Source organism: Ursus arctos, unplaced genomic scaffold (assembly GCF_023065955.2).
Source record: "Ursus arctos isolate Adak ecotype North America unplaced genomic scaffold, UrsArc2.0 scaffold_29, whole genome shotgun sequence".
NCBI classification, from domain to species: domain Eukaryota; kingdom Metazoa; phylum Chordata; class Mammalia; order Carnivora; family Ursidae; genus Ursus; species Ursus arctos.
The window spans coordinates 8,616,427-8,904,784 of NW_026622974.1; the positions used below are offsets into that span (position 1 = coordinate 8,616,427).

At 38.9% G+C, this 288,358-nt stretch overlaps 1 protein-coding gene across 1 annotated transcript; it reads right to left on the reverse strand.

The window, feature by feature from the left end:
• Positions 1–49,272: 49,272 nt before the first annotated feature.
• On the reverse strand, positions 49,273–228,446 carry PTCHD4 (patched domain containing 4). Its single transcript, XM_057303981.1, has 3 exons — positions 227,847–228,446; positions 177,592–178,072; positions 49,273–55,254 (listed from the first exon to the last, which is right to left on the reverse strand). Exons 1-3 carry the CDS (start codon positions 228,444–228,446, stop codon positions 53,621–53,623), a joined length of 2,715 nt encoding a protein of 904 aa, XP_057159964.1. The 3' UTR covers positions 49,273–53,620.
• Positions 228,447–288,358: the final 59,912 nt, after the last annotated feature.

Sequence of the window (288,358 nt, forward strand, 5' to 3'; positions counted from 1 at the left end):
TGTCACTATAGATCTGGGAGATGTTCAAGTTATTTGAGAAAGTGAGAAACATGACATCAAGATTCTGTGGGAGTGGCCACTGTTATCTCTGCTACAGGGAGCTGCTAATGTTAAGAACTGCCATCTTGGAAAGATGCTGGCCCATCTGAGCCATGGTTGGGGGCAGCAGGTAGTGGTTTAGATCAAGAAAGTAGAGGTTTTCTCTATTCCAGTGTGAGCCATCTTGGACAAATGGAGCCAGAGTACCTCAAATGGAAGGATCAAGATGATCAGCCTTTTGTAGATATTTCACAGAGGTGAGAGCATTATAATTTCCCACTATGGTTCTTTGTGGGAAAGAGGCAGAGTCAGAAACTCTGGGGTTTGAACTAGTTAGAGAAATTCTCAAATAGTTACCTGATCCCTGGTTCCTGTCTGGAGAGTGTATTTAAAGCAGAGAATATTCCATTTTGAAAGCTCTTCTAGAATTTTAACCTACTAATGTCTATGTATGATTTGTATATACTGTGGTCTAAATCCTTGTTGCCCAGAGTGTAGTTTTCAGACCCAGAGCCTGGGTTTTTTTGTTTGCTCATTTGTTTGTTTGTTTTTGTTTTTTTTGGAGCTGGTTAGATATACAAAACTTGGGCCCAAACCCTGATCTATGGAGTTAGAATTTGCAATTTAACAAGGTGATTTGCATGTCCATTAAAGTTGAAGTCGGTGCTTATGTTAAGACTAATGTGGTTGTGAGTCCTTCCACACTGTACATAGTAACAATCAGAACTTGCCTGAGTAATAGCACCCAGCCAATGGGCAGCTGGTGTGAGAGCAGGGAAGGGATCTTGAAAGTGTCTCTGGACACTGGGAATAGGAGTCTTCTGTGAGAAGGACACGCTCTAAACTGTGTTCTATTCTCAGAACAAGTGTATAGTATGGCACCAGGCGTCTTGGAGGGAGAAATATTAGACAACAGCGCTCTGTGGAATGCTGGGTACAAGACTCCCATTCTCCTCCCCAGGAAACCAGGGGAGGGGAATAAGAGGCTATTGGGTGAGTGAGCACATCCCTTACACACAGCAGTATTAGTAGGGATTAGCTACCCCAAGCTAACTTGTTCACAGAGAAGGATATTTTTTCTTAATACCAAGAGTTACACTTTTGTATTTTCTATTTTGAAAGAGTCATCCACTTGTAACACCCACCCTTCCCACATAACACACACACCCAAGTGAACAAAATCTAATTTTGTTAGAGGAAAAGAAAAGCATCTGATCCACTTGAAAAATGAGCCAAGTTTGGCAGCAAGCATGTGGGATTTATCCACACTGCCTAGAATTATATCTGAATCTACAAATTTTGACACTCCATCCATGGAGAAGCAAAGCCATGTATGAGCCCAGACTGATAAAAAGCTTTAAAGCATTGGAAGTGAGGAATAATAGTATTAAAGCAGCAAGTCACTCTAAATACTCCCAGTGAGTGGAGAAACTGGCACCCTTCTCTAAATATAGGACCAGGTCTGGAGATTATACAAGCACTTCCAAACTGGTGTTTTGCAGGAACTCACTGCCAGAGAGGAGCTGGTAGAGCAGCCATGCACAAGATAATCCAATTCTGCAGTTGAGCCTGAATGTGGGGCATAGAGGAAGCCCTTGGCTCAGAATGGGGATGAAATCAGGTACTGTCCAAAGATGATATCTCTCTGAAGAAAGAGAAGTGGGTTCAGGGTAAGAGAAAAGACCCAGCCTCCTCTTTTGAGCCTTTTCCTGCTATTGTTAGCTGAGGTAGCTTGGCAGGCTATGAAGAGCCTGCCATCAAAGTGTGTGGACTGGTAGCACGTCAGTCCTGGAAGTCAGCAGTCAGGTTAGCCTGGGAGCCAGAAGACCAGGTAGGCACCTCTGTAAGAAGCAAGCGGCTCAAAGGTGTTTGTGGCAAGAGTCAAAGCCCCTGGAGTGTGATGGGTTGAGTGGGAAAGGCAGAAATGAGAGAGAAAGTGGAGGTACACTGAGAGAGTGGATCTGGAGGGGAATTTCCTATCTCCGGACCTACGGGTGGACACAGCCCCTTAGAAGATTTAATTAGCTGGTGACTGTGGGCACAGAGCAACAACTTCTAGGCAAACTCTACAAAAAATTTGCTTGCAAAAGTTGATATAGAAAGGAGGAAGGTGTGGCTTCTTTAAATTCATTAAATATTATTTATTTTTAGCCTCAAAGAAAATACCAGAAGAGGTTAAATCATTATACTCACAATTTAGTTGCACAAGCCTCCCAACGAGAACATCTAGCTGTTGGCCTCACCCTTTGGGCACTCTACATTTTCTAGGTAGTGGCATCAATACCATGACTTGCTGTTTGGAAATAACTAATAATTCTGAAGGTTAGAGTTGTGTATATTTTTGGCACCGTAAGTATAAATGTGATACTAGAGTGAAGAAAGGGGGTTATTTGTTCCGTATTCAGCAGTTTAGTGTCTTGGTTTCATTCAGTGCATCTTCATTTAATCCTGCACCGCTACTATTAAAATAGTTTATCATTCAATATCAATGATTTCCAAAGGAGCAAAATCATTCACATCAGTCAGGCTGCTACTGTTGTTGCATGTTTCCTGTTATAGTGTCTGATGGGTTTTTTCAAATTAAGTCCCGTGTCTCAGAATGGTTGAAATTACAGGAGGAGCTATATTCTCCCAGAAAATACTCTCCTGTTTTGTTTTTTTTTTTCTTTCTGTTGATCAATAGATATGAGTAGTGGTGGGAAGTCATCTGGGCTTGTGAGTCTCAGATAGCAGCCATTTTGTATTGATTCTAATTAATACAAATAGATGAGATGTGTTCTCATTATAGTGGGAGCTACATGACTAAAGGTTGTATAAAAGGTCAAAACTCAAGTTACTTGCCAGGAAGTAAATTTCTCTGAAGGAAATAATAACAGCCACAATATTACTAAGTTTAACGTGTCACAAGCATGCTCTAGTGCAGAGGTCAGCAAACTACAGCCCTCAGGTCAAATCCGGCCCACTGTCTATTTTTGTAAATAAAGTTTTATTGGAACACAACTACTCATTTGTTTATAGTTGCTTCCCCTTTTGAGGTGTTGAGAAAGAGATTGTTCGAAGAGCCTAAAATACGTGTTTTCTGATACTTCACAGAAAAAATATACCCAAATCTGCTCTACTGTTCTACATGTCTTAAAAACTCGAGGGGATATTCTTTGTTCCCTATGAGAAAACTGAGGTGCAGAGAATTTTGGCAACCTGCTCAAAATCACACAGTCAGTGGAAGAGCTGGGATTCCAGCTCTCTCAGGTTGCCTCCAGAGCCTCTGGCTCTTACTGCTGTAGGGGCTGACAGAGCTTTGTTCTGTATTTCAAATTTCTCTTTCCCTCTTGCTTACATTAAAATCCTGCTCTAGGTTTTTTATAACAATTTTACTTCCTTCCTCAATTTACAAAAGTAATGGGGAATTAAGAACCAATTTCCATTCCTTTTATAGAGTCAGGTGGTCCCAGACCAGGTGCAAATCATAACTATGTTTATGTTATAAGGGAATCAGTTGTGTGGGGGCGTGTTAAGGTAATAACAAGCGAGGATAAACTCAAGTAAACATTATTTAATGAGTATTTACTACATACGGAGCTATGCAAAAAAGAATGCATGCTCTTTTATTAAAAGAGGTCATGGTCTGGTGGAAAACAGTTGAGTAAAGGATGGCTGCCTTGTGGGGAGTGCAATGAGAGAGGCAGTACCGTGAGCTGTATGGGCGTAGGAGGGCTCTCCCAACTCAGATTAGTGGGGAAAGCGATGGGACCTGCCCTGGAAGAGGAAATTTCTGACAGGAGTTGGTCAGAAGAAATGCTGGAAGGGTCTTCAAAACTTCAGAGAGCTTTGTGAGGAAAAGTACGCTCTATGTAAAGGCATGATATATTGCAGAGACTCCAAAGTAATTGGATGGAGGTGGGGAAGGGGTTGTAAAGTCATGACATCAGGGTCAATAGCTTCTTTTGTTTCCAATTGACTGTGGGAAACTTGTAAGTATTTTTAGTACATGAACGTTGTTTTCAGAGTTCCATTTTGGACCATATACTTTGAGGTCAATGTGGTCTTCATTCTCATCAAAACCCACCTGTATCAGAGCTGCCTTGGATGCTTGTTTAAAATGTAAATCACCTGGCCGTACTCCATACCTCCCACATGAGACTCTCTGTGGAGCGGTACCTATTTGAAACGGTGTGATATTTAAATCTAGTGCATTTAAATGCAAATTTAAATAAACACCACAGGTGAGTTTTGTATACTCCACAGTTTGAGAAGCATTGAAAGATGGTTTTAAGAAGGAGTAGGGGGCAAATGAATCCAGCGTTGGGCTGAAGAGGGTCTGAATAGTTGTACCTGGGTTGCAGAAGAAGGGATGGAGTTTAGAAGTTTTGGAATTGAAAAATGACGAGTCTCTAGTTAATTGGATGTGGATAATGGGTGGCAAAAGAAAAGGCAATGTCCTTCCTGATTAAAAAATTCTGGCTTAAGTAATTAAACTGAGACAGAGAATATTTTTCTCCCACCTAAAATTGCACCTCCTTCTGCCTTCTCTCCCAAGTCAATTCAGATACTTGCTCAGAAGCTTCACTATTTTTCACTCCGAAAATGGCCAGAAAGTCTGGAAGTGAGCACTCAGTTTAGTGTTCCTAAAACTATGTCCGGAGTAGTTAGTCAGCTGGAATGTGTACTTACTGGAATGGAGATCCTGATACATAATATATGTTCTATGTTTTGAAGTTGTCATGCTTATGTGAAGGATGTGGAGCCTGGCAAGAAAAGCAGTTTAGTTAAATTAGGGAGTCTGATCTATGGGCAGATTGGCCACGAGAGAACTAGGGAAGACTTGTTTGTGAACCAACATCATACTAGCTTTTTTTTTTCCCCTCGAGAAAATGTTATTTGATTGATGGTTTTTATCCTCCCACACTTCTGTTGATCAGATACCAAATGAAATCCTCAAACCTCACAAATTCACAAGCTGATCTGCCATGGATAATCCAGAAGTGGTATAAGAAACCTCTCCTATGTATGTGAGAGAGACACTTTCCAGGATGTAGTTTGCTTTGTTTGCTCTGAATAGCACAAGAGAATAGCACAAAACCCTGTCATGTTTCCAGCAAAGCCCCAGGCAACATGCTTGTTAGAAAGAACATTGCTAAGGGAGTTTCCAGAACTGGGGTCTTCTTCTAGTTAATTGTGTGACCTTGGTCCAGCACAAGCCTGGGTAGTGATGTTGAATAATATATGAATTCAACTCTCAAGGAGCTTATTTTCTAACAGGAAAATCAGAATCAGGGGATGGGTAGACAGTTCGGCTTCAAGGAGGAAGTAGAGTTTGAGCTTAAACTTACAGGGTAGAATAGTTGTTCATGCCCAGGGGGGAGGCAAGGGGGCTGCCGAGGCATGCCTGGAGGATAGAGAACAGTTTGCATTAGTTGGATCAAAGAGTGTGTAGGAGAAAATTAGCTTGTGCAAATGATTAGGGAGCACATCCTAGAGGGCCTTCTGGGTTAGTCTTGGAAGGTTGCATTTCATTCTAGCTGATATGTCGGAGAAGAATGCAAGGAAATGAGTTGGGAGACTATGGAGGTGGATGGATAAGAAAAAGGACCTGAACTAGAATAGAATGTCCAGGAAGGGAACAGGATGACATGCATCCAGAAATCTTGAATCTCCAGCACTAATTGCATCTGGGAAGAAGGAGATTGGAGTTCACTGAGTAGCTGTCCTTGATGACAATCCCCAATCCCTGTCCTGGTGTGTGTATGTGGTGGGGGGGATGGGTATGATTAGGGTTTGAATTTAGTTTTGGAAACTGTCCACTTCCCTGTGGTATGCTTCTCCCTGAAACTCAATTTTTTCTTCTCTACAAGAGAATGACACACTTATTGGATATGAAGAGTGCATCTAAAGTGCTCCCATACGGTCTGGCACATACAGAGAAATTAGCCTACCAATGTTAGTTTTCTGGCCTCCCAATCTCACCCTATTTACCTTGTCAGGAGAAAGCAATTAACAAGGAATACCCAAATAATGATGCACCCTATGAATATTGAAGTCAGATATGTTAGCTGAATGATCCCATTCTATGGCAGAGTTACCAACGACAGCAGAGTGCAGGAAACTTGTGCTTCCAACACCCTCTGATGCACACGTCGGTCTAGTCTGTAAGGGACTCATTTCCTACTGAACTAGAGCTTGAGAAAGCTGGTCTGGATGTGTTTCAGGTTAGAGAAGGTCAGTCTGAATCTCTACCTGGGGCAGCTTCACTCCACATCTGTAATTTGACTTATTCTCTTACAGATGAGGTGCTGGGTAGGGGAATGTGTGGACTGGTGAAAAAATATCTTTATAACTGAACAAGCAGTGCAAAAGATCTTCTGCTGATAAGAAGGGTCACTGGATTAGGGAGGCAGGGTGTGGTCCTGATGCTTTTACCACAGTATCTGATCACCTCTCTGGGGTTTTGGACCAACTCCATTTTCAGTGAGAATAGTGTGGGGCTCCTATGCTCATAATGTGCCCACTCATTATAGTTTCTGTGTAGGTTAGTGCCCTGTCCCAGCTAAAGTTTTCCAGATATGGATCCCATGTAGGCGAAAACGGTCTGATTCTTACAACTGAATTACTTCCTCCTCTTTTTCTTCCTGCTGAAGGATCTTGGGAATGCCTCTTATAGAACTCTTTGGAGGATAAGAAATGAAACCAGGGTAACCTGAATCAATCTTTTTGTAAAGAGCAAAATGGAGACCCATTATTCCTATAAGTCAATAAGATAGCTTTTGTTTTTTCCTTTCTTTTCTCCCCCTCTCTCTCTTTCTCTGGACTAACAATAGAAACAAAATAAGAATTGTCAACCTTAAGTTCAAAGGTAACTCTTAGGTAAGGAGAAAAGTCATTATGCCTGACCAGAGGGAGAGTGGAAACAGGAAATTTGGAGGATGGAAACAAATATAAGCACCTTAAAAATTTTGAGTGGATTGTAAACGCAGAAGAGATGAATAAAAAGGCCTGCCAGGAGACTGTGAAATGGTCTAGTTGGGAAATGACTAATGCATGAACACAAATCTTGGTGACAGGTGGGTCAGCTATCTGTGGACTTTCTAAAGGTTAAATGAACAATAATAGGATTTTGTTAATGCCCCAAAGTGAGTTTAAACCATTAAAGTTTGCAATGATGCAAATATGCAAGTACCTTTAATTGGGCATGACTAAAAATAACGGGGTAGATTTAAAATAATGACATTTAGAACAAGGGAGCAATTAGGGAAAATTTGTCTAAAAAGCTAAAAAAGTGATAGTTGCTTGGTGGTTTCATTGTTATCAGTAGAGATAATTCTCTTAATATAATCAACTGGGCACTTTGGCAAGTGAAACAGGTGCTAGGCCAACTGTAAGTCTCTTGGGATTCCCTGGCAGCTAGAAACCTTGGTATTCCCCAAAGACAGCTTTTGTTAAAATGAAATATGCTCATGAGTCTGCAAGTCAAGCCTATGAATTCTTGTACCAGGTCAATTGAATGTTTGACTTACTCAATTCTCTGTCATATGGGGGCTGATTCTGTTTTTCCTCCTGCCAAACCTTTGGTTGATTTTGACGATAATAGCATATCTGGTAAGCATATGAGAGCAAAAATTAAGCTAGCTGGATTCTCCTTGACTACTGTCACCACAGGTGACCTCTTCCGGTTGTATCAGGTATATGAAGAACTTCATCTCCAAGTAAGTGAGAGAAGCAAATAACTTACTTTTCCTTGAGTGAATCTGTGAACCTCAGGAGATTAGCCATTCCTCTTAGACTTTGTGTATGTACATACATATTTTTTTCTGGTTTGCTTAATAGTTTTTCAAAAAAAATTATGGAATGTTTCATACATAGATGAAAGAGAAAGAATAGTATTGATGAACTATGTATCCATCTCCCCCCTTTTCAATAATGATCAGGACATGGCTCATCTTGTATCATGTATAAATATACACTTCCTTCCCTCCTCTTTCTGCTAGGAGCAAATAACATCCTGGGATTTCACCACAATTTTATGAATTTCTGATTTGTGAGGACAAAATTTGCCAGGGTATGATCCACAAAAACCCTGTCCTGCAAAGCTACTGCAGAAATAAAGGACTCTAATATTCAAATACTTTGGGGAAATGCTAGACAACATTTCTCCTTTTTGAAAGTCTACCCTATACATTAACACATTAATGGTTCTAAGAAGTTTGCATGTTAGAACTCATTTAAACCAGTATCTTCCAAACCCAATTGAGTTTGGAACTCTTTATTTCCAGCAGATCCTATTTACATCAGATGGAAGAAATGTTAAGAGATAATATTTACAACATTTCCTAGGCACTTGCTATGTGCCGACTTCTCTGTAAAATATTTTATATGCATTCCTTTATTTAATTTTTATAATAATCCTTTGAGATGAGATTTACAGCTGAATATATTACCCCATTTTCAGATAAAGAAATTAAAGCTCAGAAATATGAAATAAGTTGACAATGGTCACACAGTAGGGAAGAGACAGGGGTGGGGTTTACTCGTAGATCTGTGTGACCCCTGCAACCTGAGCTTTCAACCCCTGTGCTGTATATACATTTGGAGAGGAGGTGTTAGTTACAACTGATGATAGGAGCATCCTTTAGTGACATTGATAGCCTCCTATTTTCTTGTAGTGACAAGGGAAACAAAAGTACAGCAAAACACATTTGGCCAGAATCACTAGGCTAAGGATGTTAATAATATTTTATATTTCCATTGTGCTTTGTGCTTTTAGATTATTCGCACGTCTATTGTCCTATATAAACTTCCCAATGCCTTGCAAAAAGGGTAGTATTAGTGTTATTCCTATTCAGCCAATAAAGCACAGAGAAGGCCCATGTCTTGCGCAATGTTGCAGATTCATTACAGAGCTGGAATTAGAACCTAGATATTATGTCCAGGACATTTTATTTTGACTGCACCATGAATATTGCATTGACACTCCGGGTATGTATGACCCTGACTCCTGGCTTGTTCTAGTTGATGTGAACTGCGGAGGCGAAGGCATGGGGTGCTTGGGGAGACTGTCTTAATCCAGAATTACTTGATGGAGAAGAGTGAACTAGTGATAATGCTCTTTTCAAAATATTCTACAGGCAAGGTCTGGTGCTTCTCTCAGTATCTAGATCATAGTTTTCATGTTTTAGGCTAGGAAAGTCGGAATCTAAAGATTTAGTTTTTTTAGGACAACCTACGACTATCATATCCCTTTGCACCTTTAGAACAGGGAGAACTCTGCCAGTGCTTCTTGTGATACCCTCACTCCCCTAACCCCAGCTTGTTTTGGAAACTCTGGCCCATGTTTTGTCAGCGGTGGGAGAGGCTCTCTGGAACTGTAGTGGTTCCTTCACAGAGGTGACCACGATATAGCTGGGAAGAGCTGCTATTTATCATTGATCTCACTTTTCCTTGTCAAGGTCAAAGTATTGCCTTCTAGAGTACATATTTGACGTATTCTTCCCTGAGTACAAAATTATGCAGAGAAATTTAAAAATTATGTGGTTGTTTTCAAATGTGTCATGGGAAATAGGACAGTTGGGTAATAGCTACACAGAATTAAGCACCAACATTATTTGAGCTTTACTGAGATAAACTAAAACACCTCTGATTATCTGGACATTTATTCTGGCTAAGACATACCTGCATGGAGATAAGGAACATTTGGATGGGTGGCTGGTAATATTGAACATTATCCCTTCATTAAAGTAGGTCAAGTGAATGTGATAGGTTTTTCTCCCATGCTGTAATTACCAAGGGCAATTCAGTCATTTTAGTCCTGTCTATATCTAGAGCACAAAATTATATAACAAACAATCATTCATTGCAGGTGATTAAAATACATGTCTCTGGACAGATTAAAAGGGGAGAAATACAGAGCAAAGCACCGTGATCTCATTATCTATTATATTCCCTCTCATAATTAAGGAAGGTGTAAATTTAAAACTTATTAAAATATAGAGGCACCATGCTATAACAAAAAGAGCATTGGTCCCTGGGTTAGACAACCAGTGTTAGGGAATCACTTCTTATAATTTGACAATATAGCCTTGGGAAAATCATTTCATTTGTTTGAGCTTTGGTTGCTTATTTGAAAATGGAGATAACAGTAAATCCTTAACATGTTTTTCTGGGGATCAAATACTATGATACATGGACCTACAAATTTCAAAACAAATTATTATTAAAAATAATGGTTAAAAAAATGGAGCAATAAAGCCAGAAGAGAAAGGCAGCAGAAAATGACAACAGAATCCCCTATAAAATGTGTATTATCTGGGGGTATGAAAGCAGGAGACCGGCTCTTCTGAAACAGGAGCCATTACGCTGCCTCCAACTTCATTGATGAGAGGAATTTCAGCCAGTCCAAGAGCAATAAGCCAGAGAATAACAGAAGAGCCAACACATAGTATCAACCTATGAGATGTAGTAAGTATTGACTTTGGGATCTGTGATACTAGGAAGAAAGAAAGCTGCTTTTTTTCCTGACCTGGCTACCTGGTTCCTGGTTCCAGCTATACATAATAGTAGTCAGTGGTTACTGTGATGTGAGAGTATAAATCTTATTTATTTTCTGGTTGGTTTAATTAGGTTGCAATAATCCAGAATGAAAACTCTCCATTCTGTGCTCCTAGGGAGTTCCCTGCTAGCACCAAACTTTCAAGTCAATGAATGTTCAAGGCACTCCGTTGCCCTTGAAGTCAGCCAGCCATCCATGTTTCACTCCTGGAGCTGTTGAGACTCAGAGAGTCCCAGAGCTTTCCTCAAAGGCACAGAAAGCTAGTAGTAGAGCTACTGCTTTACCTATTGGAAGTTAAATGTGTGTTTTGCAATATCCTGAGCGTGGCAGTTACTTCACAAAAAAAAATATTGTTAAGGAAAAGAGACCATAAAACATCACAAGCATGTGTACAAGTGTCTGGGATATACTGAGGGTAGCTTTCAGAGGGATTTGTGGAGCTCTGGTAAAAGAAATGAGAAAATCTGCAGGAACTGAATCATAGATAAAAAGGTAGTGTATATCATTTTTCCAAATTAAAAACAAGTGGCGTCTCATTGGAAGTCCCAGAGGGTACAGCGGATTAGCAGTAGAAGAGTGAATCTTATCATCTGGTAGGGAGGGAGGTGAAAAGAGTGAGTCAGCTGGTACAATGGGGAATTCATCTTAGGTTAGGGTGGAGGAGGGGCAGTGAGTGGGAGGCCTTTCTATTGCCAGTAACTGTCCATTTGTTGTGATCACACTATTCAGGTAAATTTTCCATTTGAGACTCCCCATGCTGAAGCCCCAAAGGGATGATTTCTAGTTATATTTCAGAGCAAGCCTGTGTAAATTACAAATATTTTGAGTGGTGACATGAGGGATGATTATTTCCTGTGTAATTAAGTTTGTCTCTTATATTACTAATGTTAAAATGAGAGAAAAGGTATATAGATTTTAGTTCATCCCAAAGAGATTACAAAAAATACAAAGAATCATTTTTTAAGTTTTTTATTTGATATTTTGAAATTAAAATTGTAATATAATCTCACTGGAACAATCTGCACATTATTGCACAAAGATGTATAAAAGCAAAGATAATTGATCACCTTTCCTCCAATGTTATCTCAGTGATAACCATACGATGTTCATCATTATTCATCCATATGAGAAAAAAAATGGGCAAAATCTTAGAAAAAAAACAGAGAATCCCAAAGTAGTTGAGACTTTTGAGCAAGATTAAAGACAACCAGAATTACCTTCTTTTGGACTGAATCTTAACATAGAAGGATCTAGATTGAAGGCTTTGGGGCTAGAGTCAGGCAGAGGTCACAAAAGGGCACCAAGAGAAGCCGACCTAGAGGAATTTATTTCTAGAAAATTAGCCTTGAGCAGAATTTCTGATGCTCAGCAATCAGACTTTTCTCAATGCTTGTTTTCTCAACCAATTGCAATTTTCTTAACCAAGCTTCACAGAAAGAGGCATATAGTGACACGGCAATCAGTTACTGTCATGTACACTTAGGAAGGCTCTTATCACACAGTGTATTTAATATGCCTTTCTTGTGGGCATGGTTATATGGTGGAAACGTTTGGAAATCAAGCTAAAGAGACATGATCCTCACTTTCAGAGCCCAGAAAGAGAAATCAGGGACCAAGGAGCAGATGAACAAGTGAAAAATTAGCAGAATGAAACAAGGACTTAATAGTGGTGTGTGTGGAATGATGAGGGAGGAGAATCTGGTGCAGTGAATATTTGGACAAGATGGGCCTGGAGAGGAATGGCTGCCTCAATTTCAGACATGTAGCTACCTCTGCCTAGTGATTTGACATAGGAAAGTGCTGGGATGAAAATTAATTTCTCATGCAGAGATAAATTTCAATCTGAATCCAATGGAGTATAATTCCATTATGCCTTAGTTATTTGGGGCTTTTGACTTACAATGTGCTATTCAAATTGTGAGATGACAAATACTATTAAAGGTACAAAATCTATCTGTCTACTCCATGGGAGAATTTGAGGAAACAACCTTTCTTTCTTTCTTTCTTTCTTTCTTTCTTTCTTTCTTTCTTTCTTTCTTTCTTTCTTTCTTTCTTTCTTTTCTTCTTCTTCTTCTTCTTCTTTCTTTCTTTTCTTCTTTTTCTTTCTTTCTTTCTCTTTCTTTCTTTCTTTTCTTTCTTTCTTCTTCTTCTCTTTCTTTCTTTCTTTCTTTCTTTTCTTTCTTTCTTTTTCTTTCTTTCTTTCTTTCTTTCTTTCTTTCTTTCTTTCTTTCTTCCTCTATCATCTATCAATTCATCCATCTATTCCTCCATTTATATAATCCTCTGCATGTATATACATCTTTAAACGCACATATGTACACCTCCATCCAATAAGCCTATCTATCTCTCATCTAAAATTTTTGTAAAGAGATTATGGTGAGTAATAATTGCATTATTTCTGGATTTCTTTGAAATAGGAAAGTTGCATATTTCTTACTCTTGCAACAATTGGTTTTATTTACAGAAAGTTTAACACTCATTTCTTAGCTTAGGATTTTTACACGTCTCTTAGTGGGTCACAATACAATAGGCTATTCTGGCTAATAAATTCAACTGTGTTCAGAAATCACCTTTGCAGATTTCTCTCTCCTATTGGGGTTTCATCCTTAAAATCTACCTAAAATTACCTAAGAATGAAATGTGCTGCCTTATAAAATATCAAACAACTCTCCACCTTTACCCCAAAGTTCATTGTTGAGATGAATGTAAATAAATAGATAAATGAGAGTCTGACTTCAGAAAGTATGGCTTGGGGGCGTCCATATTGTTCTGTCCTCTGTGAATAGATATGAAAATCTGTTGTTGAATAGATGATAAAATCAATGGATTCATTGCACCTCAAAAATGCTGTCATTCTCTATACAGAGCAGGTACAAATTTACTAGTACTCGCGATCTTGAAGGAGGGGTTGTGGTAATAATGGTGACTGTGACAAGAAATAGGAAGCTATGTTCTGAGGCCAAGTAGCCCTACACCTTGTTCACCACAGTTTCAGAAAAATTATCAAGTTCCAATATAATTTTTTGAAATTCTAAAAAAATATTTAGTGTGTTATCTGTATTTATTTTTTAAGCTTGAGATAATACATGGCCAATGCCAGCTGAAGTGTTGTTACTGAAGCTGAATCATCAGTATGTACCGTATATTGTTAAGAGCTCACTCTTCATTATCCAGAGATGACTTAAAAATAATGACCCAAGAGGGAAAGAACATTCTAAACAATGGGAAGACAATGGGTAACTTAAGCTTTTCATTCATTGTGACAGCAGTTGAGCTTCTTGATGCATTTATTATTGTAAAAATGTCCTTGAAACCACCAACTATTTCTTCCTTTAGATGGTTAGAATTCTGAATATTATCTGGAAAACTTCTAGAAGCATAATCTGTCAAGTCAACTTGTACAAAGCATTTGTAAGTACTCTCTGTGAGAATATTCAGAAGATGTTTTAATTTCTGATTCATTATCTCTAACCCAGTTGTGTGTTGAACTGAAGGGCACATTTGGCTCCTGCACTGGGAAAAAAAAAATGGATTAGTTCTTCTCATCTCTGTCAGTTTCTCTTTATCCACAAATTTAAAATAATTTCTGTCTCTTTTCTTTTTAAGCCACAGCTGTGTTAGTCAAGTGTATTTTTTTTCCAATAAAGAAATATATTGCACTGACTCTGAATCATTTTGGTTTTGTTAGTATTGTTTATTTTAAATCTAAAGATTCAGCAGCACAGCGGGTAATAAATGAGAGGCTTTGACAGAACTGAAATAAAGTACCTTACATTAAAGGGACCAGCCAAATTGCACTATTCGGTAACTTTCTATGTGCCCATTATGGTGATTTGTGTGGACTTTTCTAAAACTACAAAATTTAAGTAAAAATGCTCACTGGTTAGGAATTTTTCTAAACATTTGGTAGCACTGGCAGTTATCTAAGCAACTTAGAATATCTCTGGGAATTATGTCAATGATTTCCTCACCTAAACAAAAGCAAATCCCCCAAGATCACCCTCTTAAAAGCGGAATAACGCATAAATATACGACTGTAACTTTTCTGCCTTAATCTTGGGAGGCAGCATGGTCTAATTTAGAAAAGCTGGTTCCCACTGACTAGAAGTAGAGAGGTGATTGCATATTGCAACAGGGGTCCCTGAAGTTTAGAAAGACACATTATCTAATGAACCCAATACTACAGGAAACATTTCCATCCTATGTTATAGCTATTAAGAAAGAAACAAAAAACATAGGAAAGAATATTGAAGAAAAGTAAAACAAGAGCAGATGTATGAGAGAGAGAATGTGTGTAAGTGTCTGGGGGATAGAAAGAGACATTTGCACAAGTAAGAGGGATTAACACAGATAGACATTAATCAGCTCGTAAGTAGTGACAGCCCCATTTTAAAATCTTTGACAGTATTGCTGCTAAGTTTTATTAAAACAAAGGCTATGCTATGCCGTAGTAATGACACACGTGAACAAACAAGCCCAAACAAAGCAAAAAACCCCAAACAGCCCTCCTATCTCAGTCGTTTAACATAATACACATTAAGTTCGTGGCACAACTCAGGGCCAATGGGCAGAGGGACCCTGTTCCACGCAGTCCTTTGGAGTCAGCCTCCTTCCATTTGGTGACATATCCCTCTTCAATGGAAGTCTCCAAGGTCACTGCAAAAGGAGGAAGTAAGAGCGGAAACTCAAGGGGTGAGGTGTTACGGGTTATGCCAGAAATGGTTATGCATCACTTCTGCCCACTTCCCATTGACCAAAATGGAGTTGTGTGGACTCGGTGGTTTCTGAGAGCCCTGACCAGTTCAGTACTGACAGCCAGTTTGAAATTAGTTAGCAGTTGCCATTTCTAGGAATGTTTGAGTTCTCATCAGTGTTTCTGTCTTTTTAAAAAATCTCTTGTTCTTTAAAATAGAAAAGCACATCATCTCTTGCATTCAGACTGTGTTCCAAAGTAGTTTGTGTCATTTAAACCTACCCCTATTCTTTACCACTCCCCCTCCCCCCACCCAATCCAGGAGACAGGGCAATTTCTTCTCCCAACCTGACTTTGGGCTTCATTCCTAAAAATCCTTATCAGATAGGGAACTATAGTGCACTCCCATCTCTGAAAGGAGGAAATCGTCTCAGTTCCACGACTAGATGGTCATTAGTCACAGATCCTAGAGCAAAGGGCCTCCATTGTGTGTATATGTGTGTGTGTGGTGGGGCCGGGGGGAGGGAGTTTTGTAGGGGTATTTGTGTATTTTGAAAAATGTCGCCAACACAGTTTCTGACACACTGTTCTAACGCTGCCTGGTTTTAGCATGATGGATTTTGAAAGAGCTTCCAGGGTGCATCTGATGTTTATTCTTCAACTCCAAGGTGTCAACCCAACACACACACAGACACTACATATAAAACAGTCTGAAGCATTGCCCCAGACTAAGGAGGTTGCTAAACATTTCTACATAATGGAAACTCAAGCCAAGATAAAAATTTGTTAGGAGACTGTATTATGTTCTTATTGCTGCTGTAACTAATTACTGCAAACGTAGTGCCTTGAAACAACGCAAAGTTATTATCTTATCTAAAATGGGTCTCATCGGGCTAAAATCAGGGTGTCGCATAGGCTGCATTCCTTTCTAGAGGCTGTAGGGGAAAATTTGTTTTCTTGCCTTTTCCAGCTTCCAATGCTGACCACCGTCCTTGGCTCGTGGACCTTGCCCTCCATCTTCAAAGCCAGCAGTGGACGGTTGAGTATTTCTCATGATGCCATCTCTCTAGTTCTGACCTTCTTGTCTCCCTCTTCCCCATTGAATCCCCATGGTATTCTATTGGGGTCATATGGATAATTCAAGATAATTTCCTTAAGGTCAGCTGATTCACAAGCTTAATTCCATCTGTAATGTTAATTCCCCCCTTGCTGTATAACGTAACATACGCGTAGGTTCCAGAGATTAAGACACGGACATCTTTGGGGCCATTATTCTGCCTATCAAAGATACCAAGAAACGGGGAGAGAACACTGGCAAGGGGATAACATTTTAGGTTAGGTATTAGATAATGAAGTTATTTCGTTCATTCACACATTTATTTATTTAGGAAATATATATCGTGTGCTCACTGTGTATTTGGGATTGAGCCAGGCTCTAAGGATAAAAGTCTGGAAAAGAAAACAAACAAACAAAAATAACCCTGTGTCCTTTTCTCATGGGCCTTAGATTCTGTGGGGGGAAACACAGCGAGCAAGTCTGCAGCAGCACAAGCCAGAACATCCTGCTACAGGGGCCCAAATGAGTGGCCTCAAGCCCAGGAGTGCGGACTGGGTGCAGCGAGGGCAGCCAGGCTGGGGCTGAGAGTCTTGGGTGGAAGATGAGACGTACCAGGGAGAGAAATACAATAAGCTTCCCTTATAAGGGATTGGCTGCTCCATGTATACGAATAATTAAAGATCGCATTCAGAATTGTGGAAGATAGGGACAGAACCTGAGGGGTGGGAGAGTTAGGAGATGGCGCTGGGGATGGAACCTGAGGGGGCCAAACCAGGGGCTTTGTAAGTGATTTGAAGCATTGGCCCGTATCCTGATGGACATGGGGAACTAGAGGCTTGGAGGGCCAAAGTTCTCTTGCATAAAAATCACTGTAGATCACTCGAGGAGAAGGGTGATGGTACTGGAAAAAGGAGAGAGGGGTAGGTATGGGACACATTTAAAAACATAGGAGGGGACCGGGGACTGGCTGGAAATGCTGACTAAAGATGGCTTTAGATTCAATGACTCTGAGATGTTGTCCTCGGTGACAAAGCAAAAAGAAGGCAAGTTTGGAGTGGGGCTGATAGGTGTGAAATGTGGGGGATTCTGAAAGACGATCAGAAATAGCTCTTCACAGAGGGAGTTTTGATAGAGTTTGGCAAATCTCAAATGCAAATGTTAGGTGAAAAAATTTAGAACTGTCCGTGGTCAATAAAATTTCCAGCTTCTTGCATTTTTACTACAAAATGTAGGTAATATGGATTTCATATAATTTGAAGATCGAGTTGAAGGTGAAATACAATAAGCTTCCCTTATAAAAAGATCCGAGTATTTTCTCTTTTTCCTCCTATGTCCAATCTAAAGAGTCAGTGATGGGGAAATTACTTCATCGCACTAGGCGAAGTGACAAGGGATGTCTTATGAAAATCTATTTACAGGAGTACATCTTCAGCCCCATAACCGTAAAGCAGCAGTGCACCTCTGGAGGATTTTACACTTTAGTAATTCATTATGTCACAGGTTCCTCTTGGTGTGAAATTATTCTGATTAAGAAGAGCTGACAGAGGCAGGAGAATGAAGTGATTCTCTTCTCCTCCCCTCTAAACAAGTCATACTTAATATTTCTTCAAGGTCGAGTTCAATTGAAAATAGGACAGGGTGATAGCTCCTTAGATTTGTACTAATAATTGGGTGTTCTCAGCAGAAGCCTTTTGGCAGGAGAGCAAAGTTAACTTATCAAAATGCTTAAGAAAGCAAAATTGCCTGCCAGATAGGAGATCCAAAAGTTTCAGGGCCCGTCATAGCTAGATTTCTCTTTCTTTCCCACTAATAAGAATGAGCCTAACGCATGAATAGTAATGCCCTGGAAAATATGATCTCAGATGCAGAACAAAAATGTTCTTCCTAGGATTTTGTAATTTTATTTTAGGTGTTACTTTCCAAGTGGCTTTAGAATATATTGGAAAAATTATGAGAGAGGCCAGTGTTCTTCAGCTTGTTGACAGTTGTTTGAGTGACACCTTGCAGCCTATATTCAAAAGACCAAGTGGCTCCTCCATCCGCTCTCCTCAACTAGCCCTTCAATCATCCTAGTCACCTGTTGTGACCTGTTAGTCAAAGCCTGGAAGATCTGGAAAATGGATCTGGGCTGCCTGTAGTTTCCAGGGTATGTTCATATAGTCACTACAACTCACAAGTGTCAGGTAGGGACTCATATTTCCGCAGCTGGTACTGATTCTCAAGCAGCACGGGGTGGTTAAGAGAATAGGCTTGGGCATCAGCTCTGGGTTCAAGATTCAGCTCCAACCTTTCCCAGCTGTGTGATCTTCGGAACGTTACTTAACTTCTATGAACCTCAATTTCTTCACCAGGAAAATGAGGGTAAGAGTGGTATTTCCTTGGTGGCGTGTTTGTGAAGATTAAATAAGATGAGATGTGGAAAGCATTTCACCCAGTTGCTGGCACACGGTGAAATCAAAACAGGAGCCAGTTATTTTAATTTAATCTCGAGCTCCAAAGAGAGCAAGATGAAAAGAGACTCTCAAGGTTTGAAAGAAATATTTGAAGATTTTCTTCTGCTTTTATAGCCTCTGATTGTTTTAGAATTTGAAACCAAATGTCTGTCTATAATCAGTGCAGCACCAAACCCTATTAATTGTATTAATAGAAAATGTATAACTAAAAATAAATAAATGAAAAGAGGGGCTATGGATAAAAAAATGATCTGTGAGAAAGAAATTTCCTGGTAGATGCTCGGATATTCAAAGAGAGGACAGAGAAAGCCTTTTTGGCTTTGAAGGGCTGAACTAATTAGATCTGCAGATTAGATGCAGAGAAAAGGTGGAAATCATAAAAGAGAGCATCATTCCAAGGCACTCAGAGGAAAGAACCGCATGTAAGAGGGCTCAGAAGTTCAGCATCAGTCCTCAAAAGTGAGTGGCAAAGAGCAGAAAGACACCTGCAGAACAGTTTACACAGAATGTTCTTTCTTCTCTCTCTTTCTCTCTCTGTACTAATCCCTCCCTGTTTTCTGGCCCTGGGTCATTTTCTACCTCCTGTGGGAATCATCACACAATAGACTCCAAAGCTTTTCTTGCCTGCTCTTCCCTCTGAAGATCCATGGCCTTCAGACATTGTCATTGAATTTGAGACTTGATTCTATCTTAACATTTGTCTCATGTTGTTTTGATTTGGGTGATTGGGATGCCCACACTTGCTTCTATGCCACCCCCTCGCGGTACTTCCATTTAATTTTCACCTCTCCCTGTGTAATGGACTGCCTATATACATTCCACTTCCCACAGTAGTCATTCAGGCTCAGGGAGTTTAAGTGGTCTGGGGACATCATGCTCTCATGCCTTCTCTGTCATCCGTTATTGACCGGATGCTCATCTCCTGCTACTCTCTCCAGCCCCGAAACTGACCCAACCTCCAGCCTCCTCTCTTCACTGGTCTCTGACTTGCGGATTTCTCTTATCTTTGAATGGTTCTCTGAATGCTCCCTCCACATCCCTGCCTTTTCTCAAACCTGGTTTTTCTATAATGACAAGGTTTCTCCTGTGGCACTCTCAAATAAAGACACTGGTTCTCTCTCACATCATCACCTCAAGGCCAGAAAATGGTGTAGTTGTATCCCTGACTGCTGTTTCCAAGCCATCTCTCTTCTTTCTTGCCTTAGTAGAAACAAACAAACAACACCCCCACCCCAAACCAAAAACCCAGTTCCTTTGAAATTGAATGCATTCAATATTCTATCTCCTTTCTTATCCTCGCTGCTGACTACTGGCCTCCCTGTCTCTCCTCTCTTTCCATGGAACCTTCATGTCTTCATTTTTATCTTATCCTGTCAACAATTATGATGACACGAGATCCATATAAATGAACCAGTCACACCCTGAGCTATTGGTTCTTTAGTGTCCATACACCAAGTGATCATTTCTTCCATTCCACCTCCCAATCCTTGGCGTCGATACTCTTAAAATCCTCACTTCCAGCAGCAGAATAATCCCATGCTTCACAGAGGGAGAAAGTTAGCTAAGGATGATCCGGCCGTGAAAGAGCTTTGTAGGTAGGGGTCTGGGACAATGTTACAGTGGTTTGTGTAAACTCAACACTTAAAACCAAATAGGAATAAAGACATCTTGGTGGATGCCAGGATGCTTTCCATAACTACTTAGTCACACCCCTCATGCCCCCTCACTATTTCAATCCCAGCCCATCTGAGAAATCAAAGGTAAGCATCAGGAAAAGAGTAAGAACCAGAACTAATAGTAAGGTCCCATCACCTAGTGGAGTGGGGTCCTAGGGTAGAGATTAAATTCTGTTGTAGAAGATTATAGAAAGCTGCATGTCCCATACAACAATGCTGTAAGATGAGATTTGTACCCTCCTTACTTACTTCTCCACCTTTTAAAATGACTGCTTCACACTTTCTTCTCCCCAACCTTCCATGTCTCCTTCCATCTCTTTCTGCACATTCTTCACTGAGGAAATATAAACCAAAAGAGAAACTTCCTTATCTTTCAAGCCAGGTCTACACTTACATATTTCTGTGCACATATTCTTAGTTGTTCCCTCACTTTTACAATGTGTGAAATGCCTCTGTGTCTATTTTCTTTTCAACGATACGTCATTGGAGTTGTACTCACTCGTCTTGAGCGTCTCCACCTTCTCCCCCTCTACTGGAAATTCCCCAACAGCATAACATTCTGTAGTTATATGTCCTCCTTCCCAGAGTCCACCCTACCTGGATCCACCACCCCATTTCTCTGCTTTTTGTCACAGCTGAAGATTTTGAAAGGCTTGTCTCCCTTGATCGTTGCTACTCCCTTACTTCCCAGTCACTGGTCAAGCCCACCACTGTCTGGCTGCTTCCCCTTACTTCACTCAAGGGGCTGTTTTCATATTTTCCAGTGACTTCCTGTTGCCAAATCTTGCAATAACATGGTCCTGTCTCCATTCCATTCATTTTAAGCTTCCAAAATTTTGTTGACATTCCTATCTGCTGTTGTTACCTGTCTGGTCCTACTTGCTCTTATGGATATATGCCTTCTTTATACCTTAAATGTCTTCTTTATTTGTTTTTAGGTTTCATGAGGAATAATTAACAAACCAGTATGATAAACCTGCCTTGCTTAATCTAAAGTGTGATATTTCATTGTCTCTGATTTTTTCTTCCTTTTTTTTTTGGAGAGAGAGAGAGAGAGAGCATGTGTGCGCACATGCACGAGGAGGTAGGGAGAAGGGGCAGAGGGAGGGGGAGAGAGAGAATCTTAAGCAAACTCCAGGCCAGGGTGAAGACTGATGCAGGGCTCGATCTCTCAGTCTCTTGACCCTAAGATCATGACCTGTGCTGATATCAAGAGTCGGATGCTTAACTGATTGAGCCACCCAGGCCATCTCTGATCTTCTTTATGAGTTCGTGCCTTACTGTAAAGCAGGATACATTGACTCAGTAAGTCAATCTTTTCTGATTGATACAGCCTATTGGGGTCAAATGCCTAGTAATTTAAATGTAGCTCCTTATCAGTGTTGGTTCGAATAATCTCTTTGGGATCATTTGGTTTCTTTTGCTTAAATGCTCAGTGTTTGAGGTATTTCTCTCTCCTTTCTGGCAATGTGACCTCAGAGTATATGATGGGAGACAGGACTATGGATTCATACAGCATCCTTGGATCTTCTTGAATTCTTGCTAGGGAGCAGTTGGTCTGGTTTGGCTCTTGGACTAGTGACTGCTGCAATACAAATTGTCCCATCTGATACTGACTGCTGGAGGCTGTGGTCCTGGCCATTTGTTACCAATAGTGAATTCTCTATGTCATTTGGGCCTAATATCCAGGTTCCGTCAGACCACTGGCTCTCTCAATGTCTCCTTACTCCATCCTCAAGATAATCAGGAGCTTCTCTGTCTCCACATGCCCTGTGCAGGCTGTGGGGAATAAGAAATAAGAAATTTATTTCTCTAGTCATTTCCCTGAGCTGCTCTGCTGTGCTATCGTGCCTCACATTGGCTTTGAGTCAATCATCCCAGCAAGCTCTTCCCAAGATTTCAAAGTAGAGCAGAAAAAACTCCTTTGCTTTCAGTTTTCCCTGAGCCTATGTAAAAAGCTTTCCCTAACTGGGATTCTGGCACAAAGATGAGAATTTGAGATACGTATTTCTATGACCTTCCTTAACTTTTACTTCTCTTCACACTTCAATTAGCCTAGAAAGAGCAGGTTTCCCTGCTTCTCACTTTCTGACAGGTTATTTCCCCTTTGTCGTAATTCTTTCCTGGGAACATTAAACTTCATGGCTTTGCCTTAAGGATGAAAAAGTATTGACTTGAAACTATTTGAAAATAACTTCTGCCAGTTTTGGTGATACAGAACAGGTTATACTATGGATCACCGAGGCTAAAAAAACCAAACACCCAGATACATATACAAAGAATGTTATCCCTTTTACAAACGTTTAACTAGAATCAAAACACACCTTGAATTATTTAGGAAGGAGATTTTAAATAAGTGAAAAACATCTCAGAAAACAAGAGGGGAAAAAAAAATGGAGACGGACAATGAAAATGTCCTAAATCATGGAAAGGAAATACGACTTGTATGTTACAGTTGTGTAATTTCTATTGTCTTGACAATAGACAAGTCACTTAAATTCTTTGAGCCTAGTAATTCCATTTATAAAAAGCAAAAGTCTACCCTGATAGCCTCCAGAGTGTTTTTCAGTACTGGTGCTCTGCCTTGTAGGATTTTTTTTTTTTAAACATTTTATTTATTTATTCGACAGGATAGAGACAGCCAGCGAGAGAGGGAACACAAGCAGGGGGAGTGGGAGAGGAAGAAGCAGGCTCATAGCGGAGGAGCCTGATGTGGGGCTCGATCCCATAACGCCGGGATCACGCCCTGAGCCGAAGGCAGACGCTTAACTACTGTGCCACCCAGGAGCCCCCTGCCTTGTAGGATTTTTAGATGTTATAGTATAATGGTGTGCTGGTTATTTATTATTGCATAATGACTACTCCAAAACTTAGTGGTTTTAAAAAAAACAATAATTTATTTTTTCTCAGGAACCTGTCATCTGGGCTTGCATCCACAGAGAAAGCTAATTTTTGGCTCCAGCTGCATCGTCTGGGTTGGCGTGATTGGCTTGAAAAGATGAAGTTGAAAGAGAGGATAATTCAAACTGACCTTTTGGAATTACTTAAATCATTACCCATCACAAGGGTTGATAACATATTTTATTTCCTGGCAATTAATGGACAATAAAATCAGTCAACCTGTAATATAATCAATGAGATACTTCAACTCCCATATCTCTCCAAGACAGTGATATTTGGAGTTTGGCTTATGATTTCAAGGTACTGAAGAAAAATTGCTCTATAATTAGTGGAGTATTGATATTAAATGAAGGTTATTATCTCCTAACTCTTTGAAAATATGAGAGGAGCTAACAAATTCAAGGAGTCATGAAGTTCAATACACCTGGTTTTCTCAAGGTTGAGACTGGGGTGAACAGAGGAGGAAAAACAGAAGGCAAATTGATTGAATGAATACAAATTCAGAGATCAAATCAAGAATAGATTTTCAGGGGCGCCTGGGGGGCACAGCCGTTGAGCGTCTGCCTTCGGCTCAGGGTGTGATCCCGGCGTTCTGGGATCGAGCCCCACATCGGGCTCCTCCGCTATGAGCCTGCTTCTTCCTCTCCCACTCCCCCTGCTTGTGTTCCCTCTCTCGCTGGCTGTCTCTGTCTCTGTCGAATAAATAAATAAAATCTTTAAAAAAAAAAAAAAAGAATAGATTTTCAAAATCATGGAAGTTTTTATCAGCCCTATAGTAATGATGACAATGGCTTATTCAGAGTTATATGATAAACTCTGTATTAAGATTTTACATTAATTACGTCAAACTTATGAACATCAGTGAGAATATATGGAATACGTATTTTATGAACAAGTGAATAAACATTTGTATATGTTGAATATATGTGTTGAAATATATATGTTGAAAGAATGCATTCACATTTTAAGAGATTAGGGAACCAAGGCAATGAGAGGTTAAAGATCTCTCCCAAGGTTGTGTTCAAGTAGGTAAGTGGTAGATGTGAGATTTGAAATGAATCCAGATAGAGGTATGCCCACTTCGTGAGTGTTTGTGTTATGTCACTTGCTTTTTTTTTTCTTTATGCCACTTTGCTTCTACGAAAGACTTATAATAGTACCTGTTTTCACTATCTGAAAGAAATCCTAAAGAGGAATTTTGTTTTTACAAAAAAGGGCAAAAAGTGAAAACAGCATTCCGCATTTGTTCTGCATCAAGCCTTTGTAGAGGGAGTGCGTACCCCGAGCAGTGGGAATGGCATCACCAAGCTCCTTCCCCAGGAACCGCTCAGCATCTCAGCATCAAGCCGCCATAGCTTTGAACTGTGTCTGGGAGCAACTAGGCTTTATTTCCATTTATTTTGTGCAGCCTTTAGCAAGGTGTGTCCTAAAGCATCAGAAAAGTCCAAGAGATGTTATTTTTGGGGTCCGAGAATGCTAAAAAAATTTTCTATACGCATTAATGGTAATTGCTTCTTTGCTTTACACCATTTTGGCTTCTGAAAGCTTTCATAGGAATGTTCTACTTCCAGATAGCAGGGGAAACCTGCATTTCAAATTCCAAACTTCATACACCTAATCACGAAGCTATGCCTCAGAGTGACATACTGCAGTGGTGTAAGAGGATAAAGATCGGAAATATGGAAATGAGAAATGCTGAAAAAAGAAACTTCCGTCAGGCAAATTTTCAATGCTATTCGGTAGCATACAATAAAGTAAACACACATTTCTTGCAAATGTTATTTATAAACCTCCAACTGCCCTCTAAGGGGGTAGGCCCAGGGAGCCAGGAGGTTCTTTATGGGTCCATGCTTGAGTGAGAGCAGGTGAATTTGGAGGACATGACACAGAGATCAATCATTGCTCTCTGTGAAAAAAGAAGCAAAGGATTGAAAAGGCCTGAGAGAAGGCCACAATTTGGGATGGGGGCCCCTTGGGGAATGGCTGAGAACAAAACTCCATGTGAGCAGCACTAATATTGCTCAAAGCACCACAAGCTTATGTGCTACAGTGGTTTGAGTGTAAAAAAATCTTCATCCCCTTTGCTAAATCTCCCCTCGATCCTACCACTCACTAATGGTTTGGATGTGAGCAGATTTTGTTTCTTCTGAGGAATGGAAAGATGGGCTGAGTCCTACTCGGAACTTGGTCTGAGAGAGAACAGGGAGATATGCAAGGGCAGCTGACATCCAGGTAATTCTCTGCTCTACTTTGAGTGGCAGATGAGGGCCAACTAGATTTTGTCATAGCCTGAGGGAAGTATCCCTCAGGCCACACAATTTCCTTACCTTTGAATCCAAGCTTACAACAGAAAACTTGTTTTCTGGAAGTATCACTCTCTGCCGAGGGGCAAGGTGCTGAGGGTTAACAGTGGGATCCGTGTCAGTGGCTACACAAGTGTTATCCTAATGAGACCCTGACTGGAGACAATTTCCCAGATTCTCCCTGTGAGAAGAGTCACAGACTCCATGTCTTCTGGTAAGTCTCTGTTTCGCTTTCCTTATAACTTTGCCTGGAACTGTAGACAAATTCTTTGTCTTAATCTCCTTTGGTGCCTGAAACTTCTGCTAGGCTCTGGGGAGAACAATATAAAACAGGACAAATAGGTCTCTCTCCTCAGAAAATATGGACTAGTCCAGAAACAATTTCTATGAAGTCTTTTTCACTCCCCACTTCCAATCAGGGAGAATGGAACATTTTTTCCTTAGTACTCTTCCATACGTTTGTGCAGATTTCAACCAAATAACACATTATTCCTTTTAGCACTTTTGGAAAGAAAGTACGTTAGACTCCTCCTGCTGACGGGTATGCTACTTAGGGCAGAGTGTTCGTATCTCCAGTGCTTATCCCAGAGCCTATGATTAAGTAAATGCTCAATTAATGATTGATGAGTGTAAATGGCTGGATAAAAGACTGAATAAACATTTTGGTGTGGTAGCTCCTGGACCAGGGAAAGAAGGAGTAGTTCTGGAAGCTGGCCTACTGGTGGTTGTAGTGTTTTCCACATCCTACAGCCCAGCAATGGCCATGAGAAGGTGCGGCGGGGCTGTGATGGGAATGTTTGAAACCACAATATAGTGTCTTCAGGCTATGAGGCCTGTAATGACATAGGTACATCACCTGGTTAAACTCCACTGAGAAAGAAAATTCCAGGTAGCAGAAAGGAAGAAATAAGTAAAAGAATACTGAGTTCTAGGTATGTAATTATTAAAACCCTATTGTTATTTGTGAACTAAAAGAAATTCAGAGAGATTAGGCAACTTGCCCACTATCCCATGACTTGTAAATTATAGAGTCAGGCTATGCTCTGAGGTCTGGGGGAATCAGAAGGCCAACTTGTCTTCCGGAAAGCTGACACCATGATGGACAAAGTCTGTGATGAGAAGTTTTCACATATATAGGAGATGACATCTTTCAGTATCTCAGAACAAATACTTCAGAACCGACCTCTTATGTTTTAGATGCAGCAGACATGATATGTAAAGTCTATTCCCGTGAACAAGATAGCAAGGGGAGCATACAGTAGTGCTTTACAGAGAACCGGTTGGACGTACTGTGATTTTGTAAACATATAATAGAAATAGAAGGTGGGATTTTTCTAGTGCTCATTTTCTTCTATACAGAAATTATGAAAGTATTTGTTCACATCAGGAATTAACACCCCAAATATGGAAGGTGGGTGGGGATGTCCAATAAACGTTGGCTGCCTGAATAAACGAATAACTCACTTCTTTTTTTTTTTTTTTAAAGATTTTATTTATGTATTTGACAGAGATAGAGACAGCCAGCAAGAGAGGGAACACAAGCAGGGGGAGTGGGAGAGGAAGAAGCAGGCTCATAGCGGAGGAGCCTGATATGGGGCTCGATCCCATAATGCCGGGATCACGCCCTGAGCCGAAGGCAGACGCTTAACCGCTGTGCCACCCAGGTGCCCTGAATAACTCACTTCTGATAGGGCTGTGGGCTCTGCAACTGCTCTCAGCTCAATCTCTGATGGACATGACATAGGCTCTGAGTCAGGGAAGCTGGCAGGGAATAGCTTCTCTCCTTTGGCTGGTGTTGGCTTCTCAAGAAATTAGGAGCTTACCGCAGCATGGCCACCCAGGGCTTTTCCCTGTCCCATTTCCTACAAGTAAATCACAGAAGAGTGGGTTCCCAGAGTCTAATCAGTAAGAGGGGCACTGAGGAGCTTCTGAGAAGTAATAGTGCTCCATTCGTGTGATAATGTACCGTGCTTGTGCCAATGGTGTGGTGTGGCGGCTGAGGCAGCTAATGTAACCTTAGGCTGCATGCACGAGGTAATAAATGGCGCCTCTTACTGTGTAATAAATGGTCCCTCACACTGCAGCTGAATTCTGTGTCCCGTTACGGGTGAAAAGAGACATGTTCAAATAGGGAAACCAGCACATTGAGGGGTCGGTAAATCACACCATGTGAGCAGTACTTGAAAGGGCTGCATATTTCATTTTATTTTTCTGGAAGGTGAGAGTCCTCAGGGGAACAAGGAAGATCTCTCCAAATATTTCAGAATCTGTTATGTGAAAGATCAGCTAGATGTATTCTGATTGGGCCAAAAGGTGGACACAGATACCAGATCAGTGTAAAGAGAAGCTTTCTAACAATTATCTAAAGATAGAAGGTGTTGGCTCACAGGGGAGCCATTATAAGAAGTGTGTGAGCAGAGGCTCGATGTTTGTAGAAAGGATTGCAAGTTTGGGTCGGAAGTCAGGTAACAGAGAGTGCAGATTGAAGAAAAGGGTCTCTGTTTTTGGCACAGTTCAGTCAGTAAGAGTTAAGGCAGAATACGACGGTTTTCATTTGCCAAATGTGCAGAGGCCGTACCTGCAGGGACCCAAAGTGGAAGATGTCTTAGATATCATTAATGTAATCCACTTCTTTTATAGACAGGGCTAACTGTTGTTATTCGACCACATGAGGCAGAACTAAAGGAGAGTCTCTGTGTTTTCATCTACCCATGGCTTTCAAATTTTTCCAGGGGACTTGAGGGCTTGGAAGCACAGTGGTATGTGTGACAAGCTCCTGACTTCAGAGCTGCTCTACTCATGTGCTCTAGGAGTCGTGTTTGCACTGATGTTGAAAGAGAGGATCCCACAACTAAAAATTCAGAAACCTTGGCAGATGCCAAATAGTGTCTTCTTCTTTCTCCCCCAGTTCTCATAGTAGAGATAATAACACTCATTCTCTCCCTCTAGAAACACCATTAGTTGCTTTTTCAAGCAACTGTCATCACGAGAACTGCTCAAGAGTGAACAAGTGGGATGTATTTTGGGCTTACTGGCTCAGATCTATTATTTTCCTCCCAATTTCCATCACCACTGTGTGTCACTGCTGTATTTTTCCCGAGCCACAGCTTGTTTCTGTAAGTGTTCATCTAAATTGCTTCCAATCTTTCCTCTCACTACTGATCCTTCCAATTGGTCCTAAACTTTTTTGGGATTGAAAATGGCCGATCCTCCCATTTCAGTGGTATTTAAAAATTATTTTCATCTCTCAATTTCATACTGCATGTCACCTCAAGTATCACTGGCCTATTTATTTTTCATAAATACTACACATGTCGTCTCAGTGTGCTTTCTCATACCTGTGTGGAGCTCTGTTGGTTTCTCTCTCTCTCTCTCTCTCTTTTTTTGTGTTTCTCCCAACCCCATCTCCAACCCCAAGTTTCTGGTAAATTTCCCGTGTGTTTCTCAACCAAATTCATTTGCTTTCTTTAATGCTTGCATCTTTAACATCTTTATGCCTATACTTCTTGACTTTCTTCCCTCGAGATTCAGGAACATGGACTGCTTCCTCATCAGTTGTACATTTGGTTTATCAGTTGTTCTGAATCAATAATGAAGATGCAAAACAATGCTTGACTCTAGGGGCTGCAGATGATACCTCCCTTCAGCAAGATTCATTTCCGTTCATTGGTTGATGCTGTCAGGCTTCCAACCGTGGGAATGTGCCGAGCTCAAGCAATTTGCAAGTAAGATTTGGGGAATCTTACCTAAAATGTTTTCTGCAAGTCTGACTCTAGGGGCATATTGTTTATACATTCATTTTCTCTTCCATCCTGATTTTAATCATTTCTATCAATGTGTGGTCCCCATAGCTTACCATTTTATTATTAATTAATTACTATTGAAGTGTAGTTGACACACAGTGTTACATTACCCTCAAGTGTACAGCATAAAGATTTGACAAGTCTATGTGCTATGCTATGCTCCCAAGTGTTAGCTCCCGTCAGTCACCATACAGTGCTATTACAATACCTTTCACTGTATTCCCCATGCTTGTGCCTTTTATCCCCATGATTTATGCATTCTATAGTTAGAAGCCCCTGCCTCTCACGCTCCCTAACCCCTTTGCCCATCCTCTGACCCCTCCTGGCTCTTTTTTGAGATGGCTTAGATACGTATGAATTTTCTCTTTACTACTTGATTTATATTTCAGCAAGCTTTAATAGCTACTTTACCAAATAGCAATTACCAAGGTCTTTTTCGAACAATAGGCCACTTTTTTCCCCTCTGCTACCAACTCTCCAAGGAAGAATCCCATTGGTCCTGAACAGTAGGTTACAGTGAGCCCAGTGCAGCCGAGCTAAGCACTCACTGTTGGTGATGCATGGGCTATTTCGTGTGTAGGGGCTGATGTACAGACCTAGAGGTTATAGACTGAGGATAGAAGCCCAGAACGACTCAGTTCTTATGTAAGGTGAGTAATGGTAGCTAATAGCTTGAGTTGTGTTTTTTGTATTAAAATAGCGACCTCGCAGCCCATCGTGGCATATAATCAAGCAGATCTGGTTATTTGAGACAGATAACTTGTGTTGAAAATACAATTAATTAACTAAAAAAAAAGGAATTCTGGACTTTGGTAAACAAAGAAGGGGCTGAAATGTATCTCTCCCTAAGCTTTCCTTTTCCTCCAGATAGAACTGTAACACGTCATCCCTCAGATATTTAAAAGAAAAAGAAAAGAAAAGAAAAGAAAAAAAAGAAAAGAAAAGAAAAGAAAAGAAAAGAAAAGAAAAGAAAAGAAAAGAAAAGGAACTCCCACTCTTGCTGACCCCAGCTGACGAGTAAAGGAATAACCAAGCTGTTAAGCTTTACCACTACTCATCTACAATATCACCTTCTCCAGAGATTTTTGCCTCTTGATGGGGAACTCCTGAAAGTGATAAGTTTTCAAGATCAAAGGTCAAAGGCGTGAAATTACAATGATACCTGGTCCTGAAACTGATAATTTTGGAGATGATTTTCTTGGTTGCCTCTCCTGCAATTTATCTCATACAATCTGCTCAGGAAGGCCAACTCCTTGGAGAAGAAAAATTTCTACTGAAAGCTCTATCTGATAATATTTTCCTTTTTAGTTATCTGTTTCATGGGAAATTTGGCAACGCCGATGCTGATGTGTACGATGTCCTGCTTGTCTTACAGTTTAGCTGCTCTTTTTATATCTTGGACTAGCAGGGATTTGAGATGCAGTGATTATATTTCCAGTAATAGTAAATTTCTTTGTTTGGGGTTGGGAATGGAATAATTAAGGCTTACAAATGTAGAGATTTGCCCACTTTGTTTGAGGGAAGGGTAATAATGTTTAAAAAACATGTTAGCCCTTTCCCAAGGCTGGGAGTAGATAGGACCAAGTGACTTGTAAATGAGTGTGGTCAGGCCTCCGATAGGATCGCCTTTGAATTGCATGGACTTCCCGGTTTTAGCTTTTTCTGATGGTATTCAGATGTGCATAATCGTATTTTGGTTTGTTTTCCCTTGTAATGGGAATTTAAAATAGCCCCAAACTGGGTGTGTTGGCTGCATACAGTTCCATTTGCATACCACATAGTGGAGGAGAGAAACCTGGACAATATTTTTGGCATTTTAATAATATGCCGCCAAGGAAGGAAAGAGCCATACAATTCATTTTCTTTGACAAAACTTTAATTAGAAAACCAGACTCCTCTGATTATAAAAATTACACAAGCTGATAAATCTTGGTAAGTTATAGAGAGAATAATTTTATGAACATTTTATACCTAATAAAAAAGTTAAAATAATTAACAGCATTCATCTGATTAATTTTGTTTTCACACGGTTTTCTAATATAAAAAAGCATATAGTCATCAACCGTTATATAAATCCATACATGTTTGTCATAGTTTTTTCATAATGAGAAGGGACAATATTCATATTTAAATAACGATATGAGTAATCAGTAATGAATCAAAACTGCCAAAAGCCGAAGCATGACAAAATTTATGTTCAAAGTTGCTGAGGGAACTTCTGAGTCTTCTGGATCCAGCAAAAATGACCTTTTGGAGAAAACCTAGACATAAGAATTCGTATGATTGTAGTCTTGCCCCACTTGAAAAAAATCCCATATGATCGGTGTTGCTTCATATGTTTCCAGGACAATGACTTTTTCTTTTCTTTCAATAGTTTTGTACCAGAGTGGTGCTAACCATGTGCTGGTGTATTGTGCTGCCTACCGGAAATGGCATTGGATCAACAGGAAACTAAATCTTTTTTTCTCCCCAGACTAGTAAGAACAGATGCACGTTGACAATACAAAGTTTCATCTGAATGTGGAGTTCCTGTTGGGGTTAACCTGGGTCCTGCAATAATACTACATCATTTAAAAATATCTCACTTCTTAAAACTTCTGCTCTGGAGCAAGGCAGCATCACATTGACTTCTGATTGCCTTTCGGCAAGATAAAAGAATAGTTCTCGTGTCCAAACAATAAGCGAGGAGTCTGGGTAGCGCGAAGTAGTCACATGTAACATCTCCATTTTTTATTGCCTTCCAATTTTTTCAATCTTGCATGGCAATGCTGACCCAATTTCATACCATCATCAAACCACATTAGCCATGTGTGAGTGAAAAGTGCTTCTGTGTCTCTGTAATAGTGTCCAAATATAAGAGCTGTATATCGTTAACGAATGACTTAGTTTCATTTGGAGAATGGCAATGAAAACGTTGTGAAGTAAATCCTCTAGGAAAGATGGCACTGTGTTGAGCACACAGATATTAAACACACTAAGAGTTGCCATTAAGTATTCTTTTACAAGCTGGTACTTTCACAAATCCCAAAGTTAATTTAATTATACTAGTTTTGCAGCAAACTGTGATTCGAAACAATTCGGTATTGGTCCCCTTGAGGACCGAGGATGATACATGTAAGGATGGCATTTCACATCTCATACTAAAAGCCAAGCATGGAGATTTCTGAAACATTTTAGGTCATCTAGCTTGTGAGCTAAAGAGAGGCAGAACCAGACTGTCTATGGACATTTAAACTTTAGGGTGGTCCATTCAGTCTCTTGTTTCTTCCCTAGAAAGTGTTTTGCTGGAAGTTATACTAAGTGAGAGCCCTGAATGAATGCCCCAGAAATTGTAGGAGAGGAAAGATTCTCAGATAGAAATAGACTCGATTTTGTGGCAGGGACCCCCAGTTTTGGATTGAGAGGCAGACATAAGAAGAAAACCTGATTTTAGTTTATAATGTTCATCACCTTCCTTCATAAATAATTTCCTTATGGAGGACAGTGATGTGTCTGAGATCAAACTGGGTATATTCAGCTGACCTCAACTTCCAGTTGAAGTGGATAAGAATATAAGTAGCAAGTTCAGCTGACAACAAGGCAGAGTTGAAAACGTTAATGGAAATAAAAGAGTTATCATATCTCACAAGCAACTATTATTTGCAAAACTTAAGGAAAACTTTGCAGACGCTGAAACCTATGTGGTATAATTAATAAAGCATTTTCTGGCCCAAATACTGCAATGCTCCTTCAACAGCATAAATTATGTTATTTTGGAAAAATTCTAAGAAAGATAAACTAAGTCATAAACAAAAAGCAATAAGAAATGTGGACAAGCAACAAGCCATCTGAGTCAGAATTTCTGTGGAAGGGATTGCACAATAAATCTGCTGATGTTAAAGAAACTAAAACGAGTTCTATACTAACAAAAATTCAGAAGATGAGAAATTTCTACCAGAAAGGAAAACAAAACAGCAAATATCACAATAGTACAGAAAATGCTTCCTATATTTCTTCCTGAATTGATCAATTTAAACTACAGAATTTCTTCTGAATTCTTTCAGCCAACAGAGGACTAGTTAATGTTCTTACAGAAACTGACTTAATGACGAGCATCTGTTTTTGAGACTAATCAATGAACCATTAATGCAAGCTTGGAAACAGCAGGTAGAATACCAATAAATTATTCATTTTGGGAGAAGAATGAAATGTTCCCAAGCATCGGATGATATATTTTACTTATATTCATGTCAGGCTGGCTTTGGGTGCTTGTGTAATCCTAAAGTTCCCACTGAAAATAGCTTGGGGCAGTGTCTGAGTTTCTTAGCCAAGAAGAAATAGCATAGCAATCCCCCCCACTCAAATTTGTGGTTGCCAGGATGGTCTTTCATGTTTTCAGCTGTCTTCCTCCCTCCCTCCCTTCCTCCCTCCCTTCCTTCCTTCCTTCCTTCCTTCCTTCCTTCCTTCCTTCCTTCCTTCCTCCTTCCTTCCTTCCTTCCCTCTTTCCTTCCTCCCTTCCTCCCTCCCTTCCTTCCTCCCTTTTTCCCTCCTCCCTCCCACCACTACTTCCTTCCTTCCTTCCTTCCTTCCTTCCTTCCTTCCTTCCTTCTCGTCCTTCTCTCTCTCTCTAAGTAAGGACAAGCTATGACAGTCTTTGCTGAGTCAAAGGAAATCCTGGCTTTTGTTAAAATTTAGGGGCGCCTGGGTGGCACAGCGGTTAAGCATCTGCCTTCGGCTCAGGGCGTGATCCCGGCGTTATGGGATCGAGCCCCACATCAGGATCTTCCGCCATGAGCCTGCTTCTTCCTCTCCCACTCCCCCTGCTTGTGTTCCCTCTCTCGCTGGCTGTCTCTATCTCTGTCAAATAAATAATTAAAATCTTAAAAAAAAAAAAAAAGGAAATCATGGCTTTTGTTAAAATTTAAACTACAGGTAAACAATAAAAAAAACTCAAAGGTTAGATGTTAATATTACCTGGCAAGGCATTCGCAGACAAGGAACTTTCAAATTTATAAGAAAGTCTACCCTGAGTTGCTTACTAGACAATGAGATACAATGGATAATGGCTTCAACTTTACAATTGAAACATGTGAAGCTTTCAAGATTCTCCCGAAATTGGCCGACACTTGGATCTTATTTCTTCCATTCCTTCTTTCCTTCCTTCCCCAGTATTTACTGAATGCCTAAATATGTGTCTGGCACTGTTCTAGACTACGGGGTTTTAGTAGTTTACAGATCAACAACAAAAAAATCTCTGTCCTCACAGAGTTTTCAACCTGCTGAGGACAGACAGACAATAAACAAATACCATTGGAAGGAAGGAAGGAGGGTAGGAGGCTTTCTGTATGGTTATGGAAGGCTTTTCTCATGACCTGAAAATTAAGAGGAAATATCATGAAAAGAAGCGAAGAAGACTAATGGCTATTGGTGGGGGAGGGAGCACTCAGGGTTGTAAGAACATCAAGTGCAGGAGGACAAAGGAGATTCTGGCAGGAGAGGAGATAAAAGAGGAGGCAAGGGGACAGATTTGCTAGGGTTTCCCCTTATCACACATCTTCCACCAGGGGTAATGGTTGTGGAGAGCTGGATGCTTTACTCGAACAGATCCAATGCATTCTTCAAGGACAACAAGAAGTTGTATTTCCGTCCTGCAGTGTACCCCTGATACCCGGATCTTCTTAACTCTGAAGTATGAACCATGCAAATTATCATCAACAGTTTTCTGCATTTTATCACTTATGGTTGTTTCCTTTGTTAGCTTCTTCAAATAGATCCCAAGCAACTTAAGCATAGAAACCAAGTAATACATTTTTTCCATCCCTTACAGTGCATAACACTGAGTTCACGGTAATTAAATTAAATAAATAGATAAAATTATGGTAATTAAGAAAAAAACAAAAAAATTCACAGCTCAAAAATTCAAGAAATTTTGAGAATGTTGTCATGAAAACAAAAACAGGTTAGAACTCCGTTATCTTCTGATTTGTCTGATGATTTATGTCATTGTCGATCCTAATTTAGAGATTATCTCCGTATATTTGTAGACTCCTTCTTCCTGCCCTGGAGAAAATGGGGGCTCCATTTATGCAGCCTTCTTTTTTATTTTTTTATAATAGTACTACTACCCATTTCCCTTAATGTCTGCCTTCATTTATGAGATTTCTCTCTGAATTTATATCTCCATTTTCCCAGCATACTATCACCTAGCAGGTTCAGGGCTATCAATGGAGTGGCAGATTATAAATATATCAGAGACATAAACTATAGGGTAAAAACCCACTAGGCCACTAGTTTATTTGAACCATTTGCTTGAGGTCGCCTAGGAGTGGTCATGGATGGACGGTAGTGATAGAACACTTTCATAGAAATTATTTCTCCTGTTAAGACCTTTATAATTTTTAGACTGGAAATAATCTCTACACATTGTTTATCAGTTCTCTGCAGAGGACAATACAGTCCAATGAAAGAGTAAATGTTTATGTGCTCCATGCTAAATTGAACAAACAAGAACAGGAGATACCACTAGATGCCTCTCAAATTGTTATTTTAGTGAAACATATGAATCTCAGGCCATTGGGTGAGATCTCACAATTCCTACACTGTTAAATTTCAAACTGGACAAACTTGGGAACCTGATGTTAAGAAAGAGCAAGTTTGTATTCTTCCATCCATAGATGACTCTCTTTCTTTCCTAAATTAGTCATGATTTTTCCTTCCTTTAAGCCATCCTTTCGAATATGCCTTAGTCATTGCCATGCTAAATAAAAGTGAGTGGAGGTGGCAACCTGGCAGGAAGTGACTCCCTATTAGCATTCTTTTCTGATGTTCTTTCATAAAATGATTTTTCCGTTCCCCCCCTTCCCCAATCTGTCTCAATTCTAGATTGAGCGGTCTAGTTATCAGTATTTCTTCCCTTGGGTCAAATGATGAGTTTTGGCACTTGTTTATACTTGAGGTCACTGACTTGTTTTAGTGTATTAATATCAAGCAAAATGATTTCTGCCCTTATAGTTTTATTTTCTGCATTATTAGTAACATGAATCAATTGATCACCTGCCCTTGCCTTCCTACCTTGCCATTTTGTTCAAAACACATCTAACACTCATTGGTACCCATTTCCAACAAACAAAAAAAATTAAGAGTAACTGCTATTTATTATGGCAAACAAATAATAATGAAAAACTTTGAACAATTTTTAGATTAGGTTAATAGCAGGCAAATAATAACTGTGGTCTTGCCAATGTTTCATAACATAATTGTTTCAGTTAAAGAAAATAATTACTTCCATCTTTTTATCCAGCATTAAGATGTTCCTCTGAATTATTTGAACATTGCTGTGTTCCAAGTACATAACTTGGTCCATTACTTGGCACATTATAAGTGCTTAATAAATGTTTGAGTGATAGATTAGTGAAAGAATGACATGGCTGGCTCATTATGCCATTTTATCTTCCTAGTTCCTAGGTAACCACCCATATTTCTAGTTGTTGAAAAATTTCTCCCAATCATTGTCAACGTTTAGTTGGGGCTTCCTATGACTGAAAATAACTGGGTGCTCTAAGTATTTAGATATAATACATAAAGAAAAGCTATTGGAATATTTGGTAAGAGATCTGTGACCCTTAGAGGCATTCTATGTGTGACTCTATATTAAAGTCTTGGTAATTCCTTATTCTCCCTGGATGACCAAGATGGACTTTTGGGAGTCTGGTGGTGGTGAATTTTATTTTAACAAATTATGGGTTCATCAACCATTGCTTTTGCTAGACTATGGCTTTTTTTTTTTTTTTTTTAAACAGTGTCTTCAGTCTGGCATACATCACAGTATAATAGCTGTGATATTGAGAACAAAGATTGCTTACAACCATTTTCACCACACACTACACTTTTTTTTTTTTTTTGGTTGACAAATTTCCCCTTTTTTACTTTATAAAGTTCCTAAGAAATGACTTTTGTGTTTTACTTACAACCAAAATGTTCCAGTTATGCTAGAATGCTATTGCATTTTTCAAAAGGCTGAAAGACAAAATAACCCGTTTTTCTAGACCATTTTGGTAAAGTGTTTCCTTTATATTTGCCTCTCTTTGGTCTTTTTCAACTTGGTTTCCATGTATTTACTTTGACTTCTCTGAATTTCTACTAAAACCAAAGGGCAAAATCCGCTCTGTGTTGTTTTCACTAAAACCCAGACTCTGAATACAGTTACCCGTGTAGATGAGTCGTTTTTCCTTGAGTAGTTTACTCTTCTGTGAGGACATAAATCCCCCGATTATCTAGAAAACAGTAACATTATTTAGGAAATAAGAACCAGTTTCTATACAGGCCTATTAATCCTGCTTCTTTTAGAATTGTAATAAGTATTCATCTGCACACTGCTGACAAAGATGAACTTCTCTGACATGGTATCTCCCGAAGTCTGCTCCCTGGAACACAAGTTTCAACGGTGCTCCATGAGCAGAGAGTCCCATGGCCGCATATATTTGGGAAATGTAATATTCTCTCTACCCCACTGGGAAATTCGTTGCACACATCTAGGGTAGGTTGAAAAGTAGGCTTCGTGTTTGCCAGCAGTGAAGCTGTTTGGACTTCAATTAACCCCTTTTGAAGAGACAGGAACAAAAAGATCTTCGAATAGTCTGGACTTTGGTTGTACTTGGTATTTTCACCTTAGAGTTCATATTTACCACCATCCTTCTGTTTTATTTGATACTCGTGATAGTCCCACATGCCGAGGCAGATCAATATTTTGCAGGGCCTGAAGCGTCTACAATTTTGGAGTCCTTTGTAAGAGAAAGAATAGAAAATTATCCTACTTTTACAAACTTTATATAAAACTGTGACAATGCGAACTGCTGGGGATTGCCCCAGGGCCTTGGAAAGACTCATGCAAGCAAAGGGCCCTGAAATTTAAGCTTCATTAGTTATGTGCTAAATCTGCATCATCCCACATGGAAAACAATATTTTATTTTATAATATGGTTTCAGCCTCATTCTGTCCAGTCCTTTTGCCAACCCCCCCACACACGTCCTACATTCTCAGAGTTGGCAGATTTAACAAATAAAAATACAGGGTGCTCAGTTACATTTGAATTTCAGATAAACTATAAATTTTTTTTAGTATAAGTATATCTCAAATGTTGCATGGAACATACTTACACTAAAAAAATTGTTCATTGTTTATCTGAAATTCAAACTTAATTGAATCCTGTATTTTACCTGGCAACCTATGCCTTCTAATCAAAACACTCTTCATCAGGACTTTTCTGAAAATGATACAGTCTTTCATACTGTATGACTTGGTTCAATGTTTCTTAAAGTTTCTTTCTGAGAAGGCCGTCATGGGATACCTGTTACAAGCATAGATTTCTGAGCCCTATCCCTAATGAGTTTAACAAGCTTTCCAGGTGAGTCCTATCAACAGTCAAACTTGGCAAACATGGCCTTTATTCAGGTACTTTTGTTTCCTCAGCCTGGAATGTTCTTGCCCACTCTAATCATCTATATTTTCAGCCCTAGTGATAAGATGCTGTCCCTTATCATCACCCCCTTCCCTGGGCCAACTCAATCCAGCTGCTCTCAGAATGCCTACTGTTGTTTACAGATTTCTATTGTAGCAATTTTCAGAGTGAAACCATGGCTCCCCACCCCAGTAGCATCGGCATCACCTGGTAACTTATAAGAAACAAACTTTCAGGCCTTGTTCCAGACCTACCAAATCAGCAAACATAATCGGTGTTTTAACAAGCCTTCCAAGTGATTCTGATGTACCCTTAAGTTTGAGAATAATTACTCTATGTTAACATCCATTACTTTTGTTATAATTAAATACAGCTGTCTTACCTTTCGTTTGCAGGTCTAAATTCCTTAATGGGTAGCAGCTGCTTGGATTTCTTTTTATATTTATTCGTTCTCAGTGCCTGGCACATGGAGAGTATTTAAAATTTTTGTTGACTGAAAGATTTGGTAAGTAAATGAGTCAATGGATAATTGTGGTTTCTTTTTCTTTTTCTTTTCTTTTGTTTCCTCCCTTCCTCCTTCTCACTCTCTTCTCTCTCTCTCCCTTTCTCTCTCTCCCCTTCCTTCTTTCCTTCCTTCCTCCCTCCCTCCCTCCCTCCCTCCCTTCCTTCCTTCCTTCCTTCCTTCCTTCCTTCCTTCCTTCCTTCCTTCCTTCCCTCTTTCCTTTCTTTCTTTCTTTCTTTCTTTCTTTCTTTCTTTCTTTCTTCTTTCTTTCTTTCTTCTCTTCCTCTTTCTTTCTCTTCTTTCTTTCTGCCTCCCTTCCTTCCTCCCTCCCTCCCTCCTTTTTCTTTCTTTCTTTCTTTCTTTCTTTCTTTCTTTCTTTCTTTCTTTCTTTTTCTTTTCTCTTTCCCTTTTCTTTTGCAGAAAGCTGTCTAATAAAAGCCATAACCCACAGTGTACACCATAAAGCTAGGTGGATAGTCAAACTTCTCTGGGATCCTATTGTGTGGCATTGTGGCTCCAAGATCCAACTGTTTTTACATTTTCTCAAGTTACCATTTGCTCCTTTGTCCTTTACTCATCAGTTCTACAAATTGTGGAAGAATACAAAGAGTTCATATGAATTACCATCTCTGATCATTTTATAGATATATGCTAATGTTAAGAAGCGTATATCTATATATGTGAAATGTTTGATGGTTCAATTATTCCACAAAGTATTGAATTAGAGATAGGCCATCTGCTGAATTATGTAACTGCTATGTGTAAGAATATGTTGTGAAAATTTTATCTTACGTACATATCCAACATTAATAAATGCTGATGGTTAAAAATGACAATACCTATCTTTATGATGAAATAAGGGTATGTGCCTTACACAAAACTATCTGAGCAGATGACTGAAGACTGGCTCTCTAATTTTGGGAGGAACAGTGATCTTGTTTCCATGCACAAATTACTGGAAATATTAAATTCCCTGAAGGACAAACAAATTTCAAGAGATGTTTGCTAATTAAATTGGTGTTTCTATCTGTAGATTGATCTAGATATTCTTAGGGATTCTTTAGGTATGATACATACATATCGATAAATGTCATATACTTGAATATCCAGCAATTTAACATAGAGAAAAGCACAAAGGATCAGATACACCTATTATTTTTCCTAAAATTTTTGTTTCTTCCTCTTTGACACATCTTTTATTTACTGTACTTAAATTATATGAATAAGGTGAACCAATTATTTTTTTTTTTTTGCAGGCTAGAAATGTGGAGAACCAAATCGATCATTCTGTGAAGAGTGGTTTCCTGATATTTTGTGGTAACAACTGCTAATTCTGTATATAAAAACCACAGGAATATGATTATTAAAATATAAATTAGAATATTAGACTGAATAGATCATGCAAAGAATGAATGACTGGCTACTGCAATATTCTCTCAAACCCACTAACATATTCAATTATAGGGCACCATTTGCTGGTGCTTTGGAAACTCAAATGTTTCTTGGGTGTCCAGGCTACACTATGGATTCTGACATGTGTGCCACAGAAGTAATTGAATTCATTTCTTCCTTTTTTATCTTCAGTGCTACCACCCTATCTCATGTCATTATTACCTTTATCCTTGGTGACTATATCATCCTCCTAACACTTCCTTTGGTCCAGGTTTCTTATCTCCAATCTACGCTATACTTGTATTATTACAGACTAATATTTCTAAATCCTGACTCTAATAATAATAAAAATAGTAATTCAAAAGTCCATCAAATTAAATGTGAATTCTTCAGTGGGACGTGTTCCTCTACTAAACTTTCTGCTTGTACAAATTCAAATCCTCTACTGGAAACGTGCACTCAAGCTAAATTGAGTTCATTGATCCAAGAACACAGTCTGTGCTTTTATTTTTTAACGGCTTTGCTTAGGCTGTTCACACCACATGGATGCTCAAAGCAAAAATCTAACGCCACCTTAAGTGCTGTCTTAAATAAAATGTATTTCTACCAGGTTTGGCTCTACTAAAAGTAACCTCTCTGCCCTCCAGGTCCTCTCCGCAGGACTCTGAACAAGTTCTTGCTCGTATCCTAGTTATGGATGTCATAGGTGCCTTTGTCTTCGGACTTTTATATCTCCACTCAATGTAAGGGCTCTATCAGCATTTATTTTATTAAATTTGTTGACTTGGTGGTCACTGCCTTTCAAATTTAACTACACGCTGAAATCACTGGTGTGGTTGTACAGAAATACTGAGATCTGAGTCCCACACGTAGAGATACTGATTGAATTTCGCAAGCGGTCTGGGCATTGAAATAAAAAAAAAAAATCTCTAGGTCACTCTGATTTGCAGCAAATTTGAGGACCAATGGCTCTGCTAACCCTGGGATTACCTGAAATGTCTTTTGGAATGTGTGTGTTGGTCACAGTTTCCTATAACCATTTGGCTGGTAGATTTATGTCCATCTCAACTCTGTGAGAAGATGAGCTCTTCAATCAGCTCCAAAATGTGGCTTCCCCAGGCCAGCTCCAAATTTATCTTAACTCTTAACATTATTAGGAAATGCTTATTTCAGGCTTAAGAGTTAAAATATACTCCTCCAAACTTCTTTATAATCTCACTTGCTAATTTTTTGGGAGCACCAATCATTATTTTAATTAAGACACTAATTATAAAAAAAATAAAAGGCTAGTATATAAATTGATCAGTTTAAAACTATGTACACATATTACACTTAACCGTGATTTCCAAAGTGGAAGGTGAATCTTAAGTGTATGACTTAAAAATAGTTTTAAGTGTGTTAACCAAAGCATTGTCTTATATTTTGCATTTAGAAAAGGGCAGATGCGGGGAGAAAAATCTATGCAGCTGTTCTCATCACATAGAATTTGCATTTGTACAACTCTGTACAGGCACTTGTCTATGCCTGACTTAGGACGAAAACATGCTATATTGTACCAGGGGGACATAGTACTTGTTTACCAATGTTTTCTTTCTTAAAATAATCTATAAAGCAGGGATAATAATACCTACCCTTAGCTTAATAGCAGCTATTTGAATTGTGACTAAAACTAATAATTTTGACAGAGATGATTAGTTTGAGTGTATTAGTTTGAGTTGTTTTTCTGGAAGGTTTGGATTCCAACCGATCAATGTCCCTCTCTTACTCTTGCACATTGAAGGACAGCAGGTGTTTCTGAGGTGACCAGGTGGTCAAGGCATCTATGACAGAATATGGATGGTTTCTACCATCAAAAGAATCAAACTCATCCCCTACACTGGCTTTTGCAAACGCTATATTCTAAGCAACAAAGATTAGAAATGTGACCTCAACAGGTAAAGCACGGGAAAGGGGACTGTGGTGTTCATACTGTGTAAATCTTTCACTGCGTTCAAACCCGAGAGTACATCTCAGGAAAAGCTTTGTCTTCATGACCCCACTTCCAAATGCAATCCTGGTGATTCTTACTTTCTAATAGCCAGCCACTAGATAGAGTAGCCACTCTCCTCAGTGTTCCAATGATCTCATCTACGGTAGTCTTCACGCAGACAACCTGCTTTGCGGTCTGTGTGTACCTTGTGTATTCCGTATTCTCCCAGACTCTCTCTCTCTCTCTATTAGAATCTTATCCAAGCATCAGTGTGAATTTTTGCGTGATTCCTTCCTTGAACATCTCAGGCAGAAGTTTCTTCAACAGATTATAGGTCCTCAAAGGCAGGGGTATGGACATTGGTGTTTTTCTCTGAGCCTAGCACAGAGACCGAGATAGGTGCTTCTGAGTATTGGCTGAATATATGAATATAATCCCAGGCAATCCAGAGGTGCTTCAGAAACCTACCCACAGTAAAGCTTGATCCTAACATACAAATGAATTTCTGGTTCTATTTCTTTAAGGGTTAACAGCCAACAACCTCTTGGACATTTAGCTATGTCAACGTTTTTCTGACCCCTTCCAATGGGTTTATTTTTTTAAAAAAGGCAAAATAACTAAACAAACTAACAGAAACCAATAAAACCAAAAACTTTTAGTTCAGTCGTTTATTTTCCTCTTCAAAAGTTTTGCATTTGGGGGCACCTGAGTGGTTGAGTCGGTTAAGCGTCCAACTCTTGATTTCATGTCAGGTCATGATCTCACGGTTGTGAGAAGGAGCCTCATGTCAGGCTCTGCATTCAGTGGGGAGTCTGCTTGAGGATTCTCTCTCCCTCTGCCCCTCCCCCCATTCATGCACGCACTGTCTCTTTCTCTAAAAAATAAAATCCTCAAAAAAAAGGTTTGCATTTTTTTTGTTCTGTTTTTCTTACTGATCCCCCCCCTTTTTAATCATCCCTGTCCTTTGGTATTTTTTTGATGTCAAATCACGTTCCTTTTTATTTCACTGTCAAGATGTGTATTGTTCTAGGTTCTAGTATTTCAGCCTATTGGAAAGGACATTAGCTTCAACATAGCTGATTTTTTTTCTGTATATGGGGCCTTATTCCTGTGTAACTGATTATAAAAAAGAATTCCAGAAAATAAAATAAAACAAAACAACAAAAACATCCAAATATAGGTCTCACTGATTGAGATTGTGAAATAACTCATTTTTCATTAGGTCACAGGCAGACAAGTCAGAAGCAGGAGGATTCTTTAATTTATTTCATTGAGTAGCTACTTATGAGTGTCTGCTCAGCAAAAAGACCTATACTATACACTCTTTGCCACGTCAATTGCCATTATTAAAAGCAGCAGGGAATTCCAGCCTGCTGCCCACATAAATAACGATGAGTAATACTTTCCCCAAATTTCAGTGCTTGTAAATATGTTCACCTGCTCAGCTTAATTTTGTTAAGTATTATTTCACCCCTTCCTAGCCATTGCTCATTCTTACATAAAGGAAAAATACGTTTTAGTTACTCTAAAAAATTATTTTAAAAATAAGAAAGAGTGAACGTATTTAAGCAAAGGAATAAAGCAAAATAAATTAATGACTCTAAAGTTAAATTTAGACAGGAAAATGGCTATTGAGTGAATTCAAACATTTCTGTACAAAGTTTTGGGCACTTTTCTTTTTAAAAATATTAAAAAACTATATATAATAAAATGTATTAGACCGAGTTCTTTATTTAGTCATGCAAATAATGTCAATAATGAAGTGAGTCTGAAATGACCATTTTCTAAAGTGGATCGTGGATTATTAAATTGTTTCAGTGTAATTTTGGCATCAGGTGCACTTAAATCCTGTGACCATTGGTTATCTATGTATTTCTTGTAATCACGCCACATTATTCATCAGAATACACACGTGAACTTGGGTACTCAAAGATTTAACATTCTTGGTTTTAATGACTTAGAAGTGGTGCTGACAGCCCATGAATAATTCTGCCCGGACTTGGAGCTTTCTCACGTGCATGCAGGGTAAGGGATGTGCATTGTGAGTGAGTGACTGCTCGAGAGCCACCAACCTATTTTTTATTGTCTTCATCCCTGTAGCTCTCACATGATAAGAAAAATTGTCAGTTCAAGTGCCATTACAATTTATGTTCTTACAGTCATACAATGTAATGCAGTGTGAAGTCTTAAGCAGAAATTTTTTTAAACTGATTATAAACTGCCTTAGACACGAGTTAATACAATTATTAGGGGTTTTAAAGGACCATCTACATATTTCAGTAACACATTAGTAATTTATATGTTATAGATATTTGTGAACTTGGAGATTCAAAAAAATATGTCTCATAAATGCCAAGGTATTTTGTATTTGCTTCAGAATGCCCTAACTTAACCATATAGAAATAATTGATATATATTATCATGGTATTTTTAAAATGCATGTAATCACAAATTTTTAAAGGATGAAATTTATAATTTTTAGAACTTGTGATTCAATAAAGGACTAAAGATGTATAGATTGTTATGTTACATTTTGATGTCATGAGATATTAGGACTAAAAAGTTTAATTGTAGCCTAGAAGAATCTTTCCCTAAAGGACAGGAAGCCCAAAGATCCCACTGACATTAGATGAAGAAGTCATGTATTATGATATTCTGTGGGGCATTTAATATTAATAGGAAACTACAGTGCATCTATGAATAACCTAGCTTGCAGCATTTGGGATTACAATCTAGAAAGGACTTGCAATCAACTGACCCTAGGAACTAAAGAGTAACCACCAGTGTCATCTATCACTATTTTAATATGCAAGCTGTTCCTTATTATGACTAATGGACGTAGATTTTTGTTGTTGTTGTTAAAATAAAAGGTCAACATAGCCAGAAATACTGTAAATAACTTTGCCTAGTGGCCTTGTAGTAAATATAACTGAGATGACATTTTTGCAAACAGCTAAGACTTTATTGTTATTTTTCTTAAGGTTTTTTACCTTTAGGCTTTGGATCATAGATTTCTTAAACAACATAGTCCTGAGGAATTTAACTAAAGTTATTATATCTCCATGTATCCAAAGTATGAAAATAACAAAATTAACAAGGAACTATTTGCAATGTAATTTACCTTGAATCGGTTATGAGATTTATTATAAAATGTATGTTTACATGTGCAAATCTATGGGAAATAATTTGTTATGTTTTTATTTTTATTATAGTTAGAAAAGCCTAGTTTATAATTTTTTTTCACTTACAGAGGAGAGAAACAAATTTTGATAATGCGCCAAATTCAGGTAATTTGGAAATTTCTGAAGGACTCATAAAAGAACATTTGCTTCTTAGTAAGATCTAAAAGGGCACTCAGGCAGTTCCCTCCTTTGAAGATATTTTGGGATGAAAATATAACTTAGGTAAATTTTTTTGGATATTGACATTTATGTTCAAAATTCTTTTTCAAGTGTTCCTGAATAAGTAGCTTTAGTGTTAGCGAGCAAGGTACCGAATCACAGAGCAAAGAGCTTTACATGGTGTAGTAATGTATTTGCACGATTTTACGAGTGAGAAATGAGGCTCTTTTCACGAACAAGATATTGTAAGAAACTATATGTCATAGAACATTAGAAAAAAGAATGTTCTTTTAGGGAAAGTCATCTGAGAGTGGTGGTTTGCTGTGAGATTTGTATTGATAAGATGCTGGGTTTCATAATATACTTTTCATTGTTCCTTTTTGTTATAGAAATTAGCATTCTGCTTAGCCAGGAGAGCAGGTGGGCTTTTGTTTTAGGAATGAAAAGGAAATAAAATACCCAGCTTCTACTTTCATTTCTCCAACTGTCTTCGCATGGGCGAAGATTCTTTCTTTCCGGTAGTTTTCTTCTCACTGATTCTAACATTTCCAAAAAGTGACCTGTGATTCAGAATCCTAATTTAGGCAAAAATAATAGTGCTGGTATCCAGTGGAAAAGAAGACCTAAGTAAAATGCCAAATACTGGTAACTTTGTCTCTCTTTGCTTAGGGTAAATGAGCAAACAGACAAACTGAATTTTCCTTCCATGGGTGAGAAGTGCACTTGAATTTTTACTGAGTTACTCACAGATTATTTGATTGTGCACCTCCCTAGGTAGACCACAGCCTCAAAGTCAGTGTCAGGGTATTCTCTTTCTGAACCAAGTTCCATGTTCTAGGATGTCTGTAGAGAGACAACCAAACAACAGCCTTGAGAGAGATTTCACATTAAGGGACGCTGTATTAATCAGAATGCACAACTAGGACTGCACATGGAGGTATTCCCTTTACATTTAGATGGTCTAAACCTAGAAAGTGAAAGAGCATCAGGGAGGTGTGATAAGTAATATTGCTTTGTGGCTTTAATATATTGCCATTTAATCAAAGGTCACATGCCGTTTTGTCTTTAAATACCATTGTGAGGTAGCTTGGAATGATCTCTGCCCTTTTCAAGCTGTGATAGTTTTCCTATTTAAGAGCAAGAAAGTCTATTGCTGAAAAATATGCATAATTAACATGAAAGGATAATAAAGTTGTTGATTAAACTCTGCTAAAACTTTGGGATAATTGCAGTGGTGAGGTTAAGGTCTAATTTATCAGTACCTAGCACTTGCATGTTTGAGAAGAAAAGGTGCCAGAATTTCCCGATTCCACCTCAAAATAGATGCTGCGCACTGCACCAGGGTGTGGGGGAGTAGGACAGTTTGGTCTTTCTAGCTCTCTCACTGTGGCTACCAAATAACCGGTGAATCAACCAAATAGAATGATGGAAGGTATTTCCGTTTCCAGGTAGAGATCCTACTGACCATCTTACGTTACGCCTCTGCCCAAATCCAAGCGGATAAATCTATACAAGACTGGAAAGCAACACATTCATAATAAACTCCACTTGTCTTTTATCCATGGCAGTCTCTCCTAGTTACTCCTAGAGTTCTTATTTCTCCTCTGGTTTGACAGAACCCTGTGGGTAATGTGGTCGCTCTAATAACCACGGGAACAGAGGGAAAGGAAACCACACATTCTTCTACCTGGCCAGGCCATTAGCCATGTGGGAAACCAGAACACAGTTACAAATAACTTCTAAAAACCCTGGTTTGGATAAGTACAAACATGTGACATGGAGCAGGAATCCCACATACCTGGTAGATGTTCTCACTCCTCTGTTTCTAAAGTTTCTTTCTGATTCTTAAGACTTTGTAATTAGCATGACCTGTGAAGAATTTCCTAAGGAAAACTTCAACTGGGAAAAATAGTAGGGACTGACTTTCTATAATTTATAGAAGTGCAAAATTAGCAATGATTTTTTAATAAATACTCTATTATATTAAAAAATATCTACTTTGTAGAGGTTCTCAGTTTAGGATGTAAGCCAATTTAATTTTGATAACATCTTTAGAGGTGCAGAGGAGATACCATTATCCACAGACGAGTCAGCTGTGCGATTCTAGTATATGCTTTTTGACCATATACATTTCTCTCTTTGAATAGTTTCCATTTTATAAGAAAAGCAAGTGACTTCTCTGTCAGTAAGAGAGAGGTCCTCATTAAGTACAGAGAAAACATCAAAAAATTATCTGTGATGTCTCAAAGGTGCACAAAACAAAAGAATATGCCAGAAGCCATCTCTGGGAATGAATAATGTTTATCTGGGTGCTTACTTGAAGCTTCTTTTCAAGGAGTCTCCCTAGTATCCCACTTTCACCCACAAAATGATCTACAGATCTGGTTCATGCATGGAAATTCAGGGGCACTTTCCTTGCAAAGATCAGGTTATGAATTTGGCAAATGAGAAGACAATCTTCAAATGAAATATATTTGCATATGATCAGTTTTGCTAGCAGTTTAAGAATCTGTACTTTTGAGGTACCATGCAATTCTCTGTGCTGTGTCCGAAACTCTAAAATATGTGGAATTTTCCCACCTAGTCTATCACACCTACGTATAGACAGCTTGATTTCTAAGCATGTGGGCTCATTTCTCAGGATTCCTTCAAACTTATTTCAAATGTTACCTGAGCCAATTACACAAAGCTTTAAACACAGAACACCACCACTTACCCTTCTAACCAAAACATGATGATGGGTCAACCCTTGGCCATTTCGTTTAGAAATCAAAGAAATTTACTGCTATTAAACCTACAGATAGTTCTTCCCACAGTGGACTTGATGCACGGAGTCTTTGTTGTTGTCATTTATCATGTTGCAGCTTTCACTTGGATAAATACATTTGCAGTCATGATTTTGAAGACAACGCAGTAAGAAAAAAATGAGCTCATTTCCCCTATACGATATATTGGCAGATCATTGCTTAAAAGGGTTGGTGTAAATGCCTGCACCACAGTGATGATGCTGGATTTTATTCAAGATGGGGAGATTGCAAGGGCATACCAATTCAGCTATAGAGTCAATGTCATAAAATTTGTCACAAAATTGTTTTGTAACACACAAAGAGCAAGACATATTTTTTGTTTCTTTGTTTTGTTTTTAAAGGGAATAAAAGTGCTTCTAAATCTCTTTTGGAAAAAAATGACAGTTTTCAGGTTCACATTTGAAAGGATTATCAATACCATTGGCAAACGCCAACAGGGCAGAGAGATCCCTCTAGAAAGAGGTTGAGCAAATCATTGAGTTCTCCAATTCACAGGAGACAAGGTCTAAACTTTAGTCTCAAGGTATTGTATTCTCTGGTTCACCATGAGTTCAGCAAACACAAGATATTAAAGTATGAGTGATTACGGACAAACAGAATCTGCTATGTCATTTACCTGGAAGCCAGGTTTAGCCTCTAGGATGTTCTAGAGGACATTCTGGAAGAGGTTGCTGCCATTGACACCCAGGGAAGGCAATTTTTAAATTGTTCCCCTTGGGATGGAATTCTCTGTGGACGTTAGGCCTTTGGGACCAAAACCTACAAGGCATTTATGAATAGCTGATATGAGAATTTTAATAAAAGTTGCAATAACCATGAAAATAGTGTCTTAAAAAATCTATGTACTATTAGTAATAATGCATGCATAGTGCCAGGCATTCATCACTATTTGGTTATAAAAATACGTGACTGTAATTATAGTATTTACAGTCAACTTATAAAAATACATGTAATTCTGAATGGCAATAGTTAATCCCTAGCTCTAACCACAAGCCTGGAAGGATTAGAGGATTCTCATGGGAAAGTGTATGGGTAATTACAAAATGGACAAACCTTTCACCCTCTCAAATTCAACATTCAAGAATGGCTATTCTAGCATCATAGGAGCTTCATTTGTCAGAATTCTTCTAACTTCACAAAGTAAAACCCAAATTCTGTGGAAATAAATAGGGATCACATGGGAAAGGAACATTCGCATGATACAACCTTAGTGAAGAATAATTCTGTCATAGAATATTCATGCACAACTGTCAGAGAGGTTCACTAATCCTGGAGGAATTCATGGGATGACATCTAAGCACACCTTTCATTGAAAAAAGTTAGGCATGGTCTGGGTTAACCAAATCTTTCCATAATTTAGGTGAGTACCTCTTTGGAGCTTATTTACCATCATGGAGAGTGAAGTTCTTCTGGCACTTTCTACTTCAAATTTGTATTCTGATGGAAGAAAACAAATCCACATTGCAGTTTAAATTCAGAAAAGGTGTTTTTTTCTTTTTTACAAACTTTTAAAATCTCTCTCTTTAAGGGAAAAACACATTTCAGCAAAACACAATATTCTACATAGATGAGATTCTTGCCCCAGGTTCTTTTCTTCCAGCAGTTGATTGGTCATCTTCTAGCAGTAGAGAGGTCAGTTCCCAATTTGAACACCATCGGTATTTCACAAATGGGCAAAATGACGGCAGTGAACTTGAAAAACTAGGGAGAGTTGCACATAAGCTACCGAAAAAAGGCAGAGGTTGGGCATTACCTGCAAATCATGATCTCATATGTTAAGATGTATCTTGGCATTTAGTAAGTGGATTTTTGGAAATATCTGTTGCACAGTGAGGTTGGGAGGTCAGATGATGCTTAGATTCTTTCCAGGCTTAAATTACTTCCTAGGACCGTGTTGGGCCATTTTGGGTGGTAGATTAACTCTTCTAGAACAAGAAATTCCATTTCAATAAATTATTGGAGTTCACTAAAGAGTACCATGGTGTCCTGGAAAAGATAATGTCCCTTCCAAAATTCCACCCCTCTAGTCACTCCACCAATGGAAAATTTGTATTTATTTTACTCACTCTGATCCTTAAAGTCAGAACCTAACAAAGAACTGTTTTCCCTCATCCAAAAGAGACTGTCTAGATGGAGGTCCAATATTAGAACCGGGTGGCTTGGCGATCTATGCCACCATCCTCATATGTATTTGGCAACTGGCATGCTTGATTCTTTCTTTATAAATCAGCTTGCCAATCTTCTTTGTATGTGGAATTGTCTAAAGTGATCAAGAAAAAAAAATGACCCAAATAGGCAAGCTTTTTAAGACTTGGCAAATGGAGAATGGCATATCTCAGAAAGAAATGGAGTAATAGTTCATGGAATTTCTCAGCGGATTACTGCCATCTTTTGAAAGGGATGTAAAACAAATCTTCACAAATGGTGAGTAAACTATGAAAGAAGAATCCTCCTCCCTCCCTCCAAAACCCAACTCTTCAGAAACTTCTCCTTCAGATATGAGATCACGGTCTGCAGGTCTACTAGTGTCAAATACAATTTCATTCTAGCAGAGCCGTTCAGGAGGCAAAAGCCTAGGGTTATCTGTGACATGAATTAAACCAATAATGTGAGAACAATAACTATGTGTTTATCACAATTATTTTCCATACTTGATCAATTGATACTCTGCCCACATGAACACAGTTGAGAAGACATGAATCGTTTCTAGTAGAAACTCAGTAACCTCAAGGCAGGACAAAACAAACTTCATTTGATAAAATTTGGTTAAACGGTTTTCATTTTGGAGACTGTTCTTTCCCTTAATATCCCGATAAACTCCTTATTTGGAAAAGTACACTTGTTTTGTTGTTTTGTCACTTCATTAATCTATCGACTTCATTTCCAAAGACCACAACCAGAATGGAATGGTTTGTATCTCTTCTCTGAACTTAACTGAGTCCAGGAGGTTTTTTATTTTCTTTTTTTTTTTTTCCTCTTTCCCAGATTCAATATTTTAAATTCAATTAAAATAAAGAACCAAAGTTGGTGGGAAACAGTAGCTCTCTTCCAGGTAAAAGAGCTTACTAAAAGATTTTGGAATCACTGGACATTTGTTCAGTCCTACCTGAAAATTAACTTGTTTTACTGCTTGGCGTGGGAAAAGGCATTTTCTAGTAATTTTCTGTGACAGGAAGCACAGCATTAATCTGAGTAAGCACCCAACAGACTAAGTCTATCTGCTGGGGAATAGTTTTAAACGCTAACTCAGTGAAAACATTTACCTCAGTACTTTTTCTGAGAGAGAATTCAGCAACAGTTGCGGTTAATACGCCGCCTGTGGAAACTACGAACACCCTAGGCGGTGGGGCAGCTGCGGTTCAACTTCCAGAGAGCAAGAACAATGATATTGCCAGAAGCTACAAAACAATATTACAGTAGTTTTAGTGACCACAACTACAGTGATTATGGTGTGGGTCAATGTGCCAAATATTAATGCAAGGAGCACACTGCACTTTATAGGATTAGAATATTTTCCTTACTCTAAGAACCAGGTGATGGTGCCTGAGGAGTGGTGATGATCCATTACTCTGTTTCATTCTACAAACGCTTCCTAGTTAGATCTCCTTCCTCCTATGTTAATTATCTGTTTTCCATGGCAGTATATTTTCATCATCTAAAACAAGAGCACTGTAACTATGGTATATCCCAACTCTCTCTCTCTCTCTCTCTCACGTGCACCCTTATACACACACGGACGGACAATATGTATAAAATGCTCATTTGCAGTGGGTAAGCTCTCTGAAAGCAGCCAAATCAGGCTTCCCAAATACAGAGAACCATTCAGTGCAGATGAAAAGCCTTATCAACTGTTTAGCTCCAACATGAAATTTTAACCCTTGTCCATGTGGTACTTGGTTTAAATGCCTTTTGTGTTTTTTTGCTAAGTCATCCAAAGCAAGAATCTCACAGACTGACGTGACATGTAGAATCTAATGGACTCACATCTCTGTTTATTTTGCTTCTCACACAGTTGAATAATACTCTTGCTGCTGAAACATGAGTTGATTTTGAATTGCCATTAATGCATCTATATTTGGCTAAGACCGATTTGGCTTTCTAGAGAAAAGCCAGCCCATCTGCAAATGGACACCTTCTTCCACACAAACACCAATGTACACTAAAAAATCTAAGTATATGTATATATAGCATATATACATATATATGTACACGTAAAATGGATTGGGAAGTCCTTTGGTTTAGACAGGATTAAATATGTACTTCCCAAGTGCATAGGTTTCCTTTGATCAACCTGTTCAAAACACAAATAAGAAAAGTGCCATGCCAATTGTGACATTTCCTGTCCTTTTCCCTATGTAGAGGCCCCCTTTCCTCTCCTCTCCCTCCTTCTTCAGCATTTTATTTTTGAAAGCAGTTAGATCTTTTGGCCTTCTAACCCACCATTGATTCATCCATTCTTTGGAAGAGCTCTAAGATCACATCCACAAACTTATCTTTAGTGGAGAACAAGGTTACAAAGAACATTTCCCTCTTTGATTCTCTCTTCCCCCCAAGAAGCGGACACCTTGATATGTCATGAACAATTCACTCTTGATCTGACTTTCCTTGTTACCCCTGGCCAGCCCAAGCAGCTGAGGTCTGAGCTTTACTCTCCCTGCATCGTTGTGCAATACTGGAAAAGAAAAATAATCCATTTGTCTACACCCTTCAGACTGTGGTGACATGATCAGGGTTCTCTTGAATTTCTATGCACTCAATTTCCTCTCTCTCCTTTCGTTTGGCGCGTTTCTTTTTCTTGTGGTGCTTTTTGGAAGGGGGGAAGAAGGTTAGGAACACAGGTAAGATAACAAAACAGTGCAGAAGTGTGCAACCCCCAGTGAGCAGCAAGCATTTGAACAGTGTGAAGGTCAGGTTCGAAGGCACAAATAGGAGGGGGACCAACCCAATAAGAAAAGAAGTAACATTTTGCAAAATGGCTGTCCCATGCTCTTGTAGGGAGCTCTTTATACATTGTGTTCGGGTGTGCTCAGTTGCTAATACAAATGTGTAAAGCAGTGGTGCACAGTGGTCAATGGCAAAATTTAAAGTGTAGATAAGGCACAAGATAGAAATGCAATCCATGTCGACGTTCCATAATGTCATTAAGCCCAGAACGCCCAGCTCTATTGAGGTGACACTAAGAATGAGCCAGAAGTTTCCCAGAGGGTGGATCACTAGGAAAAAAGTCAGGATTAACACCAAGAGAACACCAAAGCCTGCAATCAGAACAGGCACCGTGACAGACAAGCCATAATGATCCATGAACACAAAAGAGGGGTTGAACACAATGAATCGGATACTCTTTGATAGGGACAGGGGCCTCAATTTTTCCAACACTTCTATGACTTCCTTCTGCTTGTCTCTGCTAGTCCTGGCCACCAGATATAAGCGAGAAGCAATAATGTTGTTTTCATCCCCTGCCTTGGAGAAGATGATATCGTTTCGAAAATGCTGGAATTCTGGCTTTTTTAAAAATGAACTTTGTAGGACACTGATAAAGTCACTCTTGTTATTGGCACTGATGTTGCTAACTTTCAGGAACTGGTAATACTGCTCCACCCAGGACACTGCTGTGAACCCACTACAGAGTCTCCGTAGGTCCTCTTGGACGCTCCGGTTCCAGTACTCCAGGGGCTCGTAGACGTAGAATCCTATCACTGGGCTGTAGTTGCTGAAATATTTCTGCTGAACCATGGCATAAGAAACGCTTGGGGAGTCACTGGCTAGGAGATTGATGATGTTGGCTCTGTCACTGATCTGCAAGCACCCCATGAAGGAGAAGGAGGCATAGATGAGATAGAGGATGACAACAAACGGCTTCACATAGATATTGGTAATCCATTCGTTGTAATGTTCACGGAGGAAGTGCTGAATAAAATGGTGCTGGTAGGGGTTCGTCTCATGATGGGATGTCTGTTGATGCCCATCACTCATCACGGTCTGGAACCACACAGGTTTGCGGTCCAGGTATTCCGCCGAGGGGATCTTACAGCAAAAGATGCTGTGGTAGCGGTTTTGCTCGAGTTGGCCAGCGAAGACCAGACAGGAGCCAAAGAATGAGAAAATGTAGAAGTAGTTTAACAGAATGGAGACACACATGTTCTGACAGAAGACCTTCACAGCCTCTATGTTTGTGAATGGGCTGGCACCCAGGCCAAAGGTAACGAAGTACAAGGAGCTGGTCATGGTGTAGGTGACCAGCACGTCAGAATAGGCATCTGCCACCCTGTCTTTGAAGGGCAAATTCTCTCTTGTTCTCCGCCATCCAGACAGAAGCTCAAAGACTCCTTTAGTTCCATGACCTAGTTTTTTAAAAAAAGAGAGAGAATAATTGTTTTATTATCTATTCTCTATGCTAAGCAGTGCTTTATACTCCAATCTGCAAAATGCTATGATCCTCCTATCAGGGTCTAGAAACTTGAGTTACGCAACGGGATATATTTAGTCTGTGCGTCCACCTTAGCGAAGTCCAAATTAATTGGTATTCCGGGCAAAACGAAACCTGTGTTGTCTGTCTTATCAATTCAACAAGTCTGGAATACAATTGACATTATTATGTGATTTTTCTCCCCCTGCACACATGTCATCTCCCTACATGGGTCGTAAGTTGTGAATGGCAGGGGCTGTTACTCATGCGTCTTCAAGTGCCCCTCAACACCAATTGAGTGCTTGATCAACTGACGCATTGGCTGATAGTCCCGAGACTCCATTTCAAGCTGACTTACATGCTGATTTAGGAAATCATAAGATGATTTTAAACACTTAAAAATCACTTTACATTGACTTTACCATGTTAATAATCCGCTTGGTGGCCAAATGGCTTAGAAACGAATTCCTATAAATTTGATTAACTAACAGTGGATGTGAGTTGAAAAAATCTGCCAGGTCACATAAAAGACAGGGTAACACCTTCAGGGTGAGAGATCACAACACGCATTTCCGCTGGGCTCCTCACAGAGCTTTTATTCACACAGTATGGATGCTAACATTTGCTTCATTAAAGCGGATGGGGAATGGTTCTTTTTAATCAACTTCTGTGCACTCTTTAATAAGGGTAAATAAGCAAAAGCTTCCTTCAACAAATATTACTTGAGCACCTGCTACATACCAGATACAGTTAGATACTGAACTGTTCCCCCCGCCGGCCCAGGAACCTAACAGCTCTTATGATACTACGCCTTGCTTCCTTATCAACAAAAGCAGAAAGCAGCTGGGAAAGTAGAGGTATCATGCCATACCTTATATTTCCCTCTTTTGACTTCCTTGAATTAGCTCTGTCAATTACCATCCACAACGTGTCAATTACCATCCACAACGTATCAATTGGTAACTTTCTGAGTGAAAATCTTCATAGATCACTCTTGCCTTCGTAGGCAAAGCAATACTACGCACAAACCTTTTCTATGAATGGATACAAGCTGTGTTTGGGCTCTTCTCCAAGAGATCCATTAGACAAAAATGTATCTTAAAGGCACAAAATGACCTAGTTCAAGAAAACTTGGAAATTGGACTTTGTGAGGCACCTAGATATTGGAGCAATTCACTTAGTAATGCTTTAACAAACATATTATAATGGCTGGAGTCTTACTATAATCACTGATTTTGTGATGTTGATAGAGTTGCTAATTGGCCTACATAATTTTTCCCCTTCTTTGTTAATTTTATTTGGGACTGCAATGGGCACAATTAAAAACTTATTTCTCAGCCTACCTTTCAACTAGAGGTGGCTCATGTGACATATTTCTGTGTAATGTAACTGATAGTCACCTAAGGATCCTTGTTAGAAAACCAGGAGTTTTGCCCTAAATGGCATCATGGAGCCACCAAGAAGAGAAATGGTCTACCTTTCTCTCTGAGTCTCTTTAAAGAGAGCCAAATCTCCATTTGTCTAAGCCACTGTTAGTAAGGTTATTACAAGCAGCTGAACCTATTCCTAACCAAAAAATTTTGTAGGTGAGTTAACATTACCAAAACCTTTTTTTATGAGGCTCTAAGAATTCTTGCTTTAGAGTTAATTTGACTATAGTATTTGCAGGTTTAAATATATATAATGCTAATATTTGATTTTAAAGATATATGGGTTCACCTATCTTGGGAATTTTTACTAATTATTAATTGTTACTGCATTGGAGTTCTTCTTATCCTAAATATAAAGCCTATTGATTCTCCAAAGTTCTCTCTTCTGAGTCCCCAGACAGAAAAGATGAGTTTATCCTAGCAAGTAGAAAAGGTTAGGCAAATCCATTTAGGTATAAGGTAAGTTTTTTTGTTTTTTGTGGTTTTTTTGGAGGCAATGATCGATTACTTCTCGCATTTAAATACTAGCTTAACATATATGTGCATTGAGTTAAATCTAATTTTTCTTGTTTTTAAGTCTAATGATTCTTTTTTTTTAAATTTAAAAAAAAAATTTTTTTTTTAAGTTTTTATTTATTTATTCGACAGAGATAGAGACAGCCAGCGAGGGAGTGAACACAAGCAGGGGGAGTGGGAGAGAAAAAAGCAGGCTCTTAGCAGAGGAGCCTGACGTGGGGCTCGATCCCAGAACGCTGGGATCACGCCCTGAGCCGAAGGCAGATGCTAAACCGCTGTGCCACCCAGGCGCCCCTAAGTCTAATGATTCTTAACATCATTAATTCTTCATTTTTATCTGCTGCAAGACTCCTTGACCAAACAGAATACTTGTTTTTTCATTCTCTTGACAAAAACATAATACTAGGATATTAGCTGAAGTAATTAAAAATAATTCTCTAATTAGAGCACTACTCTTCTGAAATGAGGACTCTCGCTATCTTTGTAGTAATAAGGAGGGAAAAGGCTATGTGGGGCCACAGCTAAATTTGGCTTTCCTTTGCCAATGGTCACTTTTATGGAATAGTAGGTATGCTATGTAGGCCAGATTGCTGCTTTATATAGTACAAAGTTCTGTACGTGTGGGAAGATGATGCTAAACCGTATTAGGTTAAATAACCACTCTAAGTGTGATGAAGACTGAACACATAAATTCCAAACTTTGCAGAGGGCATATTTTATCCCATTCATAGGTTTAGACATTCTACAGGCCATTCCTACTGATATTCACTCATTTGATTCTCACCATAATCTCGCTATTTCCTAGCAGCTTAGGTCTATTACCTGCTGCATCCAGGGTGGTCTTTCCTCCCCCCATGAACCTGCCCGTGATCAGTTTTGTCTTCTTAGTTTTATTCATGCTATTTTCTCTGCCTTACAATACCTTCTCCTCATTGCTGGTTGCATGGAAATTCTGTCCACCTGTTTGTTAAGCATCAGCTCAATTCTCTAATTTGCCGAGAAGCCATCTCTGACAATTCCAGACATATTGATTTTTTTCTGTTCCTTAAGGTCTTACCGCACTAATTAGTTACTCATTTCGGCACACAGCCAAGTGCTGTTTTGCTCTGGGAAAAAAATGGTTTTCTTAAGATATGTTCTATTTCTTTGGTTAGACTGCAAATTCTTCAAGGTCAGGGAATACATTTTATGTTACTTTTATACTCTGGAGAACATCTGGCAAAGTGCTAGATGGCCAGATGATGCCCACTGATCTCTTATTGAATTCGATCAATTCTTGATTCTAGATGGGTCAAAAATGTATCTTTTAATTATTTTTCTAAAATTTATTATTCATCTTTATATCTCCAGAAGAGCTATCCACTTTTAATTCAATTCAACCCAATATGTATTTTTTTTTTAAGATTTTATTTATTTATTCGACAGAGATAGAGACAGCCAGTGAGAGAGGGAACACAAGCAGGGGGAGTGGGAGAGGAACAAGCAGGCTCATAGCAGAGGAGCCTGATGTGGGGCTCGATCCCAGGACTCCGGGATCACACCCTGAGCCGAAGGCAGACGCCCAACCGCTGTGCCACCCAGGCGCCCCCCCAATATGTATTTTGATTTGTTACACAAAAGAACCTATATTAGTCAACGTACAAAACATAAAGGTAAACAAGAAACACAATATTTTCCAATATCTGTCAGACCAGAAGGCCATTTTTACTCGGATAATTCTGAGACAGAGATTAGAGCTTCTAATACATACGAATTTTAGAAGCAGTCCCATAGAGTGTTCACAAGTGTTCCTGTCTTTTACTAACTAGATGGCAGTAGCACACTCCACAGTGTGACTACCAAATATGTCTCTAGACATTGCCAAATGTCGACTGGGGATAAATTGCTCCCGATAGAGAATTACTGGTGTGGTCAAAAGAAAAAAGGCAGCACGCGCACGTGTGCGCACACTCACACACACACATATTTTAATCACCTTTTTCTGATTATAAAAACAGGACATATTTCCACCAAAAATTTTGGAAAGATGGAAAAAGTAGCAGTGAAAAATTATTTCAAGTCCTACAACACAGATAACTGCTGTTAACGATTTTGTGTATTTCTTCCAGTTTCATATGTATGTATTGAAGTTATCCATCCATCCATCCATCCATCCATCCATCCACCCACCCATCCTTCCATCCATCCAGTTTGGTAACTACTTAGTTATTTCACAAAACAGAGCTCCCGTAAGGAGAAATAAGAATTTGGGATTTCTCTTGCTGCTGTTCAGTTGACTCTCATCGACCACGGAGAGCCTGCTTTCCAACCTCTGCAGTATTTTGTCTCTTGGTTTCTTGCTTTTTACTTTGGTTTCCATTCTGAGGCTGATACAATTTTTTGAATATCCGCTCACTTGAGAGAAGCCCTAACTCTGTACCATACCTTTTTAGAAGGGTATATGTACTCTTTTTCTACCGTTACTGAGGGTCCTATTACAATTCAGACAAGACACCTGAAATCAAGACATTGACATTCACATAAAAGAAAGTGACCCACCGTCTCAGATGATGATGATAGAACATGTATGAGTGTGACTTGACCCACTGAACAACAACCTGAACTGATTCTATTATTCTATTCTATTCTCTTTGCTTCTGTCCCATTCCTACCAAAATCCTTAATCTTTACCTAAGGCCTCCATTTGTCTTATGAACAACTCCATTCAAGTTGCTGACTGGTGAGAGACATATATGTAGCAGTTAACTGACATATAAAGAATAATTGCATTCTTTCTAAGTAGAGATGAATGCTATGGACTGTGAAAAGACACCTGGTTCTTTCTGATAGATCAGGGAACGCACTACACGTTTCCAATAGGCAGGGTATGATGCCATCTAGACGGATAGAATACATGAATTTTTTTGGAATAGCATGAATTAAGGCGCAAATTTATCTGTAAGTTAAGAGGAGATAGTTGTGACTTTCATATTTATAATTGATATTTTTTCTCCTAGCAGGGATTAGCTTGTTTGGTATAGCAGGGTAAGCCATTGTTGGAATATGCATTTAATATTCCAGAAGATGACTGCTAAACTTTGATCACGATTTCCTTCCTTTTTATTAGTTTATATTTGCAAACTATATTAGAATGCCATAATAAGTGGCTCAACTGGGACATTATTGGATAACTAATCTTTCTGTTGACAAAGTTTCACGAAGGAATAGAGAGAGAACTCTAAGGAGTAAAAATGCTTTGGACAGAGTTGGAACTGGGAGAAAAATTCAAGGAGGGAAATGAATCAAAATAAAAGATTTGTGTGTGTATGTGTGTACTAAATATTCCAAAAGTCTTCAGGGATGTTGTTGGGGGGCCTCTTTCCAAATGAAAGCAAATGGAAGCACTGTGCGATAGCAAGCAAAACTTACATGACATCTGGCTAACATACTCTATTTAACAGGAATTTAATAAGTTCTATTATTTACAATGAATAAATATGGAAAAAATGAAGATTATATGGGTTTTTCTTTTGGTCATGGCATTGCAGGTCAGCCAGAGGGAAAATCTTAAGTGGATAAAATTTAAAAACATGTATTTTTGTTACCAAACAAAACTGATTTCAGTCCCAAATGAACCGAATAATATTCAGAACTGGTTATAATTCCATTTCAGCTTGAAACAATACTTTACAACAACTAAAGAGGACTTCTAAGATAAGATAGATCTCTGAGAAGAGATTCCTTCCCACACTTAAAACATTTCTCTAAAGCCCTGCATTCCGGTGTGAACTTCACACTGTGATTGCACCTATAGTGCTGTAGGAAAATTCTGGTGACATGGCTAGGCCTAGAATGACGTCCTTCAAAGCGATGTTGTTCATCTGTGAATTGAATATAAATTTTACAGTTGCCATTTAAATCCAAAACCCAATATCTCCCAAATCCAGAATTCCAAAGAAAATACTTTTAACAAGGATTAAATCCAATCAGACCTAACTGTAACTGATTCAATTAGTACTCCCTACTGGGCTTCTCTTGATATATTGCACTAATAAGCACCATCTACGGGCTTTTAATTCTTTCTAATCAGCTGAATTAGAATTCTCTTCATTTGCCTTGAGAAGATGTACTCGTGGGCCCCCCTTTATACTTGAATATGTCAAGCCTTCGGCAGGTCATGAGAGCTTGACATCTCTTGTTCAGTGACATAAGAAATAAAGGTAAAAATAATATTCCTTCTCACAACCTGCTCCAGAGACATCTTTTCACTTTCTCTGAACATTTATTTCCACTTTGGTTAGCCATGCTTTCAATAATTCTGTTTGTGAAAATCACCCTTGAATTCAGAAAACCCTGGATTTTCTACTGGGCTCTTAGTCTATGTGACTTCCCCATACCAATGAAATGAATAAAGAATGAATAAAAAAATAAAATCCAGTCAACTGAATCAGTATAACAGCTAACAACAACAAAACCACCACCACCACCAGCAACAACAACAAAATCTGGATATTGAATCAACATTTTGAGTTACCATTCACTTGTTCAGCGTTATAGAGGATTCTTTTCCATTGTTCTTCGCTTATTTGGCTGTTCCTACCTCTACTCTGAAGATACCCCTCAAATATGATCTCATCTCTAATACCTTCCACTTGCCCTCTTCATCCCTAACTCAGCTGCATAGAAGCCTGTCTGTGTTCCAGCACATACGGATTCAGCATTTTACTGAGAAGGACATTTGCTGAGTGTTACCCAGTGATTCTATGGCAGAGGTGGTGATAGATATCAATGATGTTCAATTGCAAAATTAGCATATAATTAATGAATTTGGCTGGTTCAGTATTATAAATGTCTGTGAGGAATGGAATATGACATTAAAAAGCTTGTTCTAAATTGTTATTTGGCAGGATACAAATGAATCTATATGGTACTCTCTCTACCCAAGAGATAGATTTTTTTAGACATTTTCTAATCCCCATGTTGTCTCACCTAGATGTGATCTGTGTGTATTTGTAGACTGACTACTTTTAATCAACCCTCTTTTAGAATAAATAGGTGATTATCAAGCTCTATTCATAAAAATGGCCAAGGCTTGTGCCTTTTGATACCTATAGACCCCTAAAGACATAGGATAGGAAGTTATTCAACAGGAATTTCTAAGCTGCTGTTGCCAAGAGTGTATCGGATTGTTTTACCTGAAACTGTGATGGTATTGTGCAATGAGGGGAGGTCTAGCTTCATATCCCCCTGAATCAGAAAGTGACTTCTCTTGAACCGTCCCCATCCCAGTACAGAATGAAGCAGGCTCAACCTCAGGGGCTTCAACCTCAGGGTAAAGAAGTGGCATATTGCAATGAAAAGAGGAATTCAGAATGAATGTGAACAGACACTTATCTCTCAGCACTTAGCAGGAGGTTAGAGGATTTCATTAGGTCCCTAAGAAGAAAAAATGGAATTTAGTAACAAATTCTCGTATGGTTTTCAGCGATGTTGTGTATTTTATACGTATCTTAATGTATAGAAAATGAAGGGGGGAGTAAACAGAAGGGGGAATGAACCATGAGAGACTGTGGACTCTGGGAAACAAACTGAGGGCTTCAGAGGGGAGAGGGGTGGGGGATTGGGATAGGCCGGTGATGGGTAGTAAGGAGGGCACATATTGCATGGTGCACTGGGTGTTATACGCAACTAATGAACCATGGAACAGTAATCAAAAACTAAGGATGTGCTGTATGGTGACTAATATAACATAATAAAAAATTATTATAAGAAAAAAAAAAAGGGCAGATAGTCTACTCCAGAGCTGCATTCCATCAGTTTTGTTAATTTATTTTGTAGTTCTGCAAGAAGTTAAATTTAAAAAATCTAGTGTGTGTGTGTGTGTGTGTGTGTGTGTGTGTTTCCTCATATACACATGTATGTTGTTCTAAAATCTGGTGCCTATTGCAGCTAAGGTTTTAATACTCCAAGTGGGCAAAACTAGGTAAGTCACATGATATTGTGGTTAGCAGCACATCCCCAGAGCCAGATTGCTTGAGTTTATTTTTTTAATTTTTTAAAATATTTATTTGTTCGAGAAAGAGAGTGAGAGCGAGCGCATGGGGCAAGTGGAGGGGCAGAGGAAGAGAGAGAATCCCAAAGCAGACTTCCCACTGAGCAGCTGAACACAGAGCCTGACGTGGGTCTCAATTCCAGGACCCCAAGATCATGACCTGAGCCAAAATCAAGAGTCAGATGTTTAATAAACTGAGCCACGCAGCTGTCCCCAGATTGCTTGAGTTTAAATCCTAGGTCTCTTTTTTCCTAGCTCTGTGACCCTTATTTTTTTAAACATTCCTTGTTTCAGTTTCCTCATCTATGCAATGAGATGACAATGTGGCCTACGTTGTAAGATTGTTATGCCTTTTAGATAAGCTAGTGTATGTGCTTGGCACACAGTAAGAGCTATATTGAACGGAAAAGTTCAGTGTTGGCAACTGCAGGATGTTTGCATCCAGAACATTCCAAATCATTTGACTTGGGATGCCACCTTCTGAATGCAGCTTGGTTACCGCTATCTTTACCGCCACAGCTGAGTTGGCTTTTGCAGGGGGGATCCCAAGTGCTCTTCTTTCAGCTTGCCTCGCTGTGGGGCCTCAGTGCTGCCAAAAGATGAAGCAGCCCTGTAGGACCAGCACGCGTATGATGGCCTGCTTTCCCGTCCTCTCCCTTTCTCTGGTATTCCCATTCAGGGAAAAAAAAGACTATGAGCAAGCTATTTGTTTTTTTCTCAATGCTTTCCATGTCTTTCAGGTTCTATGAAATGAATACACATTGGTTTTAGAAGAGCAGCCCTGACAGTTGGGTGCTATCAAGTTGGCCTTGGGTGTTGTCAGGAGCTGGTCTGGCATACACAGTTGGCCGTAGTGCTATCCTGTTGACCCCAGAGAGTCTGGTAGAACTGTGACTGGGATGGAGTGAGACAAAAGAAGGCCACTCCATAATTATGACTGAGTATAAGCGAAACACAAGAAACATAAAATGGACCAAATGTCCTCTGATACCAAGAATGGTAGGAGTGATTGCCATTTCTTTAACAATCACAGTTTAGTCTTGATCTCCTGGTCTTTAGTCTGGTCTTCTGGCCTTCTAGGTATAAAAATTATTAAGATAACTGATCACTGAATTATCCTTTCTTCTTGACAGTAACCAGCCATGCTGCTTTGAACCCTCTTCTAAATCACCTAACACTTGCAAAGATCATGTAAGTACATTCTACTCCCTTATTCCTATGTTGCTCCATGGTCCCCGGTGATATGTGTTCTTCTTCAATGTAATGAGTCAATTAACCCAAATTTGTTCAACTATAGTAGTATTCCTGGTCTTTGGCTGGAGGGCATTGATATTTTATTATAAATAAGTATATTTGGAAAACAAAATAAATTAAAACTTTTGTTGTTATAGGAGTTAGAGCAGGAGTATTGAGTCAGACTTAAGCCCTGGCAGACTTGAATTTCCAAACCAAGGGATGGCCTCCTGGTGGGAGAAATATTTCGGTTGCTTTATCAGTGAAAAAAGAAGGTGCCAGTTGGCCATATAAGAAGTGGGAAGGTGTTCTGAGTGGAAGATAACACAGATATTAATATAGGGAAGGTGAGGAGGAGCCATGTGGGACGAAGAAGTCGTTGTTTGAAGCAACGAAGACCAATTAATGGAAGAATAGGTGATCAGGCTGAAAATCCTAAAATTGATGTCAGAAGTGGATTTGCAGTTTATAAACTAAACACAAACATATGTTTAAAAAAATCAAGGGATCACATAAAAAGAAATAATAAATAACAAGAATCTGTAGGAACGAATGAAAATTAAGATAGAGTGTTTATCGAGGTAAAGACATTTAAAGAACAAAAATTAGTTAGAAGAATTAATTAATTCATTTGAAGGACATTTCCTGAATGTCTCCCATTAGGAAAATATGGTGGAATGTCACCCTTCCGAAGTTTGAGAACTCCCATTTGTCGCACTTGAAAACCACATCACATCCACATGTCTGAATTGAGCAGTTCATTAATTAAAAGCTTTGGGGATCTTCTATCCTATAAAGAGTAAAAATAGTGATAAATAAGGATTTCTGTAACACCGAGATCAGGAGAATGCTTTTAAAATGTCTGATTCAATCACTGGGAAACACATTTGAAATGTAAGTAATCTTATTTAACAGACTTAAATTATGCATAATTTTAGTTTCCTAATAAATATTGTTCAAAAGAAATTTCAAAGTTTTAGCATGAATGCTTGATAATGCTTCAAACGGCAAGTTTTCTGGGAGCATCCTTGAGTGTTTTTCTGCCCTTTTTACCAATGAAGATGAAACGAAAACGTCCCATGGGCTGGAATTTCTCTCTGAACAGAATGGCCTAAAGCTGGTAGGAACTCAATTAACCAGAAAGCTCAGGAATTGGATCATTTGAATAGTCATTAAATTAATCAACCTGAACTTCCTTTTTGATTCAACTGTTATTGGTTGATTAACTTTATTAGAGATCTTTCTAAAATGCATTAGACTTATATTCTTCTGTGTCCTGTCCAGAAGGAAAAAAGGAAGAAAGGAAGAAGGGAAGTAGAAAATGCAAAATGTGTAGGAATTAAAAGGATGTCCTCTGGAGTAACACATTTTGGTTCCAGTTCTGGTTCTATAACTGTGTGATGTGTGATGTGGAAAGAATGAATTATTTTAACCTCTACGTGCCTCACTTTCCTAGTCTAGAAAATGGGGATAAAAATGGCACCTATTTTAAGGGGTTAATGTGAAGATTAAATGAGGTAATAGTTACAATGTGCCTACAGCAGTGCCTGGCATACAGGAAGCATTCAATGAATGAACTGTTATTATTTACTGAATAATACTCATCAGAGTTATCATTATATTATGCACAGATAATCGGGAGGCAATACGGCATATTGGTTAAGTGTTGCAGTCTGAGGGTTTACGCTTCCTCACTACCATCAATTAAGTGTATGACCTTGCGCAAATGAACTCCATGGCTGGATCTGGCAATCTGTAAAATAGAGGGAATGCCAGTATTGGCTTCAAAGGATTGCTATGTTAAAGGAAAACCAGACACATGGATCCCTTAGTTCAAATATCTGGCACACAGTGAGTGCTCCTGCAAGTGTTAGGTATTATCGAAGAGTATTATATAGCTATTCTTAGAAGTGTGGGAGTTAGGATGAATGTGTACCAGGCCTAGAGAAATGTTTATAAGTTTACTTCTCTGATTATTATTTTGAAATTTTCCCTTTTTTGTCCTTAAAATTTTTTTTTCAAGATTTTATTTTATTTATGTGACAGAGACGGCCAGTGAGAGAGAGAACACAAGCAGGGGGAGTGGGAGAGGAAGAAGCAGGCTCCCAGCAGAGGAGCCCGATGTGGGACTCGATCCCAGAACGCTGGGATCACACCCTGAGCCGAAGGCAGACGCTTAACGACTGCGCCACCCAGGCGCCCCTGTCCTTAGAATTTAATTGTGGAAAAACGCTGATTAATAAGGGGTTTTAGTTAAGTGGATTCAACTAATTGTGACATTCATTACATGAGTGTTCTTATTCAGAATAAGCTAATAGAGTTGGTCTCCTCTAGTAGGAGAGAAGCTGAAAGGGAGCTTTCCAACCACCGTTTGTTTCTGTGACTCATGGAGGAAACCACAGTCACTTCTGGGATTACACGGCACAGCTTCTGGGAAGATGGCTGAGTTCCATCAGTCCGGAGGGCAAGGAGACCATTTCCAGAAGGTCCTCAAGGTGACAGAACTGATGTTATTTGAATGTATCCCTAATGAATGCAGGCTTCTTTTTCAGTTGAGAAGGTTTGCTTCTCACTGTATTTTCTAGTACTTTTTCCCCTTTTAGTGGTCTACAGCTTGGCTCAGCTTTATCATAGCATACATTTATAAAGAAGAATTATATCTTTTCTGATTCTTATCATAAAATTTTCTTGTTAAGTGTTAATTCACAAAGGCAGGGGATAGAGGACAGTGGGTGGTGTGGGTAGTAGCCTGGCAGAGGGGGTCCTGAGTACAGGCTCTTGTGTTCATGCCCAGGTCAAACTTCAGCTGTATTACTCCCTAACTGGATCCCTTCATGGATACTCTCCGTGTTGGTTTCCTCACATGCAGAACAGAGAATGCAAACACTTGCCTGGCAGTGTTGCTGAGAATAATAAATGAGATAACCCACGTAAAATGTTTACCATCATCCTTGGCATATATTAAACACTCGGTAAATATTAGCCATCACTTTGTATGTATGAACGTTCATTTGGGGCTTAGGCTATGTGTTCGTAGCATACTACAGCACATGGCTGTGTTTCATCCCTGAAGTTATCAATAGAAATGACAATGAATCATGACAACATGCCAGACCACTAAACACAGTTTCAATGATTGAAATTTGTAGGGAACTCTTATTGACCTCTGGTGATAAATCTTATTCCTTTCCATCATCATAATCCCTATGGACTTTGTCCTGCCCATGTCCATTAGGCAAAGATTCATCAAGAAACAACAAGAAACAAATGAGAACCCTCCCAGATTGCTATGACTATGAAACAGCTAACTGGACTCTAGTGAAGGATGATTTTTGGTTCTGTGGCCATGAGAAAGTTCAGGGAGATAATCTGAAGGTTTCTAGCACTTGGAGATATATGAAAACTCAAGGGCTATTTTAGCAATTTTATATATATATAAAAAAACAGGTCCACGTTATTTTTTTTCCAGAATACTTTCACTTATAATTAACTGACAATAATTCAGGGCCCAGAAATATTAAGTTAAGAGCTGATGACAGAATGTTAGCAAGTTGTAAAATTTATTATCTTTTTGACACCTTCTGAGATTTCTCAAGGGGTAGATTCTATTAACACTGGTATGTGAATCTTCAATAAAAGAGCACACGTCTCAAAGAAATTGATCAACTAATCAGCAGATATTAATGAAGGACCTACCAACCATATTCTACATGAGAACACACCCCTGATGTGTGTACTCTTTCTATAAGTCCAACAAGTGAATATCTTGCGCAGATACTTTCTGAAATTTGGAAAGTTCTTCCATATTTAGAGTTGAAATTAATCAACCTGATATTTTCAAAATTTGCTCCTAATTGTATCCTTTGGAATATGTGCCAGTTATTCTGCCACATGCCCATACTTCAAATATTGAAGACAATAGCATGGTACCTTCAGTCTTCTCCAGGTCAATCATCTCATTACTTTGTTTCTCTGATGACATCTGCCTAGGATTCAATCTGAAGTACTATATAGCAGTAAAAGTGCCTTGAAATCAATGATCATGTCTTCATTTTTGTTTGTCCCTCAATACCTAGCAGTGTCATGGATGCAGTGAGAACAGAAAATTTTTTTTGAGTTTTAGGTTGTTAACATTTTTGTAGTTAAACTTGCTAAGCTCGAAAGCAGGTTGAGGCATTACAAGGAGTGACAGATGGTAAGTCCTGTGATTATCTCTTAATTATAATTAGGGAACATAGCAGAGGGATTGAATTTACATGTTGTTAATTGTGACACTCATTCCATCTTCAGTACTGTAGTGGGTGGTGACATTCTAGTAAGTTGATGGTGGGGTTGAATTTTGTGACAGATGTGGTCAAGTCAGTATTACACAAAGCCTGTTTTCACCAACTATGGAGGCGATCAAAGGTAAGATGTATTTTTGTCTTATGAGGCAGCGTATACTAGGAATGCTTCTTGGTTAGGTTTATAAAGTCTGTGAATAAACTAATACATGTAAAAACAAAACAAAACAAAACAAAACAAAAAACCACATAGATGTCCATACCAGCTCTCCATTAAGAGGACTGGCCTGATTTGTCAGTGGAGTTGCCTGACACTTCAGATTTATATTAGGAGAAGAAAGTTAAACTATATGAAAATCTACAAGTGGAAATTATTTCAGTATTTAACTTGAGGAGTTAGTCTTCCATGCAGATAGAAATACTTCTGGGAAGATTCATCTTGTAAACATAGCTGTTCTTCATTCTTTTGCTGAACGAGTTTGTCATATGCTTTCCTAAAACAGATGTGTGTTGACAAAATAGGCCGGGTACAAAGGAAGGAGTCACTGATGAGCAGATGTGCACAAAGGGGGTCCTGGGGAATATCACTGTATATAAATTTCATGCACCCATCTAGAGGCGTGCATATTACTTTTCCATCCTCATTTAAGAGTTAACAAATGGCATATCAGAAGAATCCATGACATACAGCACGTACAGAGTTCTTTTGGTGGTCAGGACCAGAATCCAAATCTTTTGCCTCTTAACCCTAGTGTGAGTAGACTGTGATCTTAGAAGCAGTGACTGTGTCCTGCTTTGATTCTTATATAATCATTTCCTAAGGCAATGCTTGGCACTTAGTAAATAATTATTATAAAACTGAGGAGTGAATGGGTACCTCTGAGCTTCGAAGATTTGTGGTGTTCTAGTATGTTGTGGAAGGGATACTTACTTCTCAAGTTTCCAAGAAGAGTTGGCTTCCATCCCTTCTCACTACAGAGTCTACTTGTATTAATGAGTAAGGGAGAGTCAGTACTTGCCCCCAGCTTTCTCATTCCCTACTCCCCAGTTTCCATAGGTGGATTTCATCTACTGTCATTCGGATAGTGCTGAAGAGTATACTTCCATTTCTTTGTCTTCCTCTTTAAACACTCTTCCAAGTACTGGCAATAGCTGATCTGGTGGTTGGAGTCTGGCTGCTCTTCCTCGAAAACAAGAAATAAGCTGAACCCCATTTCTCTATCCTGTACTACTTACACTAATGATGAGTAAGGATGGTCAGGTCTTGCCCTCAGCTTTCTCATTCCGTGCAGAAGCACTTCTGGCCCTTTTGTTCTAAAAGGAGGCAAGTTATCCATCTCTCATTGTTGGTCCCCAGCACACTCTCTTCTGACAGCAACTGGATTCGTGAGGAAAATCGCAGTCTTCTATACAATTGGCTGCTAAGGAAATCTTAAGGGGGTTGCTTTAAAGACCTAACTCTCCTTCTAAGCAGGAGAGGGGGAAAATCTAGATTTAGGATTTGTTAGGTAGAGCTTTGCACATTAGCCTCTGATACCATATAAGGTCTCCATTCCAGCTCTACCAGGAACTTTGGGAAACACTGTCCCTCCATATATAAGGATGAAAATATGACTTTTGTTTATCTCCTTGGGTATATATTCTCCACTGCACAGAACCCAGCAAGGAGGAGGGCTGATTGATTGAGATGAGTGATTTCTACACATTAGCTATGAAATGATGAGTGAAAGAATATATCTTTAATTTAATAGTCTGGTACTAGTTATAGAGTAGGTGTATTGTAAATACTCATATCAAAGCTACAATTTAATTTGTTATTATTTCATCCTTCCAAAATAACATTTTATATTTCTAAATTGCATTTTAAACCATCATAACCCTGCATCGAGGATTTAGGTAATTTACAGAGTCTTTTTGGCTAATATTAATTTTTAAATATCTGAGTAAAAAGTGCCATTCCCATAATTTGACCTGACCCTGTGCTTTTCAACTATTTCCCCTATGCAGTAATTAGGCAAAACTGTAAAACATATACTGTTGTCTAAGGAATTTTCCTCATTGAATAAGAATGGAAGCATGGGATTAACAAAAGAACTTCTCAACAATCGTGATGGAGATTCTGGGTCAGTTTAATGTGCGCATGCTAGCACTCACATTTCTTTTCAAGGGCTACTTTAAAAAGGGGAAACACAAAGACCAGAGGGAAGCAGCAATGAATTCATCAGCTCACTTATGTAAAACTGAATGAGAGGATACCAGAGGCCTCTACCTTTCAACCCAATGTAGACGTCCTTCCAGTTAAAAGCAAAGTCACTTCAGGAAGACGTGCATCCCTTGTAAGAGGAGGGAGGGCATGCCACTGTGGGGAAATAAAGAAGAGTGAGAACAAGGGAAGGAGGGAAGGAAAGAAGAGAAGAAGGAGGGAAAAGAGAAACAAGTTTGCTTTTTAGGTTCGGTCCCTAATGGTCCTGGGGCCATTGGATGTCAGAATCTCCTTATTTCTCCAATCAAAGAGGTCACTCTTCTTCCTGGAGAAAAATCCAGTAAAGGGGTTGCATGAATAAATGGAAGGATTTACTCTTAGATATTTTTTTTCTTCATGGAGAAGAGTAGAGGTATCCATAAGTGGAAAAGTATTTGCTCCTATGAGAGAGAAGAGATTAAATACAAAAGCAAACCATCAAAGTAGATACAGGTCTAGGAGGGCCTCTCTCCTTTATAGCTGGGCTATAAATCCCAAATCCTGGGATTCTCGCAAGAATTTCTCTCATGTAATGAACATAGTTAAATACTATTTATTGTTCCTCTATTGTTCTTATCAATTTACATATTTTGCCAACTTCTGAGACAATATCAGACGTCTCTTGGCTTTTAAACATCTGAGTTCTCACGATACTATGATCATTATAGATGCTTAGGAAATATAATTGACAAATTTAATGAATTATTTTTCCTAACTGCCACCAAATGGGATGGTATTTGTGAAATGGCTGTGAACCAATAATTAATCATACTCCTTAAATGTAACATAGACATAATAGTGTACAGCTACTAAAGATATTTCTGACTTCAAATTCACCTTGTTAGGTATAGAAAATGAGTCTGGAGATCAAACATTTGCTGAAATAACTTTGCATGTTGTCCTAATGGGGTTTGCAAATTAAATAGAAAAAAAAAAAAAAGAAATGGAAGGTGAACCCTTACTTTTGTTCTGGACAACCTTATTGAGATACATGATATACTATTCACCCATTTAACGTATGCAATTTAATGATTTCTTAGTGTATTAAAGAGTTGAGCAACCAACAACACATTCAATTTTAGAACGTTTCATCACCCCAAAAGAAACCCCATACCCATTAATAGTCATTCCCCATCTCCATCCCTTAAACCCCCAGTCCTAGGCAACCACTAAACCACTTTCTGTCTCTATAGATTTGTCTATTTCATGTAAATGAAATATTATGATATGTAACCTTTTGCGACTGGCTTCTTTCATTTAGTATAACGTTTTCAAGTGTCACTCATATTGTCGTATGTATCAATATTTCATCCCTTTTTATGGCCAAATACGATTCCACTGCATGGCTATGCCACATTTATTTATCTATGTGTCAGCTGATGGATAACTGGGTTGTTCCTACTTTTTGGCTATTATGAGTAATGCTGCTATGAATATTTGTGTACAAAGTTTTGTGTGGACATATGTTTTCATTTCTCCTGGTTGTATACCTATCAGTAGAATTGCTGGGTCTTATGACAACTCTACATTTAGCATTTTCAGGAATTATCAGACTGTTTTCCAAAGGAGATGCACCATTTTACATTTCCACCAGCAATGTATGAATAGTTCTGATCCTTTACGATCAACAACATTTGTTATTCTGTTATTTGTTACCGTCCAACTTTTTAATTTAGCCATCCTAATACAGATGATTAGCTTATTGTGGTTTTGATTTGCATTTCTCTAAGGACTAAGGAGGTTGAGCATCTTTCAAGTTTTTTGGCCATTTGTTTATCTTCTTGGAATAGATATCCAAATCTTTTGTTCAAGTTTTAACTGGGTTATTTGTCTTTTTATTATTAAGTTAGAATATTTCTGTTTTCCCCCAATATTTTATTTATTTACCTGAGAGAGAGAGAGAGCACGAGCAGGGGGAGCGGCGGAGGGAGAGGGAGAAGCAGAGTCTCCACTGAGCAGGGAGCCCGACATGGGATTGATCCCAGGACCTTGGGATCATGACCTGAGCCGAAGGCAGATGCTTAAATGAGTCACCCAGGCGCCCCTAAGTTATAATATTTCTTTGCATATTCTGGATATAAGTCAGATAAAATATGTGATTTGCAAATATTTTTTACCACTCTGTCAGTTGTCGTTTCACTTTCTTCATGGTATCTTTTGAAACACAAAATTTTTTAATTTGGGGAAAGTCCAATTTACCTTTTCTTTTGTTGCTTTTGGTATCATTTCTGAGAAGGCTTTGCTTCAAGGACATCAGAAGTTATTCCTATGTTTTCTTCTAGGAGACTTAACAGTTCTAGCTCTTTCATTTAGGTCTGTGATCTATTTGAGTTAAATTTTACTTATGGTATAAGGAAGAAGTCCAATTTCTCTTTTTTTCACATGGATATCCAAGTGTCCTGGTATCATTGGTTGAAAAGACTGTTCTTGGCCCACTGAATTATTTGGGCACTTCTGTTAGAAGTCAACCCACCATAAACATGAGAATTATTTCTGGAGTCTCAATTCTATTCTGCTGATCAATTTGTCTATCCCGTGCCGGTCCCTCTGTGTCTTTGTTCCTGTAGCGTTATAGACGTTCTTCTTATCTATGAACATGGAATGTATTTCTATTTACTTAGGTGTTTTAAAGTTTGTTTTCAACAGTGTTGTCTAGTTTTCAGAGTATGATTTTGTACTTCTTTTGGTAAGTCTATTCCTAATGATTTTAATGTTATCGTAAATGGTATTATTTTCTTAATTTCATTTTTGGATTGTTTATTGCTAGCATATAGAAATATAATTGATTTTTATATATTAATTTGTATCCTGTAATCTTGCTGAACTCATTTATTCGTCCCAACCATTTTCTGGTGGATTCTTTAGAATTCTCTATGATGAGATCATGTCATCTCCAAATAGACATAGTTTTGCTTCATCCTTTCAATATGAATGCCTTTTATTTCATTCTCTTGCCAAATTGTCCTGGCTGTAACTTTTTGTACAATGTTGAATAGAAGTGGTGAGGGCAGACATCCTTTTTTATTCCTGACCTTAGGGACAAAGTACTAAGTATCAAGTATGCTGTTAGCTTTGGGGTTTTCATAAACGCTTTTTTTTTTTTTTTTTTTTTTACCATAAGGTAGTTTCTTTTTATTCTTAGTTTGTTGAATGTTCTTATGGTAAAAGGGTGCTGGAGTTTGTTGAATGCCTTTTCTGTGTGTATTCAGATGATCATATAGTTTTTGACCTTTATTGTATTGATACGGTGTTTTATATTAATTGGTTTTTAGATGTTAAACCACCCTTGCATTTATGGGATAAATTCCTTTTGGTCATGGTTTATAATCCTTTTTTTTTTTTTTTTTTTTTTTTTTTTGAGAAAAAGAGTACACACGTGAGTGGTAGGGGCTGGGGGCAGAGGGAGAGGAGAGAGAGAATCTCACTCAGACTCCATACTTAGCACAGAGCCTGATGTGGGGCTCAATCTCATGACCCTGAGATCAAGAGTCAGACGCTTAACTGACTGAGCCACCCAGGTGTCCTATAATCCTTTTTATATGTTATTGGATCTGACTTGCTAATATTTTGTTAAGAATTTTTGTGTTTAGATTCACAGGAAAGACTGGTCTATAGTTTTCTTTCCTTGTGATGTCTTTATCTGGTTTTGGAAGCAGGGTAATACTAGCCTCAAATACTAGATTTGGGAAATGTGCCCTTCTCTTCCCTTTCGATTCCTTAAATGCAAAAGTTGTTCCTACCTCTCATAGTTTGCCAGGTTAACCTCCTTCATTTTGTTTATAAATTATAGCATCTAAATTTCCTCATCAGTCAGTACGTAGGAAAGTACCTATGTGATTTGAACCAATTTATTCTAATCACCAAACAGTATTTATAATGCACCCACATGATTTAACCAATTTAGTATTCCCATGAGAGAAGTCAGGTGGGAGACAGAGAGAGATGGTGTGTTTTGCAGATGCGTAGCATTAAGAATAGGGAGGGAAGAAATGCGTGGAGGATACTTACCCTCTAAGGAGCAGAGAGCAAGTTCTCAGAGGAGAATAAAATCTTAGTATTTCACAGATCACTCTGCTTATTACTAACATTATATTGTTTCCCACCTTGTAGATAGACCCTGTAAAAGGAATCTTCATGTTTAATATTTGAAATTGTGCTTTTATTCTCCTCCTTTCCAGAAGAGGTACCCGCCTCCTTCCTTCCCTTCTTCCTTTCCTTCCTTCCTTTCTTCCTTCCTTCCTTCCCGTATATTTTTAGAACTAAATCTCTAAACTCATGTAAACTCAGTGGAGATAATGCACTGATGCCTTACAAATAATACGAGCAGGTCAGTACAGTTAGAATAAGTGTTATTTTCTTAGCTCAGCTCATATTTCTGACTTAATTATTGTGAAAACACTGGTGAATTAGAGATTCTAAACAACAACAAAAAAAACCAGTAACAACACAACAACAGGTCTGCTTCTTGATGAATTAACATCTTCTGGCTCTCCTCATGACAGTCCGTTTTACTGAAATGCTTAATTTTAAATGCTGTAAAAATATTATCCTTTAATTCCTAAATACCTGCTGTGCATCAATGTTTTCTTTTTAAAAAATATTTTATTTATTTGAGAGAGAGAGAGAGAGCACAAGTTGGGGGGTGGTGGTGGAGAGGCAGAGGGAAAGGGAGAAGCAGACTCCCTGCTGAGCAGGGAGCCTGACACGGGACTCAATCCCAGGACGCCAAGATCAAGACCTGAGCTGAAGGCAGATGCTTAACTGACTGAGCCATCTAGGCATCCCTCAATGTTTTTTTTGTTTTTTTTTTTAACAAATCAAGTTTAACAAGTATTTAGTGATGTGAAATGTTGGGGTCCGGGGGTGAACGGTTAAGAATTCTTGAGTCATCTTCAGTACCAAAAGGTGGTTTTATTAAAGCACAGGGGCAGGACCTGTGGGCAGAAAGTGGCACCAGGGTCATGAGGAGTGGCCCATTCCATACTTTCAAGTTGGGAGGGGGTTAGGGAGAACTCAGTCTCTAAGGAACTTGGAAGCAAGGTTTCCAGGACCTTCAGGGGGCTAGCTGTTGTTAGGAAAAGGTCATTCACTACTGTCTAGTAAAAACCCTAGTCATGAGACCCTTCAGATGTATATTAGCGGGCCATATGCTTGGAGGATGATTGCCAACATATATCTTAGGGGGTAGAGATAAAGGAAGTTTCCAAAGGGATTTTTTAACAGGATCCTGGCGGTTGGGCTAATGTCATGCTAAGGTTGCCTTTTGCCTCTAGCAAAATATTAACATGGAGACAGCTAAGCTCCTTGAGGAAGGTCACTCTGCCTGTCTCAGGTACTTGTCAATGAGCTGTAAGTGATAACGTAGGGAAGTCTATTTTTTCTTCTATATTTCTTTTGCTTTTGTTCTCCACACCATTTAGTAACTAGTATGTTCCGAGTATTGAGTGATTAGGGAAGAAAGTAGGTTCAGATACCTTTTTATTTTGAGGGGTTTACAGTCTCATTGAAAGAAGGCATATATTTAAGAAATACTTGCATAAGAATCAAGATGCTAGGGAAACAAGCATTTGTTATTTATCTATTGTGTTCAAGGCACTGCATAACATTTAGAGGTGAAACTACAGGAGCTCAGGGCAACAAATACATGGGAAAACTGAAATGAAGGAAATGATTTTAGAACTCAGAAATTTATGAGAATATTGACTGACAAAGAAATGGGAGACATTCATGACGATTTCAGCCTGAATATTAATTAGCAATCGTCTTCCCTTCCATTTCAAACAAAGCAGCCAATTTAGAAAATGTCAACTACTTTGATTTCCTTTTAATCACATGTAAATAAATCCAAATTGTAATTTCTTTGTCTCTTTTGATGGCGTAATTGGCAAATATGTCTTAACTTGAGCCAATTTCATATGCTCATAAGTAACCCACGCATACTGTTGAATCTTAAAAAACTTGATATTTTTCCTTTGTTCCAAAGTACAAAAGAAACATATATTCACATAGTGCTTTCTGTGTAAAATCACAAAAATGAATTGTTTTTCTTGGAGCCGAGAAGAGTTTTTCTGACATTTTCGTGACCCATGAGAAGAGTTTGGTCAGCACTTTCACAAATACCCACAGAATTGAAGCAAAACTTCTCAGTAACCAATAACCAATTTCCAGGCATTGAGGTAAAGACATACATCTGCTTTTTGAGTTTTGCAACTTAATTTCCCTCCCTCCAGTTCCATCCTGTCAGTGGAGAGAGAGAGTTCAGAAGATAAGAAGTGGCTAAAATGAGACTATTAAGCATTTTTAATTTGAGTGCAGATGACAATGATATTTACAAACTTTTTCAGTTAGAAATTTGACATGTTTTCTTAAAAACATTCAAACGGGAAAGAAAACATTACCTGTGGTGGTGTCTTGATTTGGTGCAGAAGAAGAGGGCTTCCTTATTGATTCGTTCTTTCATTCGGTATATATTTATTGAGTGTGTACTATGTACTAAGTGCTATTATAGGCATTAAGGATACAGTGGTGACCGAGGCAGAGAACAGGGACTCCTGTTCTCATGGGGCTTATATTCTGGGGAAGAATATAATAGTAAGTAAGAATATAAATAGTAAATAATAAATAGTAAATAAGATACATAAGCATGATATATAATACGTATTGGTGAATTAGGAAAAACTTAAGCAGAAAAGAGGGGTTATAGGAGATTTTAGATAGGGCGGCTAAGAAAGACCTTACCATAAAGATGACTTTTGAAAGATGTCCAAAAAGAAGTGAAGAAGTTGGATATGTTGTCTTCAGAAGAAGAGTATTCTAGGCAGAGGAAACCTTGAGTGCAAAGGCACGGAGGCAGGAAACTGCCTGACTTGTTCAAGGAACAGCCCTAGGCCAGTGTGGCTTCAGTGGACTGAAAGGAGGGAGGACTGATTATCAATAAGCTCAGTGAGATTATGGTGAGGGACAGAGCCTTGTAGATCACGGTGCGAATGTTGGCTTTTATGTGGAGCAAGAAGTGGGAAGGTGGAGGACATTGACAAGATCGCCTTGGTTGCTGTGATGAGAATAGAAGGCAAGGGTACAAGTGAGAAGGATCAGTACCAGTTAGGAGGTTTTTGCAATGATCCGGGCGATATAGACGTGTTATCCAAAGCTGTGACTCTGATCACTTAGCACAGGGGTTGGCAAGCTACAGCCTGCGGGCCCAAATCAGTTTGCTGCCTGTTTTGGAAATAAATGTTATGGGAACACGGTCTCATTCATTTATTTACATATTGCCTATGGAGCGTTGCACAGTGGAGTGGTTGCAACAGAGACCAAATGGCTGGCAAAGTTAAAAATATTTAGTATTTGGCCTTTTACAGAAAGTTCGCTTACCTCTGACTTAAAATCTCCTGGGAGGGAGATTATGGCAGTGGAGCTGCCTTCTGGATATGCAAAAAAACATAGGTGAGAACCATTGTGTCTCTTCATTACAATTCTTTTTTTTTTTTTAAGATTTAAAAAAATTTATTTATTAGAGAGAGAGTATGCATGAGCAGTGGGGAGGGGCAGAGGGAGAGGGCAAAACAGACTCCTCACTGAAGAGGGAGGGCGATGCGGGTGGGGATGGGGGTCTCTATCTTACAACCCATGAGATCATGACCTGAGATGAAGGCAGATGCTTAACCAACTGAGCTACCCAGGTGCCCCTTGGCTGTACCTTTGACAGCCATGAGGAAGGAGTCATGGAGTGTGGTTGGTGGTAAAGAATGGGTTGGAAAATCCAAGACTTTGTAGATCATGTGAAGGAATTTCAATTTTATTGTAAGTCCATTGAAGGATATAAGGCAAAAAAGTCATGTTAGTTTTACCTTTTACGCAGAACTCTGGCCCCATGAGGAATATGAATGGAGGGGCCAAGAATTCAAGTCCAGCAACCAGTTAGGAGCTGGCTTGCAAGTGACTCAGGAGAGAGATGATGATGTGGCTCACGTGAAGTTGGTGTCTATAGTTTAATTCAACAAATATTTATTATATTTTTACTATGAACAAAATATTATTTTTGGTTCTATATTGGGGGAGCAAAAATAAATGGTAGACTGTCTGCCTTCAATAAACCTATAGCTCTGAAGAGTAGGAAACTTATACAAACACTTGTTGTATGTGGTTGACTATGATAAATTCCAAGTTCTGTATGGTGCTCCAAAGAGTACTATTGGAGCCCGAGGGAAGGAACATTTCTACTGGCTTGATTGGTGAAAGACTCTGAGTCACCACCGTATCCCCAGTGCTAAGCACAACATCTCAGTACCTCACCCAGGACAGAGGCTTGGGGCATATTGAGAGAATGACCTAAATCATGTCTCTGGACTCTTGTCTTGTTCATTTTTTCCAAAGGCACCAATTTCAGTAACTGGATGTGCCAATCTCAGCTCCTTCTATATTGCTCTATTGCTACCAGTCGGCCTCCTCCTTGCCACAGACCTTCCTTATGCCATGATCAGACAGCCTGCCAAACAACGGTGTTTCTCCCTGTGCTAGCAGCTTGCTTGCCTTTATTCAGATCATCGCCAGTTGTGTTTGGCCTCACGGTGTGAAAGGGAGCCAAGAATAAGAGGCAAATATGCCAAATTAAGTTAAAATACTTTATAGAAGTCTAGGACCTGACAAGCTTATTCTACATTATGACCAAGAGCTATTTGATTCTGCTGGGATCTATATATGAGCATTGTGGGGTCCTACCCTTCCAAGAGTGCCTTGCACACGCTAGGTGTTTAATAAACGTTAATTGAATAAAAAATACAAAGGAAGCTGCGATGAAGTTTCAGTTAAGCTAGTTCACAGCAGTCATTCCACACAATGAAGAATATTCCAGGGTCTTTTTCTGCTGCTAGGTCTGCCAAGGCCCATGCTTTCCCTTGCCCTCCAAGCTGGAATCACTTCCACTTGTGGGATCAGTCTCACCCAGGATGAGCCAACTCAGAGAATGTAATATAAACTTTAATCTCACCAAAACATGCAGCCTGAATTAGGGCTCAGACGATGGTTCTCTGAGGGAGAGGAGAGAGTACTGATTAAAGCCAAGTACTTAGAGACTAGATTCTCTCATTCCCTCTCTTTACACTGCCATATTCAGGCTGGTTGACTTTGGGCAAATTTTTTAAATTCCCAGAATCCTAATTTCTTCATTTATAGAAGGAAAATAATGAAGTCTTCCATTGAGTGTAAAGCCCTTTGTGTAAATCTCAATGAGAGATCAGCTTAGGTAAGTGACAGCTGTGGTGAAATCTCTGGGCTCATGCGGCTCACTGTGCAAATTTTGAAGACAGGGAGATCGGCAGTTTCTCGTAGTAGGCTCACCCTTGTCATTTCATGAACTTTGTAAAAGTGTAACCTTGACTTTTGCGGACTTCACTTAGAGAGTTACGGTGAGTTTTACTGTGTTATTATCTGTTAAGCTATAAAATTATTATTCATGCAGAAACCTGATATTAATCATATGTCAATCTCGGAAAGAGACAGAGACTTTCCATACTGATGTGTTTCCTCCCACCTTTGTTTTCCAAAGCAGCACCACGTTGCATGGCACACATCATTACAATGCCCATATTTTGTTCTTTCCATGTAGGACACCCTTTGGAACAAACATGCCTCCAAACCTTGGCTGCAGGTACAGGTCTCTAGCGGCCAAGTAGAGCTGGTGGGAAAGAATTTTGGAGATGACTGTACTTTGGAATTCAGAAAACTTTCACAGAAGACTGTTCGCTTCCCTGTGGAGCCAATAACATCCCTAAGATCCTGCCAGCCAAATGGCCCTGGTCTTAATTTACATTACTTCAGGTTCCCAGGAGTACAGCCACAGGCAAGAATCAGTTTTGTTAATGATTATAACAACTAATGTTGTCATTGAACTGAGACTACTGGTTTTGGCAAGATGGAGAAGACTCATTTCTTGCTATATCTCCTGTTAAGTATTATTCTAATAACCTTGGACATAATACAACACACATAAAAAGACTCAGAGAGGCGGAATGAAGAGGGCATACTAACTAGGGACGTTGGGACTTTAACAACATGGGATGAGTTCCCTACGCTTTTTTTTTCCCTCCCATACATCCTGGGCCAGGTGCTGGAGAAGCCCTTGATTTGGAAGTTCCAAAAGACACACACACACACACACACACACACACACACACACACAAAGTCCCCCCAAACGTCTGCTCTGTCTAGCTAGGGGGCCAGAAAATTGGTGGTCCAGCAGGATGGCAATATTTTTGACAACACCCACCCTGCTACAGCCAAACATCATGGGAAAAAACACATCCCTTGTGGTGCTGGCAGAGACTGAGTAGAGAGCCTGTATTTCCAAATCCCCCTGGGAAGAGCATTTGGCAGCCAGGGTGGTGTTAGCAGAGACTGTGGGAAAACCTGACCTCCTTGACTCTTACCCCAAGCTGCTCTCCTCCTTCTGCCAATTTACAGAGAGTGGGGTGGTTTTGGAGAGGAAGGAGCTGGAGAAAGGATTTCTTTACCTTTATAGGGGCAGACCCCTGGGAACCCCAACATGAAACGGATGAGAATTACCAGTACAAAAGGTTTGAGATAGAAATACGGTATAGAACACAGGCCTCTGAGCAGTCCACAGACACAATAGCACTCCATCGGCCGTGAAAAGCAAGTTGTCATTGGAACTGCATCCCACAAAAGTAGGCCAGGACCTGCATGATGAGCCCAAAGAGGAACTCTGCTAAAAAAATGATTAGGCTCCAGAGCATTATCACCTGATGCCTCAAATATCCACTTACTGTTATTGGAGTGAGCTCTGGATACTCGGATGGCCATCAATCAGTTTTAGCATTGCCCCCACCCTTCAGCTATTGCTCATTTGCTATGATCCATGAATTGCAATTTTGTCTTCCTTTTCCTGCCTAGAGCTCAGAGCCCTGATTCTAACCCTAGCCTCTAGGACATTGACTGACATTTCCAGGAGAGGTAGCTGATTCTGTTGCACACGTTCCCAGCAATAAATAGACTCTTGTGGATGGATCAATTGAATGGAAATATAATGCTGCTCTGTTTTTTGGAGGGGAGTGGCTTTTAGACATAACGCCCCAAATTGCCCTTAAGCTTGATCAGTTTCCCTGATGCCAGCCTTTGCCATGGTTTTGGCCAATATTCTCCTAAAGAAATACCATGTTTTCTATCAGAAATGAGAATTTAACCCATCAAATCTTTTAGTCGTATCTAATTGTGCCATGATTCTATAAATTCAGCCACTTAGGGCCCACAACTTTCCTAACTTTAATTTATAAAATATCCATTTTAATAAACTTTTTCCCTGAGAGCAAATGTAAAACTGTAGGTGGCTAATGATCCATTTGAGGAGATTACAATATGTGCATAATGAAATAATAACAATGATGTAAATAGAAAAGACATAATGGTTCCCTTATTTTAAAAACCTCTCTCCTTCAGGAATGCTACCTGAATTGAATGCCAAACTACCTAGCAGGGCCCTGGCTTACAGTGGGTGCTAATATATATTTACTGAAATTAACACCGTAAGTTATGTTTTGAAGAATTTGTTCACACTAATGGACAGTCCAAATACTGCTCTGCTCTAATCATGCTGGTCAAAAGAAATCTAGAAGTGAGCTATAATCCTGAGATAGAAATTATCATTGTCGTTTGAGGCAGTGATCTTGTGACGAAGTGATTTAAATATTGCAGAGAATGCATATCAGACACCTTCAGACCACAGATTTTGCAAAGCTCTCCCAGGTCTGTAATCTCAGGGAGATGTTTACTTAAATATTTTGTTCATAGCATCTGAAGTGGATTGGTAATAAGTATTGCTTACCTACTGGGGAGATTGAAAAGGTGTGCTCACATGACACTCTTGTAAATCACTAAGAAGTCATTATGAATTTCCTTAGTATATATGTACATTAAAGACAACAAACATATGCTCAAAATATGAATATTAAATAACACTTTAAAGACTTTAAGACTTTCTCCTGTTAAAAGGCAGTATTCTTTGGTTTGAAGGTCAGGGTTTTAAAACTAAGAAAACAGTTATGATAAGCCAAATGACAAATATTTTTGTTATCTTCAATTGTCTAATCGTGATTTATGAGCTCATCATTTCAAACTCAATTACTATTCCGTTCTCACACTTCATTATTTCATCTCTAGGACTCTTTGAAACGAATCAGTAATATTATTCCCCCTTTTTACAGATGAATAAACAAGTATCAACAATTAACTGATTGGATCAAGAGGTTATCAATGGAGAGGTAGATGAGTAATTGGACTCTGTAACTCTTACCCCTGCTGGGTTCTCACGTCTGCTGCCTTGCAGCACTGCCAGCCTAGCATGGGTCACACCAGAACACAAAACAGAAACTGTTCCTTGGAACATTAGGGATGCATCGTCTCTCCGCATGGGAGACATGGCTACTGCAGTGGGAAAATCTGGTTCAGCATCCTCCTCAACTGGGAAAAATTGCCCTGCCTCTTTCCGGTCACATGGGATGGAGGCAGTCACTTCACTTTTTTTTTTTTTTTAAAGATTTTATTTATTTATTTGACAGAGAGAGATAGCCAGAGAGAGAGGGAACACAAGCAGAGGGAGTAGGAGAGGAAGAAGCAGGCTCCCAGGGGAGGAGCCTGATGTGGGGCTTGATCCCAGGACTCTGGGATCACGCCCTGAGCCAAAGGCAGACGCTTAACGACTGAGCCACCCAGGCGCCCCGAGTCACTTCACTTTTTTGACCTTCAGTTTTCACATCTAGAATTGTGCACCATATGGTTTGTACAATCTCATCTGGTATTAAATTCTCCAAAATTGCTCCAGAAGACAATGGCTTCCTTTGTTCTGAGGGTCTCTTTCTTTGAATGGGGGTACCTAATGAGAATTTGACAGTGTGGCTAGAAGAGTAGCTGAGATGTCATGGTGAGGTCTAGTGCACTGAACAGGCAAGGGTGTACATACACAGGCATGCGTGCACACACGTGCACGCACACACACACACACACACACACACTCATTCCAAGTTTGGCCAGGTACTTGGAATTTGTTTGGGAGACAGAAATATATGTTCTGTTTATTTAAAGGAGTTGCTTTGCCTTTTATGTTAATCAGGTTTTTATTTATTTGTCAACCACCTCTTTATCTTTCCATTAAAGCATGTCTTTGGTTTGACATTATGTCCTGGAAGCTGAATAAAACAACAGAAACTGAATAATACGTGGTTTTCTGATCCCAAACATTTGTGACATCCTTCTGTTCAGAGTGCACTGTTCCACAATCGTCTCAGAAAACACCACCACCAAACAAACAAATAAAAACAGAAGCTGGAGACTCACTCATGGCAACTGTGGATTAGAAACAACTGGAGCTGTCAGTGACAAGCTCATTCTGCCATGTAGGATCACCTATAGTCACTGTATTTAAGGACTTCAGCAGAAGACGAACAACCACAGCCTCTATACCCCCCACACCATCAACTGATGGCAGGTAGAACTCAGACATTGCAATTTTTTTTCTTTCTTTTCCAAATTTTATTTTTTCTTGACTTCGACTCCTTTTCAGATTTTTTTGGGCAAAGTTTTTCTCCTTCCTTCCTTCCGTCCTCCCTTCTTTCCTTCCATCTCTTCTAATTCATGACATTAGGATTTACATGTTGTGATCATTATTATGTGTCAACTTCACTGGGCTAAGTGATGCCCAGATTGCTGGTAAAAACATCATTTCTAGGTGTGTCTCTGGAACAGATTAGCATTTGAAGTGGTAGACTGAGTAAAGAAGATTGTCCTCACCATTATGTGTGGCATTATCTAATGCACTGAGAGCCCCAGTTGAATGAAAGGGCAGAAGAAGGGTAAACTTGTTGTGTTGGTTTGCAAATTGGCCTCCATAAATGGAGGTCAAGGAGACATCAAAGAAAGAGGCAGTCTAGATTGGCAGGTGGCAGTTTTAATAAGTAAGGGAACTTATATATGAGACTTATCTTGGGTGACCACAAAACAAATAGATCTCTACACCCGCCCTGCAGAATCTTAAAAGTTTATATAGAGGCCTTAACTGAGTTCAGTCACATACACAGTTTAGATGTTCTCAACTACACCTTATTTTCTCAAAGTTATGTCTTTGAAATGACTACTAGTATGGAAACGTACATTCCAAGGACACGGCAGAGGGTAAGGAGCCTCTATTTGCCCAGGTTTTGCTTGCAGTTCAAGCAGCGATTACTTGCCCCAGATGAGCTCCTCCAGTAGGTCTCTCTGCTTGAGGTCAGAGAGTCAACTTTTCCTGACCTAAGACAGGGCTTCTGACTCAGACTAGCATTGGCACTATCAGCCCCTTGATTCTTGGGCCTTTGGACTTGGACTGCATTATACCATAGAGGCTTTCCAGGTTCTCCAACCTGCAGATTGGATAATGTGGACATAGACTCTGTAATCCTGGGAGCCATTTCTAAATAAATCTCATGTATATCCTTTTGATTCTGTATCTGTGGAGAACCCTGACTAATATGCATAACATAGTCCCTGGCTCTGATCTGGCCTGGGAAATGCCAGATTCACATTTTAAGCTTATGTCTCCAATGTTTTGTGGGCACTCTGAAATAAGTTGCTATCACAATGTAAGTAAATGCTTTTGTAATTAGCTGCTTTTAGGAGTTCATTAATAACTAATTGATATTCATGAAATCTGACCAGAAGCAGTGAGCTCTGGGTGGGGGATAATTAAGATATTGGCACTCCTGCCATTGCTTTTTACTGAGTGTGTAAAGCACTTCCGTTTTCTCTAGACTTCCCTGGTTGCAGGCTTTGACAGGATGTCATCTTGCTTAATTAACTAATATTTTGGTGTTTGGCTTTTATCATTTATTCACTTTATGATATTGTGGGCCAGCAGGGGCGAGACTGTTCACCTCCTGTCTCACGCAAGATATCTGCTGCCATCTGGAGCTCCTGAGAGCCCCCTCCGCGAGATGGTGAACCGAGCAGTTCAGACCTGTGTTTGCCGGTCCTCTGCAATGTGGCCCACCACAGCACAGAGGCAGGACATACTGCTTGTGAACATTTATATTCCTAGAAGCAGAGCTTTATTTCTCATTTGTCAGACAATTTATTTTCTTTCCTACTTCCCCCTACATAATCTAAATCAAGCTTTTTACTTGATAAAACCCTTTAGAAAAAGCTTTCCTGTCTAAGTCAATTTTCTCTTCCTCCATGTTTCATGTAAATAATAAAGTGAATGTGTTCGAAAAATACATTCCTTTAGTTGTACTAGAAATTCTTCTCACTCTCTAAAACAAGATATCCCTTGTGAGCTGCCAACTCATTGTGACTCTATACCATTTCTATTTTCTGGTATGGCTTTATTCACAGCCTTCTCTCCCAACACTTAGTTTCCCTTCCCTAAATATCCCTTATCCTAAGAAACATGTAGTTCCCTCTTGGTCAGAGATAACCATAGTCTTCATGATGTTAAGAGGTTTTGAAGAAAGATAAGACCTTCACTGAGACTTTGGATGGAAGGGTATATCCTAAATGTTTTGATTTAAAAATAGCCACCCCCCACTTATGTATAAGTGCATTCACAGTGCAGTGTGCCAGAGACCAAAACTGACAAATTACATCTTCTTACGAAGCTTATGCTCTAATGGGGAAGACAGATACTTAACAACAATAAGCAGCTGAATGAACAAATAAAATCAAGTAGTGATTAGTATTCGTGGTGGTCACTTGTCACTGTTCACTGCTCTTGGATCCACTCCCAGTCCTTCTCCTGGAAAATATATTTCTGAGAGTTCCTTGTCCTCTGGCCCTCGGCTGGTTTTGGCCAAAGGGAGGCTCTCACAAGAAATTAGAGGAAAGGAGGCAGGGAAAATCCAGGGCATTTCTCCTCGCTTCTCTCTGCTTCAGGCAATTCATCATATAATGGCTGTGTGTCTTCTGTCTAAGCCTCTTCAGCTCTCTGTGTAAGACGCTTTGTGAACCTACACTTCACCCTTTATCCTCCTTTCAGGGGCAGCTCTTGGGCTCTGGTGATACCATTTCTTACTTTCTTCCTCTAGCTCTAAGGGTCTAGCAGCCTGTTCTTCCTAATCTTTGTGCTGCTCTATCAACAACTTTGTTTCTATTTCCTTATACTATAATTCTTCTTTTGGACCACTCAGTGTGGGCTCCTTTTCCCATGTTGGACCTTGCCTGACATAGTGCTATGAAATGTAACTGATAAGAGAACTAAGGGGGAAGGGGGTGCTGTTTTTGGTAAAGTGGCCAGGAAAGGCCTCTGGAAGGTGGTTTTGGGGCAGGGACTTGGATGAGATGAGGATATAAACCATTAGGGGAGAATGTTCTGGGCTGAGGGCATAGCAATTGTGTGGGACTCCAGGTGGGAACATGCTTGGCATGTTGGAGTAACAGCAAAAAGACCAGTGTTATTATAGCATAATATGGGAGAGAAAGAGTTATAAGAAAATGAGTCAGAGAGTTAATAGGGACCAGATCATATAGGGCTTTCTGATAGAGGTGATCAGAATAATTGGAGAGAATAGCTGGAGCTGATGACTCTGGGAAGAGTGTATGCACGGAGATCAATAAGTAGGCTATAGCAGTAATCTGTCCAGGTAGAATATGATAGTACTTCAGACGAAGATGAGAGAGGTAGAAATTGTGAGACATGGAAGATACAGAGTATATTTGAGGGTGAAGCCAACAAAATTTGCTGATAGATTGGATGTGGGGTTGTGAAAGAAATGTCAAGATTTGGGGCCTTATCGACCACATGCATAGTGAGGACAGTAAATTGAGAAAAGACTTGATAAGTCTGGAGGGAGTTACCTGGGTGGGCAGAAATTGAGATTTTGATTTTGGGCCTGTTAAAGTTGAGATGCCTAATAGACATCTAAGTCCAGTGCCGGGCTGGCATTTGGATTTGTGCTCTGAGTTCAGGAGAAAAGACTGGGTTAAAGATTAATTATAGGAATAATTAATATATAAATGGTCAAAGGGTTGGGCGAGATCTGGGGAATAAATATAGAGAAATATCAAAGAGATCCTTGGACTGAACCTTGAGCCAATTTAATGTTTAGAAATCAAGAAAGATTCAATTTCTGAACAACCCATGCTAACAACCTAAGTGTCCGTTGATGGATGAATGAATAAAGTAAATGTGGTGTGTGTGTAGCTATGGATATGGATATAGATATAGATATATAATGGAATATTATTCAACCATAAGAAGAAGGAAATCCTCCATTTGTTTTTTTTAAAGAACATAAAATTATTTAATTCACTCACCAAAGGACATGCTATTTGATCATTTAAATCCATGATGAATTTAGAGATGTACAAAAAGCACAAAAATACTGAAAAGCTTAAACTATAATATGAGCAAACATTATTAATAAACTCTTGGCATACAAAAGGAGATTGTTATTTTATGATGGCAAGATATAAATCATAAAGACATGGTAGTAAGAAGAAAGGCTTGTATGCATTTAATAACATACAACCAAAAAATACATACAGACCAAAAAAAAAAAAAAGTGCTAAAAAGGAGAGAACAAAAACCACATTGTACTTAGAGGAAAATCCTCCATTTGTAACAGCATGGTAGACCTTGAGGGTATTATGCTAGGTGCGTAAGTTAGAGACAGAAAGACAAATAGTGTTTGATCTCATGTAAATGTAGAATAAAAAAACAAAACAAAACAAAACAAAACAACCCCTGACCTTATAGAAACAGAGGCACTAGTGGAAGAACGGAAGGCAGGAGGAAGGGGAGAAGTGGTTTCCTCCTTCCTTGTGGTTTCTGGTGGCTGTTTTCCCAGTAGTAGAGGTGATAATAATGGTTCCAGAAACAACAGCTATCAGACTGGTTTCTGGGAATGGCTTCAGCCCTGATCCAGGTGGCAATTCTGGTAGATCCAGAATCAACCATGATAGCATCTCCAAAGTGTAAGCCTGTGGCTACAGCCCAGAAATAAGAGCAGCCTCTCATCTCTGGATATCACGGCTTCCTACTCTTTGTCCCTCCAGGCCCTTCCTTCTGTTTTTGATCTAGTTTTTCCAGGATCTTTGTACCTAATCCACTGTATGAAATTCTCTGTTGGAGATACTCAGGTAGATAGGTGATAGGACTGGGAAATGTCTCTAATGCAATTTCATTTATTTTCTATCTAGAAATTGTTTCTGTTTAGAAATTGTTCCACATATTTAGTGACTTACCGAGGATTTCCAGGCATGGCCTTTTGTCATTTTTAAACTCTCATACTTTATCATCAGTTGCTGTAATTTGGCATGTCTCTGTTCTGTGAATTTTCCAAAGAGAGGCAAGTAGCTTTGCCCAGCAGCGAACTAAACCTCAGACTCAGCAAGCACAGTTTTGCAAAACAATGGCTTCTCTAGTAAGGGATAATTAACCCAGCTCTTCTCTGTTTCAACTAGTTTCCTTTCTTCTAGTTGGCACAAGTAGGCTTTATTATTAGTGGAAGATCCTGGTGGTATATGTTCCGTGAACTTCATTTGATGATGTTCCCCACTGGGACACCGTTTCTTATGACTTTCGCCACCAAGAAAAATCTACTCATTCTTCTAATGAGGACAAGGATTGCACACGATTTAGTTTCTTTTCAATCTGGGTGACCTGTAGTCCCAATTCTCATTTCCAGAACCTGAACTGATGCTCTGCTTTTTTTTTTTTTTAACAACATTTTTTTCTTTTTTTCACTCTAAAACAGAAGAATTGAGAGAAAAAGTTTTGCGCTTTCATGGTGAACTGGTACTTGATAAGATGAAATCATGACTCGTTGTGGAGAAAATGTTGTAAATTCTGGACAGGACTGTGAAGATAAAAATAGAAGATATTCTTCTGGAAATGACTTTTTACTATCAGTAGTGGGCCCAGCGTTCAAAACCAAAGCGAACCCAAATTCCTTCCTTCCACACCACTTCCCAGTTTCAGACTCCAGTTCTTTCATATTACTTCAAAGAAAGAATCTATAGGCAGAGATTCCAACTTGAGCATGCTCGAGGAGGGCTGATGCTACAGAGGCTGTTAACATGTAGCTTCTAAGGCCCCTTCCCCAGACATTTTTCTGCAGATTGATTTTTCGGTAGGTTGAGTTCAGAAACTTGCATTTTAAACAATATCAGGTAATTCTAATGCAGGCTATTGCTGGACCAGATTTTGAACTACTCTGTATCTAGAGTACTGATCTGTGATTATTTCAGAATATCCCATATTCACAAATGTTAATATGATACTGTTTTCTTGTTCTTGTCCAGTGTCCCGGCTATGCCGTACCAAAAATATGAATAACAATGGAGAAATGTCATTAGTTTTTCAAATACATTTGAATGTCTGAATATTTAGTATTATGCATACAAAATATCTGTATGGGTGACAGATCTTTTTATTTTTCTCCACCAGTATGTTCTGTGTTTGTTTCAGAGGCCATTTAAGTATTATCTTAGTTTCATTATTTAAGTTAATATTATGTGTATTTGACTGGGGCCAGGGGTGTCAAGATATTTGGTTAAACATTATTCTGGCTGTGTCTGTGAGGGTGTTTCTGGATGAGATTAACATTTAAGTAAGTAAAGTGATTAAGGCAAATTGCCCTCCCCAATGTGGGCAGACCTCATCCAGTCCATTCGAGATCTGAAAAGAACTGAATAGAAATTTGTTCACTGTCTCTGCCTGAGTGTCGGTCTTTTGCACTTGGACAAAACTTAACGCCATCAGCTCTCCTGGTTTTCAGGTGTATGGATTTGAACTGGAACTCTACCATGAGCTCCACTGGGTTTCTGTCGTATATACGGTGAGAACTTTCAGCCTCCATTATGACATGAAACAATTCCTTTATGTTTCTTTATACAGTTGACCCTTGAACAACATGAATTTGAACTGCATGGGTTCACTTATACATGTATTTTCTTCAATAAATACAGTACTATAAATGTATTTTCACTTCCTTATGACTTTCTTAATAATACTTTTTTCCCTCTAGCTTACTTTATTGTAAGAATATAGCTTCTAATGCATATAACATACAAAATACGTGTTAATTGTTTATTTTATTAGTAAGGCTTCCAGTCAACGGTAGGCTAGTAGTAGTTAAGTCTTTGGGGAGTCGCAAGTTAAACATGGATTTTTGACTGCATGGGGGTCAACACCCCTAAACTCTGCATTGTTCAAGGGTCCACTGTATCTATATCCTGGTTGTTTTTTGGCGAACCCTGACTCATAGAGTCACGTAAATCAATAAAGGAAAGAAGAAGAAAAAAAGGAATGAATACTGCACAAAATAGTCTAAAGAGAGCAGGAAAACGATACATTATTTATCATGAGGTTCCTTTTTTCTTTCCTCTCTCATCAAATTTGTCAAAATCTCCCAAAGCTACTTCTTGAATCTTTATTAAAATTCCTTTCAGATTTGGGGTAATAAAATATGTCTGCCTAAGGTAGTGATTAAGCGTCCATATTAAAAGGTCTACAGTGGTAATTCCATGGAAAAGAAACCTAATTAAATGTCACAGATTTTTTACTACTTTTCTGCTTAAAAAGTAAAACCATGAAGAGGGTTGCCTCAGGCTCTTCAAAATGCCTGTCAATATGGATTTTAAAAGCTGATGTTAAAACTTTAAGCTCTTATTTATTTAAGAAAAGGACATATAGTCCTTTATCATCATTTTTAAAATTACTAGGTATGTTGATTTGTGGATTAGATTATATATTGTAGTATTTATCATTCTTGAAGTATAGCCAGAATTCCAGTATATGCCAAAATAGAGAAAAATTCTTTATGCAGATCACTTTGAGATGATGACAAATGCCCATTCATAGAGGAGAAGGATCTGTTGGCATTGAGAGTCCTAAACAGCTTCCACAGCGGCATAATAGTTACAACATTTCTAAACTAAAGTTGTGGAAACTCTCCAGAAGGTTTTGAGTTGGTAGAATAGACTCCTAGAAGATACAGGGGAGGTTCTTTCTGCATACAGGAAAACAAAAGTTAAAAGAATAGTGAAAGCTAAAAAGTGTACACAGGAAGTATGCATTCTATTTGTAACACATTTTATTTGTAATGAATCTGATAATAAAATTATAGTTCTTGGCCTTTGTAATTACAGTTGACCCTTGAACAAAACAGGTTTGAACTGTGTGGGTCCACTTACATGGGGACTTTTTTGGGATAAAAACAATGCAATACTCTAAATGTATTTTCTCTTCCTTATGGTTTTCTTACTAACATTTTCTTTTCTCTAGCTTACTTTATACGTGCACAGTGGATAATATATATAACATACAAAATATGCGTGAATTGACTATGCATGTTATCGGTAAGGCTTCCAGTCAATAGTAAGCTATTCGTAGTTAAGTTTTTGGAAAGTCAAAAGTTATAAGTGGATATTTGACTGTGCAGGGAGTCAGCGCCTCTAACCCCCACATTGTTCAAGGGTCAATAGTACTATATTTGTTAGAAACAAAGATTGGGACTTTTCCCATTGCCTCAGAATTGCCCCATATTGGCACAAAGCAGCACAAAATACCCTGAAAACCCCCTTAACTTGCACAATACCAGCAACACAGTCTGAAAGAAAACCACTCAGTTTCTAAGATCGAGAAAGAAAAATGGGGAATTTTCAGGGGCAGGGTGGTGGCTGGTGATTTTCTAAAGGGATCCTTTACACAGCAGCTGGAAGATTTCAGCTACAAATCCTGAAGCACATTCTAGTGCTGTCATCTAATGCATGGTGAGAGGTTTCTTGGAGAGTGTGATGCTTGTGCATGTACTGCAGTTGTGAGTGTAAACAAAGAGCCTGGTGGCTCCTTGAGGTCTACCAATTCCAGAAAGTGCTAGAAGGCTGCTGGAGTGGCTGACACCAGCAAATGGCAAAAAACTGAAGTGTAGCATGGTTTGGGAGGAAAGGGTAGTGGCAACTTTCTGTGGGGACTTGTAGCTCTCTGAGTAGGTGGAGACCTTAGCAATTCCTCTAGTTCCACTGAAGGCATAGGATGGGTAATGGAGGAGGTGTGATACAGGCAACCAACACTTAAATTGGCCAAGGTAGGCTATAGCCCACCTAGGAACCTACATGCTGTGGGACTGAGGGGAGATACTGTCGACCCTCTTTGAGGTAATCCTCAGCAAATCACCTCCACCATCTGTGTGGAGACCTCCTCTGCCCCAACCCACAGCAACAAGCGGGAACATTTTGAGCCAGAGCAAGAAGTCTTCCTACCACCTACATGTAATCAGTTGCTTAAGATTTGCCCCTCTTAATTCTTCTTCTCTGTCCCTAATTATGGAAGAGCTAGACTAGAAGAGGGAGCAAAAGCAGGTATCTCTGCACTAAACCTTCCATCCACTGCTACCACCACCACCACCACACACACACACACACTCACACCCCAAGAGCCTTCCCATAATTGGTTGATGACAGCTAAAGGGACAGGGAATTAGAGACTTATAGTGAAACAAGCTGAGTTTTAATACCTAAAATTGACCTAAAATCATGAAATCTGTCCAAAATTTTGTCTCAAGTTGAAGACAATAATTGGAGAAAAATATAATCACTTTGTATTCACATTCTCTGGGGTTGGCATTCCTCAACATAACATTTGAAGACATTATCTGATTTTAAAAAATTGAATTAAGAAAAATCCAGTTGTTTGTCTTACAAAGACTCCTTCTTTGAGCTAAAACTACAATATAAAGTAACATACGGTGAACAATTCTGCATTTAAAACATTGAATATATTTTTCAGAATTCAATGTATTCTAATTTTTCTGCAGTACTACTTTTGGATAAAACAGGTTCTGTGTTCTCAGAGAATTAGAATAAAAGAACTAGTCATTCCTTCCAAAATGCCTATGCCACAAAGAAGTTAAGTCAATTGTTCAAGGTCATGTCTTAAGCCTGGTTTGGGTTTGAATACATCACCAGTTGTCCTACATAGCACAAAGAACAAATACCAGGCTGAGGAAAATGCATCAGTGAAACAGACAAAGACTCTAACAAACACAGGTGATGCATGGGATCCAGTAGGCAGCTGTGTAAGAACACGTATTTCTATAAGCTGCAGCGTCCTGGGCTTGAAGGCTTTCTTCTTAGACTTCCTTCTTTAAGGATGCCACACCCTTTTAGATCATCAACGAATATTGAAGAAAACACTTGATTTTACTACATATATTCTTTTGTAAATTTTCTCAAACTTAAATTGAAACATTTGCTGGAGAAAAGAGGTTCAGAGGCTTGCAAGTCCCAAATGAATATATAGTATATATGCTTTATTTATTTATTTACTTATTTATTTTTAAGTAGGCTCCACATCCAACTTAAAGCTTGGACTTATGACACTGAGATCAAAAGTTGGATGCTTTGGGGCGCCTGGGTGGCACAGCGGTTAAGCGTCTGCCTTCGGCTCAGGGTGTGATCCCGGCGTTATGGGATCGAGTCCCACATCAGGCTCCTCCGCTATGAGCCTGCTTCTTCCTCTCCCACTCCCCCTGCTTGTGTTCCCTCTCTCGCTGGCTGTCTCTATCTCTGTCGAATAAATAAATAAAATCTTAAAAAAAAAAAAGCTGGATGGTTTACCAACTTGGCTAGCTGGGCAACTCCAGTATATACGCTTTTCTATAAATATATATATAATATATACTATATATAATGTAGTTATTGGAAGTTCGAAAGATTTGTCTCCAGGAGTCTCATCCTACTTTTTTTTTTTTTTTTAAGATTTTATTTATTTATTTGAAAGCAAGAGAGAGAGCACAGAGGAAGAAGTAGAAGCAGACTTCCTGCTTGCTGCAGAGGGAGATCAATGGAGGACCTGCGAGACCATGAGCTGAGCTGAAGGCAGACGCTTAACTGACTGAGCCACCCAGGCACCGCTCATCCTACTTTCTTTGCAGACAGACATGCCTAAAAATTTATTTCTGATAGTGCTGAAGCCATTCCCAGGGGGGAAAAAAAGTAAATCCAAGTAACAAGATGTAATAGAGTTGTAACCATTAATAATGTACACTAAATAGAAAAATTAAAACCCAAGTTGAGCAGAATTTTATCTCAAAGATTAAGTTTTAACTTGAGTCACTGGTGTAGTAAAGACAAATGGTGAGTGGGGATGGGTGGGGCAGTGGAGAGGATCTGGACCAGAGGCAGACAGGGAAAACTGCGTGGAGAGAAGAACTTCACAGTTCACTTTTTGTAGCCTACACTCAAGCTAGAGTTACCTTTCCCAACAAAATCTAGGAACTCCCTTTGATAGCAGCTGCAGATGGCATCCACAAACATTCGGAGCTAAGAGAGCTCATATTTGTAACAGAAAGCCACTCTTTCAAAATTTCAATTTGCACAGATTAGTGCATCTCTAAGGGGGAAAAAGAAGCAGCTAACTCAGTGGAAAGACCCTTGAAAACAAGTCAATATAGTCATAAAGACACAATGCTTTTGAATTTTAAAGATTTAACCTGAAATTGAAAATTCTTTTCAATTGGTGTATTAGTTCTAAACCACTAAGAATCCAGATCAGCCTGGGGAAACAACACTGTGTGGGACGTAGGACTAAGCAAGACACAGGAACCAGGGCAACCAAATGCCAGAGAAGTTGAATCGGAGCTGGGACAGAGATTGACCTACACTAATTTTGCAAAGATGTTACAGATAATTAAATGAAAAGGGATTTTTAGTTAATGTCAGAATATTTGCACCACTTTGGCACTTGGCTAACTATAAATATATTGCAGTTAACTGTTGCAAATACTGTAGAGGTCATTCCCTCCTGAAGGTTTAATTCTTTTCAGTGGAATGGAAATGTTTCTCTTACACAATTTTAAGTGGAAAAAAATCAGTTCAACTATTATGGCAGAGATTTTTAGTTTTCTTCCAGCGCATCTCCCCTTCCGTAATAACAGAACCCCAATTTTTCATCTTGGTACATAGCTACTCAGATTAAATATGAATTTTTCATCTACTCTTACAACTGGCTGTGACTACAGCACTAAGTTCTGGGCAATGGGATGTAAGAGGAAATGATGTGTTCAACTTCTGAGTCTGGATATAACAAGTTGGACCTTTTTATTTACTTATTTCCACCTGCTGGCTAGAACGTAGATGAGGTGTGTGCCATGGTGGACCATTTAGGTTAGGGCAAACCCCAGCACTGGCAGAGCAGCAAGGAAGAAGGGATTTGGGACTTTGACTGTGAAGCTCGTATATTAAATACTAAATCCAGGTGGCTTACACCGTCACTATTTACTTGTGAGAGAAATAAGCTTTAATCATATTTAAGCCTCATTATTTTGGGTCCCTTTTATAAGAGCTGAACCCAAACTCATATCTAAGTGAAATACATATTTGTTCATCTGTTCATTCAACAGATTGATATTTTATGCATATCCTAAATCAGTCACTGTCGTAATGATGGATTTGACAGTGAACAAAGGTCCTTGCTTGTGATAGAGTGAAGAGCTTCAGATAATAAATAAAAAAAACAAGATATAAGGTAATATCTCATAATTATAAATGCCTTAAGTAAAATGGCACATAGAAACCTAGTAGTGAGATGTTAGGTATCTAGAGGTGGGGCTACTTTTAATGAGTTGACTATGGACAGGCTCTGTAAGGTGACAATTAACCTAAAAACAGAATGGTAAGAAGTAGTTAAATATCTAAATATATGGAAGAGGAGTGTTCCAGCAGAGGTTGCCAGCATGTGTCAAAGCCCTAAACTGAGAGGGAGCTTAGAGTTGCTGAGGGCAACAGCAAACAGTAAATAAAAGGAAGTGTTGAAGCATCCAAGGTCAGAGAGACATGCAGGTGTCTGATCATATGTGATTTTGTAACCAGGGTAAGAGGTTTGCATTTTGATGTCATCACAGTAAGCAGCTATTGGAAGGCTTTAAACAGGACAGCGAAAGGCTCTGATTTCCAATCTACTTGAAAAAATGCTGTAACTATTGTAGAAGCAGGGAATAGGTGTGACAAAAGCATGGTTTATTTTCCTCCTGGCCAGACATGAAGACAACATTACCCAGTCTCCCTTGCAGTTAATCGGGGTCATACGACTGACTTCTAGCCAATGGGATATGATGCAGAATGTAGAAATGATGCAGGCCACTTCAAGGCCTGAACCCTAACCCTTCTGAGAATCTCCATGAGATTCTGTGAATTTCTCATGCCTCATCTGCTGGTTGGATGCCACACTCTGAGGACCTATGTGATGGTGGAGTCACTACTTGAAAGAACCTGGTCCTTGAATGACTGTACAGAGTAGAGTCTCCTTACTCAAGGTAATCTTTTATTTATGGTAAGCCACTGAAGTTTGGGTATTGTTTGCTGAAGCAGTCAACCTAACCTGATTGATACAGACAGCTAGTGTGGTGGTCTGAACAAGGTATGACTGTGGCTTGGATCAAAGGCACCACTGGAGGCAGTGTGAAGTGATTGGCTTTGGGGTATAATTAGAAAGTGGAGCAAAAAGGGGTTATTGATGGATGAGATGGAGATAACAGGAGGTAAACAATATAAGAAATGACTCTTAGGACTTTTACCTGAGCAATTGTGTGGCTTGCAATTTCATTAACTGTGGGGGTTGGGTAGGGGGATTAGAAGGGGCAGGTGTATGCGGGGTGGGGGGAAATCAAGGATTCTATTCTGGTTAGGATACATTTTTAGTTACCTAATTAGACATCGACATGAGAAATGTGAGATGGGTAAATCTGTATCCCAGAGGGGAGGGAAAGGCTGAAGATCAATTTTGGAATCATCATCCATTATATGATGTAGACTCAGCCAACATTTGCATTCACCATACTTGTCCACAGACTAGCTTGTTTCTTATAAGCATGCCCACTCCTTACCAATGTCTTCTGTTGGGGTTCACGACACTCACAAAGATTCCCACACACAGTCACGTTAGAGAGGAAGGTTAGGAAGATGTGAGCTGGACAAGCAAGTTAACATAGTGTGAGGAATTAGACCTTGGGTAGACACATAGGTTGTAGCTAAAATTCTATTCCTAAGAGAATGATGGCTCCCACCCAAATGTCAAAGAAAAGAACAGGACAAGGACTGGGAACCTCTGAAGCACAGCTAAATAGATACTGCTGATTGTTGTTGAGATTACAGAAAGAGGAAAGAAAAAATGGTGAGCGCTGAGGTATAATTCCATTTACCACACTGTCGCTCTAGGTCACTGAGATGAGGACTAAAATAGTCTACTGCAAAAGTTAAATGAAGAAGACTAGTTTTTAAAAAAAGGCTGGCTAAAATTTAAAGAAAAGATTATTATTGTCGCTATTCTAAATTTCAAACAGGCTTGTCTGAAAAACAAATTATTTGTAGTTCCACTGTTCCAAGATAATTATTGTTAACTATTATGCTTTTCTATAAATTAGTTAGTGAATTTTATTTCTTTTTGGAGGGTTAATTTGAGAGGAGAAAGTCATTCTTCTGCTTTAATTTGTATTCCTTTAAATTCTAGTGCATTGCACTTTTGCCCTCCTATTTTTTACCCAGTTACATTATTTGTCAATTTGTCACACCCTTGGGCTTTGTTTTCAAGTATCAGTCTTTGTCTGTGTTACAGGCTACTATTTTCCTACCCAAGTAACAGTTTTTCCCTTCTTTGAAACCCTAGCTTTTAGCTGTGCATAAGGCTTCTTGAAATAAGACATTTCCTGGCCTCTCTTGTAGCTAGGTGGTGACACGTGACTAAATCCAGCCAACGGTATATTGGCGGAATATAGCGTAGCAGCTTCTGGGAAATTTCCTTAAGAGGCAGTGGCATGGTGTCCTAACTCACTTCTTCCATCTTGATGCTTAAAACATAGGTGTGATGGATGAATCTCTATCTTGGACCAGGAGAAGAAGAGCATCTTCTGTACCTGGTTCCCTGGAAGCCAAATGAGTTCCAGATGACAGGACAGTAACCATGCCAGCCCTGGACTGTCCACATCAAAACTTTTACCTGAGAGAAGAATAGATTTCTATTTTTAAGTTGCTATTTGACAGACTTCTGTTACTCAGAGCTAAGTTTAATCTTAACTAATATAAATATTGGATCCAATCTTCATTTTCAAAAGAGTGTTAATTTGAGAAACTCCTTCAATGCAAGATAGAAATGCAAGATAGAAACTCTTTCGGTGCAAGAAATTATGAAATAAACTTAAACAGAAGTTCTAGATTTAATATCTTGACCTAATTCCTTCCCTCTGGCCCCTTTTCCCCAATTCTTTTCCATTCTACTCCTGCCCATTCTCCCATTCTTCTCTTTCCTCACCACCACTTTCCCATTCTGGGTATGTGTGCCTACTTTCCTTCTCCAGGGCCTTGACTAGTCTAATTGGCTCCTCTGCAGGAATTAGAAAGAGGCGATCTTCAAGGTGGCTAAAATTCCCCTGGTTCGTGACTGTGGGAGTTAGAAAAAGGTACCCATTTCTCTGGCTGGATCCAGCCCCACACAGAACATATGGTTTGGCAGGCAGAACCTGGGCTGGATTTCAATCCTTCCTCACTCCCTTGGCTGGGTGCCCTTGTGCAATGAACTATATGCCCATGTTTGGAAGCCAACCAGTCCTTTGCTAGCAGGCTCAGCTCATCTACAGCAAGACTCTGATGCAAAGAAATATACAAGGGTCCCCTAAATTGAGGGCACACTTGGACTTAATGTCAAGTGTCATTCATGTTACTTGGTATTCCAACCTAAAAAAGGATTCTTTTGGCTTTTATTCCTGATTATAGTCAAGAGTCCTACAGAGATTCATTTCTCACCTGCATTATGTCTTCATTGGCGCTGACACCATTTCTGTCAGCTCTCATTACCTGTGTTTTCCTGTCTAGTTATTTGTTTTGTTTTCCTGAGCCCTTAGTACATATTTGGTTCTTATTATCTCAGTTCTCAGCTTTCTCTTGTGCTGATGTCTTAGCGACTGGTGCTAGCCAAAGATATAGAGGGGAACAGATACCAACAAAATTAATCAAACTGGTTAATTACTGACTAGTCCATCAGCCATTAATTAAATATTTTCATCCCAGAAATGGCATTTAAAAACATTCTCCAAATTTAAAGTTTAAGAGGGGAAATAAAAATATTTGATATAGAGATTCCTATAGGTACTTTAGGCTGTATTCAGTCTTATTTTCTTTACAGGTCTTCTTCTCCCTAATTCCTGGGATTTAGTAGTACAGTATACATTATATTTTATTAGACGTTCTAGTTGTTTTACTATTCTTTCTACCAACATAACCTAAGCTCTCTTGTCCTTATCCAAGTTATAGCATTTATTTATTTGTTTTAAGGATTTATTTATTTATTTGAGAGAGAGCGAGAAAGTGCATGTGTGTGAGCAGGGAGAGAGTGGGGGCGGGGAGGGCAGAGGGAGAGGGAGAAAATTTCAAGCAGATTCTCCGCTGAGCACGGAGCCCCTCGAAGGACTCAATCCCAGGACACTGTGTTCATGACCTGAGCTGAAATCAAGTCGGGCACTTAGCCGACTGAGCCACCCAAGCAACCCAAGTTATAGCATTTATATAACACTTTTTAAGTCTTGTTTTTTCTGGGTCGTCACATATGAATTTAAGTTGGACAATACACAGTGCAAAAAAAAAAAAACAAAAAAAACAAAAAAACAACTAAGCTGGCTAGACCTCTCTGTCATTTCCAATCAGATGCTATTGGAGTTAAGAATGAAACTCATGCTATTATTATTTTCCCCACATTCCACAACCATAACAGTGTGGTTTCTGTGTCCTTCATTTGATTATTTTTCTTGCCCTAAATGCAAAGAGCATAGATGATGTCAAGTTTGAGATTCATGTTTCACAATAAAAATAATGGTGACTATAAAGCCATTGTAAAAGGTACAAACTCCTTGTTAGGTTTTCCCTGTCTTAACTGTTATTCTGTGGATGGAAAAATGAGTGTGAGAATGTAAAAATGCTTGATTGCAAAAATAAAGAGGTTCCCTGGAATCAGCTCAGGGGAACAAAGTCACCACAGAACTCTTGGCATGTGTTCCCTATCCCAGCCAAGGGCAGTGATCCCTGGAGATCCTCTGATTTCTGAGGTGACCCTTCATATTGCTGGGCTGAAGGCTAGCATCACCAATGAAGTGTGAATGGAGAGCAAAAAACTATCTCTGGACAGTCAGAGCTCTCCCTGACATTTCCAGTTCTTACTGACACTGCCTTAACTATTTGTAAGTATCTAGGCTCTGTATTTCACCCACTAAATCCTTTATTCCCTGACTGATTTCTACATGAAATTCAATCTCGTGGTCAATGTCACTTGTTCTTCTGAGCCTTGCCCCACTCCACCTGCTTGGCCAGATGGTTGGTCCAGGCCACTCCTGGTCAGTATTGTCCTACTGCCACCCAGTAGGATGAAGTCTTGACCATGTGGCAAAAAACAGAGAGAGGAGCCTTATTATAAAATGAGCATGAGAGGAAGGAAGGGAGAAAGAGAAGCCTGTTTCAGATTATTGCCAAAATGAAGATTAAGCTGATTTTGAAGGCCAGTGGCACAGAGGCATTCAAAATGAGGGAGAGTGTGTGGAGGTCACATCAAGTGGACAGACCGAGGGCTGAATCGTAGCCTGCCACTTGCTTTTGAGTATCTTGGGCTGGTTTCTTAACCCCATGAGTGTCATTTACCTCAACTGTAAAATGTGGATCATGGCATCTCCCTTGGCAACTCGTGAAGGATTACGGGAGATAAAGTACTGACCCGCTTAGCACAGCGCCTGGCACATAACTTGTGTCTGTGGCTGGTATTTTGAAAGAACAGGTTTAAGAACCCTGGTCATGTGCTTGTAAGGAATTTTCACGAAGACTTTATTCAAAAGCAGCTGAGAGCAGATTGTAATATATTTTCAAGTAAAAACCACAAACATAATCCTTTGCCTTTAAGTTTTTCTACTACTCACTTAATTCAAACTTCTGCTCCAATGTTGCCTCCTGAGAGAAAACCCCTCTGCCTATCCCACGTAAAATCGTACTTCTCCTCCATTTCTTTCCTTTCATGTTGACTTGTCTTTTTGTACAGTACTTGTAACCAGACATTATATTAAGTATATGACTTTTGGTGACTGGTAGTGGTGGTCTCCTTCCCCAGTGTGTAAGTTTCATGAGGGAAGAGACTTTGCTTGGTTTATTCCTGTATCCCTAGCACCCAGAAAAATGTCGGGGACAAAGAAGAAATTTAATAAGCACCTATGAAGTGAACTATGCTATGTTGTTTTTTTCCTACTTCATGTTTATTAATATATTGTTTTTATGATGAATATCAGCAGCTGCATTTGGACAGAGGTATAGGTATGACTGATGGAGTATTTTTGTAGTATTCTTAGTTTTCTTAAGTAATTCTTAATTTCTTCTCTAATATGTGGCTCCGACTCATGGGATCAAAGCCAAGTGTTTGTTTCCCAGAGGACTTGAAGTCCCTTTTAGACTGGCCACAGTTCTGAAAGAAAGCAGGAAGCATGACAACTCCTTCACTGTTTGCCAGTCTCACCTCTCTCAGCCCAAGGCCTGTGTCACGATCTGCAAAGTTGGAAATTCATAGGAATGTGTGACTTTCCCTGTTGGCTTACTTTTAGTCATTCTTTCCTTTCCAATAAATTTGCACAGCTTTTCCTTCCTGTCGGATGCAGTACGGTGCTTATTCAGCTTTCAGTCTCAGGGGCAATTGATCAGGGCTGCTTTCCCAACTTGCTCCCCATTTCACATGCCTTTTTTATTTCGCTGTTCTTCCACCGAGCAAAGAACAGGTCCTGGCGATTGATTACTGGAGTTTCCCGCACTAACGAGCAATTTGCTGTGCCAAGGCTTTGGCTCTATATGGGGGCTGGTGGGAAGGTCACCCAGGAATGCACATGATACCTGTTCTTCTTCCTCCTTTAGTAAGCCCAGCGGCCACCAAATACCACATTGCATTAAAAGGTGCTGGGGCTCACATCATCTAGGCCATGAAAGGACATGTGAAGGACATCTTCCCTGCTAACACTGCAACTACACTTCCCTGCTAACATTGCAACTACACTTTCCTGCTAACATTGCAACTACACTTCCCTGCTAACACTGCAACTACAAATCCTTGATGGGCATTGGGCTGGAGGTCACTACTGGAGGTGGAGGGGGGAAAGGTGAGTGTTGTAGGTTGACAATGACCAGTGAGCAGATATCTCTCTTGACACTTGAAAACTTTAGTTTTTAGAAAGAAGTCTATCAGTTTGTCATATACAAATATATAAAAGATATATGTATACCCACATATACACATATACAAACATATAAAAATATATATATATATACACATATATGTGAAATACATGAAGTCTTTTCCTCAAGGAGCTTAATGGTGAATAAATTTATTATTCTAAAGGGATATGCCTACTTAAAAATGGCTATGTATTTGGTAAGAATGAGATATAACCATTCTTTATTTCTTATTGATAGTATCTCTAATTTTCTATAACTTAAATCTCATAGACTGAGAGAGTTAAACTAGGTTATCCACATGACATTTGACACATTTCTGCTTAAAATGTGATCCTTGGAGACACAGCATGAACTTGACCTGGGATCGTGTGAGAAATGCAGAGACTCAGGCCCCAACCACGATCCACTGAATTAGAACTTGCATTTTAATCTGCTCCTAAAAGATTCATATGCATATTACAGGTTGCAAAGCACTGATATTCAGCTCTAATATTTTGAGGTAGTATGATGACGTTTCAATAAACCAACTAATATAATGGTCTAAATGCAAACAATAGCAGGAAGTGGAAGAACATAGATCTGAATTTGGATTTCACTAATAATCACTAATAATCTTTGCGAAAGTAACTTCGGTTTTCTAATTTGTAACGTGGAGAAAATGGCATCTGCTTTCAGGATACATATGGGGATTAAATGTTATACATGTAAAGTGTAGCACATACAATGTCTGGTACCAAAGCTTGATAACTACTCTTGTTAGTTCATTAAAATCCATGCAGTTGAGGGATTTTTTTTTTTTTTAAGTAGGTTCCATGCCCAACACAGAGCCCAATGTGAGGTTTAAACTCACGACTCTGAGATCAAGACCTGAACCAAGATCAAGAGTCAGATGCTTAACCAACTAAGCCACCCAGGCACCCCGAAATTCTTAAAAGTCTCTTACTCATTTGAAATTTATTTGGTGGAAAGCCAGGAGCATTGTCTAATAAGTTCCCTCCCGATTGCCTATCAGTGAACTCTAGGGCTAGAGGGCTCTTTACATCCCAGAGGGGAGGTCACACCCAATTTAACTTTTTATGGGACCAGGGATCCCAAGTTCTCCAGGTGTTGGAAGCCATCATTTCCCAGTACTACCCTGGCACCTAAGCTCAGCTTCTTGGATCCTCAGCCCAACCTGTTTATGTGCTCTATATACTCCACCCCATATTTTCCCTATTAAAAAGGGAAAACTGTGGGTGCTAGGGGCTCTCCTTGAAGCCAAGTAGTCTCTCTGTGGCCTTTCTTGAAAGATGCTTACCTAACAGGTGCTCATTCACTGCCGGTCCTTTTGTCATGAGTTCCAGCTTGCCCCAAGTGATGCCACTCACATTTACCTGAGTCCTTTGCCTTATATTATTTGGGTAAAGATGGCCCTATATTCTTTTAACCTAAATGGTACAAGATGTTATGACATATAAAAAGAAGCAGGAGAAAGAACATTCTACTGGGAGCAAAGACTTGGGTCTAATTCCATGTATACAAGTAGCTGGTTCATTTCTCCAGCTCATTTTATGAATGTAGACCTTGGATTCCCCTTTAAAAAAAATGGGAATACTGGATTAAATTATCTTTCCTCTTTAAAAGTCAATGATTTCTTTTTTCTTATTTATCTTGTATGCATTGAGATGAAAAATTCAAAGATTTTTGTGAAAATTTATAGATTCATCATTTTTCAAATAATAAAGTCTTAAGCCACTTAGATTAAAAGGTCTTTAATCTTTTGTATTGTCTGTCATTCTTCATATCCACGATTTGTGACCCATGTGACATTTGGGGAATTTCCTTATTCAGTGGCTCTGTTCTTCTAGGATATTGTCCTTCCCAAGCACACACATATTTGAAGATTGATTTCTAGGTAACTGATTTTGAAGAACCGCTCCTATGGCTGTAAAAAGTCTATCCAAATAATTTTGAAGGAGCATTCCTTATCCAAGATGAGCAAAAGATTCATTCCAAGATGAACAAAGAGTTGTTTCTGCAACTGGCACTGACCATTATTTCCATAAATAGGAAATTGACTGAGAAAGAAACAAATAAATCTAAAGAAATGCTTCAATTCGGTAGATCTGAAGGCAGAGACCTAGGACTGGGGACAAAATTCCAAAAAAGGTCTTACTAAACTGAGGAAAAAAGTCTAAAGTAACTTAGATTTTCTTTAGTCTTCATTGATTTGGATTAAATCATAGAAATGGATAACAAGCCTACCATTTAATATACATCTTCCCTTTTAAAAATTCACCCTAAACAACGTCACCTCCCTGTGTACTCTTAAGCATGAAGAATCTGTCCTTTCTGTCTTCGTTACTGCACTATGCTTTGTATATTACTATAGGCTGTTGTACTTACAAAGTTACCTATCACATTATAGCATCTCTCCTACTGCATAACAATTCCTATTTACATTTCTGCCTACTCTACTTGATTGTGCGTTTCTTGAGGATGGGGACCGCATCTTAATCATTTTTGTCCTCCCTGGCCTAAAGCAATTCTTGGTGCAGTTGATACTCAATAAATGTGTTTTTAATGTGGAATGAATTAACTAATATGCATTGTACAAATATGAGAAACCTATTATAATGGTGCTTGAGAGAAGTATTATAAATAGTGGCGTGCTTTTTACTTTAGACTGAAATTTTCTAAGCAAAAATAAGATGTGATCTGAATTTAGCCACATCTGGGCGAGAAAGGCTGTTTTAAAAAAATAAGGCTCTAAATGCAACTCCATTTAGAATGAGGCTCTTATAAAGATTATGAACTGGTACCTAACACTTAATTTTAATATATATGCACTTTAATGTAGGGTCCTATCGAATGCTATGTAAGCACCTTGATAGCCAACATCTTCTTTATAAACAGTACTAAATAAAAAAAAAATGGCAAAGCAGGTAAAGTCATCCATATATAACAGACAATTTACACATCAAAATGAAAATGTTCGTTTGAACTAAGAATTTGAACTCAGGAAGAAGATTTCGCAGAAGTAAAAAAAAAAAAAATCCATTTAAAAAAGACATTGCAACAGGTCACCAAATACCAAGAATCTACCTGCACCCATGCGGCAAGTCATTATTTTTAATCCCTATATTTATGTTTAGTAAAACCATAATAGAGAAGAGTATCTGATAAGCCCAAAGGGATGTTTCTGTAGGAATTCATTGTAATTCTTGCTCCCTGAACCTTGCAAGCATTTTGAATCTCTGCCTATTTTGAAAAAAACATCACTTTGGCTCTTTTTGTCTTGCAGTAGGTAAAAAGGTTGCAAACTCTGACAAATCACCACTGTGCTTTAGTTTCTGACACCCTGATGTCACATATGTCCAGAGATGTGAAATCGTGAATTTCCAGAGAGGAACTTCAGGCTGCTCTGAGGTTTGACTCATTGCCTAGGAAGTGGGGTCTTACACACTCTGGTGCTGTTTCGCATGTGATTTATGGCCATTCAGAGGGTACAACAACTGTCTGTAAGCCACCATGACAATCCTGCTCGCTTCCAGGTATTTGTGTGTGGTTGACAGTGGTCCCTTTCTGGTCTCTTTCGCTTTTCATTTCACACTAATAAGAGCACCCTATACTCCTTACAGATTGATGAGTCAGGGGCCAGGCCCGAGGAAAGGAATGCCTCCTGCTCTTTGTTCTATAGGTTTTCTACAGCTTCTTAGGTTCCTATGACAAAAATCCATAGTCTTAGATAGGAAACTTGTTTTGACTAATCCATCAACCTCCATGCCCTGTAGTTGAAACTGGGTCAGCATCCTTAAATCAGCTGTCAGAAAACAATATTTTTTTTTTTTTAGTTGAAGTATGGTTGACAGATAATGTTATACTAGTTTCGAGTGCACTGCATAGTGATTCGATAACGCTGTATATTCTGAAATGCTCACCACGGTGAGTGTAGTCACCATCTGTCGCCATTCAAAGTTATTACAATATTATTGACTATATTCCCTATGCTCTATGTTTCATCCCCATCGTTTATTTATTTTATAACTGGAAGTTTATACCTCTCAATCCCCTTCATCTATTTTATCTATCCCCCCCTCTACCACCCCTCTGGCAACCACCAATTTGTTCTCTGCGTTTATGAGTCTGTTTCTGTTTTGCTTTTTTTTTATGATTTTTCTAAAGTGGGTGGGAAAGAAGGAAAAGAGGAAAAAGAAGTGAGTGAGAGATGAAGCAGTACATTGGATTCAGCACAAAAAACACACTCTTTGAAAGGGTGAAAGAAGGGTAGATATTTTATAGACATATATCAATATTTTACACCTCTACATTTAACTATATTAAATAAATCCAAAGATTCCTTGCAAGCATATCCAGGTAATTGGATGAAAGTTTTGCTTTGCACAGAGATGTCTTAAATCTGCGAGAAAAACTATCACAGGGATGTAGATTTTTAAAGCAGAATTTCCCCATATCAGGTTCTTTTAGTCTCCATAACATCAATCCTTAGAGCAAAACCTTGGCTATTAATGTCTACCTAATCATCAAATTTCTATGTATTCCCAGGCACATATTTCCAGGGAGCCAGAGCACACAGTAAAGAAAATATTTTTAGGAGATTTTCTTCACAGAAAACCCAAAGTGAAAGATTCACAAGAGCTACGTATGCCTAGAAGATACATAGAGTCCTATCAAAATTTATACTTCAAGTGATAATTCTGCACCATCTCAGAATTAATGTGAGTTAGCAACTTCATATCGCACAGGCAAGACCCTGGAACTATTTCTGGTTCCATCTTATAGGCATACCTCAGAGATACTATGAGTTTGGTTTCAGACCAGTGCAATAAAACAAATATCCAAATAAAGGGAGTATCACGATAAAGCGAGTCAAATTAATTTTTCAGTTTCCCAGTATATATAAAAGTTACATTTACACTATACTGCTAGTGCGCAGCAGCATTTGGTCCAAAAAAAGCACATACCTTAATTTAAAACTGCTGCTAAAAAATGCTAACCATTGTTTAAGCTTTCAGAGAGTCCTTATTGGTCTGTTAGTGGAGGGTCTTGCCTCAATATGAGATCCTGATGTCTGTTGACTGAGCGGGATGGTGGTTGCTGAAGATGGCAATTTCTCAAAACAACATAGCAATGACATTTGGCACATCAGTTGACTCTTCCTTTCATGAGTGATTTCTCTGTAGCCTGTGATGCTGTTTGATAACATTTTGACCCACGGTAGAACTTCTTTGCAAGTTGGAGTCAGTCCTTTCAAAATTTGCTGCTGTTTTCACAACTAATTTATATAATATTCTAAATCTTTTGTTGTCATTTCAACTATCTTCAAAACATCTGCCCCAGGAATAGTTTCCATTTCAAGAAATCACTTTCTCTGCTCATCCATACGAAGCAACTCCTCATTTGAGTTTGATCGTGAGATTGCAGCAGTGCAGTCCCAGCTTCAGGCCTTACTTCAAATTCTAGTTTTCTAGCTCTTTCCACCCCATCTGCTGTAACTTCCTTCACCGACATCTTGAACCTCTTGAAGTAATAGATGAGGGTTAAAATCAACTTTTTCCAAACTCCTGTGAATATTGATATTTTGACCTCTTCCCATGAATCATGAAACTTTTATAATGTCATCGAGAATGGTAAATCCTTTCCAGGAGGTTTTCAATTTTCTTTGCCCAAATCCATCGGAGAAATTCCCATTGGTGTCAACTATAGCCTTATGAAATGTATTTTTTTTAAGATTTACTTATTTTAGAGAGAGTGTGTGTGTGCGCACGTGTACGCATGCACGTGCAACCTGGGGGAGGGGCAGAAGGAGAGAGAGAATCTCAAGCAGACTTCGCCCTGCCCCCAACCCTGCTGAGCACAGAACCCCATGCAGGGCTCAATCTCACAACCCCAAGATCATGACCTGAGCTGAAATCAAGAGTCGGACGCTTAACTGATTGAGCCACCCAGATGCCCTGAAATGTATTTCTTAAATAATAAGACTTGAGAGTCAAAATGACTCCTTGATTCATGGGCTGCAGAACGGAAGTTGTATTAGCAGGCATGAAAACAACATAAATCTCGCACATCTTCATTAGAGGTCTTGTGTACTGCATTGTCAACGAGCAGTAATATTTTGAAAGAAATCTTTTTCTTCTGATCACTAAGTCTCAACAGTGGGCTTAAAATATTCAGTAAACCATGTTGTAAAAAGACATGTTGTCATCCAGACTGTGTTGTTCTATTTAGAGAACAAAGGCAGAATAGATTTAACATAATTCTTTAGGACCCTCGGGTCTTTGGAATGATAAATGAGCACTGGCTTCAACTTCATAGAATTGAAGAGACTTAGGGTCTTGCTCTTGATTAGGCTTTGGTTTAAGGGAACGTTGGTGGTGGTTCAACTTTCTATCCAGACTGCTGAAACTTTCTCCATATCAGCAATAAGGCTATTGCAGTTTCTTATCATTCGTGTGTTCACTGGAATAGCACTTTTAATTTCCTCTGAAGACTTTTCTCTTTTGTATTCATAACTTGGCTAACAGACACGTGAGGCTTAGCTTTTGGCCTATCTTGGCTTTTGACATGCCTTCCTTACTAAGCTTAATTATTTCTAGCTTTTGATTTAAGGTGAGAGATGTGCAACTTTTCCTTTCACTTGAACACTGAGAGGCCACAGTAGGGTTATTATTTGACCTAATTTCAGTATTGTGTCTCAGAGAACAGTAAAGCCTGAGGAGATGGACAGAGATGAGGGAAGGCTGCTCCGTGCAGCAGTCAGAACACACAGAACACTTGATGATTATCTTTACCATTTTGTGTGGGTGTAGTTCATGGCTCCCCAAAACAATTACGATCACTGATCACAGATGACTATACCAAATATAATAATAATGAAAATAATGAAAAAGTTTGGAATATTGTGAGAATTTAACAAAACGTGGCACAGAGACATGAGACGAACAAATGTTGTTGGGAAAATGGCGCCAATAGACTTGCTCAACACGGGGTTGCCACAAACCTTCCATTTGTTAAAAAAAAAAAAAAAAAAAACAAAACAAAACCCAAAACCAAAAAATCTGCAAAGTGCCACAAAATGAGATCTGCCTGTATAAACACTGGTATTATAAAGAAGTTAGTGTACTCATGAAGTGTAAAATGTTCTGACTTTCCTTTTTGCTACTTGTGGGGGAGTGTGGAGGTTCCAATTCCTTTTTTCACCATAAAACATCCCACAGAATTGTATGTGAACATGGATTTCTATATTACTTTTATCCTAGTTACTTAAAAATGGTTAAACATTCAGAGACCGAGAGCAGCAATTACTTGTGTAACTCAGGACACACGGCTCTGGTTTGCATCATCCAGATAATTCAGGCAAAAGCAGACATAATTTGACTTTTTTTTCCCCACTTCCAAATATAATGACACCAGGCTCTTCTTCTTTCTCTTCAATGGAGCATGTCACTGAAGATAACTCGCCAATATTATTTATTAAATGTGTGTCGTGTGTGAGCAGTCCTCTTAAAACTGTGAATTCCTTAAGGAGAGGAACCTTGCCTTTTATCTATTTTTCAGCCCACCACAGAGCTGGACACAACTGCCAATAAATATAATAACAAGGGTATTATTATAATAGTCCTATTCAGCAGGAAAATACAGTGTTAGGAACATTTTTTCTTACCATGAACTTCCTTAAAATAGGTGTATATGGAATAGGTATATCATTAGGATGCTTTTCCGATTATCAGACAAAGAGAGTTTGGTTCCAAAACCACCAAGAGCAGTATGCCAAACAAGCATCATTAAAAGCATTTATATCCAGGAAAGTTGACAGAGGGGAGCACCGATTCAGTTAGGGGTGGTGCGATGGAGGAGGGGCTAAGAGTTCCTTTTGCATAAAAGAAGGGCTTCCAGGAGGAGGCTTGCCCACAAGACTGGATAAGGCAGGATGTGGTCCTAACAGAGAAAGTGACAAATGAGTGGAATGGGCTCTTTTGTCCTTAGCAATTCTTGAGATGAAGTTATTCCTCAGCTGGAGGAGGCTGGATGGGATTCCTGGGAGGGCACCACGTCCTTCTCTATGTCTAGGCAGATTACAGACTGTAACCTCTAAACTACCACCTTTGCATCCACAAACTGTCTGTCAGGTCCCTTGGTGGGAGCCCTTCAAGTGGGTCTCCTCTGATTTCAAAGATATCTGCACCTCAATTTCCCAAGACCTTCATCTGTTTGCTGATACCTCGGAAAATACCTTTAAGAAGGTGTGTGAACTACAGAGAGAGATTCCATAATGGGGCTTGAATTAAAGCTGAGATAACACTGTGGTGTGAATTGATTTTAGTAAAAACTTAATTGGGTCCGTCAATCTGTAAATGCCAGGTTACCAGGTTCTTCACGGTGTGGATATCTAGAAGGGACTTGGGTCTAGTAATTTCTATTATGGAGGAATGTGCATGGGGCCAGAAACAAGAGGCTGGGGTGAGAAAAAGAGAAAGAGAGAGACAGTTTTCAATATCCGATGATTTTGCCCTGGAGAGCCCTTGTTTCTCTTCGATTGAGCAGGATGAACAGCTGATGTGCATTACAGGATTTTTGTCGGGCTACCGGAAATGGCAGCATCCTTACTTCGCATGATTTATGAAGGGTATTTTGGTTTATTTGACACTTTATTTAAGACAGCGTCTCTCCCAGAAGGGTCATTAATCAGCTCCTAAGGTCCCTGAGTGCGAAATCTGACAGTGTCCTGCTTTCCGCTCCCGGTCCACCACCACAAGGGGCTGTACCCACAACTAAAAGGGCTGCCAGCCACCCTCACTCCAGTCAGCCCCCCTGTTCCCAGCCAGTCAGCAGCTTTTTGGCCTTCCACCATGCATACAAATTTCACCAAAATCCAATGAAAGTCATGTATATGCCCTTGGCGCTTTCTCTTTGATGATTTTTTCCATCTTTGGAAAGAGAAATATTTCTAGATGGACAAACATGGCATTGAAGATGTGCAGCTAAAACCAAGTGTTTCAAAGGGCTGCTGAAAGGCTAGGAATTAAATGCATGAATAAAGGGGCACATCGATAGTGGTAATTTTAGATGGCGAATAACAGGTAATTGTATAATCATTACTGTTTGACTGAAGAGCAATGAAATGCCTCCTTTACTCGCTGTTAAAATGTTATTTGCTTTTAAGAATATTCTCCAAGCAGGCTATGAAGAAACAATAGTTCTTATTTTCACTTTTGCTGAATACTCTGAATACATTCCTCTTTTGACCTGAAGCTGATAAAAGGCATCCATAGCCTAATAATGACATAACAGGAGTGGGGCCAAGAATAATGTTCATCCTAAGGCCCCGGGAATTTTCCTAGGTGGTCCATCACAAGTTCTCCCAAATTTCCCATGGGGGAGATAAAAAGCGGCTAGTATCATAGTGATTATTATGGGTGGGGAAATGGAGGTCCAAAGGTCAAGTGATCCAGGGACTTGAGGGCTTCCCAGGAACACACTGGATATTCTAGAAGTCCATGTAATGCCAGAAAATCCAAGGGTGGGCCTCAAATTCCATGCAGCAAGGGGACTACTCTCATCTAGCTCTCTATGCAGGATCACTTCAGGAAACATTCTCTTTCCTCCTATCTGCTGCAGAAGCTGCCGGGGATGGCAGTTAAGAATATCAGCTCTGGAGCCAGGCTGACTGGGTGCAAAGGTCTATTCTGCTCCCAGCTAGCAGTGAGACCTCACACAAGTGACCTACCCTTTCTTAAACTCCATTTCCTCATCTGAAAAGGGATTAGAATCAAAGCTACTTCGGGGATTGCTGGAAGGATTCTGTGTTGATCTGTATAAGGCATTTAGAACAGTGGGCCGTGCCAAGCCTTATGTGTTTGTTAAGCAAATCAAATCACTCATCACTTTCTGCTTTCCCTCTCATTTTATTCTCCAACAAAAGTAAACTGTTTGTACTTGTTTACTTGCATGCCTTTGTTCCTGATGTTTGCCTTTCTGGAAGCCTTCTCCCTCTTAGACAAGACCTCTTCCTTCCATGGCTCCAATGGCTGACTGGTCCCGGTGCCGAACGGGTATTCCTGTTAGAGCGTCACTTGTATTCTGTCCCAGTTCCAGGTAGAATGAAGCCAGGTGGCAGTGGGCACACATTGGTCCTTGACTTTCAGTATACCTCTCTCCCAGTTTCCTCCTTTCTTTCTGGTCAATTCATCTCAGCTGCCTTTTTGGACGCCTCTTCTCCACCCCCTACCCTAAAGGCTTTGCTCTAAATCCTTTTCTTTTCTCACTAGATGTACTTCTGCTCCCCGATGCTCTCTTTCACTCCCCTGACTGCAAAGCCATTTTACTGACCGTTTCTAAACCTATTTCCAGATCTTTCTTTCTTTTTGTTTTGTTTTAAGATTTTATTTATTTATTAGTTAGAGAGAGAGAGAGCACAAGCAGGGGAAGCAGCAGGCAGAGGGAGAAGCAGGGAGCCCGATGAGGGACTCGATCCCAGGACCCTGGGATCATAACCTGAGCCAAAGGCAGATACTTAATCAACTGAGCCACCTAGGCGTCCCCAGATCTTTCTTTGGAGTTTCTCACCCATATAATCATATGGTTACCACAGTCTCTTTCCTCACAAGTTCCAAAGACACCAAAAACTTAACATGTTCAGAATTGCACTCCATTTTTCTCCCATATCAAATCCTCCCCCCAAAAATGTCACTTACCTGGTATTTCTCTGAAGTACGCCATGCTCAAAAATTACCCCTCATTCCTCACATTCTCTCAGTTTCCATCCAAACTCTGGTCCCCTCAGCCAATCTCAGGAAGGTCGTAGGAAATCTAACTATTACATAAGTTGACAGAATCATGTAATAAGGGCCCTTCTCACTTCTCCTAAGAAGCGTTTTCTCTTTAGCACAAATATTTCAATATTGGGGTTTTGGGTGATGGGAGAGGCATTTCTCTTAAATTATATAGTTCAGTTGACTCTAGTAAGGCCCAGACTGGATGGTTTCTTCCAGGATTCCTTTGTTTATTATTAATTATAAGTTGGAGACCAGAATTTTATCCTTTTCTTTCATCTCTCTGCTTGAGCGAGTCCCTTGCTACCTCGATGGTCTTGGAAGGGGCTCTGTTCTATTCCATTCTTTTCCAGGCCAGATAGAGCTTGACCTCAAACTTCCCCATCTCCCTTCAGCTCTTGAATGTCTCTTGGACCCCTTCACTAAAGAAGGGGTACCCTGAGTGGCTGTGAATGCAGAGATGAAAAGTATAGTGAGCAGTTACCCGCAGCTCGCTGACTCTAAAATGCTTGGTGGCCAAACACAAGTATTGATAACATTACGCACTCACTGTAATAATACATATCTTTATAGAGAGAACTACTAACTCGTGCCCTCTCAAATAAATTAACATTTCTATCTGTACTAAAATCTATTAATGATAATTAAAATTTTTTTCATGCTTGCTCTTAAAAATGCATTTGAAGTTATTTAAAGAGGCACAAAGAATAGAATAAGGGGAATAAGTGTAGGAAAATAAGGCTGACTAATACATAGGGTCAGTGCGCTCAGTACTTTACTGAGAGGGCAAAGAGGGGAGATAGAGGTGGAGAAAAAAATTAGGTTTGGAGATTTCCAGTGGCTGGAATAAAGGGGTAAACACATTATGAGAATGAGATTAATGGTATTCATGTGATAAAAGCACAACTTTTTTTTTTTTGATCTGACACCTGAGAGGAAGTTCCTTTCCTAAAGGGTATTTGATGTGATATAGTGAACTGTGTCCAGAGTATTATTTTTCAGTAAGTGCAATGGTGAGTTTTATAAGACTACCACTTAAGATGATCCTCAGTGTAAGAGGTGGCTCAGTATCAAAGCAAAGGTAAAGAAAGGCATGGTTTTGAGGGGCCCGCGTATTCTGGTACAGGTACAAGACGACACCATGGAGTAGTACAAAGGCGGAGAGCTTGGAGACCCATCGCCTGAGTTTGGAATCCAACTTTGCCACTTCCTGGCTATGTGTCATTGAACAAATTACTTTATCTCTCTGGTTCAGCATAGTCATCTGTAAAGTGGGAATCATAATATTATCCACCCTCACAGGTTTATTCTGAGGATTAAATTAGTCGGTACATGTGGAGTGCTTAGAATGATACCCTGGTACAAAGTTAGCTACTATTAATCAAAGGAAAAACTGTAGAATATCTAGAAGGAAGATTACCTGCAACTTAAGTGGCACACACAATAAACAGCATTTTTGATCATATGAAGTGAGAGTTTGAGATTAGACCTTTTGACAAAAACCTCACGTGCAGACATTCTATACAGATGAAAGGAAGAACCATGTACTCTAGTAATCAACCAGGTGGAAGGCTGGGTTGACATCTGTGATGGAAGACCATCCCTCAGCTATGAGCACTGCAGGGCTACCAATGGAGGAATCCAAATATTTCTCAGGAAAGAATTGTGAGTCCATAAGATACAGATAGATCTTCAAGGGCCGTAATTCTGTGCAATAGGTAGTGCTTGCCTCAAATAATTTTAGTTTGGAGAATTTTCTAAGTGAATATGAATATGAATATTTATCCATCTCTCTATGTCAAGGAGGAACCAGCAAACATTTTAAGTGCTTGCAAATTCCTAATGAGTCCTGCAAGATGAACTGGATTCAGATATACCTTTAGGTATCTGAGTTTTGATTTGCTATATAGGGCAGTATGACATAACTCAGTCAACAGTTGACAAATCACGGGCTTAGCCTGTAAGAAGTTAGCATAAGTCTACTCTTTGGAAAGTCATCAGCACCACTTAGTTATTGAGGCCAAATCTCTCAATAGATGAGGGGAAAATGCCCTGTCCCCGGGAATCATGATGCCTCCTTTTTTCTCCAGTTCAAGCAACAAAAATTTACCTGATGATATTATTTTCCTGAACTGTTACCCATTCATTTTGATTACCATGCATTATAAAACAGATAATGACTTATTCCTAACATATGTCCAATGACTAAGTTGTTATGATTCATTTATTTTTTTATTTTTTTATTTTATTTTTTTAAGATTTTATTTATTTATTTGACAGAGATAGAGACAGCCAGCGAGAGAGGGAACACAAGCAGGGGGAGTGGGAGAGGAAGAAGCAGGCTCCCAGCGGAGGAGCCTGACGTGGGGCTCGATCCCATAACGCCGGGATCACGCCCTGAGCCAAAGGCAGACACCTAACGACTGCGCCACCCAGGCGCCCCATGATTCATTTATTATTATAATAAACAATTAGAATGTTGTCTTTAAAAATTCTTTGTAGAATAGCATAGTCACCTGTTCACAACTTCAAACATTCATGTGTGCATTATGTAGACATACGTCCATGCCACCAAATCCCTCAGAAACCTGTTACACTGAACGCTAGTACATATGCCAACCTTCTGGAAAGTCAGTCAAGAAAAAAGAAAATTAAAATGATGCTTGATTTCCAGCACATTTTACAGATAAATCTAGTAATTTAATTTAGTGTTTGTGACACAGTTTGCTAAAGCTCATACGAACAGGTAAACTTGACCAGTATGACTTTCAGTTCACTTTTAAAAGTTCTTTCTTCTAAAACATCATCCTTCAACTCCTTCTAAGGCTGCATCTTCTTCATAAAGCATTTGGGACTGAACCGAAACGAAGTAGCAGCTTTTCACTCCACCACTCCTCTCCGAAACCCAGATTTAGGTATTGACTCGCTTCCTCCCTCACCCACTGTGATTTTGTTATCTTTGTCTCTTGGTTGCAGGTATAATTCGTATTGCAATGTAAAATCTATGTCCATTTTAAGAAAGTAAATTCTAAGTAACAATCTTCATATTTCTGATTCTTCTAAACAATTCGAATTATTGGAGATGCCCACTGTTCTTTAGCTCAGACGTTAAGTATTTCACCCCACCTACGTCTAAAACTATATAAGGTTGTGTTCATGTGGCAGAGTACATTCTTGAACAGATATCATCTAACTGCTTATTTGGTATTGTTCACGGTGAGTATTTCATTTCTAGTAAGTGGTTTTGTGTCACAGAGTCACAGAGGTAGAAATCACGTCTTTTTAAGGGGTCTCTTGTCAGTGAATTAAAGCCATTTTCCTTTACGTCGTTCTCATATAATGCACACAGTCTTACTGGTGAGGCTGTTCTTAGGTTAAATACATAGACTATGAAATCAACTGTGAACGATATCATCAAGTACATCATCCTTATGTTCTTCACGTGAGGTATTCAATTGTATTTGGAGATGTGTTTTTATAGCAAGTCTACGTTAGGAAAGGAATTCATATGTTGGATTTTTTTTTTTTTAAAGAGAGTATGCTGTGGGGCACGTGCTATGGTTCAGATGTCTGCAGGAGCTCAGGTGGCGTAACCCGCGCTGGCACATTCTGTGCTTTCTGCCACCTCTTGTTTGCATCACCAGAGAGGCTGTCTTAATATTCTCTTCCTCAAGTACCAAACCCTGGGAGGCCCCAAAGACTGAAGACATTCTGAGAGAAATTCATCAGAACCAATGCACTCACATGTCCTAGCTTGGTTGTTATTGCTTGAAATAAGCTGACTTATATCTGATTTGCATGTAACCATACCTTCCATTTCTTTCATCCATTCATTATTTCAACAAAAACATAGATTGCTGATTAGGTGCCAGACACTGTTTTAGGTGCAGGGACAGATTGACAGAAAAAGAAGCGTTCTCGCTCTTACTGATATTACAGTCCAGTGGGGTAGATAGTAAGTAAGTTTTTACAAAGTATATAATGTTAGGTGATGATAAATCCTATAAAGTAAAACAAGGCTAATGAAGCAGATAAGGAGAGTAGAAAGTGCCAGTGGCAGTGTGGTTCAGAGGAAAGACTTATCAATTTATTATTTGGGTGATGAAGTGAGATTTAAGCAGAGAAGTGAGGGGCATTGAGATCTGTGAATATGCGGGGGATGGAAATTTCAGGCAGCGAAAAAAGTACGTGCAAAGGCCCTGAGGTAAGAGCATACTGGCACATTGGAGGAACAGCCAGTTGTTGTTTTTTTGTTTTTTGGTTTTTTTTAAGATTTAGAGAGAGAGGAAGAGCGAATGCAAGTAGAATGAGGGGCAGAGGGGATAATTTCCATCAGACTCTAAGCTAAGCACAGAGCCCAATGCAAGTCTCGATCCCACAACCCTACGATCATGACTTGAGCCGAAACCAAGAGTCAGATGCTTAACCGACTGAACCACCCAGGTGCCCCAACGGTCAGGAGTTTTGATGGAGCTAGTAGGGGGGTGGGAGTCATAGGAGAAAAGGTCAGAAATAAATTGGGTCATGTAGGCCATACTGAGTGGTTAAGGTATCACTGTGAGTAAGAGGCAAAGCCCTGGGTCATTTGAAGGGGAGGAGTGACTCGATGTGATTTACATTTAACAGCATAGCTAGGGGGAGCTAGGGAGGACAGTTCATAGGGAAACAGAGAGGACAAAGCAGGAGGCCACTGAAGTGATCACGTGAGAGAAGACGATGCCTTGGACTAGGATAATGGTGATGATGGTGGCGAGAATAATGAGATTGCAGGTGAATATTTATATATACCTAAACGGAAGGGAGGGAAAGCGAGGGAAGGTGACGAAAGCGAGTTGTCAAGGGTTATTCCATGCTCGAAGTTTGCTATTTACTTATATAGGGAAGGCTGCAGGTGAAGCAGGTTTGTGGGGGGAAGATCAGAGACTTCCCGCTGAGGTTGCTGGGAGGATAAATGAGCTGATACTTGCTCAGGTAATTAGGTCAGAATTGATACGTGGTGCTCACTAAACAACACAGGTGTGCCTGTGATTTCTTCATTTCCGCATGCTCTTTGTTTAAACAAGATCTCTTGAAATCCCCAATCTTGCTCTGAAACTGATCTTTTACCCCTGGTTTGATGCAGCATTCTATGCTTTTCTTAATATTATTTGGAATTTTAAAATTGGCATCCCTATAACAGATCGAACTTGCAGTGATTTAGACATGTGTTCCTGGGAGCTAGGAACGTCGTAAAGGACGTTGACATAACACAAAAGCACTGTCATTATCCAGACGTAAACTATAATTATAATCATAATGGTTTTATTTTCTGTAGAAGGTCTCTCTCATTCAGTGTAGAAATGACTTGACCACCGCTCTTTTGTGATCTTTTGTCTTGGATCTCATATGTGACCACAAAGAAAATCATAAACCAAACTATATAGAAATATATAGAAACATTATAATTGGATCTTTAAGTTCATTATATAATCTTACTGACCAGTCTAACAACCGTAACTAGTCTGCATATGGATTTTAAATTGACTGTATCATGTTTCCTGCGTTCTGCCCCTTGCAGTGGATTTAGAAAGAAGCATGAGGTGGCTGCTGAGCAATGCTTGGGGGCATGTTGCCTGTGTATTGTTCCCCTAGTGGATGACTTTCAAAATAAAATCCGAGAGAGAGGGGAAGGGATGGGGGGAGGGGAGAGGGAGAGACAGAGACAGAGAGAGAGGCAATTTAACAAAAGACTTTTTTCATCTCCAAAGGGAGTTACCCAGTCACTCCGCTGAATATTTTTCAAACTTTATACCATAAAGAGTTAGGCTTTCTAGGTCACTGTATTGCATCTGAGCCTAAAATTAAAACCATAAATACTTAAAGCCTTAACTCCTACACTCCTTGAAAGCTGGTAAAAACAGGCCTTCCCTTTGCCACTTTAGTGTGCTTATTTATGTGAGAAATAGCATTTTGAAAAATATGGCTTAAAAGCAGAGTCACACAGAGAATAAGGGAAGAGAAAAACCAATTTGCATGTTTCCATGTTCTTTTCCTTCTATTTATTCCCTCCTGTTTAGTATCAGGATTCATATCATTTTCTACCCAATTTCAAGAGGGAGGAACTGGCCATCCCAAGCTAACAGCCCAATCAGTATTAAAATACGGAAGGTGGTCTTAAGTCTAATATCTCCCAGAGCGCCTAGTTCATTGTTGCTTAACAACAGATAACCAAGAAATACGGACTCTCTGACACTGCATCTGACTTACAGACCTTTCATGATCTGGTCTGCCTCATGAGCCATAATATCAATTGTTTGGGAACAAACCTTCCCTGACTTCCAGTGTGTCTGTCTGTCGGCAACCTGATGTCACTCTCCCCCTTCTAACCTCTCCCATGTCAGGCGGGAGTCATATTCTTGAGAACTACATTTTCTAGACTCATGTATACTTTTGAGACACCTGGAAGGTGGAAGAAAAGCAGAAGGCATTCTTATGTTCTTCTGGCGACAGCCAAAGCCACCTGTGCTCTGGCAAGCACGAGATGTGCAGCGTGGAAGCCGCCATGGCAATTCCTGACGTTCTCAAAGCTTCCTGTGTGCTCTGTCTCTTCTGAAGCTCCTGATTCCCTATACTAAATCTCTTCTGGCTTGAAATGCCCACTTTTCCTGCTCCTGTCTGATATCTGCAGACCAGGGGGAGGAGACGCACTGGGAGACAGAGGTCCCTACAGGATCCACGCTGCCTGGTTCGTCTAGCCATAAAGTAGAAAACAGATGCCATACAGAAGCAAACCGCATACTCCGGAGCTGGGAGCTGACCTGAGCGGGAGATGACGCAAACCTATCACGAGCTGTTTGACTTTGAATAAATTACTTGACCTCAGTTTGCTCATCTGTGAAATGTAGTTAATGCCAGGACCTATCTCAGAGGGTTTCTATGTGGATTAGTGAGGTAACATTTGTAAAATTTGTAGGAAAAAGAATGGCACATGGTTAGTACTATGTGATTACTGTGAAAGAAAGTGTTAATTTAAAAAATAGGCACATTGAGAGGCGCCTGGGTGGCTCGGTCAGTTAAGCATCTGACTCTTGATTTCAGCTCAGGTCATGATCTCAGGGTGGTGAGACTGAGCTCTGCCTTGGGCTCCAGGCTGGGTGAGGAGCCTGTCTAAGATTCTCTCTCTCTCCCTCGCCTTTTGCCCCTCCCCCTCCACTTGTGGGCTCTCTCTCTAATTAAAAAATATATATATATTTATATATATATAAAATATATATATATATAGAATACATTCATTGAGATTTCCTTAAAAGTGGTCTCTTTGGGAAGTTAGACTCTAACCCTAATGCTCAAAACATTCCTGCAATGTGGACATTTTGAAACTTGTATCGACATGCTATCCAGCAGCCACATCAAAAAACTGTGATTTCTGACCGTGGTCCATTCTTCTGCCTGGGGCAGGAGGCTCCCAAGTCCCTGTATTTCTCCCTAATCATCCACCCCAGCTTTGGATGAAAAATTGTATTATGCAACTTGGCCGTTTGCCTTGTTCATGTACTTTAGCTCTGAATGATTTAGGGCTGTTTATACAAAATCAAACATACTCTCAAAAGATGAAGCATGGCTTCCCTCAAAAATGTTCAAAACGGCAGAGCATCCAAAGGGATTCCAACCGAGCAGCTGCAAACGTGTCCTGGACAATGGCTCTGTGACTGGCATAAGCTTAGAGCCTCCCGGAATAACTTCTGAAAAGGATAGAGCTCTTGGGTTTATTTATATTTAAAGAAAAATAGTTTTTCTACCCGTGAATATGTGGCAGTTGTCCTTCATAAATTCTCAGGGATTGCAGTGAGAATGGAGAGTAAAAACACACAGCACAATTACAAAATAAATAAATAAATAAATAACCAAACAGCTTCAAGGACAGAAAATGTAAGCTGCAAGGTCAAGATGATCTTTCTCTGTTCCTCCTGTCACAGCTGGCATAGGTGGCCAACGTTGCCCTACCCATTAGGGCAGTTGGGGAAAATCGGGTTTCAGAAAGCAAGCAGGGATCCTTATTTTCCAGCAAACCAGTGTTTGCCCTTCAATGCTTTTCCCCGCATACATTAGTCAGTTTTGCAAAGTGAGACATACGTTTTGTTACTGGCAGATGCCACCCAGGGGAGAAAGAGGAAAAAAATAATCTCTGCCTTGCTTTTTCTCTCAGGTGTAAAAATTTTCCCTCTGGTTCCTTAGTGTCTCAGTAATCAGTTGAGAAACTCAGCAAGAGTATGTCGGATAACCTGAAAAATATTTTTCCAGGGATTTATTTTAACATAGAAGGAAAGCATTCTGTGGCAATCCTGAAGCCTGTACCAGCCGTTTGCAAGTTGTTTATGAATTAATCTTTTTTATGCAGTTTCGTGAGAACTGATCCACGTAATTAATCCATTTCCATTCAGCTGAATGTAGATATCAGTAACTTATCAAGCTGAGTCCCAAAGGCATGCCTAATCTCCTAATCCTATCCAGTTGAGGCAAAATCTCAGATTAAGGATTGCAAACACCTCATATATTTTAATATTTAAACATACTTAGAAAAGCAAATCTGAGTTTTACATATTCAAACACATACAATGCTCTGCATGCTTAATGTAAAGTTTATAAAGTCCTATAGATTTTTTTTTTATTCTTTGATGATTGTTCACGAATGTCTTTATTTTTGTGATTTTCTGGAATTTTCTTGAGCGTTCATTCCTTCATTCAACCAACACTGCCTCCTGTGGTTTCGCATGGTGACAGGCTCTGGGAAATACGCAGTTCTTTATCCGGAGGAAATCACCATCCAGAGGTGAAAAGTGGGTGGGGCCGTTAAGTGTATGAATTATCAAATGACTGTCAATTACAATGTGTAAATGGAAGGAAGTTTCTCAAGGTCATGCAACCCGGAAAATGACAGTTCATCACGGGTCTGAATACCTAGGCTTTGGGTTAAATCCAGCCTGCTGCTGGTTTTTGTAAATTAAGTTTCACTGGGACACAGCTAAGCTCATTCGTTTATCTAAATCTATAGATTACTTTCAGTTATAAAAATAGAGCTAAGTACTTCTAAAGAGAGGATTGCAAAACCCAGAATATTTACAATCTGACCCTTTAGAGACGAGGTTTGCCTTCTCCCGGTTTAGATTGTTAGAGCCGCAGTTGAGGTGTCTGAGAGCGGTTCCCTCTGGCTACAAAGCCCCTTCCACCTTATTTTGTCAGACTTTTAGAATCAAAACTAAAGATTTCTCTAATAAGTTTCCATATTTTAATGAGTAGTAAATATTTTCTATACATTTCTTTAAAAAAGTTCTATGAAGAAAAATTTTTTTTGATGTCAGAGTATAAATCTCCACCTCTAGAAAAAATATCAGTCTTCAGAAATAGTGTCTACTTTTGCACATATCCGTTCAGAGAGGGTATAGCAGAACTGGGGAGCAAGAGATAAAATGAGAGAGTAGGACTAGATTGTCTCAAAAGAGCTTCCCAGCCCCACCATCCCATAGCTCTATGTTTCTATAATAGTAACTGCACGGGCTAAAATTAAACATAGGGCTGCGGCTGGAACAAACACACGGCACAGTGGTTCACGGAAATCAGTTAAGGACAGGGACGAACCTAACTGTAACGGCACCATGACAAATCCAAATCTTATTTTGCAAAAATAAGGCTAACCCTTAATCAATAACATATGATTCAAAGAACGTTCAGAAAACATCAATGAAAGTAACTTGGCAGCATTCTCAATGCATCTCTGACATCCATTAGATTCTAGCAGGTGCCTACGATGTGAAAAAGTGCCCTTGAAGAACAAAAGACAACAAAGTTAACAAAAATCAGCCTGATGGCAATAATTATCTCTTCAAATTACCGAGTCTGAATGATCCATGAAGACACATAGTTAAAGCTGTAATGTGGGCCTTTTAACCTGAGAATGGGCTGAAAAAAATCTCTATTTAGAAGCCTCCTCTAGAAGACTTACATTTAACTAATAAGTACAGTTCCAAGAGGAGAAGAGAGGGAGAGAGAAGCGAAGGGGACTAGCCCTCAAGTTCTTTAGGCTGCTGCAATTACATTTGCGCTTGCTATGAAACTTGGGAATAGCTCTCTTGTCCATCATCCATTCAACAAACATTTATTGAAGACCCACTGTTTGCTAAACACTGAGCTAGGTGCAGACAAAGGCAAACTTGCCCCTTGCTTCATGGCGCCTCCAGTTCCAAGGGCGGAGAGAGGCATCGAGCAATTATAACACAATATGATATGCTAGTGGGGGTAGGGGAGTGTGGAATCCTGCAAGAATGTGCCCGGCCCATCTGATTTGGCCCAAGCTAAGGTATCAGAGCCCTTCCCGCAGGTCACCTCAGGCCTGAAGAGAAGTGGGAATCTGCCAGCTCTTCTCTGCTCCTTCCCTTCCCTCTGTTTAGGTCTGTCTTCCATCCTTCCTTGTTTACATCTGCTCAAAATCCAAAGAAGGAAATTGACCTAGCGGCCATTTCAGAATGTGGATGAATGCGGGGTCATGTATCCCCAGGAATCATCGGTACAGGTAAATGCTAAGCAGATAATAAAAACAAAATGACAAAACTAAAGGTGACAGAATCCATTTACTTCTGCAAGGCAATGCTATAAAATGGGCAAAAGACAAAGCAGAATGTGTCTTCCATGGAAACTGAGCAGCAATGTTTTGCTATAATTGTTAGGTACAAGACTCATCAGCTGGAGTATGCTATACCGTTTGAAACAACTTTAAGTAAAATGAATGCTCTAAGAATTCACCTTGTTTATTCTGAGAAGCCATCCCTCCCAAGGCAGGATAGGGTTCAGCCATCCAATTTGAAAGTATAATTTTATTTGAAAGTGTTGCTGGCATGTATAATATATTTGTTCTTTTTAAAGAAAAAATAAAATAAAACTAACCTTTTTGTACACCCCACGCAGCCTAAGAAATACATTAAAAATGCTTTTTCCTAATTTTTCCTTTATTCTCTCTACTTTTAACGAGTCCTTTAGAGATGTTAATGTCTGTAATAAACAAAAAAAGTCTGAAACTTATTATCTATACCTTTCCACCAAACAATGCAAGAACATTTTGTATTGGTAATAGCACTCTCCACATATATACTAATTTTGTCAAGTTATTTAGCTCTGTCTCGACACCTTTATGCACCCTTCCCCTCTCCTGGCCTCTTCCCAAAGAAAGTAATAATTTTCTTTAAAATATTACTAATATGTATAATTATTAGATATAGTTACCGTTTATATAAAACTGACCAAAAAATTTATATTTTCTTTTTTCACATTTCTTTGTGTATCTTGCATCTACTTTTTGGGGTCATTTACTTTCTTCTTGAATTGCAAAATTAGCTATTCCTTTACTGTTAATTCACTTTTTAAAGTCAGTTGTTTTGTTTGCTTTTGTTTTCATTTGTTTGTGTTTGGTCTGAGAAGTCAGTATTTTACACTTACTCATTAAAGATACTTTGCTGGACATAGAATTCCATGTGAACAGTTATGTTTTCTTAGTATTAAAGATAATTATGTTCCACTTTTCATAGTTGTTGAATTGTCAGTTTAAATATTGTTCCATTGTGTGTTCTTTTTCTCTCTGATTGCTTTTCTGCTTTTAAAATCTTCTCTTTGAAAAAAACCCCAAATCTTCTCTTTGTCTTTAATATAATTTTTAAAAAGATTTTATTTATTTATGTGAAAGAGAGAAAGAGAAAGGACACGAGCAGAGGGAGGGGCAGAGGAAGAAGCAGGCTCCCCACTGAACAGGGAGCCAGATGCGGGGCTCAATCTCAGGACTCTAAGATCATGACCTGAGCCAAAGGTGCCCTGTCTTTAAAGTTTCATAATTTCAATATAAAGTGTTTGGGTCTGGATATCTTTTTATTTATACTGCTTATGTTCTTTTAATTTCTTTCTCTTTTTAAATTCCAGGATATTCTTATCTTATTTCTTTGGATATGACTTTTCTGCTATTCTTTCTATTCTCTTGTGCGGGAACTATGAGTAAATGTCTGTTAAATCTTCTCATTCTATCCTGTATGTTCCTTAACCTCTCCTTCATAACTTTTGTCTCTTTCTAAGTGCAGTATTCTATAGTTTCTTCAAATCTGTTCTTCAGTTTACCTTCTTTCTAGATCTCTCCCCTGGAGTTTTAAATTTAATTATTATGTATACTTTTAATTTCCAGAAGCTTTATTTGGTTCTTTTGCAACTCTTTTGCAAATTTGCCTTATCAATTTCTAAAAATCTCTGGTGTGGGGGCACCTGGGTAGCTCAGTCGGTTAAGCCTCCAACTTTTGATTTCAGCTCAGGTCATAATCTCAGGGTCGTGGGATCAAGTCCTGTGTCAGGCTCCACACGCAACATGGAGTCTGCTTCTCCCTCTTGCTCTGCTCCTTCCCCGCTCACGCTTTCTCTCTCTCTCTGTCTCTATCTCTAAAATAAATAAATAAATAGTAAATAAATATATAAAATCTTCAAAAAAATCTTGAAACCCTTTATCATTCTTTAATTCTCTCTTTTACTTGTTTAAAAGCTGTGGAACGTGGGGCGCCTGGGTAGCGCAGTTGTTAAAGCGTCTGCCTTCGGCTCAGGGTGTGATCCCGGCGTATCAGGATCGAGTCCCACATCGGGCTCCTCCGCTATGAGCCTGCTTCTTCCTCTCCCACTCCCCCTGCTGTGTTCCCTCTCTCGCTGGCTGTCTCTCTGTTAAATAAATAAATTAAATCTTTAAAAAAAAAAAAAAAGCTGTGGAACGTGCTTAGTTTATATACTGCACTGGGTCATTCAAAGATCTATAATCTCTAAGGTCTGATTCTGCAGTTGGTTCTTTCTGTTGACTCTGGCTCATCACTGTTTGTGAGCAGGTGCTCTATTTGAAACTTTATTTTCTGGAATTATTTGAAGATGGCACTTAAAGCATATTCTTTGAAGGAGTATCCATGTTTGCTTCTAAGTATAGAATTCCAGATAGGAATTTTCAATTTTCTTTTTCATTTGACCCAGCACCAAAAGCAAAAGAGACATGCACTCTCCACTATTTCCCTCTACAGAATCAGTTTTTGTCAGTTTAATCAAAAAAGGTGTCCCCCTTTGAGGGTCCTGAATATGTGTGAGATCCCAGTTCTGCCTCCTACTTCACTCAGGTGCTAGGATTCCCTCTTTGTCTTGTCAGGGATGACCCACTGAAACCCAAGCCTGAGGCTCTGGGGTCACCTGCTCCCCTCAGGGCAAACACTGACTTTAAGGCACAGTTACATTTCTGGATTTGTGCTTCCTTGTCATTTGTAACCTCTGATTCTTTTCATTACTTTACTGCCAGGTCAGCTTCACTATAAAAATGATTTTTAAAAAATGTTTTATTCAATATTTTTAGGTGTTGGTGCTAGGTAAATTTTTTTCTGAACATCTAAACTGCCATATTTCTGGGAAAAAAAAGAAAGATGATTTGGAAATGAGCAAAAGGCTGATTCTGCAGATATGAGGCCGATTTTCCCAGAACTTTGATGGAGAAATCTGTTGTGGGGACCTTAGGAGTGACTGGACATACTCAGAAGGCAGATCGCATGTCTGCCACTATAGCAAGGAATGTGAGAATGATTAATGAAGCACTGTCTATGGCTTACTTTTTTTTGCTTTCCAACATTATAAAGACAGAAGACAATACTCATTGGAGAAAATGCATCTTGGGTTGAAAGACAGGTGGGAAGAGGTAAACAAAGGGCCCCTAAATCAGAAAGGGCCAAGGCTGGAAAAGGGCAAAGGAGAAAAGAAAACTCACAGGTCATCATCTTTCAATTGCAACTGCCTAGAGCTCAGCCAGATTGGCCTGGGCTTGATAAGAGCAGCTCCTTCTAGGAAATGACCATGCATGTGTCTACAGGAGCCAGATTCTCAGGGCTCTCTGCCCTGTGTCTCTGAAATACATCGGACTAGAGAACTTAAGCCCCAGGAACTTGCTGTAGTTCACTCTTTCATTCATCCATAAATATTTTAAACAGATGTATTTTTGAGTGACTACTCTCTGGCCAGTCTGTGCTGGACATGGGGATGTGGTCTGGAACAACAGATGTGTTCTCATTGTCCCTGGTATTAGGAAGCTTCAAGTCTGTTTGGGAGAGAGAAGATTCAAGCAAATACTTGAAAACATGTTTTATTACAGTTCTGGTAAGTACTAGAAAAAAAGCAAACTCCAGGGGGCGCCTGGGTGGCACAGCGGTTAAGCGTCTGCCTTCGGCTCAGGCGTGATCCTGGCGTTATGGGATCGAGCCCCATATCAGGCTCTTCTGCTATGAGCCTGCTTCTTCCTCTCCCACTCCCCCTGCTTGTGTTCCCTCTCTCACTGGCTGTCTCTATCTCTGTCCAATAAATAAATAAAATCTTAAAAAAAAAAAAAAAAAAAAGAAAAAAAAAAAGAAAAAAAGCAAACTCCAAACCCAAAGGTGCAGATACCAGACCCTCGCTAGCCATTTGCAGTGACCATGAATAACAGTCTCCTCTACTTACGAACCTGGAGTAATGGCCCATTAGCTGTGATTTCCCCGCATTCTGCTCATACTTTTGAAAACAATTTCTTTACCAAAACTCCCTCAAAAACCCCCAATTTGAATAAACTGTCGCTTTCCTCTCTCCTGTCTTTTTCTTTCCATGCAATATGGAACTTGAATTGTTCTTGGCAACTCCTGGAGGGTTTCAAGCAAGGAGGATGCATGATCCGAATGACATCTTAAAGATCACCCTGCCTCTCATGTGAAGAATAGAAGAAGCTGGGAGAGAACAAGATGCAGAGCAGCGGTCAGAGGACATTGCAAGGATCCAAGTGGGCAGTGATTACAGTCCCCCTCTTGTGAAGCAGTGGAAATACGGAGAAGTGTCAGATTCAGATATATCGTGAAGGTAGGAACGACTGGGATTATAGAGAGACTGGATGAGAAGAGTGAGGATAGAGGGTTCAAAACAGACTCTTAAATATTTGGCCAAGGCATAGGAGTGAATGGTGTAGCTATGACATGAGAGGAAAAGCAGGTTTGCATGTAGGAAAGAAGAAAGATTCTGATTTTGAGGAAGTGAATGTTGTGATGCTTCGTAGACATCTAAATGGAATGTCCACTGAGAAGTGATAGCTAGAGGACTGATGAAGGAATAAGTGGATAAGGAACAGAGCTATAAAAAAATAGAGCTATACATGTGGGAATGTCAGTGTTTAGATGGTGTTGAAGGCTGTGGGTATAGATGAGACCACCTAGGGAATGGGTAGATAGCAAAAAGATTGGCTTTTTGAAGTGGGAATGTTGAAGAAAAACCATTAAAAGAGAATGAGAAGAAGTAGCTTGGTTAGGAAAGCATCCTAAGAGACTGGATCCTAGAGGCCAAATGAAGAGTGACCTTGTCAATGTCTGTAGAGTGATGAGAACAGATGTCTGGCTGGAATGAGTTCAAAAGAGAAACTTGCAAGGAGTTTTGCTATAAACGAGAGCAAAAGAATTGACAGTGGTTACTGCAGGGGGAGAGGGGTCAAGGGGAGTTTCTTTTTAAGTGGGGGATACTATAGCCTGATCCCCTTTGCCCACATTTGTATCTAACTCCTCTTGTCCTTTGAAGCCTAAGGACCTTTTCCAGAAACTAAGTGGGGGCAGGATGTAGAGAAACCACAAGATCTAGTAATAACAGCTCATTACTGCAAGGCTCATATGTGAGAAGTCTTTATCACCCCTAGACCCCAAGAGCCACCAGGAGGAATGCCTTGTGGATTCTAGGAAGGGCTTGCTATCACCCTAGGTGACTGTGACTTTGCATGTTTATCATTCCTAGAGCCAAAGCCCACAGAATCCATACAGCTATATGAGCAGTGCTGGGTATGATCTAGGGGAGTTAGCCAATATTCATGAATATATCATCATAGGATCACAGGGCAAAAAGGCACCATTGCAGCTGTGTGTACCAGCCTCCTGTCTTATAAGGAGCTTTTTGTGTTATCCTGACCATCGCCTGGGTTTTTTTTGTTGTTTTTTTTTTTTTAATGTGAGCTGCTTTTGGGCTAAGGAGATAGAGGGAAGACAACCGGGGAAGTCAGTGAGAGCTAGATTGATTTTCATTTGTAGGGCCAAGAACTAGTCCCTTTTCAGGAAAAAAAGGACAAGATCCAAAAGGGCACAAAGAGAGGAGAGAAAAGGAAAGAGAAAAAGATCAGTGTGGGTGAGTATTGCAATACTGTTTTGCAGAGTTCTGAGATTTGGGGAGACTAAGATGGAAGGTTTAGGCGACTGTCTTATCCTGTTCGGGCTGCAGTCACAAAGTGCCATGGACAGCAGAGAGCTATTGGAGGTTTGAGATCAGGGTGCCAGCATGGCTGGGTTCTGGTGGGCACCCTCCTCCGGGTTGCAAGAGCTGACTTCGCCTTGCGTCCTCACACAGCAGAGAGCAGCCAGCCATCTTGTGACTCTTACAAGGGACACTAATCCCTTTCCTGAGGGCTCTGTCCTCTTGACCTCTTGAGTACTTCCCAAAGACCCCACCTCCTAATACCATCATATTGGATGGAAGGGTTTCAACATACGAATTATGGGGGACACACGCATTCAGTCAGGGTTCTCCAGTTTGGAACACTGAAAGGAAAATAGAACAAATAAAATTCCTAACATTTCTATGTAATTTATTTTTGGCACTTTAGTGAGAAACTTCAGTGGACATTTAAATTGCTCTTCAGTGCTTTTTAGATGCCAGGATAGTGGTTCTGTTGACAGTGAATCTGGGCTGTACAGTTTTCTTTGTTCTAATTTTTATTAATGCAAATGTCTGTTTACTTGTCTGTTTCCTCTGTAAGGCTGTGATCTCTTCTTAATTTTTTTGGTAGCCTGGACACTTAACTGTGCCTTGCATGTGGCCTATGTTAAGACAAGGCCGTCTTCGTGGACATGTGGCCAGCGTGATCACACTGGGCCCCAAGTGAAGAGGAGTCCCCCCCCCCCCTTGGTTTAATGTTCTGCTGTTGTCATCTTAAAATTCTTAATTTTTGATAAGGGGCCCCAGATTTTTATTTGGCACTGAGCTCTGCAAATTATGTAGCCGGAGCTGCACTCAGTGATTATTTGTTGAGTAACTAAGGATAGCCCTTACCCCAAACAAGAAAGCTAGAAATGGATACTTTTTTTCATCTCTTTTAGTTCTAAAATGACCCTTCCATCTTTCTAAGAAGATCCTTCTTTACATCCTAGAAGATTGTTAACCAGATATCAATCTGCTAGAAAAAAAAGGAGAATTGAAGAGAATTAAGGAAAGTTGGACAACAATCTGCACACACACACACACACACACACACACACACACAAACCTGATCAATGCATGTGTGAATATATTATAATAGTCTTTAAATAAAGTTACCCAAGCCAGAAAAGAAAAAAAAAAAAAAAGCCAGGCTAGAGGTGTTATATAACATACCAAGATAACATACCAATGATTAAAGTTACCAAAAAGTTTTAGGTAAGAAGATACACTGTATGTTCAAGAAAACTGTTTAGAATAGGGACAAAGCAACATTTATTCCCTGATCATGCTATAACAGAAGATTTTTAATCTTGTTTGTCAAGTGTGGGAGAGGGTCTGTCAGGGAGGTAGGATGTGTGCATGTGTTAGGACAAAAATTGGAAAGAAATGGACAGAAATACCTCTTCTAGAATAAAGGACAATAGAATGGATAGTATTCATGGTAGGGGCAACTTGAGTTTATTGACAAAATATTGATATTCCTTGTCAACTGGAATGTAAGCTTTGGTGATGGAGTTCCCCCAAGAAGGAATAAGTTGTCTTCTAGGCTGTGGTCCTGCCTCATTTACTTGTCTATCTTTGCTACAGCTCTCTTGGCTTTGTATTCCAACTACTCTGTAATTATTTGTTGTCAGTCTGTCAACACCAAAAGATATGAGCTCCTCCAGGGCAGATTTAATATTTATTCTTAGCTTCTAAAAGAGGGCCTCATGCAAAGTAGATACACACACACACATACACACATCAAATTAGTCTTGAAAACCAAACAGTCTAGATTCACGTACATTGAAAATTCTGAACTACGTTAGAAACACCCTATAATGATTGTGGTGATGACATGAGGAGATAATGATGAGAGAGATGATGAGGATAATGATAATGACAAAGTCAATGATAGCATACACCCTCCAGAAGAAAAGAGTGTGCCCCTGAATTTCTGGATAATGAATGCTCTCCCAGGAGTTGTGACAGGGTTGGCAAATGTATGTAGAAAAATTATGACTATGTGACTTCGTGTACGTGTTTGTTAGCTTTTCCTCTGACGACGAGATCCTCATCTTTCATCAGCATTTCCAATCGTTTGGATTTCTTAAGAAGTTAAGAATTCTGCTTTGTGGGAGAAAGCATGCATACTCACATGCTAGTGTAGTGGCTGATCTCTGAGTCTGGATGAGATTTTAATCAAGAAGTGATCCTGTTCCCTTCGCTATCTTATTTAGCATATAAGTAAAAACACTTCTACGTTATACATTGCAAAAAAAAAAAATCATTAGGTTAAATGATCTGAGATATCCTTACAAGAAAGATTCTAGTATGGACACAAAATGGTATTATATGAAATGATAATTAGATTGAAATGAGGGTGGTCATTGAAAGGTTGGAATTAGAGCGTCAAGCATAAAGCACATTAAATGTATTAATGGAGAAGCAGCGTGAGGCCAAGTATATCTTGTCCAAAGTGCTTTGCGTGTAAAAATATTCCATTAAGAAAAAAGAATATTTAGGTGATGTATTGATGTAACTAAAGACTACAAAATAATTTCCTAAGAAAACACTCACTGCTTAAATGATGAAACACTATCTGATCTAAACTGGAACTTTCCTTCAGCTTTGAACGCTGTCTGCCAAAATGGATTGCAGGAGCCGGAGCTAAACATCATGGTAACTTCTAAATGTCTGATTTTTCTCCCTGGTATTTCTTGTAGGAAATTTTTACATCTTAATTCAATATTTAAGAATAATTCTACTTTTTTTAACCCCCTACATGTTTCCTATTATGACACTATCCTTTCCACTTTGCTAGTGAAAGATAGCTGGTCATTAGAAGTTTACTAATGAGGGATGCCTGTGTGGCTCAGTCAGCTAAACGTCTGCCTTCTGCTCGGGTCATGATCCGGAGGCTCTGGAATCAAGCCCTGTGTTGGGCTCCCTGTTCAGCGGGAGAGTCTGCTTCTCCCCTTCCCTCTGCCCCTTACCCCGCTCATGCTCTCTCTCTCGCTCGCTCACTCTCCCTCAAATAAATAAATAGCATCTTAAAAAAAAAAAGTTTACTAGCGAATTACAATTGCCTTCAGCTCGAAATAATCCACATGCCAAAATAATCCACATGCACATTTTAGGGTGGTATATTCTGCTTCCATTCAATATCTTATATTATCCTGGTTCTTTTAGTGGTAATGATTCACTTTGACTCATACAACAAACATGCATTAAGTGCCCATTCCGCACTAAGCTTTGTGCTCGATTTTGAAATAAAATCTGACTAAGATACAAATCCTGTTCTCGGGGCACCTGTGTCCAGTGAATGAGATGGCCATGGAAACCAGAAGGTACACTCAGGTGAGGCGTTACCACCAGCAGGATGCATGAAGTATTGCAGTGGTAGTACTGGTGTTGCAGTTTTACTCTACGGCTTTATTAGTATTTGGTAGCATTAGTAGTAACGCTGAAGTAGTAGTGTGGCAGATACCCAAATATGGCGACAGCAGTCTTTCTGGTCCTACTTAGCCTTCCAGAACCTTGTCATTCCTCCAGGGTTAGAACCATCTCCCACTCTCATCCACACTTTATCTAAATCAAACTGTTTAAATAATTTATGAATCATGCTTCTTTTTGAGGGGGAAGTATTAATTACAATATAACGAAGTTTTTATAATATATTAGTTTCATTATGTATTAGTTCTTGACATCTGAGAATCCATCTAGCTCTTTTTGTTACTTCTATTCCCATTCATCTTATTTCTAGATGAATAGTGCAGCATTAGGATATGTTCTCTTCATCAAGAAAGGTATTATTGTATATGAGCGGAGAAAAAGCTTATCAGTTTGTGATATAAGTATTAAAGAACTTAAGATTTTGAAGTGATTTTCAACCTACTGTCTGCTTTAGGTTGATTATTAAAGAAAATGTCAATTCTTTCTTTAAAAGAATTAATAATCCAAGAAACCAATTATATATTGGTACAATCCTTTTGGAAAACAGCATAAAATATAGATCCTTTTATATGATAACCCCATTCTGATACATAATCCGACAGAATCAGAGCTACATATATGAAGATTTCTTTTAGCATTATCTATAATGACATTTAGAAGTAACTTGAATAAACATTAGGGATTAATTCAGTAAATTACAAGGCTTTAAGATCATAGAATGTGGCCCTAAAATAGATAATTATGAAGAATCTATAGAAACCTGTAAATATCTACATGACAATAGCTAAGATTAAGTGAGTGCTTATTGTGTGTCAGCCTCTATTTTAAGCACTTTATCAGTATGATCCCATTGGACCCTCAAACATCCTCATGAGTAGGTAATATTCTCTACATTACACAGACGAGGCACAGAGATATAAATATCATATCCAGGATCAAAGAGCCAGGCAGTGACTGCCAAGGATTTGAAGCCAGAGAGCATGGTTCTTAAACACTATGCTATATACTTTTTAGTTTAAATTGTACACACACGCACAGATAAGGATTGGAAGATAATAAAAATATTTGAAGTGATTGTCTTTAGGTAGTGAGAATATTAATGCTTTTTACTGTTTTTCTAGATTGCCTATAATATATTAAATGATTTTAAACAGAAAAAAGAAAGTGAAATTCAAAGAATTTGATGGTTAACAGTAAAAAATAAGCAAATTTCATTCAAGAAAAACTGACCTTGACTGCATAGGATATAAATTCTCAAATCCCATTTTGAGACTTATTACTTAAGCTACATCTGTTATTGCAGGTAAAATTTCCATTATTTGTAAGACCATGTAGAAATACTATTGCTAAATCTGTGTGTTCTATTCCTGTTATAAATTTTCAGACCAAGTAACATATGGTGCATATCCTATAAAGTTTAACCTGAATTAGTTACTCTGTGTCTCTACCCCACCCACTCCAACCCAAGAAATACTGTAAATGTCTTTCTACCGTTCAAATTTAAGACTAGATTCATATATTTTAATGCTATGCTAAGCAAAGGGACTGCAGAGAGCCAAATCCACATTATTTTTCAAAAGTGTATTATGTAGAAATCTCATTAAGACAGTCCTCTCTCAAACTACTAATAGAATATCTGATGTCTTTCTAAAACAAGAAAGTTGAAGTTGTTTCTAATCACCATTGTTCAAAAGTTGAAGATGTTCACAGGGTGCCTGGGTGGCTCTGTCGGTTAAGAGTCCTACTCTTGAATTTGGCTCAGGTCATGATCTCAGGGTTGGGAGATAGAGCCCCTCATTGGGCTCTGAGCTGGGTGTGGAGTCTGCTTAAGATTTTCTCTCTCCCTCTCCTTCTGCCCCTCCCCAACCCCCAGCATGCATGCATGCTCTCTCTCTCCAAAAAAAAAAAAAAAAAAAAAGGTGTTGAACATGTCTTAAATCACCATGGATTTTATCTTTATTTTAAATCAATAGCCATTTTGCTAATGATCTAATTTGGGGAGAATACATGTGTATTAGATAGACTGGATTACTTTATGGTAACAAATTAATCTCAAAATCCTAGTGGTTGAGACTTCCACTTCTTGCCAAGATAGAGTCACAGGGAACCACACTTACCACCCCCTACCCAACCTGAAATAATCAAAACAACTGGACAGATGATAAGAAACAATGGTGTTCAAGTCACTGGACATCAGCCATGTAAAGACAATAATCCCTGAGAGATGGGAAATGTGTGAGATGAGCCCTACTCTTGCTTCCAGCTTACCGCCGTGACAGAGTTTCCAGGCCATGGTTCAGAGAGGGGGAACATGGGCAGAGACTGGTGGACACCCTGCATTGAGATGGAGCTGAGAGTATGGGAACTCCAAGGTGGCTGTTGTTTGCAGAACAGAACACTGGAGAGGAAACAGCTGCATGACAGGGAATGTTGCCGATCTCCTAAAGGCCCCCCTCAAGAATTCAGTGCAGTACTGACCAACATGTGTGTGTAAAGAAGCTCCTCCAGGTTAAGGAAAGAATCATTCAAAGGTAATAGAAGGAACAGGACCTGGTGCCCACAGAAGGACTAGAATAGTGCCTGTTACAACCAGCCAGACTGGAAAACCTCTTATTCATGAGGCATTGGGTAGAGTGCACAGAAAGAGTCTTGCCTCAATAGCGGGAGATGATTGTCTCTAGATTAACACTGCTCCAGTTTCACCTAACAAAACGTTCACGCAAGGATCAAACAGTTTCCAGGTAAGTATTCCATTACCGTGTTGGAGAGTATTGTGAAGCTTTAAAAATAGCACACGAGAAGGGCTCTTTTTTGGAATCGAACTACGTTCTGGAATATGACCGTACATTATCGCTAACTGTCATTATATGTGTCTGTTTCTAATAGAGTCCCTGCCCATCATTTGTTTAAAAATACCTGGCCTTCATTACAGTTCATCTACTCATTATCCCTCTCATTGTTTTGTGAGTTTTGATGGGATACTAATGAGAAAATGTTTTTAAATAAAAAATGTCCCTTGGTGTAATTTCCCTTCAGTCTGAGTGCTTCAATAAGCAAATCTGAATGCCCTGAACATGTGTCAAATTTGGTTGATTTTTCATTGAAACACGAATATATGTGAAGATAGATACTTTTTCCTGAAAACCAGTTACTAAGGTAAGATATCACTTGTAGGTGTGCAGGTTTAGAATTGCAAGTCACAGCTCTGTTGTTCTTGAAGACTTAAAAGCAGCTTTGTACCTTTTAAGAGATCTGGAGAAAGTAGTATTTCCACATTACTCTCCTTAAGAAGAATAATTCAACATATTACAGAAAGAGTGAATCCCTTGCTTTAATAGAAGCTGAATAATTTGAATTAATTATTAAAGAAATTCAAAGGAAAGGAACTAACATTTACTAGGAGCCTGCTATCTGTCAACCACAGTGTGGATGTCAGTAACAACATTTATTTAAAAAGTGAAATCTATTATTTCATGAAGTTGTGGTGTGAGGGAACTCAATATTGTGCCAGGAAGTTCTCATCCTGAAGTAAGTGCATTTTGGGGAATAAAGATGAAGGAAATGTAAGTATATATCATATAATTCGGAAAAAAATGATATGTTGCTTCTTGCTTTGAAGACTTTTCAGCACCGTGGATTTAGTAATGAGAAATGTCTGGCTCTGTGCACACAATGAAAAGATTCAGTTGGTCGTATTTGTAACTACGCCGTCTGCCACGCTGTCGCTTAGTGAACTAGATGCTTCCCCGAATCTTCCACTTTTCATACAGCTGCTTTAGTGCCATATGGAAAGGGTCTCAAAAAGGACATTATGGATACATTGCAGAAGGCAGGAATGTGGACAGAAAAAGAGGTCTTGTAAACCCGAAGGAAGAAAAAACTCTTCTCTAAATACAAGCTAGACTCTAAGAACTAATGAGGGAAAGTACTATCAAGAAAAACCCCGAGAAAGAGGGGAAGAAGGAGAAAGGGATTGATGACCCTCGTTATGTTAAAGTGCCCAACAAATTCATTTCTAATAATGGGCTGCACATACTTCAATGATCTCGCTAGATCTTGTTCTAAATCCCTAGTGATTCGATTTATTTCCTTGTTAGATTTCCTTTACTGATTATCTTGCAAAGTTCTTATTAGTAAAAAGACAAATACAGAGTCTGATAGTTATATAAACTTTCTAACACTCCATAGCTATTTCTCTCTTCTGGTTTGAATTTCCACTTGACATTGGTAAGACTCCTTGTTTAAGAAAACGTTACTGGATCTTGAGGAAAACAAAACAAAGACAGGACTATCCATTAAATTTAGACAAAATAAAAGACACTAGGCCTTCCGATCATCTACTTAGCCCCTAAACTTCAGAATCTCAGGAGTACAGAGGGAGCCTGTTTTGTTTTCCTGTACTTGTTTTTTCCTCTTGAATACTCCTATTAGTGACCTGCTTATGGTGACAGAACCAAAAACAGCGCATGAAATCTGACAAGTATGAATGTACTTGATGGGATCCATTTTGCACTCACTGGTGCAGATAATATCTTTGAGCATCTAATACTATCAGGCATTACACCAGGAAATCTGAATAATGTATCTATTATATTATATTTGGTTCATCCTTAAAAAGATTAGAAGAAGTTTACATTCAGTACCTATCAGAGATATCTTTCTATGTAAAGTTGGCAAATTCTATTTAAACTGAATAATTTGTAAACTTCAATGTTAAAGTTACACATTTGAACAGTTCAGATTAAATTTTGCTAGGATCAACTTTTAAAAAATAAAGTAAGAAAAGAAATAAAACGGCATAGTTTTAAAAAAAGATTTTTTCCTACAGCTTGAAGAATAGTCTGGTGGGTATTTTTCATTTTACTTCAAGCAAGTATACATTAAAGTTCAGGGTATTTAAAATTCTCAGAAATGGGAATTTCAATTGAAGATAGCAGAATGTAGTTTTCTAATCCAATCTCTTTCCTTGAAATTTACCAATATTATCAGAAAATAAACATTATAGAAAAATATTTATCCTCAATGGAACAGGAACATATCCACAACTCAAATAATAAACTATGATTCAAATATTGTCAAGTATAGCCCAAAATAAATGAAAGAGCTGATAAAGTTGACACATAACTCCTTTCAAAAGCTTCAGTAGGTCACCTTAGTCCCTAGAGGTAAGAATACAATCTGGAGCACATGAGTGTATCATTGGATATGAGAGAATTGTTCCCATAAAAGAGAAACCGTATATACCTATGGCTATGTCCATCGTCTATGACTTAGTTTTATTCTAGGCTCGGTAAGCCACTGGGTGAGGGAGGAGAGAAGGTAAAGAAGGAAATGGACATTTCTAATAAAACATAGTAGATTGAACGCATGCATTTGTATTTGTTCCCTCCTGGAGCCCCATTAAATGACATAGGTTTTTTGAAAAGATATATATGCTATAAAAAATTGGAACAGAGACAATAATGAATAACATTTTAACAAATGGGGAAAACGAAAGCAGGTGGCAGAATGGTAATTAACTAAGCACAGCGAAGAAGAAACCTGTGTGCCTGAACAGAAGGATGGCAATAAAGATTGAAGCTGCTGAAACCTTAAAAAGATTCAGGAATTGCAGGCAATTCGTACCTCAGAAGGTAGGAACGGGTTGATCTGAAAAGACGAGGTCCAGTTGAAATCTTTATTAGATAGGTAGGATGGAGGTAAGATGAGGTTTTTTCTGATGAAATTATTAGAGGGACTGGTAACTTGCAAGATACTAGGCACAATGGAGGTCTGGCATGAGGCCTCTCTTAAAACTGAAAGTTTTAGAGAAAGCTCAATATTGAAGAGATCCCCAGTATTACTTCTTTGCTCCACTTCTGGTAACAGATATATTCCCACTAGACAGGAAATTGGACTAAGTATTCTCTAGACCAGTGGTCCTTAAACTGTGGCCTGAGGATCAGGATACCAGCATCACTCAGAAACTTTACAAATGCAAATTATCAAGCTCTGCCTGCAGAATCAAAAAATCTGAGGGTGGTGCCTCACAATTTGTGTTTTAACAAGCCTTCCCGATGATTCTGAGGCACTCAGTTTGAATCTCAAGCTCAAATTGGAGAACCACTGCTCTCGAGCGCTCTTGTGCCGACCAAATATCAATCAACCATGAACCTGCCAGTTAGCTACACCCGAGCATGCGCACAGAGCTTTCAACATGCTTTTTAAGCGCCTGATATAGCAGAGGTCACAAGATCCTTGAGGGGGGTCATGGAGAGGGAATGCAGAAACTCAAACAGGAAAAAACAACAACTCCCCCCGCGCCAGACGTGTGATATTAAAGAGAGCAGAAGAAACTTCAAAAATTATAAATGGTGTCTTTAGAAAGTTAAGAAAAAAGAAGATTTAATTCATGAAACCAGATAAGATGATAAAGAAAAAGGAACAATCGGAAAATAAGAAAGAGCTCTTTGGAAATTGAAAGCATGATTGATTGCTGAAATTAACGTCCCCCCTCCCCCCAAACCCCTCTGGAAGAGTTACGTGTGGAGCTCACCCAGACTGAAATGATCCACTGTGTACCCAGCCCAATTAAAAAAAAAAAATAGCTGCACCAATTTGGAACTTGATATTTTAACACAGCAGGGCTTGTGAAAAAAAGTTACATATAAAGCCCTGGAAAAGTTACGTATAAAGCCCCGGGCAATCAGAATGGCCTTTGGTAACTGCAGTGGCCACACTGGAACCTAGGAGACAATGGGGAAATGCCTCCAAATTTCAGAAAGAAGTTTCTAATGCTCAGCCAAACCATTAACGTGTAAGGTTGGAAGAAAGATATTTTCAGAGCTACCAGATCTCAAAAATGTACCTCCTAAGCTCTCTTACTCAGAACACACTCCACATAGAGAAGACAGATTTGGGAAATGGGGCCACCATCACACGGCATGAAGGAAGGGGATCCTGGGGATCAAATACATGGGAAGCCCCCAAAGTGACAACAGTACAGCAAACTTCGAGGGTAATCCGTTGGCTGTCTCAGGAAAATAGAAGGCTCCAGAAGCAACATCTCTAAGAGGGGAAAAAAGGACCCAACCAATTACTTAAAGTATTTTAAGTATGGGAAATAACACTAAATTTGGGGAGAATTAGCAATGTTAACAAAGAAAAGCAAAGCAATTACTAATTTGAGGGAAAAATGAACAGAAAAGACATGTAAATGTAAAATATAAAATCTGAAAAATATTTATAGTCATTGTAATATAAGCACTGACCATTAATCGACTACAAATGACTGTATAAACACAATGAGAGGATGTACAGAGAGAAGCATGTCTGGCTGAGGTGACGTAACTAAGCTACATTCTCACACTCTATCATAGCAAGTCAACAGATCAAGTGCAATTGTTAAATCAATCATGAAACAGCAGAATAATTGCGTACTTACTCAGTGAAGAGGCTTGTACTCCATTGAAACGCAGAACTGAAACTAACCCATTGGGAGCATAAGGGTCACATTACAAAAAAAAGCTACACAATAACAAAGGTCAGGAGCTGGGAGAAAGGGAGCTATAAAGGAAACAAAGTATGCTAATTTAAAAGAGTTCCATTACAGGAAAGAAATAACCGTGGCCTAAAAAGGGAAGCAAATACTTAACAAACTTCAGTTTCTACTGTTTTGCATTATTTTTTTCTCTGATCCACAGAAATTCTAGAAATGCATGTTTCTTAGCTTGTTGAACTTTGAATAAAGTTCAGCAAATTTTCAGCTCCACAAATTCTTTTGCTTTTTAAAGTATTTAAAGTAAATAAAATGTAATCATTAGTAATAAAATACAGTATAATCTCATTTTATTTTTTACTCTATCCATCTATCTATAAACATCCATCCATCCGTCCATCCATCCTGATGCCTGCATAAGTATATAATCGCTATCTAGATGAAGGTTTGCCAATTATTAATGATGACTGTTCTGAGTGGTGAGAGTTGGAATTATTTTTTACTCTTTTCTTTGTACTTTTTGTATTGACTGAATTTTTGAAAAAAATAATGATACCAGTATTAACACATCTTTAATTTTGAAACTGAAGGGACCTCTTTTAATGAATTTCGGTGCTTAGAAGTTGAATGATGTCATTCATTTTTATTATGCTTCTATATTATAATGTCTCGAATGTTTTTAGCACCCTCATTACTAAACCACTTGTTTCATGTTGCTCCTTTCCTCATTTGCTATTTTTTTCTCCATGTAAATATCAGTACATTATGCTTTTTATCCTTCTGAGTCACACAACTGTGCTTAACTTACACCATTATTTATAATCCTCTGTACCTTTCACATTTGAAATGGACACAAATAGGATGGCCACATTTTTGTCACGTTTTTTTTTAAAACAGAACTTGAAAAATAATATTGTGAAAGATGAAATTATAGCTTATGTCTGAGGTTTTCTGTTTTCTTTGAAACATTCAAAGAAGTATCCAAATATCAAGGAAAGGATGCTTTTTGCCTACTTTTACTTGTCGGAATCTAACAAAATAAGCACCGCCTCCACCAAGAACAACAATGAGAACAATCTAACAAAAGTTCTATCTGGTGATATAATCAAGACACTATCCAAACTATGTAACAATGGGGATGGGGGGAAGGACAGGCTAAACCTGCAGGTTTTAACCCTGCAGTTGCTGGATTGTGGGGAGTTGGAAGAGGGTCCACAGTGGGCAACAGGAGGTGATGTTGGGCATTCAGGAGGCTTAAGGCAGCAGCTATATATCTATCAGTGTGGAAATGTCTAATTCCACTATCACTGTTTAGCCACTACCAGTGCTTAGCTACAGGCAGTACTCTAGCTAAGAATGAACACCAACCTCGACTAGAGATTCTTACGGTTATAGAGTGTTTACACATAAATTCATTTCTCAAGAACAAAGGCAAAAGTTAAAGCCATGCTTTGAAGATCTCTAGTATGTCACTGCTTAAAATCTCACCATTATTGATCAATAACTTTGGGTTAAACATTGCCATCTTTCTTTTTAAATGATAATTAAAAGTAGTAACATCAACACTATTGTCAGCTAGTAACACTGAGGTGTGGGGTTCTCTCAAGCGGTTAAGAAAAGGACACCAAGAGAAGGGCAGTTTTGGAAGAGCTGGGAGACACAGGGAACAATATAAGTAATGGGACCTTTTATGGGTGAGGTGATAACACACAAAGAGAAGACAAAAAGAAGTAGAGCGGAATGCCAATCATGATGAGACAAGTCAGGAGAAATGCCAGAGACAGACATTTTCCACTTGTTAATTTTTCCTAGTCTCCATTCTGGAGAGAAAACAAGAAAAAAGTTGGCTCCAATATTTCATCTCATTTTAGCAGCAGGCAAATGGCTAACCCTCCAATGCATACTGTGTTCAGGAGCCAGACTCCACTTTCTCCTCCATGTTTCCCACAGTATTTTGTTCCACTGTGGAGCCAAATACATTCATTGTAATAAAAATATAGATTTGGAGAGTTAGAAGAGTTCTAAGGATTTAAAGACAAAACCATGTTTTGGTGATCTCTACCAAAGAAGCAGAGACCCTGATTCCAAAAATCCAGGATTTCTTAACCTTATTACTATTCACACTTTGGTGGGACATTTCTTTGTTGTAGGGGCCATCGTGGGCAATGCAGTGTTTTATCAGCAGCCCTGTTGCTACCCACCAGATGCCAGGAAGCCTTCTTTCTGACCCAATAAAAAAATGAAGCAAGACATTGCTGGATATCCCTTGGGGGGCAACATTGCCCCTAGTTGGGAACAGTGCAATAATCTAAGGAAATATTTCATTTTGGAAGGCATGGTGTTTTTATTTCTTGCATATTTTCCTTTCTAATTGTGTTTAATGTAGGCTAATATGAACACTGACTTTTATTTGCTGACCAGAAATTATTGGTGAGCAGGGAAGTTGGCCAATAAATGTAAAACTATTATCCAGAAATCAATCTGGGATTTACAACGTGTTATAGTAAACTACATTTAATAATCAAGCTGTGACAGCACCATTCACTCATTTCTTTTCCTTCAACTAGGATTTGTTTGCTCAGCACCGCTCTAGATACTGGGAATAAAAAAGAAAGTTGGCCCTTCATGGAACTTACATTTCTATGCCTGCGTACAAATATGCCGGCAAAATCCTAGAATTCTAAATATGTACTAGCTGATATATGACTCTTATCTCCCACTGTACCCACAACAATTCTAAAATAACATTTTAGGTCATGCCTCAAAGGACATGAGTGGTGGTTGAAATCTAAAAATCCAATCAGTTATGTCCCTGCTTCCATTGCAGATTCCAGCTTGTCTTCACATTGAAATACATGAGGTTTCCAGAGTGCTTCTGAGCTGTCTCTCACTCCATTTTTTGTGTGCATTCCACGGCTCTTTTCAGGAATTTAATCCTTAACTCTCCTCCCTCAGCTCAACTGGTGCATTCTGAATTGTCCTTCATCACAATTGGCCCTATTTGTTCTTTTCCTCTGGGAAACCTTCATCACCTCCAAGGCTGGGGTAGGCTTCCCCACTGAAATTCCTTTAAAATCCTCTCTTTATTCCGTCACAGCCTTTATACTCTGCTGTAATTATTTGCTTCTTGAGGTTGTAGGATGTACTTTGCTCACCATCCTATACTGAGTAAGTATCATATTCTGTCACATATTGGGTTATCAATGGATAGTTATTAAATAAATAAATTCATGACTAATCCACTTGGAAAATGCTTCCTGTTATACATTCTAACATTTATGACCCATCCTGGCTGAGGTAGGTGTTTATCCTAGAAGTAAGATATCCCTTTGTTGTTTTATATTATTTGTATTCCCAACCTTCTTGGTTTCCATTGATTCTTCAATTTCCTACCGTTTGTCTAGTTACGAATCTTGCCTTGCATTTGGTATACCCTTTTTACTTTGTGAGGTTGGCGTCAATAACTCTACCCCACCACTAATCACTACTCTCCATGTCTCCCTTCCTCCAAGCATCCATGTATCACCGTTGTACCTATCTATGCCTTTTCCTAACTGTGCTACCAAATTCATTCTTCAGTTAAACTAGTAATATTTCTTAAGTACCTATTGTGGATTTGGCACTGTGCTTAGCATTCTGCATACAAAGATAAATAGGAAAACCCTGCTCTTAGAAAGTGCATAGTGGGCCATATCCTTCTTCAACTTTACACAGACATCCTGGGCCATTTGTACACAAAATGGATGCCAGAGGGGATGGGTCTTATTTTTGAGATTGATCCCCAAACAATCCCCCTACTCCTCTGTTCTCTGATCTCATGCCTGCCCCCCTTTCAGCCATCATTTCAGCTCTCAGGTGCCTTGTCTGTCCTTCCAGGTTGGCAATATCATTTTGGGACTTTTATAGGCCACACCACTCTCCAATTTCTTATGTTCTTTACTTGGATAAAGTACTTCCTGAAACTGCTAACCAATTTGATACACCTCACTCAGCTTGTTGCTGCAGCCCCCAAAGCCTTGAAAAAGTCCTGATTAGGCATGGTTCATTAGGAAATGAATGCTTTCCTGGCTATCTATCAAGAGTGGGGTCAAAAACGCAATTGTACCTTCCTGTGAAAAGGGGTGACTTCCTCAGAGACTTCTCAGCTCCCTGCTCCCATATGGGAAAGTGAATTCTATCTGGTTGAGAGTTTGCTAAAATCTCAGTGCATCAGTATCTCCAGAGGCATTTACATTATAAAAGGTAGATAATTACAAATTAATAATTCAAGTGATATATCCCACTTAAAAATGGGAGAAGTATGAATTGTCATTCACAAAAGAAGAAATTTGTATTGCAAGTAAGGAAATTTAAAAAAGATCAGCCTCTGATCCAGCAATTCTCCTTCTGGGTATTTATACAAAGAAAATAAAAACACTGACGTGGAAAGGTAATTATTTACAACAGTCAAGATATGGAAACAACCTATATGTCCATCAACAAACGAACAGATGAACAGATAAAGAAAATATGGCATATATATAATATATATTAATATATAACAATATATATTAATATATATTATATATATAAATATGGCATATATATAGTATTATATATAATGGAATATTATTCAGCCCTAAAAAAGAATGAAATTTTTGTCTTTTGCAACATCAATGGACCTTGAGGGGATTATGCCAAGTGAGTAAGTCAGATGGAGAAAGATACATACCATATGATCTGTTATATGCAGGTTCTAAAAACAAAACAAACCCCCAAGTTCATAGATACAAAGAATAGATTGGTGGTTGCCAGAGGTGGGGGGGGGGGGTGGGTGAAATAGGTGAAGGGGGTCAAAAGGTACAAACTTTCATTTACAAAATAAATAAGTCATGAGGCTATGATGCACAGCATGGTGATTACAGTTAATAATACTTTAATGAATATTTGAAAGTCCTAAGAGAGTAAATCTTAAATTCTCATCACACATATAAAATATTCTAGAACTATGGGCAGTGATTGATGCTAACTAGACTTATTGTAGTGATCATTGTGCAATATGTACAAATATTGAATCATTATGTTGTACACCTGACATGTAACGCTGTATGTCAATTATATGTTAATTTAAAAAAAAGGAAAAAGGCTCAGCCTCAGTAATGAGGATATATCAATTAAAATAAAAATGTAATAGCATTTCTTGCTTATCAAGTTATCATCATAAAGATGAAATTATCCAGAATTGTTGAGAGTTTGAGGAAACAGACACTGTTGTGCCCTGCCGAGAGGATAAATTAGCATAATCTTGTTGAAAAATAATTTAACAATGTTATTGAAAGTGCATATATATCTTTTGACCTGGCAATTTCACACTTAGGAATTTATCATAAGGAAATAATTAGAGAAGTGAATAAAATTTCATATACGATGATGGTCACAGCAACATTTTAATAACTGAAGTCATAGTGATAATAATGATAATCACTGTAATAGTATTTATTGAGTGCTTACTATGGGCCAGGCACTGTTCTCAACTCTACGAAGAAGGTATTATTATTACCTCCATTTTACCAATGAAGAAATTAAGTTATAAAGAAGTTAAGTAACTGTCCAAGGCCCACAGATACTAAATGGTAGAACCCAGATTCCCCCCCAGGCAACCCATCTCTAGACTCCAAGTTCATAATCACTAAGACTGGGTATGTACTGATGTAGATTTATTACCATACATCCATACGATGGAATGTGATACAGACTTTTAAATAATTTAAAATATTTGGTTACATTGAAAAATATTCCCAATATATTGATGAGTGAATAAAACAGGCTAGAAAAACAAGTTTTACAGTATGATACCAGTTTTGTTAAGATTTGTGTGTATCTACTGTGGTAGGTAGACTTCTAAGATGACTTTCAAAAATCCCCACCTCCTGCTATTCACACTCTTTTGCAATAGGTTGCCTTTGAGTAATTGGAATAGTGACTTGCTTTTAATAAACAGAATACAACAAAAGTGATGGAATCCCACTTCTTTAATTAGGTTACGAAAGGCTATGACTTCTATTTTGCTTGCAGACTCTTTCGTGGGCTTCCATGAAGCACTCTGTTACTCGGAAGAATTCCGTGAGACAAGGAATTGAGAACAGTCTTTGGCCAGCAGCCAGTGAGGAACTGAGACCCTCAATCCAACAGCCTTGAAGAACTGAATCTATCAATAATAACTGAGTGAGTTTGGAAGGATCCTGCCCTAGTTAAAAGCGAATTGCAACCTTATAAAAGAACCTAAAACAGAGGATCCAGCTAAGCCAAATCCAGGGTCCTGACCCCATAAACTATAGATAATAATTGTTGTTGTTTTAAGCTGGTAAGTCTTGGGGTGATTTATTATGAAGTGTATATCTAACATGTATATATACAGACTTTTATAGCATTATCTTTGAACAATATGATTATGACGATGAGAATGACGCCTTTTCAATTTTGCTTCATTTCATACTTTGAAGTTTTTCTATAAATAGTGTATTTATATAATCAGAAAAAACCCTTATACTGAAGGAGCAGAAAAGGTAAAGATAATTCAACAAAATATGCATTTTTTGGCTAATAATTTTAGAACTTCCATGCCCCCTCAAGTAATCTGATAGAGCCTATATGGATAAAATTGCTTTGGCACTACGTGTCCAGAACAACTCTATCATGTGAGCTGGGGAACTTCCAAAGCTACATTTCCTTTAAGTAATTAATTTATTGATAGAACTCGAAATAGGGGTGCCTGGGACTCAGTGAGTTAAGTGTCTGCCTTCAGCTCAGGTCATGACCCTGGGGTCCTGGGATTGAGCCCCATGTTGGGCTCCCTGCTCAGCGGGGAGTCTTCTTCCTCTCCCTGAGCCTGCTGCTCCCCCTGCTTGTGCTCTCTCTCTCTCTGTCAAAAACATAAATAAAATATTTTAAAAGAGAACTAGAAATAGGAAAATTAGGAAACGATTAAAGTTGGCCTCATTGCTTCTTCCTCCCTCCTTCTCTTCCTCTTGTTCTTCTCTTCCTCTTCCCTTTCTGCTTCCCCTTCCCTTCCTCTCTCCTCCTTCCTTTCTTTTCTTTTTTCTTTTTTTTTCTTTTCTTTTGAGGTTTGTGTGTGTGTGTCTGTTTGTGTGTTTTGTAGAGTGTCCTTTAATAATTCATTCTGAGATTTAGCGCCTTTATGCTCCTTTTCATTTCTACTAATATTAGCCATTCTACTAATAGTAACCTACCATTACTACTATTACAGCTACTCACAGTTATTCCTCTACTACCACTCCCCATACTGTTCTCTACAGAGCACCACTAACTGCCAAGAGGCAGTAGGACTTGATGGTCAAGAGCATTTTGCTTGAGTGATAGCTTGCTTTATCACTCAGTGTGGATTCTGGGAAAGTAACTTAAGCTCTATTGCAATTCCATCATATAAAAATGAGGATAACAATAACGTCTACTTCATAGTTTGAGTATTAAATTAGTCAGTTCATTTAGAACAATGGCACATAAAGGCTAAGTAAATGTTAACATTTATTATGATTACTAATTCATATTCATGATTGATAGGTTTCTAATGATAATAATAGCTACCAGTTATTTTATCCTTCCTATTTGCCAGGTATTATGTAAAACACTTTACATGTGTTTTCTCATTTATCCCACACAATAACCCTGTGAGATAGATATTATTATCCCAATGATGGCTAAGTTAATTAGAGCCAAGTAAAGTTAGGAAACTCATCCAGCAATAGAACAATGGAACAATAAAGTCAGGATTCAATACTAGATTTTTCCATGTTTCTTCAAGTGTGAGATGTGTACCACTGGTGAAATGATTTTAGGAAGTACATAGGCTCATCTGTTTTTCTTATTTTTGTTGTTATATCAATATTCTAATGCACTTAGAAATAACCAGAATATTCTATTCATTTTTACATTCTCATCAGAAATATTAACATTGAGCTTATTAATGTCAAAAAATTAACTTTTATATAGATGATAGTCAAAAATATTATCACCCAGTAAAAGGAGCCATCTACCAAAGATGACTATATGGGTCTATTTCTTTCTTTCTTTCTTTTTTTTTTTTTTTTTGAAGATTTTATTTATTTATTTGAGAGAGAGAGAGAGAGAACACATGTGGAAGGAGGTCCAGAGAGAGAGAGAGAGATAGTCAGAGAGAGGGACAAGCAGACTCTGTGTTGAGTGGGAAGACCAACACTGGGCTCGAACCCAGAACTCTGAGATCATGACCTGAGGCAATGTCAGATGCTTACCTGACTGAGCCACCTAGGTGCCCCATATATGGGTCTATTTCTATGAGGTTCTGGAAAAAGCAAAACAAATAAATGGTGAGATATAATTTGACCAGTGATTACTTCTGAGGGGCAAGGGTGGGGATAAGGATTACTGGGAGGGTCATGAGGGAATTTGCAGGGGAGATAATATGTTCTATATGTTTGTGGAGGTTTGGTTTATACAGATGTATTATTTTTTTCTCACAGTTAATGAATGACATAACTAAGACTTGTGCATTCATTATATATAAATTTTATCTCAAAGGAAGCAATAAACTGTAAACAACATTGAATTTCAGTGTGTAAATGGCACGTACACTGAAGTGTTTGAGGATAAAGTATAAAATGCACCAAAAATAAGGTAATTGACCAATGGATAAAGGATGCGTAGATGAATAGCTGCGTGATAAGGAAGTGTGATAAAAGTCAATTGTAAAATCTAGGTGGTAGGTATAATTCTTTCACTTTTTATGTATATTTTCAAATGTTTATAATAAAAAGGTAGTAAAAAAGGAAGCTCTCAATGACAGAAATTTGCAGGGTTTTTATTGCCTACTAAGCAAATTATGTTAGATATTTAAAACTTCATTCTATTTTTAAATCTGTGTGTTTGTGTGTGTGTATATATCCTTAAGTAAAGCATTACGCAAGTCTGAAATCTTCTAAGTTCATATTTCCTACAAGTTTTTAAATCAACCACCACCATTTATACAATACTCATGGCTGTGTTTTTGATGTCCAAAGAATAAATGGACTTTTACTTATAAATCTGCTCTCCCCTGGAAAGTAATACTATTTTTAAAGACAATAGTCTTATTTCTACCAAGTTTCAAAATACGCTATATCTTTACCATTCTCCAACATGGACACATCAATACACCTGACTCTTCTAGAGTAGACCAATAAGAATATCTGTTTATATTCAGTTTATTCTATGTGGAAAATCCAAAATGTTTCCACACAATATCTTTATAGATCATATATGTGTTAAACCATGAAAGAGAAATAATTCTATTTTTATGTATAAGAATAATAAGACATGAAGAAGATGGTTTCTTAGGGTACTTACATAGATTAAGGGTAAACCCATGATCTTTAGACCACAAAACTACATTTTTATATTCCTATATTGGTATGATGCAATTTTTACTTATCATGGAAAAATCCACTGCGTGTTGTATTTGGATAGTTACATTCAAAATTTCATATTCTTTTCTTTTTTCTCTGTGTTCTTAATCCCTTTTCTCATTTTTGGTACTCGTTTTCCTAACTGCTCATCTTACTTAAGAATTCCTTCTATTCTTCAATGAATTTTCAAAGAAATGAGATTTGACTATATGATGGCTGACTTAAAATCATGTTTTAAATACACTTGTCTAATATCAATGACAGTTACTGAATTATTTTGGTAACCTAATGCAATGTCTTCACATTTTTTTCTTTAAATAAGTCTCTCAAAATAAATTCCTTAACTTCATATGGAATTCTGTTTACAACTATAAAGTTTCTAAATAATTATTCTAAGTAAAAATGATAAAAAAGTTACAAAAATTAAAATATTAGGTCATTATTATTTTTTTCATTCCTTGTTTCAACAGTAAGCACTGTCTGTGTATTCTCCACTGTGAAAGACAAGAGGTACACACAGTTCTTTCCTCCTCTCCAATTTTGTTATATATTTTTTTTCACATTTTTAAGTTTTTGAAAGTTTCACTCTATTATATGTCTGCAATTCTCAGAATTGATAACTTTGGTTCTATATTTAAGTGGTTTTATCATGGTTTTTCCTTTCTGATTTTTTATTTTGATTTTTTTCTTATGACATTTTATAAAGGAGCTCTTTTTTTTCAAGAAGGGGACATGTGTGTTCTATTCCCTGAGCTGTTACACACAGGAGATCATCTGTCTTTATTCTTAATGCCTGAAGGACAATTGGGGGTAATTATGAATATTTTATTTCTGTCCCATATTTCCCTATCTTTCCTCACTCACAGCTTATCATTATCTTGATGCCTTTGTCTCCATTTCAATCATCCTCTCTCTAATTGCTTTCCTATTTTTGTTTTTTATATCATTTTGTATGATTTATTCAAGTCTGTGCTCTAGATTTCTAAATGCGTTTTCGTTCTTTTTTATTTTATATTTTGTTGCTTTCAAAGTTGCTCATCTCTCTAAGAATGGTTTATTTCCTTCAATTTTTTCCCCTGAGTTCTGCCAGTTTATTTTTCCTCTTTTTGCTGTCTCTTCAGTTTTTCTATTTTCTTTTGTGTCTATTTTCCACATTTTTGTAACGCCCAGAGAAGTCATGGTGTTTGTATCTTCTATGGATCGTGCTTTGAGGTTTCTCTATTTTCTGGGATAAATTGCTCTTCAGGAGGAATTTCATCATCTTCATTTTGCTTATATTCTTTTCTCCTTCATTCTGTGTGCTGGTGCCTCTCTAGTTATGGAGAGGCAATTCTATCTGGAGCAGCTATTGCTGGACCCTGAGGGGGTGGTAGCAGAAGTGAGGTGTGTGGTTTGGGCTGGCCATCTTAGGATCTCCCTCGCTAAACTATCCGTGTCATCTATCGTGGTCGCACATCTCCCATTTAGCTTTGACATTCAAGAGGTCAATATGGCATGTGGAGACCCTCCTGAAATTATGGGTTCCCAACAATAAGAGGTAGTCCATACTGTCCCCCTGTCCAGCCCTCACCCAGGTTTACCTTCATCAATGAAGACTACTCTTTCCTTTGTTCCATTTTCCCTAACATCTCACAGTATTAGACTGGGTTCTTATGGATCATTCCTCTGACCTCCTAAGGCATGGTTCAGCTTCTACATCTCATTCTGCTGTCAGAAGGATGGTGAGAGCTCTTCTCAGAATTGGAACATTTAAATGTCAGGAAATCTGCAACTTGCCATAAAACCAAGGAGATAGACCAGTGTTGACTTTTTTCATCCTATCTCATCTGGTCCAATATAGCAGATATTCTTTACAATTTGTAATTGGGGTTGTGACTGTTGTTGCTTTCAGTGGTTTGTAAGAGAGGAGTGCTATTAAAAATGTCTGTAGAGCATTTCTAATAGGAAGTACTGCCTGCTTATGAAGCTGACATTAGGTTCCATCTCCCTTGAATTTTATCCATCAAATCCACAACTTGATCTCTCTTCTTCACAGAACCTTCATGGTGCTTAGTGGGTTTTTTTAAAATTTAAATTCAATTAATTAACATATAATGTATTATTGGTTTCAGAGGTAGAGGTCAGTGATTCATCAGTCTTATATAGTACCCAGTGTTCACTGTATTACATGCCCTCCTTAATGTCCATCAACCCAGTTACCCATCTCCCACCCCCTCTTATCTAGCAACCCTCAGTTTGTTTCCTACGATTAAGAGTCGCTTAGAGTTTGTCTCGCTCTCTGATTTCATCTTTGTTTGATTTTTCCCTCTCTTCCCCTATGATCCTGTTTTGTTTCTTAAATTCCACACAAGTGAGATCATACGATAATTGTCTTTCTCTGATTGACTTATTTCGCTTAGCATGGTGCTTAGTGTTTTATCTCTGCAAAATATCTCAGATTATATCCTAAAGCAGTCCTTATATTTTTATATGTATAAAAATTAGAATTTAACATCCATGAAGAAAGGGATCACATCAGTCTGGACTACCTCTTTTTTTTCCCAAAATGAGTGCTCAATTAAAATTCTGAATGTAAGAATGAGTTAATTCATGAATGTAGTATAAGCCAAATTCCAAACAAGATTATATTATCTTTGAGGACATCCAAGGTATATCAAGATAAATAAGTAATTAAAAAAAGACTATAAAATACTATATATTAAGTACATGGCAAAGCAGAGAGTAAATGAGCCCTTAATGACTTGAAAATTGAAAATTAATTAAATGCAATTTAATTAAATAAATATGCTCAACATCACTTGGCATCAGGGAAATACAAATAAAAACATAATGAGATATCACCTCACACTGGTCAGAATGGCTAAGATCAACTCAGGAAACAACAAATGTTGGTGAGGATGCGAAGAAAGAGGAAACTTCTTACCCTGTTGGTGGGAATGCATACTGGTGCAGGCACTCTGGAAAACAGTATGAAGATTCCTCAAAATTTCAAAATAGAGCTACCCTATGACCCAGCAATTGCGCTACTAGGTATTTATCCAAAGGATACAAACATAATGACTCAAAGGAGCACATGCACCCCAATGTTTATAGCAGCTATGTCCACAATAGCCAAACTATGGAAAGAGCCCAGATGTCCATCAACTGATGAATGGATAAAGGAGATGTGGAATACACACACACACACACACACACACACACACACACACACTGGAATATTACTCAGCCATCAAAGAGAATGAAATCTTGCCATTTGCAATGATATGGATAGAACTAGAGGGTATTATGTTTAGTGAAACAAGTCAGAGAAAAATAGATACCATATGATTTTACTCATAAGTGGAATTTAAGAAACAAAACAGATGAACATGGGGGAAGGGAAGGAAAAATAAGATGAAAGCAGAAAGGGAAGCAAACCATAAAAGACTCTTAATTATAGGCAACAAACTGAGGGTTGCTGAAGGGGAGGTGGGTGAAGTGATGGGGTAACTGGGTGATGGGCATTAAGGAGGGCACTTGAAGTAATGAGCACCAGGTGTTATATGCAACTGATGAGTCACTAAATTCTACCTCTGAAACTAATAATTAAATTGAATTAAATTAATTGAATTAAATTGAATTTAAATAAAAGATTAAGATAAATAAAAATAAAATACAATATTAAAAAGAAATTAAATGTAATTTAATTAAGTAAATATAATTAAATATGTTAAATACAGGTCCTTTTGAAAGATTACTTATATGGATTTCATATCTCTGAAAGTTAAGGTAAAATAAAAAAGGAGACATCAAAATGCCAAATAACTGACAAGAGAAAGACAAGAAAACTATGTTCCAGGTGAAATAGAGGAAGGGAGGAAAGTTGTTTGGGTACCGAAGTTTGTGTTTGTTTTTATTTGCTTTTATTTGGTTCTACAGAAGAAAAAAGAGTTTTCAGTATTTAAAAGAATATGATTAAAGAAAGTTTTAATGATGCCTTGTAGTGCCAGTGTTGGATTTATGCATGATTCAAAAATGTTTTTGAATTTCAGCAGCGAAAGGTTTAGTTTTCAGTGGCTTGAATATTTAGTTTTCCTGTAGTTCACACGGAAATTCTGGGAGCAATTTAAAAGCAGGATATTAAAACAGTTTTGAAAATTACATATTTTTTTCTATCTAAGGAGGCACATTTGGTATATCCAGATTAACTGAGATATATCTGAGATATAATTGAGATTTCCAAGTTTAGTTTTTTTATGGTGCAACCATATGACAAAACTCAGTCTTTATGATACAATTTTGGTAAATGTCTAAAGATATATTAACATATTAAAGAATAACAAAGAAGAGCATAAATTACCAAGAAACTCAGCAAACTATGCCAATAGTTTAAAAACTTATGAAGTTCAAATAAAAAAAAACCCTTGAAATATTATTGTAATTGAGGCCAATTTGTCATTCTAATTTTAGAATTTAGGAAAACAAGAGAATTCCAGTTTTGCCTTTACGAAATATTATGAATCATAAATACTAAACATCTGGCAGTAAACGAAATGACATTTTAACCCAATTCCTATGTAAATTAATGACAGACCCCACATACGTAAGATTTAAACAAAAAGAATGACCTATTTCCTTCACCTTGTATTATGATATATTTAAATAGAAATGATGCAATTTATAATTTCTAGATATGAATAGTGCTATCTAGATATCTATTCTAGAAATGAAAAGTGCTATAAATTGTCCATAGTTTTATTAGAAATATATTTGCATTAGTAACGTTTCTAAGTAAATATCCTTAGATATTGATAATTGTTATTGATTTCATAATTAATGATGACTACAAAATAATTCAAGGATTCCCTACTTTGCCACATATTAAATTAAATCTTAAACACGTTGATTTAAGGGTAATCACACTAAAAATGATTCTTTTAAATAGGAAAGTCTCTATTTCATATAGAGGTTCAGTGCAGAACAATAAATACTTGAAGAAAGTACACATAAGGGTATGGTTTCAGAAGATATTTGCCAATGGTTATGCATCAGAAAGGAAATAAATATTAATAAATTACAAATGTGACTTAGTGAAGAATTTAATGCACAGGCAATTTGTCAAAATTGTAACTATGATCTAAAATAAAAGAGATGTGCAGTATAACTTAAGTTGGAGAAATGTCAAAGGTAGGGAAAACAATTACGTAATTTATAAATCAGGCTTTTCTTTAAGCTTGTGACTAAAGACAAATTTTCATATCTTCTCTTATGTTTCATTGTCCCTACAACTTTAATAGGAGTATGGGGTTAACTCAGTTCTTTGCAATGAAATGTATAATATGGGAATTTCAAATAAAATTGTGACTTTTTCAGTGCCTTTTCATTTATTTATGAGAGCTGGTTTTTATTCATAAAACATAATACATCTTTTCATGTGACTCTTCGGAATTATTCTCAGAACCTTTTTATTGACTCCTGCCTTCTTTATGTAAAGCTCCCATTTTTCCTGCTTCTTCAAAGTGACATAATTAAAATAAATTATTATGTTGATAGGATTGACTCTTTACACCTTAAATAAAAATTGCAAAAGGGCTCACAGCACAAAACAAAGAATATGTTAAAAACCTATAAATGGTACAAAGACAGATATCAGGACATATGGAATTTTATGGAGTAACTAGCTAGAACAGTCTAATATTTTTGGATTGTAATAAAATGGTTTTCAGTAACAAGGGAAATGCATTGATAACAAGACACTGTATGAAAACCACTTATGTAGTCAAAATATTTTTAGCATTATAAAGTTAGAAATATGTAAAAATAGAGGAAGAATAATTTATGATATAATTATTCCCATTCAACTTTCTTGTCTTAGAAGAAATCCTTTATTTAATGGAGAGTGAAAAAAATCAGTTTTAATTAAATAAAATTCATGCGGATTCCATTGCTATTTATATCATATATCCATATTCAGATAACTTTTTATTGCTGTGTTCTATTTTTCAATGTTCATTTCAGGCATAGAAAGCCTAACATCTCAAAGATTTTCATTCAAATACATTGATATTTTTAGCAATATCCATGGAGTAGATATTGTGAAAATTGCATGTGGTGATGTTATTTTATATTGAGGTGAATTTTTCTTTTTCAAATTTTGTTTCCTTTTTTAGCTTGTTTGGTTTATCAGTATCTAAATTATTTCTTTTTTTTTTTTAAAGATTTTATTTATTTATTTGACAGAGATAGCGACAGCCAGCGAGAGAGGGAACACAAGCAGGGGGAGTGGGAGAGGAAGAAGCAGGCTCATAGTAGAGGAGGCTGATGTGGGGCTCGATCCCACAACGCCGGGATCACGCCCTGAGCCGAAGGCAGACGCTCAAACGCTGTGCCACCCAGGCGCCGCACAGTATCTAAATTATTTCTAATCAGAGGGCAAATCAGCCGTGCCTCATGGTAAGTTTCCATCTATAGTGAGCTGGATAACTGTATGTATGTATGTGTATACAATTAATATATCAATATCGTATAATATTATGTTAACATTATATATATTTTTCCTTTTGTCAGATGAGAAATATATCTGAGTTTTGAGAGAATCTGGGACAGTGTTAGTTTTATTTATTAAACTTTAATTAGTCTAATAGTTAGCTACCCACAAAGACATGGAGAGGCAATATGCTTAGTGGTGGAGAGCTTAGGTGAGCCAGAGCTCCTGTGTCCGTGCTCTAACATCATCACATACTATCTGATAGGACCTTTGGCCAATTATTAAAATTCTGTCTCATTGTTTGATCTATAAAAAAAATTTCCTTTAATGGATTATTTTGAACATTAAGTAAATTAATACCTGTAAATTATTGTCATTGGGACATTCTAAGTGCTGAATACATTTTAATTATTATTCAGACTCCTTTGGTCATTTTCCTGGCTCTCTGACACACAGTTTGGCTTGCAGCAGTGTCTTACATAGGTAATGCATTTTTAAACATTAAATTTCAATGCTTTTTGGCAGTGTATTTATCCTCTGATGACAAATCCCCAGCATTCTCTATTGTCCTACGTTTATTGCACATACAAGTGTAAGCAGCCTTTCTATGAGGCATTTGAGTTCAGAGCCCTTTGATAAGGATTCGTATGTGCTGCTCTTAACTGTCTTCATTTGCTTTATAAGAATTTCTTTATACCCTACCATTTTCAAACCAGTAGATCTCTTATGCCTAGTAGAGCTGTATCACCCTTTCTCTCAATCCTGTCTCGTCAAACTAGAACCTAGAATACTACAAAGAATGGTATTTTGGAACGATAAGCTCTAAGAATCACCATGAGCAATATTTCTGTTTTCTTTCATAATGTATATCAGGTTGTCAGTAGGATCAACAATATAGTTTCATAATATAGTGGTTAGTACCCTCTCAACATTCTGCACTTGCACAGGAGAGTAAGTCTTTGCAAGGGGAAAGCATTTGTTTAAGTTCACACTCCCCATTGGTAATGTGGTGGTGTTACGCTCTGGATAAAGTCATTCTATTGCACCTTGTATTTTGAAGAATTTTGCTTCTACATTCATATTAAAGTTCTTGTGGTTGCAAACCCTTTCCTTTCAGAAGGAAATGCCAACGTTTCAAAGAAAAAGTAGTAATTGGTCTGTAGTAAAAGTAAGTTTGAAAAAGTTTGTATTTAAATATTATCTATTGAATTGGAAATTGAATATAATGAGCAAATTGCTACCTAAGAAATTATGTGAAAGGCAAATTTGAGTTAGAAGGCAGTTAGTATTAATGTTAAGTATACAACATATATCTATCAAGAAAATACTCAAAAGATGATGGCTTAAAAACAGGGCTCAGAATAACATCCAGGAATTAAAAGTTTATACTGCAGCTGCTTCAGAGTCCTCATATTACAATATTGTTATCTGGGTCAACCCATTAGCTGAAAATAAGAATATAATGTATAAAAAATAAAGCTCATCATCTGAAAACTCAAGAAATAGCTGCAAATATAATGGAGAACTTTAAGGCTACATTTTGGGGGCAAGACTGAACCTAGAGTAATAAGCAGAATTTCATAGGAATTCCATTTCTTCCTTGAGGGTTTTATGTATTTACTTATTTTATAATACTGCACCCATGGGCTTCAGGTCAGTAACCTGAAGGCATGGGAGGAGACAAAGATTCTATTCCATGGGCTTCACGAAGTGAGATGTCTTACTGAGACACCTTCTCTACCTCGAGCTGGGACCTCAAAGGCCATAGATTCAGAACAATGATACACTAGAACTAACCCTCACCTCTCACTTCAAGTCACAGAGTGTTTTAGAGAAGACTGTTTCGGTGCTGAGCACAGCAGGAGAAGAAAAATAAAAAGGAAAAAATATCTTAAAAGTTGTATTTATAGATGGGTCTTTGTGTGTATTTACAAACTGGACATCATACTCTGGGTGGAGCAGGGAACCTCAAGCTATGAATTACATTTGGGATGGTTTCCAATTAGTCCCCAGGTGCTAGACAGATACAAACACAAACACAGAGCCCCTTTGGAAGAAAGAATACCATCACAGGAATCTGAAAACACCCATGATATTTTTCCCCAGAATCATGCCTACCACACACTCATAAATAACTAGGCACACAAGAAAACAAGGTGACTGATTTAAGACTTGAACAAATAACAGACAGCAGAAGAGTGATAGAGACCTTGGAAAATAGAATGATTCTATGAAGTTTAGGTTATGCTTACTGTATTAAAATATATATGACCCTGAAAGTATACTCAGATAACAGTAAACAGATCTAGACATAGGAGGCTCAAAGAAGAATAAAATCAAACTTATAGACTCTTAAGAAATCCAATAATAAACATTTAAAAATTTAATGGGTATTTTAGCAACAGTCTAGGTACAATGTTTTAGTCCACTCAGGACATTATAACAAAAATCCCATAAACTGTCTGGTTTATAAGCCACAAGCATTTATTTCTTGCACCTCTGGAGATGGGAAAGTCCGAACCCATGGTACTGGGAGATTTGGTGTCTGGAGAGAAAAATTCCTGGTTCATATATGGCCCCTTTTCATTGCATCCCTCACACAGTAGAGGGGAAGAGCAAGTTCTCTGAGTTGTCTGTGATAAGTGCACTAATACCAATCAGGAGGGCCCTGCCTTCTACCCCTGGTAATAATGGTAATACTGACCATTACCTTGGGGGTTAAGATTTCAACATATTAGTTTGTAGGGGACACAAACATTCGGACGAAGCATGCAGTAAAAGAAAAAATTAGTAAACTCTTCTATCGAACAGAAGACATTATTCAGAATGTAGCACAGAGAGATGAAGGGAAAATACAAAAAGGAGGGTAAGAGACGTGAATTATAACACATGTCTGATTGGAGTTCAAGAGGAAGAAAAAAGAATAACATAAAATAATGGTTCAGTAGATAAAAGCTTGGCAGTTTTTTTTAGAATTTATAAAAGACAATAATCCATGAAATCAAAAGGTTCTGTGAGTTGTCAGTGAGATGAATACAAAGAAAGTCACATATTGACATATCCTAGTGAAACTGCAGAAAACCTAAAAAAAAAAAAAAGGCTTAAAAGCAGTCAGGGGAAAAGAACAATAGAATGAAAGTGATGGAGAATCATCATCTTCAAGGTAGTGAAATAATTCTACACCCAGGAAAAATAACTTTCAAATATGAGGGAAAAAAGACATGTTCAGAAAAACAAAAATTGAGAGAATTTTTCACTAACAGAACATCTTTTTTTTTTTTTTTTTAAAGATTTTATTTATTTATGTGACAGAGAGACAGCCAGCGAGAGAAGGAACACAAGCAGGGGGAGTGGGAGAGGAAGAAGCAGGCTCCCAGCAGAGGAGCCCGATGTGAGACTCGATCCGGAACACCAGGATCACGCCCTGAACTAAAGGCAGACACTTAACGACTGCTCTACCCAGGCGCCCCAGAACATCTTTAAACATACTAAGCAATTTCTGTTAGAAAGAAAAAAGGGATTTCAGACAAAACATTTAAAATGTAAAAAGAAGTAATAATTTTAAAAAAGAGTAAGTATGTGGGTAAAAATAAAAGACCATCAGCTATATAAAGAAGAAATAATAATGTTCAGTGATGGTACGATGTTTCGATAGAAATATGTGGGACATATGAAACAAATAGAAAGCACAAAATAAAATGGCAGATTTAAATCTGAAGACATCTGAAATTGTATTAAAGGGACTGAAGGGACTAAGTTCTTTAGCTAAAAGACAAAAGTCATTAGTCTAGAAAAATCTCCACATTTAATGATCTGTAATTTACAAGACATATATGGAAATCTGAAAAAAAAAACCCCAGAAATGTTGGTCCTAAAGGAATAGGAAAACATACTTAATAAATATGAGCAGAAGATTCTGATGAGCTATATTAATATCGGAAAATAGATTTTAAAGCAAAACCGTTTCTAGAGATGGAAAATCAGTTTATATTGATAAAATATTTAGTTCACCAAGATAATACAATTTGAGATATACATATGTATGCACATTATAACATGGGTGAAACTATAAAGAAAAGCCAAGAGCTCATTACCTTAGAAGTCAGGAGGATAATGGTTCTAACAAGGGGGGTAGGTGTGACTAGAAAAAGAAACTCAAGAGGCTTTAAGAACGCTGGTGATGTTCTATTTCTTAATCTGAGCAGTCGTCACACCAGTGTTAACATGTAACTATTAGTAAAAATAGTATACATACAGGTTTTATACAGTTTCTGCATGTATGGAAATTCTTGATTTATTAAATGAAAAAGCACACTGCATAATAAATATATTATAATTGCATTATATATATAATTGTTTTGTTGTAAAGATCTGCATATTATCTATCGATAGATACAGAGATATAGTCAAAAGACATACTTGAAATTTTTATCAGTTATCTCTGGATGGTGGTTTTATACTTTCTCTTTCACTTTTCCTATAATATATATTGTTTTTGCAATAAGGAAAAAATGAATTAAAAAACTCTCCACCACTTAGGAATGTAAAATAGGGTTCCAAAGAGAGAAGAGAGGTTGATAGAAGGATATGTGTCAACCTTGAAAATGGAAAATGAATAGTTTTGTGGAAAATGAGACATAGATACTCAGTGAGAAGGAAATACTTGGAAAGCAGCAATGCTTAAAAGGAGTTCAGGGTGAGTGTGGACAGCAAATTAGATGGAAGCTTGCAGTGTAATGTGCCAGGAAAGAGCGCCAATGCTATTTTCAGTTGCAAAAGCATAAGCACCATGGCACAAAACAAGGACAGGAAGCCTCTTTTTATATATATTTGGAAAATCTGACTGTAAGGCAACAATTTTATATCAAACTGCTTTTAGCTTAAACTAGGTACAAAGAAGAAAATAGCCACTGTGACCTAAAAATGATTATGACGATATGGAATTCTCCAATGAAATAATTTCTCATTCTTGCTTCATGGAGGGCATAGCCTCTATTAACGCCAGCCCCAAGTTTTACCAAGGGTGATGGTAAAAACATGCGTGCTTGAAAATTCTTTAAGGTCGTTCTCAAAGGAGACATATCAAAATAGCCATGTAGGATACAAAAATAAATCTGCTTAGGAAGCTTGTATGCCTCAAGTCTTCAACTTGTGGGAGAAAGTAAAGAATTATAGGAATATACAGGAATAAAAGTAAGAGAAATGAATCCTGATACAAGACTGGCCTCTAAATAAAAATACAATGCACAACATCCAAAGGACATTGTGAACTTAAGATGTCCAAAATGGCCAAATATAGCAGCAGATGCCTAGGTATTCACTGATAATCAAGTTCAAGTGGGTGACGCAGACTGCTCCTTGGTCCATTGATGGCCAGGAGTTGGCTGGAAGAAAGTAGGATCCAGTGCTCTTGAAGAAATTTGGTTGGCAAGAGTTAGGCAGCAAATTAAGGCAGGCAGATAGACTGCAGGGTAGGACTTCAGACCCGGCAAGATACTGGATGGCTGTATGGTATCTAGCAAGAGATTAAGAGGCTTGGAAGGACATAGAAATCCCTCCGGTGGTATAAATATAAAGACCTTAACTGAGAGACTTACAAACATATGGGCAGAGCCAAACACAAGGGATGTTGAGGTGTCTAGAGATTATCAAGAACAGGAAGCTCTTAGAAGTTACCACTTTTAAGTCTAAAGGAATAAAGGGAGGAAACAGTATTACCAAGGTCCAGTAACATTGTAGATATGGAGTGGTTACCTGTCAGAGGGTAAAGTTTTGGCACAGTAGAGAGGGAAGGAGCAGGAAAGAAAGACCTTGACCTCTTTCTCTTTCTGCCCTACTATCTCCCGGTCATGCCTCTTGCTGGCCAAACTCAATGTAAAGCCAGAGGACAAGGGAGCCTCAGTGCGGCAGTCCATAGGAGTCTGCCTTCTAGAGCAAAGATCAGAGAAGAGAAGGATAGAGAAGAAAATGTGTTGTTGATGATGGTGGGAGCGGGGAGGGGCGGGAAACAGAGAGTGAACAGAACAAGTGCTATGTGAGGAACCCAGGGCAATGGCCAGTTATATACAGTAGGTCAATATGGCAGAGCTGGCCATCATTCGGTCAGTCTGAAAATAATTTTAAACTACTTCCTACATTGCGTTAGGCCTACTACTAATTGCTGAGGATTCAAAAACAGTAAGTTGATCCTTTCTAATGAAGGCTTTGCAGCCTAGTATAGAATTGAAGATAGGCATGTAAACAAGGGTACAGAGAACGCAAAAAAGGAAACCAGTCATTCCTGGGTTTGAAGTCAGTAAAAAATGCCATAGAGCAAGAGACATTTAAGCTTTGAGGATCAGAACAAGGGAGATATACAAGGAAATTTCTGGAAAAAGGAACAACATGAGACAAGAAATGGCCTTTGTGTTTGGACACATAGCGCTTTGGTTTTGGTCAGAGCAAACAATGTGGAGGAGATTGGAATTACAAGCCCATAGAGACTAAGCCCATGGGTTTCCTCTGACGGATATCACTCTTCCTTGGCCAGACTAAAACACCGCAGTGCTGAGCTGAGTAAGTAGATGGTATGTTGGTAATGGTGTTTGGGTAGGATGGGTGAATATACGAATTCTCACATAATGTGCTACTGCTCTTGGGTTTTCATCTTTCAGGATAGGATTAGAAAGAATTAGCAGAATGGGTAAAGGGATAAACAGACTGGAATAAATAACACAACACGAAAGAAAAATATCATAGAAAGTTCACAGGGGAAACAGAAGGGGTGAACCTCAAACACTTGGAAAACATAAAAAGATGGTGACTCTCTAAGGACTAAACTCATCTGATCAATAAATAATCCACAGATTATTTCTAGTCCCAACAGAAACACTATTTACTTAATTCATTTACTAACATATTCAGTGATATCGAGTCATCATATAAAGCTTATCAACCAAAGGAGGTAGCCAGCATAGAACGATAAGGTCTAACAATGTGAGTATCTGTACTGTGTACACAAAACTCTCCAGGGAAGAATGACACCAAATCTGGAAGGCATGGGTCAGCAATTTGGCAGCATTCAAATTCATCAGATAGCATTGTGTTTTTAATTTATGTTATCACAAAGCCTTCTGAGGAAGAATTGGTCTTTTGTATGTATCTTGAGAAAAGAAAGCCTTGTTAGGGGATATATGCAGACCATTTTTTGGAAAGTTTACCAGAACAGAGATTTTGGCTAATATTGTCTCTTGTCTACTTAGTTACTGGGATTCTTTCATTGAGAGTCTAGTTTTCTCACTGTGCCTTTGCAATACAATTTCTTGACCTGTAAGACAGACATTCTAACCCTGGAATACAGTAAAACTACAAATAATTCTACCTTTGGAGTCTCTTGGCAGTCTCACTCAGTTTCCTCTGGCAACCATACAATCTCATTGCCTCCATCCCTTGGGATTTTCTGAATCTTAAAAATAGGTTAACTTGTCTATAGGAGAGAAAGTTAAAGTCTTAAGTAGAAATCACACTTCTAGAAATACTTCAATAAGATAACTACAGGAAATATATGGATATAACAGTTGATCAAAGCAAAGCCACCCAGGCTGCAAAATAAATTTAGTTCATCCATCTCAAGTTTAGTTGCTGCCTTCCATTATGTTATGAAGGAGGCACTGTGGAATGGGAGAGAACTGGCAGTTTTCAAACATATGCTTGTTTGTTTTTTAATCCACAGGAATTTCTCCTCAAACTGGATCTTTATGGTAACTTGTCATGTAAAAATATCAGAGTGAAGTGCCTGGTCTAAAGCAGGAAGGAATAGCCAGGAGTTCTGCTGGCCCAGTTCTTTCCAAGACCCATAGTCCTCACACATCCCAAGGAGTCCAGAGGGCTCAGTTTGATAACAGTCAACAGAGTCAAGGAATCTGGGAGAAAAAAGTAAGTAACACAGGCTCTGATCTTGGATTCATAACAGACTTGAGAACAGTTCTGGTTATTTTTATTTCCTTATTTAATAGAAATAACTGCCCACATATCTCTGGGAAAATAAAGAAGCCATCGTCATGATAAAAAGGCCATGGGAATACTTTTAAGGTGCATGAAGCACCAAATAATACAACATTTAAACTAAACTCTTATATTTGGAAATCCAAAATCCCCTCATTACATAATCATTTTCAATGTCTTCATTTAAAAATCATTATTCCCTAAATTTTAAAAGAACACATACAATGTCACACACAGATTTATATCCATTTCTAAAAAGTTAACCTTTATCTTTGCTGTGAGCTAGCGGATTACAAGTCATTCATTCCAGAAATAATTATTGAGCACTTATTGTTTTTGAAACATTGTGCCAATACAGTAAAGTATATAAGGTTGACCTGACCCTTGGCCAAGACACAGGAAAGGAAGGGCAGGTGGTGGAGCGAATCCATTAATTTACGGCTAAGTATTATAATGAGTCCTCATTATAGTCATCACAGTTTCACCCAAAAATCTAGAAGTTAGGTACCTTGTATGGTTTTCTCTTTTTGTGTGTATGTGTGATCTCAATTGGTTTTCAGTGAAATGAGCCATCTAACTCTCCTGCTTCCTTTTTTTTTTTTTTTTTTTCTGCTAAAAAGTAGCTTAGGCTGTGAAAATCAGTAAGGGAAACTTCGCTAAAATGGAGTCGGGAGGTTTCGGCATGGAGATCTCTTATACCTTACCACTCTTAGTCAATTGCAGACCCAACACGAAGAGATGGACTTATACTACTTTACTATGCCTGTTAAAGAAAGAAATGGTTTCATCTGCCCCTTCCCCATAGTTCAGCCAGTGAAAAGTCACCGTGCTTCCAGCTCCTAGTTTACTCCAACAGACTTTCAGTTTATAACAGCCTTTCCAACTTAACACTTCTCTCCTCAAAAAGTGTACGTTTCCTTTGCTCCCAGGACTTGTCTATAGTTTTGCCACAGGTTGTTTGTCCAGGATTGCAATTCTCTTTTTCTCCTAAATAAACCCATCTATTGCGGGTAAAATAAAGGGCAGTTTTTGTTTTTAACGTTGACTAACCTATTCTAACACCCACTTCTTTCTGATAAAATTATCTCCTTTTCTTCATTATTTGGTGTGTATCATATGACTATTATATTTCATGCTTTTTATTATGTCATCTCAAATACCATTAGGAAATATTCTCTACTAATACTTTACTGATTTATATTATGAAATATAATATTTAAGTAGGATGTTCCACTCTCTGTAAACAATCACTGGAAATATCACTGGCCAGGACCCAGTCTTATTCCATTTAGGCCAAGCCAATGTGAGGAAGCAGTAGGAAAAATAGTAGCATCTTCTTTCCATTAAATTTAAACTCAGGATTATAATTTCTCTAAGGGTACACAGTGGGATTTGTAAACTGAAGCCTGAATAATAGTTTTGCCTGGGTCTGGATGAAGGCATTGTTTTAACATTACAAAAGAAATCAACCAGTAAGACACATATATTTGATGCATACATAAACCACGTTGTTCCGGGAAGGCAGGTAGGAATCAGTACAAAGGGATTCTTCAATTTAGAAGCCAGAGGCTCGCCGCTAGCATCTTCAAATCAACAGAGGGATTTTCCCATTTTTCTCTGCTAATCGTCCTTTTCTGTTAGGTGACTGGGTATGAAAATACTGGGTTGAAAAGAATTGAATCTAGAAAGTAAGTGTCCATTTTTTTAATGATTTTTTTTCCTGGATGGGACTTTATTTTTCCTCAGAAAAGTGATGGCATAGCCTGAATATATTTTCACCATTCAAGTTTCTAGTTTATTTATTCATTTATTTATTTTTTTAAGTTTCTCGTTTGAATTGCAGCATTTACCTTGATGCAGCACTGCAGAAAATCCCAAATCTGGTTGCCAACTGTAGCTTTCAGGCATTAGGAATATTTTTTCTTGGAACATTCTGACATGACAGTCAAGTCAACTTCAATTCATGGGGATAGCTCAGGTTGCTTGTGATGGAGTTGTATTTAAGGAAGGCTTAGATGTCCATGCTGGAGAAGATTGTACCTGACACAGTAGTAGTTCTGCCATATGCTGAACAATTGATGGCTTTCCCATTTCCCTATCTGCTTCAATACTCAAGACTGATTCACTATCTGATTCAAGAGGTAAAAAGCAAGAGCAGAGCATGAGGCATATTTACAAATCTTTTCATTTTTAAAGTCTAAAGTAGCATCAGCTACCCTTGAGATAAACAGTACCACCAAAATGAGTCCATATGCTTCTCACCCTGAGTAAGTTGTGTTATGTAACAGTACTCTTCCTCATTCCAAAACTCTAACTACCACTGGAGGAAGACTGTTTGCACGAAAAAGTGCAATAGATGGAGGTGGATTCCAAAGAAAGTGCAGAATCTAAAGGAGTCAGGATATAATTACTACTAATGTTGGACGTGTGTACAATAAAAAGTACACACTATTCCACGCTACCTGAAATGCTTGGCATAAAATTCAGCTTCTTACTGGTTATGCCAAAATGTGTTCCCTTCCCACCTCCTTTAAAAGTTCTGCGAAAACCAATTAGTGAGACAATGTCTTAACTTAGAAACTTCTGTCCCAGGAAGTCCATTTGAAAAGCTCCAAAAGAAGACTAGATATCAATATACGAAAATTAGAAGTAAAGAATAAGAGAAAAAAATAGGGACATTAAAATAGCCAAGCTAAAAACAACCAAAAGTTCAGACTTTTCTTGCTCTATGAATTCTAAAAGTCACGAAAGCCATCAATAAGTCAATGTTTGCAAAATGTTTACTATGGACGCTTTGAATTAGACACTGACCCATTCTAGCTCCCGATGAACCCTAAATCCAGAATATAAGATGACATTTACCCTAAGTGTCAAATGAAAGATTCATTAATTAAAGAATAACGGTGGAAGAGATGTTAAAGACCAATCAGTCCAACTTCTTCATCTTATGAAAGAGAAAACATGGGAGGTCCAGGGAGAAGTCACCCAGCAGATAAGAAAGAGGCAGGGACTAAACTGGACTCCAAGTCTTCTGACTCTAAGCCATAAGCATGGGGCTATTTTTACATCATTGGCCAACCTTTTCCCCAAAGGAAGTAACAGTTAATTACCAAAAGCAGGGTGGCTGCAATTAATGTGGCTAAGAAATAGCTCCAATCGAACATTCTTGATGTCATAATAATAGGTCCTGTCTCTTCCAGCAAAGAGTTACTCTGGGAAGGCTTTTGATGGCTTAATACCCCATGTAAAACAGGCCTTGTGGTAAAACCAATTTACTGAGAAATATTTCCAATACCATAACATAATCGTTAAAAAACTTTAGCCAACCATCAAGTCTTAAAGGGCCCATTGTATGCTAAATACTATTCTGGTTCTTACCTAGGGAAATAGCAGTGCCCAGGAAGTAACACCTTAAGTCCCTGGCAACCCCCCACTTCCTCAGTCCCGATACTGCCTCCTGTAGAACCAACACAGAGGAGCAGCTATGGATGCTTCTGATGAGTTCTCCCAGTTGGCTCCCCATCAATAAATCCCCACCTATCACCATGATCTACTTAAGACATAAGTTCAACATATTTTCTAGAGTGTTTTTCTAAAATGTTCGACTGTGGCACACATTAGGGAAAGCATCTTACATTGTGATCTGTTATACACATATACATTAAACTGAAACAAAATATGACGCACTAACACTTTACAAAGTGCAACACCTTCTGATATCTCCTATTCCTTTCTGTTTTCTTTTCTTCCCCTTAAACGAAATATAAATTGATTTAGTGACTCTGATAGATCATAACCCATTTGAGAAACATTGAGAGAACATTCATTCATTAATTCCACATATGTTTATTGAATGCCTACCCTAGGCCAAGTAGTGTTTCAAGTGCTGGAAAAAAGCATCAAATGGAACAATGAAAATTTACATTCTTTGGGGGCTTACGTTCCATTACCAGAAGACAGATAATGAACAAGTCCAAAGTACATTATATTGTCTAATAGATAATCATGAGTTCTAAGGAGAAAACTGAAATAGAGAGGGGTACTAGAAGCACTGGTGAGGTGCTTGTGGTTTGGGACAGAGTGGCAGGAGAGTCCCCATGAAGAAGGTGACATTTGCATAAAAACCTGCAGGAGGTAAGGGAACAAGTCTGCAGGTATTGAGGAAGAGCTTTCCAGGTGTAGAGAGAGACAGGTTGAACCTGAGGTCAGAGGGGTAGCAGATGCCAGCTTTGTTGGGTCATTGGAGATCACTGAATGTTTGTGTCTGTTAAGTTTGGCTTAGATGGGAAACTATTAAAGGATTTTGAGCAGGTAAGTGATATGATCTGACTTACAAGGTAACAGAATGACTCTGCAAGGTGGGACCACTGGTATTGCTGTCAAGTCATATATGTCCCCTCACAGAGCAATCACAAAGGTCCATGATTCCCAGGGCTTTGCTCGGGACTCTCATTCCTATACAGTTATGTACATCTCCTGACCTGACCATTTTCTCATCCCTCCCATCCTCCCCTGCCCTTTGGAACTCAGTTTGTCATTACCAAGATTCCCTGCCTCCAGAATCTCTTCCCCAAATATAATCTTCAGCTTCTTGCTCTAATAAAAGCTGGCCATCCGCTGATTACACTGCATTCCTGGCCCTCTCCAGTGGAGGCACCTTTGTTCTCCCACTCCTCCTGTGCTACTGGACCTGTAAGTTTTACAGGTGTTATCTATACCCCATGAGAAGTCAAAGATGTTGTTTGTCTCCCTTAAAAACACCTACTCCTTTGAATGTAGACCATGTGCTATGCAAATTTTTCCTTTTTTTTTTTTTTTTTGTATTCATTTACAGACCTCAGGATCAATTTCTTTCATTTTCAAAGTTTTAACGTGGAACTCTCCGTGTGTCAGTGGCCATCACAACTCTTGTCATAATTTTTCATGACTTCAAATTCCATAAGGAAAATCCATTCTATACTCAGGCCTCTTGGTCCTTTGAACTCATAATGTCTTCAGTTCTACACTTGTCTCCCAGCTCAAAATGATCAAATCATAGTCATTTTCATCAATCATAATCTCTTCTCAAAACCTTTACATCAAACATCTCTAGAATCCATCTCTTTCCTTTCCAGCAAACTCACATTACGACTGTGTGGCAGATTGCATTTTCCAAAGCTGGCCAGAACCAGAGCTCCCATTCCACATGTTCTTCAGCAATGTGACTCCGCCTCTCTCTCAACTCTCTGCCACTCTCTCGAGAGGTGGGGTCCCGTTACCCTGCTCTTAAATCTGGGCTAGACTTTGTGAATGGTACACAGTCAGTAGAATATGGCTGAGGCTATATTGAGGCTATGCGATTTCTGCGTCTAGGCCAGCCCTACGGTTTTTGCTTTGGTCTCTTGCAACACTTTTTCTTGGAGTCCTAAGTCTTCACATAAGAAACCTGACTGCCTTGAGAACACCATACTGGACAGGACACATTTAGATGCTATGTTCAAAATTCCCAGCTGAGATTCTCCTTCAGAATTCCAGACTTTGTACCAGCCATGTGAGCAAAGAAAGCATCTTAGAAGTGGTTGTTTTATCCCCAGCAGTTCCAGCCTTTGGACATTCAAGTTACCGTTGGCTGAGACTCTAGACTTTGAGGAGATGGGAAAAACTGACCTCACTGTGCCCTTTCCAAGGTACTAACCCACAGAATCCATGAACATAATAAAATAATGTTAAATAAATAACAAATAATAATAAAATAATAAAAAGTTGTTTTACGCTACTGTCTTGTGGTATTTGTTATACAGCAATAGATAACCAGAATAGACTCTGACCTAAAACAATTCTCTGATTTCACAAAAAATCATAATATTTGACCCTATCAGTTTTTCACTATGATGACAATGGGAAGAAATCCTCATCACCTTTACTGTTTGACTTAGTTTATGTGGGAGAGACAGTTGATACCCATTAAACAATCCATTTACCCTCCTACATTTTCTCTGAGCTAGCATATGGCCTTATGTGTAGTTCTGGTCAAGAGAATATTATGAGAAGTAACTGTATAACTTTGAGTACAAGATAGTTATAAGTAGGTGTGTTTTCTCTAACTATTCACTTTTCTGTGTCCACAGCTGGGACCACAAACTGTGAGAAGACAAGATGTTCCACCACAGAGGCATCCTAGGTCCTTGAATCTCTGTTAGAAGAGAGTTCCCAAAGAAAGCTTCCTGATCCACACTAAACTGTAGTGTAAGCAAGAAATCAATCTTTGTTGTGTTAATCCAACTAGATTTAAGACATTATTTGTTATTGCAACATGGTTTAGCTGACCCTAACAAGTAAAATTTTCATGATCTGTCATTATAGTCTCTTTTGCACAATAAACCTTTTTTTTCCCCCTCAGAGTTTGTTTTTTTTTCCCCGCAATTAAATTCATATCAATGCTTACTCAATTCTTCCCCCAAGCAGCTATCTCTGGCTGGGGAGGGGGGGGGCACTGACTCAGCAACCACGCTGAATTGATTTCTTTTTTAAATTCATGAACATAAACTTCAAGTGGGTCCTTGTGCTTCTTAGCTGTTCACCTAACTTTTCTTCTTCAATTTGCTCTCCAGTTTCCAAAGTGACTCTTTTAAAGTCTCTTCAATTTCTTCAAATCAACACCTCCTTCCCCAAATTTATTCTCAGCTGATGACTTGCTTCATATTTTACTGACAAAGTTGAAGGCACAGAAGGGAATTTCCACATGCTCCCACCCCCGCATGTACCAGTCTATCTGGATCTGTCCATATATTTTGCCTTCTCTTCTCTTAACTGTAGATGAGCTGTCTATGCTCTTATATAAAGTCAATGACTCTAGCTATGCTCTGAATCCAGTCCCATCTCTCCTACTCAATGATATTGTTTCTGCAATTTCTTCCTGTCTCTGCTTTACTATGAAGCTTTCTGTGCATCCCAATTAGCATACAATCATTATTTCTCTGTAATGCAAAACTCCTTCGAAAAATTATCATTACTCACTGTCTTCGCTTCTTATCCTCCAAGCTCTATTGAACCTCTTTAAATTACCCTCAGCAACTCTTGTCCAAGTCACCAATGACCTTCAAATTGCTAAATCAAACAACCAATTCTCAGTTCTCATTGGACACACTGCTTAGCAGCTTCGGGAACAGCTGATCTCTAGCTGTTCAGGAAACGCCTTCTTAACTTGGCTACTGGGACACTATTCTCTTTTGATTCTCCTACTCTCTCACTGCTTCATCCTTCTTAATGTCATTTTCTGAATCTCCATCTTCCCAATCTCTAAGCATTGGAGTGTTCCAGGGCTCAGATCTCTGACTTCTATTTTTTTATCTGTATTTATCTTTCTAGTTGATCTTATCAGATCCCATGGCTTTCATTATCAGCTATGCCATGATAAATTCAAAATTTATATTTCAAGCTCCAACTTACAGATTTTACTTCTGAGCCAGATCTACATACTGTTTTATAGCTAACCCTACATTTTCCCACTTGGATGCTTAATAGGTGTATCTAACCTACCAGATAGAAAAGTAAACTCTTGATCTTTTCCTCTCCAACTTATTCCTCTCATGACCTCCCTATGACAATAAATGGCAATTGCTTTCTATTAGTTTTTTTAGTCCTTAAAGCTCAGGGTCATCCTTGACTCCTCTTTATCTTATATACTATATCCAGTCCTGCATCAAATCCTGTTAATTTTATTTTCAAATATATATCCTGAGTCCAATCCCTTTTTACCACTGTCTCTGCTCCCACGGTATTTCAAGTCACCACCATTATAGCCCATGAATTTTTGCAGTAACCTCTTACATAGTCTCCCTGTACCTATTCTTGCTCCACTGCAGACTAATTTCCATGTTATAGCTAAAGATGCCTTTAAAAAGTAAGGCAGGGGCACCTGGGTGGCTCAGTTGGTTAAGTGTCTGCCTTCATCTCAGGTCATGATCCCAGGGCCTGGGATCAAGCCCCACATCAGGATCCCTGCTCAGCGGGGAACCTACTTCTCCCTCTCCCGCTCCCCCTGCTTCTGTTTCCTCTTGCTCTCTCTCTGTCAAATAAATGAATAAAATCTTTAAAAAAAACCCACATAAAACATAAGTCGGATCACACTCTCCTGTCACAAATGCTTCGGATAGCTTTTCATCTAAAGTATTAAGTACTCTAGGCATCTGGGTGGCTCAGTTGCTTGAGCACTGGACTGCTGACCTCGGCTCAGGCCATGATCTCAGGGTCATGGGATCGAGACCCTTTGGGCTCTGTGCTCAGTGTGCAGTCTGCTGGAGATTCATCCCCTCTCCTTCTGTACCCCCCAAATAAATAAATAACCTCTTTTTTTAAAAAAAGTATTAAGTTCTCAGTGCCCTACATGACCTGGCTCTCTACCATCTCCCTACCTTCATCTCCTAATACTCACACAGTTGCCCACTGTGCTCCAGCCACATTCCTTTTATTGCTTCCTCAACTTCACCAAGAGAGGTCCTTCTAAAAGCCTTTGCACAATCTCTTTGTTAGAGATACTCTTTTCCCAGGTTGCCACATGGCTACTTCTTCACTTCACTTAGCACTCTACTTCAATTTCTTTTTTTTTTTTTTCTTCCCAGAAGGTCTTTTCTCTTACCCCTTAGGCTCTTTATCCCTTCTCCTGCTTTATGTTTGTACTTTATATCACTTATCTTATTTGTTTATTGTTGGACGCCTCCCCTTTGCAGGCCTACAATGTAAGATCCATGCAGGCAACCACGTGATCAGTTCTGTTTGATACCCTTTACTCTGGAATCCAAAATACCTGGAACATATGGATGTTCAATAAATATTTGGATGAATTAACAAATAAATGAATATGGAGCTCAGTTTTAGCTGATGAATGAAAGTCTCATATCTGGAAATACTGGGTTCACCTGAACAAAACAAGACACGGGCATGTGTCCATTATCTTTACTCACTATCTTCACTACTTATTTTCTAAGCTCTATTGAACTTCTTTATATTATTCTCAGCACTGCCCCAAAGCAGTTCTTGTCAAAATCACCAATATCTAAAGTAAGACTCCTGGCATATAAAACAAACTCAAGATAGACTGTAAAATAATAGTGAACCACGGCTATCGATGTCTTTGGCCACTATCCACAGAAGATCAGCAAGATACAGTAGGAGCCAAGTTGGTGCCTATATGTAATATTACCCCATATTTCTTCTTCCAGAAAGAGGAAGCACATTCACACAAAGCGAATGTAGTGGAAAAAAAAAAAAGGCTGACGATGAGTTATAAATTAAATTAGTGGCACCGTTACTGGTTTATGTTTGTATAGTGAAAAGATGTTAAGCTGGAGCTAAATGGGATCATTTTTGTTGTTTTAAAAAATATATTAGAAGTCTAGATTTCCCTTTCAGATCTTTCCCAGAGATAACACATATGCCTATAATCATCTCCTTTTCCAAAACTAAATCTGCAACATACAATTTGAAAGACACAAATTTACTTACAGGGACACCAGAACAAAATATAAAAATTAGTACAGGTTTTAAAAATGCAGGATATCAAGATACAGTGTATGTGCCTCTTAAATGGCACCAGGGATATTAAGTAGATGAGTGGTCAGAAAAAAGAGCAAGCAGATGCAGTCTAGAAGGGAGATAGGTGGTCAGAAAAAAGATGGCTGAAGAACAGAATACCATAAGCAATATACCTAGCTTTGGGGGTAGGTTATGATGAAGATAATTGGTTTGAATCTTGGAGCACAGCCTCAAATAAATCCTTGTGGGAAGATAGGAATAGAAATAAAAGTTCACCAGAAGAGCTGGGCTTCTTTCCCTTACACCCAACTAACTTCAGATTACGCTGACTTGACACCATGTAAACTGTAATCGAAGGACTGCTTTTAACCAATGCCATGTGTACCACTAGAAGATCTATACCTGCCAAACTCAACTTATTAATGCTCAATATCATCTTCCACCGCATCACCTTCATAGAGTTGTGCTCTGCATGCAAGGTTGTGATTTTTCTATTCCAAAGCCCCTCTCCCTGTCTCTGTCTCCCTCTCTCACACACACATGCACACGCACACACACTAAAAGTCAACAAAGGAGAATGGAGATTAGAGGTTGGAGGACAACACATACCTTAAATGACTTTATAAAGAAATGATCAAATTCTAACTTCAATTGAAAATGAAATAAATAATAATGTAGGATCTTCAAAATTTCAGATTAAAAAGTCCAAATCCTTCATTTAGTATATAAAACACTGGGACCCAGGGACTATATATAACTGCCAAAAAAAACATACAAAGTTAGTGGAAAAGCTGGGATGAAAACCCAGATTTCCTAGCCCTGTGGGATAACCCTTTCATTTCACTAGTTCTTGATCTTTGTATCTTTGTTATTACAGATCGTTTTACAAACAAAACAAAACACAACAAACAAACTCCCCCTTGATGGACCAGATATCTTATATAAGTATATATTGATAGGTTTATTGTTGTTATGTTTTCAGAACATACCAGGAATGTTCATTTCAGAATATTTTAAGGACTGAATTCTAAGAATACTGAAGAGCAACCATTCACCAGGCGTCCTAGAGTCTGCACCCACACTGTCCAAGGTTGATTTATGATCTTAAAAATCACTGAGACAGAAGAAAAGTGAGAAATGTGTGTGTTTCAGGGTCTGGGCATTTTCTTCGGTGTTATGGCTTTCAGTGTTATTCCTTAAGGAATAAAACACCACTTTGATTTTGTAGAGTCTATGTTATAATTCAGCATCACTAGAGACAATTTTTCTCCTTATTTGTATGGAATATGTAATTCTATATATTATAGAATTTTCCTGATGAATCTTTCCCCCATTTAGATTGCCACAATTTTAGAAAAGGCCCTACTAGGCTCTAAGGTATCTAATTTGTCATTTTGAACGAGCCAGTTTTATTTGTGAATCACAGTGAATGATTCTAGGAATTTTATGTTGTTATTTCAAGTCAAGAGACCAAGCTCAAAAAAACATAACAAGTATAAATGGTTCAAATCCAGACTCATTCTCATCACTGGTGCAAACAAATTTTAATATAGTTCTTTGGGAAAAAGAAAAACACTTGTTAACAAGATGAACATGCATTTGAAGGTGATATGCAAAATCCAGGAAGACTTTCAATTTCTTGAAGCCAAGGGCTGTTTCCTATTTATCATTGAATCCAGTGCACTTAAAGCTTGTTGACACTTATTGAGCATTTACTATATGCTATATAAGCTTTAGGTATATTCTATTATGCTCAAAAACCAATTCTTTGAAAGTGATAAAATTATTATCCTTGTTTTATAGAAGAGGAACCTGAGGCTTACCAAGATAAACTAACTTACTAGGGCCACAATGGACTTGGGTTTCCAGATCAAGAAGTTGGACTCCAGCAACCTACACTATAAATCCGTTTTGCTGTGTTCTCAAAGATGTTTGTTAACGTGAAAACAAAAAGGGCCCGGACCACCTAGAAGACTTTCTGACCACATACCTGCGTCTTTTTTATTTAATAATGAAACTGTAACTTACAGCTGATTTTAGCATGGGGAGTGGAAAGCAATTACTATACAGCTGAAGACTCTCCCGCTCATGTCAGTTCACCACCTACAGACCATTATTACAGCTCATCCTCCAAATCACTGCATGGAGGGAATTATAAGACATCTGACAGAACTCTTTTGTAGAACCACAGATATCACCATTATCATGGCTTTTCTGATACATTCCATCAGTCTTGTTGCTGAGCCATCACTCACGTTTCTTCCCGGACTTGATCTTCTCTTTTGCAAGAACACACACACACACACACACACACACACACACACACACATACTTGTAGAGCATTTTCTAGACATTTATGTATGCCTGGGAGAAAACTTACAAGAAGGGATTGAGGATGCTCATTAATTATTTTCACCAGAGATGAAAGAAATTAGGGGATACATCTTTAAGTGGTAGCAGGAAGGTTTAGTTTATATGGAGGTGGGGAAATAGAGTATATTCTCTATAAAAACTTTGAAATGAATTAATAAACCAAGATTAATGAAGTTTTTTGAGATTAGAATATACCAGTAGTTCTTTGAATTTTCATCCTATGCTATTCACTCTTCACCATCATCAACTTGAAGATATCCGTGAATATGAACCACAAAATTTGTTCAAAGTAAGTTTTGGATCTCCATAATCCCTGACCTATAATATTTGAAGAAGCAGAGTACAGAATTCTAATATTGTGTAACTTAAAAATATCTGACAGCATTAAATTCCCCAACATAAATGGGAAGATGACTTGGTCAGACTAAAATTTCCAAAAGGCCCAATAAGGTGAAACGGACATCACCCCAAGTAAAATCCTACATAATCACACAGACACATCAGTGAAAAGTTAAAACAGATTTCTGCCTGAGAATTCAAGAAATGTACTACCTTGCCCCAAATTGGTAAGAATCCGATTACCACAAGGATGGATAGTTACCCATGGCGAAGAATGGGATTCCCAGCAGGGTGGAGTTGTACTTTCCATCGGTGATGAAGAAGATCCCTGCTGCCGTGACGATGGAGATGCACACTGTGAGCACCCCCAGGAGGCCCAGGAAGGGCTTGCTGCGCAAACAGTCCTTCATGGAGCTGGAGAGGGTGGCTGTGGTCAGGATCAGCACAAGGCTCACCAGGACCTTGCTCCTGGCCAGGATGCTGGTCTTATGAAAGTCTCTCCAGAGGCTAAAGGATGCTAAAGAGTAGAGCTGGAGGTCCTGGTGCTCCTCCTGGAGCTTCCTCATGAGCTTACAGAACTCATTCTCCCACTTCTCCCCTATGAGGTCTTGGGTGGCAGAGCCATAGGTCTGGAGGTAGTAGGTGATTTGAATGGCTCTGGCTGACTTGACCCGCTGGTCCTTGCTGTTTGGCACTTCCACTACCCCGCCCAGTTGGTGTCCAATAAAACTGTTCCTCCCATCCTTGAAGACAGAAAAAGGGGAGACTAAAGTTACTGGAGGGATGCACATTTCAAACAACAGATTCTTACTCTAAATGAAGGAACACAACGAAGGCAGATGTAGGCTCTTGCAATTGCGGAACCGATGTGGGTGGAATGGCATGGAAGGAGTTTATATTCAACCTTTAGGGTGTCATGGGATACCATGCACGATGATCAGATTTAGAAAGATGCAAAGAGGATTATGAAGCTGGACAAGATTCTCCACATGCATAGGAAAATGTACATAAATATTATTTCGATCTATCCCATCCGTATCCCCATTCCCACCGTTTCCTTCCGTAACAAACTGTTATAACTCCTGTACGCGGGATCAGGTTTGATGATTTGGTCTCAGCCAAAAGTGAAGCATGGGATGAGTTAACAACATTTTAAAACTTAAAGTAATAATTCATTTAATAAATATACACTAACATTTTCAGGGTTAACACACACACACTACACCAACACACGCACCCACAAACATCACAAACATCCATACTCTGGAGGTACAACTGTATATTGCAGAACAAATCGAAGATACTGGGTTGTTTTTTGTTTGTTTGTTTGTTTGTTTTACAATTAATGTAATAGTGTTGAAAGGTTTTCTAAATATGATGTGAGCACCTGTTCACTCATTACAAAATTCCCTCCAAACACCCGCCTTGGTCATAGGTTGACCTTTTCCTCACAGAACACAGTGGACAAATCCCCCAAACGAAACTGATGAGATTTCAGGTGGGGTGGTCAAAAGTCATTTTGATTTCAGAATTTCGCATGACACAGAGCAGCCAAGGTCATACGAGTTGGATATTTATAAGAGAAGCAATCACTTCTCTTTATGGTACACGCGAGGCGGACGATGAGTTGCTTAATTCAGAGCAGTAACTCTCAACCAGTGGGGTCTTAAGACTCAGAAAGAAATCCCTGGCAGCCATCACCAAATTTTCAACAAGTCGGGTATTTTCTTTTTTGCCACAGTTGTCATTTACTCCCATGGCAATGCTCTTCAGATATGATACTGAGGCCAATAGCAGGTTGCAAGACGGAGCATAGCATTGAAAACGTGCTTCAGGGACTGCTTAACACGCAGGCACAAAGGTAAATTTATGCTCTAACGAGAATTTGCATTTGCTACAGCAAGCAAGACTTTTATCTCACGAGGAGAGAAAAGTGTAGAGTCAGAGCAAGAAACAGTCCTTTCTGGAAGAGTAGTGTGGAAGGGCAACAAACCCAGCAGTCTGATAACTGTGGTGATTTTCACAGAACTGTGAGGCACTCTATACTCAAGGAGACACGTGTAACAGTTATGGTGAACTCGTTCAGTCCAGAAACCTATATCTGAGGTACTTGTTCCCGTGTATTTTTAACATACACCAAAGTAATTATAATACTCGAGAGCGTGTTGCAAACACAAAACGTTTGAGACATTTATAGAAAGTACAAGTGTTAGTAGGATCATTAAGAATTGTGAGGAAGAAATTTTGTAGTCACTTCACATACCCATTTTCCCCCTGCATGTTCAATAAAAGCAATCTTTCTATTTAATACAACCTGATCAACTCCAAATGAACAATATATTTCTAAATAAGAATTTAAGTTGAGTTTTTTTCCCCCTTTGCTTGGTAAATCTCCCACTTCCAAGGCATCTTTGTAAAATCTTCTTTTCCATATATATATAAAAAATTGAAATTTCAGCTGGAGGTTCCCAATGCTCTCTTTTGAAACCTGTGGGCTTCTCTCATGAACTGCAGGTAAAAAGGTAGGAAAGCTTCAAAGAAGGAGTGGGGATCCTGTCCAAGCACTGACAGACTGGAATATGGTTTCCATTCTTTAAATAATCTCTATTCTTGCTCCTCAATTAGGCTTGTTTATTTTTGTTTTAAGCTTGGTATAATTTTTAGCTCCACCCTTGTTTCTACTTCTTTGAAATCCCGTCTGTGATGTGGACTTGTGCTTTTGATTATTTGAAAGAGAAAGTATTTTAAAAGCTATATTTATTCACTTAACAATGTGCAGTTCCATCTGTCTTTACTCATGGCTGTCATCAAAAAGATTTCCCAGGGATCTTTAGCAGCGGAACAAAGATTTATGCGTCCCTCAGGCCTCATTTGGAGATTATAGTGGATCAAAGAGGGCGCTGATAATGTGCCTGGACAAAAGTCAAAACTCTACCAAAGGCAATATATAGATTTTTAAATAACTGATCTTTATTGAGTTTGGCTAACTGCTCACCCTCATTTTGAAGTTGTCTAATTTCCATTTCTTACAAAAATTACTTCATAAGAGATATGCTTTCATCCCATTATATTGAAATGAATGTAACAAATAGAATGAATTTCTCTGTCTTAATCTGGCCTACTCCATGCACCAGAACAAAATAAACAAGGTCTTTAGATGTCCTTGAACAGGAAGCTCTGCTGAAAGGTCCACATTTTGCACAAGCCATTGGCCCAATCATCCTACTCAGTATAGATCTGAGAAATATTTCTAAGGCAAAATTCTACTATTTTGTAAAGGGTGGTAGAAGAGATTCCGAACTTTACCAATTCATGGCTGCTTCTATGTAGGAGAAACAAAGAATGAATGGAACATGTATTTTAATTATCCTCTGGGTAGAACTTCCCTGGACCTGTCAGGAGTCAGGAAGTCACGTGACCTGGGTTGCACCATGCGTCTCACACTAACTGGATAAGAAACGCTTGGCTGGTTCATTTCCCCTTGTAGGTTTCCATTTTATCATCTCTAAAATGAACAGATATGAATATATGAGTAAATGTTTACATAATATTGAAGTTATTTTTCAGCTCTATTATTCTATGAAAATACCACCTATAAAGTTACTCTGAAGAGAGCTGAATGTCAGAAATGATATCATTATAATAGAGCCATGAGTTGATTATTTTTATGGCATAACACAATCTTACCAATGGCCAGGTAGGATATTTTTGTTTAATAGATGAGCAAACGTAGAGGCTCAGAGAAGGGAAACCTGTTAGTCAAAGTGATGAACCCAGGCTTCCAACGCAAATCTTCTAATTCCAAATCCAGAACTTTCTAGAATCCTATGGGGGTGATTTCAGGGAAGCCACTTTAGGTCCTAGTCTCCATTAAATGCTCTTTATGATTAAAACTTATTTCATGTGTAGATCCCTTTTTCCCCAATATTTTACTCTCCACTAAACCAACTGCCTACCATTTATGTTGATTCAACTTCCTCCTTTTTCAATAAAACCTCCTACATAAATTCCAAAGTCCCTTTAAGTGCAGAAATCCCATTTATGTCACCATGAAGATAAACCTTAAAAATATGACAAGATGGTAACACATCACTTCCAATACTCTCCTGTTTCAGTGTTTCACTGAATTGAACAGGCATCATTAACAGGGGATTCATCGAAGTTCCTAACTCATATCCTTGTGCCCACTTCTGCTTTTCTTCAGTCTATTTCTCCACCTTAAAGCCAGAGCTCGCTTGCACAGCTCTAAATGAGATTACACCATTTATACACTTCAAACCTACTGGCTTCCACTTACATTAGGAATAAAAGAAGAATTCCTTACCAGGTCTGCAAGGCCCGGCATGTCCCACTGATGGCTGAGCCTCAGACCTTGTCTCCCAGCACTCTTCTCCCCATGAACCTGTTCCAGCTTTCCCACCTTTCTTCCTACTGCTTGAACATACCAGGTTAATCTTCACCAGGTAGCCTTTGCAACTGCCACACCCTCTGCCTGGAATGCCTTCCTCCACTCTTCCATGGCCGCGGCTGCTTCCACCTGGGGGTTTTATCTTCAAGGGACCATTGGAACCACATGATCTAAACTAAGCGCCTCCTTCCCAGCCATCACTTCGTCACATAATGCTCTGCTGTCTTCTTCCTACAAAAGATTTCTATCTGAAGTGATCTTATTTAACCAACTAACTGCCCCTCCACTAGATTGTGTACTTGTCGAGAGTTGCCACCTTTCTTACCTTGCTTACTGGTAATTTCCCTGTGCCTAGCACACAGCCAGCTATAGAATGAACATTCCGTAACATTTAATTCAGTTCGCCCTGAGGTATATATAACTAAGCTTACATTATTTTTTCAGAGACCATTTTGCTAAGAAGAGGAAAAGTAAGAGACAGCTCAAAGTGTTTGAGGACAATAAGACCTCAGATGAAGAAAGGTATATATAGAAATTAGAGGCTGGTACAGAAACACACACACACACACACACACACACACACACACAAATATTACTGGGTTTTTTTTTTTTTTTTCCGATCTCTTTACTCTAGTGTAACATTTCCCCCTAATATGTTTCCTCTTCCATTTTCATTGTATACCAAACATGTGGAGAAAGCTAGTCAGCTGAGAGGGGGACTCAGTGAGTACTTGGAAAAGGGTTCCTAGGCACTGTGGCCTGGGGACAAAGTCCCTTCAAGGAACTGAAGGAAATGAGGAAGTCTGAGGCTAGAGAGGAAGGCAGGGTCTTTTCAGTAAGAACCAGCAAAGCCTTGTTAAGGAGCTGGAGTTTAATTGTTCTGTGGTAAGAAACCACTGTGAGTTTTAAGCAGGGAACGAACGGCATGCTTTCCTATTTGGAGTGCTTGCTCATCGCACCGTGGCAGATGATTTAGGGAGTCAGGGTGACTTGAAAGGAAAGAGCTCCATTAGGAAGTCCCTGCAGCATTTCGAGTTCTTGATGCAGCTTGAAAAAAAATGTCAGCTGAGGCCGTCTGTGGTAGGTGAATGGTTCCAAGGTGAATTGCTGCATTTACAGGTCATGAGGCTGCCTCATGGCCAGGAAGCAGGGCATCATACTCTCTCTTCAGGAGCAGTGATGCCAGAAAAAAAAAAATCTTGGGTTCTTTAAGTCTTATCTCTTTTACAGTTACTATTTTGCAGCTCTTAAAAATTACCACCTGATCTGAAGCTTTACGGTGGAAAAGGAAATTAAAACTCTCAGAGACAAGATCAAAGAATAAATTCTTCAAGAGCTAGGAGAGGAAAGAGACATTAATGTCATAAACCACTGTGCAGAGAAAAGAAATATTCAATGATGCTTTGAAATTATAGGGGAGTAAGTGTCATATCTGCTCAATATATGTGCTAGGTTGCCATTAAGATACTTTCTGAGATTGCAAGATAATTTAGCTGCAGAGCTTCTGTCCAAGACAATTGTATTTCAGCTTTCATTGATGAGGCAGACACTGCAAGGATATTGGAAACTTTTAGATTGTCAGTCGTCTTTTATTGCTGAAAAGACAATCCTCCTATGTATCGTAGACGGTGACATTTCTAAAGGAATGGTAAAGTTTGTTGTTGTTGTTGTTTGTTTGTTTAAATAAGACTTTCCCCCCTCTTTATTTCCTAACTTATATCCCTTTGTGTTATTCTCAATATCAAATATTGTAGGATAAACTACGATTAAATGGAATCACCACTATCTTGAATTTCCTCATCAGAGCTTCATGTTTAGTAGAAACAAGCAAATAATGAGAAAGCAGGTTCCTACATGGTATTTAGTTAAAGAAAAAAGAATCGAAACTTATTTTAAAAATGAAGGCTTTAGGGAGCCGTGGTGGCTCAGTCGGTTAAGTGTCTGCCTTTGGCTCTGGTCACGATCTCAGGGTCCTGGAACGGGAGCCCCACATCAGGCTCCCTGCTCAGCAGGGAGTCTGCTTCTCCCTCTCCGTCTCCCCCTACGCTCTCCCTCTCTCTCTCAAATAAATAAAATCTTTTTTAAAAAATGAAGCCTTTAAAACATTAAAATGTCCTCATACAGAATATATTGAATTTCTTATGTGACATTACTCAACTAAGAGAGTGCAGTGGTGTATTTTTATTTTTTTCAAATAGGACGGTTAAAAAAATAAGCTTCATGTTGTTGAAATGAAATGCAAACTTAAGCCAACCAGACTATAAAATAAGTTTAACAATGCACTCTAGCATATCCCTTTTTAACACATGTGGCAGACTCGGTTCCAAGATTTCAGAACATTCTTTGCATCACCCTAGGTAACTCCTCCAGTCATTCTGTGAGGAAGGGCTATGTTGGAGTAGTTTCAGGTCACCAAGGAGGACACAGGCACCTCAGGAGAGGAAGTAATGTCAGGTTACACAGCTACTAAGTGGCATAGCCCATTGCTTATTCTTCTTTCTGACTCCAACAGGCATGTTCTTTTTTTTTTTTTTAAGGTTTTATTTATTTATGTGACAGAGAGACAGTCAGCGAGAGAGGGAACACAGCAGGGGAGTGGGAGAGGAAGAAGCAGGCTCCCAGCGGAGGAGCCTGATGTGGGGCTCGATCCCATAACGCCGGGATCACGCCCTGAGCCGAAGGCAGATGCTTAATGACTGCGCCACCCAGGCGCCCCAACAGGCATGTTCTTAACACAACTGCACGTGTTTAAATAATTTATGAATATATTTGAAAGAAAGGAAGTATAAGATAGCAGTTATGTACATAGTCTCAAGAGTCCAACTGTCTCACTAGGAGTCCCAGTGTCAACATGGGCAAGGTGTGGAACTGTCTGGATGTCAGTCTTATTACGGGGTTAAAATAAGAATCGTAAGGCATTGTGAGGATCAAGTGTGCGAATGTATATAAAGCATTTAGAATAATGATCAGAAAGTGTTAGATATTATTCTTACTAATATGTCATAAATTAAATATTTGAATGATACTGTTTATTCACTTAGACATCTAAATTTTTCTACATTTCCCAGCAAGTATCTGTAATGAGAGAACACAGGGGACAGAATCCAGGCATCTGGCTCCAACTTCCAGTTCTGTTATTATTACAACAAGGTGACAGGGCATGCTGCTTGAGTTCTTTGGACACCAACTCCATTTCAAAAATAAAAGGCTTAGCGTATAGTATTTCTAAAGGTTTCATTAGATCTGTATTTAATGATTCATCCATGGTAAAGTCATTAGACACTGCAAAGTAGGCTAGAGAAATCTACCTTAAGGGAAAAAGCAATAAGAAGGAAGAAGAAACATATTGATGACCCACGTTCATTTCCATAGGAACAAGAAACTTTTTATCTTCTTTAAAATCTGGACCCAGTAGTTTTTCTCTCTCTCTTTGAATAATTTCCAGAGAGAATTCTTCTCAAATGGAAAAACATCGAGAATTTGCCCAATTTTACCTAGATGTAAATCATCTCTCAGTAGCCAGATGAATTAATTTCTAATACAGTAAAATTCATTTTCTCTACAGATCTCTATTTCATGAGTATCCTGACCTCTCTGTTGGTTTACTTTTCACATAATTAGATAAATACATTTAATTTCTCCTTTACTGATGCCAAATCTTTACACAAATTTATTTTAAAAGTGTGGAAATAGAGTAAACATCTACATTACATGTGAGGCATGTAACAATGAATTTTTGTTTTTCTGTGATTCGTTTTAGTAACCCTATCCCAAAAATTTCAATTGAAAGCAATATTACTATTTTAAGTGAGTCTTTCACAAAGAGATCAATATAACCACTCACAGGCCATATCAAAGGACATTTATCTTTGATGCTCTTCCCCATAAAGGAAGCTGGCCATCATTCATACGGGACCATTTGTGGAATGTACAAAGGCCCTAAATACAGTGCCCCCTTCAGGAGAGGGATCGAAAGGCCTTCCACAAGAGCCTTTCCTTTGGGCAAGAAATTCTCCAAAATATACTCTAGCTTACAGCCACATGCTATACCTGAGTCATTAGCACCTCTGTATGGAAAAGCAGATCAGAGTAATAAGCTACAGAGGCAAACTTACGGTAGAGCTCAATCCCTTGATTGAGAAATCAAAATGGGAAAGAGGAAGGATCAAAAGCATAGGTAATTCAGGTAACTACATGGGGCCATTGTGTGGTGAAGTCTGGGCATACTCGAGAACGTGACATACAGATGGAAACAGTCAAGAAGGACAGAGTCATTCATTCATTGAAGACCTAGTCAGGGAACACATACTTTGCGTCAGCCAGCTCTCGAGGTTAGAATGATGAACAGTTACAGTTTCCATATTCAGAAAGCCTACGACTTTGGGGTGGAGTGAGAGATAGGGGGAAATAAATAAGCAGAAAGGCATTTAAAAATATATACGTAAGTATTAAGGGAGCAGTGAGAAGTAATCATCTAGCCTAGCAGGAACTAAGAAGACTTTCTTAAAAGGGGGATATCGTAGCTGAGACCTGAAGCATGAGTAACGATTATCCAGGTGAAGATGGGTATTGGTTGGTGGACATGGGGAGGGATGATCTTCTACGCAGAGGGAACAGCATGTGCAAAGGCCTAGAAAGGAGAATATGCATGTTGTGTTCCTGCGACTTTGAGAATGACTGGAATATACAGTGGGGAGAGGTGATGCAGAGATGAGTACTGGTAGTGAATATGGAGATTTGCTTATTCAAAAGCTCTCTTTGAGTGCAATGTGAAAAATGAACTTTCGGTGTGCCTTGGGATGGAGACAGACACTAGAGAGGGGGCACTGGATGGTTTTCTTGCCTTCGTCATAGCTTTATTTAAGGCAAGAACTACTGGATTATATGAGCATCATTTTTATTTAGTTATTTTTTTAGATTTTATGGAATGCAACCTATTCTGGAAAATAAATTTTCCTCACACCTAGGCCTTTTTCCAAAGAACATCTCTTCTGCAGTTCTCAAGATTCTTGGAGAAAAGCTTCCTTCCTAGAGGCACAGGAGTTGCTAAAAGTGATTTAGTTACTCTAATGATTCCCATAAATCTAATAAATCCAAACAATATATGTGTTGAGTGTCTGGGAAGGTAAATTGATAGTGTGTGTAGAAAACAAGATAAGGACAAATAAACAGAAGAAAAATATCTCTTCCTTGGAAGAGTGTGTACTTTCATTATAGAAAGAAAGCCTGTAAGATGGCGAGAAAATAAAGCAGCAGAGAGTATTACAACTCTGAAGACATTGCTGAAGAATGCAAATAACTGCTGAGGGCTGCAAAATTATATACATATGGCATGATCTCAACCATGCAAAAATAAATATGCACGCATAAATATTCAAAGGAAATCAACAACATTTAACATTGGCTCTTATTTGGTATAAAATTATAGGTCACATCTGCTTTCTTGGTTACTTGGGCTATTTTATATATATTTTTAAAAAACACTATTGACTCATCAACACAAATAATAAAAATAAATATGTTAAGGGAATGGCATGATGGGTAGTTAGGAATGGGAAGGATAAATTAGCTTCGACTGTTAATCAAATTGCACTTAGATAAGCAGTGAAAGAGGAGGTGGGCCAAGAATCAAGACTCCCTTGTTTCTGGGCTCAAGTCCTAAGCAGTCTGCCTTGTGGCTTCTAAGTCAACTTAAGTTATGATGGTTCATTCTTCTCCATGAAGGACTGTGGTTTTGCCCTTTGAGATGTAATGAACAGCAGTATTCTATCTAAAGCTACAGATAAATAAATAGCTTCCTGGCTGTGAGGGTAAGGTAAAGTGGTGACACTTAACTCTCCAGTTGACCCGACTTTGCTCTGGCTAACTGGCACTGGCTTTTCAAAGAAAAGATCATGAGAACTTTGGTGGCTTAGTATCACTTGTCTTCCATTGAACTTGAGTTACAAACTGACCCTCATGAGGTTCTTCTTAATTTTTGTCTTTGTATTGTTCCTTCCCATGCATTTTTTTTACTCGAAAACAGAAGCCAAATTAATTGACTAATCAAACAAAAGTTTTTTGAGTATTTGCTATACATAAAACATCACTCTAAGCAAAAGCTTTCTTTCTTTCTTGAATTATCCAGGTAATTGTAATCACAGAGGTCTAGATTATGAGGTTGGTTCCAACTTCCAGGAAATATGCCATTAATTTCTGCAGTGTGGGAATGGTATTACCATTTATGAACTTCAATTTTCTAATTTCTTCTAACTTTAATTTTTCTTTGTTTTCCAAGATTGTATAAAATTTTCATTCAATGGGATGCCTGGGTGGGTCAGTTGGTTAAGCCTCTGCCTTCAGCTCAGGTCATGATCCCGGGGTCCTGGGATCCAGTCCCGCATCAGGCTCCTTGCTCAGCAGGGAGCCTGCTTCTCCCTCTGTCTGCTCTGCACGCCGTTCCCCCTGCTCCTGCTCTCTCTCCGACAAATGAATAAAAAAAAAATCATTAAAATTAAAAAACATTTATTCAAAGGGGCCTCTACTGATAATTACTACATGCCGTCTTTTATCATTGTTACCTGTTTTACTGCTCTGTTAGCCTTCCAAGTTCAGTGAAGTTAGAAAATGAAGGTGATCTATTTCTTAAGCTAAAGGAAATGAATGAAATGAATTTGGGGCACATATTTCAAGGAAAGGTAGAGGAGTTTACATATTGGGGAAGAAAGAGAAACCTAGAGTGTAACCTTTATTTGTAGTTGTGGGCTCACCACAGCTGGGTCTTAATCCTTTGATAAAACAAAAGTGACACCTTTGCAAGTTTACTGAAGACTGAGCAGATGTTACTATCTCATCATCTTATATGAACTTCCTCCTCACCTCTTCTTTGCCCCCTCTCCTTTCTCCTCTACCTCTCCTGGCCTCTTTCCCCTGCCCTTTTTCCCCTCTCTCTCCTTCCTTCTGACCCTTTCTCTCAGTTTTCCTCTTCTTCTCCCTCCCATCACTGTCCTGCCTTTATTTGAAAGACAACTACCTCAAAGTCACGGTGAGGAATAATTATTGAACTATGTCAGTAAAATGCTAGATAAAGAATACAATGCTTTCTTAAGTCCATTTTATCTTCACTAAATTACCTTTCCTGTTTAATCCCCAAAAGGACAGACATGCTTTGAAAGTATCATGTGTGATATACATTCTAATGAGATCCATGAAATTGTTCTTTACTACTACCAAGAGATCCAGCCTTAAAGATATTAAAATAATGGAAAGCCTTTTGATAAAGCTCCGAAAGTAAGTACTCTCCTATCACGAAGCTCCACGTGGGTGAAATATTACTTCTCTTGGCATAGGAGATGAGGGTGTAACGGCTCACCTTTGCAAGTGCGTTAACATTTTCTGGGTTGATGTGACATATTTTTCTCAAGTGCACGTGCTAATCTTTGTGTCAAACTCTATATTCTTGGTTATCTAGCAAAGGAGCACCTGGATGCCTTTGGGAGGTAAAATTTTAAAAGCTAATAACATTTTTAAGATCTGGAGTAAAAAATTGATTCAAAACCAAAGTGTGTGTTTTTTGCTTGATAATTTCACTGCAAAAGATTATCCAAAAATCTTGAAAGATTTAGAAAATAATTTTCTGCTTGTATTTCTTGGGAGGAAAAGAACTCCTTTCCTGGTTGTCTTTAAGGCTAATATTAAATAAAAATGTCTACGTACAAATACTTGCCTGACGTAGGAAAGAAGTAACCCACTCAAGTTAAGCAAGGAAATAAGTCAGAAGCATATTAAGTTATGCATAGTAACTGTAAACTCTAGTTTTAGTAAAGGAAGGTAAAATTTCATGTTATTTTATTACCTAACTCAGGAAAATTCAATGAACACTCAACTATACGTGTTTTTATTTTATACTTGTGTGAGGTTTTTCAATTGGTAAGATTCACTATTTGACTCCACATGCCCATTTTTGGTTTGGAACATATGGTAACCTTAATAAGTTAGGTGGTAGTGAGTTACAGTGAGTAAAAGCATATATGATGGATTCTCCCAAACTGTTTTGGCAACTGATTTATTTTTTATGCAATAGGGATTTTTATGCAATAGGGGAAAATACTAAGGCAGACAGTCTCATTATTATGAAAGCAATCATCACTGTAAATTTACTATTCAAAATTGGGCCAATTTTAAGCAGTCCGACCCACATTCTAGCCTTAGGGAGTTTAATTGCCTCCACTCGATAAACATGATTGCTGCTTCTTCCAGGCACACATAAATATCCCTAAAATCACCTAGCTCTGTTTCATGGAGTTTGGAGACAATGTTTCTAATCAAAATTGCACTCCTGTTTTAGCTTGGTTTCAATTTACTTCTGAATTTATTAAAATAGTGCCAAGCTTCAGCAGCCCAATTTCTCATAATCTGACAATCAATATATTTTTTTTCTTCCACAAATCACTACCTTTCTTTCTAAAGCACAAAACTTTACCATAGAGAATTCTCTTGAACCAGTTCCTTCAAAGTGTTAAGAAATGAACTGAGATCTCTTGCCCATTCTTCAACATATATAAGGCATTCTAGAGGTATCACAGGCCACATGGCTGGCAAGAGCAGTTTGCCTTTAAGGGACTAGAAAGGTCCGTCTGTAACTAAAGGCACCTGGTGAAGGAGCCTCTCCTAGTTTCCTTATTTTATCACCTCTTTAAGTTTTATACATAAAAGGGCAGAACGCAAAAGCCAGTTGAGGTGATTTTGCGTCCACGTGGTTTCCTTTTGTGTTTGTTGACCCATTATCTTATCACCCTACTGGATTGTTCAGAGAAATATAATTTCATCAAAATAATTTACAGCAAACTTTGATTTTAATATGTTTGCTTCAGTGTAATATTTCGTGCTTGCTACAACTACATGTTCTCTCTCCAATATTCTGTAACATCTCACAGGCATCACTGATGCTGATTCGAGGATGCTAAGAACGCTGTGTCTATCACGGTGTTAATAGAAATCCAGTGTATTTCATCTCCCTCAAGGATAGCAGCTATTTTCATTCAAATGACTTGATTATATTAAAGTGAAAGGAAGGAAAAAAGCTACAGAATGAGAAATGCAAATACAAAAAGGACACACAAAGACATGGCTTCCAACTTAACACACCCAACACAGAACCAGTTTTTTAGAACACCTGCTACAAATGAAACTATTTTACAGGCAAAACATATGAAAGGCTGGTTCATTGTCCTAAAGAACATTCGCCGTCACTCTGCTTTACAGCCACACAGGTTCATTCCCTATGATTTTGCAAGTAGTCAGAGAATTTGAGGCGACTATGTCACACCTTCCTTATGAATAAGGTGAGAGGCTCTCTTTTTTACAAGGCTTATGCAAAGAAAACAGTCTAACATCTTTCATTTACATGGAGGTACTTAGTGGAAGCACAATTAACTTGGTAAGTGGGTGTCTGCTTTGACTGAGAGATCAGAGCTATTTGAAGCCACTGCAATCAGTTACATAAGCAGGTATTTAGGGGAGACTTTTCAAATGCATATTGCTATGTCAAGGCACTGTTAAAAAAAAAAAAACAATAATAACACACACGGCAGAAACAACACTCCCTCAGAATTGGGGCTGGCAGCTGTCTGGACCACAATGGAGCTATTTACAAGGAAATACTGAGCAAGTTTCTAAAGGAATGGAATGGCACTCAGCACTGATTAGTGCAGTGCGGCCTACCCCTCCCTCCAACAGCAGTTTAAGCAATGAGTTTGTTATTTCTCAACCAGAACAGGAAAGAAGATAAACCCAAGGGAGACATCAGAAGGGTCTCATGTACCATCTGAAGGAATCTGGAAGGGTTGCCATTGAAAATCTTTAAAAAAAGAAGGAACCTGATGAGATAGAGGTTAGAAGTCCCCTCTGATGACAATATGAATAGTCTGAAATGCATGTGTGTATGTGTGTGCACATGTTGGGATTTTGCAAGTGTTGACTGACATTGATTGACGAGGAGGTTCCAATATACTTTCAGGTGAGAGAGAAAGAATCCGTAAAATGAGCAAGTGGCAACAGAGAGAAGCAAAAGAGTTAATAAAGGGATATTTAAGAAGTACAGTGCATAGGACTGGGTGAGTGACCCCATGTGAGAAACGAAGTAAAGAAGGGAGAAGTAAATGAGGACTCCCCAGTGTGGCTTAGGAGCCTGGTGTACCACAGTGGCAATCACCAACCCAAGATTCCTTGTGCGGGATTAGGGGAACTGGAATTGAGCTCCAGATTTTGAGTTTTCGGTACCTGAAAAACATCAAGTTGGAGATACTTACAAAGGAACACATTGCTTAAGACAGAGGCTAGAGATGAATACTTCAGAGGTATACACATTAAGAGCTTGATCTAAGTCCACACTTGTCCAGAGAGTGAACAATGTGGGAAGACAAGACGCTGGGGGGGGGGGGGGGTGTAGGAAAGAGTCCACAAGACTGAGGAAAATAGTGGCAAGAAAATTCATTAAAAGGCAAACAATGCAGAAAAATAGCAAGCTTTTTTGTAGAGTCTACATATGTTGATGAAATATTTCACCAACCCTGATGGGAAACATATATTATGGAAAGGAGGAATTATAATGGGTGGCAACCCATTTGCTGACATTTGTTTAATTATCTCAGAACAAATTTTTGTAGGACATGGGCTTACAGTACACTCAAATGTTCCAATTCATTGAAATGAAAGTGGTTCAGATCCAAAGAATAGTCTTCAGTTGGAATATTTTTTCAGTGCTTTAATAGGAAATTCCCACCAGTCAAGTGAAGTTGCATCCTGTTCAACCTTTTGAGATGAAGGATTTGCCTTTTAATGAGAAATTTGCATTTCATTATAATGATGTACCCTCTGTCCTTGACTTGGTTATTCTCTACAGAAGCAGGGACTTCTTTGGACCATGTGCGTGGCATATAGTAATGACAGCTTCCAGAAAATTTACCTCAGACATTTAAAAGAAAAAAGGCATAGTTAAAAGAAGCAAGTATTAAAACACACACACAGACACACAGGCACACGCACACACTCTCCTTTGCTGGGTGCAATATAAAGAGAATACTTAGAGGTGACCCTACAAGTTCCCTGTTTCACAGCCAGGCCTTTGTGAAGACAGAACTAGTCATGAAGAGTTGTGCTAGGTTAAGTCATTGAAAATGCTAAGAATTATTTGTAAAAGGGAGCTTGATCGTCAAGGCCACCTGAGTCAGCAGTATATTTTAAGCAAGGAAATAGCTGCATGTGTTGGTGTGTGTAGGGGTGGGGGAGTCCCAAATTCTAACCTAATATGGCATAGCAGCACCTTGGATAGACACACGTTAAATTAAATAACAAAGAAATAATGAAATGATCTCCTATCTGTGAAGCAATAGCACATTGCATTAAGAAGAATTTAAACAACTAAACACATTTGCTGCTTATAATAAAATAGTCACATGGTCAGTTTTTCCAGTTGGACCCATATGATCATTAAAGACATGATATCTCTGCGGGAACCTCGGAATTGTCTGAGACATGTCAACTTATCTGCAAGGGAGTTTCTTATATTTGGTAAACAGAAAGTTAGAATCGACATCAAAAATTTCAAGAACCTTAAACTGGAAGAAAGTTCTTTCCTCTGAAGTCTTATGGAATTTTCTAGATTTCTCAAATAACACTTTTTTTAAAGATTTTATTTATTTCTTTTGACAGAGAGACAGCCAGCGAGAGAGGGAACACAAGCAGGGGGAGTGGGAGAGGAAGAAGCAGGCTCCCAGCGGAGGAGCCCAATGTGGGGCTCGATCCCGGTACGCCGGGATCACGCCCTGAGCCGAAGGCAGATGCCCAACGACTGAGCCACCCAGGTGCCCCTCTCAAATAACACTTTTATTCACTCTATGGTATTTTCATTATTTTTGTTTCTCCCCTTCTTTATTGGAAAATCCTTGAAGGCAGAATAAAGTGTTCAATATTTTTATTTTGTTTTGTTTTGTAATTGCCTACGATAGAGCAGCTTCTTAAACATCGTCTGTTGAAAAAAGAGTGGTATGTACCTTACCAGTTCAATTTTTTTCGTTCTGAATTGTGTATCTTTTCTGAATAGAAAAGGACAGGGTTATGAGTACATAAAGAAACCAAATGGTCTAATTTACATATGGAATTCCAGAGTTTGAAATCGGCTTCTAGGCAATATAGTTAATCATCTCTCAGAGGTTATATAGCTAAACCTCCCACCAATATCATGGGAAATCTGATTTGCTGGAAACTGTGTGGATCTAGAATGTTATAATTAGGATAATCTTTTACATTTACAGTAGTCTGCCTTATCCACACGGGACACATACTCAGACCCCCAGTGGATGCCTGAAACCATAGATAACACTGACCTCTCTATATACTATGTTTTTTCCTATGCTTAAATACCTATGATAAAGCTTAATTCATAAATTAGGTACAGTAAGAGAGCGACAACAACAACTAATAATAAAATAGAACAGTTATAACAATATACTATACTAAAAGTTATGTGAATGTGCTCTATCCCTCAAAATATCTTACTGTACCGTGCTCACCCTTCTCCTCATGATGATGTAAGAGGATAACATGCCCTCATGATGAGATGAAGCAAGGGGAACGACACAGGCATTGTGATGTAACATCAGGGGGCTATTGACCTTTTCTCTTTTTTTAAAGATTTATTTATTTGAGAGAGAGAGCACACGTGAGCACGAGTTGGGGGGGGTACAGAAAGAGGAGAGAACCTCAAGCAGTCTTCCTGATGAGCACAGAGCTCCACCCTGAGCTCAATCTCACAACCCTGAGATCATGACCTGAGCTGAAATCAAAGAGTTGGACATTCAACAGACTGAGCCACCCAGGTGCCCCTTCTATTGACCTTCTGATGATTTGTCAGAAGAAGGATCATCTGCTTTCAGACTGGTTGACTACAGGGACCTGAAACCATGGGATACGGAAACTGCAGTAGTGAGACCAGGGATGGGAAGTGGGGGGGTGGGGGGGGGACCACTATATGTTTGTGGATATGGCAGGAAGCTGGGAGTGAGAAGCCCAAGGGCCCCTGGAAAAATGTGATGCTTTGTATTGTTTCCATCCTTTCTGCTAATCTTTGAAGCCCACTGCTCTCTTCTGCCTGTGACTCTAAAGAAAACTAAATGACCGTATAACTTAGAAGTCCTGTACCAAAGTCTCTCCTCTTCCGTCACTGATCAGCCATGTGACTGTCAGCCTCTATCCAACTTGAGCAGCAAACGTCTCAAGGAGCATTGTTCTGCTTGTACCACTTGCACAGGTGATATTGAACTTCACCCTTTTTCATCTGTAGATTTAGTGTGAAGTTAGTTTGCTCACATTGCAAACAATACCCCAGGCCATGTGCATGGCCTTTCTCCATGCCCAGGCAGCCATGGTGGGCATGAAGAAATAGTATGCTTTCCGGAAATTCTTCCTGCAGGTGTGTGGAGACTTGTAATACTGGATCATAATGGTAGAGAAGAGCAAGACATTAAAGTAGCAGACAGATGGATGGGATCCAGGTAATTCATATTTTTCTTTATGTCAGAATGGAAGCTGGACAAGCCCGAAGTGTATTTATATGGTTTCTGCCTTCTCTCAAATATCTGTTCCATTGATTTCCATAGCCTTGCTTGCACCTCTTATTTGGGCCTGCAATTCTTACCATGAGGTGCTATTGTTGTGTGTTAGACAATAAAAGGAGTGGGGGCAACATTCTCCAGAAAATCACCCTTAAGAATATTAATTCTGGAGGCACCTGGGTGGCTCAGTCATTAAGCATCTGCCTTCGGCTCAGGTCATGATCCCAGGGTCCTGGGATCAAGCCCCGCATTGGGCTCCCTGCTCAGCGGGAAGCCTGCTTCTCCCTTTCCCACTCCCCCTGCTTGTGTTCCCTCTCTTGCTGTGTCTCTCTCTGTCAAATAAATAAAATCTTGAAAAAAAAAAAAGAATATTAATTCTGGATGGGAATGATGAGTGTGGATGCTGTTTCTTTCCCACTAGCGGGTCAGCCCAGAAGAACAATCTGTTACTTTGGAAAGCAGAGAGCACGAGCCTGAAAGACAGACCCATCAAAAAAAGGTAGGTTTTGAGGCACCCCTTGTGTCACTCTGGGCCCCCTCACGAGGGTACTACATCTTGTAGAAAATCCTGGGATACTGGATGTTGGAGAAAAAGAGGCCGCTTAAGCATACTGTACGCTTCTGACTAAAATAAGTTGTGGGATTTCCTTCGTGTGTCAGGCACAGTAGTCATTGTTTTATAAAGAAACACAAATAAAACAAAACAATAACCCCACAGGTGCATATGACCTAAAATGGCAAGTGTTTAGTAGGCAGGTTTTGACCTCAGTGATGACACTTTAGGATAAGGAGAGATGTGGAAGGACAGTCATGACCAGGTGACCACGTGTGGCTGTGAACCCAGCACCTGGGATATGGGTCTCATCAAAAGGGAGTAGAATTAAGGTCTGGACATAAAGATCATCGGTCAGCTGTACTGCATTCTCTAAAGCACTTTGAGAAAAATGAAGATGACCCAGTGATGTTTTGGCTAACATCTTATAGGACAAAGCTGAGGGTTGGAAAGCATGATGTTTTTTAAAATATATTTTTATGGTTCCAGAGAATTATAGTATTGTTCATATTTGAATGGAGGTTTGCAATATTAAAACTACTTGATAAGTGTAACAGGGAGAGTGTTGGGGTAGGAGAAAAAGGGTCTTTGGGTGAATTGTTCTCCATTCTTTGCTGTTTCTTTCACTTCTGAACGTTGGCACACTGTGCACTTTTCCAGATCTGTCAGCAGATCCATCACTCAAGCCCTCATTACTGTCGGCACCACCACCTCTTATCAGAATAAACTCCCTTTGCAGTCAATGAAAATTTTACTTTTCACTGATTCATCTCACTCCCTAAACAATGATTAGAAGACAAAACGTCGTGAAGAACTGAGTAATTATAAGATGTAGTTAAAGGTATCTGGGCAGCGAGCTACCTTATCAGAGACACGAAGCACCTTCCTTTCCAGAAGAATTGTCACACACTCTCTGCATTCACCCTCCCCGCAAAAAAGGCGAAGACCTATTTCTCAAAGAGTCAAACCACTTCTTTCTGATGCTGTATTATTCTTGTGCCCTAAAATGTGTATCAAATGCAAAATGTAACTGCTTTTTCTTCACTTTTCTTCTTCAAATCATTTTTTCTTATTATCTGTGTGGTGAATAAATCTCTTCATTTTGCAGAGAAACGTGTTGGAACATCATGATTTTTTCCTCTTACATACACCCCTGAAACACTTATTTGGAAGAGGGCAACATATGATTCCACATGAACAGCTCAAACTCTACCATTTATAATAATGGAGTATGAGGATAAGTTGGGTTACTCCGAATTAGGAAATCAATCCTTCAGAAGATTCTAATATTTCATTGTGGTTTCAAAGTGTGTTCTCTGAACCAGCAGTGTCAACATCACCTGAAAACTTGGGAGAACTGCAAATTCTCTGAATCAAAAGCTTAGGTAGTAGGGCCCAGCAATGTGTGTTTTAATAAGCCCTTAGGTGAGCCCAATGAGCACTCAAGCTTGAGAACCACAGCCCTGGAAGAACTTTTATCTCCTGAGCTTGCAATGTCAGCTTGATGGCGATGAGTCAAATTTTATACCGGAAACATGGCAAGAAGTTGAATTTTTCTTTTCTTTTTTTGGTTTCCAAGAAATTAAGTATGTGTATATTAGTAGAAAAATGGGTAAAAGAAGGGGATCAAGAGAGATTAAAATGGAAGGAGAAAGAGGTTGTGCTAACAAGACAGATTGAGGCTCACGGGCACCCAGGAAAAAACATCAAAGGGCTAAGATGAGGAAGTAGGAAAGCACTTAAACATGGTCCCACAGAAGAAATGTAGAAGGACTTGCACTCTAGATGCCAAGGGGCCTTTTATCATAAAGGAAGTTACACAAATTTGTGTCTTTTTTTTCCTTTTCTTCTTTTAAAAAATAATCTCAGTCTGATCAAGCTTGGGCTTAGTCAGACACACACTATGAACTTCAGAAAGGAGACTTGAAGAGTTTCAAGGAAAAAGTTGACAGAAGCTATGACATGTAACTCCATTACAGAAAAAGAAACCTCAAAGGTTTCTGGGAAAAATCTTAAAAATATCACACAGGCTATACTAATAGAAATAATTGCACTGAGGAAGGGAAAGGGGAGAATCCTTCAGGGAATGAGGTGGCAAGGAATGTTCTCCAATGAGTTTACCTTTTATAAGGAGACATCCAAATATGTAAGTAAGAAGATAGTTTAAAAGGACGTCATGGATCTATGAGAATAATGTTCAGAAGGCTAAATTTAAAATAAGGCACCAAACTCTAAGGGCAAGAAAAAAGTTCTTTTTTTGTTGCGAATATTTGACTTGTTCTGTTTTTCTTTGTTTGGACCAAGAAGATCAGACAAAAAACAGGCCCTCTGTGTTGGGCTAGTAATGTAACTCTTGGTGGCTGACCAAAAAGAAAAAAAATGGAGAATAAAGCCACTGCTAAGTTTCTGTCTTCTCTTTCCGTGAGAATGAAGGGGTAGGAAACGGGGCTGACAATGGAACAGATGATAAAACACATTATTGAATGATGCCTCTAAATTGTTTGTCTACTGACCTGGGTGAATTACTACCCACTGTTCCAACTGATGAAAAGGAGACCCGGAGCTGCCAACAGTGATGTCGACGCAGCCACAGTGAACACAGAGGGATTGTAAGCTTGGCAAGGGGGCAAATGGAATTTGTGTTGAAAAAAGAAAAAAAAAAACATCTATAAAGATTGATTTTGAAAGCCCCCCCCCTTTTATTTTTTTCTAAAAGAGTTACAGATAGATGTATCAGAGAATGGCAGGGGACCTAGTGCCCGTGGACTCCATCAAGGCAGCCTCTGAAAAAGTCCTTACGGGCAGTGTCAGGACTCTCACTTATTCTTTCAAAATGTAAATTGCTCAAGGGGTGCCTGGGTGGCACAGCGGTTAAGCGTCTGCCTTCGGCTCAGGGCGTGATCCCGGCGTTCTGGGATCGAGCCCCACATCAGGCTCCTCTGCTGGGAGCCTGCTTCTTCCTCTCCCACTCCCCCTGCTTGTGTTCCCTCTCTCGCTGGCTGTCTCTCTCTCTGTCAAATAAATAAATAAAATCTTTAAAAACAGTAAATTGCTCAAACTACTTTGGAAGACTTTTTGATATTATTAAGTAAAGTCGAAGATGTGCAGACTCCATGACTCTCGGGTTCCTCTCCTAGCAAGGTAGCCTGGACAAAACTTGCACACATGAACCAGGAGGCATGTACACAGATGCTAACTGCTATAATGGCCTGAAAGAGCAAACAATCCCAACGCTTATGAATATTAGAATAAATAGTGAAATGAATGCTCATGCAGCAATGAAAAGGCACTAATCAAAGCTAAACATACCAACATGGATAAATCACACAAATATAAGTTTGAGTGAGATTAGCGAGGAACATATGCCATAGAATTCCATTTATATAATGCTTAAAACAGGTGAAATAATGGTATTATTTAAGAATGTATACTTAGGTAGGAAAACTACGAAGGAAAACAAGAGAAAGAGGGTATCATAGAAGTCATACTCTTAGTGGTTATTACTACTCCAGGTGAGGGGACACGGCTGGAAATAGTTGCCTCAGGAATGCTGAGCTGCTGGCAGTACTTTATGTTTTTACCCTGGTGCTGTTTACATGGTGTTTGCTTGATAATTGTACTTTAACTATACATATCTCCCATACATTCTTTCATACGTATGATCTATTACACAATTAAAATGCTAGAGAAAATGTCTCTCATGGTATTACTGCAAAAAAGATGAAGGAAATGGTTTGAAGGACGAGAGTCAATAATCCCATGAATTTGTATTATTGAGCAAGAAGCTCGGTATGTATCAGATGAGGCTTGAGAGAATTTTTCAGAGGCATGTTGCAGAGCTCTGTCTTCGACCTCGTTCATTGCTTCAATGAACACTTCTTATCAGGGACTCATGAAACTATAAGATACGCATGTCAGATTTGAAGCTTGCATGAAAATGGGATGGGTACAGACTGGGCCATTGTTTCTCAGACTTTTGTGTACATACGAGTCACCCAGGAAGCTTGTGGAAACGTAGATCCTGACTCAGTCAGGCTGACTGAGCTTCGGCTGTTCTAGCATGCTCCGAGTGATCATGACGACGCTGTGGGTTAGCGGATGTCACTCTAAGTAGCTAGAGAACAGGCAATCTTTAAGGTCCTTTCCAAAGCTAAAACTTAATCTTGCTATGATTCTAATTCTTAATTGAGGAACTTGCATGGGTCAGTCTCATACAACTAAGACCATGCCACTCACAGGATAATCAGGATGGCTTATTTATTTAAGCAGTCTAATTTCCTCTTTTACCACATTTTCCTTACTTTTTAATTTGCTGTCTTCCATTTCTATTTACAATAACTCTATTTTCATTTGTTCTGAAGATGCAATAATGGATCCCTGATAAGTACTTCTCCTAACTTTGTCCTTATAATACACAGAGTAGCAGAAAGCATGATCTCCAGGCAATTCCTTCCCTCCCTCCCTCAGTGGCACCCATCCTGGGAGTCGGTCTTTTTTGTCTCAGGGGAGTCAGGAACGAGAAGAAAAATACCAAGTGTGCCTTGCTTTCTAGTTCTCCTAAAGAGCAAGTTATAATCATCGGGTATACATTTGAGGGTCAATCGGATGGTTCTAAATTATGAACAATGACTGTTTTATGAATAACTTTATATTTTGGAAAACAGTGGGTTTAGAGTAAGGAAGAAAAAATAAAGCATATTTATTGTCTGCGCTATATGCCAGAGGAGTTGGCAGGTGCTTTCCTGGGCTTTAATTCCCTCTGCCACTCCATGAAACGGATATGTCTTTTTTTTTTCTTTTAAGATTTTATTTATTTATTTGACAGGATAGAGACAGCCAGCGAGAGAGGGAACACAGGCAGGGGGAGTGGGAGAGGAAGAAGCAGGCTCCCAGAGGAGGAGCCTGATGTGGGGCTCTATCCCACAACACCGGGATCACGCCCTGAGCCGAAGGCAGACGCTTAACTGCTGTGCCACCCAGGCGCCTCCGGATATAAGTCTTACTCATATTTTACAGAGAGAAGTCAAGTGGCCTGCCCAGAGCAACACATCTCATAAGAGATAGAGTCAAGATTTGAATCCAATCTTCTAACTTCAGAGACAGTGTCCCTTTTGGCCCACCATCCTGTTTCACTGCTGCTCCCAGAAAGAAGCAAAATCTCATTTTGGTGAAGCATGGATGAGAGGTACCATTATTTTTAAATATCCTGAAAATTGCATCTTTAATATATATACAAATCCATGGTGATGACCATGGCAGGTATCCATTCTGAATATCATTTTTTAATGAAAATCCAAATGTCAGTTCATTACAAGTCAATGACTAGTTTCTCTGGATAACAGTGAGATGAGCTTTGTTTTAAAAAGTAGTTTCTAAGGAACTTAGCGGTGACGAGTCCAATCTTGTGAGTAAAGGCATATCTCAGAGACACTGTGGGTTTGGTTCCTGATCACTGCAATAAAGAGAATATCACAATACAGCGAGTCAAATGAACTTTTTCGTTTCCCAGCACAATAAAAGTTATGTTAGCACCATGCTGTAGTCTATTAAATGTGCGATAGTGTCATGCCCAAAGAACAACGGACGTATCTTAATTAAATATATCTTATTGCTAAAACATGCTAACCATCATCTGACCTTTCAGTAAGCCACAATCACTGATCACGGATCACCATAACAAATGCAATAATAATAAGAAAGTTTGAAATATTGTGAGAAATACCAAAATGTGACACAAAGACATCAAGTGAGCAAATACTGTTGGAAAAAATGGTGCCAACAGACTTGCTCAACAAGTGTTGCTAGAAACCTGCAATTTATTAAAAAACGCAGTGTCTATAACATGCGATACAGCGAGGCACAATAAAATGAGGTATGCCTGTCAACCGAGAGGAAACGGGTCTCTTCCAGTTATAGTTTAATCAGACTATCCATTTTCAGAATAGAGTATCAGCCCTGCTACTATCTCCTCTGGTTTCCAAAAGTGCTCACCCTCCCATACTTTGTAATGTAGGACATCAGCTCTTCAGTTCCCTATCAAAGCATGCAACTTCAAACACTCTGAAATCCAACTCTTACCAAATGTTTAGCTAAATAAAGTACACTTGGTGGAGACTGCATAAGGGACACACTGCCCACTGACTGTCGAATGTGTTAAAATCTCTCCTTGCTACCAGTTAGAACACAACAGGTCTACATGCCTGGCCCTCCATGGGTTAGCAGGCTCACAGAACTTCCACCATTAAAATGTTTTCATGTTATGCTCTCATTTTTCATCATAGGTTGCTGATAGCCACAGCTACATACACTTTCTCTCTGTGCTTGCCAAAAATGTCCAGTATATCAATCCTTTAAGACTCAGTGGTAGAGAAGACTGGTGAAACCATATCTTTCCTGCTGTGAAGGTCAAGCTTTTTTTAGTTGTATCTTTTGGGATCCAGAAAACTGATCTGGATTTGAAGTTTAAGTTTTAGCAACCATTCGATCACAACTGCTAACATATCTTTATTTTCTTCTTTTATTCTGTTTCTTCGATCTTTTTGAAAGCCATTTGAAATTATTTATGAATATTTTTGTAACAAGAAAAAATTCTCAGAGTGTTTGGATTGCTGGGGGGAAAAAGCAATACACTGTAAAAATAGCTTTGCTGATTGGTATAGTTTAAGATGTGCACAGAAACATTGACAGATTGACGAGAATCTTGGTGGGCAAGGTCGTAACTATGGGAACCAAACAAACCGGTCTCTCTTGAAGTTCATGCACCAAATGGTGGGGATATTAACAAGAGGCCAGAGATGTGTTGTTACCTAAGCACTTTCTTCTCTTCTTGTGGATTAACTCCAAGAAAAGAAAAAGAACAGCTGTCACTCCAACTACGGCCACCCATGTTGACCAGTTTTAAACTCAGATCCAGGCCCACAAACAGGAGATTCCCAAATGGGAGTAAGGATGGCTCCACACATAGTTTCCTATCCGGCAGAGTGCAGAGAGACAACCACGGCGAACCAGGAGCCAGATCTGTGTTTGAGTTCACTCTTCTTTAGTTTTGTGTCCTTGGAGAAATCACTTACTTCCAGGAATCTCAGTTATTTGATATTGAAATGAGGATGGCTGATGCAAATGCAATTCAATACAAGAGAAATATCAGCTCCCACCTAAGTCTGGGCTAACTGGCCCCTACTCCTTGTAAAACAAGTCCTTCAACGGGGGCTGAGTGGTGTGATGGAAATAACAGTTTAGCACTCTGGATTGAGAAATGGAAATTGACTAGCATGAACACGGCTGCCCTTTCCAACCAAATCACTGACCGAATCTTCTTTTTCCGATGCTGTTTGCCGGACCGCACTTTTAGGCTACTTCCCCAGGCCACTGCATTGCAGTTTCTTCCTTCCTATTTTTCTACCCTGCAGTTCTATTTTGCAGTTTCTAGGTCTTGCCTTCGTCAAAACACTAGGCAGACATCGGACACTGTGGACACTTAATAAATATGACATCAATCAATAAAGTAATTAATCAGAAACAACTGCCAATAAGATCCAGCGCCACAAACGGTTGCCTGTATTTTCTAATTTGCTTAATTTTTATCCAGGGAATAGTGGCCAGAAAGGAAGACTGCCAAATTGTTGTCTGCTCTGATTTCTGATGAATGTCAGTGGCGTTTGGTCTAGTTCCTTAGCTAACGGATCAAATATACTTGTTGAGTCTCTACTCCTGTCTACTGAACTGAGGGACAGTATTAGTGAATAAGGAGAAAATCCGAGGTACTGAGGGAGCAGATACTACAGCTGGGACAAATTAGAGAAACACGAGTACATTTACAAAAGAGCCTGAAGGTATAAGCAAACCCACATATGAAAGGTATTCACTGCTAGGGAGGCATGCGCGTATCTTTAATATAGATACATATGCACAAGCACTTTCTGTCTTTAAAGGTTTTTTCATTTCAAATAAATTTCCATATCAATCCTAAGTCTTCCCAGAGTGGTTTTCTAACAATTATAATTTTCTGATCCAAGCTGTTCTTCTCAGCAACTATAACAATATTAGTGATGTCCAGATGCCAATCTGAGCCATACACCTCACAGAATCGCTAGGGAAATATGATTCATTCCCTCCCATAGTATTTAATAATTCTTCTCATGCCAAGAGGCAGCATTTTCTGAAGTCCCAAGTCAGAAGACTAGGACTGGGAATGTCAGGATTTTATTTCCTCACCATGTTCATCTTAGTTCCAAAGCTCCGCCTCAAACACACTTGCCCTTTCTGTCCGTTTCTTCATTATTAGTTTCAGTCATTAGAGTGATACCTTATAGGTCTGCCATGAAGCGTGCTTTGTCATGCATGCCATGGATATGATCCTAAATCCAGTGTTACCACTCCTTAAAGTCAAATAAAAGCTTGTGCTTGATTTTCTCACTACGTAAAATGTCTCTAAGAAATGTCACCAAAAATAGGTGTCGAGCTCATAACAATATTAAAATGAAAAAACGTGGTTCCAAATGCCAAGTATTTATAAAAGTGAGGCTGTCTGCCTCCTCGAGGGGATATATCTTCCCAGGTGCATTGCGACAGTTATATTGAATGCTTCCGGATAGAAAGAAGAGATGCTATTTAACCCCAGGGGGACAGAAGCAGAGTTTTTGGGCTTAGATCTTTATCCCAAATCTAAAGTAAAATTTAGTCTTCAGTGTAGGAGAATTAGAACACAAAACTCATGGGTTTGAGGGGAAGGAAAGGAATAAGAAGGGGAACCTCATATTCCTGATTGAGCCTGATTGCAGGGCCCTGTAGTAGCCCTATTTTATGAGGCCTTTCTGAAAGGGAGTTTAATGCTGCTGTTTTATGTATTTTCATTAATATTTTAATTTTTGTGCTTGCATCCTGAGGCATTTTCATGAAGGCAGCAATTTTAGATATGGAAGAGGAAGAATATAACATTTTTTCTCTTTGCTGCCACAATGTTTTAACACACCACAAAGATATCCCCACCTCTCCGGGAGCTAGGCGCTTCTCATCTGTTCTTTCAGTGTGGGGATCCTTTCTAAACTGAATCCAAGTTTGTAATACAAATCTGTAATACATTTGTCTCATTTTCTTTATAGATTTGAGTCTTCCTCGTCTAAGTGCAGTTCTAGACGTTGTATTCCTTTTTTTTTTTTTTTAGATGTTCCATTCTGAAGATTGAATGAAAACACAGCTATATAACCCAAATTTGAAGTGAGGGTGTCTGATACTCAGTGGAAGAAAAATGTTATGAATTATTTTGAAAAAAAGGACTTAAAAATTACTAAACTAAGGGTTGACAAACTAAAGCCCACCAACTAAATCTGGCCCTGGCTGGTTTTTGTAAGGAAAGTTTTTTTTTTTTTTTAAAGATTTTTTTAATTTATTTATTCGACAGAGATAGAGACAGCCAGCGAGAGAGGGAACACAAGCAGGGGGAGTGGGAGAGGAAGAAGCAGGCTCATAGCGGAGGAGCCTGATGTGGGGCTCGATCCCACAAACGCCGGTATCACGCCCTGAAGGCAGACGCTTAACCGCTGTGCCACCCAGGCGCCCCTTGTAAGGAAAGTTTTATTGGTACACAGTAGAATGCATTTGTATATGCGTTTTCTGGAGCTTCACAGAAAAGTGTACTGACACCTCATCTACAACATGCCACACAGGAATCTGTACGCTCTAGTTTTATTTCCTCCTACATTTTATTGTGCTTAGAATTTTATTTTTATTGAAATGAGTAACTTATGAATTTTGAAAACGAACTTGGGAATTTTCAGGTTTAAAATTTCCAAATATTCTCGACACACATTCCGAATGACAAAGTCCTCAAAATCCTGTCCAACAGCATTTTATTAACTGCAATGCGGTCAAGTTTCAATGCACCCTAAGATTTGGAAGCTGCAGTTCTAAGCAGAATTTGCAATCTGAATTCATATGTTGGTATTTCTGCCTTGAAACTTGAAAAAACTACACGATTCCATAATTGCAGAATATGCCCCATTCCTTATTAAAAAATATAACGGCTACCTATTTCTCCTGACCTCTCACTATAGCCTTTCCATCTCTGCCATGGTAGTTTATTATCCGTTGTCAACTCTGCATATCATCCCTCCATCAATCGTAGGAGGAGAGGAATATCCTCAAGACCTCACAGCTCTGGTTCCAGTCAGCCCTGCATCCAAATCATCTGGAGAAAAATGCTGCATGTCGTATCTCTAAAAATACGTTTTTGGGGTGATAAATTTTACCAACAGTCTTAAGAATTTGAAAGTTTTCCTCAAGCCTAATAATTTACTGCAGTTTAATCCTTTTCCCTCTACTAACTCAGCAGAGATGAGAGCCTTCTCTTGATGTCATTTAAAAATATTTGTAATAGTAATAATATGTCTAAAATTGCAGGTCTTGATTATTTCAGCAATGGCTTCACCCACACAGGATGGATGGTTCATTTTCATTCTTTTTGTTCTTGAGATGCTAAGAGATCTTCAGTGCTCCCACTTTAGAGACCCTTACAATTTGACCATGTTTATTTTTTAAAAAGTATTCCTTCCCTGTAGAGCATAAACACTAACCTTTACTCATTGCTTATTTTGTAGAGTTCCCGAAAAGTATTTCTCATTTCAATCCTTCCAGTGACCTATAGGATAGTTCCTTTCATTATCCCCACTTTCAATGGAAGAAGCCAAGGCTTAGAGAGAGAATGTCATTTATCCCAGGATCACACAGTAAGTGACAAGGCCAGGATGACGTCCTCGAGCTGTCTGATGCCAGAGATGGGGTCGTTGCCCACTGAGTTCTACAGCCTGGAGGGCTGGGATGGAGTGTAATGTGCCTTTGTTTCTCCAGAGTTCAGCACAGGTTTCGGCATATGGGATAACCTCACTAAAATGTATGTTGAATGAATGAATGACCAAACAAAATCTGAATGAGGTCGTCAAAGTCTATGCAGAAACGTTAGCTATATCTTTAGCAGTTGCCATGTCTTAGTTTAGCTGTGACTGAGCCGGTCTGATTACTTCAGAATTGGTTTGAACACCACTCAGACATTCAAGAGAAATGGAAAGTGAGGAGCAAATACTCACATTTACAGATTAAATAATACCAGAGAACAAGTACATATAAGTTACTTGGGAGAACAAATCTAAAACTTACCATCTCTCAGCTAATTTCCAAATCTCTTCCCTCATGATTGCTGGGTTATTGGTTCCCAGATATTCACCCACATTTAAATTTGTTTAGCTCACTCATTTCTATTGGAACTGCTCCTTTACAGAAATAAAAGAATTCCAGATGCAGGTGGCTCTGTTGGGAAGCCCTATTCCTATAAACAGTTTGGCGTGAATTTTCCCAGTCTCTTTTGAATGGAATCCAGGCAGATGAAAAGGGTTAGTCATATTCTTCGTACCATGATTTCATGTTAAATTAAGCAAATATACATTTAATTGATACGATGGGTTGAATATTTTCTATTTTCTATTTCTATTTTCTTTTAATATTAGTCATAAACTAGTATTATAACTGGGGTAATGTTATTATCTTTAGGGAGCCTTATTTTAAAGGTCTCCAGCAATTTCCCCTTCCCTTCCACTGTATACCTCTGAACTTATTAATATTTATACGGGACAGCTATCTCAATTGTTCTGACTTTTATTTATTTCATTTTTTTTTAAAGATTATTTATTTATTTATTTGAGAGAGAGATAAAGAGAGAGCGAGTGAGCGAGCATGAGCAGGGCGGAGGAGCAGAGGGAGAGGGAGAACAGGTGCCTGCTGAGCAGGGAGCCAGAGGCCAGGGCTATATTCTAGGACCCCGAGATCATGACCTGAGCCGAAGGCACTTAACTCACTGACCCACCCCGGTGCCCCTGTTCTTACTTTTAAAAGGTCTTTTCACTTATCGAAATAATACATGTCTTACCAGGTAGCATCACATCTGATTTATGATATAAGTCGTCAATTTTCAAATCAAACAAGATGCACAAGAACTGAGGTTTCCTGAGGAAGACAGCTTTGAACAATAATAGAATGGAGGCTTGTTTGAATTAAGTGCTCCTGTTTAGAGTACATTAAAGCCAGCTGTGTTATTAGGAAGCTAGAGTAGCTCAGGTTATATTCCTAACTTCTGGAGAAAACATCATGGAGGGAAAAATAGTGTGGATCTTCATAAAAGCTCTCCTGGCACCACTTCCATAAACCGAATATTGCTTGGGACGTCTTGGGTTCAGTCAGAGCCTGATCATTCAGTTGTCTGGCCCATGGGTCTAATCACCAAAATGGCTTTTTTCCCTTTGTTCTCATGACATGAGGAAAGACTTTAATAAATGAACCCAAACTGAGATTTTGTTTGATAGAACTCACCCTCCCTTCCCGTCTCCCCTGTTCTAATGACTACAACGTCTTTTTCAAAAGAACATAGCTGTTACAAATCACATCTGGCCAATTTCCAGTTGGAAAATTCAATTTTTGTCTATCCATGTACCCTGAGAAGATCCCCCTGGATAAAGAACTGAACGGTCATTTAGAAATCTGTGTTGTCTTGATAACTGCAATGGTGGCACGCAGACTTCTTCGATTGTCTTTTGCCTTTGTCTGTATTTACACCCAGTGAAGCTAATGCGAAACTACCGAGCCTGACCAATGGAAAAATGTGGAGTTTTGTAGCTTTGATTGCTTATCTCGTATGCAGTCAACCACTCCAGCAGCATAGATTAAAACATAAAAATTGCTGCAATCACAGAGCATTACAGATTCTCATTAGAGTCCCACAATCAAGAAACGTGGTTGAGAGGAGCATACGGGTGCAGCACACACATGTGGACCCTATCATATCTGAAGAAAAATAGTGTCCCATTAAGATGTAAAAAGGGTTTTCTGCTAAGAATGTTACCTCTTTCAGGGCACAGAAATAAAAGTGCTAAGATTATTAGTTCCCTGAAAACGTGTTAGTACTACTATGGAACCCTGTTCTAGAAGCTGTACGTTCTGGAGAATTAGTGCAGCTTTGAAAGTATTACAAAAATCTAAGATGAGCCTGGGACAGGTACTAGGACAACTTGGACTAAAATAGCTTATGCAATAAATAGCCAAGTGTGAGAACAGAACCATTAATGAGAAATATTTAACGTCAAGCAGTTGCTGAAATGTCATCTATTTTCTACAAACTGCAATGGAGCAGGTGGGCCCCCAGCTCTATGATTACCTTTTGATTTCTGGGGGAAGTATTTTTTAGAAGAGTCAAAATACTGCACTTGAAAAATGAACTACAGGCATGAGTGACTCAGGCATGACTATATGAAATGTAGAAAGGCTGATTTTTCTTAACCGAGTTTCATAGAATTCTCTCAGAGCAACCTGTCTTCCTGTGTTAGCAAAATGGGGAAAAATCAGGTGAGCAAACAGCATTCTCTCTACAGCTTCCCCTAACGCTGTGCAGGGTGGCTTCTATGATTTAGCAGGCCTTTTCCCTCTGTAGTGCCAGGGACTAGGTTTTGCAATATTACCTTGAGAATTTAGCATCTCGGCTTGGCTGTTTCTGACTCTCCAAAATGAGGAAGATGAATTATTTAACATCCAGGAAGCACCAGCTGTGCTCTCTCCTAAAGCTGAGCTTCCCCCACCAATGAGATTTACAATCGAAATAGGTTTCTAATCTAAAGAGGACTACAATTTTGACAAGTGAACAAGACTAGAGAGTTTTTCCTAAGTGGAGGAGAGATATTAGTGAGCATTTCTTAGTGGTTTTCCCTGGGCACTTAGAAATTCTCCAGAGATTGTAGGCTAGTGTCTTGCCAAGTGGACAGACTACTCCTTATATGGAAGCACAACTCTGAGGCCACTGAAGAAGAGGATTTATAACGTGCAATAGGAGGGATCTAGGTTAAGTGCAAAGACAATTTTCCTGATGGCTGGTATTACAGAAGGAGAAGAGAATCTGAGATTCTCTCGATGGAGAGGAATTTTGCAACCCAGGGGACATTCAGCAATGTCTGGACACATTTGTTTTTGGTTGCCAAAACTGGGGAGAGGAGCAATATACTACTATGTCTCGTGGGTAGGGGCCAAGGATACTGTGAAACATTTTATAATGCACAGGGCAGCCCCTCCCAACAAAGAATTACCAGCCCCAAGTGTCAACAGTGCCAAGGTTAAGAAACCCTGACCTAGAGAACTTACACATTGTTTGAGTTCTCTTGTAATGTTAGCATATTATAATTAACTGTTAGAGTGCTTTCTGTAATTCTAATTAGCCTACCCAGGCCAGTTCTAGGAAATAAAACAATTCTCCCTGTTTGTTTACTGAGAATAAAAATGCTGGTTTACCACCCAAATGAGTGCACTCTAAAGCCGGGTTCTTCTTCCATCCCAGGTGCTCTCCCTCTACTGCTCCAGCTGATTCCAACCTTTGCTTCTGGAACGAGCTCAAGTCCTACTTCATCCCAAAAGCCTGAGGGAAAGACAAAGGTGATCCATGGCTCCTCTGGACTCCTTTCGATAGGAAGTAGTGCTCATATACCTCATTGGGCATGACTGCCTCATTACTTATTGTACATATATGACAAGGCAACTACGTTGTGAACTTATCCAACCAAGTCAACTAAATTGTAAATTCCTTACTGGCAGGGATACTGCTTCAGAAACCCATAATCTATTACCGGCTTGCACACAGTGAGAACTCCATAATCGTTTATTCATTATATGATGATGAATATTCAGTATCTTCATGTATTCTGAGTACCCTCAGAGTGGTAGTTATTAAATAAAATTAGAAGGACTTCGGCTGCCAGTTTTCCCAGTCTCAATTGGGGCAGGAAGAGATCATTTAAAAATTACATCAAATATGTTTCTGTTTACAATGGTTCCTAGTCTACAAAGCCAGGATGTGGACTTTGATTTCCGGTCTTCCTAAAAACTAGGTATCAGCATGACTTATTAGAAGAAGAAGAATTATTTAGGATCATTCTATGTCGTTAATAGAAAAAGGAATAATGGAATATCATAATAAAGAGAAATAGTTTTATAATAGAGAAGTGTCATGATATTAGTCAGGTTTATTAGGGCTTCAGAGGAGTATTCCAAGAAAAGTGGCAGAAATTCGATCAATTTAGTGAGGCGCACATAAATTGAACTTAATCAGACTGCCTAAATTGCTTTGGAAAAAATGCTGTAGGGAATAGACTTTTATTAGTTCTGGGTGAGGATGAATTTGATGATACAGCGAATCCTGTTCCACTTGTAATCTTGAGTTTCCCATGAAAACCATCAGGAATAACTTTAGAAATATTATGTGAGGCCGAACTAACGACTGAAGGACCTATACGGTCAATGTGTGGTCAATGGTGTAGGAGTAACAATGCAGGTACTGCAGTAAGAATACTGGCTCCACTCCAGTCTGAGTGGACTTCGACAATTACTCAGTCTCTGTCGGTGCACAACCCCATTACGTGCTAGAACTGCTCCCAGGGACTTACAACAGACACGCCTTGGGCCATCCTGGCCTCCAAAACATTCAGTTCTCCAGAGATGAAAGAGACTTCCTGACCCTGCGGTCTTACTATCTCTGAATTAAAACAAACAACAACAATAAAACCCAAGAGAACTGAAATCATTGCTGGATAAGTAAAGCTAAGTGTTGCTATAGGACAGTCAGATAAAAATATCTAGGTTTTCTATTTATGAAGATTGGATTCACGGGGCAATTATTTAATGCTGCACTTCACTTTGCTAGTACAAAGAATCCTGATGAAAAAGGAAAAAGGCACAGTTCCATTTTATGTTTCTCAACAAGGAGACCCGGAGTCCTACAATTTCTATATAAACATTAACTCTCAGAAGCACACATCGAACATCCTTCGATCAGTGAAAGTGTGAGGTATCTTTTGCAGATTGTATTTACCCATTCTGCTCTGGAAAGATTCAACGTGACCTTTTGTTAATGATATAAAAGTGACTAATTTGTTTAATGGGAATAAAAATGCTGATTTACCACCCCAGTGGGCAGAGATGTTTATCAAATCAGGTATCACCTAAAACAAAGGTAGGAATTAACTCCTTATTCTTTGTAATTATTAAAAATGTTCAGCATTTTCGCTGTGGTTGCTTCACAATTCCAACATCTTAGTTGTCGTTGCTTCACGATTTCTACAAGATGTCTTGTATTTGCATATATGCTTCACTTTTGCTGGTTAAATAATCTCACGATGATCTTGACAGTTATTATGCATCGGGGAGGAAAGACCTGAAGATGGGATGATTTGGGGGATCATGGAAAGTTCCACTATTCCACAATCTTCTGGCCAGGTCTTATTTGTGATTAATAACCCTCATGCTTTTTCATTTTGATATTTCTTGGTCCATACCCATAAAATTTTCCTGCTTTGTATTCATTTTTTAAGTCTATAACATTATTGGGATTTTATGCTGACTTCATAACCTTCAGAGTAACTGATCATAGCAAAATATTTCCTTCCTTACGGAGAGCAGCTTTCCACTGACCTCAATTTTAATGAATACGCTTTGAAAAGAAAACATTTATTACCAATTGAAACAAGCATCTCTGAAAGACTTCTCCCACCAGTAAAGAGTAATTTTTCTTTTCTTTTCTTTCTTTCTTTCTTTTTTTTTTTTTTTTTTTTTTTTTTTTTTTGTAATAGAGCACCTGAGCAGGCTGAATCTGATATAACCCCAACGCTGGATTATTCAAAGCTCTGGATCATTTTGGACTTTAAGATTCAAGTTACCGCACTGTACTGATTACTTCCCACTTAGTTGTCTTCCTTCTTCACTAGACTAGGTTTCTGGAAAAAAGGATCTGTAACTTATCTGTAACGCCCCAGCCTAGTGCAGTTTCTGAAACAATGTAAAGACAGAATACATCTCTATTAAGAAAGGCTATTCATTGAGATCTGGCAGATACAGAGAGAAGGAAGTTTGGATCACGGAAGATACTTGTGTATCTTTATAAAGAATGGAACATTATGTGTTTAAGACCCAGGAGACACGTCAACTTCCCCAACTTAAAAGTCTGCTGAAAACAAAAAGGCAGTGAGGTGGAGAATGAAGTCTACGTATATAAGATTATGCAGCCAGAGAGGAAAAGGCCAGGAGAATATAATGACTATTTCCAAGGTCACAGGTAGACGATAGTTCAAACAAACAAACAAACAAACAAACAAAACAACAACAAAAGATCATTACGATCAGAGTTCTCCTTCTTCACTGAAGGAAGAACAAATAAAAATACCTCTTTTAAAGATATATGTGGAATAATTTTCTTTGAGAGGGACATTAAGTAGTGAATAGGTTACTGGAAGAATTTATATAAACAAGGCTTTCTGAAATGTGGAGATTAGATAACCTTCTAAAATTTCTCTTAATGAAGGCATATGAAAATATATGCACATAATACGATGCCTACGTCAGATTCCTTTACACATGCATGCTACAATTATTGGATGTTCTTTAGAACAGTGAATAAAAGAGAAATCGATTCCCTATCGTATAGGCCTCTGCCAAACATGAGTATGGATTCAACTTTCTCGAATGTTTTTGGTTTCTGCCAAAGATAAAGTATTTAATATAAAGATAGGAGTGGGGTACCAAATGTTTGACTTTCTTTTTGTGACACATAATTTCAAGTTTTCAGGGGCCAGGGGCACACATCGCATCATTCATATGGGCGAGGAAAACATCCTTTTCACCTCATTCAGTCAAGTGATTTATAATTGCCATCTAAAAATAATAAGAGAGGGAGTATGTGATTTGTGAATCCACTAGGCTGCTAACGGAAAAGCTCTCTACTGACCGAAGAAGGGCACTTACATTGTTATGGCTCCTATGTAGTTGGAACTGCTTTAAATATTCATTGCACTTTAATGAACATGCTTTTCCTTTAATTAGACATGGTGTTTATACTGTTTTAATCTGGACTGATTTGCCACACGGATCTGGGAAAGTCGGGATCTGTTTATGAATGAGTTAGAAGTCTCGAGCTTGTTAAAACTAGTAGTTAACCTTCTCAGAACTCTTATGTCTAGAAAAGAAGTACAATATTATTTTCACAAGTGAAAAGATTGGAATTTAGCTGAAGGTTAAGTAAAATTTGGCTAAGCTAAGGCTGGGAATATTCTTGAAATTCTTTAATATCATGCTTTTAATACTCAAAATGTGACAATTAAAAGATCATTAATTCACTTGATCTTTCATTCATTCAACACATAGTTATCTCCTACTATGCACTTATCAAAAGGATGGGCTAACAATCGATAGCATTAATGAATTAGTTACAAGGTAGCAAACAATGACCACCTCATGACGTGAAGGCATTTTGGTTATCCTGGTGAAAATCAAGAAGCTAATAACAGCTTAATAAAAAGTGGAAGTTTATTTCAAGTCCTAGTATTATACTTCTTTGAACTCTCATGATTTATTATATTTGGCTCTATCACCCTAATAATATTTATCATGTGCCTACAGGTTTTCTTCATTAGTCTCCGTACAAAAATGTATTAAGTAAGCATGCCTTTTGAAGTGTCAAGGGATATATTTTCCCAATGACTAGCAATCCAGGACATCTTTGGAGCATAACAAATTGATTAAGACATCATATTTCTGGGCAGTCAACACGAGATTAAGGAATTATTGGAGAGGATGAAGTTGTTTGTTTAGCTAAAGAGCTTTCACGGAGGCAGTTTACCTGGTGGGGAAATGGTACTGTGATTTCAAGGCAAATTCTCTCTCCGTTGGGACCTCAGACAAGGCTTGAGGATGGGCTTCAGGAGAAACAGCATTTCCCCCTTATCCTTTCATCCTTTGCAAAGTTGCTGGGTAGGATGGCGGGATCTTTCTAGTCTAAGGTCCTTCAGTGCTTCTCAATCTGGTTATCCACTGCAATCATACAAAGACTTTGAAAACACCAATGCTCAGGCCCTTTCCCCAGAGATTCTAATTCAATGTCTGGGGAGGGGCTCTAGGGCATCATAAAATTGGAAAGTTCCTGAATTGTTTCTTTTGAGAAGCACTGAACTATAGCAAGTGGAAAGCAGTAAAAATTACTTCATAACAGGGTGAGCCACAAGCTACTCTTAGAAGCTTAATCTTGGATGTGGTCCTCAACAAAGTAATTTACAGCATTTTGGAGTTGGTCTATAAATAAATCAGGTCCTTCTAATTTTTATCCAGGGTCTTTTCTTGGCACACCTGCTCCCCTGGAACTTGTTGACCTATATTTGTATCTTGCTTTTGTAAGTGCCTATGCTTACAAAAGAGACATTTTAAATCACGTAAGAAAATGCTCTTTTCCTACAGCTTCTGTTTGCAAGCCAGAATATGTTGCTTTCTTCCTTATGCCTATGAAAGATAGTGAAAATCAGTTCCCAAAACACTGCCCCAGAAACACTTTAAAGATAACAATAAATGAACAATTAAGTAAATTATGTCACAGTCACTTGCCAAACTTTTGAGCAACCGGTAAAATTATAATTATGAAAATGCTTATGAAAAAATGAAAATAAACAGGATCAAAAAAGACATATACTGTATATAACAACTGTGTATTTTATAGTTAAAGACTAGAAATAAATCGTTTTAGAATTGGTTAGTAGGATTGTGAGAGATTTTTCACTTGGTTTCCTAATATTTCCTTGGTATTGTTATGCTGTTGGTTTGATATAAAAAATAGCTATAATTTATTAAGAAACTACCAAGTGCCAGAAATTTTGAAAATCTATAGAATGGATATTAATAATACGATTTTTTAACAGAAAAACTGAAGGACAAGGACATTAAGTAACATGTCTGAGTCACAGAGCTAGTAAATGACAAAATTGAATTCAAAGATTTGTCTGTTTCCTTTTTATTACCCTCTTCATCCTTATTTAAAAATTTTAAAAGAGGGACTTAATCAGTAAGAGCCCCACCTCCTATCTCAATGCATTAAGAAATAGGACACACTTCAATAAAAACATTTGTTGCTTTAGGCTATATGTTTAACACCATTAATATATTTTCTGGATACTAAGCTGAAGCAAAGATGAGAAGTGAGGATCTCTTATCAATTTAGTTATCAATTAACCAAAATATTCTTCTGTCAGGAAAAAGTTAAGTAGGATAATATCAGTTTATAAATAACTTTTTGAGAAAAGTTAACTAAAAATATGAAGTTGGGCATTGTTTAGTAAGAGACATACTGATAAGATGTGATTTTAATTAAAAAAAAAAAGTCTAAAATGTCTCAGCCTAGAAAGGATCCAGTTCCTTAAATATAATCCCCAAAGTAAAAAAAAAAAATGGCCGGAAAGAATGAAATGATAATAAAAGTCAAGTTGCTAATACTGATTTTATGTGCCATTCCCTTAGAGAGATATGCTCCATCTATGAAAAGGGGTCATTAAACTAGTTCAGACCCTGAGCTTCTCAGCCCCCTGGGAGCTCTAGCAGGGTGTGTGTCTGTCTCTGGGGGCACTTACTGGTGCCCCACCATCTCTGTCCTCATGTTCCATTACTCAGGCTCTGCCTCCTCCGCCCAGGAATTGGCCCTAAAGAGATTATCCCACCAACTGCCCTGTGCAGGAAGACCTGGTTCGTGGGAAGAGAGAAATGAAAAGCTAGAATTTCCTCGCATTTTTTAAAAGCTAGAAATATGAACCAGATAAGATCAGTGCCCTTAAAAGTCTTATAATCTTGAAGGAAGGTAAGACCGATTCTAAATAGCACATACACCTTCGTGCTATTGTATGCACGTTTAATACCATGATTCATCTTTGTTTCTAATGCGACATTTCATAGGGGTAACCTATCCTGTCTAGGGTTCAAATTTTGGTTTGCTGATATTCCCATGCTACAAATTTTCACTAATCCACACCCATCATTTACTTTCTTTAATTTTTTCTCTTGTGTATAAATATTCTTAATCTTCTCATACATGAAGTATAAAACAAAAGACATTTCTGCTAAATGGAATCTTTATCCGGTGTAGTGTTCAGGTAAGTTTCTTTTATTCATTCGATTTTCATTTCACTAGCAAATGAACACTTGGAACTATTAAAACGATAAATGTAATTTGAGTTTCCTGTGGGCAGAATGCACAAATAAGGTCGTAGTAAGAAGAATTTAAATTTCACTTGCTTGTGTCCTCACTTTGAGACGGGAGCTCTGGCCCCTGAAAACTTTGCCCATGCATCTCTGGGAGTCCTTCTGCTATCTTTACTACATCCCAAATAGACTTTTCCTGGTCTTCTCCAGCCCCCTGGTTGATTGCCACTATCGTGAGTTAGCACTGGTGCTGGTCCCTGGGACTGTCTCAAGTCAGTGCTGTGGTCTTCAGATGGGATTCTGTGAATTTTCATACTACCGGGCTGCCAGATAAAATACCGGACACCCAGTTAAATCCGAATATCCAATTAGTAAAGAAAGCAATATATATATAGGACACACTTATACTAAAAAAAAATTGTCCTTTGTTTATCCAAAATTCAAATTTAACTTGGTGCCTTGTATTTTTATTTGCTAAACCTGGCAACCCTACCAGGTGCCCAAGCCATGTCATCATCCCTGCAGTCTCTGCTGAGCTAAAGTCACATGTATGCTGTGTACAGGTGGGGAAAATGTCTCTCTCTCCCTCTTCTGATGGCCTTTAGCCCAAAGCTACATTGCTCATGCCTTGTACATCTCAGGACCACTCACAGAAACAGCTTTCAGTGTCTTTCTGTGGCCGTCTATCTTTAGGGTTTAGACACAGCCTAAGAATGTCGGACTCACCAGGGTGGACTTTTTTCCCCTGTTCTCTTAGAATTTCCCCCCAAGGGCTTGCCCTACAGATCTCCTTATTGACTAGCTCCTCCCAAGCAAGTCGATTTCTATAGTGAAGGCTACGAGCTCTACTGGCCCATGAGGAAGAGACAGTTTTATTTTAGCAAAGACTCGTGACAAACCTGTAATGACAGTTAGACTGTGATTAAGGGAACTGCCTTCAAAGTACCTCTAAAGTGTGTGCAAGTGTTTTCTACCTTTAGAAGCACTTAGAGAAATTCCATGGAAAAAGTGGCTTTGGGGTCTCAGCTTGTAAGAAGTATGGGTGAGTCTGAGAGTGTGAAAGAAATTCCAAGCAAAAAGAACAGTATAAATGGAGGTAAGAAAACAGGAAAGTTCAGGGTGGGCTTACTTTGGTCTGGTGACAGCACATGATGTACTGTAACCTGAAGCTACAGGGAGAGTTGCGGGCCTGGCCAAGGAAAGTTCTCCATGGCCATGGTCAAGAATTTGTAATTTCTTCTCTGGGCAATGGGAAACACCTGCAGGATTTGGTTAGAAGAAAATATAATCAAGAGATGCATATAGTCTTGTTACACAGGCTATGTTCCAAGTGAGAAATTATAAGAGAGAGATTAGATTATCACACAAATAGGTAATGCGTAATGAAGGCCCAAGAAGGAGGGAGGAGAAAGAAAAGGGGAAAAAAAATGAAAAGGAGACATTGGTCTGAAACTGTGGTAATCCATTTTAATCAGCAGAGGAGGGTTTTTGTTTGTTTGTTTGTTGTTTGTTTATTTTGAAATTCCCGATGCCCATGCCTTTTCCAGACTTATTAAGTCAGAATCTCTGGGGATGAGACCCACATATCAGTATTTTGAAGGCCCCCCCCTCATGATTCTTACACTCAGGCAAGATTGAACGCCATTATTGTAGAACGAACGTTCTCCCACTTCAGTAGGATTCAGTCAACCTACAGGGCTTGTTGGGTGCCACTCTTAAAGTTTCGGCAGATCTGGAATGAGGTCTGAGGATTCATATTTCTAACATGTTTCTAGGTGGTGTGGATGCTATGGGTTCCAAGGACCATGCCAGGAGAATTCCTGGTGTCAGGACCCAGTAATTAGCTATTACTGTGTATATATGTCTTGGCTGGTTGGGGGGTAGGGGAAAAAAGAGTTAATTATGTGACATTCTGAGCCTGATTAAATGACAGAATAGAGATGCCATTCAAAGAGTCATAGATGTAGAAGAAAATAGATGTTTGGCTTGAATGAGAAGATTGGGAGAATAGACAATGAAAAGGGGCCATTATAAATATGGGAGTAGTAAGAAGAAATAGCCAGTAAGAAGTAAGGAACCGTCAGAAACGTAGGAGGAGAACCAGAACGACACAAATGCCACTAGGGGAGAGAGTGGTCAAGGCTAGCTCTACTAAGAATATCACAAAAATGTAACCTCCGAGATACTTCCAAACCCAGTGAACACAGAAACCAAGGACCCACACTTTCCTTATCTGCTCTTTACTACCCTTAGCAAAGAGAGGTCACAATCAGAATGATAACCCTGGAGGCAGCTTAAGGTCTTTAGTGCAAAAAACACAGGGATCTGTATCCCTCATACTGTACCTACTAAGGAAATAAGGATACTACCATATGACAGAAAGCTTTTTCAGCTTTGAGGGTTGAAACAAAAAGGGCTTTTCACCCAATCTGGATAAGGGCCGAGTATCAGTGCTCAAGGAGTTCAGCCACCAGCAGCTGTTAAGAATTTACAATGAACCGGGTGCAGTTCTACTGCTGTATACCTTTCCTGCTCACTATATGGACCGGTGGCATCAGCATCGCTTGCTAGAAATGCAGACTGTCACCCACACCAGACCTCAGAAACAGAATCTGTATTTTTAACAAGATCCCCAGGTACCAACTAGAGTTTGAGACACGCTGCTTTTAGGTATCATGAACTCATTTAACCTACTCAATGCTAAGAGGTAGGGACTATGAGGAGGGGGCTGAGTTACAAAGAGGTGAAAATATTTGTACAGAGTCAGAGAGCTAATGGGGCAGAGCAAAGATCGACACCCAGACAATCTAGATCCGTAGACCTGGATCTAACTTGTATTACACCGACCCTCAAGGAAGTCTTACAATGGCCCTCAGCATCCTCCCCATCATTGCTGGAAACTTCCATCCACAGTGGCTCTCATCCGATGCTTCTAAGGTACACGTCCTCCCTTTTGCACTCTGTGTCTACCATCCAACCCACGCATGTTAACCTCCTCACACCTTATTTTTTGGCTCACAATTGCCTCCTCAAGAAAACCATTTCTAACACCCCAAGAATTGGTATTCCACTCATTCTACTCTCACAGCACCGTGTGTTTTTTCCTCCATCATAATCTGTAGTTACGCATTTATGTGACTTTTGTCTTTTTTACGAGGCTCAAGCTCCTGGAGGGCAAATGCACATCTGTTTTGTACCCCACAGAATATTCAGTGCCCAATACAGAGCCTGGCACATAGCCGACACAATCGTTACCTGAATGAGTGTGCACAGCAATGGCTTTTGAATCAAATGTGCATCTTGCCCATATTAGCATGACCTGCAGTGACAATCAGAACCGAACACTCTCCCTCCATGTAATTAAGAAACCTGGTGAGGTGAAAGCACAGACCTGAACATTCAAAGGGAAGTATAAACTTTGAGGCTGAACCTGAACCATCCAGGCAAGTCTACATCTGACACGAACATTCAGGACCTCCCAAAGCTATGAGAACCCTTTGAACATATTTCCGCTTTCCAGAATCCAGAGCCTGTACTCTGCCTTCAGCGAGACACAGCAGAGGAAAGTCAGAGCGGCCCAGGTGAGGCCTCTCCTCATTGGGAGGGTAGCTCTGGAGGGAAAACATGGGCTGTTCTAACACAAATCCTATAACTAAACAGAGTCCATTCATTCTGAGCGCGGCTCATCAGGTACCTTTCACAGGCCCTGAATTCCCTCGAATGACAGAGAATAAGCCTTGATTTCCGTGAATGGCTCTGCCATAATCATCCTGTCTGAGAAAAGCATGGAATGCAAGGCCATTTTAAAAATATGCTTCACTGTAATTTCGTGTTTCATTTTCCCAAATACTCTTGCTCCTATGGATAGTTCCTATACCTTGTGTTCTCATATTATATTAACATAATTAGGCTAACTAGGCCTTAATGTTGCTACTCTTGTGAAATAACTGCAGAGGGGCTTGAGAAAAATGCTGCTGATGCTTTTTTTTAAAGAGACGGTTAGATTTAATTTCAACATTTTTGGAAAATATTGAACGACAGTAATCAGCTTTAAGCTTAGCCAGGTGACAGGCCCGACTACAGATGATAGGGACGAGGGTTTCTCTGTGTGGAATAGCTGCTCGCTAATTCTCCAGGCGTTTCTTCAATGTCTCTATCACGTGACTCAATGATATGGCTACAGGCTCAATTACTCAATTTTCTTATGGGTATTTTTGGTCTGAATTGACATATGTTACTTCAAGCTGAGCCATGAATGAGGAATACGTAGGTCAATCTTGTGTCTTAGCCCTGAGCTTCTCAAACTCTCAAATGCATACGAGGCATCCTGGGGCCTTGTGAAAATGCAGATTCCAGTCAGGTGTGACCTGAGGAGTTTTCATTTTTAATAAGCTCCCAGGTGACACTGATGCTGCTGGTCCATACGCAACACTTTGGGCAGCAAGGTCTTAGAAAACAAAAGGAAATTGATTTTGTGGTTTACAATGCAACTTGGCACCCTTGTAAGCCAGAAGCATTACCTAAATGTTGCTGTGTGCCAGGGCTGTGATGAATGTAACCCCATCCACCAGCATGAGGGCAGAAACAATCCAGAGAAATGAGTCACTCCCAGGGCTCCACCCTGGAGAAGGGGCCCCGGGGTGATCTGTTTGACTCAGGGAAGAAACAGACCTGCTGTCCAATCTACAGCTGTCTTATGCAAATCGAGAACCTTGGAATTTCCAGACTTCCTCTTTAAAAATATTTATACTGAGCGCATAGAGAAGTGTTTGGAAGTATCTAGAATAGGTTTGAGCATATGCTGATCACTCTAAAATTGAATTAAAAGCAATGTGGTTCAATAATGATGTAATAGCTATCGGGTTAAAATGGAAAATACTCTCCAAACACAATGTAAAAGCAAAATATAATAGCTTGTTTCAGTTAAATAATGTGTATCATAGAAAAGATTAAGAAAACAACCGTTAGAGCTAATTATTGCTTAAAGTGGCAGGAGAAGCAAAGGAGTGGTTCATTTTGTGGGGCGAGTGGCCTTAGTTCCTCCTGTGCTTCTGCCATGTGGGATAACAAAATTATGAAAATTATTTAGTTTAGTTAAAAATAGGTTTATTGTTAACGCCAAGGGGAAGGAGATAGACCCCCATATCAAGCAAGTCTTTTGCCCATTTGAATGCTCAGTGTTGGAGGAGGTCATCAAGAGGACATAACCGCCAGTTGACCCACGAGCTGGACCTGGGCAATCAGAGGCTCCTCACTCCCTTCCCTGGCCATGGAATGTATGTTCTGTCTACTGTTCTCATAGTGGGAGACGTTTTCAAGGATGCGGCCTGAGAGAGCAATGTGTTGTTGAGACCATCTGGACGGTGTATGTGACTGAATCCAGTTAGGCCTCTATATAGATTTTTAAGATTCTTGCGGGCAGGTATAGAGGTCTACTCATCTTGGGGCTGCCCAAGACAAGTCTCATAGGTAAGTTCTCTTGCTCATTACACCTGCCACCTTCCAATCTAGAGTGGCCTACTTCTTTCGTTGGTCTCTCCTTGCCCTCTTTGTGTGATGACCAGTTTCTAAACCAGCACTCAGAAAAATTTAATTAACTAATCCTGACATGATGGCTACGAAATAGATGTACAATAATTTCATTAGGATATTATGATAAACATCCTTCAATAGCATAGTTCACATCTAACCAAACACATCTACTTCATTCCACAGGAAAAAAATATTCTGGTGTATATTCCCAAATCCACTGGGATGATATTTACCTACTACACAGTGGAATGTTACAGAAGAATCCTAGAACTTGAGGCCCAGACTGATGATGGGACTTGTCCATTGTCACACAAATCTTGAAAGAACTGGGTTTAGAACTTAGATATCCTGAACATGTTTCAATTTAGTCTGCATTGTATTATCCCCTACTATCTAATCAATCATTTTTCCTGATGCCCATTTAAGACAAAAACACCCAAGCTTGTCTGGCACAAAATCCTCTGTCTGAAATCCTGGGGCCACCTTATAGGTTTCCCACTTGCCATTGATCCTGGAGCCTCACCATGGTTTGCTCTGAGTTGATGTGAAATGCTATTAAAGATGAAACCATGTGCCAGTGAGAAATTTGCTGAAAAACTTGTAGCAGGTTCCACGGTAGGCAGAAGGTAGGAGCATGTCCAGACTAGGAGTTTCATTCCCTTAGGGATGAATAAGAGAAGTGAGGTTTCATTTCACCCTCTTATGGACTGGTGACTCTGAGGGAGCCGGGGCACTATTGTGAAAGATCAGCAGTGGTCTTTTAATGTGGATTTGAGATGGCTTGGGAATTCCGGCACCAGATTTGTCTTAGTACAAAGGCCTGTTGCTACAAGAAATGGCACAGGGTATGACAGGACCTAGTATAGTATTGTGATTAAGAATATGAACTTTGGTACAGGCAGACCTGGATTTAAATCCCAGCTTCCACGTGTACTACCTTGGGGACCTTGCAGAAGCCATTTAACCTCCTGGTCTTTAGTTTCTTTACCTATCAAATGAGAATAAAAATATTCCCCTGACTCATAAACTTGTAAAAATAACACGGTGTGTATAAAGCACCAGTAACGCACAGTACGCAATGTGAACATTCAATAAGGTAGCAGTGTTTTCCCCTATTAAGGGAGAGAATCAGGAAAGTAAGCTTAAATCAAAACGTCCTCTGAGATAAGATCCTGACACGGATGTCTTGCAAGATTTTAGGACAAATTAAGGAAAGAGGTCTATAGAATGACCTTTCTTAGAAATTTCTACAAATAATGCCGGTCCTCACTCTCCATGTTGGCTTAAGTTGCCCTTCCACTGAGATTGGAACTAAATAGTCAAAGGCAACATCTTCCAAACCTGGACATGTACCCAAAGAAACACTGCTCCTCATTCAGAAATAGGGAAAGTCTTTTTTTGCTCCTGTTCTTAAGTGTGGCGTATCGAAGCACGGACACTTCAGTTAAACATCGGTTCATAGGTGTGATATTAATGAAATTTAATGGGAGGACAGGCTGCAGGGGAATCAAATCTGCTTCATGTCTTCCTCGCCATTTGCTATGGACTGCATTTGTCCAATTCTCCTTTACCTGTGCCTTTCACTGGGGTAAAAATAAAGAACCGGGGACATGGAAATTGTTACTTTCTTAGAATTAGTCAGATGGAAAAGTGAGGTCATGGTGGCCTACACTGAGAAATACCACCTGCAAACATCTGAGCCACTTGAATAATCATGGAAACATTCCTTGGAGTCCAGAGCAGCCCTTGCTTAAGGATTTTGAGTGCCTGATTCATTTTATCCAAGAGCCTGGTTTCAGCAATATGTTATGTATTTCATTTAAAAATTCAGTCTGGCCACATTGTATTAACTTTACAATATGTAGGTCTAACAAGTGGAGAACAAAAGGCCTCTAAACCAAAAACACTTTATAGAAATCTGGAGAATGTAGAGAATACCTTTAAAAATAAAATCATGCCACGGAAGGTTGAAAAGTGGTGATAATTTTGTGATATCACAGTACAAGTGTACAAATTAATAGGCTAATCAAGGATATGGGTACTATCTACAAAGAATCGGATTAGGTTGGAGTAAGGGAACGTAAATCGTACGCATGGAAGGAATATAAGACATGACCTTTGTGCCTAATTGGGGATATAATAATGGATATAATAATATAAAGATTTTACTGACAGGTACACTTATAGAGCTCATATTACAGAGGTGTAGGAATTATAGATTTTGGCATCTTCACAGTTTTTGAAAATGTGTGTGTGTTTCATTTCTTCTGTAGTATCCTAAGCTGACTCGTGCTTTTTTCATACTAGCTTTATTTGTTTGAGCCTCTGTTTGGATTTCCGTGCCAGCCAACTTTCTATGTCCCTGCTTCTCTGGATCACCTTGTCAAGATAATCATGTTTATCAGAAGTCCTAAAGCCTTCTGTGCTCGGGACTACCTGGGTGCCTTAATAATAGTTGGAAGATGCCCTTCCAACTGTCAAAATGGTTTCTGGCCACTTCTTTCTGTCAATCAGTGTTTACGCATCCACAGAGGATCTCCAAGAACTGACCTACTGCTAATTTCATGTCAAGAGATTGCCAACTCCTACTCACATTATCCAGCCAGTGCTATTTATTTTGCATTTTTTCCACAACCCTGCTTCCCTGGCCCATCAGTAGCATCTTCCGCCATGAAAATTTTCCATATTGAGTTGGGAAGGGCGGTGACCCAAGTATGACAGAGGAAAGCAAAATGAATTACAGAGCCATAAAATGTAAGTGTAAAATCTCCCCTCAAATCGCCTACGCCAGAGGTTCTCAAACTTTACCGCGCGTCAGCATCGCAGGGACACCCTTTGAGAATCACTGACACACGCAAATCAAAATCATTTCCAAATAACATGTAATCCAAACAAAAGGCCACTTCGTTGTGCTCTGTGACAAGGAGTTCTTAACCTAGAAGTCCTTGGAGACACTGTGATAAGATTCTAGGTGTCCATGGTACTACACAAATTATATTTTATATTTCATTAGCATGGGTGAGATTACCTCTGGATGCTTGAGAGGGGACACTGTTCTCAAAAGAGACTCAAAGGATTCCTTTTCTCAAACAGCTTCTACAACTCCCACTGATGCCATGCAGAGAGCGTCCAGCCAGCACACTGGACGAGGCACTGGCATTAGAATGTAGCAGAATAGGGTCTACAGTTTACAGAGCCAATGTCTAATTCTCCTGTTCTTCTTATGGTTAATGGAATAATTTTACTATTACTACACTGACCTTTGTAATCAATTACTCCATTCTACTATGATCACCCGCTGACTCCTACCAAGGTGTAGATCTACCAACCAATCAGCCAAAAAGTTTAGATGGAGCACCAGTTATAGGCCTAGTGTGATGGGGGCTCAATGAGGAAGCCAGAAAGTGCAGAGTCCCTGCTCACAGATAACTCTGGGTGAAGATCCTGACGTGTATTACTTTTAAGTCCCATGAGAATAAGAACCTTGCTTTTCTTACACCAAATTCTGTCTTGTGGGCCTAGAAGATCCCCTCCTAAATCATGGGAGCACAACCAATTATTAAATGAGTGAATCTGAGATCTCAGGGGTTTATACTGTAAATGTCATAAGGATATTTCCAGGTTAACAAAATATTCACAGCGGCTGATTGGACAAAGCTTTTACACCTGGAGTACTGCTGAATAAAGAAATAAGGGACCCAACTAATCACGCATATGAAGAATCTGCAAACTCGCCTCCATAGGGAAAACAAATTGAAGCTTAAGTATGAAACAGTTTCAAACCTCTCTTTACACCAGACGTTTGGCCTAGCTAAGAACTCAGGTAAAAGAGTATAGACGAGGAGATCACCTCTCCACTGCATCCTTTTCTGTAGCAAGTCATCATGCTGATGGCAAAAGATGAAGGTAACAAAAAGCACGCTGCCCAACCACATAAAGTCATCAGGCTTCCTTCACTAAGTGTGAAGCAGGCAAGCCCTTACCTAGATTTCAAGCTGATGAATCATCTGTCTAGGTTCAGCAAACCCCAAGGGACTACTCAGCTTTGTAAAACTGAAACCCTATCAGCCTCTGGATGCATTTAAACAAAGACAACATGTTAAGAGGAGGCAGGTTATGAGGCTTTCTGAGGAATCCCTAGTTTCTAAGTGCATTAAGTCCTCCTTTGATGTACAAAAGACAGTCTTTCAATCGAAAAACGAAACAAAACAAAACCCTGAGAAAGTTTTTTAAAAATCATGTAGGGATGATGACTATATCAAATCCATAAACAGAAGTATTAATGATTTCCTATATTAGGCCACCCATTTACCCAAACTGAGCTCCTTCCTATTCCATTATCTCCACGGAAGCACACGCATAGCCTTATATCCATTAGAAGGAAGAAAATTCCTCCTTCTTGGGAAACACCTGTCTTGGGAGTTCTCGGTTCTGAGCATGCACAGGGTCGAGCATACAAATGGTGCAGTGACTCTTTTGGAAGTCACATTTGTCCCTGAAACTTCAGTCACCTGGAGACTGCATGCCTCATTGCCTGCAGCAGCTCAATCCTGACAGTGTAGAATGAGTTTAGAAATCTCATTTGAGGAACAAAATTTGAATTGAGAGTTTAAACAGCACAATATATTTAATGCTGAAATAATCTTTTTTTTTTTGCAATTTTTGCTGACCGTAGATCTTTCTTTTTCTTTCTTTCTTTCTTTCTTTCTTTCTTTCTTTCTTTCTTTCTTTCAGGCTATTATAAGGATCTTGGTTTGGTTTGGATTTTGTCATAGAAAAGGAAGATAACAGGACTCAGTAAACTAGTACATCAGTTAGCTGCATATCCCCATTTTTACACATAGAAAATTTCCGCTTCTTTTGCTATGCCAACACACTTACACATAATTCCTGGAATCTCTACTACATTCACATCCACTGCTTTCAGACACACACTCACAAGGCACCAAAACACAAAATCTCTGCATGTCAAAATCAAGCCAGGCTGAAGATGTGAATAGGGGGATACGGCACCAGGTGGATGTGTAATCAGTAATAAGAAATACATCGAGCCCCATAATGAAAAGAAATCCCCCAAACTGTTCAGGATTCCCCCTCCCCCTTCCATTCACTGATTTATTAACCCTGAACAAAGATGTAATTGCAGGGTCTCAGAAACAACTTTTTTCCTTTTTTTTTTTTCATTTTTGGCATTTGTTTTGTTTGGCTTTGAATTTCTCAATATCTAGTCATACCATTCATTGCCTGTTTTCTTCACTCGGTTGCCCATCTTTCCCCCCCAAGAAATGAAAGAAGCATTAGCTTCTGAGTCTTAAGGATGAGACCTCTGCATTTTCTTTGCTTGTTTAGGGCAAGAAATGAAGTGCTGCCTCTTTAATTGGCAGAAGCATGCAGGAGGAGCATACCTTTAATTTAGTGTTGGGATACCTCACTTGCACCCTGGCTGTTGTCTTATTGGAGACGGCAGCCTGCCTGAGATCCTCTAGCACTGAAATAATATCATCCAGCACGCATTTCTTATCCTGATTTTTCAACACACACAGATGGGAAAAAGTATAATTATAGCCCTTGTGGTTCACCTTCATTTCCAGCACGGCTCGGTGGGTCTGCAGGATCCCCTCAGCCTGGAGCAAAATATTGTCCCCGGGTGGGGAGAGGAGGATCACCCTGCCATACCTCCCAGGAGTGTGTAAGTCCGAATAGAGCTGGCTTTTGGACTGGTCCAGGGGGAAAAGGCTGCTGGCCAGGCTGCGCTCGATCTTGGCCAGGCTGTGGCTGGGAGCGACCAGGCGCTCCAGGTCGCCCTCGGGCTGGAAGCGGTTGAGCGCGCTGAGGCCGAAGGTGATGGTCAGGACTGCGGGCACGGTGAGGAAAAAGACCGGGTGCCGGCTCACGCACAAGCCCAGCCTGTGGCAGAACGACTGGAGCCCTCTGCGAAGCACCTGCCGCAGCATCCTCCACCAGATCCAGCTCGCAGGCGCTCCCGGCCGTCTTAAAAAGCACATGTGACATGTGTAAGCGCCGGGCTACCCCCCACTCCCCCATCCCACCCCATCGGGGCCAGCCCCCTTCCTCACACCGCCTCCTCCCCGCCGCCTCCGCGTTCACCCCCAACCACTCTGCCTGGTCTTTCCCCGGCCCCACCTCCATGCGCTCCTACTACTCTTTCAAACACTGCAGCAAGTTGCAGCAAGGCGGGCAAATATCGACAGCGCGCGTGGGGGCCCGCGGCGGGCGCTGCGGGGGCACCGCGGGGCCCACCCCTCCCCGGCCTCCCCGCGCCCTCGCTGCCTCCAGCGCCCCTCTCACCGCATGAGCAGCGTTCCCTCGGTCTAGCCCTTCATCTCGGCGCTGCAGTCCCCCGGCCTCCCTCGCTGGAGGTGGTTCCGTGCGGAGCGTCCCACAGATGTGGATTTCCTCTCCGTCCTGATGGGGTTCGGTGCCTAACTGGAACCATGTGCCTCGGTGTTGTAAGAAGCAGACATGTGCCCCAGAAGGGGCGGGAGGGGGGGCGGGGAGGAGAGAGACTAGAAGGGAGGGAGCGGTGGGGGGGGGGGCAGCTAAGCTTTTCTTTTTTTAAGATGCTGGCAGTTATTTTTAGAGTTTTGTTTTCCCTCTTCCCTCCTCGCTGGAGTGAATGGAAGAGGAAACGGGTGAAGGTGTTGCTGGCCCATTGGAGCAATGGCAATTAGAGCCTGGGGTGGGGGGCTGGGCGTGGAGGGAGGGAGCTCGAGAACTCCTGAAGGCAAGCAGCGTTTTTGCCCCTCCAGTTTCCCTGTGCCCTCGAATTCTGCTTTTCCGCTGGAGAAAAGGGAGCAGAGAGGATGATGCTGCATTTTTAACATACCACAAAGCATGCAAGGGATTTCCTTGCAACACCTTCCACGCTGTCATTCCACAGACTAGCAGGCTGCAGCCCAGGGCTGCCAGAGACCCCATCTGTTGGTGGTGCGTTGGGGCTCTAGGGAACCTTTCCTAGCTGAGGTGATTGGAGAGGAGGCATTTACCAATAGCAGTCGCCCAGGGCTTGGTGTGTGTGTGTGTGTGTGTGTGTGTGTGTGTGTGTCCTGTGCATTGGTAGTGAAGATCCACAGGCAATGTGTGGTTTCCCATTAAATACTACGTTCACTTTCTGTGCTTGTGAAGTTTAGGACAAAAAGTTCTTAAAGCTGGTTTCAGTTGCCATCCTCCACTCTCCCTTCCGTCAGGTTTACTCTGCTAGGAAGTGGACCAAGAGGCTATCTCATTTTCTCTTGTGAGTGGAATTCCAGAAACAAAAATTTTGGGACACCCATCATACAATTTTTGCCTGAATAAAAAGGACTAGTTGGCTAGGGGGAAACACATTGGAGTCATTTGATGTGTAAAGCAGTGAGTCTACTTCACCACAGAGGAATGAAAATTCCCGCCAGGTACAGTTCAGCCCTCAGTACCCACCACTGTGAAGGTGGGAAACTCTCACCTGCAGATCCCATCAACTTCCAAAGCTTTAATATTAATGTGTGTGTGTGTGTGTGTGTGTGTGTGTGTGTGTATGCGTGTGTTTTATTTTTTACTGATGGGACCTTTCACGAGGCCCAATGTTCTGGAAAGAATATGAAGTCTTGAAGACAAGTTCTAAATTTGGTTGTGAACTGGAGACCTGCCTTCCAAAGCTTTTGTTCTTTTTTCATTGACTTCATAGAGAAGATTGAGTTTCAAGAGATGATTCATTCATACTTTCTTAATCATCGTGAAAGGACCTGTTCTTCCTCACATTCTTAGAGATGTGCCCATCTATGCATACAAACAAGCTGAAGGACTCATCCTCTTCACGATGCCTTTTATTGTTGCTAGTGGAATCAGTTTTTCATTTAGGAGACCAATGAGATTGCAGAGAGCTCAAAATCAGGGCAAGGTAGCTCAAAATATTAAGCAAGAGTAATAGTTTAAAGGTAGTGTTATATATAAGGTTAGAGAAAAATTCCAGCCTTTTAAACTGAAAGTGACGTTGATGACCATTCAGTTTGCATCCCCACTGTGGGCAAGAATGGCTTCTATAATATTCTTGATGGCTCTCCACACAGCCCATGCTTCTATATGGGATTTCTTTTCTATTCTACTCTATTATTCTATTCTATTCTATTCTATTCTATTCCATTCCATTTATTCGATGCTTTTCTTAAAAAATGTTTTATTTATTTATTTGAGAGAGAGCATGAGTGGGAGGGGCAGAGGGAGAGGGAGAAGCAGACACTCCAATGGGCAGGGAGTCTGACAACATGGGGCTCAATTCCAGGACCCTGAGATCATGAACTGATGTGAGGGCAGATGCTTAACTGGCCCACCCAGGCGCCTCTCAATGCTTTTATATCAGTATGGCCTCATGGATATTTATAAATACTTCTATTGCGTTTGGTTTATAATTCAATACCACTTCATTTACTTTATTGCTCAAATTGTTCCAACTCTGTCCATTGGCTTCTGTCTCCCTTTGACGTATCCCATTATTATTATTGGGTCCTTTTTTTAAAAAAAAGCATTCCGTACTTTCTTGCACTGTAAGATATTCCAGGCTTGTTTTGTACCTTTCCTGCCCCAGTATCAGCCATTTCTCTAAGAAGCCCTGGTTTGTTTTATTAGACAATGGTATTAGGAACAAAAATTTGGTGCTAAATGGGCAACTTGCTGTTGTGGTGTTATCACTTCTAAGCCTTCTCAACTGACAACAAGGAAATACATGGTTGTACAGCTCTTCCTTAACTTATGCTGCGGTTATGTCCTAATAAACCCACAGTAAGTTGAAAATATTGTAAGTTCAAAAATGCATTTAATACGCCTAGCCTACCAAAATTACAGCTTAGTCTAGCCTTCCTTGAGATGTTGAGAACACTTACATTAACCTACAGTTGGACAAAGTCATTTAACATGAAGCCTATTTTTATTTTTTTAGACAGAGTGAGTGCACATGTGTACGGAGGGCAGGGGCACAGAGTGAGGGGGTGAGAGAGAATCTTAAGCAGGGTCCATACGGAGCCTGGCCACAGGCTTGATCTCACAACCCTGAGATCATGACTTGAGCCGACGTCAAGAGTGGGGCTCTCAACCGACTGAGCTACCCAGGCGCCCCCACATAAAGCCTATTTTATAATGCAGTGTTGAATATCGCATGTAAATTGATTGACTGGGGTGCTGAAAGTGAACAACAGCATGGTAGTAAGGGCATCGGTTGTTTACCTTCCTGATCGCTTGGCTGACTGGGAGCTGGGGCTCACTGCCATTGCCCAGCCTCCCCAGAGATGGTCTGACTGCATATGGCTAGCAAAATTCAAAGTCTGGTTTCTACTGAATGCTTGCACAGCGTCATGAAGTTGGCTGAAAAATCATATGTTGAGCCGTTGTGAATTGGGGACTGTCTACATACTAATCTGTGCATATGTGTATCTATAAATAGTTCTTTATATGGCTGTCTATATCTATATTAAGCTAAACATGAGTTTATACTTATGTCCTCTGACTTTAGTCTATTGCCACATGGATCATTGAAGCCTCTTTCCCGTGCTTGCCACTCACTTCAACAGTGACAAACTAGCATAGTAGGTGATTTTTAAATTGCTTTTCTATAATGAAAACATATTTTTATTGGAGACAAATAAGGGAAAGAAGAATAGCATGGTTCCTTAATTTTGATACTGTAAAAAGCTAATGTCAAATCTATTATGGATTCATTAGAAAGATAAAGTATACGCTTAAGAGAAGGGAAATGTTGGCAAATCCCGGATTAACCTATAGGAAGTTAATTTGCACTAAAATATCACTGGATATCAATCGCATGATAATTCTAGCAAACCTGATTTAAACTCAAGTTTACTATAAAGCTGAAAACAGTGCATTTAGAGGCCAGTTAGCACACAAAACTCCTTGCTGTTTGGTTCATACAGGATGTGTTTTTTTCTGGTGTGTGTTGGTCAACATCAGTTTTCAAGACTTGGAACCGAGTTGAAATTTATCCACTTAGCCTTTTGCAGGATAGGACACCAGAAGAACATGAATTTGCACACAGAATAGCTGAGTTCCAGGCCAGTTACACAAGTTACTTCCTGGGTGTTTTGGGCAAGACACCTGACTCTCTGATCCTGTTTCCTTATTTATGAACTTGGGTTATGTTCTTTACCCACTTGTCAATTCATTCATATCACCATTCACCAAAACGCTAATTCTTGCTGTATTAACTAATGCTGTGATGCTGGCGAGTGCAACAAATTAACCTCTAAATATTGGCAGCATAACACAATGCAAGTTTCTATCTTGTTCAAGGTGAACGGCCCATTATGGATCTTCCTGCTTAGCAGGAAAAGGTAGATCTCGGTTCCACAAGTCATTCATCAACCTTTAACTTCTGGCTTCCAAGGACATTCCTGAGGTCATTTCCCAGCCAGCCAGCTGCAAGAGGGAAACAGCCTAGAGGAGCCCACTGGGGAGGTGTTTTTGGCTCAGTCTGGGATGGCATACATCACTTCCTCTTACATCCTCAGGTTAGAATTTCATCGCAAGAGAGGCTGAATAATGCAGTTTCACGCAGAACTCATTCTACCACAGCCATCTCAAGCCATGCTGGCTTTGGGGCTTCAAGAAACTGTTCTTTGTACTTCTTCTGTGGTAGCTTTAAGGAGTTCGCATCGCACCACCCGTACCTCTCAGCTGGGCCTGTTGTATCCAGGAAGGGCACATTGGACAGATGCAGTTTTAAAGGCCATCTTGGTCTTGATCGTTTTGTATGTTTCCAGCTGCAACTGATTTACACAGTAAGGACGTGTCTTATCTAACACAACACAATGTTCGGAAGAATGGTAGTTATGGAGCTTGTTAATTTAGAGGTTCAGGGGTGTCATTAAGAACCTAGGTCCTCTTCCTCATTTTGCTTTGCCCATCCCCAGAGCATGAGCCCGTTTGCCCACGGACCACACAACGAGGCAGAACAAGATCCCCGGGGAAGAAGAAGCTGCCTCTTTCTGTGCATTTCTTCTACGAGTGAAGAAGCCTTCCCCAGAAGACCCCCAGTGCATTTCCTCTTAAGTCTTATTTCTCATGCCCATGTCTAAATCAATCACTGGTGAGAGGAACGGTAACGCGGTAATTGGCTTAGACCAATCTGGACTCACTGTGGGGCTGGGAATGGAGCCAGCCTTCTCTCTGAGAACATTGTCATGTGGGAATTTATGCGGGGTTTACTTTGTTAGTTTGTTTTGTTTTGCTTTGAACAAAAGTTTCTTTAGGAAGAAGCATAATGTGATGGCAGGGATGTTTGGATGTTGGGCAGCTGACATTAACCTTGGGTGTTGAGTTTTTCTGCTTGGAGCAAATTGGTTTCCGGAGACCATACTTTCTGAATGGAAAATAGACTCATTATCTGACAAAGGAATTGTTTTTCTGATTTGTAATCCATTTATGTTAATAGCTTTATAATATGACACAGAGGAAGTCCAATGATATTTGATATTTTAAAAGTTACCTTTATTTCCATGGGGTACAAATATTCTTCTTTGGGAAAATCCGCTATCTCTGCTCACCATTTCTGTATGGGTAGGCAATGACAGACTGGTAATCGCTGAGGAGTTTATGCAAATATCTTGATTTAATAAAAGCTGTAAGAAGTTTATTTAGGATTTGCTTTAATTGATAACCAAAAATTCATCATATATGACTGTGCATCAAATGTGGTTTAGAGGTTCAGTCTTCTTGTCATGTGGTTGCACCTTGCATGCTTGAAACAGAAAACAAACACTATTCTCATTCCGATCATAAAATATCCACACTGTGTATCCAAAAAAAGGAACAAAAGTGTAGGCATTCATTATTATACCATTTATAAATAAATCCTCAGTACCAAATTTTTGCCAGAACTAATATTTTCCTATGGTGGAATTTAAGATTAAGTTCTGGAGAAGATTTCAAACAATCAAGGTTCTGCTTTTGTCTTAACTTTTACTTAGATTCTCCTCTTGCTTCACCTCTGTGTCCCTTTGGTTCAATCATTCCATGTCAATGTGCCTTAGATTTACATCTGTAAACTCAGGCAGAGTAATAAAATTGGACTCAGTGATCATTACATTGCCCTTCTGCTATGATTCCATAATGTTCTGGAAGTTGAGTTCATGGGGTTCATTTGCCAGGTTTGCTACACTTTAACAAGGGCAAACTTCCATTCCCTGCTGGAGTCCCTGCCTTGCTTTCCCAGTTACTCTTTGCATAATATCAAACAGAGTCACTGAGGGTTGGGAGTGGCCCAGCACACGGGAGAATGCAAGCTTTGGTGTTGGTCTGGGAAAAGAGAGAGAGGCTGGAAAAATACTTGGAATATTGTGGCTACGGGGAAATAGCTGGACTGAAGATGAAAAACTGACTGCCAAAATACAGTTCGGTGCAGACATTTATTAGACAATGCACAAAGATGACATGTTGCTTTGTACACATTCCATTTTCAATCACTTAAATAAAACTTTTCTAATTTGGGAAGAAGTAGATCATACTTTTTAAAAAGATTTTATTTATTTACTTGTCAGAGAGAGAGAGAGAGAGCACAAGCAGGGGGAGCAGCAGGCAGAGGGAGAAGCAGGCTCCCTGCTGAGCAAGGAGCCTGATCTCAGGACCCTGGGATCATGACCTGAGCCAAAGGCAGATGCTTAACCAACTGAGCCACCCAGGCAAGCCCTGATCATACTTTTTTTTTTTTATCATCTTTTAATTTTTTTCTTAAATCCAAATATAATACAGATCAGTCAGTTGGCTCCATAAAAAAACCCTAAAGGATTTACCCCGGTTTTGTTCCTTCCCTTTTGTCTTCCCTTCTTGCCTTCCTTCCAGTAGTAATTCTTTTTTTTTTTTTTTCTCCAATGTTCCTAGCAAGGCCTTCTTGAAATTACTCTGAAAAACATCTCTCTTCCTTCTGGTTGAACTCAGTAGTATGCTCCTCTCATATTGTTTGTTATAAACTTACACGTTTTCCAAAATTATGGTGCTCATAATCAGATCGAGTTGGTGGTGATCGACCTGGGATTTTGGTGCTGTTACTGCACCCAGAGAGAAACCTTGTCCTAAAGGACAAGTTGCTCATTAATAACCAGGTCTGACTGTGAAAATGCGTTCTATTTCCTGACAAGGCAGCTCTCCCATCAGATCCTGGAAAATAAAGAATTTTATGAAGCCAGTCGTTGAGTGAAAGTGAGCATCAGATTCCTGTGGAAGAGCTACTCTAATGGGAAAGCAATAGGGATGTCACCCTGTGTCACAACTCCACGTTTACTGCTGCATCATCAGATGCCAACATTGATATCATGACAGACAGCAAGAGAAGATAACACTCCCTAGCTCTGGTAACAGCAGTCTTTGCCCCTTAGGGTCAGAAAGAGATATATAAGTACCAAGAAGAGGACTTGGGGAGGAGGCAGAAGGGTCACATAAAGCATGGTCTATCTCAGCAGGGAGGAGGACTGTACCACTGACATTGTTAAAATGACAATGCATGGTGATAATAAAAAGCAGACCATATTTGAGTCAGTTTTATCATTTCTTTAAATTTTCTACAGCTAATGCCATTACTGCGTACACATGAGGTAGGGTTCTTCTACCGCCCTGCCCTCTCCCACGCTTGGTACACCACTGGTCTCACTCCTTGCAACTGTGACTTCTGAGCAGCTTCCCACCCTGCATATCCAGTTCTGCATGTTGCTGAAAAGATTGAAGTAGGTTTGCAGTCAATATGGAATCACAATACGAAAGACTGAGTTGCTCCGCTCCTATGATTGTAACGCCTGCCCCTTATGACGACCCCCTCACTCCCACCCAGAATGGTATCAAAATTGAGGGGAGAGAAATGGAAAGGCCTGACCCCTGATGTAGCAGGGCCTGCATATGACTTAATTCCAAATAGAGTTCTCTTGCTGAGGAAAACAGGTTTCTTCAGAAAAAATGTAAGTGAAATGGCATTAGACAACAGACAAACCCAGCCTATTTATAAGCGTGTTTGACATTCAAAAAGTTGGTCTTCAGCCTGTCAAACTAGGTGAGGAATTCCACTGTGACCTTTGGGAAATTTTCAGCCTTTTAGCCAGGAAAATTGGTATAAACAAAACGAGTTAATATTCAAATGGAAAAAATAAACAAAAATGTTTCCTGTGACCACTCACATTTATACATAAACAACACGTCTGTAGAACACATGTAGACTAAGCATCTGGAGATTTAGTTATCTTGTCGACATAGGCAAAATCAATAGGCATTTATAGAAACTGCAGCGAAACCTTTCTGTGGGCCTTCGTCTTTGGCAAAGTGGCCCTCTTTTGCTGAGCAGCTGTGAAACTTCGGGCAGCCTTTATTCTGTTGTCTTGAAAGAATCTATGTCTCCCTCCTACACAGACTGCAGTCTTCACGAGGGCAATGCCTGTTACCCTCTGGTCTCTTACCTTCAGTTTCTAGAAGGAAACCTCCCACAGTAAAGACACAATAGCACAGTAGCTGCTTAAGTCATCCCCGAGTGGCTCTCCTAATGTGAGAGAAATATTTAAAAAAATGTAAAAAACCCAAAAAACTAAGGAAGGTGGGAGAAGTAAAAATGTCGCTGAGGATAAGACACAACAAGTTACTTCTGAGCCAGAGGTTTAGTTCTTGTGGTTGACGACATGGGTCTGTACTACCATTTGCCTTGTTTCCGTTGTCTTTTTGTTGTTGTTCCTGAGTATGTCCGTGGCCCTTCTAGCTGTCCCGTCACCAGACTCAGCCCTCCCGGTATTATCAGATTGTCTGCATCTTGGAGCTGACCTTTCTCATTCTCAGCACCGTGGGGATCTGAGAACTGTTTCTTTTCTTGATGACTTTCAAGACATAAACAAAGTTTATTATAGCTGGAGAGTATATTCAAGGGCAGGAAGAGCCAAAGATGAGGATGAAAGAATGAACAGGTGCACGAATATAAAGAAGCCTGGAAATCAGTTTCCTCCAACACGCTGACCAAACAGAGACTTCCTGAATAACCAAAATGTGCAGACCCCTCGTATGCCCCGTGCACAGAGTTGCTACTTTCATGGAGCTTATGTGGTAGGGGGCGTTAAAGAGTTGGAGCATTTTCCTCAGAGGTATGTGGAGTTACTGAAGTGTTGTTACAAGAACAGATGGGGTTTTAGAATACAGCTGGGCTCTGGTGTGGAGCATGACCTAGAGAGTGTAAGACTGAAGACCCTGCAGGAGGCTGAAACAGTCGTTCGAGGCATGACAAGAGCAGCCTGGACCAGCGTCCTACGGACAGGGATGGTGGAGAATGAAAGTATTTGTGAGTTACCTACAAGTGAAAACAGAAATGATCTGCTGATGGAGTCAATGCAGATGCGGATGCTAAAAACAGATAGTGTACCCCCTGAATGCGCCTTCAAAGATAAGCAAGAAAGCAATGACAATAACATTTCTGCTCTCTTTTAGGGGTGATGGCAATACAGCATAATAGATATCTGGACTCTGGACGCAGACACATCCAGGTTCAAGTCTCTCAAATCCCTACTCTGTCACCTTCGAGTGGTAATAGCTTGGCCAATTTATTTAACCACTGTACACTTTAGTCTTCTCATCTGTAATCGCGGGATAAGAAAAGCTCACCACGGGCGCCTGGGTGGCACAGCGGTTAAGCGTCTGCCTTCGGCTCAGGGCGTGATCCCGGCATTCTGGGATCGAGCCCCACATCAGGCTCCTCCGCTATGAGCCTGCTTCTTCCTCTCCCACTCCCCCTGCTTGTGTTCTCTCTCTCGCTGGCTGTCTCTCTCTCTGTCAAATAAATAAGTAAAATCTTTAAAAAAAAAAAAAGAAAAAAAAAAAAAGAAAAGCTCACCCCTTGCAGATGATTGTGTGGATTAAGCGGGATACTGAATGTAAATATTCAAATACATTAATAGAAGCAGGACACATATTATATGGGGTTATATAAGAATTATTAGATGTGCTTCTTACTTTCAAAATAGCTAAAACGAAAGGAAGTACATAATTACTTAAAAGTAAAACATAGATAATTAACTTAAAATAATTTGCATATATTTAAAAGCTGTACCTAAGTATATATAGATATCTTTAGATATTATTCATATGATTATAGACACTAAAAGGGATATAGTTTGGAGAAATTTACAATAACAGGCAGAGAAATAGCTTTGTTGAATGTTTAGTGTAAGCTACATACTATGCTTATTATTTTATATTTATTAATTCATTAATCACTAAGGAATCCTTGACATAAATATCTCTTACTCACTATTATAAATACTAGAACTGGGGTTCAGAGGATTAGGAATTACTGGAATTTGAAAGCAGGCCTGCCTCCTTCAAAGCCCCTCTTCATTCAGATATTCAGGCTGCTCTGCATTTCTGTGTTCTTAGCATATCTTGGATATTTCCTTGTTATAAAAAATTGTCTACCTATTGACTTTTTTTACTTTGCCTATTCATGTATCCAGGGAAAATTTTCCACTTGCCTATGTCAGATTTGCCTCAGGAGAAAAAGGCCTTTGCTTAAAGTATTTCCCTTCCCTAAGTGGGAAGGGAAGGCTTTCTATAACCAGCAGAATTGAAAGGTCTCTTCAGGAAATAAATGTAAGAGGAAGACATTAGAACAGGAGACTCAAAAAGAAAAACATGACCTACAAAATATTGTTTTCAGGTCCTGTGAGATTTCATTCAATGTACATTTCATTCATTTACGGGCTGGTCTGTTTGGTCAAAGGGAGCAAACTTAGTAATTAGTTCTACTCTCCATTTCTCAGTCATTTCTTGTTTTATGGAGAATAATGCTTTCCTGATGAAAAGACAGCCTCCAGCATATATTTCTTTAAAAAAATAAAACACATACACTTATACACATGCATAAATTCCATATTTTTACACTTTTATCAAAGTAAAATTGGGGAGATCTGGGTGGCTCAGTTGGTTAAAGCCTCCAACCCTTGGTTTCGGCTCAGGTCATGATCTCAAGGTCCAGGGACCGAGCCCCCACGTGGGGCTCCCTGCTGAACTGGGAGTCTGCTTGTCTCTCTCTCCCTCTGTCCCTCCCCCCGACTGGTGCTCACTCTCTCTCTGTAAAGTGAATAAATAAATAATTCTTTAAAAAAATAAAATAAACCAATACACATATGTAATTTCCATACTTTTATACTTTTATCAAAGTAAAATCAAATAGTGCATTTTTGTTTCTTATTTTTGTGAAGAAATTCTGTTGCAGTGAGACATTTTATTTACATTTTTCTACTTTTTTTCTGATTGTTGTTTCCCCATGATTTGGGAGACGTAAGTGCATAGTGTGGAAATATCAACACTTACTTAGCGTTGTTATAGTGTCCTTGCTTAATACAAATATATTTTGCTATCTAATTTGATAATGAAATAATCCACACTCCACTGCACCTTAAGACTGAATTATTCAAAGTCCACTTTTTTCCCTACTTTGTATATCACATACAAGAGTAATAAAACAAATGTGGTACCGTGATAGGCATAGCCCCAGAAAGGTTGTAGAATTGTAACTGTCATTTGTAGGGAACCAAGAAGCTGTGCAAAGCAGTGAGCATGCAACATATGGTCTGCATCACAACCGCTCAACTCTGCTGTTGGAGCACAAAAGCAGCCCCAGGCAATGTGTAAATGAACGAGCATGGCTATGTTCTAATAAAACTTTAATCTAGCATTTAAGTGTCAAATAATTTTCACAGGCTGTAGATTACTACTTTTCTTTTGATTTTACTTCAACAGTTTAAAAAGGAAAAACTCAGGGGTGCCTGGGTGGCTCAGTCATTAAGTGTCTGCCTTCGGCTCAGGTCATGATCCCAGGGTTCTGGGATCGAGCCCTGCATCGGGCTCCCTGCTCGGCGGGAAGCCTGCTTCTCCCTCTCCCACTGCCCCTGCTTGTGTTCCCTCTCTCACTGTCTCTCTCTCTCTCAAATAAATAAATAAAATCTTAAAAAAAAAACTCATTTAAAAAGGAAAAACTCATTCTTAGCTCATAATCTATATGAAAACAGAGAGAAGTCTGGGTTTGGCCTTTGGGGTGAAGTTTGCAGACGCCCATGCTACAAGAATATGTTTTAATAAGAAAATCAGAATTTTCAGATACGCTGAAACCACAATATATTCACCATCTCTGTCTTTTTATGATTTATTTCAGTGGGAAATAGTAGGGAAGAATAGGGACTGTGGAGGTGAAAGGAAAAGACACATACACTTCTTTCTCAGGGCAAGTCTGCTTGCAAACAAACTAATAAACTAAATTCTGTGTCTAGTATGAGTTGGGGGCATTAGAATAATGTAAATGAAAAGTGACATTTGGATGTTTTCTTACTTTAGTGGAGGGAAAGTGTCAAATCAAGAAACTGAGAATGTGGAGAAAAACATCACACATCTAGAAATACAGGAACATTCCCACCACGACGCTCTGGGGTTACTGTGTGGCTTTTGCTTTTTGTCATTTGCACAAACAACAAAATTTGTTCTATTATTTTTGTTAATCATATTCTTTTCCAAAAGTGCAAATAAGAAGAATTTATTTTCATTATCGCCTAAGTATTTTCTCTTCATTTTCAAAATGATATCATAAATACGACAGAGGTCTTTGTTCCACAGTGGGGCCTTAAGCAGAGATCGAGCAGCCTGGTATTTAAAGCACTGGGATAGGAGACATGGCAGCTGCTGCCAGTTCCACTTCCATCATTGACACACCTACTCTTATGGCCCTTCCTGTTCCCCTCCAGACCTGTCTTTCTTTATGTAGTGATGCAACACTGCATTTGTTGATGATGTTAATTATTAGTCACATTTACGGGACACTTACTAAGTGCCAGGACCTTTGCATATACTGTTTTACTTAATCCTCACAGAAGGCCTAGGTGGGCAGTATTAATTGTTATACCTTCCCAGAAGAATTAAGGCTTCACAGGGATACATACTTTTTAAGGTCTCAAAGCCACTAGATGGCAGAGCCTGGATTCAAATTCAGGTCTACCTTGCCTCAAAGCCTGTATAATGAATCTAAGAGAAAGCAGATACGGCAAATGAAAAAGTCACAACTATCTAAAAAGAATTAGCCTGACATGAAGTGATCTATCATTTCCTTCAGCTCTCAATTATTAATGAGTCAGGTATCCAAGACGGGTCAATCATAATGTCTATGTATTTCTACTATCAGTAGAACTGTTATTTGGTAGCCTCTTTTGAAGTTAAATCTCAGATGAAGTGTATAATAGACAACATATTGATGTAACTTCTTGGTTAAAATATAAATATTACTGTATAATATGGAACCCAGTTGGCTGCAATAATTGAGTGTAGAATCGTTCCAGAATCAAAATGATCTTTTGAGTGGGTATGTTTCAAGGTTACAAGACCATCAACAGAAAACTCAGGATAATAGATGCCTTGTCATTTCTCATAAGAAATTTTACAGGGTAGCATTCAGTGTTTGGTTGATCGGATAAAATATGAAACCATACTCTTTGTATTTTTCAGAGGTCTCCATCAATATCATTTCCACGTCCCCCAGTTGGAAGGGTGGGCCTCTCCATTCAATATTGATTGATTGCCTCATTTAGCATAGGTTAACTCCTCAACAAATATGTTGATTTGATTTAAGAAAATCTATTTCATGAAAACCCTATGTTCTGTAACGGGTAAGTGATTTATAGTTTACAATGCTTCCTTTCTTCATAAAAGCAATTGATTTTTTGCCCTCTGTTTAATGACTATCATTCGATTGTGTTAAAGATGACCACAGAATGGGTCAAACAGAATCAGTGCATGAAATGAACACTCATAAGTCTGAATGATTGTGTAAATGTGAGTACGAGTTGGTGAAGATGACTTATTATTTCAAAGCTGTGATAAAAAATTCAGTGCAGTCCAACATATCCTGTAAGAATATCATTAAGTGTTTAAGGGACTAAAAGACTCTATAGTTTTAGTGTAGTGAAAATGTACATATTTCAAGTCTTTCCTCCCAATACATAGTCCTTGCCCAAATCTCTGGCTTAAAAAACTTGGGTAACTATCATTCTGGTGCAAGCTTGCCCATGCTGGAGATAGGGGCATACTGATGCCGTAATGGGATGAAATCAATAGTAGCGAGGCCAGATAAGGTGGAAATCCCAAGAGACTAATATTAACTAAATGATAATGAAAGCAGAACAATTTACAATGTACTTATTCTGGGACAGACATGGTTTTAACGATGCTCTAAATATTATTTATTTAATACTTTCCATAATACTGGACTCTGAAACTATGGAAAGTTACTGCCACTAATTAAGTGGTGGATTGGTATATAAAGCCTGTCAGTCTCCATAAAACAAAGAAGAATCACCATTAGCTATACCTAGGTAGAACTTACTGTTTTAACAGATTCTAATGATTTGTAATAAAATATTAATACGTTTTAATGTATTTAATCAGTCATAGTAAAGACAACTAATAATCATATTTATATAAGACATGATTAGAATTCAATGAGAATGGGGGCGCCTGGGTAGCGCAGTGGTTAAGCGTCTGCCTTCGGCTCAGGGCGTGATCCCGGCGTTCTGGGATCGAGTCCCACATCAGGCTCCTCCGCTATGAGCCTGCTTCTTCCTCTTCCACTCCCCCTGCTTGTGTTCCCTCTCTCTCTGGCTGTCTATCTCTGTCAAATAAATAAAAAATCTTTAAAAAAAGAAAAAGAAAAAAAAAGAATTCAATGAGAATGAACATATAGATTATTGGTATAATTTTGGCACTCACTGTCATAGTCCCCATTGTTGAACTATAGTCTCGTGTGAGATTTTGTAATTTCTTTTTGTTCTCAAGTTTGAATTCCCTTCATCAGCACTGCAAATAGAATAGATATTTCTCATTGAGCAGGTTGAGAAAAATCTTTTCATCATGATAGCATTGAATGCATTTATCAATTGCATCAGGAGTTATTATTCCCCATGTATAAATTGAAATTTTATGTCTCACATGTGTTCCATCTTACACCTCCCATGTTGATTATAGCCTGTTAATTGTTCACATCCTGCACTACCACATTGCTTTGCTTTTCATTTTTATCTGTTTTCTTTTTTAAATATTGTCCATCTGCCTTCTTTTTTTTTTTTTTGATGTAACTTTTTTTTTAAAGATTTTATTTATTTGACAAAGAGGAGAGAAAGAGCACAAGCAGGCAGAGGGAGAGGGAGAAGCAGGCTCCCCTCTGAGCAGAGAGCTCCACGTGGGGCTTGATTCCAGGACCCTGGGATCATGACCTGAGCCAAAGGCAGCCGCTTAACTGACTGAGCCACCCAGGTGCCCCCATGTGCCTTCTTTGATACAGAAGTTGTTTTGTTTGAAAAGTCAATTTTAGATATCCTTTAATGTTTCGTCACTATTTTTCTATAGTTTCTCTGAGCTATTTCATAAATTTTTGTCCATTTAATACTTTATAGTATATTAACCTTTATTTTAGTTAATAAGTATTCAGAACTCTTCCTGTTATTATAAAAAATAATTATTGTCTTTTTAAAGTTGAGATAGGTAGTTTAAAGTTAGAAGGGGGGTAAACAGAAGGGGGAATGAACCATGAGAGATTGTGGACTCTGGGAAACAAACTGAGGGCTTCAGAGGGGAGGGGGATGGGGATTGGGATAGGCCGGTGATGGGTAGTAAGGAGGGCACGTATTGCATGGTGCACTGGGTGTTACATGCAAATAATGAATCATGGAACATTGCATCAAGAACTGGGGATGTACTGTATGGTGACTAATATAACAAAATAAATATTATTAAAAAAAGAAATTGCAAACTTCAGAAATGCATGCAAATCTTATAGTTACTACCTTTCTATTATCTTTTGTGCCAATATTTTTAAATTAATAAGAGGTGTTTTTGCATGATCACTGGATATTTGATTGGAGGGAAAGTCATTCCCTGGGAAGCTTATGGAAATACTGTTCCTTTATAGAAAATAGCTGCTATCTTCAAAGGCTACATAACTTATATTGTCTTTAATCCTCATGGCAACCCCACCAGGCAAGTATTTTTTAGTGCCATTTTGTAGTAGACTCAGAGAGGTCATCCTGTAGTAATTATCTGTGCTAGGATTTGAACTGAGATCTTCCAGATGTGCAAAGATACGAGTTTTCTACACTAGACTGCAAAATAACCCAAAATCTCAGAAGGGGGAAAAAAAAACTATTCTGTGAGAAAATCAGGTTGCCAGCGGTGCAGAATCCCTATCCCTTGCCATCCCTCCATGCTTGGGGCCGGCCACTCAATTATGCAGACAACAAATAATAATATAGAATGGCATTGGTACCTAACTGCAATCCATAATGTTTGAATTGCTAAAAGAACTCATGTGGAATATTCTTCAGCTGTCCCACTTCAGTCTTGGCTTTGATTGCTTTATTCTTGACAAAAATGTCCACAACATGTGTTCAGCTATCCTTTAAAAGAGCATTCTCCCATAGCATTTAAAAAGAGTCAATTTTCCACAGCTTTAATTCATGCCAAGTTTTCAGTTGCACACTTACTATATAAACAAGCATCTAGGATAACCACTTTTTCTATTAAAATTTTCTTGAAAATTCTGCAGTAAGCAATTTCTGATAGTGCGTGTATTAGGAAAGCTTACAATCTCCTTTTGGGTTGACAGTATCCAACAGCAATATAAATCTGAGCAAACGTACCATAATTTAGGACAATTGGTGAAGGAAAATGTGGATAGATGGCCTCTTTATATTTTAGCACATTTTAGGTACTCATTTTAATATTTTAAAATTTTGGTAGCTTTTACTCTCCTTTACCTAAAACAAAAGCATTATTTTTTTTTCATTATTCAACATCTGGTGATGGCAATAATAACAATGAAACTATGCAAGACATGCTTCAGAGTGTAGAGCAGTGGTACTCAAAATACGGACCTCAATTAGTCAGCCAAGCATTACCTGGGAGCTTGTGAGATGTGCAAATTCTGAGGCTCCACCCTACACCTGCTGAATCAGAATTTCTGCAGAGAGTCTGGGGAAGGGCCCTGGGATCTATGTTTAATCAACCCTGCAGGTGATTCTGATGCATCCTAGAGTTTGAGGAGCGTTGCTGTGGAACACTGCTACGTGAGGTCCTCAGACGAGCAGTATCAGTGTCACCTGAGAGCAGAATCGTGGACCACACTGAAATCTACTGAAGCAAAAATTATATTTTACAACATCACTGTGTTATCAGTTCACACACTAAATAAAGACCTAAATCATATCTCATTAGGGGGGGCACCTGGGTGGCTCCGTCAGGTAAGCAATTGACTCTTGGTTTCGGCTCAGGTCATGATCTCAGGGTCCTGAGATCAAGCCCCTTATCGGGTTGCATGCTCAGCATGGAGTCGGCTTGTCCCTCTTCCTCTGCTCCTCCCCCCGCTCTCTCTCTCTCTCATAAATAAATAAAAAATTAAAAAAAATTCTCTAGACAACCAGCTCCAATATATTCCATACATATCTCCTGTCCTGAAATTACAGATGTGCATCTACTGCTAATATAATGACTCTCTGAATTTGATGACTTTAAATCTAACCTTGCCATTCCATATATATGGAAAATGAAACCTAGAGAGGAATTAAAATAAAAATTCACTGATGGGCTATTGTAGTCTATTGACTACAGTTCCTTTATCGTCTCTGGAGGGTGTGGTGGAGCCTGTGCCAGCTCTTCCAGTGTTGGTGTACAATATCTCCTTTGCTGGCCTTGCCAAGTGCTAGATTATCCACTTCTTTTAATCTTTTGGAGTAAAGCACTGATGGCTCTGTCAACATGCAGGCAGGGAATTCATTACACCTCCATCAGTTCATATTGAGACTAGAATTAATTTATAAGATAATAAGCGGTGATGAAAGTAGCATTGATTAGGAGTCACAGGTCTGCTACTCAGCTCTGGTATAACTATGTATAAATTGTGACTTTTGATAGTCCACTGACTGTTCTGAGGCTTAGTTTATTGATATGAAAAATAAGAAAAATAATTAATTAATAAGTTTAAGTTGTCTTGCATTTTAACTCAATGATTCAGTAATCCCTTCAGTTACTTGGGTGGTTGGAATGAGGTCATCAGACAGGTTTGTTTTGAAGAGCAGAAGGAGTTAGGCAAGGAACGGTTCATCATGAAGGGGAAGTCATTGGAGATACACCATGTGGGCAGGTGCCCAGAGACAGCACCAGTCCTCATTCCTGGATTGTGAATGGGCTCGAATAGGGCCACCAAGGCAAAATCCTTTCATGGACACTTTTCTGTAAGCGTTGGTGTTTATGTGCCTGTTACCACTTCCTTGTTTGAATTTTAGGAATATATGTACTGTCCACTCACCATAATTTCTGGCTTCATTAGTGGGGTTCTTGTTCCCTTTTCCCCTTCCTGAGATGTATTGGGCACAGGCAGTGCTGGGGACACTGGCAGCAGCTATCCCCAGGCATAACAGACTTCTCTGGCATGCTTCATTTAATAAAAATAGTTTCATCCTTGAGTCTTAAATTATTTCACAAACATTTATTCTTATAGGAATTCCTGCAGGGCGCATATTATAGAGTCACAGATACATGAAGACTTGGAGATGAAGGGAACTTCAGATATCATTCCCTTCAAATCACTTCATTTTTCAGGTGAAAACACTGAAATCCCAAAAGGTGAAGTGACTTACCCAAGCAGTTCTCTTCTTTAAAATGTGAATGCAGGAGTTAGGTGGATAACTCCAAGCCATAGAATGCATTTTAAATTATTGTAGAAATTAAACTTTAAATTTTATTTACTCTAGCCTTGGGAGGAAATTCAGTCCATCTTTTAAAGGCAGCCCTAAGGGGTCGAGAAGTGGTAGAGGTGGGTTAATAAGATGATGTGTCAGTAATGAGTGATAATTTACAGTAGTATTATGAGTGAGCAGAAGAAACAAAGTTATTTCTACTCATTTAATTTGACAGCGTAGAATGGGAAAAATTGCTAGGAATGAATCTCTCTTTATTGAATATGACAACCTCTCCTCCTATCTTTAATCCTAGATAGATCCAAACTCCCCTTTACAACTTTGTCACCCCCTTTTCCCACCTCCATATATTAATCATCTGCCACTTTAAAGGATGAAGGAATTTCAGGGCACGTGGCTGACTGAGTCGGCAGACCATGCAACTCTTGATCTTGGGGTTTTAAGTTCAAGCCCCGTATTGGGTGTTGAGATTACTTTAAAAAAAATCTTTAAAATGTAAAGGATGAAGGAGTTTGGAAGGAGAATAAGGAAACTGACCCAGAAAGACACCTACTGATCCACAAGGAGGAGTAGGAAGATCACCATGGAACTTTCTGCACTTGTTCAGGGAAGGGAAAAAGACACAAAAGCTACAGAGATAATATTTATCCAATGGGTGCAAGGCATTTTCAAAGATTCAAAGTTGCCATTTGAGAGTTCACAGGTAGCAGGAAGATATCTTACGTATACTTAACCCTACCACAAAGTTAATGAGACTAAACACACAGTAGGGGTGCAAATGAAGTGCTATGGGAGCACATGGAAACCATAAGATTTTGAAATGGGTAGGTTTGGGAAGACTGGGCAAAGAATTCAAAGTGAGGCTAGAAAAAAATGGTTGGTAAAAATGAGATTAATAGGGAGAGGACATTCCGGATAAAAAGGAATATATTTTACCAGATGCATAATGTTCTTTCTTTCCTAAAAGACAAAGACAAAGGGAAGAGAATCTTGGGGATGAATGGCAGTATTATGGTAGAGCCAAAGGACTAATTTGTGGAAAGTAATGCAAGCAAATGAAGATATGAATCATGACTATTGACAATGAGAAACTTCCACTGGAGGAAACTTATTTGGAGCATTTGGGGGAGAATTTACTGCTGGCTGGATGGATAAAATGAAGAAAGGGGAAATGGGGTTACATTACAGAGAAAATGGAGAAATAGTGAGATCAGGTAGTATTTATTTGGAAATATTGAGACGGGAAGTCTGCAAAGGCCCCACTTCATGTCGTGTAATACAATCAACTAAGAACAGCTTTGACAGAACATTAGAAGACATATGGATTTGGCCAGACCATAAAATGACTTTACCTCTCTAAATTCTTTGGGCTAGCTTTTTAAAACCTTCTTTTCCAAGAGATATGATTGAATCTAGAAATGTACATCTCAAAGGATAATACAATAGAAGAGATCCGATTGATGGCCTAAGAAAATGAGGAAGAATTAGAGTAATATGATAAATCTGGGTCAATGATGGTAATAGTTTAAGATAAATGTGATATTTCCCCCTTGAAATCATAGCAGGTTAGAGCAAATAGTAACTTTAGGGATTACTATTGATATGCATAACAGTGTAGCTGAGTCCCAAAATAATTATATTGGGTGAAAGAAGCCAAACCTCCCCTCCCCTGCTGCAAAAGAGTACATACTTTATGATTCCATTTATGTAAAACTCTAGAAAATGCAAACAAATCTATAGGGACAGAAAACAGATATGCTTGAGGTTGCTTGGGATGGGAGCAGCATAGGATAGATTATAAAACAGCATAATGACACTTTTGGATGCTATAGATATGTTCAGTATCTTGAGGTATAGTTTAGTAGGAGTGTGCATGTGTCAAAACTTATCAAATTGTCCATTTTTTACATGTGCATTTTCTTGTATGCCTCAACAAAGTAGTTAAAAAAAAAGAGATAACGTGAATGACGGAAAATCTATTTGCACCCAGAATATATAGTAATTTGGCAAAACCTTCCTTGGATAGCACCTAAGAACATATGCCTATCTGACACAGGATATCTCTTCTTCCTGTGGAACAGGGGAAATTACTAGTGATTTTTTAAAAAAGAAATATGACTTTTCTATCTCTATAAAAATAGAGTATTTTTGCAATTCATTGGTAGAGCGGGAAGGCTCTGGACCTCCTTTTCAGGATGCCTGTTCTCTGATGCCAGCTATGGCTCTGACTTACTCTGTGATTTTGGAACTTAATCTCATCTTATGACATGCAAAATGGAAATTAAAATATCTATGCCATGCTTCACAGACTTAAAAAAATGAAATTATTTAAAAATATTTAGCATATTTTTGATGGTGCTGTGCAAGCCTGTGGGGATACAAAGATAAATGAGATGTGTGTTCCTTTCTCTATAGATGCTTGTATTTTTCTCTCTCCCTATAGACAGAGAGATACATAGGTAAGTAGATAGATACCAATGCAAATCAAGTGTAAGACATTCTAAATTTTATAATCACGTTGTGAACACACTATAGTAGAAGTATAGTAGAGAAGGAAGGATCTAAGTATCTGAAAGTAACATCTCAGTTGTTCTTGAAGAAATAGTTCAGCAGAGAAAGGAGTATGAAGTTTCCATAAGGAAACATGTACAAACATACAGACATAAGGGGACAGAGTACTTGGGAGATATCTTAAAATTCATTGTTCTTGGAGGAGAGGGCAAGTGTGGGAGGATTTTGAATGATGAATCTGAGAACAGTTGAGGGCAATATTGAGATGGGCCTTCCATGCTACCTTGGAGAATTTAGACCAAAGAGAACTTGTGGAGTTTCTAAGAACGAAAGTTTGTAATCAATAGAAAAGTAGCATAAGTATATTTTGCACTAGACAGGTCAAAAGTAAGTGAATATACTAAAAAAAAAATCAGTGAAAAAATAATTTATTGATTAAATATTTGACTTTTATGATGTATACTTTTGGTGTTATATAAACAAAAATTGATAGAGGAGTGTCACAAAAATATTCATAATTTTATTTCCTATTAAAATGTTTTTGCAGTGTAAGTCTAGATTCATTTTTAACAACAAGTTAAGTCATTATTATACTTCTTTGTTTTTTAATTTAAAAGTTTAATAGTAGTGACTTGCCATAAATCAAAGACTGTTTTCTTAGAAAAATATTGACTAAATTTGGTTTCCTCTTAGGAAATAAACACTTGTAAAATTTAAATGTGCTTGAGAAATCCAAGCACAGTTTAAAAAGGAATGGTATTAATGGCTTTTTAATCAAGAAAATGGCTTATTAAAGCAAATTAAAATAATTAATAGATCTTTTTCAATTGCATGCACTTGGAAACTTGTAACTGGATGAATGATGACCCTGATGGGATTCAGTTTCTTTGCTTGGCCTCGAAATTATGGAAACAATATTTATATCTACTTTCTTAGTTTCCTAAGTACAATGTTGTTTCAGTGTGGATTTGGGTGTTGGAAAGGACTGAGTTTAGCACAGATCATGAAAGATTCTTGCTGGGTAACTTTAAGCAAATTATTGGACTGCCCTAATACTCAAATTCTCCATTGTTAAATGGGGATAATGATATTCAAATCATAGGGTTGTTGCATTGCTTAGGTGAAACAGTGATTCTGAAACACATAGCATGGTGTTTAATATACAGTAAACCCTCGATAAAAATAAGATGTTGTTGTTCTTGTTACCTGGACTTGTTGGGACTGGCAGATCAATATGGGACCAATTTTCCTGTTCATCTGAATACATGTGCAGCTCTGTGTTGAGTGGAATAAAGTATCACATTGAAAATGAGGGAATCTAGCTCTTGCCACAGCTCTGACATTAGTGAGCTATGTGGCCTTAAAGGTATAATAGGATGTTTCTGATTCTCTTCATCTGTAAGATGAGGGTGCTGGACCATCCACTAGATTTAAAAAATGCATTTGAAGAATCTTAGAAAATCAGGGATTTCCTTCATTGATGCTCATCGAATTGGAGAAAAAAGAGTGGACGAGATGGGACTGAACTATCTCCACCATTGCTTCAACATCTGAGGTAATTTTGGGGTTTGGGTCATCTAGAAGGATTTTGCTTGAACAGAGCATCCCACAGCTATGAAAACTTACAAACCACTGGATTTCCCAATTTCTAAAGTTCTGTTAGCTCTACAGTTTTGTAAATGTGTTTGATCATTAACCAAAGTCCAAAACCTTTCCTGAATGCAGTTGTACTCAAGATGGAAATAATTGCATTCCCTTGTTAGGACAGAGAAATTAAGATGATATGTGACAAATATAATGATTAACAGTTCTATGTCAATTTAATCCCTATGAAAATCTTATAAAAGAAGCATCATTATCCCGTTTGTAAGTCAAGGAAACCAATACACAAGAAGTTTAAATCATACCATATATAGATAAATGATCAATTTGGGATTTAAACTAAAATCTTTGCAACTCTAAATATTATGCTTATTCCTTTGCAATTAATAAATCACTAATGGAAAAGTCAATAATACAGCAAGAAATATCCCAAGTTATCATTTAACCCACTTTTAAGAAGTCCACCTTGGGTCTTTGAATTATTTAACTGAACAAGTTTTCTCTGAGCACTTACTCTGTGTCTAGTACCTTAGAGCATAGGAAGATGAATAGTACAGAGCTTCCACCTTCTAAAGGCTTATAAACTACTCAGGAAGATAAGCCTTTGATAGGAAGTGATTATAAGAGTGAACACAGGTATATGGTCTAGTTTAGGTTTACTGGGGGAAGGAAAAATCAAAGAGATCATATATAGACAAGTTAAGTATAGTTCAGCTGCAATTAGTAACAGTTCATCTTTCTAGATATATGTGAATAAGGTGAGTCTGGCCAAGTCCTGATACAGGGTGGGAGAAGGCACAGGTAACTCTTAACACCAATTTCAGAAGGAGAAGGTAGTGGTGAACAAAGAAGAGGCTATGTTAACAATTCAAGTCCTTAGTTAGTAGCCTGTCCATGATCTGTCACACCAGAGCGGCCAGGTCTTAGGGCCTCTGTAAGAATGACCTGTATTTCTTTTTAAGGCTGCCAGCCACAATCACCCAACTGGAATTCGTAGGCATCAGGAAAAGACCAGGAACAAACAAGCACTGAGGATATCTTTAAGTATCATTAAAATCATGGTTTCGTGCCATAAAACAATTGCAGCAAGAAGTACTGAAAAAAATTTTTTTTGACACAAAATGAGAGAAAGAGAGAGGAAGAGAGCAAACACAAGCAGGGGGAACAGCAGGCAGGGGAGAAACAGGCTCCCTGCGCAGCAGGGGGCCCAATGTGGAACTTGATCCCAGGACCCTGAGATCATGACCTGAGACGAAGCTAGCCACTTAACCTGAGCCACCCAGGCATCCCAAGAAGTACTGAAATTTTGATGCAAGGTACAAAATAGCAAACAAAAGAGTTGCTTTCACTTCAAAGGAAAAAAAAAGTGAAAAAAGTGCAGACTAAAGAGTAAGGTGAAGTAACTGGAATTTTGTGATGATGAAATTGGTTTCCCCTGGCCAGATTGCACTTAGATTTGATGCTATCTATTGCTACCTGGTGCTTGCCCAGAGTGATCTTTTGAACACAAATCCTTTCTTGGTTTGGAGAAACACTAGAACTGTCCTCATTCTATTTGAGTGGCTATGGGAAAAAAGAAAATTCAAATGATGGAAATATGAATTGCCATCAACTCTAAAATATAATTAAAGATTGGAAGTAAAATTAAGTATTATACCAGAAAAAAATGAAATCATTTAAGATGCTCAATGATGAGCATATTGTATCTCATGTTCTTTATGAAGACTTGAGTGCCTAGATGCAGATTCCTTAAAATGAGAATGAGCTCTGTACCTCTACAGCAATTTGCTTCATATTAAGTAGCATTTCGGCTATTTTTGTCTGAAATTGGTATGACAAAGAAGCTTATTTATCTTCTTTTCATCTGAGAAGCTGCTTCCTTCCTGGCAGTAATAAGGTTGGCATGGCTGATGCAGACCTGATCCAGATTTCTAATGCACACTTGGAGAAGGCTTCTCAAACTGCAGGATCCCTGGCTATGGTCACTGGTTGGCACCATTCCATTCCTTAAAGGGGTACCTGCTTCCAGCATCAGGAGTCACTAGTATGTCACTAGTATGGCTGGGCATGTGGTCAGGGGCCTCCAACAGAAGCAGCTCTTCTAGATATCCATGGCGTTTCTCCTCTTCTGGAACATGGCATCATGACTGTTCACACTTCCTGGGTCATGAAAGTAACTCAACCTTGTTGTCTCCTTTTCTGCTCCATGTCCTGGGTACCAGGCACCAACTGCATAAGCTACACAAACATGAAACATATGAGGATAAGGTCAGCTGAAAAGGAGAACCATGGCCGTGGAATTGTAGGAAAAAAAATAGTAAGCACAGTCTTGGCCCATTATTCCAGGACCCGAGAGCAAACCACTTCCTTTCAGCCATGTTTTCCTCACTATAATTCAAGCGATGCATTCGTGGATTCACAACAAAGGAAAAATAATTATGACAGGAGGTTTAGGACAGAGTCTCTGAGTCCCAGAGTCTCTGAGCCACTTCTGCCACTAACTCACTGGATGTCTGAGGCAAATCCCTTAGCGTTTCTGAGCTTCATTCTCCTTGATAATACAAAGCAGACCAAGGAACTTCAAGATTCTTTCATCTTCTAAAGTCCTAGGAGAGTATGGTTTTACTGATTTCTGTCCTGAGAGTTGTTTTAATAAACATAGAAATAATGAATACAAAAAAGTTTACTCCTCAAAAAAAGATACTTCATATTTGGCAATACCAATATACAGATAGATATAATAATACCTGGAACACAAGCTAGTTTCTCTATGTTGGGGTTTTTCTGCTCACTGGTGTTATATTTAAATGACAGTTTTGATCTGTGATCTGTGTTAATTCCAATGGGTTCTTTTAGTGCTGAAACAACGTAGATATTCTGAGCAGGTATGCTCCAGTGATGACTTACAGTTTGGAGCTCATTTGGGAAATTGTCTAAAACTGCCCGAAGGTCCAGATTCTAAATTCTGAGTTAGGGCTGACTAGTGGTTGGTGTATGGCACCATCATGTGTGTTGTTTTCTTAATCTTAATGTATTGTATTGATAGGTGAAATAAATTTATAGTTTAACATAATAGAACAGCAGCATAGGATCTCAAGTGTACAAATATCTCAAGGATACTTAAGAGTTTCCAAGATACGCTAAGATTCTATGGTACAGGGTGGAGGCGTCAATATGATGATTGCCTCTGGAGTTGGGTCTGAAGCTGACGTCTCACACCTTTCACCTGGTAAGGCTTGTCTTATATTTGTATATTTATACACTTCAAGTCTTATCAAGGCTCACCACTTAAACTCAATATGTCTTCTAGATGTATTTCTAACCCAATTTTCATCTTGGTAGAAGTCTATTCTTCTGCTAAACACTGTTGTGCTAGTATTATCTTATTGGTCAATATTACTGTATTGTCCAAGGTTTTCAAGTGTATCCTTTTAGTTTAGTTTCTTTGCTTTGTTTGGGGAATAATTTCTCTAGGCACAGAGCACCTGTGTTACACTCTGATGGTACGTGATGGATCTCTTCAGATTGTTCCTGTCTATTGCACTCTTCTGATTAAGACGCTATGGTGGTTTTTCTTATACTTGATGTATTTTAGATAGATAAAATGAATACATTGTGAGACTAATAGTATTTTATCATATTTCTTTGAGTTATTAAATTTCAAGATGCTTCTTGAAACATCTGGTTAAATCCTCACCTAATACTTGAATCTCTCCTCCCATGTCCTTCTAATTGGTCATACATTTCATATTCTGAATTTTTTTGAAGTTTACTTATTTAAGTAGTCTCTACACCCAGCATGGGGCTTGAACCCATGACCCTGAGATCAAGAGTTGCATGTTCTTCCAACTGAGCCAGTCAGGCATGCCTATATTCTTTTTTTTTCTTAAGATTTTATTTATTTATTTGTCAGAGAGAGAGAGAGAGCACAAGCAGGGAGAGTAACAGGCAGAGGGAGAAGCAGATTCCCTGCTGAGCAAAGACCCCATGTGGGACTCAATCCCAGGAGCCTGGGATCATGACCTGAGCCAAAGGCAGGCAGTTAACTGACTGAGTCACCCAGGCGTCCCAAGGCACCCCTATATTCTGAATATTTTTAAGAATTCTGTAGGGTTCTATAATTTGAAGTATCAACCCACATTCATTTGGTTTTATAAAAAGTTTATTCTTCAAAAAGCTAAATGTTGAATTACCATATGACCTAACAATTCTGCTCTTAGGTGTATACCCCAAAGAATTAAATCAGGGACTCAAATGTACTTGTACATTCATGTTCATAGGAGAATTACCCACAATAGTCAAGAGGTGGGAAAAACTCAATTGCCCATCAACAGATGAATGGTCAATAGAATGTGGTATATATGTACAATGTAATATTATTCAGCCATAAAAAGGAATGATGTTCTTAAATATACCACAACTTGGATGAATCTTGGAAATAATATATGTTGTGTGTGTGTGTGTGTGTGTGTGTGTGTGTGTGTTATACTATATGAAATAGGTCAGTACAAAAGGACAAATAATTGTATGACTGCACTTATATGAAATATCTAGATAGGCAAATTCATAGAGAGAAATAGTAGAATAGGGGATACCAGGGATTGGGGAGAAGGGATGGGAAATTATTCCTTAATTGTTACAGTTTCTCTTTGGGGTGAGGAACAGTTTGGGAAGTAGATGGAATGATATTTCCACAACACCGTGAATATAACGAATGCCACTGAATTGTATACTTAAAAAGGGTTAAAATGGTAAATTTATGTCATGCATATCTTACCACAATAAAAACAAAAATTTTAAAACTATATAATATGGCTTCCTGACGTTTTGGAATCTATGTTATAATTCTTTTAGGCTAGCAGCTAGCTTGAACATTTGTTCTGAGGCTATGCTGTGAGTAGAGCTTTCTGAAGTAGGCATTCTGATCCAGAACTTAGAATATAATTTGCTTATACATAGATTTAATGTACTCCACAGTGTTAAGTGTATGTTACTATGCAAACAAGTGCCTGCATAAGTAGATTTTTTACTAATAACCTCTATGGACATGCCCCATGAGCAATTCTTTCAGTGGCCATATCAACGAAGTTCAACACCACATGCTGGGTTTAGAGTTTTCAACAGCAAAGTACATGCAGACAAAATTACTATTATTAAGGATAAATGGGCCAGGAAGAGCATAGTTAAAACAAATAATTGTTGGAACATAGCTTATAAAGTTGAAAACAATCTGGAACTTTTCATCTTCACATGATATCAACATGGCAGGTGGATGAGGGGATGTGAAATCATGTTAAACATTCTGCTGCATTTAAAATTTGGATATAGATACTGGAAAAAATTCAATATAAATATAAACCTTAATTAAAATATGTATTAAATAGTAATAGAAGTCACTAAGCTAATGAATATAGAAGGCAAAATGTCTAAACTACTAGAGAAAATTAGACTCACCCAGAAGACTGGGGCGTAGTGGCAGTAATATGTCTGTCTTTGCACTGTAATTCCTTCCCCTTCCTTCTATGAACAGAATCTCACATCTCCAGTCACAGTGACCTAAATCCCAAGCAACAATCATTGGTCTGACTGTACGCATCTGATCAAAACTAAGTCAGTTTGAATCCTTTCCTGTACTTTGTCTTACTGAGGACAACACTGGAAAGGACTCTTTTTCCCTCTTCAGACTGGAGAGCAGAAGCCTGAGAGAAAGATGCCAACAAAGAGAGGACATTGAGCTTGGTAATAAAAATGTGGAGAGATTACCTGATACTGGCTAAGCCCTGATATTCTGTCAACACCGAAGTCAGCTTCCCTTTTGCTCTGTGTTTTTCTTGTTTCAGCCTAACATAAACACATGCATACATTTTCTTCTTATACTGTTTTGAATTGCCTATTTATCACTTGAAATAGAGAATCACGACCAGAAGTTCAAGAAAAGAACAAGTGAGGTGATAAGTCCACATGATAAGTTAATAAACTAAAATAATTTACTGGGTTTAAACTTCATTATACTGAAATGAATAAATAAAAATACATCAAAAGTCCTCAAAATAAATACAAAGGATTACATTTTCCTATAAGACAGATACCATTGGACTGGGTAACAGAAGTTAAATAGAGAAACTCAGACTAAGAGCAAATAGACAAGGCAAACAACGTTACTTAAATTCCTATTTTTCAAGAAGCACATCCCAAACAAAATGACACAAAGTTTTAAAAGACAGGATGGAAAAAAATACCAAGTAAAAACTTATTTTAAAAACTACTTTGACAACAGTAATACAGAAAAAAAATAGAACTTAATGTGAAGTTTTTGTTTTTTTTTTTTTTTTCGATTAAGAGGCCTATTTTATTATGACACAAGATACAGTTTAAGAACTTGCAGCCATCAGGAGTCTTTATTTTTCTAGTCACATAAGTTTAAAATATGCAAAACAAACCGGAGGAAACATGTAAAGACTAGTATATAAAGACATAGCCAAAATGGGACATTAACACTTCCTTTCAAAAATCATCAGATCAGGCAGTGTAACCACAATGTGAACAAACATGACTCATGGGGTGTAGTCATAGAGGGACTCTATTTTGCATCTCATTGGCCTTTTGCGGGTCTTCAGTGGGCCTATTTTCCCCCTTTTCCTGGCTCAGGTTAACTGGGTAGCCTCATGATTTGCCCTAAAGAAATAATTCCTGTTTATTTTGTCAAACACAATCTCAATTCCGCCATTAACGTGTTCAGTCCTAGGTAATCGTTAAAAACTCTCATCTTCATTTATGGCATCTGTCCCTCTCCATGCCAAGAGCTACTGCAGGCACACAGCTAACCAAAGGAAGCTTGTTGGTGTTTTCCCTCTGGTATTTCTTCTACTCCTTCTCTTCTCCTGGCTAATTGATGCCTCTAATCAGCTGGGGTGTGTGGATGACAAACTTGAGGGGGGCCATGCTGCCTGTCTATACATGTCTGGTTCGTGGAAATTGCGAATCAAGACTTTGAAAGAACAGTTTCCTACCAAACTTCAAGTGTACTACTTTGCTCCCGCAGAGGTCACTTTAGCCAGTATGTTGTACTCACGTTTCCCAGGCTTGACTCAGACCGCAGTGTACTGCTCTCCTCCTCAAACTGAAGTGTCCACAGGTTACACTCTGAGTAGCCACCTCCAACTCCCCTTCTAGCGATGGGGGGCTGAGGAGTAGCACACTCCCCCTTCTTCTTTTCTGTGGGAGTCAGAGGGATTGTGACTCAGAGTGAAGTTCGATCTAGAGAAATCCTCAACAATTTTCTCCAAATTCAACTCTTGACTCATTATATCCTAGATGTGTGTGAGGAACTTAAGAGTTGTCTAAAGTTTCATAAATACTTCCCTTGAAAATTCTGCATGTGGTTCTGCCGCTGAACCTTGGGATGCAGTTTGTAGCGTTCACGAGTGTCAGCCCAAAGTTCCATTTCAATATCTTCTGAGATAAGCAAGGATGAAAAGTATTTGAATAACAACTTATTCTCACTCTCCCTCCCAACTGGCTCTAGGAGGAACAGTTACAGCCTAAGTGCATTTATTAGAAAATGAAATAAAAATCAATATATTGAGACTCTAATTTGAGATATCAGAAAAAATTCCAAGAACATAGATAGCTGGAACAATGATAAATTCAAGCTTCATAATACAGATAATTTTTTAAAAAGTATATGTGATTTTAAGTGCCCAAAAGTAAATTTTAAAATAATTAATGAATAAAATATTAAAAAGTCTAGCAAATCTGATTAACAGGAAAGAGAATTTACTAAAGATCAACATTAGGAAAAAGAAACAGGATATAAGTACAGATGTCGAGGAATGAAAAACAAGAAAACACTATGCACACATTTATAGCAACATATCTGAAAATCTAGATGAATTAATCATTTTCTAGGAAGATATGAGTGTCAAAAAAATGACTGAAGAACAAGCCACATACCTTAAGAAGGCAACCAACCAAAAAAAAAAAAAAAAAAAAAGAAAAAGAAAAAAGAAAACTTAAGTAAAGCAGCACTGTTTTAAATGACATCTGTTTAGCTTGTGAGTTCAACCAAATCCCATCAGGCACTTAAGAGTTGTCTCTAATTCCTGTTATTTAGGTTGTTTCAAAGTGGAGAAAAAGATTAAAGCTTTCTTACTTATCACAAGGCTACTAGAGCACTAGTCTAATAATGCAAGACTATCACATAAACCTACTAATAGCTCAGCATCACATATGAACACAAGTACATTTTTTTAAATCAGCAAATTAAGTCCTTTACTGTGTTAAAAGACTAACATAACATAACCAAGCATATTTATCTCAGAATTGCAAATATGATTCATCATTAAGAAATTATGTTTAGTTTATAATCAAGATGGTATTTCAAATAATTGGGGGGAAGACTTGCTATTTAGTAAATAGTGCATAACAATTGGATACCCATATGGGAAAGATTAATTTTATAATCCTACCACTCATCATATGCAAAATGAAACTCCATATAAATCAAATATATATATTTAGAAGTTCACCGTGTTGTTAAAAAAAAAAGAGAGAGAGAGAGAGAATATGTCTTTATTCCCCTGGGATAGCAAAAGGCCTCCTAATACACTAGAATATCAAAGGCTATGAAAGAAAAGACTGAGAAATGTAACTTAAAAAACATTAATGTGTACTGTAGAATGCAAGATATGTTAAATAAAGTGACATGACAAGCACTGCATTGGAAGAAAACATTTGTAAAAGAAAACAAAAGCTTGTATAAAAGTTTTTTAACCTTAGCATATTTTTAAAATGTTAACAATTTTTAAAAATCCAATTATGACAAATAAATAATTCATGACAATTCATAGTAATTGCTAGTAAATATAAGAAGACATGCTCAATGTCGCAGGTAACCAAGGCAATACATATTAAAACAACAGTGGTGTCCCATTTCCTGCTTGGATGATTGTGGGGGTGAGATAACAGTGAGATATTGCAAGAGGGAAAGCGGCACTCTCATGGGTGAGTATGTGAATTGGTGCAGTTTTCTGGAGAATCATTTGATTCTATTAAGTAAAAAAATTGCCTTTCCTTTGACTCAGCAGTTTTATGTCCAGATATCTTTTCCACAGAATTACTTAGATGTGAGCACAGAGATGGATGCTCAAGAAAATTTATTTTGTCATTGTTGGTAATAGCAAAAAGAAAAGGAGAGAAAATTGGACACAACCTATAATGTCCCATCATTATAGAATGGTTAACAAGTTTATGCTATTGATTTATTTAATGAGGCAATACACCTAAAGCACTTAGAACAACATCTGGCACCCGATAAGCACCAGATATGTGTTAGCTTTATTATCCTCCCACCCTAGAATTATAAGCTCTTTGAAAGCAACATGTTTGACTGTTTCACTCATTACTGTCACCCCTCGGCCTGGAACAATGCCTGATATGTAGCAGGTCATCAGTCAACATATTTAAAATGACTCTTAAATATATGTAATGCTCTTTTTCTGTGATTGCCCCTCTATATCCATTTTCTGCCCTGCTCAGATTCCTAGGAAGCCAACTTGGGGCTCCTTTCCCTTCTGGCTTTTAGTTTGTCAAGCCCATGGCGACAGCAGCAGGACTAGAGAGTGGAAGGGCATTGCGGGTGTTTCTCCTCTGTGACTTCCCTGCCATATTAGTGATTACATCCCTCTAACTATGGTCAGATCTCACTGGTTAAGTCTGGACAAGCAACCCCCATTCCATCTTACCCACCACCCCACCCATGGCCACAGCCCTCTCTAGGTTCCAATAACTAAGAAAATTCTCTTCCTGTTTCCTCAGGCCTCAAGACTACTCTCTTCTGTTGCTAAAACCTGGGTGCTTTACCTTTGCTTGCTGGTTCCCTTAACCCTGCCCCCACACATTTCCTGTTTGGACCACAACTGCTATACAAGCTAAGCATTATTACGCAGCTATTAAATAGTATGAAGGAGAATTGGATGTACTGACATAAAAACAACTCCACAGTGGGTACGTTAGATTTAAAACGGCCAAAAAATGATGCCCATATACGTATCATTTATCCACAGTCAACATTTGCCATGTTTTGTTTTAATGCTATTTTCAACATTTAGATATTTCAAATCCATGGTGCACTATAATAGAAGGAAGATTTGAATATATAATACACACTTGGACAATTCGGTGGTTTAAAAAGAGCTTTAACTCTCTAAATATATAAATGACTGTAAATCCTAGACATCTCATGCCATGCCAGCAACAATGCTGGGACAATAATGCAACACTTTCCTCAAGTTCCACACCCTCTGGCTGTGTCACAGAGAACAAGGATTCCCTGGTAATACCTAGTGGCCATTCATAGCATCATCACCAAGGGTAATGCATGATATAACACAACAGCACTGTGTACTGCCATTCCTTGAAATATTGTGGTACTTTGGTTTATAAGGTGTTGATCAAAGAACAGACTGTCAAGTCTTAAGAACTTTGGGCGTTTAAACATCCAGTGCCATATTTAAATACAATTGTTTCAAGACCTCAGGAGTTTCCCTGCTGACATTCGAGACCGGCCCCAAAACCTGAAGGGCAAGGAGAGGCCGAGGAAAGAAGCAGACAGACCACTCCAGGTTGGAAAGTGGCAGGTTCAGTAAGCAAGGGAACTTACACACAAGGTTTGTCTTGGGTGGCTGCAAGATGAGTGAATCTCTACACACCTGAATCTCAAAAGTTTATAGGGAAGCCTTAATTGGGCTCAGCGCATACTCAGTCTGATGGTCTCAACAACACCTTACTCTCAATGTTCTTGAAACAGCCCCCACTGTGGGAATGGTGGGTGGAACGTATGTTCCAGGGACTGGGGTGTTGAGAAGCCTCCAGTTGCCAATATCAGCTTGCAGGTAACTAGTGGTCATGTCCTCTAGATGGCTTTCCCCAATAAATGTCTAGAAAATCATATTGAAACATCAAAGTATAAATGACAGCTACCTCTGGGCATAGAATTGGAATTGGTATGGGCACAGGGGAAATTTATCCTTTCTTTTCTTCTTAACTTCTGCATTATTGAAAACACTTTTACAGCAAGCCTACTTTAATTTTCTAATTACATAACCAAATTTAAATAAAATTTGATATAAAAGAATGATGAGATCTTTGTAGACTAGAATTCTGACAAAATTTTGATAATTGTATGCAAGAGAAAAAGAAAAGAGAACAATTTGGCTATACACAGAGTCTTCTGATATCAGCGTTGAAAAGAACACATAAAAAAACAGGAGGAATTGACCCAGAGAGGTCACCGAGATCACTGACCTGAGAGTGGGAATGGAAGTCCTGAAACAGAGCAGACAGGTCTGCAGCAATATGGTCAGGATAGCCCAAGCCCAGACTGTCTTGAGATCTATGGGGAAAAAAAGCAACTCAAGACAATAAAAAATATATATGTTTTTGCTAAGAACAGACAAGGACAAGATGATCAAGAGAAGGGACTATTTAGGGAAGATGCACACTTTTATTTACCTGACAGAAACAGCACACATTTTCAACTATTATTTTCTTTTGTTTTCTTAAACAGAAAGATGTAAAGAAAGGGTGTCAGGGGTAATTGAAACTCAGTAGAGGAGAAAAGATATAAAGTGAACAGCTAGACCCTTAAATGGTATTCAGTTTCCAGACATGAAAAGATTATATTCTAGTGTAATAAAAGAATTTACAAATGTGATCTAGAACACTCTGAATAGGAAAGGTTTAAGATGAACCAATGTTCCAATGTTTCAAAATAAGAGACAGATTCTGAAGACTCACTTAAACTCAATTCCTCTGTGTGTGTGTGTGTGTGTGTGTGTGTGTGTGTGAAATGATCTTTTTCTCTTCTTTAATTCTATCAGTATCTTATTTGTGCAGAGACACTGCTAGTTTGTTGGGGCTGTCATAACAAAGTTACCACAGACTGAGTAGCTTAAACAAAGAAATTTATTTCCTGGCAGTTCTGGAAGCTACAAGTCTAAGATCAAGGTATCAGTAGAGCTGGTTCTTCTGAAGGCCGCTCTCTCTTGGCTTGTAGATGGCTACAATCTTTTGTCTTCACATGGTCTTCCTTCTGTGTCTGAGTCCTAATCATCTTTTCTTATAAGGACACCAGTCATATTGAATTAGCTCTCCTGCCCCAACACCTCATTTTATTTCTTTAAAGACCCTGTCTCCAAACACAGTCACATTAGAAGGGATCAGGGGTTGGGGCTTCAACATATGAAGTTTGGAGGGACAATTCAGCCCATAAGAGATACTTACCACCTTTAATTGAAATTTAATTATTTTGCTCTATGTCTTATCATTCATATGATTACATGAACTTCTTAAATGTTGGAATGCTAGTTTGGTGTCTTTATATCTCATGGCAACTTTAGTCATCAAGGAGATCAAGTGTTTGTTGAGGGAGAATGAATGAAAGGTACACACCATGAAGCAATGCCTTTCTCACCTCTGGAAGCTTTCTGATTCAGACTGGAAGATCATATGTGAATTTGCTACTGAAGGGAAAGAGAGGTTAGGAAGCAAAAAGCTAAGGTGGCTTTTGTTAGAGCCCTATGATTACAGATACAAGTACAGGGACAGCTGTCCTGAGACCCTTCATCCACCTCACAGCTTCTTTCCTTCTGTCAATAGGGTGATGTCAACCCCAGTCTCATCAGCCCAGTCTTCCCTCAGGAATTGAAATTAAGAAGGCAGAGAAGACTGGCTCAGTGAGGTCCTGGCTCTTGTGACCAGAAGAGGCTGGACCAAGATGGAAGGCTACTCCCTCTCAGAAAGTAATCTCCTACAAACTCTGAAGCAACTGCCCTTCAAAATAATCTCTGAAACTTTGCCTATCCCCTTTGTGGCATTTAGTATCTTCCTGAGTTCTGGCTGTACACCAGACATAGGGTATCCTTCCATAGACATGGCAGATGGAGGATTTTGAACTTGGTAATTGGTTTGTCTCAGTTCTGGAACCCCTTAACGACCCTTCAAATCTCTTCAAACCATCCTTCCATTAGCGTGCTTGGTCCTTCCCAGTGTGATCCCTCAGTTGTCAAGAACTGAAGGTCGTTACCATCCCAACAATGCCAGGGAGCTGATTTAAACCTAAAATAGGCAACCCCATTTCTACTCCAACATGGTACTAGGGACTTCATGCCTCAAAATTCCACAGCACTGAATTAGTTACACACAGGTTGAAGGCTGCTGCTCTAGGAATCTCAACATAAATCAGGAATTTCTTTTATATGGAGAACTATGCTCGGAGACCCAAATCTCTAACTTCTAAATTAATTTCATGAACTTGTTTTCCGATGAGGACTGTTTATAAAAGTGTTTTACTGAAGTTGTCACAATTCCTAAAATTTATTAAGTTTTCTCATTTTATTTCATTCCATAAATAGGCGGCAAAGGAGAGAAGCGACCGCCATCTTTTTAATTTCTCAGGACTTGTCCCAAGTGCACCTTTACAGATATCCCTCTGTTCTGGGCCTCAGTTTGAAATGGGATAGTGGGAGCTGATGAAGCCCAAAAACAAGACAGCAACCCCAGGCTCTTTCCAGATTTCCAAATTCGGAAATGCGAGCTTAACTTTCCAAATTTTTAAAAAAATGAGTACCGATACATTGATGTTGGCGGTATTTATGGTCTTCCTAATATGAAATATGTGTGAAGCAATCATGTTTATTAAAGAATCAATGCATCCATAAACTTACTTAAAGCGTTGAATGCAATTTGATAAAATGAAATCAGTTGGTCAACTATTAATTAATTATAAACTGTTATTTTTTTTAAATGAGGGTACTGTATAGGAATCGTGCACTGCTTAATAAATATGACTGGCAACTATTATTGAAGCACATTTTTTAAATCCCTTTCTGGTGTGGCACCCATGGTTTCTTCACACATGAAAGCAAACAGAGCATAATGATTATAAGGATGTACTTTGAAGTCACACAAACCAGAATTTTCATCCTACCTCCTCTACTGACTAGAAGTGCGAGCTTGACCCTTGAGTTAGTGAGATCTACCCTATTGGGGTGAAATGGAATCCTGTATTTCAGAAAGTCTGATGTAAAGCCAGTGACACAGAAGCACCTTACGAGTGGTACTTATTATGATTATTAGCCTTAATTACATTTCTATAAATACTAGAATGGATACGGAAGAGACAGTATGTTTTATGAGTACATTATATTGTTACCTGCATAAAAAGGCAAATAATTGCAGTGCCTACAGTACATTTTTCTGACTCATAATGTTTTCTCAATAGACGTCACTTTCCTTCCGCGGACTTCCTGTGCCCTCTGCTTTTCCTTCAAGTGTATTGATGACCAGGAACTTTCTTTAGTAAAGTACTCTTTCCTTGATTAAAAGACAATAAAGAAAACTATCACGAGAAGTTTTACATACATTGTGAGTAAAAACAGACTTTGAGAGATCCTTTTTGGTTGAAGACCCTTGAAGTAAGCCACTTCTTCTTCTTCTTTTTTTTTTTTTTGTTAGAATTTTAAAAGTTACACTTTATTTTTTATTTTTTTTAATGTTTTTTATTATATTATGTTAGTCACCATACAGTACATCCCCGGTTTCCGATGTAAAGTTCGATGATTCATTAGTTGCGTATAACACCCAGTGCACCATGCAACACGTGCCCTCCTTACTACCCATCACCGGTCTATCCCATCCCCCCACCCCCTCCCCTCTGAAGCCCTCAGTTTGTTTCTCAGAGTCCATAGTCTCTCATGCTTCATTCCCCCTTCTGATTACCCCCCCTTTCTTGATCGGTAGGGGAAGAAAGGGATAAAGGGATAAAGTAAGCCACTTCTAAGTGGAAAAATGACATATTCTGTAGCGGCTGCTCTCTCCTCTCTGATTACTGCTGTTAATAATTAATAAGGATACAAAAGGATGCACGACAGCTCTTGCAGTTTGCTTGGCTCAAGTAATGTCATCATTTCTATACATTCTGTAGACATTCATTTCTTTTTAAAAAATTTTTATTTAAATTTAATTAATTAACATATAAAGTATTATTAGTTGCAGAGGTAGAGTTTAGTGATTCATCAGGTGCATATAACACCCAGTGCTCATTCCATCTCGTGCCCTCCTTGATGCCCATCACCCAGCTACCCCATCCCCCCACCCCCTCCCCTTCAGCAACCCTCATTTTGTTTCCTAGGGTTAAGAGTCTCTTCTATATTCATTTTTTATTTGCCTTGTGGATCCGTACATAGATCTTCTGGTAAACGGAGGATGTAAATCAAGAGACTATGGTGACTTTTATTTTACTTATTTGACTTGTATTTGTCATTCTCAAGGGTCTCTTTAGCACCTCTTCAAAGTTACTGTGACAGTTCTTATACATTCCTATTTCCTGCAGATATTTTAAACTTTTTTGTGTTAGTTCATTAAGTATAGTAATGTTAAAGAAAAAAACCCCTGCAATTGTTAAAATGTAAGACTTTATTCAAGGATAGTGCAGTAGGGGAGGGACAGCAGTCTTAACTCCGAATGAAGCAAAGACAGCTGGACATTTATAGCCAACAAGCAGAGCGAAGGGGTCCGTGGATGGAAAAGTACTTCAAGGAGAGGTCAAGCATAGGGACTTTCCTGCTAAACTGACCTAACACAATTCCTGCTACGGGCAGTTCAAAAGCTTATCCATTTAAAGTGGGAGAGGAGGAACTGGATCAGATACCAAGAGTGGGGGAGTCTCATGGTATAAGAGACTCTTAATCATAGGAAACGAACTGAGGGTTGCTGGAGGGGATGGGGGTGGGGGGATGGGGTAACTGGGTGATGGGCATTAAGGAGGGCACGTGATGGCACTGGGTGTTATAGAAGACTGATGAATTGCTGACCTCTACCTCTGAAACCAATAATACATTATATGTTAACAAATTGAATTTAAATTAAAAAAATGAAAAAAATCACACACACTCAAAGAGACCGTGGGACTCTCTGAATCAACAGGATTCTTGCTAACGCTCATCAGGCCAAAGATGAGGTGAGGGATAAAGATGAGGCCTAGTCAGAAACAAGGCTCAGCAGAGCCTGACCGTGGTTTGGTCAAGGAGAATCGTTGTCAGTAAACACTATCTTTGCCTAGTGATTCGAACACCCGAAGACTGCAGTTCTGTTCTGCAGAACATTGCTTCCTCTGGTCCTCACATCTCTTCCTGTGCTTCTCCTGGAACGTGCACTGCCCGTGGGACTCGAGGCCCAGCATGAATGTACCCTGCCCCAGAGATGTGTGTTACCTCTCCCCGCCAATGCCTGGGGGTTTTGTCTGTCCACAGCTACCTTAAAGCAAGTCCAGGGCCCGAGATGGGGTTCCTGCAGTAGTAACTATAACGTACACGGCAGTTTGAAGGCTGATTCACTTCAGATCCACTTTTACTTTGAGGATGTAGCCCTTTTAAGTTTCAGATTATTTTGAAAAGTAGTTCTGCTAGAATCCCCATCACTGCGGATACTCAGTTTTGATTTTTGTCCCCTTTGCCCTGGTTGGCCATCAACGTAAAAATTCAAATGCGACAATATGTGCAAATACCCTAGAGCAAAAGCAACTTCCCTGCTCATTTATCTCTCTTTATGATTTCATTTCACTTACACTGTGGACTGGTAATTCCTTATTACTGTATACCTTTCGTGAAGATAATTTTCATATTTTACTCTCACATAAGAAGAGTTTTCAGAAGACTTTTAGTTTTTTTTTTTTTTAATTGGATAAAGATGAAGAAATCCATAAAAGCAAAGAGTGAGAATGGAGCCTATTTAAACAACAAATGATCAGTAACAAGATAAGAATGAAGACACTATCTAGGGGATTTTTTCTTTGCTTCTTTGAACTGTCATATTGTTATTTTGTTGTTGAATCCTTTTGTATGTATTGATTATTGATTACTAGCTTCAGAACTGTCGGTCTCTGAGTCGCACCTTTAACGTAAGACTGTCCCTACTTGAAAATAACCCCTGGACCAGTGAGACTGTCCACTCAAGTTAAGTTTTACCAGCCTTGCCTGTGTTTTTAGTTCCTAATCTTGATGTTTGATGATAACTTTGACTTTGATATTTGTTTCCCAACCACCCTTGATACTTGGAAGATTGATGATTTCATTATCATTTAACTCTGCCTTCAACACTGTGGGCTTTTTATAACCTTGGTTAACTAATCGATTAAGTCCAAACCACAGGAGCTGAATAATCCAACCCTTAGACTGAGTTCCCTGGAAGCCATCTCTGAGACATGAAGTCGTATACAGAAGGTTTTTGGGGAATATGCTCTGGAGATGTTTTTAAGGAAGTAAGGAAGACAGAACAGGGCAAAGGCAGAAGCTAGTCCACTATGGGGCTATCACTGAGGCCTTAGCCCTTAGTAGCTCTCCAGTTGGATGGCCTTTCAGCAGTTTCCCAAACTGGGGCATGAAGGCTTAGCTTTTGTATTCCTTGGTCAGCCAGTCATATACCCAGTTTCCTGCAGCCAGCAGAGGGCAGCTCCCAAGGACACAACTTGATCCATCAGGCTGTGACATGGGTATTTTTGTCCTCGTGACCTTGATACAATTTCCAGGTATCCCCCATAGCAATTCAAGCTCTAAGAGGAAATAAGAGTAATAGGAAATGGAAAAATATATGAGAATCATGACACTGTCTTGCAGTTACCATATAAGTCCCGGACATAACTCAGGAATGCATTATTATTATCAATTTGTATTGTTTGACTCCTTAATGAGGTGTTGACCATGGTGTGTAATCCATGGAGTTGTCGTCCTTATCCATCAATATGTGCCCCTAATGGGAATATAGCTGTCTGCTTTACACTTGAAAATTATTTGAAATTTCATGATTTGTCATAAAAATTTTATGAATTTTGTTTTATTCTCTAAAAATATTTGTATTTTAATACAAAAGCAAAGCTTTATATAATTTATCAGTTTAATTACTTGATTTTTATTCCTCAAATATCCTAAAAAATTGCCTATAGCTTATGCTATGGCTTGGAGTACCCCCCTGACACACCATTGTAAACCTTCAATTTGTTACTCTCTCAGTTCCAGAAAAACAAATGAGACAAGAAGTAATAATAATAATGATAATAATAGTAGAAGTAGTAACAATAACATAATAGTGCCCAACATTTGTACAACATGTCCAAGTTTTCAAAGTGAGAACAGCATAAGACAGACATTACAGGAATGGAGTCCAGATACAGACTAATTGTGTTAAAATCCTAGTTCAGTCACTGATAAGCTGTTAGAGGTTGGATACGTTGCTTAACCTTTCTGAGTTTCAGGTTTTCCACTGATAAATTGTGAATAATAATAGCTCAACTCACCAGGCTGTTTTGAAAATTAAAGGAGTTGATGTTTGTAAAACATCTCAAATAATGTTCTCACAATATGAACACCATTTAAAGGTTTGGGTGGGACACTGTTTGCTTTATAAATAACATCATTTTAAACATGATTCCATACTGTTTTAAAATAAATACTATTTAAGGTTGCCTAAGTAAATATTTCATTTGATCTTTAAAGCAAGGCTGCTAGTAAGACAGAAAAACTTAGTCATAACTCATGGATGGAGATTTTGGAAGATAGTAATTAAGGTCATTGCCCCAGTTCATCTAGCTAGTCAGTAGAATATTTAAGTAGAAACTCTGTTTCTTAAATCTGAGTTCCTCTCTGTTCTTGGAAATCTTGTCTTTGGAATAGTCACTGCACACCTACTCTGATAAACCTGGTAGAAAGAAGGGGGTTCTACTTTTTAAAAAAATATGGCAACAATGTATTTTATCATGTAATTGTCAAAGCAATACTCTAGACACTGAAAACATTTGGCTAAATATAATAAATGTTTTACTGAGTTTAATTAACTTCATGGGAGTAGGAAGATGAGAGATAAAAAAAGTATCCTTCTTTCTCTACAAAAAGAAACATAGAAATCAAAATGTTTCTGTATATAAACCCCAAAAACCCTTTGTGGCTTAGCATAATAGACTTTTTTTTTCTTTTTTCTTTTTTAGAACTAGAGGGAATGTCAGGCATCCAATACCTTAGTTTTATAGAACACGAAATTGAAGCTCAGAAATGTAAAATAAGTTTCCAAAATTATGGTACTAATTAGGCACAGAGCTGGCATCAGAAATTTTTATTTCTGGGGTATACTGTTCCTTTGTCATAGTACTATTAACTATCTTATCTCCAGTTTTTCCCTCTAGGGAGACTCTTTTTTTTTTTTTTTTTAAAGATTTTATTTATTTATTTGACAGAGATAGAGACAGCCAGCGAGAGAAGGAACACAAGCAGGGGCAGTGGGAGAGGAAGAAGCAGGCTCATAGTGGAGGAGCCTGATGTGGGGCTCGATCCCATAACGCCAGGATCACGCCCTGAGCCGAAGGCAGATGCTTAACCGCTGTGCCACCCAGGTGCCCCTCTAGGGAGACTCTCAAATCAGTCTCTAAGACCAGAATACTCCTACATCTGGAGACGAAGCTGATAAGGACCTTAAAAAAGGGGTCAGTGCAATTTGCTATTTCATATTATAAAGCCAGATTAACATATAGGTATAGCTGTTAAAAAAGACTTCTTCATCCCTCTCTAATTCACACAATGAGACAAACTTGGATCATTTACTGTGTCCTCCTTTTTCTTAGAGTTACATGGGTAGACCATACTAATTGTGTTTAAGGAAAGCAATTACTGAAAGATTCCTTTAGACATGCAGATTTAATGGCCTATTTCTATAGTGCATGAGGGAAATCTCTTTGTGGAATTATAATGCTAGTGTATTTGAAGTTACCTTAAAAGGGTTTAAGATCCACCCTCCCCTTTAAAAAAAAAAATGTGGAACAAGCATCAGGGCTAGTTGCTGCTGAAATAAACAATAATTTCCCCCTTTCTAAATATTACCACTGACATACTGCCTACTCCCATTCCCAGCTACACCCAGCCAAATTTATTTGGTTGTATGCATTGATGTTTTGGTTTAGTGACTGAGAACTAGAAACAGAATTTGTCTTAGGTGGTTTATAGAAACTCAGGGGATTAAAAAGGGAGGAGAGAGGGATAGAGAAGGATGAAGGGGATGTGCAGACTATTCCCAATTGTCCCCTTGGCTTGGCTTGGGTAGGATAGAGACTGAGCGACAGAGGCAGAGGCTGGTGTTCTGGGACTTGGAGAGGTTCTGGGCCTGGGCAGAGCTGCTCCAGGACCCAAGAGACAAAGAAAGGCTTAGAGATGTAGAAACTGGCCTTGTTTCTGCATGGAAGCCAGAGCCATGGAACCTAGCATCAGAAACCTCATGCACACGGTGTTCCCATGACCGGCAGTGAGTGCTGTCAGGTTACTCTGATTTGCTTGGTAGATGTGTATACAGGTGTGTACACAGATCAGATGTGTTTACAGACACTTGGGGTATCTGCTGCTGATAGGTTTGACTCAATATAAGTCAATATAAGTGAGGCACGCTGTTAGTTACTCTTACATATAACTTGGAGACTGGGGAGGGAGGGCTGGGGTCCTGCTGTTTCAGAGGAGAGGTACTTGAGGAATAGCCCCATCACTTACAAGTGTATGTTTGAAATGATCCAAGAAGATTGTGTAATTGCGTTCAGTTACCCTTTCTACAAGTCTCAAGAATCTCCGTGTCATCCATCATAGAATAATAGACTCACACGATCTTATAATTGGAAATGGATTATTTTCATATCTGTATATTCACATATGGTATAAGAGAAATGAATACTGTCACCTTCAAGCCAATGCAGAGACATCTCTGCAGCATATCTGACAAATTGTCATATAGTCCCTCAGCTTTGTCAGCTCTTATTTTTCTCTTTCTTTCTCTTTCTTTTTCTTTCTTTCTTTCTTTCTTTCTTTCTTTCTTTCTTTCTTTCTTTCTTTCTTTCTTTCTTAGATTTTATCTATTTATTTGAGAGATAGAGTGAGCCAGAGAGAGAGAGCATGAGCAGGGCCAGAGTGAGAGGGGGAAGCAGACTCCCCTGCTGAGCAGGGAGCCCGACATGGGGCTCCATCCCAGGACCCTGGGATCATGACCCGAGCTGAAGGCAGACACTTAACTGACTGAGCCACCCAGGCGCCCCATCATTCTTATTTATGGTAAATAATTCCTATTTAGGGTTAACCCCAACCCGTGCTCTGGTAGAGCTCACTCTTGGTTGCCACTTCTACCTTTTGCAGCAGTAGACTGACCTTTCTGTATGACATACCTGAGGGTATTTAAAGACAGGCTTTACGTCCCTTTGCACCCTGGAATTTAATTTCCCAATCAGGCTGTTTTTTTGGTTCTTTAACTATTCTATATCTAGGGTCTATATCTTTCACTATCATGATTAATCATCTTCTTACACTGATTATTTGCCATTTCAATGTAGTGCTCACAGTGAGATTGCAGACTTCAAGGTGAGTTAACCTTAAGGTGTTTCCTCCTGTGATAAGGACAACGTACATCCCTGCTTTTGAAAATAAAGACTTTAAATAAAATTATTAAATCACGGAATAAAGGGGAACTGCACGTAAATCATTTTATATTCTTGCAGTCGCCTTCTGTGAAAGCGTGCAAGGCAGTTAAGTGTCGTAAAGTGCCTACTGAAGACTTGAAATACATCAGTAGAAGAGTCGCAAAAATACTATGGGTTAGGTACTAGCACTTCCATTTTACAGAGGGGAAAACTGAGGCTCAGAGAAGTTCCATAACTTGGTCAAGGCACAAAGCTGGCACATACAGAAGCCCGATCTCTGTGTGTATGTAAGGACATGATTTCAAACACAGGTTTCCTTGACTCTTTCTGGTATTTGCTTTTCCAAGTTTTTGCTCCTCCAGCTTAAGTGATATTTTAGAAGAGGAAAATCATCTAAAAAAGCCTCTTATGTACTTAAAACACTCATATATCCTAATCTATAAAATGGAAGTAGGAGTGGGTAGATAGGGCAGGACAAATAGCTTCCATGGCATAAAAAACAGCAGCAACAATTCTAAGATGATGAGGTTCCAGGAACCACCAATGTAGTAATAGCAGTGATGTCTTCATGGAAGGGCTTATGGTTAATTCATGCACCCTGGGAGTGTCACACGAACCCATCTCCTCTCTAGGGCACGTGCGTGGTTCATTCTTTTTTGTGGGGGTAAGAACCAAATATGGATGTTTACCTCAACTCCTGTTACATTTCAACTTTTTTTTGGTGTCATTTTTCTGGCCAGTTGATTTTGCCATCCAGTGAATTTGTTATTTTTATAAGTGTTTTGTCATCCATATATCTAGCAGATAAGCACTCTGGGCTTTCATTCAGCCTCTGATTAAATCTTGAAGAGGACCAAACGTAGGGCAGAGAGGTTTCACAGCTTCCTTTACCCTGGTGCATACGTAGTCAATCGGAACTCAAATGATGAAAGGCTTCCCACGAAAGCATGGTTACTTGAGAAAATTCTCTCTGGAATTACTAACATCAATGTTTCTTTCTTCCTTTATCTAAAATAAATAAATAAATAAATGCAGATAAATAAATCTGCATATATTATCATATCTATCATATATATTACCATATCTAACAATAATCCAATGAAGAAGGAAATATTAATTTGTGTTACTGATAAGTTAACTAAATTTTATAGAATATAAATAAATCCTTCAACATCACACATCTAGTATCAGGGCCTGATAACAAGACTGGTCTCTAATTTGGACATGTCTATTAAGTACTACTCTCTCTAAATACTTGCCCAAGTATTCTGTGTTTTTCAACTTTTGGACTAACCTGTTTTTCTCCTCAGCCTTTCATTTAACCTTGTCCTTGGTATGGAAAACCAGCAGTGGCAGACCGTCAGAATCACCAACACCTTCTAAAAACAGCACTCCAGCTGCCAACAAGGAGCCCTGAAAATCCTTAAAACTGATATAAAAGGGGTTCTCTGTGTACACTCTTAAAAATGCCATGGCTTTATGTCAACGTATATACATGATGTCTTCCTATACATAATTGCTTTGAAGTTTAATTCAAGAATATTTCACCATACCAAGATGTTTTCATAGGCAGTATGTAGGCAGTCTTAAGGGTTTTAAAAAGTAAAATGGCTTTTCATCTTTGGGAGATGGTGTCACCGTGTTTCTTCCTAGAAGCATGGAATAACTTAGCAGTTCTCTTAAGAAGTCAGGATTTAGAAGATAAAATCCGTATCATCGTATTTGATCATCCTAGTAAAATTTCAGGATTTCTTTTTTTTTTCTGAATGCTTACACTGTTGCTAGGTGCTGGGTAAGCTGCTTCAAATGCAGTGATACGATAACAAAGAATAATAAGACAAGGACCTATCCTCAGATAGAGGAGATCCATAATCGGCACCATGTAATATCAGACAGAATTACATACAAAAATAACAGGAACATATCCTAGATAATGAGCTAAATAAATGTTCGATAGCATATTATAAATCTGCCTATCAACTAGAACCCAGCATTTTAAAATGTAATGTTTTTTGACATTATCACTGATTGAATCATCTCACTCACTTGGAATGGCTATTATCAACAGCCACTCTTGAAATAAGTTCTAATTTACCCACTGAAATACCAACTTAATTTCATATCGATAGTTATAATTGTTCAGCTATTGAATGTAAGTAAAATTTCCCAAAGAAGTGACAGATTTTCCCAGAGGTGGGCGGGGCACTGCAGTATCTCCTGCGTTCATTCATTATGTTAAACCACAGGACGTTACACAAATGTGAAAATGTGGCTAAAATTTCCTGAACATTTGTGAATGAAGAAATATTAAACAGCAAACTGGAACTAGCATTTGAAGAAGAGAAGGTAAACTAAGTTTGGGTCTTATGTACCATTTACAAATCTAATCATCTTTCATTATCTTCTTATTCAATCACAAATAGAAAAACTACTAATACCCTGGGACTTTTTAAATGTGTGCCAATTTTACATCTTACTATACTGAGTAAAGATTGAGATTTACTCAAAATTTCCAAATGCCAGTAGTCATAATTGATATATATATATGTACATACATTTATGTTGTATATATATCTAATTGATATATATGATATATATGTGATTGATATATATATACACAGTCATACTATATATATATGCGTATATATACTGTCATACTATTGTCACTCAGAGTAAAATCCCAAGGAACTCCCTTAAGTATTGAATGCCCCAATTATTCTTAGTTATTGAGCTAATATTCACAATACTCTTACAAGTACATGTTAGTTTACGCATATGTAAGTCATGTGCATTCGTGGACACATATTGTCATATTATGGGATAAAATTAGGAACCCTATGGACAAGGTAGTTCAGGATTGGAATCCATATTTCTTAGACCTTGAAGACTATCTAAATGCCTCTTAAATATTGAATGACATAGCGGCTGTTCCACCATAATTCTCATCCTTTGAACTTTTCTAGGCACAGAGACTCCACAGGATGGATCAAAGACTTCACCTGTTATATGCAAAAACTGAGCTCTAGACACGTAATGTGACTGTCCCCAAATCATGTACTTATTTCACAGTGGAACCAAAACTAGAACCTCAGCTTTCAGTATAACGCACTAACTACAATTTATGAGTCTCTGTAGAATGTAGGCGCTTCACCTACAGCCTTCCTTCCTTCCTTCCTTCCTTCCTTCCTTCCTTCTTCCTTCCTTCCTTCCTTCCTTCCTTCCTTCCTTCCTTCCTTTTCTTTTCTTTTCTTTTCTTTTCTTTCCTTCTTTTCTTTTCTTTTCTTTTCTTTTCTTTTCTTTTCTTTTCTTTTCTTTTCTTTTCTTCCTTTCCTTTCCTTTTTTCTTTTCTTTTCTTTTCTTTTCTTTTATCTTTCTTCTTCTCATTTTTATTGAGCTCTTACTGTGACTGGCACTTTGCATGGATTAGCTTGTGAAAATTTCACAACTACTTCTTGAGAAAGATCTTATTGTTTATCCATGTGTTACCTGATATTACAACTGAGCCACACTTTTTGGAATATTAGGCAATTTTGTAATGATCACCGTCTCACCTACAGATCAATAAAGAGAATATTGAGGCTTGGAATTTTCTCTGTAACTTGGCCCTCAATCGTTTCTAACTTATCCTACAGCAGATTCTTCAGCCACTTTTCATTGCATGTGAATGTGCTTGTATCCAAGGGAATGGAAACTAACTTTAAAAGGAAAATTTTATTAGATTTTTTAAAAAGATTGTATTTATTTATTTGAGAGAGAGAGAGAGAGATAGCGAAAGAGAACATGAGCAGGGACAGGCAGAGGGAGAAGCAGGCTCCCCGCTGAGCAAGGAGCCCAATGGAGGGCTTGATCCCAGGACCCCAGGACTATGACCTGAGCTGAAGGCAGATGCTTAACTGACTGAGCCACCCAGAGGCCCAAGATTTTATTAGATTTTTATGTTAGCTGTTTTATAACATAGATTTAAAAAAATTCTATACATAGAGTTGCCTCATTAAAAATATAAGAACCAAAAAAGTGACCAGGGCAGGGTTTTATGCTTTATTATACTTAGATAAAGAAACAACATATTTGTGAAGAACTAGCAAGATGAAGTTTGAGCTTGAGGTAGAAATTTAGTGAGGAAGTAACACATTTTGTTTATGCAGTCTTCTGGCACTTAAATTGTTTATGATAAGGTGTCCCGCTTCCTCCTAGTACAGAGAGGCTACCTTGCACATGGGAGTTATTTCCTGCTCTCAGGTGGACTAAGGAGGGTTGGGGTGACCTTCTTGCACTGACTGCTTCTCAAGTAACTTAATTCAACATAATCAATACCAAAGTGTCATATTTTGGGGTGGCATATTCTTTCCCCTTCAATAAGTTGAAGGGCATGTACATTTATAAGAAAAAGCTTGTTTTTTATACTTATTTTTAAAAAGGGCGGGGCACCTGAGTGGCTCAGTCAGTTAAGCGTCTGACTCTTGATTTTGGCTCAGGTCCTGATCTCCGGGTCCTGGCATCCAGCCCTGCATCGATTCCACACTTAGCAACAAGTCTGCTTGAGATTCACTCTCTCCCTCTGCTACCCCCCCTCAAAAAAAAAATCTTTAAAAGAAAAGGAAATGGAGTTTGTCTGATGTATGTTTTTTAACACCTTACTCTGATTTTCCTATTGTTCTTATATTTCTTTCTTTTTTATAAGTCTTTGTTATTCAAAATGTTCTTCCAATAGCCCACATGATGCAAAGTGGTAGTTATTAAAAACAATAAAAAACGATCCCAATTCTACCTTTTGTTCATTCACTCAAGAAATATTTACTGATCATCCGCGACACTCATGGCATCAACTCTGGCACTGAGAAGGCAATGATAAAAAGTAATTTTCCCTGACCTCAAGTGTATCAAAAGTTTGAGTTGACATATTCTTTTTTTAGTACTGAATGCTCCATTTTAAAAATCATGATATGATTCATAATGAGAAATATATAGCTGGTCTTTGTCCTCTTTCTGGAACACAGCTCCTAAAACCCTTGGAATATCTTTTTTTTTTTTTTTAAAGATTTTATTTATTTATTTGACAGAGATAGAGACAGCCAGAGAGAGAGGGAACACAAGCAGGGGGAGTGGGAGAGGAAGAAGCAGGCTCACAGCGGAGGAGCCTGATGTGGGGCTCGATCCCACAACGCCAGGATCACGCCCTGAGCCAGAGGCAGATGCCCAACCGCTGTGCCACCCAGGCGCCCCAACCCTTGGAATATCTTAAGTGATGGCAGGTGAAAGGTACAATGTCTTTTGTTATGATGATATGACTTTTGGAATGACTTTTGGATAGGGACTGGTCACCTGCACTGGAGGAACCAACCATGTGATTAGAGGGTTCAAGCTTTCAGTCCCATTCCCTGACCTTCCGGGAGGGATAGGAACTGGAGGTCAGATCAGTCAGTGACCACTGGTTTAATCAGCCATGCCTATGTAATGAAGTTTCACAAAAACCCAAAAGGACGGGGTTCTGAGAGCTTCCAGGCTGGTGAACACGTGGAGGTGCTGGTGTTACCTAAACCCAAGTTCAGTAGCCCATTGCTCAAAAGAACAATGCCCAAGAGACTAGTTTGGATTGGAAGGGACTATGAATTTTATTTAGGAAGCTGGTCACCTGCAGAGAAAAAGGACTCTTGTCCAAGCACCAACTCTGAGGTTTCTGCCTGGCGCAGAGATTTTTAAAGGGGTTTAATCAATTAAGAGAGTGCAGGGGTCTGTGGCACTTCTTGATTACTTGCAGACTCCATGATGCCCCCTATAGTGTTATCTTAGTGCTGGGAGATTGTGCAAGAAGTTCTAGTTTCTCGGTCCCTGGGGTGGGGGGTCGTACAAGAAAGTCTGGTTCCTTGGTACCCAGGTCTGGTTGTGCAAGAGTACTCTGTTCTTTCTTCAAAGGAGGGCAAGATCTAGAGTTGCACAAAGGGAAGTCAGTGAAGTTATCTGTGTGACCTTGAAAAAGGAAAACATTTTGCTAGAAGTTTGCTGGGCTAATCAGAAAGCCAAGGCAGACTTGCTGGCCTCTGTGGCCTGGGAACATTCTGGTCCTTCATTCCCCAAGTCCAGCCATCTGCAAATCTCAAAGAAAATAAATTAATTCTGTTACAGAGCAAGGACTTTAGGTCAGCAAGGAAGGAGTATGTTACCTTGCAGCAGGTTAACCCCTAAGACTGGCTGGAGTGCTATTACATGGGGAGAGTGGTGTGTCCGGAGATCTCACTGATGCTAAGTACCCTTTCCTGTAAAGTGCCCTATCCATCTTTTCTGTCAGGCTCTTCCCGAGTTATATCCTTTTGTAGTAAACTGGTGGTCTAGTAAGTAAAATGTTTCTTTGGGTTCTTTGGGTGAGCTTGTCTAACAAACTAATTGAATCCAATGAGGAGTTTGTGAGAACGTCTAATTTATAGCCTCTCAGTCAGAACAAGCTAGGCTTGCAAATGGCATCTTGAGTTGGAGTCCAACTCAGGAAGAAGTCTTTGGAACCTTTGGAACTGATGGGTCAGAAGCACAGGTAAGAGCTTGGGCTGATAAAGCATATGAAGGAGGGGCGGTCCTTATAAGACTGAGCCCACACCCTGTGGGATCTGACGCCACCTCCAGGTAGACAGTGTTATAACTGAGTTGAATTCTAAGACTCCCTGATGGTGTCTGAGAATTGCTTGGTGTTCTGTGGGAAGCACCACGCCCAACCACTGGCCCCCAACACACAAGTTGGAATTGGATCCAAGAACCCCCAGAAATAGATTCAGTACATAACTTTACTAAAGTCTATTTTATCCTTCCAGTCTTTGGTCTGTGCGAAGAATGCAATATTTCAATGTGTCACAGAATTTTGGAGTTGGGAAAAACCAAATGTACTGAGGGCCTCAAACGTGCTACATGTTTCCTAGTGAGTGTCTCGTGTGTTGTAAATATTCACTCAAGAAAGACTCTTGGGCATCTTCATATATAATCATCAACCCAGAGAGGCTAAGTGACTCATCAAAGGTCACAGTTATTCCGTGTCACAGCACTTTATCTTCAGACTCAGATCCCACTGTTCTCCTCGAATACACTCTAACCCCTTCCCTGAAGAGGCTTGTCCAAGTGACAGCTGGAATTGGTGCACTGCACAGAAATATACCTGCATAGGGCAGGATTTGAGACCATGGACGGGGGCTTGACAATCTGGGTTGAGACACCTCCTCTGCCGACTGATCCCTTTGTCTCCCTTTTTCCTCTTTATTTTTTTATTTTTTTTTTTAAGATTTTATTTATTTATTCGACAGAGATAGAGACAGCCAGCAAGAGAGGGAACACAAGCAGGGGGAGTGGGAGAGGAAGAAGCAGGCTCATAGCGGAGGAGCCTGATGTGGGGCTCGAGCGCATAACGCCAGGATCACGTCCTGAGTTGAAGGCAGACGCTTAACCGCTGTGCCACCCAGGCGCCCCCCTTTTTCTCTCTTTAAAATGGTATGTAAATAAGGTATCTGTCATGAGGGGTTGCTGTGGATTATATCGGTTAATAGAAACTTAGCACATAGTAACTGCCATCTATCTGTTGACTTTAAAAAGATCATGTGATTTTTAAAAATACAGAGATATCTGGACTATGACAATAGAGTGTAGTGATTTTGATTTCCTAACATAGCGTATTTCTAGAGTATAGGCACTGGATGGAAATCAGTGTTTCTTCCAGTCGGAGGACGATGCCACAGTTACGGGCATCAAGGCTGTTGTATAGCTAAGAATTGCACCATGAACATAGATGTTACTGATCTCCAAAATGGACATGGCTGAGGATAGAACGAACTGTCCTAGAACTCTGCAGACTGAGGAAAGAATGGATTGAAAAGAGTAACCTAGTAAAAAAAAAAAACAAAACCAAAAAAAACAAACAAAAAAAAACACACACCACCACCAACAAAAAAGAGTTACTTATTACTTGACCTGATGAAAAGATATAACAGGCTCTGTCTTTTAGGAGCTTACTCTTTAGCAGGAAATATAGATAAAAAAATGATGTGTGACAGGCGCATGGCAGAGGTGAGCCCAGCATGCCGTGAAAAGCCCTGAACCTGAACTTGCTGCCCAATTCCATGCCTAAAGCATCAGGTAGCAGAGTCAGGCCACCTGGCTTGATTCATCCCTTACAAGCTCTGTCATCCTCTGCGTGTTACTCAATTCCTCTCTTTCTCTTTGTGGAAATGGCCCCTAGGCATAAGCGTTTTTGCCCAAAAGACATTTGTTTCTTAGTTGTAGAATCAAATCTCCCTTTGCTTCTGTTTCCTTTGTGGGAAGGATTCAGTTCTCCAAGACCAATCATCTGTTGGTTTACTTCTTGCAAAATGCTATTGAAATCAGCTCCATCTGAGGTTGAAGGTAAGCAATCGAAGTAGAAGGCTGAGGTGGGTGAGGCCACAGGGCATGTCATGTTGGATGACTGTTACCCCAAGGCTTGGACCCCTCATCCTGCCAGGGATGTGGCTGGTGCTGGCACAGTCCTGATTACTGAAGGGGCAGATGGCCCACCTGGCCCACCATATTACATGGCTGCCACCGCAAAGTTGGTTAGACCCCAACGTCTGTCACATCAGGAGAAGGGCTGGTGCATCCAGACCTATGAATGTTGTCAAAATCGGGCTGAGGAGCGTGAACTTCTTCAAAGGAGCAGAGAACAACTCCATATTCATTGTTTTTTGTTTTTGTTTTTTAAGTTTTTATTTATTTATTTGAGAGAGAGATAATGAGAGAGATCACGAGAGGGAAGAGGGTCGGAGGGAGAAGCACACTCCCCACTGAGCAGGGATCCCAATGTGGGGCTCAATCCTGGGGCTCTGAGATCATGACCTGAGCCGAAGGCAGTCGCCTAACCGACTGAGCCACCCAGGCTCCCCCCAGCTCCATATTCTTTAATACCAGTTGCATCTGTTCATTTTAGCCATTTGATACTTGCATCTCTATATCTCAATAAAGGTCACTTTTCCTCCCAGAGTCATCAGTTGGCAGAGTCCTAGTAGCATTCCACCTCCAGCATACAACCTGATCAGAGATCCTGGGGAGACAGGGTAACACAAATCTTAACCTGTGTTTAAATTAAAATTTTTTATAGCAATTATCCACTCTCAAGCCAGCCTCAATCACTTTGGTTGAGTTCCTTATTCCTACTTCAGTTCCGTGTTTTGTTTGCTTGTTTTGTTTCTTGGCATTACAACTTAGCCCTAATGCTTTAACATTGACTTTCCAACCAGTCGCATCTTCGCTCTGCACTTGAGAACAGGCACGTTTTGGCTAAAGTTAAACTTTAGTCAGAATGGTCACACAGCTTAGACCTATGACCTTAAGGTTTTATTCTCTCCCATACACATCACATGTTGCATTGCTTTTCACAAAGTATTTGTATATATACGTACATATCTAGGGGCGACTCCCACAATTACTCGTTAAACAATAAATTGAACGCTGCTAGTTCTTTGCTCTGTGTTCGACATTTGGTTTTGTGTAACTGTTTTACCTGCCCATTAAAAGAAACAACCAAAAACGTTCATTTACAGTCAGATGCTGTTTGCTATTTTCTTTTCAGTTAAACAGGCAAATTGTCATCACTGGCAAATTGAGCATACAACAATTCGATGGAAATCGCCTCTTTATTCAATTTTTCTAAAGCATGAATGTCTTTTCCGCTTTCCAAATACATTTCCCTTTTTCTGTGTTTCGGGTTTGTGTGATTTTTGGTAATCAGTTCTTTTTAATTGCCTTTAAAAAAAAAAATTCTCCAACACTTGCATCAAGCTGTGCTTTAGAATTGGATTTAGGTTTTGTTTTGTTTTGTTTTTCCGAGGGTATTATTTGTGGAACATCAATGATGCTTTATAAAATACAGAATCCAAGATGTCATAAGAGAATTGACTATTATTTTAAACTAAAATAACGTAGCAACAGGAGGCCGAAACCACTTGTTTTAGTGGAAAGGAAACTCTTCTTTGGTGCTACTTGGAATATACTCACAATCTTTCGCTAAGGCTAAAAGGCTGTGACGGAATATCCTCTGTGACCTTTTAAACTTTCTTTCTCTGGCTCTAGCTCTAGTTTTATTTGAGCCACACGTTTTGAATGTCTCCCAAGGCTGAATCCTTAGCTCCCTGCTCTTCGCTATTCATAGCTGCCACTCCCATAGCTTTCCTTTCACTACTATATATGGGTGCTCTCTGACCCTGACCTAAATTCTAGCTTTACGTGTCTAAAAGTTGCTAGAACATATTTTTATTCGACATCTTGAACTAAAAAGTCCACAACCTACGCTTGCTGCTTTATTTTTTATGATTGCATCTATTGGTAAAGAATGAGATAAATCTCTACGATGCCTGCTTAAAAATAATAGTATTCCTGTTTCTTTGACTCCTTTGCAGGAAGCCAGGTCACATGCAAAACCGTTTACACTGCATCATATAAACTCACTTCTAAAGAAGGGTAGGTTATCAATATATCATTATGCCTCCATGCTTTTTTATTATTTATTTTTTACTGAGCTTAAAATACATAAGATAAAATTTACCATCTTAAACGTTTTTCAGCGTATGGAGTAGTTGATTATATGCACATTGCTGTACAACAGATCTCTAGAATTTTTTTCGTTTTGTGAAACTGAAAGTCTTTATCCATTGAGCAACTCCCCTTTTCCTACTTCCCCAGCACCTGGCAACCTGGCTACTTTGTGTTTCTGAGGATTTGACGATTATAGATACTCATGTAAATAGAATCGTAAAGTATTTATCTTTTTGTGACTGGCTTATTTCACTTAGCGTAATGCTCTCACGGTTCATCCATGTGAAGCACGTGACAGGATTTCCTTTTCTTTGTGAGGCTGAAAAAGCTTTCATCCTCTGTATGCATCACATTTTCTTTGTCCGTTCATCTGCTGGTGGACTTTCAGGCTCTTTCCACCTCTTGGTTATTTTGAATAATGGTATAATAAATATGGGCTTGCAAATATATTTTTGAGATTCTTTTTAAAAATTTTTTTTAAAAATTTAAATTCAATTAATTAACATATAATGTATTATTACTTTCAGAGGTAGAGGTCTTATATAACACCCAGTGCCCATTACATCACATTGCCCTCCTTAATGCCCATCACCCAGTTACCCCATCCCCGTACCCCTTCCCTCCAGCAACCCTCAGTTTGTTTCCTATGATAAAGAGTCTCTTACGGTTTGTCTCCCTCTCTGATTTCATCTTGTTTTATTTTTTTCTTATCTTTCCCTATGAACCTCTGTTTTGTTTCCTAAATTCCACACATGAGTTAGATCATGTCATAATTGTCTTTCTCTGATTGACTTATTTCACTTAGCATGATACTCTCCGATTCCATCCACGTCATTGCAAATGGCAAGATTACATTTTTTATGGCTGAGTAGTATTCCCTTGAATATATGTACCACCTCTTCTTTATACATTCAACTGTCAATGAACATAGTTTGGCTATTGTGGACATAGCTGCTATAAACATTGGGGTGCAGGTGTCCCTTCAGATCACTGTGTTTGTTTCTTCGGGGTAAATACCCAATAGTACAATTGCTGGGTCATAGGGTAGCCCTATTTTTAACTTTTTGAGGAACCTCCATACTGTTTTCCAGAGTGTCTGCACCAGCTTCCATTCCCACCAACAGTGTAAGAGGGTTCCCCTTTCTCCACATCCTCACCAACTTCTATTGTTTCCTGACTGGTTAATTTTAGCCATTCTGACCTGTTTGAAGTGGTATCTCGTTGTGATTTTGGTTTGTATTTCCCTGATGGCAAGTGATGTAGGGCATTTTGTCATATGTCTCTTGGCCATTTGGAGGTCTTCTGTGCTTTGTCAAATGCTTTTTCTGTATCTATTGAGAGGATCATATGGGTCTTGTCTTTTCTTTTATTAATGCAGTGTATCACATTGATTGGTTTGTGGCTGTTGAATCACCCTTACACCCTTGCATCTCATTAATAGCCTTTTTGATTTCAACTTAGATTTTAGTTCTTTTATTTCTCCAGAAAGGGATTCTCTAGTGTCTTCTATGCTTTCTTTAAGTCCAGCTAGTATCTTTATAATCGTTCTTCTGAACTCTAGTTCTGACATCTTACTTATATCCATACTGATTAGGTCCCTGGCAGTCAGTACTGCCTCTTGTTTTCTTTTTTGAGGTGAGTTTTTCCATCTTGTCATTCTGTACAGAGAAGAATAGATGAACAAGAAAACAAAGTACTGAAATGGCAACAATGACCCCAGAAAAATATACACTAAACAAATTAGAAGAGACCTGGAAGTGGACAAAAAATAGAAAATAAAAAAAGGGAATATAATTATACGATACACTGTATCCTGTGTGTATTTTGGTCTGTTTGTTAGAAAACTAGATCCCAAAATTGTAAAGGAATAAAAACTTATATATGTACAAAAATAAAATTAAATACAATGAGAGGATAGAATGTAACTGTAAAAATGAAAATTAAAAGGAAAAACAAAAGGAATATAAAGAGACAGGTGAACAGAACAGAGAAATACGCTAGATTCTGGGTGTGTTTTGGTCTGTTTGTTAGAAGAAACTGCATTCCAAAATTGTAAAGAAAGAAAATCTTACATATATTCAGAAACAAAATTAAATACAATGAAAGGATAGAATGTAACTGTAAAAATGAAAAGTAAAAAAGATTTTAAAAAGTTGATAAAATAAGAAATCGGTTGAAAAGGAAAGAGAAAAAAATTAAAATAAAAAGACTAAAGAATCATGGGGGAAAAAGCCATGAATTCTATATACTAGTTTCCCCTGTTGTGGGAGTTCTGCAATTCTGTGTGATTGGTAAACTTGGTCTTAGCCAGGTGTTCTTGCTGACCATCTGGGGGAGTGGCCCGTTGCGCCGATTTCTGCCCTGGGCAGAATTTTACCGCCCTTACCAGGGGGCCAAGCTAAATAAGCTGCTCCAGATTGTTCTATGTGGCTTTTTTTTCCCTGAAGGCTTTCCGCACAGCTTTAGAGGATGAGGATGAAAATGGTGGCTTCCCAATCTCCAGCCTTGGAACCGAAATCTTGGGGCCCCACTCCTCAGTGCGCCCTCAGGAAAAAGCAGTACATCACTCCTGTCTCCCTGGCCTCTGTCCACACTTCATGCTCACCCAGACTGTGACCTAGTGTTTTAAATTAGATTTGCCACCGCGTTTGGAGTCTCCAAACCCTGCAAACTCCTGCAGTGTGCACCCATGCCACTCTTCCCAGGGGAGGGAGGGTAGTCTTGCCAGGGTTCTGCTTGCTGGGTCCCTGCTAGGAGACCAGTCGCCTGACTGTGCTGTGGTTCCTAGTTTATGGGAACACTAAGCTGAAAACTCCTGGGCTCGCTGATTACAGCTGGCTTCCCCGCTCTGATGCCTGGGAACTCTGCCACACTCAGGCACCCCTAGTCTGCCGTGACCCCAAGGATCCTGAGACCCCACACTGTCCCACCTGGGATTCCACCCCACCTTGCCACCTGAGTGCCTTTCAGGCCGAAGATCCCTGACTGGAGCAGACGTCTAACAGTTCTGATTTTGTGCTCTGCTGCTATTATCACTTTCCAGTGTCGCTGACGGAGGCTCCCGCCCGCTGTGGTTTATCTTTTGCTATATCGCCTCAGATTCACTTCTGTGCACCTCCTACCTTGCAGAAAGCGGTCGCTTTTCTTTTTTTCTTTTCTTAGATCTCCAGTTGATTTTGCAGGTGTTCAGAATGATTTTATAGCTATCTAGCTAAATTTCTGGGACAAGACAAACCTAAGGTCTCCTACTCCTCCACCCTCTTGGACTATCTCGGAGATTCCGTTTTCAATTCTTTTGAATATATACCTACAAGTGGGATTGCTGGATCGTACGATAATTGTATTTTTAATCTTTTGAGGAAACTACATACTGTTTTCTATAGTGGAAGCACCAGTTTACATCCCCATCAACAGTTCACAAGGGTTCCAGTGTCTCCACATTCTCCCTAACACTTTTTTTTCCTTCCTTCCTTCCTTCCTTCCTTCCTTCCTTCCTTCCTTCCTTCCTTCCTTCCTTCCTCTTTTTCCTTCTTTCTGTTAGTAGCTATTGTACTGTGTGTAAGGTAATATCTCCTTGTGGTTTTCATTGGCAATTCTTCGTAATCAATGATGTTGATAAGCATCCTTTTATATGTTTGTTTGTCATTCATACATCTGATCCTTCGGATAATTTTCCACTCAAGTTTTTTGCCCATTTTTAAATTGGATTTGTTGTTCTTGTTGCTGGTTTGTAGGAATTCTTTATATATTCTGGATATTAACCTCGTATCAAATATAGAGCTGGCAAATATTTTCTCCCATTCTAAAGATTGCCTTTTTACTCTGTTGATTGTTACCTTGGCTGTGCAGAGGCTTTTAAGTTTGATAATAGTCTCATTTTTCTATTCTTATTTTGGTTGCATGCTGATGTTTTATGTAAAGAATCATTGCTAAAGGGGCGCTTAGGTGGCTCAGTCGGCTTAGCACCTGCCTTCAGCTCAGGTCATGATCCTGGAGTCCTGGAATCAAGCCCAGCGTGGGGCTTCCTGCTCAGTGGGAAGCCTGCTTCTCCCCCTCCCTTTGCCTGCCTCTCCCTCTTGTGATCTCTCGCTTGCTCTTTCACTCTCTTTCAATTAAATAAATAAAATCTAAAAAAAAAAAAGAATCATTGCCAAATCTGATGTCATGAATCTTTAACTGCTTCTAGGGGCTTTATATTTTCAGGTTTTGTGTTATATCTTTAATCCATTTTGAGTTCATTTTTGTATATTGGTCTATGTGCCAGTATTGTACTGTTTTGATTACTGTAGCTTTGCAATGTGTTTTGAATTTAGGGAATGTAAGGCCTTTAGTTTTCTTTCTCAAGATTGTTTTGACTAAAGTCTTCTGACATTCCATACAAATTTTAGGATTTTTTTTTTCCTGAAAAAAGTGCCATTGGGATTTTGATATGGATTGAATAGAATCTGTAAATCGCTTTGGGTGGTATGAACATTTTAACAAGAGTATGTCTTTTAATTAATGAACATGAGATGTGTTTCCACTTATTTATGTCTCCTGTCCCTTCAGGTATGTTTTGTAGTTTTCAGTTGTAAGTCTTTCATGTTCTTGGTTAAGTTTATTTCTAAACATGTCATCTGTGAACAGAAATAATTTTACTTCTTTCTTTCATATTTTGATCATTTTTTTTTTTCTTGCCTAATCGCTCTAGCTAGGATTTTCAGTACTACACTGGATGGAAGTGGTAAGGGTGGGCATCGTTATCTTGTTACTGATCTTAGAGAAAAAACTCAGTCTTTCACTATTAGATATAATGTTAGCTGGACGTTTTTCATTGATAGCTTTTAGTATAATGAAATTTCCTTCTATTCTTAGTATGCTGAGTGTTTTATTATGAAAAAGTGATGAGTTTGTCAAATGACTTTTCTGCATTAATTGAGATGACCATGTGATTTTGTCTTTTAATGTGGTATATTGCATTGACTGATTTTTGCATACTGAAACATTCTTGCATTCTAGGAGTAAATCTCATTTAGTCATGGTG

What these genes read in the sequence shown, in the direction of transcription:
- PTCHD4 (XM_057303981.1), bottom strand. Translation starts at nt 228,446, where the DNA reads ATGTGCTTTTTAAGACGGCCGGGAGCGCCTGCGAGCTGGATCTGGTGG. An exon ending in ATCCCAACACTAAATTAAAG is followed by an intron (nt 178,073 to 227,846) that starts GTATGCTCCTCC and finishes TCTGTCTTCAAG; the next exon opens with GATGGGAGGAACAGTTTTAT. An exon ending in AATCCCATTCTTCGCCATGG is followed by an intron (nt 55,255 to 177,591) that starts GTAACTATCCAT and finishes TTAAAAAACTAG; the next exon opens with GTCATGGAACTAAAGGAGTC.